The sequence below is a fragment of the Lynx canadensis genome, chromosome C1 (assembly GCF_007474595.2).
Source record: "Lynx canadensis isolate LIC74 chromosome C1, mLynCan4.pri.v2, whole genome shotgun sequence".
Taxonomy (NCBI): Eukaryota; Metazoa; Chordata; class Mammalia; order Carnivora; family Felidae; genus Lynx; species Lynx canadensis.
Genome location: NC_044310.1, coordinates 32514922 through 32725413, shown reverse-complemented (window position 1 = coordinate 32725413; position 210492 = coordinate 32514922). Strand labels below are relative to the sequence as shown.

Here is a 210492-nt window from a genome sequence, read left to right as displayed (position 1 = left end):
AAGGGGAAATGGCTATGTCAAGTGGCCTGCACTCCAAGAGTTAGGGTGGAAGATTTCTTTGGAAGGAGAGCTGGTTTAAACCCTATTAAATCTTGCCCAGCAGAATTGCTTGGAAGAGCCATGGGACTCCAACAGAAGACCCAGGATATTGTGGGCCACTAAAAAACAAAACAAAAACAAAAACAAACCAAAAAACAAACAAAAGACCACAAAAGCTGAGATGGGAGCAGCCAATAGAAGGAAAATGGTGTCACCCGCACTGTGACAGATACTATAGAAGGTATCTACTGGGGGCCTCTGCAGAATGCATAAACATAGCCAAGAAAGAAATAGTCGGCTTTGAATATTTGCCAATCCCAGAGAACTTGAAACCACTTAACAAAAGTGTTTCTTTCCCAAACCTGAGAGAAAAAATTTTTCTTGACTATCTTCCAAAACTGAGAGTCTGCCTGTCTGCCACCTGGAAGAAGATGTGATACCCCGGATAGGGAAAGAGAGCATAACCATGGCCCCATCTCCCTCATTCTTGCTGTAAGTGTTCGTGCAGAAGGTCTAAGTTACAAGAGAGGAGATTTCACTTTAATAAAGTTCCTTTTAATTATTACATAGAATTCGGCATTCCAATGCCTGAACTAAGATGGTCATTTATTGTGACCATGGGACCTTTTATTATCTAAGTCATGTGAATGCCTGAGATTCATCAGGACCAAAGGAGAAAGCTTCCCCAATGAATACATTTTATTTTTTATTTTTTTTATTTTTTTATTTTTTTTAAATTTTTTTTTTCAACGTTTATTTATTTTTGGTACAGAGAGAGACAGAGCATGAACGGGGGAGGGGCAGAGAGAGAGGGAGACACAGAATCGGAAACAGGCTCCAGGCTCTGAGCCATCAGCCCAGAGCCTGACGCGGGGCTCGAACTCACGTACCGCGAGATCGTGACCTGGCTGAAGTCGGACGCTTAACCGACTGCGCCACCCAGGCGCCCCCCCAATGAATACATTTTAAAGGCACATTGTGAGTGAGACCTGAAAAACATGTAATTTTTTAAAAATTGGTAAATTGGGTCCCATCAGAATTTAAAAATTTGGAGATGCATCCACACAATGGAATGCTAATCAGCCAGAAAAAGGCGTCAGCTACTGATATGTACAATAACATGGATGAATCTTACAAACATGATGCTCAGTACAAAAGGTCAGAGACAAAAGAATACATGCTATATGATTTTATTCATATGAAGTTCTAGAAAAGGGAATACTAACCTAGAGTGACAGGAACTAGATTAGTGATTGCCTGGGGCAATGATGCTCATTGCAGCTTTATTCATAATAAAAAAATGGAAACAACCCAAATGTTCATCGACTGATGCAGAGATAGATAAAATGAGGAATGAAATACTGATACATTCTACAACATGGATGACCCTTGAAACATCATGCTAAGTGAAAGCAGCCAGACAAAAAGTACCTCATGCTGTATGATCTCATTTATACGAACTGTCCAGAAGAGGCAAATCTAGAGACAGAAGGTAGATTAATGGTTGTCTAGGACTGGGGGAAATGTTGGGGTAAAAAGGGGATGAGGTTTCTTCTGAAATGATGAAAATGTTCCAAAATTTATTGTGGTGATGATTATACTACTCTGTGAATATACTAAAAACCACTGACTTGTACATTTTATTTTATTTTTAATTTTTTTAAAGATTTTATTTTTAGCTTTATCTCTACATCCAATGTGGGATTTGAACTCACAACGCTGAGATCAAGTTGCATGTTCTACTGACTGAGCCAGCCAGGCACCCCCACTGACTTGTGTATTATATTTTAGTTTAGTTTATTTGGCAATCTTTTTTTTTAAAGATTTTTTTTAAATTTATTTTTTTATTTTAGAGAAAGATCATATGCTAACAGGGGAGAGGGGCAGAGGAAAAGAGAGAGAGAGAGAGAGAGAGAGAGAGAGAGAGAATCTTAAGCAGGCTCCATGCTCAGTGCAGAACCTGATACAGGGGCTCGATCCCACGACTTTGGGATCATGACCTGAGCTGAAATCAAGAGTCTAGTGCTCAACTGACTGAGCCACCTACGTGCCCTGACTTGTACATTTTAAATGGGTGCATTGTACAGCATGAGATCAATGAAGCTGATGTCCAAAAACTGGGGTTGGAGACATCTACAGACTAAGCCAGCCAGGTGCCCCCAAAATATACATTTCTGACTAATTAAAGACCTAGATATAAAAAAAAATGGTATCAAATTATTAGACAAAAAACTATAGAAAAATGTTTATGGCCTTATGTGTAAGAAAAATCTTGCTGAAGAAGATTCAAATAGGGGGAAAAAAAGCTTATGGGGTGCCTGGGTGGCTCAGTTGGTTAAGCCTCCCAATTCTTCATTTCTGCTCAAGTCATGATCTCACAATTTGTGAGTTTGAGCCCTGCACTGGGCTCAGCGCTGGCAGCACAGAGCCTGCTTGAGATTCATTCTCTCTCTCTCTCTCTCTCTCTCTCTCTCTCTCTCTCCCCCCTGCTCGCGCTCTTTCTCTTTCTCTCAAAATAAATAAACGTTAAAAAAGAAAAAAAAAAGAAAAACTTAAAAGAAAAGTTGACACTTTGACTATATTGCTATTAAAACTTCTGTAGAACAGCAGGTACCATAAGGAAAGCTAAAGGCAGTTAGTTGACTGAGAAAATATATTTGTAGTATATGTATCAAAGAATTAAAACTCATAATATATAAACAACTCATATAGTTAATTTAAAAAAAGAAAATAGGATACCAAGAATTTACAAATGGGAAAACACAAGTGCTAACATACATATTAGTTAATATATGTACATGTACATGTATATGTATGTGTATTATATATGTATAATACATAATATGTATACATATATATATTAAAACATACATTTGGCCAATTCTCCCAGGAATCAGAGAAATTTAATTTAAAATAAAATATTTCATCCATCTTAGTACAAACAACCTCACACAAAACAGTGTTATCTGCAGGTTGTGTATGAAACATAAGAGTAAGGGGCGCCTGGGTGGCTCAGTCAGTTAAGGGTCCGACTCTTGATCTCAGCTCAGGTCTTCATCTTGGGGTCATGAGTTCAAGCCCCGTGTTGGGCTCCACGTTGGGCCCCACACTCCGTGTGGAGCCTACTTAAAAACAAAACAAAACAAAAAAACCCCAAAATACATAAGAGGGCTGAGATACTACTGACCTGAAAATAATAGCTAAGAATAGCTATTATTGAGTGCTTTCTATTAAAAAACAACTGCTCTAAGCCCTTTTGAAAGATTTACCTCATTAGTCCTTACACGCCTATAACATGGGTACTGCTATTACCTTCATGATGATCTGAAGCTGAGAGAAGTTAAATGACTTGTCCAAGTCCTGAGTAAGTTGCAGAATCAAGATTTGAATTTGTAAATAATCTCTCTTATATATGGAATCAAAAATAGTCAAACTCATAGAAGAAGAGAGTAGTACAGTGGTTACCAGGGGGTGGGTGGAGAGGGAAATGGGGAGGTGATGGTCAAAGAGGAACAAGATTCAGTTATGCAAGATAAGTTCTAGAAACCTATGGCATAGTGCTTGTAACTAACAATATTATATTTTATACTTAAAATTTGCTAAGAGGGTAGATATTACGTTAGGTGCCCTTACCACACAACAAAAAATAATAATGCCACATAACAAAAAGTAATAAAGGGGGAGGAAGAAAATTTCGGGGGAGTATGGAAACATCTATGGTCTTAATGGTGGTGATGATTTCACAGGCCTATACTTAATCCCAAACTCATTAAATGGTCTGTATTAAATATATATATATATCTCATTTTTCATGTTAATCATACATCAATAAAGTGTTTTTTATACTTTGATTTTATTTACTTTATTTTATTTTTATTCTAGAGAGAGTGTGAGTGGAGGAGAGGGGCAGAAGGAGAGAGAATCTTAAACAGACTCCACACTCATTGCAGAGCCCAATGCGGGGCTCCATCCCACACCCCTGAGATCATGACCTGAGCTGAAATCAAGAGTTGGACGTTCAGCTGACTGAGCCACCCAGGTATCCCAATAAAGTGTGTTTTTTTTTTAAAGAGAAAAAATCAAAACCAAAACCAAACAACCAAACAAAAGATTTGAACATGGACAATCTTGCTTCAGAGCTACGGGTCTTGACTGTGGCTTTCTGTGGGGAGGGGGAAGTAGGATTGGCATGGTGGCCAAAGGAACCATGGCCTAATTCGTAGGGTCTTTGTTTTTTTTGTTAAAGGTGTATTAATTTTTGTGTCAAAATTTATTTTAAAAATATGATAATTTACCAATTATTATAGAAGATGAAAGAGATAACTCTGATCCCACATTGTTATTCTTAGAAGTTACATTAGCATTTTTTTTAAAGCACTTTAGAAACTGCAGATGACCACTTTCTGACATGACAACTTAAAATATGATGAACAAAAGAGGTGCCTGGGTGGCTCAGTTGGTTAAGCTTCTGACTTTGGCTAAGGTCACGATCTCATGGCTCGGGGCTCTGTGTCAGTGCAGAGCCAGCCAGCTGCGGGTTCTCTGTCCCCCTCTCTCTCTGCCCCTCCCCAGCTCGAACTTTCTCTCTCTCTCAAAATAAAAATAAACATTAAGAAAAATATAATGAACAAAATGCATTCAATTTGGAAACTATAGTATGCTAAAACCGAGATTAAGACAAAACTCAAATACCTCTTTCTTCAGTCTTACCATAACCTATTTTCTCAACCTATCTCTTTCCTGCTCCTACACCTTCCAGTAGAAGAAATTCATGCTCTATTTCCTGTCCATGTTTTGCTGAATTTGCTCCCATTTTATCCTCTGCCCAGGATGCTTGCACCCCTACCTCTTTGGATCACTCAATCCTTCAAGGAGACATCTACATACACCTAGTTCAATGCATAGCATGGAGGCACATAACACATAATGTGTGTTTATGGGCCTTAGAATGATTACTGTAGAAGCCTTCTTAGCCAACAGATCAGGACCAGAAATGGAACAATTCTGTTAAAGTAGGAAATCACAATAATGGGATCTGTACTTACTTTAAATATTTTAACTTCAAGCATATTTATTTATTTTTAATGTTTATTGATTCATTTTGAAAGATAAAGAGGGAGAGCACGAGCAGGGGAGGGGAGAGATAGAGCTAGAGAAAGAGAGAGAGACAGAGGAATCCTAAACAGGCTCTGTACTATCAGCGTAGAGTCCAATGTAGGGTTCGATCCCATGAACTGTGAGATCATGACCTGAGCCAAAATCAAGAGTCCAATGCTTAACTGACTGAGCCACCCAGGTGCTTCTCAAGCATATTTATATACATCAATATTTGATGTAAGGCAAGGTTGAGAATGAGTCCACTGTTGGAACTCTGCATTATCTTTCTTGAGCAAACTACACCCACAATATGCATTGTGATGATTTCTACTTGGGTTTCTTCCTTCCTTCCCTCCCTCCCTCCCTTCCCTCCCTCCTTCCTTCTTCCCTTCCTTCCTCCCTCCCTCCCTCCCTCCCTCCCTCCCTCCCTCCCTTCCTTCCTTCCTTCCTTCCTTCCTTCCTTCCTTCCTTCCTTCCTTCCTTTTTAATTAGGCTCCACACCCAATTGGGGCTTGAACTCAGGATCCTCAGATCAAGAAAGAGTCTCATGCTCTACTGACTGAGCCAGCTGGGTGCCCCACTTTGGGTTCTTTACAATGGAACAAGAACTTCAACACACCTGAGAAGGAAGTCTGTGTGCGGGACTTGAAATTACAGTGGTTAGAATTATTTACCCAACTTCTTACAATTGTTTTGCCCACACTTATTTCAATGGTAGTTTTGTTTTTGTTTTTTGGTTTTTCAGTGACTCAGCTTTTACTGAATCTTTTCAAAGCATTCCACTTAAAAAAAAAAACTTAATGAAATGTTGCAACATACAAGGAGAAAAACAGAGGGAACACCTGTTTCTACACTCAGCTGTATGAATGCTAATGTTTTGCTATAGTTGCTTCAGATTTTACAAAAGAAATAAACATTACAGATAGAGTTGAAAACTCCTGCACACTCCTGATTTTATTTCTTTTTAAAAAAATGTTTATTTTTTGGGGCGCCTGGGTGGTGCAGTCGGTTGAGCGTCCGACTTCAGCCAGGTCACGATCTCGCGGTCCGTGAGTTCGAGCCCCGCGTCAGGCTCTGGGCTGATGGCTCGGAGCCTGGAGCCTGTTTCCGATTCTGTGTCTCCCTCTCTCTCTGCCCCTCCCCTGTTCATGCTCTGTCTCTCTCTGTCCCAAAAATAAATAAAAACGTTGAAAAAAATTTTTTTAAATGTTTATTTTTATTTATTTGAGAGAGAGAGAGAGAGAGAGAGAGATGGTGGGGGAAGGGGAAGAGAGAGAATCCCAAGAGGGCTCTGCGCTGATGCAGACGTGGGACTTGAACCCACAAACTGTGAAATCATGACCTGAGCTGAAATCAACCGATGAGCCTGATGCTCAACCGACTGAGCCACCCACGCGTCCCTGATTTCATTTCTATTCCACTTTCTCCATCCATAACAACTGTCCTGAATTTAGCATTTACCTTTTCCATATGAGTTTTTATACTTACTACATATGTGTGCCAATAAGTGTATGGCTTTGTTTTACATATTTTGCATCTATATGTAATAGTATCATACTACATGCATTATTCTGCAACTTGATTATTTTCTCTCATCATTATGCGTTTATGATTTATCCTTGTTGATAGAGCTCTAGTTAATTCATTTCCATTCAATTTGTAGTATTTTGCAAATATTCCAAAACTTGGTTTTTTTCTCTTATCGAACATTTGAGCTATTTCCATTTTTTCTATTACAAACAACACTACAGTGATCATTCCTTCATAAATCTCCTGGTAGATATATGTGGGAGTTCCTCTAGCCTAGAAAATATAACAAGAAATGGAATTTGGGAGTCAAAGGCATGCACATCCTCACAAGTATGTCGTCAAATTAATTGCTAACACGGTTGTAGCAATTTACATTCTCGCTAGCAGCGTGTGAGAGTTCATTGCTCCATACCTAATACACCTTATCATTCTTTCAAGATTTTCCCATTTAGGTGGGGGTGAAATGGTATCTTAAGTGATTTTACTTTGATTTGCCCAATCGGTAATGAGGTTCATTATCTTTTCATATGTTTATTGGCCATCCAGAAGTCTCTGCTAGAAATTGCTTGTTTCTGTCCTTTGCTCATTTTTCTGTTGTCTTTTATTCTTGACTTGTAGAAATTGTTGTTAAATTCCGGATACCTAGTCAATCAAATGAATTGCAAATATCTTTCTTTCTCAGATTCCAGCTTGTAATTTAACTTTGCATATATCATCTTTTTTTTTTTTAAAGATTTAAAGTAATCTCTGTGCCCAAATGCCAGGCACTCCTGTTCATGTCATCTTTTGTTGAATAAATGTTTCTAAATTGTAGGTAATCACATTTACCAATCTTTTCTGTCATGGTTTGTGCTTTTGGGTTTTAAAAAAAATACTTGCTTATTCTGAGAGAAAGGTTCTCCTAACATTCTCTTCAAAATGTTCTGAAGTTTTATTTCTAATATTTAGGTCTTTATTCCACTTAGATATGGTTTTCCGTGTGGTGTGGGAGTAGGGACCTAGCTTTCATCTTACCCCAGGTTATCTGAAAAATAGAACCCAAGGCACTCTTGCTGAAGTATTGAGAGGAGCAATCCCAGGGCAGCAAGAGTTAAGGAAAAGAGAAGTGAGGAGTAGAAGAAAACAAATAGCAAGTTGATATGTTAGGGTAGCAAGCTGGCTATAGCCTCCCAAGAAAATCCAGCCTTGGTCACCTAGGACATCTTCCCGACAAGTTCTGTGTAAGCACCACACCTCAGAACAGTCCATCAGGGAGAGGAAGAAGGGTGAACAATTTACCTGCTGGATAAATTTCTCCTCCCTGTTCTTGGTTGAAGTTTACTCCACAGGGATTTAATTCACTTCTGGGTGAGTTACACATTTTCTCTGTATAGCCAGGGGGCAAACCAGTCTCCAGTGCCTTTATTATTTATTTTTTAATTAAAAAAAATTTTTTTTATTTTTGAGAGAAAGAGAGAGACAGAGAGAGAGAGAGAGAGAGAGAGTAGGAGAGGGGCAGGGAGACAGAGGGAGACGCAGAATCTGAACTGTCAGCACAGAGCCCAATGCGGTGCTTGAACTCATGAGCCACAAGATCATGACCTGAGCCGAAGGGGGATGCTGAACCCACTGAGCCACCCAGGCACCCCTCCAGGGCTTTTATATAGAGCTTCATGCTTTACCCGAGCCTGACAGTGATGGAAGAGGCATTATATCCTCCATGAGTCTGGTGGGGGGGAACCTGGGCACCAGAGCCATTGTGTCTTCTGCTGTACTAGGAACAATGGAGACCACACGAAGGCAGGCTCTCACTCTATGGTGAGATTGAGACAACTAGAAGTACTAGACGAAGAAATGTCAATAGTGACTGGGTGCTTCCTGGGACGGGTGGGTCCAGGTGTATCGTTCGGATTCTTTACAACCAATTTTCTCATAATTGAATAGTTTATCCCCTCCACCCTCCCCCCATTATAATGCCACATTTGAATATATCAAAGTCTGCATATGTTCACAGACCTCTTTCCAGAGTCTCTCTTCTATCCCACTCACCAATTTATCTATCCCTAAGCCAATATAATGCCATGTTAACTGTAACTTTAAAATAAGTTGCTATCTGGTGGGAGAGTCTATTTTGTTCTCATCTTCAAAACTGTCTTATCCTTTTTTTCTTCTATATGAATTTTAAGACCAGTCTGTTTAGTTTCACAGTCATTTTTTGATTTTATTTAAAATTGTATTGAATTTATGAACTTATTCGAGAAGAATTTACATACATATTTATGACATAGAATCTTCCAATTCATGAACCTGGTAGATCTCTCCATTTACTCAGATCTCTGTGTATGTATATATGTACATGCGTTTTTCAATTTTGTACTTTTCTTCACAAGGATAATTTTGTCAGATTGATTCCTAGTAATCTTGTTTTTGTCCTTATTGTGAATGGGATCTTCATTCTTGCTACAAGTTCTGATTATTACTGATGTTGAAACACTACTGATTTCTCTGTATTGATCTCAAATACAACAAATTTGCTAAACTCCCTTATTAGTTTAAATAGATTCTATTCTGTGAATTATCTTGGGATTCTGTATGTAATCAATCATTTTATCTGTAAATAAGGACAATGGTCTTCTAATCTCAGTTTTAAAGATTTTTAGAAATCATGAATTAGTGCTAAATTTTGTTGATTTTTTTTTTGCATTTACTGGCATGGTCAATTTTTCTCCTTTAATCTGTTCACGTGGTATATAATATCAATAGATTTTAGGTTTTGTAATTCCTTCATTTTTTTGGATAACCAACTTAGTCTTCATAGAAACAATTCTCATTCTTTTGACATTCATATTACATTGCTATACATAACTTTAAATTACATTATATTATATTATTTAAGTACACCTGGCATCAGGCTATGAAATCAAATACAGCTGACCCCGGATGAGCAGGGTCACAAGTGCACAGCAGCCCATTACCTACAAGTATTATACTGATGCTTGTTGTTTTTTTTTAATGTTTATTTATTTGAGAGAGAGAGAGAGAGAGAGAGAGAGATTGATCCAAGCAGGCCCTCCCAATTGTGAGATCATGACCTAAGCTGAAATCGATCCACCCAGGTTCCCCATTGTTTTTTTTTTTTCTTAAGATTTTATGCTTACATAATCTCAATATGGGCTCGAACTTACAGCCCCAGATCAAGAATCACAGGCTCTACCAACAGAGCCAGCCAGGCGCCCCACACTGATAGATCTTTATTTTTTTTAATTAATTAATTAATTAATTAATTCAGGAATGTCAAGCAGTCTTCATGATTAGTGTGGAGCCCAACACAGGCTCAATACAGGGCTCGATCCCATGACCCTGGATCACAACCTGAGCCGAAATCATAGAATTGGTTGCTCAAGCAACCGAGCCACCCAGGCACCCCTGATGGTCCTTTTAATGTTTATTTATTTTTGAGACAGAGAGAGACAAGAGCATGAACGGGGGAGGGGCAGAGAGAGAGGGAGACACAGAATCGGAAGCAGGCTCCAGGCTCCAAGCCATCAGCCCAGAGCCTGACGCGGGGCTCGAACTCACGGGACCGCGATGATCGTGACCTGAGCTGAAGTCGACGCTCAACCGACTGAGCCACCCAGGCGCCCCATGATGGTCCTTTTAAAACAGAATTGAGAGTATTGGTTAAGTGGAAGTCAATTTAAAAACCGTTCGGTTTAAGGAAATCGGTGGCTGTGGCGACAAGCACACACTTCGTAAGTCAACATGAGTTGTCTCCATTCAACTAAATTCAAGAAATCGTTATTGAGAAACTACATTAAGTACCATGTTAGCATGAACAAATAGTTCCTGTTTACAAAATATTTTCCAACCTAGTAGAGAGGTTAAGACCAAGTGCATACATACATCATCATGATACAAAAAAGGTAAGACAGATGTCTAGGATGTACAAAAACTGTCATGAGGGGAGGTGTAACTGGGAAAAGGAGTCATCAGGAAGAAGTCTTAGAGGAGGTATATTCTGCAGTGAATCTAAGAAAGGTGTTAGACCATTGCTGTCCACACCAGCCATATGGAATTTAACTGTTTCCTATAAATCAGCAATTGCCCTGAAAGCATGGGAGCTATCTATCTGGTCTGCCCTGATTACATTTCTTTTCTTGTTGGCCTTGCACACAGATTGTCCCCCTCTGCCCAGACCTTTCAGATGAGAAGTCCACACCCTAATCCCTAGAACTTGTGAATATGTCATGTTACATGGCAAGGGAGAACTAAGATTGAAGATGGAAATAAATTTGCTAATCAACTGATTATTTTAATTATTTTTAATTATTATTTTTAATTTTAGTTACTTCTTTAATGTTGTTTAACATTAAAGGGGGGGAGAATGAGCGGGGGAGGGCAGAGAGAGAGGGAGACAAAGGATCTTAAGTGGATTCTGTGCGGACAGCAGAGAGCCTGATGTGGGGCTCAAACTCATGCACCATGAGATTATGACCTGAGCCGAAGGTCAGACACCTAACCGACTAAACCATCCAGCAACTCCCTCAGCTGATATTTAAATGGGGAGATTATCAGGGATTATCCTCATGGGCCCAGGGGGTAATCACAAGAGCCCTTGGAAGTCAAAGAGGGAAGCAGGAGAGTTAGTGCCAGAGGGATGCAGCCTGAGAAAGACTTGACCAGTTATTGTTGGCTTTGAAGATGGAAGGGGGTCATGAGCCAAAGAATAATGGCAGCCTCTATAGGCTGACAAAGGTAAGAAAATGGATTCTTTCCTGGAGGCTTCAGAGGAAAACGCAGCCTGGAGACACCTTGATTTTAGCCCAGTAGGTCCCATTTTAGACTTCAGGCCTACAGAACTGTAAGCTAGTAAATTTGTGTTATTTTAAGCCAGGTTTGTGGTAATTTGTTACAGCAACAATAAGAAAATAACACAAAGGTTAATAAAGCTAATCAGGAGAAAGAAAAGGTTTTGAAGGAAGGCTCATGGCTTTGCTCTTGCTGAGGTAAGGAGCAGGTGGCTATTTATGAAAGGGCCAGAAGTCCATTGGAAAATGTGGTTTGGATCTCAGGAAAAGAGGGTGCGATTTGGGATACTAGAATCATGTCATAGAGGAGGCAACTGACACCTGAAGCATGGGGGAGATGGCTTAAAAGAGAAATTTGAGCGATGTTGTGCAATAGAAATAGAACACAAAACAGGAATGTGAGCCACATTTGCAATTTAAATTTCTCAGGAACCGTGTTAAAAGCATAAAAAGGAAGATATAAAATTAAAATTTAATGGCATATTTAATCGTACTCAACATATCCAAATTATTATCATTTCAACATACAATCACTACAAAATTATTAATGAGATATTTTTATTCTTTTTTTTTCTGTATGAAGTCTTTAAAATCTTGTACACATTTTATATTCACAGCATATCTCAGTTTGGTATATCTATAATTTCAAGAGCTCTATGACCATCACGTGGTTGGTGGGTGCCGAACTGGACAGTCCTGTTTAGAGAAAGAGCAGACACAAAGGGTGGAGCCTTGAGAGACATATGCATTTAGGAGATAGGAGGAGGAAATGGACCCAGTGGATGAATAGACAGAAGTAGGAGGAGAATCCAGAATAATGCAATGTTTCAAAATCCAAAGGAATTTTACTTAGGGAAATGTGGGGGGTGCGGGTGGGAAGCATTCATATACTTTTTTTCCTCAGCACTCTGGCTTATTCAACTCTTAGATTTTAGGGGGTTCCCCATCTGTAGTGAAGCTCTATACCACAAAGTTGCTTTCCTTTGCTCTGGCTTTAATAGTCTCAAATATAATTTAGCCATAAATTTAGGGGCTCAGACATAGCTAGGGATAACAGGGTGACTAGGGAAAAAAGAAAGGATCACTGAGGTGGCATGAGGTTGTTGGAGGATGGTGACGATTTGGAACAGGTGCCTGGTGGGAGTAAGATGGAGATCATGTTACCAATGACAACTGATTATTTCATTGGTCCAATGACCAGTTGCCATGGTGACAAAATCTTTGTGTCAGTGTGACATGGATCCCAAGGGAGAAGATGCTTGTGCAAAGGACCCTTTGCTCATTGGTAAAGCTTTTATATTTGCAATAATTCTTGCATTGCTTGATGAAACCTCCCCAGAACTTCAATCAGCATTGATGGCTCCTCTCCTCCTTCCTGTTCATTTATAGCAATCACTGCTTGTAAAGTGCACATATTTCATTGTTCATGTTCTATATAGTGTTTTCTTGTCTGATAGTCTTTAATTATTTTAGCAATTTATCTCTTTCTCCTATATAGATATAATCCTGTTGAAGGCAGGGATCATTCGTATAATTCAGTTATGTTTTCCAAAGGATTGGGGGTTAGTGGAAAAAAAGAGACCAAAAGACCTTTGGGCTAGACAAATTTGCATTTGCATACCACGTGTGCTTCTGTCATTTGTCAATTGTGTGGCCTTAGCAAGTCATTTTATCTTCTTTTAATTTAGTTTTCTTCTATAAAATGGGGATGATAAAACTTGCATTGTGGGTTTGTTGTGGTGATTACAGATAACCTAAATAAAGCAGCTGGCCTATGGTAGGGACTCAATAAATAGTTCCAATTATTATAACATTGTGCCCAGCCCCAGTCCTGGATGCCATGATTAGCACTTAGGAATACCTGATGAACAATAAGACAATGATGACAGATGATAGGATAACAGTAGAAACTAGATCTAATCTTCAGGGTCCTTAAAGATCAGTTGTTCTGTGATCGCCCAACTATACCTCAGCTGCAATTCTTTTATATATATATACACATATGTATATATGTGTGTGTATATAATATATATATGTTTTTAATGTTTATTTATTTTTGAGAGAGAGAGAGACCGAGAGTGAGAGGCAAGGGTCAGGAAAGAGGGAGACACAGAATCTGAAGCAGGCGCCAGGCTCTGAGCTGTCAGCACTGAGCCCAGCGTGGGGCTTGAACTCAATGAACCGCGAGATCATGACCTGAGCCAAGCCGGACGCTCAATCAACTGAGCCCCCGAGGCACCCCCCCTCATCTGCAATTCTTAGCTTGCAATCCAAGTTATGATGATTGTAACTTCTTGGGAGAAAATTTTTTTTAACTGTTTAGTGAGGAAAAAGGAGAGGAGAGAGAACCACATATTTTGTTGCCTCCTTGACAGAAGAACTTCACTACCAGTGGAGTAGTTGTGCCCCCCCCCCAACCCCTCAAAATCACACATGAATCTGATTCAACCTCTAGACCCAACTACTGATTTACAACGCAGAGGGCAGAGCACGTTAAAAACCACCACAGGGAAGCAATCAGCAAGATCCAGATTGTGAGAAATACTACAGGAAAAATAGTGTAGTTTCTTCAACAAATACATTGCAAGAAAAAAAGAAGTAGAAGGAACTTCTAAATTAAAAAAGATTTGCGGCACCCGGGTGGCTTAGTCGGTGAAGCATCCAACTCTTGGTTTCGGCTCAGGTCATGATCACATGGGTCCCGTTGGGCCCTGTGCTGATAGTCCGGAGTCTGCTTGAGATTCTCTCTCTCTGCCCCGCCCCCACTCACGCATATACATGCATGCTCTTTCTCTCTCTCTCTCCCTAAAAAAAAAAAAAAAAATTAAGGGACATATCATCCAATTTCCATTTGTGGATGTTACTTGAGCCATGACTCAAACAAACAAAATTTTAAGAAATTCATAAGGGGATTGGAAATTTAAACACTGACAGGATGGATAAAAGATATATCAACATATGTTTTAATTTATTTTCTGACTTCAAAGATTCCATTAATTCTTAGATAAGAGAATGGTATGATTTGTTTTAAAAAAAACTGTTATTGAGGCACCAGGGTGGCTCAGTCGGTGAAGCTTCCTGCTTCGGTTCAGGTCATGATCTCGAGGTTGGTGTGTTCGAGTCCCGCATCGGGCTCTGTGCCGATAACTCAGAACCTGGAGCCTGCTTTGGATTCTGTGTCTTCCTCTCTCTCTGCCCCTCCCTGGCTCACGTGTTCTCTCTCTCTCTCTCTCCCTCTCAAAATAAATAAACATTAAAACAAAAACTGTTCTTAACTTTTTGCAGATATAGCTTTAAGATATGTATATATTGATGAAGTATGGTATCTGGAATTGCTTTAAAATAACACAGAAGGGGCAAGGTGAGGGTGGGGATCTAGATGAAACAAGATTGGCTACTACTTGACAACTGTTGGTGCCAGATGATGGGGAGGGTTCATTGTATTATTTGTCTATTTGCCTCTGTTTGAAGAGGATTAAAGAATCATATTTAAAACAGGAAGTGCATTTATCCAAGATTGTATGCACAATAAAGATGCTCAGATGTAAAGAAATACAGAATATTCCATGCTGCAGTGTTGGACGAATACACTGTGTTGGTTTAACAAATAAATTAATGTATATGTCTCCCCTTGTTGGTCCTCCACAGTGAGGTTTCTACAATGTACACACAAATGATATCTTTCCACTTCAAAGTACAATTATTATCATTCATAATGTTGTAGGTTAAATTCCTTGAGAAAAAAAAAAAACAGACTCTGATAGGGAGTTTGTGGGCAAGAGGGGGTGAAGTGTGCTTTTGTGATCATTTCTCGTGGGGGAGTGCAGTAAAGAGGAATGGGCAGATTAAAGAGTTGACCTGTGATCCAATTGCCAAACAGATGTCATCTGATCCAGCACCCCTACCCCCGACACCTAGGGAGCTCAGGAGACAGGAGGGCCCTTCAAATATACACAGCCTGGAGCACTGGGGCCAGGTGTTTACACTTGACATCACCCTCCTCCTTCCCTTGCCCCAACAAACTTGAACTAAGCCTTCAAGGCTGATCTCAAATGTTTCTGTGTCTGTGAACTTTTCTTAAAACATCCCCCCCAGGTTGCTGTCCAGTGTTCCCAGCACCATTTGTTAAAGACACATTCTTTCTCCCATTGGATATTCTTTCCTGCTTTGTTGAAGATTAATTGACCATGTAAGTGTAGGTTCATTTCTGGGTTTTCTATTCTGTTCCATTGATCTATGTGTCTATTTTTGTGCCAGTTCCATACTGTTTCGATCACTACAGCTTTGTAATATAACTTGAAGTCCAGAATTCTGATGCCTCCAGCTTTGTTTTTCTTTTTCAAGGTTGCTTTGGCTGTTTGGGGCCTTTTGTGATTCTGTACAAATTTTAGGATTGCTTGTTCTAGCTCTGTGAAAAGTGCTGTTGGTATTTTGATAGGGACTGCATCAAATGTGTAGATTGCTTTGGGTGGCACAGACATTTTAATTAGTTTCTTTTATACCATACAAACAATAAATTCAAAATTGATTAAAGACATAAATGTGAGACCTGAAACCATGAAAATGCTAGGAAAGAATACAGGCAGGAACCTCTTTGACATTGGTTATAGCAATTCTTTCTAGATAGGTCTCCTGAGGCATGGGAAACAAAATCAAAAATAAACTATTAGGGCTATATCAAAATAAAAAGCTTCTGCACAGTGAAGGAAACAATCAACAAATCTAAAAGGCAATCTATACAATGGGAGAAGGTACTTGCAAATGACATATCTGATAAGGGATTAGTATCCAAAGTATTTAAAGAACTTAAAAACTCAACACCCTAAAAATGAATAATCCAATTAAAAAATGGACAGAAGATGTGGATAGGCATTTTTTCAAAGAAGACATACAGATGACCAACAGACAACGTGCAAAGATACTCAACATCAGTTATGCAGGGAAATGCAAATCAAAACTACAATGAGGGGCGCCTGGGTGGCTTAGTCAGTTAAGCATCCAACTCTGGATTTCGGCTCAGGTCATGATCTTATGGTTGGTGAGATCAAGCCCCATGTGGGCTCTGCACTAAGAGTGTGGAGCCTGCTTGGAATTGTCTCTCTCTGTCTCTCTCTGCCCCTCCTCTGCTCCTACTCTCTCTCTCTCTCAAAAACAAACAAACCAACAAATCTACAATGAGATATGGCCCCGCACCCTTCAGAATGACTAAAATCAATAACATAAGAAACAACAAGGTGTTGGCCAGGATGTGGAGACATGGGAACCCTCTTGCAGTGTTGGTGGTGGATGCAAACTGGTGCAGCCACTGTGGACAACAGTATGGAGGATCCTCAAAAATTTTTAAATAGAATTACCCTGTGATCCAGCAATTGCACTGGTAGGTATTTACCCAGAGAATACAAAAATCCTAACTTAAAGGAATACATGCACCCCAATGTTTATAGCAGCATTATTTGCAATAGCAAAATTACAGAAACAACCCAAGTGTACATCAACTGATGAAGGGACAAAAAAGATGTGGTGTAGGGGCACCTGTGTGGCTCAGTTGACTGAGTGTCTGACTTTGGGTCAGGTCGTGATCTAGTGCTTCATGGGTTTGAGCCCAACACTGGGCCTGCTGCTGTCAGTGCACAGTGCACTAGAGATCCTCTGTCCCCACCTCACTCTGCCCCTCCACTACTTACTTGCTCTCTCTCAAAAATAAATGAGCATTAAAAAAAAAGATGCGGTATTATGTACAATGGAACATTACTCAGCCGTAAAAAAGAATGCATTTTCCATTTGCAACAACATGGAGGGAACTAGAGAGTATTATGCTAAGTGAAATAAGTCAGAAAAAAAAATACCACATGATTTCACTCATGTGTAGAATGTCAGAAGCAAAACAAATGAGCAAAAGGAAAAGTGAGAGAGAAGCAAATCAAGAAACAGACTCTTAAACTATAGAAAACAAACTGATGGTTACCAGAGGGGGGGGGGGATGGGCTAAATAGGTGATGGGGATTAAAGAGTACACTTATCGTGATGAGCACTGCGTGATGTACGGAACTGTTGAATCACTATACTGTATACCTGAAACTAATATAACACTGTAGGCTAACTAACTGGAATTAAAATAAAAACTCAAAAAACTCCATCCCCAGTCAGGTCAAATTTCTTCCTCCACTCTCCTTCCTCTATGAACACACAGGGGAATAGAAAGAGCTCCCATTTATAACACTTTTTAACATCTAAACACCACGTTAAGCTCTCTACGTGTGCAATTGTTTCAGTTAACTCACAACATAGCTATGCAGTAGGTACTACTATTCTACCCATTTACAGATGAAGAAATTGAGGCTCAGAGAGATTAGCAATTTGCCCAACTAAAGTCATTGAGCTACTAACTGGCAGGGCTGGGATTTCACCCTGGGTAAGGGAGCCCCTCTTCACCTAGCACTCACTAGTGCTTACTTATCACTACAACGTAGTCATTTAATTACTATTATGCTGTACTGTCCCCAAACTATTGCTTTTCTCTTTGTGCTCCAAACCCTGAGCACAGGACCCAGCCTAGAGTCAGCATTTAATAAATGTTTACTGAATGAATGGATAGCCATCACATCAGCCTTTCTAGTAAATTTCATTTTAGAAATGGATCAAATCCAGATGCAATTTATAGGCACAAGGATGACAAATGTCTTTCATGGTAGCAAGGAACAAAGCCCACTAGAAGGGTTAAGCTTGGCTATACCTACATGGCAGAAAAAGTGATTGGGTAGAGGAAGTGTGCATAGCAGGCCACATACAAATCGCTAAGTAGTTAAAAAGGAAAAACTGTACCTAAGTACGTATACATAAGCTTTGTGTTTACGTGTGGATATGCATGTGCATGCAGGCATTTTGGCATCTCTTGCTTTGAGAATTGTTGCAAAAAAGAAAAAACACCATTTCACATTCATTCTATGCTGAATAATGGAAGCAAACCACAGATGGATCATGAATTCAGATTAAATGAAATTAAAACAACTTCATGAGTCAGAAAGTATTCAAATAGTTGCTCACAAGTGGAGATGAGAGGGGCACCCGGCTGGCTCAGTTGATAGAGGATCTGACTCCTGATCTTGGGGTCGTGAGTTTGAATCCCATGTTGCATATAGACGTTACCTTAAAAAAAATGTAAAAAAACAACAACAACAACAACAACAACAACAACACAGTAGAGATGAGAACCTATAATAAAAGGTGGAGGAATTGCAAATAAGTTTCCATTATACAGAAAAACAACTCTTCGCCATTTCCATTAAAATATCAGAATCTGAAAAAATATATTTAGACAATCAATACGGGGTATAAGCAAAAGGGATTTTCAAGTCATGGTATTGAGGCTCAAGTTTTTATGTCATTCACTAGCAATATGACCTCAATTTTCCTTGCCTGTAAAGTGGGGATGATGATCTCCAACTTAGTATCATTATAGCAGTTTAGTAAGACAAAATATTACTTCCTTTTTCCACTTCCTATTCCTGAGGGAGCCATTGTTCCCTCCTCTTAACTTCTATAGACATTAACATTTTGCCAGTCTTGTTTCACATCTCCCCCACATTTTTTCCCCCTGGAGTATTTAAAAGCAAATCCCAGACATTATGTTAGTTCATTTTAAATATTTCAGTTGCAAAAATTTCTGTTATTTTTTTTTTACCAAAAAAATCCCCAATGTGGTCTCCTGGCAAAAAACATAAAGAATCTTTTTGTGGGGCGCCTGTGTGGCTTAGTCGAGCGTCCCACTTCGGCTCAGGTTATGATCTCGTGGTTTGTGAGTTTGAGCCCTGCGGCGGGCTCTGTGCTGACAGCTCGGAGCCTGGAGTCTGCTTTGGATTCTGTGTCTCCCTCTCTCTCTGCCCCTCCCCCACTCACACTGTCTCTCTCTCCTTCAAAAATAAATAAACATTTAAGAATCTTTTTGCACATGTTTTTCAGTTTGGTTAACCTGGTAAGATTAACCCAAAGAGGCTCCCTGGATAACTCTCCATTTCTTTGCTTTATATTAGCTCTTTGGATAGTCTAATTATGCCCAAACCCTGTTCTACTTCAGTATTAGATGCAAATCATACTTGCAGTATCTTAGCTTTTTAAATGAATAGTAGTAATACCAGGTTGAATCTCTTTCTGGTTTTGAAGGACTGATCCACAGATTTGGGCAGTCCTAATTTATTTTCATGACTTTCTTCAATGCTTGCTTCAAGGATGTTCCATGGAAAGTTTTTCAATTACTGCTCTGTACTCTTTGGAGATGCCTCAGGGCCCGGTACCTTTGTTTGTATGGGTTTAACCTTCTCCTGCATATTCTCTTAGTCTGGTCACATTAAAAAATTGATTCATAGTACACTTCAGGCTGGATTTCTTATTGCCAAGTCCCCTGGGCTCTTCAAGGCTTTCTACTGTTTGTAATTTACTGAGGGAGATTTGTGCACTTTATTGAGTGCCTACTATGCTCCAGCCCAGCGGATGCTAATGTTCTAGACATTTTTCATTTATGTGGCATTTCAAATAAATGAAGTGCATATAAATGATAAGGTATCATGTAAAAATTAGTAGTAATATTACCATAAGTATATAACACAACACGAATAACAAATTTAGCACAAATAACAAACCAGTGAGACGACATCAAACTAAAAAGCTTCTGCACAGCAAAGAAACATCAACAAAGTGAAAACAAAACCTCCAGAGTAGGAAAAAAATATTTGCAAACTGTATATATGATAAGGGGTTAATATCCAAAATACGTAAAGAACTCATACAACTCAATAGCAAAACCCACAAATAACCCAATTAAAAAATGGGCAGAGGACCTGAGTAGACATTTCCCCAAAGAAGACATATGAAAGGCCAACATGTATATGAAAAGATGCTCAACATCACCACCAGTCATTTGGGAAAGGCAGACTAAAACCACAGTGAGATATTTCTTCACACCTGTCAGAATGGCCATCATCAAAAAGGCAAGAGATAAATGCTGGCATGGACGTGGAGAGAAGGGAACCCTTGTGCACTGTTGGTGGGATTGTAAATGGGCACAGCCACTATGGAAAACAGTAGGGAGGATCCTCAAAAAACTAAAAACAGAACTATCATATGACCCAGTAATTCCACTTCTGGGAATATATCCAAGGAAAACAAAAACACTAATTCAAAAAGATATCTGCACCTCCATGTTCACAGCAGCATTACTCACAATAGCCAAGACATGGAAACAACCTAAGTGTCCCATTGATGGATGAATGGATAAAGAAGTTGTGGTATAGGGGATGCCTGGCTGGCTCAGTCAGTAGAGTGTGTGACTCACGATCTCAAGGTCAAGAGTTCAAGCCCCATGTTGTGCGTAAACCTTATTTAAAAAAAAAAAGTTGCGGTATATATGCCACATATGGAATGCTATTCAGCCATAGAAGAGAATGAGGAAATCTTACCATTTGGGAAAACATGGCTGGACCTTGAAGGCATCATGGTAAGTGAAATAAATCGGACAGAGAAAGACAAATACTATCTGGTCTCACTTATATGTGAAATCTAAAATGAAATAAAACTCATAGAAAAGAGCAGATTTGTGGCTAACAGAGGCAGAGGGTGGAGTGAGGGGACTTGGGGGAAGGTGGCCAAAAGGTAAAAACTTCTAGTTATAAGACAAATAAGTAACCGGGGATGTAGTGTACAACACGATGACTAGTTAACACGGCTGCATGTACATAGGAAAGATGTTAAAAGAATAAATCCTGGGGCGTCTGGATGGCTCAGTCGGTTGAGCATCTGACTTCGGCTCAGGTCATGATCTCACAGCTTGTGAGTCCAAGCCTGGTGTTGGGCTCTGTGCTGACATCTCAGAGCCTGGAGCCTGCTTCAAATTCTGTGTCCCCATCTCTCTCTGTCCCTCCCCCGCTCACGCTGTGTCTTTCTCTCTCTCAAAAATAACTAAATGTTAAAAAAAAGAAGTAAATCCTGAGAGTTCTCATCGCAAGACATTTTTTTTCCTTTTTTCCTTTCCTTTTATTGCATTTGTATGAGAAGATGAATAACTGAACCTATTGTGGTAATAATTTCACAATATGTGTAAATCAAACCATCATGCTGCACACCTTAAACTTATAGACTGATATATGTAAATTATTTCTCAGTAAAACGAAAAAGACATTACTATAGGCTTACCCTCTAAGATCTCTTAGCCCACATAGGCAATACACAACACAGGAAGAGCCTTGGTGGAGAGTTAAGAGACATGAGTTATAATTCCAGATCATTCCATTACATTAGTTCAAGAAAAATTTATAAAAATTTATTGAGAGTCTTGTGGGTGCCAGGCACCCAGTAGAGCACTAGGTTTAATCTGAAGGGTGCCTAGGTGGCTCAGTCGGTTATGTTTGACTCTTAATTTTGGTTCAGGTCATGATCCCACAGGGTTGTGGGATTGAGCCCCACAAGGGGTCTACACTGAGCATAGAGCCTTCTTAAGACTCTCTCTCTCCCTCTTTCTTTCTTCCTCTCCCTCTGCCCCTCCCCCCACTTGTGCGCGCTCTCTCTCTCTCTCTCTCTCTCTCTCAAATAAAAAAAAAAAAAGAATATGAGGATAGCCCTTGCCTCAAGAACGGAGACCGTATCTTTATCTTTGTAACTTTCTCTCAGACGTGATATGGTCTATGGAACCTATCTTATAAAGGCTTGTCTGAGCCCATAGATCAAGACTGAGTTCCAAATCTTTAATTTTATGGGGTACCTGGCTGGCTCAATCAGTGGAGCATGCAACTCTTGATCTCGGGTTTGTGAGTTCGAGCTCCACGTTGGGTGTAGAGATTCCTTAAAAAAATAAAAATCTTAAAAAAAATTTTTTTTTCTTTTTAAAGCCTTTCACTACATTACACCAGTCATTCCATTTCCTATATTTTCTCCTACTTCCCAAACAACCTTTTATACCTGGGGATGACACCAGAAATTTGGATCACCAAAAGGAAAAAATTCAACAGGAGTTTGCATTAGTCAGGATAGACGCTGTTACACTGTGGTAGTAACTCCCAAATTTTAACGACTCAGTCAGCAAAAGTTGTTCTTTTTGCTTATGCTTTGTGTCCTTCCTAAGTCAGCTGTAGCTTTGCTGTACGTTGTCTTCACTCTGGAATCAAGGCAGATGGGTTAGCCTTGAATGTTCCTGGTCATCAGCACGGCAGGAAAGGAAAACACAGTGAAGCACACTGACTCTTAAAGCTTCTATTTGAAAGTGGTTCATATAGCCCCTCACACATTTCATGTGGCTAATGCAAGTTACATAATCAAGCGTGTTGTCAAAGGAGTGAGGGAAGTACAATCCATCCTGGATCTACCCCTGAGAGGCACAGTAGATGTTTGGGAACAACAAAATGGTCTACAGTTGCTCTCTTTATCCTTTTGTTGTTGTTGTTGCAAAACAAACAGATTGTCAGCTACCTGCCCCTCATGCAGTAAAAACTATTTGGTCTGTGTGTCTATAGAAAAAAATGAAGAGAATTCTTTGGGACGTTGTGTATGGGTTCCAGTCCCTATTGTGTCACTAACAAGGTTTGAAAGGTTTCCTGAAGTAGTACTTGGATATAAATACACCTCTTGCAATGCCTGGTACTCAAAAGGCTACAATTCTCATATCTATGTGAATTGATGGTTTTGAGGGTCTTTGAAGATGAGCTTAAGAGCCAGGCAGTTCTGGGTTCAAATTCTGCTACCACCTTCACTACTGACCCTCTATGTCTTCTTCTTTAAAACGGGGATGACCGGGGCACCTCGCTGGCTCAGTAGGCAGAGCATGTGACTCTTGATCTTGGGGTTGTGAGTTTGAGCCTCACATTGGCTGTAGAGATTACTTAAAAAAAATCTTACCCACAGGGGAGCCTGGGTGGCTCAGTCAGTTGAGCGTCTGACTTTGGCTCAGGTCAAGATCTCTCAGTTCATGAGTTCAAGCTCTGCATCGGGCTCTGTGTAGATAGTTTAGAGCCTGGAGCCTGCTTTGGATTCTGTCTCTCCTTCTCTCTCTGCCCCTCCCCTGCTCACACTCTGTCTCTCTGTCTCTCAAAAATAAATAAGCATTGAAAAAATTTAAAAAATCTTACCCACAAATAAACATTAAAAAAAAAAATCTTACCGACAAATATATGGTCAATTAATCTTCGACAAAGCAGGGAAGAATATCCAATGGAAAAAAGATAGTCTCTTCAACAAATGGTATTGGGAAAACTGGAGAGCAACATGCAGAAGAATGAAATGAGGCCATTTCTTATACCATGGACAAAAATAAATTCAAAATGGATGAAAGACCTAAATGTGAGACAGGAAACCATTAAAATCCTAGAGGAGAACACAGGCAGCAGCCTCTTTGACCTCAGCCAGAAGCGAGGAAAACAAAAGCAAAAATAAACTATTAGGACTTCATCAAGATAAAAAACTTTTGCATAGTGAAGGAAGCAATCAACAAAATGAAAAGGCAGTCAATGGAATGGGAGAAGATATTTGCAAATGACATATCTGATAAAGGGTTAGTATACAAAATCTATAAAGAACTTACCAAACTCAACACCCAAAAAACAAATAATCCAGTAAAGAAATGGGCAGAAGACATGAATAGACATTTTTCCAACAGATGCATGAAGAGGTGCTCAATATCACTTACCATCAGAGAAATACAAATCAAAACTATGAAGAGATAACACTTCCTGTCAGAATGACTAAAATTAACAGGGACAACAGATGTGGATGAGGATGTAGAGAAAGCGGAACCCTCTTACACTGTTGGTGGGAATGCAAACGTGCAGCCGCTGTGGAAAACAGTATGGAGGTTCCTCAAAAAGTTAAAAATAAAACTACCCTACAATCCAACAATTGCACTACTAAGTATTTCTCCAAAGGATGCAAAAATACTGATTCAAAGAGACATATGCACATTGATGTTTATAGCAGCACTATCAACAATAGCCAAGTTATAGAAAGAGGCCAAATGTCCACTGACTGATGAATAAAGAAGAGGGGATGTATATATGAAATATTACTCTGCGATCAAAAAGAATGAAATCTTGCCATTTGCAGCGACATGGATGGCGCTACAGTGTATTATGCTAAGCAAAATAAGTCAGCCAGAGAAAGACAAATACATATGAATTTAAGAAACAAAACAGATGAACATGGGGAAGGGAAAAAAAAGAGGGAGGAAAACCATAAGAGAGACTCTTAACAATAGAGAGTAAACTGAGGGTTGCTGGAGGGGAGATGGGCAGGGGGTGGGTCAAATGGGTGATTGATATTAAGGAGGGCACTTGTGATGAGCACTGAGTGTTATATGTAAGCGATGAATCACTAAATTGTACTCCTGAAACCAGTATTACACTGTGTGTTAACTAACGAGAATTTAAATAAAAACTAAAAAAAAAAAAAAAAAAAAAGAAAAGAAAAGAAAATCTTTAGAAAAATAAATAAATAAAACGGGGACACCTCCCTCTTGGTTTTGCTCTAAGGATTAAATTAAAAAGTATGAAAGGCTATCACGTTCCCAGTCACACAAGGAACACAATAAATATTAGCCACTCTCCCACCATGCTGGAGGTTCTTGATTGTTCTATTTAGTGCATTAGGCATGGAGTAGGTCAATACTTCACAACTTGAAATCAAATAATTGTTTCTTTTTTTAAGTTTATTTATTTTTCAGAGACAGCACACGCAGGGGAGGGCAGTGAGAGGGGGACAGAGGACCCACGCTGATGGCAGAGAGCCGATGTGGGGCTTGAACCCGTGAACCCGTGAAATCATGACCTGAGCTGAAGTTGGATGTCCAACCAACCGAGCCACCCAGGCGCCCCTCAAATAATTTTAGTAGTTTCTTAACTACCATGTTTGTATCCAGAGTTCCGGCCTCCTTTGAGCTGCAAACCTTGGCTGTCTTTTCCTGCTAACTACGTTTTTCATTCAATCCAAAAGATACAGCTAACTATCTGGAAGAGAGGAGGTTTCCTCTAATCCCACTCTATTTGAACATCCCCTGACTCACTCTTCCTAGTGCTGCCTAAATTTCTTCTACACCGTTGCTTACACATAATAAGGTAAATACTTCACTTAATCTACGTATCTGTTAATGTTTGCTCAGCTGTCTCCATGCCCTTTTGTCTTTCATTATGCTTTTAATTAGCCTGGTTGATTATGAGTGGAGGCAAGCCAAAGTTTGAGCCAGGTGGTTACAAGGAAGATGGAAGGGGGTACCACCTCAGGATGGGGGCTGTGGAGTGGGGAAGGCGGATGGCATGAGTGCACTAGTGCAAATGGCATTGGTAGAACTTAGAAGAAGTTTAGGCTACTGTCTTCTACTGGGGAAAATATTCTAAGGTATTCCTTTCTTATGCTGTACTGATATAATCTGAAGTTAATATCAAGTTTCTAGAGGGCAGGAAATCAGTTTATGGATGGTTTATGTAGTCTGATATGGTGTAGCTTCATGAGTTAGTTATTCCCATTAGTCACTAGTGTTTAATTGCCACCTACATGACTGTAATTTCCATGGCTACTTTTCTCTTATTATCCAACCTCTGACTTTACACAAGCTGTCCTCCTCTACTCCAGATTTTCTTTCTCTACTCCAGCCTTGCTTCTGCCTTTACATGGCAAACTCCTATTCATTATTCAGACTTAGCCTTGACCTTACCATTAAGGGTACATCTTTTTTGGTGCCCCATCCCCATCCAATCTGACTCAGTTAAGCCTTGTTTCTTCTCAGTTTCCGTGGCACAAGTACAAATCTCTACCAAATAGCATTGTGGTTGTTTACATGTGTGCTTCTCCAGAAGCTTAGGAGCACATTGAAGATAGAGAATTTACGAATTCCCTTTTGATCCCTAGTATTTAGTCCAATGCAAGGTATAGGGTAGGAACTCAATAAATGATTACTGAATGCCAGTTAAGTGTGCAGAGTGACCAACATCCAACTCCCAAGAGTTGTTTTTAAATAGCATTAGTGGTGCCAAGAGCTTCCCAGTGGCCTTTGTATACAGGCTTTGTTGTTGTTCATCTAATACATGAAATATAAATATATAATATAATATAATATAATATAATATAATAATATTATAATATAATAATATAAAATAATATAAAATATCCTGGCAATCTGGAAGGATCCTCCAGGGCAGGGAATAATAGGATGGACTCTCGTGTTTTTCTCTCTCCCTCTTGTAGGTCTTGGCTCATTTAAAATTCATTTCTCTTTCTGCTTTCCTCTTACACTAAATAAAGAGGGAGAAAAGGATCAGGTAAAGCCTCATTTGTCTAAGTGGCTGTGGGTCACGTGAAGTGTTGAACACCTGCTGTTGATGTACTGCCAGTGCCGCTGAATCAAGGTTTTTGTAGGGCAATTGCAGCCCAGCTCAGGGCTGTGTTTCTTTCAGGGAATTTATAATCCACATGAGGCTAGGAAAAGATTGCAAATCACACAAAACAATAAAACCTCTATCTTATTGCTTTGAGCAATCTATTTCTCTTAAGGATCTGTCCCCTGAGTCGATCCCTTTGAGGGCTCTCCTGTTCCCCTCACTCTGTCCCAGCCTACTCCACTTCCCAAGACTGCGTGAACTACTCTTTTCTGTACTGACACTCAACCTTGTACATAACAATCTCTGGCGGCCTTTATTTGATAGCAGCCGGTGCGTGATCTCTTGCTACGTAGCCATGATTACTGTTTCCATTTAATAGGCAAGAAAATAGAGATTAAGTGAAACTAAATAGCTTGATATAGGCACACAGGAAGTAAGCTATGGAACACGATTGAACCCAGGTCTGCCTTCCCAGCCCGAGCTTTAAGCTTTTCCTCCCCACTCCTACCAGGTCCCAGAATCCCTCCCCAGCCATTACATCCTTCTGGGGGTAGGTGAGGGGGTGCTTCTCCATCTTTGACATTCTGGGACTTGTGCTTCTTTCCTTATCAAAGGCTGCTGATCCCCAAGGCCCCAACCCCATTCTGGCAGCTGTCCAGACACAAGTCTTTCTATTCCTTTACCCCATCATTTGGCTGACCCAACTCAAGTGGTTCAGAGAGACTTCTGGTTTGGGACTTTGATGACCTTGATCCTAGTCTAAAGTTGAAACCTGGTGACTCTTTGCCATAGTTTTTTTCCCCTCTGATAAATAGGGATAATCTCAGCTTTTCCCATATTCTTAATTGCATGACCCAGACTGTTCTTCAGAACTGTTCTGCCTAAAGCCCCTCAGATGATGGTGAGTTTTGAGACCTGGAGGACTGGGAAGAAGATGAATTTTAGCTGTGTTATCAAGGATTCACCCAGTGGTCCAAAAAAAGAACTAGAGTCTTCCATTTCCCTTAGCAACTTGGTAGAAGAGAGATCTTCTACTCCTCTCAAGCAAGCTGGCAAGGGTAGCCCCTTCTTAGGATACTATTTCCCTTATCATAGTTACTGTGATTAATCTATTTGCTTTCCACTATACTGTGAGTTCATAAAGTAGAGAGATTGTATCATATTTTTCCGACTCAGTCTATTTGACTGGTCCAAGTCATCACCTTGAACCAGGATAGTGGAGCCTCTGGCTTCCAACGTTGTCCTATCCCCATCTACTCTTAGCACAGTAGCTAGAGTGGTCTTTTGAAAGCATGAACTGTATAGCGTTCCTCTCTTCAAAGCCCTGTGGCGGTTTTATTTTAGTCAAGATGCTTACAATGGCCTACAAGACCCAACTCTGCCCTTATCTCCCATTCTTGTCTCAGTAGCTCACCCGCTCCAGTTGTCCTGGATTCTACCATTTCCAGGAATGCTGTCGCCTCAGGGCCTTTCACTAGCCATTCCTTCTGCCTGGGACACTCCCAGACAATAGCGTGGCTCATTCCCTTACCTCTTTCAAGCTTCTCGTTAAAGTCACCTTATGAATTGGGCTCTCTCTAATGGCTGTTTAAAACCATCCTGTAAAACCAGAATTGGGATATTTTGAATCTACCTTCATTTCCTTCTACTAAATCCTCTTGCTACCTGTATTACTTTGCTCCACGAGTCTAGATGTTTTGAGAAGTCTTCCCTCTCCTCCTCTAAATATGTTTTCCTTTTTTTCCCTCCCTTTTGCCCCAATATAGGCCTAAGGCCACTTGCCTAGATTAACACCTGCATTTCCATGATGAAAGAGGTAAGGTATAATGAAACAGAAAAATAGGAGATGAAGCTGAGGGGAAGCTAGAAAGGGAGTTAGACTCTGAAGACATTAGGTTTGAACCCTGGCTGTTTTTTCCCCAGCTGGTGATTCTCTTCTGAGCTGCAATTTCACCAGCAGCAAAAACGAGCACAGGAGTTCTTTCCGACAGACTTGCGAAAGCATTGCATGAGAGGACACGCGAAAGTACCTGGTATGTGGTCCCCACTAGCTGGGTAGTCCACTAGGTCGGAACTTTGTTGAGCGTGTTCTCCACTCAGCCCCGGCACCTAACACATGGTTTGGCTTAAGTATTTGTTGAACAAATAAACATCTTATTGATAAATAAACTGTTGCTTAAAAAAAAAAAAAATCCCAAGCCCCACCATCCTCCAGTTTCTTTGTACCTTACTCTGGTCTATTTTCCCCTATAGCACTGAATACCTTTTAATATACCAAATTTTTTGTTATGTTAATCGCCTTCCTCCCCAGAACAGAGGAAAGCTCCAAAAGGGAAAGATATGTGTCCTCCTATTTGGCTGATACACCCCAAGCACTAAAATCGTGTGTCTGACAACATTCGCAGTAATTAGCAAGTATTTGTTAGATAAATGCATGAATGAATCTTTTTATTTTCAGACTCTTGCTAGAGTCTTAAATAGAAAAGGAACATCGGAGTACTTTGAATCCCCATTGCCTAGAAATGCTCGGCAAATGGCCGGTGTTCCGTGTTTGCTGAGGGAATTGGGTACTCAGCTCTTTAACTACTTGAGGTCTTTATCTGATCCCTACCGGACCATGTCAGAAAGATTCCCAGGGCCAATTCACTCAAGCCTCTCCTGTTTCCTTCATCCAATTAAGCTAGTATTCATCTAACAAATGTCCGAGTATCCAAATACTGAGCACCTACCGTGAGTTCAAAAGCATGTTGGGTGCTTGCTTTTATATGTGACTAACCCAATGAAGCAACAGCAAATTAGAGGTCAGAATGTAATTAAGTGTGAAATTACAGGGCAGATTAGCAGTGCTAATAGTTTAGAGAAAGAATCAGTGAAGATTGACGTAGAGGTAAATTCCAAAGTTCACAAGTCGTCCAAACTGCCCTTCTGTAGGCTCCACCTGTTGATAGCAAGGACCATAAGCTGAACAACTAACTTTAGAATCAAGAAGGGCCTTTAGAATGCCAGCTGCTTTAAGAAGGAAACTAAGGCTAGGGCAGGGTATGGCCTCGGCAGAGATGGGCCTAGAACCCGGGACTTGGGAGGTTCTAAAAGGAAGGGTGAGCCGAAGGTCCAAGGTGCCCTTGTTTGGGGCCTGTAGAATTCGCGGTGTGCAAAGTTGGAAAAGGGGTCTGGTTTCCCCGTAGAGGCCGAGGGGCCTGTCGCTACGGTGAGGTGGCTGGGAAGGGGTGGGGGGCAAGGTCACGAGGCGTCAACCCTCCGGAGCACGGGGTCTGAGAAATCTGTGAGCAGGGTCCAAGGCCGCAGGTCCTGCTGTCCACAGCCCTCTCCCACACTTCCTAGTCTCCACTTTGATGCGCAGAGACCCCACATCCCTCGGAGCTGCCGGCCGCTCCAAAACACCCGCCGCGCCGAGGCAGAGGCCCCCTCTTCGAGGGGCACTACTTGTCCCAGCGGAGGGATCCCGCGCGTGGTGCGGCGCCGTGACCGCGGAGGGGAGGGGACGCCGCTGACGCCGTGCGGTGGCGCAGCGACGTCGCGAGAGGCGGAGGCGACGGCGGGGGCGGGAGGGGAGCGGGTCGGGAAGTAGTTCCGGGTGCGCGGCCCGGATGTTGGCTGCTCCCGCTGCCGCCGCCGCTCTCGGCGCTGCTCGGGGCCTCGGCCGCTCGCACCAGGCGCCGTTGGGATCTTTCCCGGGGGCGGAGACGCACGCAGCGGCCGGGGGCTCGGCCGGGCCGTCCCGGCCTGCGCAGCCTTGAGGTGAGTGCCAGCCGCCAGGGCGGCGGGGCCGGGGCGGCGGGCGAGGAGGCGGGGCTGGGGCATCTCCCGGGACGGAGGCAGGGGCTGCCCTCCGCGAGACGCCCTCTCCTTCTCTCGGCCGCGGCCGCGCTGCGGCGTGGGTGGCGGGCGGGGCAGGGGGCCCGGGCCCGGGCTGGGGCTTGGGGGTGGCGAGGGCTGGGTCCCTCCCTCCCCCCGCGGCGCTTCTCCTCAGCTGCTGCTGCCCTCAGCCGGGAAGCGGCAGCTCCGCGCCTCCGGCCCCTCCCCCAGGCGGGGCCCGGGGGAGCCAGACGGGGTTCCCGGGGGCGCCGAGTCCGAGGACAGCGGCCGTCTCTTCCTCTCCGCGACCTGCCCCCTGGCCTGGGCTGGCCCCTACCTCGGCATGGCAGCTTCTTCCCTTCAGGCTTGGGGTGCTTTTCGGCCGGCGGGTCGGGCAATATGTCGCGTCTCAGGGGTGCCCTTCTGGGTGAGGCCCGCGCGAGGGGCCTCCGTTCCCACCCATCCTGACGGCGTGTCCTCTGCCGGCGTTGGGGCCGGGGCCGCCGTTCCATGCGGACGTGTTGCTGCCCTGTGTGTTGCATCCTGCCCACGTGGTAGGGTGTCTCCCCCCTCCCCCCTCCATTTTTTGCAGCTGGTGAGGAGGGAGGTTTACGCGGTGGTTTTTCCTCTCTGATTTCCTCCCGTGGCGTGGAAGGTGTTAGGGTCAGTTTGCTTTGCCGAGGCCGGCTGTTGGTTAGCTGGGAGAAAGCAAGAGTTGTACTCTCGGAAATTGAGAGCAGTAGGGGACGTGACAGGGCTTAGTTTCCAGAGACGTCTTTTCTCCTCTCCATTTAGCTGTTCTTGTTCTTTTCTCTGTTGCTTCATCTGAAAGAGTGGGCTCTAGCTGCTGATGCATCGAGGTGTATAGTTTTCACTTCTCCGTACTTTGCGTGTGTGCGTGTGTGCGCGCGCGTGTTTGGCTGGCAAAGGTGTCCCTTTCACAACTGTGTTGTGCAGTTCAGTTGGATTCCTGAATGAGCTGCGTTGGGCTGGCCAGGGAGTTAGAGGTTGGTGGGCATCTTGGCTTTTCCTGACATTCACTTTATTTTTCCTTCTATTTTGCTTCCCACTGGAACGAGTGCATGTCATGAAAGTATTCCATCCATTGCTCTTTACTTGCAAGGGGGTACTAGATAGTTTTCACTGAGTCACATATTTCGTGGGAGCTCTTTTATTTCACTTTTCTTTTCGTTCTGTTGAGTACCTTTGCGCTGCTTTGTATTTTGAAACTGGTTTTGAAACATGTGTTTTGGGTAGTTTTTTTAATGTCTCTTCCAGGTTAAAGGTTTCCATCTTCCTGTGTTTTGCTCTTGTGTGACCACAGATTGCTCCCGGTAGCTAGAGTAGCAGTGAGAGAAGCCTTTTATTCCTCCCAGACCATAGCAAATATTTGTGGAAAAGCAGTAACTCCCTTCTATTTCTGTTTTGGTGGCATATATAGATGTGATGATTTTTAGTTTTTTGGTTTTTTGTTTTTTTTTTTTTTTTTTTTTAATGTACACCTGAGGATTTGTTTTTCTTTTTGTGTCTCTCGGAGTTGAGGTGAATCTTGTTCTTGATTTTTGTGATACCGGGGACTTTGTCATGCTTTCATTAGGTAGTTTTTGGATGGAGTCAGGACATGTTTATTTTGGCTCTCTTTGGTTCATTAGTTTGGGTGAAATAAAATCTTAATATTTTGAAGTCACTTTTCAGATTCCAAGATGGCTGACACTGTCACTTTTCTTGATTTGTTCTTTTGCATTGTGTGTTCTCTTTGAATATATTTTCCTTTATGTGGTACAACTGTTAGTGTATTCTCCTGTGCAAAATAAAAATAAATACAGATTCTATCTGCTTTCATCATGCTAAGTTTGGGTGGGGCAGTGGAAAATAGAGACTGTTTTTCTGATGCATTCTGAAACAGTTTTTTAGTAAGTCAGTCAGCATTTGTGTACTTCGGCAAAATACTGTGCCGTGTGCGAAGTAGTCTGTGTGAAGAGACTCAAGGAATAAAATATGTGGTCTCTACAAATGCTTCAACTTCTTTGGGGAAACAGCATGTAAGACGTCATTCATAATTATCAAGCATCATCAAACGCCTGGTTGGAATAGCAGTGCAACCAACGTTCAAGGTATAAGTGAGATTTGCAAAAGATAGGAATTTTCAAAGGGAAGAAGATGTATTCCAGGAGGGTGAAGGAGGGGTGTTTACAAAGGCGGAGAAGTGACAGTGTTTATAAAAGATACTAAGCCTGTTGGCCTGCACAGAGAATCTGTGTTGGTGAGTAGTGACAGATGAGTTCAGGATTGGTGAGTAGGTGTTTGTGGAGAATCTGTCAAGGATGGAAGGTTTAGTTTGATGAGGTGCCTTATTGGGTTCTAACGACTAGGACTGAGATCATGCATATGGTTCCCGATGAAGGTTTTTGTATTATCTGAATGTTCTGGAGCAAGGAGACTGACTAGAATGCTCTTTGAGAATTTTAGGAATAAGATTAGGTTCTGACATAATGATTATGGGAATAAACTAATAGCCAACGTTTATTGTTTCCTGTTTCCCAGGCACTGTTCTAAGCTTATTAATTGTATTTAACTCAAAATCTTCATAATAAGGTCTTACTATTCCTATGACGAGACCAAGCTACAGAGAGGTTAAGTAACTTGCTCCAAATCCCATAGAGTAAGCTGCAGAGCCAGGATTTGAACCCAGGCAGTCTCATTTTTGAGCTTTTATATTTGGTTATTACACTGTCCTAAGAAGCATAGGATATAAGAAGATGTATATGTGAGTAAAAATTAATTTCAACTTAGTAATGATTGTGGGCAAAGGGAGGAATGCGAATAAAACATTAAAAGACAAAAAGCCTAGAGTCCTGGGAGGATGACTGATAATAGGGAAATCAGGAAAGTATCACTGTGAAGGAAAATGAGCTAAGATTGGTTATGGGCAACGCTAGATTGTGTACAATAAATTTTTCAGTAGCAGGCTACTTTCCTGCCAGTCCTGATGGCCTTCTCTTTTCGCTCGTTTGACTCTGGAAATGGGGGCTAGTTTAAGCAGAACAGTTAGAAAAACAGAGACTGTTCAGAAGAAAAAAATGTACCCCATGTTGCAAAGCCACTTAGAAATAGCATAGGAATTATTTTGGTTGAGCCATACCACTGCTTTCCAACCTTAGTGAAGACAATGAAGAATTGAGTAGAGTAGTACATTGCTATAGGATTAACAGATGAAAATGTAGATTGTTCACTGACCAGGGCTACAGATGGAAGTAAAAAACAGGTGAGCAGATGAGTGATGGGAAGTTGGTAGTATGCTGGTGAAGTAACTTTGAAGTTTGGAATTTTGGGTGTCGTTTTATATAGGCTAACGGGTAAAACATTCTGAGAAGAATCAGGAAATACCTTAGTGCTACAGAAGCCAAGAAGAGGAGAGGTAGTATGGTTCATGGTATCAAAGGTAGTCTGGAAGTTTAGAAACAATGATCATGATGAAAACACTATTGAAGTAGGACCAGGAAGTAACTTTTAACCTTAGAATTTCAAAAGGAAGGATAAGAATAGATGTCAGATTTTTTTTCCACAGAAGGATTTATAGAGATCTTATGGTCTGGGGTGGTAATTTTAAGTGTTTTCTCCTAATGCTTCTGCCAGTCTCATTCTTGTCCACATGTCAGAGCTACTCAAATATCAGAAAACTCAAGTTTTTGTTTTTAACGTTTATTTATTATTGAGAGACAGAGCATGAGCATGGGAGGGGCAGAGAGAGGAGGAGACACAGAATTTGAAGCAGGCTCCAGGCTCCTACCTGTTAGCACAGAGCCTGACACAAGGCTCGAATTCACAAACCACCATATCATGACCTGAGCCAAAGTTGGATGCTTAACCGACTGAGCCACCCAGGTACCCCGGGTGTTTTTTTCTTTAAAAAAGAAACAAACATGTTCTAAAGCCAGTGACTTTATACTTTAATGGTTCTCGCAAACTTTTTTCTTCTTTTTTTAAAGTTTTATTGAGGTATAATTCACATACTATACAGTTCACTGGTTTAGACAGCTTAACAGTTTTTAGTATATTCATCAAGTTGTTTATCCATCACCACAATCATCTTTAGTCATTTCATCATCCCCAAAAAGGAAGTCTGTACCCTGTTCTGGACATTTCATATAAATGGAATCATACAGCATATGGTCTTTTGTGTCTGGTTTCTTTCACTTAGCATAATGTTTCGAGGGTTACCCATCTTGTAGTTTGTATCACTATTCCATTCTCTTTTATTGCTGAATAATATGCTACCTTTTATTCATTTATCTATTGAATTTTTGAGTTTCTTATACTTTTAAAAACCCTTCCATTTCTTCATCTTCATCCTCACCCTGCCAATTTTACCCCTTTTACTTCATTTTTTATTTTTTAAAAAATTTCTTAAAGCTCTTTTATTTTTTCTTTTCTTTCTTCTTTTCTTCTTTTTTTTTTTTTTTTTTTTTTTTTTAAGAGAGCACTCGCCCTAGCTGGGGGAGGAGCAGAGGGGGAGACAGATAAAGAGAGAGAGAGAGAGAGAGAATATCCCAAGCAGGCTCCATGCTCAGCACGGAGTCCACTGCAGGGCTTGATCTCATGACCTTGAGATCATGACCAGAGCCAGAGTGAAGTCTTATGTGTAACTGACTGAGCCACCCAGATGCCCTCCACCCCTCTTTTAGAGTGTAACCTCTGCTATGCATTCTGCTGGGCCTTAGGGATATAAAAATGAGTAAGACACGGTCCTTGAACATTCATGTAGTGTTAATGGTTTACGTATACCATACAGCATTCCCAGTCCTGTAATGTAGGCAAGACATTTTTGAGATGAGCGATTTGAAGTTCAGAATAGTTTATTTACCCAAGATTGTAAATTTAAATCAGTAATGGAGCTATTGGATCTTCTTAGTCCATTGGATCTTCTTGTTCATTGCTTTCTATTATTCTGTGCTGCTGTTCTAACTTAAAGGATTCTTATATGAATTTCTGGATAATTAGAGGGGCTGGGAAATCCCCTTAGTGAATGAGTAATTATTTATTTATTTATTTATTTATTTTTAATTAAAAAAATTTTTTTTAATGTTTATTTATTTTTGAGACAGAGAGAGACAGAGCATGAACAGGGGAGGGACAGAGAGAGAGGGAGACACAGAATCTGAAACAGGCTCCAGGCTCTGAGCTGTCAGCACAGAGCCCGACGCAGGGCTCGAACTCACGGACCGTGAGATCATGACTTGAGCCGAAGTCGGATATTTAACCAACCAAGCCACCCAGGCGCCCCATGAGTAATTTTTAAAAAAAAAATTTTTTTTAAATGTTTATTTATTTTTGAGACAGAGACAGAACATGAGCGCAGGAGGGGTAGAGAGGGAGAGGGAGACACAGTCCGAAGCAAGCTCCAGGCTCTGAGTCAGCACAGAGCCCAACACGGGGCTCGAACTCACGAGCTGTGAGATCATGACCTGAGCTGAAGTCGAACGCTTAACCGACTGAGCCACCCAGGCGCCCCAGTGAATCAGTGATTTTTAATGTTTAATCTTCAGGACTTAAAATGAACACTCGTGTGTGTGTGTGTGTGTGTGTGTGTGTGTGTGTGGTAGTTGTTGTTTTTTTTAACCAGATTCTGTCACTTGTTTGTGATTTAGATAAGTCATCTCATATTTCTGCCTTTTCTTTCAGAACGTCAGTGTGTGTGATGATGATGATAGTGGTAGTGATAATAGTAATAGCTAACATTTTCTGAAGTCTTACTGTGGGTCTGAAAGCGTTCTAAGTACTTTGCGTTTTATTTATATAATTCTCATAACAACTCTGAAAGATTTTATTTTTATTAATTTTGTAGGCACAGAGAGGAAACAGGCGCAGAGAGATTAAGTAGTTTGCCTAAGGTTGTGTAGGTAGGGATGGAAAGAGGCAGGATTTGAACGCCTGCAGTATTTTCAGAACTCCATGGCTGTTAATCACTACCTTGTACTGCTTACTGTGTTATAGGAGTTAACGGAGGGTAATATTTCAAGTAAGGGGGCATGACGAGAATATGAAGATTGGATTTTGAGTATGTTGGGGAAACAAACAGCAAAATTAAAGTTGACATTGTGTCCACATTAAAAAAAATGTGAACCTAATACTGTAGTGCACAGGGATACATGTTTATGCTTTCAGGTACATTTTTTGTTTGTCCTTGCTAATAGCCTCTCAGCTCAGAAATTGCATTATTTTCATGGTCTTCACTGTTGTCTGTTAGTCACTTAACCTTTCCACGTTGTTACTGTTCAGAAACCTTGGCTTAAGACAGCAGAAATTCACTTTTACCTTCCTTAGCTTTCCTATAACTGAATTTTTGTTTTCCATTTTCAGCAGTTAGTGTTTCAGTCCTAGATAGAGGTACACTACCCTCTTTCACTCCAAAACTCAGAAAACACCACAGTGGCATTTTATAACAACTGTCAAAAAATTTGACCATCTTAATTGGTGTAATTGGATTTTAGTGCACAAATCACAAGAACCAAAGCACAGTCTTTTGGTTAAAGAGATTGACTTATACTGAAATTGGAAAAGGCATCTGCTATACAGGATTTTGGATTTAATATAATTTGTTATAACCAGATCAGCAAAGCATTATTACTATGGGCCATCTGTTGGGATATGGAAATAGCTTTGTTATGTGGAGCCAGATGTTGTATTTTATTTATAACAATGGCATTCTACTTATTTTAAGTTAGGTACCTTTGGCTGCTATTCTGCTTGACATATCAACTGATTACCTAAGAATGTGATGTCTTTCAAAATGGTTATCACTTTTCTATAGAATTGAAACAAAGTAACTGAAACAGAAAGCAAATGAGATTCACATATGGTGTCAAACTTTAGTACTGTAACAAGATAAAATATAGGATAAATAAGAATATAATTAGAACCATATTCAATAAGAACTCTTACTTTGACACATTTAATAAACCTAGTTTTAATAATTAACTAAACCACTCTGGTTGCTTTAAGAATTTTTACCATAAATCTGAAGTGATTTCGTTTTAGCTTAATCAGACCTACATTGATGCTGCCCTGTCTGACTTACTTCCCATCATCAATGGGTGAAGTAGTTTGTAATGGACTCACGCTTATGGAATGCAATAAGAGGAACTATTGTCGGAACATAATCTTAGAGAACTCTCTTCTGAGTTGAAATGCTAACAGTTTGGGGGTGGGGAAAGTCCTTGTGTGGGTTTTTAGAGAGAGTCTCTACAAACTTTGCATGTTGGTTGTCTTAGTCTGTTTGGACGGCTATAACAAAATACCACAGACTACGTAGTTTATAAGTAACAGAAGTTAATTGCTTGTCATTCTGGAGGCTGGTAAGTCTAAGATGAAGGCACACCAGCATGGTTGCCTTCTGGTAAAGGCCTCCTTTGTAGCTGGCACCTTAACATGGTGAAAGGTGCAAGGGATCCCTCTGGAGCCTCTTTAATAAGACACTAATCCTATTCATGAAAGTTCTACTCTCATGACCTAAGCACCTCCCAAAGACCCACTTCCTACTACCATCATTTTTGGGGGTTAGGATTTCAACATGTGATGAATTTTAGGGAGGACACATTCAAACTGTAGCATAGCATTGGCTATTTTTTCATAATCTTCCTATGTAGAGATGGTCCTGAAGAGTTAGGTCACATATGGGAGAGACACTGTAGAGTTGATTATTCCAGGACGACTCTGTGTATCTGTATACAACATTTTCAGTACATTTCAGTACATTTCATTTTCAGTACAGCTAAAAGCTGTAACTGAATTCACCTACCTGGATAGTAGTACAGTGATATCAAGGAAATAAGATTGATCTGATTGTTGTAGTGCTGATGTTACCTTATTTGAAGATCTCAGAAGTTGGAATTGTAATTTTTCTTACAGTTCAGACCTGTCCTTATTGTATGTTGACACAGATTTGTGAGAGGAATGGATGAGGGGGGCAGACCACTAGAACTTGATAATAATTTTAAATTGTTTGTTTATAGAGATGGGGTTGAGAGGTAAAAATAAGTTATTGTTAAGATCTTAGATTTTAGTTGGTGGGTACGTGGGTGCTTATTAAATTGTCAAAAATGACTAAAGTTTCTGTGGTTTGGGTGTAGAACTTCGGGAAATATACGATAGTCAGATATGCTACAGTCAGGAGCAGGTTGACTGACTCATGGTACAGAGATAAATAATATATGGATTCAGTTTCTGCTAGTGTGGTTGGGTCTGTGAATCTAAGACATGCTTTACCTGTCTACCCTTTGTAAGGAGCTGTTGAAGGTATTATATCCTCATGTAAATAGACAGGAATCACCATCAGAAAAGGCATCTTTGCCTTCCCCTTGAAATGGGGAAGTCATGTTTTATATAGTTTATTATAGGGGATGTGTATTTTGGAAAAATATTCATCTTACATTTGAATAATACTTTTTGAAAAGTATTTTCTCTAATTTGTTGGATTCTGGAACCTCCCACCAGCCAAGTAATAGAGGTAGGGCAAGTAATATGCTTATTGACAAATAGAGAAAATGAGATACAGGCTAAGACTTAGTGTCACTCCAGTTGTTTAGTAGAGCAGAGACTGGGACCCAGATCCTGCATTCTGTTTCTGGTCTTGTACTGTTTAGTGGAAACTGAGAAAGTTTTAAGAACATACTTTGGGTTTTTGAGATAGAACTTAAAGGTTATGGACCCCAAAGGACCTGAGCTACTTGGAGCAGAACTTGTCTTGTGACAATAACAGAGTAAGGGACATAAAACTATTGAAAATACCTTCTTCCCTTGTTAAATTTGGGTCCATTTCCAGTCATTGGATGTATTTTTACTTGAGTCTCCTTTGTAGAATTCTGGAGGCAAGGAGGAGACAGAATCAAAAGGGACACTTTTAAGAATTACGAAATAGTGGAGCGCCTGGGTGGCTTATCCGATTCTTGATGTCTGCTCAGGTCATGATCTCATGGTTCGTGAGATCGATCTAGCAAGTGGAGCCTGCTTGGGATATTCTCGCTCTTGTTCTGTCGCTGCCTCTCTCCCACTTGTGCACGCACATGCCATCTGAAAATAAAAAGAATTACAGAATAGCAGATTTGGCCTTATTTTATGGAAGTACGCATCTGTAAAATTTAGACATAAGAAATTGTACCTGGAACATGAATCTACTGTGGCTATTTGGGTTACTATCATAGTTAGGATATCGTTTCTTGCCCAGTGGGTAGGAAGAGTGATAGTATATAAAGAAGCTATAACTGGATAGAAAAAAAGACTGAAAGAAACCGTTACAATGGGTAGTCCTTATTTTCTCCTTTGAACCTGTTTATATTTTCTAAGTTCTCTACAGTGAGCTCATACCATTGTTATAATCAGAAAAAATAAACAAGGATGATTTTTATGGTTTATATGAGAACTTAGAAAAACGTGAATCATAACACTTTTGAAGAGCAGTTTAAACACTTGGTGTTATCAAAGTTTGCTTTTTTTATTAAAATTTTTTTTGTAACGTTTTATTTTTGAGAGACGAGACAGAGCTCTAGTGGGGCAGGGGCAAAGAGAAAGAGTGTGAGGGAGGGGGGGAGGGGGGGGCAGAGAGAGAAGGAGACACAGAATCCAAAGCAGGCTCCAGGCTGAGGTGTCAGCACAGAGCCTGACGCAGGGCTTGAACCACGAACCATGAGATCATGACCTGAGCCAAAGTCAGACACCTAACTGACTGAGCCACCCTGGTGCCCCAAAGTACTTTTCTTTTTGGGCAGTTATGTTAATAAATCAGTTTTATAAAAATTATTTTATTATAATCTATGGGTCCAGTTGAGGGTGTGTTAAGTGTTTGGGTTTTTCTCTGCCTTACAATTTGGTCGTTTAACTCTGCTGATTAAGGAATTAATTTTAGTTCCCTAGAAGCAACCAAGACCTTAGGTTTACTTACAGTAATTACTTATCAATAAGTGACCTAAAAATAGCACTTTGATTTATAATGAAAACTAGACTTAAGATCTACTTGTCTGGTACGGTATTGTTGGCAGGTTTCTAATAAGAAAAACCACTTGTTAGTGCTTCTTTAAGATACTGTTTTCATCCAGGGACATTGGGCTCATTAATTTCTCTCACATGTTTGCTCATTTATTACCATCTGTGTGTTGGTCAATGTACTAAATGCTGGGGACACAAGTTAAAGGGTCCTTACACAAGTAAAAGACTACAGGTTTTAGTTTGGGAGTGACATTGCAGAGATAAGCCTTGTCATATGGAGGTATCCTGGAATTTCTTCTGTTTTCTAGTTTTTGACTAAAAAGGCAGAATGGCTAGCTTTGTTTTTTGAAGAACTTAATGTATTTAGTGGTTTCAGTAGATGTCTTTAAGAAGAGCTAATGGCTTCATGGTTATTTCTCTGCCTGCAAAATATTGAAAATCATTTATCTAAAGAATTTCCTCATCTAAGGAGCATTTCTTACTGAGGTAAATGACCTAGGCATTCATATTTGCTTTGGGAGCAACCTTATATTGACTCTTCTAGGATGGAGACAGTGTCTTTTGTTATTTATCCTCTATACTTAGCACTGTAAATAACACATAACAGGCATCATTATATATTCACTATAGCAGTAAATGAAAGGGTATTTAAGCTTAGTTTTAATATTGATACAAATATATCAAAAGTTTCCTTTTATCTATGATAGTGAGAAATACAGTAGTTCCTAGGATCTTGAGAATTAATCATTCTGACCAGTGAGATTTCCCACTAAAGCACTTGATACATAGTCCTTTGGCTACTCTTAGAACACCTGTAGTCACTGATACCTGTAAGGTAGATTGTCATTAGCTCTAACTGAGGCAAAATTTCCTTTAACTTCATTTCTTTTCTGGTCCTGTGTGGAACAGTAGAGACCTAGTTTGTGTTCTTTAACAAGATAATCCTTCAACTAGTTCAATGATTATTCATTGAGCAAATATTTCTTGAACACCTGTGCATGCAGGACACTGTCCTGGGCATTATGAGAGATCTGAAGGTGATTAAAAGGCATAGTCTGTTCACAAAGAACGAATACAGAGAAGGAGCCATTGGCTTGTTGAAAAGAGAGTTTTTGCTTATGGTCAGAAAAGCTTTGTGTTGGAGATAATGTTTGAATCAAGATTAGTGATGGACCTTGTAGGCTGACAGAATAAAAAAAAAAAACCTAGAGATATGGAAGCACAATGGAAGTTAGAGGAATATCAAGAGGTTCAGGTTGGCTATTTTACAAGGTATGCTCCAGAATCTTAAAAATGTTCATTGTATCCCCAGCATTTGGAGGAGTGTTTGGCAAATAATTGCGGCTTGGTGAATTTTTGTTGTATGAATGAACAGATGGTCACATTTGGGAAATACTGACCATCCTTAAAGAATCACAAAGCACTAGAGGATATTGAACATTTTGATAAATCTGTTAGAGAAAACAATATTTTTTAAACTTATCTGGCAGTGGAATGCTTATTACCAACTCTTGAAATCCTCTGGAAAATACTATACTGGGGGTCTCTGTGGTTGAGGTGACATGGAAGACTGAGAAGTGTTTTCTTCTTTATGCTAAACACACCTAGTTTTTTCAGTCATTCTACACTTGACATTGGGCTTCTAAACTCCTCACTGGTCTGATATCTCTCCCTGCAAGCATTCTAGCTTGCAAGTGTTTTTAAAATTTGGTGCTCAAAACAGAGCACAATACTCCAGTTGTGAACTAAGCAGTGAAGAGTGCATGGGACTGCTACCCTCCTTGATCTGGGTACTATTCTTTTAATGAAGTTTAAGATTGTATTTGGTTTCTTTTTAGCAGCTGAGTCACTCTCTTGGCTCATATTCAGTTCTCATATTAATTTACAAGAAGTTCTTTGAGTAGATTCAGAGAGATTCCTATTAGTAGAGCTAACAAATGAATGCCTGTTTTCTTCTCATTGAGTCTAGGCTGTTTTCTTCAGAAGTACTAGTCATTCTTAAGCTTCCTGAAATCTAAGAAAAGAAAAAGAATTAATTGTACAGTGCCAGTGTTGATCAAGTAACAGGAAGGTCCACAACTGCATTGCTCAGTATATGCAAAAGTAGAAATATAACGAATCCCTATTTATCCATCACAGATTTGACCATATGTGTCACATATACCTCAACTGTCTTTTTTTTTTGCCTATTTTAAAGAAAATCTTTTCACCTCTGTAAACTTTAGTATACATCTCTTAAAGATATCTTGGCACATAATCACATGCCATCGTGTATAACAAAGTTGACAATATTTCCTGGTGTTAGCTAACAACCAGTTTATAATAAAATGTTTTCAATTGTTTGTCTTTTTACAGTTGGTTTTAATTGAATCAGTACCCAGACAATGTCTACATATTACATTTGGTTATTATGTTATTTTCTCTTTTAACCTAACACATTCCCCCCTCCCCTTACTTTTTGGCATAATTTCACCCTGTCCGCTCCTTTGACCCTTCATGTCTCGGTACCAAGTTCTTTTACTAATATCTGTAAGAGTTGTCCTTCTTTACACCAATTCATACATTTTTAGAGTATTATGTACAAAACATGAGCTAAGCATTGTGGGACATAGAAAAGTTAATTTGGTATATACCTGGCCCCCTATGAGCCAGCAATCGAATGTTAGATGTATACAAAACAATATAAAGCAGATCATTTGCCTTCCAGTGGGTCATGCCTTGATTATATATAGCCTCTCCCCACCTCCCATTTTTTTTTGTTTTTTCCCCCTGGAAAATGCAGCCAGTGAAATCTTAACATGTTAATTTAGTCATGTACTGATGAGGAACCTACAGTTGATTTCCTCTTGAATCAAAAAATTATAGTTGGTTTTGCATGTACTCCATGTTCTACTGGCTTCACCTTACCTAAAGTGGAACCACCTCAAGGCACAACCACCCTTTTTTTTTCTGCACCAAATTTATATAATTGTGTAGAATTTTTCATTTGTCACAGAGATTATTGACAATTTGAGAGCAGAAACTTTATCTTTTTTTGTCCCTGTATAATACTGGAAGCTTAATAATTACTTTGGAGATACTGAACATATGCCAGTGGGCCTATTCTGCTGCTTCTACCCTCCCAGAATCGCCAAGCTTCTGCCAGTTAAAAGTAAATAATCCAGATCTAAGTTTCTTCCTACCCCAAAAGTGTCCATAAAAAAGCCCGTCTCAGTAGTCTCAATCACAGATGGACAGCTAGATGGTTTGCATGTGGCCACTTCCCCATCATTTATGTCTGTGGCAAACTACTAATTTCAGGTGTTTTTAGGCATGACCTCGGTGTAAGCACTGCAGGTAGCTATTACCTGTTGAGCACAATTGAGCATAATTGGTAAATGATATGGAACCTTTCTGCTATCCTTGTCCTAAACCAATAGTTCCTGAATTAAGTTGTACATCAGAATCTCCTGACATACTTTTATTTAATAGATTCTCTAGGTTTCACTGTGAACTCTTGAGTCAGGATTTTCAAGAATGGAATAGAATTAATTGGTCCTTATAAAGTGGTTTGTAGACTGACTTTGGGGACCAGACAGGTAATTTTTATTTTGTTAAACAGCTATAGCAGTGGGAGACTACAGCTTTCCATCTTTTCATTGGCAGTACAGTAGGACATTCCTCTGGTAATCAGTACATTCTGATATGTTTACTTTTCAGGGATATGGTAGGATCTCTTGCTTTGAATTACACCAGGCAAAGCACATGAATCAAATGCCCAAGATAAAGATACAGGATCCAGAGAGGTGGCATCTTGACTTTCTAAATATAACTGAGTTTAAATTTAAAGCCTCAAAATACTTCAGCCCTCTCTGAAAGCTTATTCTCTCTCTGTTTAGTGAATACCTTTAAGAGTTTAAAATAGAAAGGCTCAACATTTTTAGACTGAACAATCTTTCGAATTTTTCATATTTCATGTACATTCAATAAAAATGGTTTAAACATACAACATTTAATATCATATGCTTTTGTCATTATCATAAAACCAAATCTATAAATTGGGAAAAAGTTTTTTATTAGATCGCATAATTTGGTTTTGAGACTGGAAATTGTGATTAAGTTATTGAGCAAAGTAGAGCGATTGAAGCTTCAGGATTATCCAGTAAGTTAATGACAGACCCAGAAATAGAATCCTGTGTTACTTGCTTGGGTTATGATTTAGTTTGAAGAGGGTGGCCTGTGATCTGTTTGTATAAATTGCAGGAAGTAAGGTTTGGTGTTTGGAAGAAGCTATAGCTCTGTGATGTTTGGCCAAGAAGCTCCTCTCCCCAACATTTACCACCTGTTTGATTGACACCAGACCTAAACTTTGGGGGGAGAGAGACAGGTCAGACTTCTTAGTCTTAAAATAGTCTTAAAAAGCCAATGCTGATTGTTGGTTGGCATGAATTTTTAATCTTCTGTTATTAGAGAATAACAGGACCTGGCCTTGGTTTTGTTTTAGGAGAAAGGAGGTATGACCTAAGTAGTTGATTTGTAGATACTAGTAGAATGGTTGTCTGTAGAATTTAGTATAACACTTTTTTTTATGAACCATACGTGTATTTTCATTAAACATGTTTAATTAATAGATGGTATAGTTTGGAAATAGTAGAGCCCACCAGAAAACAAACTTTCCTGAACCACTAATGGTTCAGGGGGTTATAGATTTGAAAAGAATTGCTATTGTAGTGTTGCCTTCTGGTGAAGTCATTACTTTTACTCTCCCCTTCCTGTTCTAGTTTGGGAGGTTGAGGTGGCTCCTGATGTACTAGCCAGGGAAGCAGGAACTGAACAGAAAAAGAACATTTGCCTGTGATTGAGTTCTAAAATTTTTTTTAAGCCTTATAGAGCTAGAATTCATATATTGTACAGTTCACCTATTTAAAGTGTGAAACTCATTGTTTTTTTCATGTATTCACAGAGTTGTGAAACTATTAACTTCAGTCTAATTTTAGAACATTTTCCTCTTCCTCTGAAAGAAACCCCCATACCCAGTGGCTTTTACTCCCCTACCCATCAACCCTAAGAAACTACTAATCTAATTTAAAGTTTTTTTAATGTTTATTTTTTGAGAGAGAGCAAGAGAGAGGGAGAGAGTGCACTAGCAGGGGAGGGGCAGAGAGAGAGAGGGAGACACAGAATTTGAAACCGACTCCAGGCTCTGAGCTGTCAGCACAGAGCCCAACAGGGGCTGGAACCCACAAACTGCGAGATCATGACCTGAGCCAAAGTTGGACGCTTAAAGGACTGAGCCACCCAGGCGCCCTGAGAAACTACTAATCTATAGTCTAATAACGACTAATCCATAGTCTATCAATTATTAATAGTAATTTATTAATAATTATTAATAGTAATTAATAGCAATTATTGATATAACTACTAATCCATAGTCTAACATGAGTTTGCCTGTTGATGTAAATGAAATCATGTAGTCTTGTGACTGGCTTCTTAGCGTGTTTTTGAGGCTCATAACATGTTATAGCATGTACATCGTTCCTTTTTATTGCCAACTATTCCACTGTATGGATATAGCACATCTTATTTACCCATTCATTAGCTGATGGGCATATGGATTGTTTTCGCTTTTTTGCTATTATGATTTAATGCTACTAAGAACATTTGTATACAGATTTTTCTGTGAATGTATGTTTTCATTTTTTAACTGTATATCTCAGGAGTGGAATGGCCGTGTCATATGGTAATTTTGTGTTTAACTTTTCAGTAAACTGCTAAACTGTTTTCTGAAGTGGCTGCACTATTTTACTAGTAATATTTAAGTTTCAATTTCTCCATGTCTTTGAACACTTGCTATTGTCTATTTTTTTAATTATAGTTATCCTAGTGGGTGTGAAGTGGTATCTCATTGTGGTTTTGATTTGCATTTCCTTGCTGACTAATCTTTTCATGTGCTTATTGGCCATTTGTAGATCTTTGTAACTTTTATCTTGCCCATTTTTTAAAATACTGTTTGTTTATTTAGTTATTTATTTTAGAGAGCGTGGGGGAGGGGCGGGGAGGGCAGGGAGAGAATCTTAAGCATGTTTCATGCTGAGCGTGGAGCCCAACACGAAGCTTGATCCCACAACACTGGAATCATGACCTGAGCCGAAATCAAGAGTTGGATGCTCAACCAACTGAGGCACCCAGGTGCACTGATCTTAGCCATGTTTTGCAGTCAAATACTCTGCCGATGAGCTGTGTATCCAGATCTTTGCCAATTTTTAGATTTTTTTTTAATGTTTGTTTATTGTTGACAGAGACACAGAGCATCAATGGGGAGGGGCAGAGAGAGGGAGACACAGAATCTGAAGCAGGCTCCAGGCTCCGAGCTGTTAAGCACAGAGCCCGATGTGGGGCCCGAACTCACGGACCGTGAGATCATTACCTGATCCGAAGTCGGAGGCTTAACTGACTGAGCCACCCAGGGAGTTATCTTTTTATTATTGAGTTTTGAAGATTCTTCGTATATTCTGGATACTTGCTCTTCTTACTGAGGATTGGTCCTAAATTACTTGCCTTGAGGTAGGGAGAAGTATTTGATGGATACAAAGACCATAGTTAAAAGGTCTGGTGAATTTTCATTCAGATTTTTTTTATTAGAGAGAGAGAGAGCGAGCGAGCGCGCGAGAACGCACGTGCACACACATGGATGGGGGAGAGGGGCAGGGGGAGAGAGAATCCCAAGCAGGCTCCAAAACAGGATAATAGGGGATATAGTGTGATGAACATTCTGACATATTCTTCACCCTTCCTGATTTCTTAGTCTGTTCTTCTCTGCTCTTACTGCTTGACCTTATTGCACTTTCCATTTACTTTCATTTTATACAATTTGTGGCTAAACTTGTATTCTCTCTCCTATTCTTAACCGTTTTGCAGTCCTACTTTTTGTGTTCCCTAGGCTACAAAACCTACCCTCCTTAGTGTTCATGATATTGTATAAAAGCCAATGTTTTCTGTGTATGTCCATCTTAATTGACATGTAATGATAACATTGTTGCCTTCTGTGCTTTAAAATCACTTGCAGCCATCTCCAGTACAATTTTCCCAAGGTTTTTTTTTTTTTTTTTAATTAGTGCCTCTTCTCTTAATTATCTATTAAAGTTCTCCAAAGTTAAGGTTGGCCTCTCGTCTTTCTTTAATATTCCTGTGTGAATCCATCATTCTCACATGATTTTAATTGCTTTCTAAGAGTATAGGACTCAGATCTCACTTTTTTAGCTCAAGCTGTGCCACTGCCTTCAGGTTTAGCTAGGGAGCTGAGATGAGCAGCTGATTGCTACTCAGCAGACTTCTTTTCCCTTTACTCCCTTCCTCTGGCAGATTTCTCTTCAGGCTGATTAAGAGAGGTTATTTCCTTGACTGCTTTAATAATTACCTGTGACTAATGGTATAACAAGTCACAATGCTTAGTTAAGTAACATGAGTCAAAGGGGTTGTTCCTTCATGGGTGCTAGTGAATTTTATACTTTGAAATCTTTTGAAAGATAGGTCTGAGTTAGGAAATAAGAAAAAGAGAAGGAATAGTCTCTTACCTCTAGTGCTGTAGCATTTATTTTGAACAAAACTTTTAATTCTTCTAATATTATGCCTATGCTTCCATTCAAGCTGTGCTCACAGGCACTGATGCATGAATCTTCTCTTTGTGGAGATGAAATTAAGCTTAGAGAAGTTAACAATATACCAAAGGTCACAATTGGGATTCCAATCTAGGTCTTGACTTAATTTGTAAACTATAAGGCATTATATCCCTGTGTCGGTGGGGAGAAAGGAAAATAAGAATTAAGATAATTATTTCGGAGCTTTTTCAAATACTTAGTCCCATTTCACCTACTGCTCCCAAATAATGCATCATATACTACTTTTAGTTTGTTAAACATTGCTTCCTAAGTGTAAATAGTTTATAACTATTTATAGTTAATAAAAACTATATGTAGTTTTTATGTAACTATATATAGTTATATATATAAATAATATTTATATATATAAATAAAATAATTTTATTTTATAAAAAAAATTTTTTTAAGTAATCTCTGTGCCCACTGTGTGGCTTGAATTCATGACCTCGAATCAAGTCACATGCTCTACTGACTGAGCCAGGCAAGTGCCTCTGTAACTCAATTTAATATAATATACACTTGAAGACTGCTTGTGTTAAAAGGAATTCCATATTCTTGTGTTGCTATGGTATGTAGTACAGTAACTTCTTACTGGAGTATACTTATCAAATGAAAATGACTGGTTTTACTACCATTCTGGTAGTGTCATTCTGCACAGACTTTCTTGCATTTGGGATTTAAAGCATTTGGAGAAAATTCTAGGTACTTTTGACACCACCTTAAACTGTATAAATTATGGATGTAATTGAATTAGTTAATACAATTATTCAACTATAGTTGGCTTCAGAAATATGAGCTTATAATTCAGAGGACACTGAGACTTTCCTGACTGAACTGTGAACCTTAACCTTCTTTTGTGAGATTTCCATGTTGCTGATCATTTGCTAGGTAGGGAGAAGATTGGCAGAACCCCAGCCTGGAGTTCACCATTTAGGAGCAGTTATCTGGATTAAAAAGGCAAAAAACTGAAACTGAGGCATTGAAGCTAGAGCAGATTAGAAAGATATCTAGGAGCTAGAGTTGGTGGTAATTGGTAACCCATTGGGGATCCTAAAGGTGTTGATGTTTGGGGGACTCAAAATATAAGATCCTGTTCCCTTGCCTGATTTCTGAACTGAGGAGTTTAAACAAGAACAGACAGTTGAAAAAATAAAATATTACTGCTTTTAAAATTGGGTTTCTTTTTTTTTTTTTTTTTTTTACAAACTTTGTGCTAGTTTTGTACAACTATCATTGCTGTCTAGTGCCAGAACACTTTTCATCATCCCAAAAAAACCTGGTAGCAGTCCGTCTGCATCCCCCCCATCTTACGGTCACTACTAATCTGCTTTCCAAATATGTGGCCTTTTGTGTCTTGACTTCTTTCACTTAGCATCCATGTTGTAGCATGTTACAGATTATCATTCCTTTTTATGGCTGAATAATATTGTATATTGTATGGATATTGTGTAGATATGCCACATTTTGTTTATCCATCAGTTGAGCATTTGTTTTATTTCTGTTTTTTTTGCTATTATAAATAATATTGCTATGAACATTTGTATGCAAGTTTTTGTGAACATATGTTTTAAATTCTTTTGGGATGTGCACATACCAATCGTGTGTGTGTGTGTGTGTGTGTGTGTCCATCTGTCCCAAAGAGGATTTTTTATATAGACATACACACATACATACATGTCTAGGATTGAATTGCTGGTTCATATGGTAACTTTTCGAGGAGTTACCTTTGTTTTTGCTAAAGCTGATATTGTAGACTACTATAGAATGTGGTTTAGATTTAAAAACCAAATGGTCTAGCTCACTCTCCACATTCTTTTATCCCCACTGACCTAATTTAGACCATGGGACAGCCCACCTGGTATCTAGATTGTTAGGGTCAGCAGAGCAGGTACACCCAGATCACTGCCAGTAGAGTCCTGGATGTAGAGTCCTGGAGTATCTCTACCTAGTAACCAAGTTACTTACCTCTTTGGTGAGGAGTGGGCTAAGAGCCCAGGAGTGTTTAGAGAAGTGAGTCATTCCTCATAGAAATCAAGAGTTGGAAAGAAGTGTTCTGCTCTAACAAAGGCAAAGAAAGGAGTTAGGCTGGAAGGCTATTCTTAGATAATAGGATTGTGTCACTTTATGATAGGAAATACATTAAAGAAAGATGATGAATTTTGTTTTGGAAATGACAGATTTCGGTTTTCCAGGATAGAATGTTATTAGATATTTATGTGAAGATTAGGAGATTGATCCCTGCTAGAGATACAGATTTGAGATTCATACTGTAATTGAAATACAGGATAGTTAAATCACCCATAAAGTGAAACAGTTAAGTGTCTATTAGTTACCATATCTGGAAGTCTTGGAGGTTTTGATTCTGCCTACTGATGTTTCAACTGTATCTTATTCTGAGTGATTTGTTTTCTTCTATGTTTTGTGACTTTTTTCCCCTCCCTCCTTCTGGGTTTTGTGATTTTCTATTGTGAATTTATTTATTTGGGAACCTTGCCTGTGGAAATTCTTCTAGGCCTAGATCAAAGGCAGATTCCCCAGAAAGGATTTGGATTTGCTTTTCTCAAGGATGGGTGGGGAACATTACCATCCTAGGACTACCCTAAAGAAAATTTTAAGTATGAAGCTTTTTAAACCATAATCTAGTGAGAGTCAGTTTATGGTTATGAATATCAGAGGAGATACTGTTTTATTGCTATCATAGCCGCCCTCCATGTCCTCCTTGGCACTCAGTGCCAAGAAACCATTTTCCTTGCTACTATTCTATTGGGTAACACCTGGACTTTGCTGCTTGTACCTTGGGTCCCGTTAGGCCTTGTAATTGCAAGCTGAAATTCATAGGGTTTGGCAGAATGCCTTGAAGGTGAATGAAAGCTGGTTTCAGTACTCTGTATACTTTAGCTTCTCTCTTGTACTTAGTGTTTGGCAGGGTTATTGATTAATTTATAAAAGATTTTAAAAAGATTTTATCCATTGTTTTTAATTTTCAGTGGCATGTTGATTAAGCTATCTAGTCTGTCATTCTGCCAGAAAGAGAAGTGCCTTGTCTCTGTCCAGTGTGTGCAGGAACAATTAGATGCAGGGAGTTCAGTCAGCTTCTGGATTAAAGGTTATAAACTTGGGACAAAATCTGATGTTTTCTTTGGTCCACATAGTGTTAAGAAAATAAAAATCAGGAGATTATAAATAAAATTTTGGATATCTTGCTTCTCTACAAAAATTAGTTCTTAGAGAGGCACCTAGCTGGCTCATTTGGAAGAGCATGCAACAACTCTTGATCTTGAGGTTGTGAGTTCAAGCCCCACGTTGTGTGTAGAGATTTAAAAAATATAAAATCTTAAAAAAATAAAAATTATTTCTTAGAATACTGGGCTTGCAGTCCTGCTTAACAGCAATTGGCTGGAACTGGGAATAGTCGCTGATCCATCCCCTGCAGCATGAACGTTTTCTTTAGTTGCACACAGTCTCTACCATTTGTGCAGTGTATTCATGTGTATATGCTTATATCCATTCCAGCTTCTCTCATTCATGTTACCTGTAAACACTTGTGGATCATCCTTTTGCCAATTAGTAGTGCTAATAGAGACTTTTACATCTGCTCATTAATTTATTTAATCTAACAAACTTGCAGTTTATCCCTGATGAGTAAATAAAATTACATAGATGGTATTTATCCCCATGTTACAGGTGAAGAATCTGAGGTTCAGTGAGGTTACATAAATTCTTCAAAGTTTCACAGTATCACAGTAGAATTTGAACCTGGAACTTCTTATTCCAAACTCCTTTGTTCAAATGTATTATTAACTCTTTTTTTTAAATAATGGAACCATTCTTCAGATGAAGTCTTAGTGAGGTCTGGTGTATAAAACCAGGAAAGATAGCACTGCTTTGATGGAAGAGTAGATAGAGTGGGCGACAGTTATGTGGGGTTGGGAACCTGCATACTCAGCTCTTTGGTCTCCTCTAGACACCTCTCTGCAATCCATGGGATTCTACTAAATAGTTTGGACGCAGTCTCTGTATATCATAAGCATAACAATTTGCTAAATTTTGAGTTTTCAGCTCCTTTGGATGTTACAGTGTATCTATTTCTCTTATTCTCTGGTATGTTTGTCTTCAGTATAATTCCTCTTATCGTTTAATAGCATTTTTGATTCATATGGGTATTTGTTCAGATAGTGGTGAATGTTTTAGCCTTCTATTTGTTTTCAGAGTGTTTTAATTAGAAATGAGTCTTATTTACAGTTTAATTTACTTTGGAGCTTCTAATAACTAACTCTTCTTTACTTTTCAGATTCTCTTTGTGGCCAGATGGGTTTGTATGGACAAGCTTGTCCATCTGTAACTTCATTAAGGTGAGTACTCTTTTTTTCCTTATTGGAACATGTAACATTTTAAAAGTTATGCTGGTCAGATCATATTAGGATGAATTCAAGGTGAGGTTTGTAATAAAATACTGATAGTTTTGTCAGACTATGCTATCTGATGGTTTGGGAGATATTTTTGCTCACAGAGACATTTGTGATAATGGGATTTGGGTCTTAATTTCCATTTAGTGAATTTACGTATGTTCTTGTATATGGAGTAACAAAATTTTTATACTTTGTCATTCCTTTTAAAAAAAAGGATTCTGCTTTCTACTTGTTTTAATTAGAAAATACCCAGTAAATTTTGATTGCCTTTGTGTAGCAGATTAAATAAGACTCAGTGCTAGTTTTTATCTCTTTGTAAATGATGATGTAAACACGACACCTTGATGATCCTCATTTGCAATAAATAAAGTGTAAAAAGTAGGAGCTAAGTTACATACAACCTAGTAGTCTTAGATTTTTTTTGAAGTTGCTAAGTCCTTTCTACAAATTAAATCTTATGTGAAATCCAGTGAAAAACAGATATACAGGACTTTTTTCTGTTTGCTTAGGCTTTCATGTTCTACCCCCACAGTTGCCCCTGAGGGGTTGTTGCAGGTCCCGGAGAACAGTCTGAAAAAATAACCTAAGTCTAATCTGTTAATTAAAATCTTTCAGACTAGCGTATGAAGTGTTGATGGAAGCATCATTTAACTACTTGCAACTGCTTCAACTAGTGCATCATTTATTCAGCATATAAGCACCTAATGTGTTGTCAAGCACTATTCTCAATGCTAGGGCTGTAACAGTGAACGTAACAGATCAAAATCCTATAATAAGGAGCTACCTTCTGGTGAAGGGACAATTAATAAACAAGAAGTATCTGTTGTTATATATGGTGCTGGACGTGAACACAAAAAGTATGTTAGTGATAAGGACTAAGGTAAAAATAAATATAGAGAAAGGGAATGGAAAATACAGGGGTGTGTGTTATTTTTAGATAGGGTAGCCAAGGAAAACCTTTACTGAAATGGTGACAATTGAAGACCTGAAGAGAGATGGACTCTTCCACTTTGGGTATGTGGAATATGAGCATTCAGGCAGAGGGAATCCAGGAACTGGTAGAGCAGGAGACTTGCCTGTGTGTTGGAGGAACAGTGAGGAAGTCAGTGTGGCTAAAATAGAGTAAGTGATGAGAGTTGGGATTGCTCAGTTTGGAGGGCAGAAGGAGAGAAAGGAGGGATAAAAAATTATTAGAGTGATGATGTGAATCAAGGAATCCTTGGCTTGAAAGCAGGTTTGATGTCTAGAATGCCACAGAAGAAAAATGAAGTTGCATTTTTATGTTCTTGAATTTTCAGCTGGTCAGGGATGGCTATCCTTTGTCCTCAGTTAGGAAAGCTTTAATCTTTGCCATTATGCACCTCTTTCCCTGAGAATGCATCTCCAGCTTGAGGAAATAGGTGGAGAGGTTTGCTTTTCTACTTTGTGTGTCCTCTGCCCCCCTACCTCCAAACAAGGGACACCTATGTAGCCTCTGAATAGAACCTTTTAAAAAAGACTATTATCGTTTCTTAATTCCCAAGCTCCTGTGGAACTAATTGACCTAATAGTGATTACTGCCCAGTATGATGGGAGGAATCATTTTACCCTTTTTTTGAATGTTTAAAACTTTGGATATGATCATATTGGGATATTTTTCAGACTTGATCTTCTGTTGATTAGACTTCCTGAAAGTAATTTTAGTTGTGGAATATGCTGAAATAATCCTATACTAAAGTCATGGACTGAGATTATAAACCCCTTTATTTGAGTTTTTATGTTAAGGTTTAAGCTTGCACTGTGACATTGGGTTAGGAATAATGTATATCTAACTTTGTGCTTGGTAGAATTATAGAATTGGAAGGGATGATGGCAAGAAAAGAGCTAACCTTGAGTTATTGGATAATTTGGCTAATTTGTAACACTGACAATTCTTGTTGCATAATATTCTAGAATCTTTTTTGAACATATAGCTATAAATTTAGCATTAGGACTCTGGTGTCTGAGTTGGGTGGTTTGTAGTTTTTATATACAGCTTCATTTCTGTTAATATTCTGCATGGTCCATCTACGAAGCAGAGAGTTCCTAGTCTTAAATGTATGGGTAGAAAACGTCGTTTGTCATGATTTTTTTGTAACTGGAGGCAAGCCTTGAGTTTGATACAAGGAAGAGAAAGAATGACTATTCTTTGTGGTGGTGGTGGGATAGAAACTGGATTACTTAAACCATAAAAATTTTAGTCTGCTTTCCCATAGTCTTCCCCAAACCAGAAATGACCTCCCCAGTGACACGATCCAAATAGGAATAGTCAGAACTTCTTAACTCAAATGTAACTGATAAACATACTTTACTTGTATGATACTACCTTATATGTATCTTGGGTTGTACTATCTGTATATCTAGAAAATGGCTAGCTTCAAAATAAGTATATGAGTTGGTGGTGAAGAGCTGGATATGTGGCTGAGAATGAGAAAATGGGTAGGTAGGTAGGGATTTGTAGGCATAGGTGAGAGGGGAGTGGACCTTTTAGTGTAAATGAAGGTAGGGGCTGAAATGAAAGTATGTGATAATTAAAAATCTGTTGGGTAGGAAAGGATAGTAAATGGATTATGCCTCACTACCTTAAATATTTAGGCTAAACAAGTTAAGTATTGTTTTGGTAGATATTCAGTATTTAATCTGAATATGTTAGGATTAATTTTTAAATTGAACTTGTATTTTATGTATTAAAATAACACATTGTAGAAAATTTGGGAAGACAGAGAGAGATGGCCATTTTTTTTTTTAATTTTTTTTTCAACGTTTATTTTTGGGACAGAGAGAGACAGAGCATGAACGGGGGAGGGGCAAAGAGAGAGGGAGACACAGAATCGGAAGCAGGCTCCAGGCTCTGGGCCATCATCAGCCCAGAGCCCGACGCGGGGCTCGAACTCACGGACCGCGAGATCGTGACCTGGCTGAAGTCGGACGCTTAACCGACTGCGCCACCCAGGCGCCCCGAGATGGCCATTTTTAATGTTTTCGTATCATACAGTTCTATACCAGTAGGTGTTAATGTGTGAATTAGAAAAAGACACCCCATATTTTCTGTAAAAGAATGATTGCAAAAAATGTTGTAGTGATAGGTGTCGCAGACTGTGAGTCTGGAGTTCTCTCTTGTCCAGCAATAGAGCAGACGCAGAATTGAATATGAGAGAGGCAAATGTCTGGGAGGAGACAGGAGCCCCAAATAGGGGTTTCTGCTCCAAATTTATTGAGCTCACAAGATATTACCCACGTGGTGAACATGAAGAAAACAAGATCTTATATATGTGAATGTGGAGAAAACAATCAGGTAGTAATCATTAACTTGTACATGTAAAAAGCAAAGGGTCTGGGGGCAAATGGAGTTTCTGATCAAAGTACAATAGTACATTGGTGTCAAATGGAAAGTAGTTTTACTTATGATCCTGTTACAATATTTCACTAACTAACCTTGGGCGTTTTCACCCCCATGGTGGCAGCTTTCAGCCCTAAGCTTTTTTTCCTAACCCATTATGTAAATAGAACCTATTTCCCTACGATAGCAAGGTATACTCTTTAATCTTTGACCAAGTTGGTTTTAATTAACACTTCTGTTTTTCTTTGCTTGTTAGTATAGGTAGCATTGAATATTTGCAAGTTACTGTAACAACACTGTATTCTGTATAATGAGCCTTTTTTTTTTTTCCTTAAATCAGGGTGCTGTCAGGGGCAGAAACCACACCACTTATTTGTACAGAGATACCTTAACAGAATGTTAACTAGGTAACAGAAAGGATAAAAATAAAACTCTAAGGATCATGGAGAGAGACACTTCCAGAAACATCTACCAGACCCCAAGGGCCTCTGAGACCAAAGGGAAAACCTAGAGATTAAAGGAAGGCGTCCTGTAGAACCAAACTTGGACCTCTGAGGACGAAGGCACTGTATGACTTGCTGCCTGGTGTCTGAGTTCAAAAGAGCGGGTCCTAGGGCTTGAGACCCAGACCTCGGAGGAATGGGTATTGCATCAGTGCGGGTGTCTTTCAATGGTGTATGATGAAAATAGTTCCACAGGTGTTGGGAAAAACTATAAACCGGATTCACTTATGTACTATGGGGGAGGATCTGCTGTTGTAGGAGTGAAGAAATCTTTGGTGGGGTAATGCCTTTTATGAAGCCTAAAGAATAAACTAGAAGGCAACAGTATCTTTTTCCTTCCTCGAGTTGTGGTCCATCTTTAAATGCTCCCTCTTGGCAGAACCTTATAGGAAACACCCTGGCAAAGCACATGTGCGTTTAGAGTCCCAGTTCTAGCATCATTAAGGCAGATTGGGAAGAAGGGCTTGGGGTTTGGTTGCTGGAGCTGACGAGGCAGTAACTTAATAAACTTGTTCTGGCAAACTGCTAAGAATAAAATGTATAAAAAAATGTTTTTTCAGATCTATTTTGCAGCTAGTGTTTATGTGATTTTAACAGAATGCTTACATTTGCTAAAGAAAAAATCTGATTTTGTAAATTATGTGAAATTGTATTAAAAGTAATATAAGATTCACAAATATTGCTTGCAGTTTAAATCTATTGCATTCATAGTCTCAGTTTGGATAAATCTAGATAGTGAATACTGAGTCATGTACATCTGTTCAGTTCCTCAGTTTTGAATAGTAAGAGTGAGAATTCAGATGATGATGGATATGGTTTCTATCAAACAATAGAATCTTAAAAATTTAGCAGAATCTGTTTGGTTCCTGAGTTTGCATAAGATGGATTTGAATCCTGAGATGTACCTGTATTTTATTTCCAAGTACAGATTCAGTAAGAGCAAATGCTTACTGAAAGTAGAAACTGACCTTGAACATTTGCTTTATGTAGACAAGTCAACACATATGTGTACATAATTTTTTCACATGTTGTAGCAATAGACTTATTATTTGGTTTGATTAAAGCAAAATAAAATTTGATGTTTCTTTAGACTTGTTCAAATGAGGTCCTTTCTGCATTTCTGAATTGCCTGGTAATTTTATAGGATTGAATTTTTATGATTCATATGTATATAAATTTTGGGACACTGGGTTATTCGTAGCACTATAAGTAGTTTCTGGTGACACTTCTACCTGAGATCTTGTCCTTTTGTTGTGTTTTTGTTGTTTGTTTGTTTGTTTTCTGCTTTTACCCTTTTTTTGCACTTGCTTTTTCCTTTTTGTTATACCTCTCCCTTAAAGAGGATTATTGATCCAGGCTGTCTGTTTAGGATATACTAGGAAACACATAGGGATATTTTAGCACCAGTGAAGCTCATGTGTTAGCATCCCAGATGTTTCCTATCCATCTGTTTCCTCATTTCTCTTCTCTTGATACTGTTGATCCTGCTGTTTTGCTATTTAGAATGGCCAGAGCAGGGTGGATTTATTTTAAGACCGCTTGCTGCCTTGTTTCTAGTAATAGGCTTGGTATTGATAAGGCAGCTCTGATATGTAGTCTTAGCATCAAGTAGCTACAGGTTTAAATCTCTGCCATATATTACTCATATGATCTCAGGAAGTTGTTTCACTTTTCCCAATTTTGCTATAATAGGGTTATTAATGCTTACCTTACTGGTCTGTTAAGATTCATGGGATTAAATGTATACATAAGTCACCTGGCATTTTTTCCTCTTTTCTCTATTTCAATAGTAGGAAGCAAAGAGGTCATCATTTTTAGAATGAAAGAGGACAAATTGGTATCCTTTGCTGTCAGCTCAAGAACATGGCGGCGGGGGTGGGTGGGATTTCTTTTCTCCCTTCTATCTCCTCTTCCTCTGAATTCGTGGATTCTAGAGTATCTACCAGTAGTGTTCAGGTTTGCAACTGGCCTTCAGGCTAAGGATGTTTGCTGACATTGAATGTCATATGTTTGTTATATCTATAATTTTATGCTGTCAGGTCTTTCCCACACAGTGGCAAAAATAGCTTTTGCATGATCATGCCATAGTTTATCATTGTTACTATCTTTGAAAAATCAAAAAAAAAAATTTTTTTTAATTACGCGAGCAGGGAGAGGGGCATAGGGAGAGAATCTTTTTTTAAGTTTTTTTTTAAGTTTATGTATTTATTTTGCGAGAGACAGAGACCGGCGTGAGTAGGGGAGTGGCAGAGAGAGAGAGAGAGAGGAAGAGAGAAGAATCCCAAACAGGCTCTACACCAGCAGCGCACAGCCTGATGCAGGGCTCGAACTCACGAAACCATGATGTCATGACCCCAGCTGAAACTGGAATCAGACGCTTAACTTACTGAAGCCACCCAGGCACCCTGAGAGGGAAAGAATCTTAAGCAGACCTCCATGCTCAGCACAGAGCCTGACTTGGGGCTCAGTATCATGACCCTGGGATCATGTCCTGAGCTGAAATCAAGAGTTAGGCACCAATCAACTGAGGTACATGGTCGTCCCTCATTGTTACCATCTTTATCAAGCTTTTTGGGGAAATTGATAGAATCTGTTAATTTGCACGTTAGCTGTGGCATATTCCAATTAAATGAGGAGTAATGAGAAATCCTCTTAATTTTGACAACTATGTAATTTTGACAAATTTTTCTAAACTATATTTTGAACTTTTCTGGCTTAAAAACAAAAATTTTTTTAAAATGTTGTTTATTTTTGAGAGAGAGACCAAGCCTGAGCAGGGGCGGGTCAGAGGGAGAGAGGGAGACACAGAATCTGAAACAGGCTCCAGGCTCTGAGCTATCAGCAGAGCCGACATAGGAATGGTGAGATCATGACCTAGGCTGAAGTTGGACTTTTAACCAACTGAGCCACCCAGGCGCCCCTTTGACTTATTTTTTAGAGCTGTACTGTCTGATAGAGTAGCCACTAGCCTCATGTGGCTATTTAAATTAATTAAAAATAAAAAGAGAAAAATCAGTTCCTTAGGCACACTAGCCACATTTTAAGTGCTCAGTAGCTACACATGGACTAGTGACTATCCTACTGGATAGCACATGTACTTTTCCATTGTTGCAGGAAATTCTGTTGGACTGTGCTGGCCTGGAGTATATGAAATGTAATTTAATCTTTGATCTAAAATGACCGCATATCCTAGAGCTTCCATTTCTGAGCATTAGGTATTGAAGGGTACCATTGATCAGTCATTGACTTAAGGACATATTATTAAAAGTTACTTTTGTGACTGAATATTGACTTTGGAAGCTAACATTTATGGTGTTCTTACTACTAGACCAAGCATTATTTAAACATTTTAAAATATATGAATTAAATCCCCTCCCAACAGCTCTATGAAGTTGGTACCATTATTATCTTCATTTCACAAATGAGGAAATGGAAATACAAAAGTTGGGCTTAACTGAAGCACATGCAGTGAATTAGTGGACAGAGCTGGGATTCCTATTGTAGGTCTTGCTCCAGTACCCATGCTCTTAATCACGAAGTTCTGCCTCTTGGTTGTCATTATTTATAATCATTTGAGGCTTTTTCTTAAAATGAGGGCTGTAAAAAAAATCCACTTAATTGAGGATATTATAAAAAATAGTTGTAAAAGGGAAAATATGAATGCAGGAAACTGGAAAAAGTGACAGAAAACTGGTGATTTAATTTGGAAATCCATTGTCTAAAATTGAAAAAAAATGTTTTTATGAAAAGCATCAGCCTTTTTTATGGGGAGATGTAGAGGAATTTGAGTTGTCATGAATTCATATACATGGGGGAAATAATATAAGAGATAATAGGGAATAAAAAGCATCAGTGGGTATACTGGCAAAGTAAAAGAGTTAAATGTAAAGTCTGTGCCTGTCAACAGTGTATATGGTATAAAAATACTGAAAAATAAAAAAGAAATATGATTTGATTTATGATTTAGTAAGCTTATTTTAGTCAAGCTTTGCTTGGCTGCAAGTAAAAGAAACCAGCACTGGATACATCAAAAAAGAAAGGAATTTATTTATGGAGAATACAGGGGTGTTTCACAGAACCCAGGGATAGCTGGATCTCTTGAGGAAATAGAACTTAGGTTCTTAGGAAACTAGGCAGTATACTCTCTTCTCTGTTGCTTTTCTCTGTAATTTATTTCTTCATTTATGCAAATAAGCTTTCTTTGTCTTTCGGGCACATGGTCATCCCATACCTCTCAAGTTCATAGCTTCTTCATTCAAGAGACCAGCCCAAACCACTTCAGTCCTAATTCTGAATTCCTAAGGAAGAGAATTCAGGTGAAACAATTTAGGTCAAATATCAACCCTGGTTCTCATCCTTTAATTTGTGTAGTACTCATACAGATATGGTGTAGAGAAGACTTTCAGGGCTCTGGGGATGGAGACAACTCTGAGAAAGGGCATGGTGAGCTAGGCAAAATACTACAGGGAGTGTCTGATACAAAAGCAGCATGTATCTTGTTGGTGGGTGAGAAGAGTTAGGATTTCAAGAGAGGATGTTTTTAGGATTCAGACCCTTCCTAATAGTCATGTGGGTAATAAATTGAAGACTGGATTTCTACCTTCCTTTTGGAACGAGTATCCTTAGAATTGTGGATTTGGAATTGGACTGTTACCCCAGTTCTGTTTATTTGAACAGATACATATTGAATCCATACTCATTATGGTGCTTATTAGCATTCAAGATTGTCATAGAAGACAACACAAAGAACAGGATAGCAGAAAGATGATTTTTGCCCATACATGCTTTACTTGAGAGCCTAAGGGATAGGTGCTGATTGACAGGTCCCTGTTGAAGGTTATGGTACTGAATGGAAATTTTAAGCATAGGAAACCATTCCTCACAGTTAACACTCTTTCCACTCCCCTTCCCTCCCCCCACCCCCGCCCAACTTGGAGAGTGATATATTAGCTATGTAAGAAGGTATAAAAAGGATAATTCGTGGAGGTTATGGAAAGATGACACTATTTGAGTAGAGCCTGAGAAAAATACAGTGCTTACTTTATTACAGGTAGGCCTATAGATAATTCAAAAAATAAAAATCTGAGAAGCCCATGTAGTGTAATCAGATTAATGGATTAGAAGCCATATAAAGTGGGGATAATCACTCATGCTTTACCGTATAGCACAGATACAGTTATTTTTGTTATTGATAATCAGACAAAACTTACAGGGTTTAAATTCATAAAGGAACATATTACTGCTTTTCAAATTGATTTTAGATATTTAATGGGTATAGAGTGGTATCTCACTTGTGATTTTAATTTTTTTCCTATTGATTAATGATGTGGTGTACATCTTTTCATGTGCTCATTGACTACTTGTATGTCTTTATTCATACCTTATGCACATTTTAAAACCGTGTAGTTTGTTGTCTTATTGCATTGTAAGAGTTCTTAAAATATTCTGGGCACAATTTTTTTGGTTAGAGCAAAAAAGTTTTAAATTTTGTGCTTCCAGTTTACTTTTTCTTTGTGATTTACTCAAAATCACCACACACACACACACACACACACACACACACACACACACATACAGTAAAACCTTGGATTGTGAGTAACTTGTTCTCTGAGTATCTGTAAGACCAGCAAACATTTCTAGTAAATTTTAACTTGATAAAGGAGCAATGTCTTGCAGTATGAGTAGTATGTGACGTTGAATGTCACATGATCACAACTGAGCCAGTGGTTCTTCTCTCTCTCTCTTGCTGTGGGACTGTGGGTGATTGCTCTCCCTTGCTTGGATGCTGGTCTCAGGCCAAGGTATTTGGCAGAAATCTGATTTTTCAGAACGTTGGAAGGTGTCCACATCTGGCATTAGTGTATTTTTGGTCACTTTAATGCACCTATGGACAGTCCTTTGCTTTTCCACACAAGAGTAAGCTTAGGATTGCTTTTGCTTCATTCTAGGTCAGGTTGCCCTGCAGATGTAGACTCTTTGCTCTGGCTGCCTTATTGCCAGTTACATTAAATACAGTATATAACAAGAGTTTATAATACTGTACTATAGTCAACATCTGTGAGAGTGTATACAATGGCCCCCATGCAGAAGAAGGCTGGAAAAAAAAGGTGGTTAAGAAGAAGAAAATGATTATGGTGGAAGTAAGGAAATCGTGAAGTATGAATGAGAGTGGCTGAAATTGCAAGATTTTAGAAGTCTACATCGACCATTTGCACAATATAAAGAAGAAATAAGGGGGCTAGATGCAGCAAAATATCAAAGCGATGGCCACATGTTCTGGAAGATGTAGAGAAGTTACTTCTGGTTTGGATAAATGAGAAGCAGTAGCAGGTGATACCATGAGAGAGAATTTCATCTGCAGTAAGGCAAAGGCCTTGTACACCAGCCCTTGTAAGTAAACCACCATGTACGTCAACAGAAAAGGAAGAAGGCTTCAAGGCAAGCAGGGGATGGTTTGATAACTGTAAGAGGAGAATGGCATCCAAAGTGTTGTGAGGCACAGAGAGCCTGTGAATTTGGACACTAAGGCAGCTGAGGTGTTCACTACTGAGTTCCAGAAGCTCATGGTTCTGAGTGATACTGGCTGGAGTAAGTTTTAACTGCAAGGTGACAGAGTTTTTTTTTGGAAAAAGATGCCAAAGAGGACCTACTTTACAGAAGGAGAGAATACAATACCCCATCACAGCCCGTGAAAGACTGTCTTACTCTCTTGTGCTAATGCAAGCGGTAATTTAAAAGTCAAGCCCTTGCTCATACTATCATTCTGAGAATCCACAAGCCTTCAAGAAATGCAAGGTGCAGAAGAGCCAGCTAAATGTTATATTGAGGTCCAACAGTAAGACTTGGGTCACTCGTATCTTGTTCATTGAGTGGATCAAACAAGGTCTTTGGGCCTGCAGGGAAGAAACACCTTTTAGAAAAGGTGCCACTTGAAGCCTTGCTGGTTATGGATGATGCTCCTGCTCATCCTCCAGGCTTTGAGGATGACTTACTGGAGGAATTTGAGTTCATTAAAGTCAGTTCTTTCTTCCCAGCACCACTCTAGTCCTCCAGTCCTTCAAACTTTAAAACGCTTTACACCAAAGCACTATTTCACTGATGCTTCAAGATGACTAAGGAACAAACCTTACCCTTCGAGAATTTGGAAAAGTAATTTCCACATTGTGAACTGCCTCAAGGTCCTCAGTAAAGCCTAGGATGGGATCAACAAGAGAACCCTCAATTCTTCTGGAGAAAACTGTGGCCTGATTGCATTCTTGGACATGACTTAGATGGATAGGAGCTGCCAGTTGTCAATGAAATTATATTCTTAGGGAAGAGCATGGGACTGGAAGTGAATGAAGACGATATTCAAGAGCTGGTGGAGGGGGGTGCCTGGGTGGCTCATCGGTTAAGTGTCCGACTCAATTTTAGCTAAGGTCATGATCTCATGGTTCATGAGTTAAGCCCTCTGCCAGGCCCTGTGTTGGCAGTGTGCAACCTGCTTGGGATCCTCTCTTCTCCCGCTCTTCTCTCTGCTCTCTCCCCCGCTTGTGTTCTTTCTCTGTCTCAAAAATAAATTAAAAAGAAAAAAAGAGTTGGAGAGGAACATGGCCAGAGCTGACAAACTGATGGATCTGTATCATGAGCAACACAAGAGGTTATCGACGAGATCTCATCTGCAGAGGAGGAGGAGAAAAAGGCAGAGGAATCCCTCACTTCAAATGAGATTAGGGAGATGTGTAAAATGTGGGAAGCAGTTCAAAATCTTGTAGAAAAGCACCACCCGAATAAGGCTTTAGCAATGTGAGAAATGAGTCTGTTTAAAGACAATGCAATGTCACATTTCCGTGAAATCCTCAAAAGGAAATAAAAGTGTCATTGGATAGTTCCTTTAAAAGTTGCATGGAAAGAAAAAGATTCCATTGAACCAATAGGTTGCAGTGATTTTGTTAGTGCTAGTGAAAGTCGTCCTGCACAATAATCCTCCTCTCTCTTGTTCCCTCACACCATCCACAAAGGTTTTCAAAGGTAAGTGCAGGTTAATTTGTTATCTTTCTTTATATTTGTATTTTCTTTATTTTTTTGTATTATATTACAGTAGTGTAATCGTTTTTAGATGAGGGGGATATTTGGGTTGTAGAACAAATCATCCTAGTTTCCATTATTTCTTAAGGAGAAATTTGCTTTGATGTACAAGTGCTTTGGATTGCAAGCATGTTTCTGGAACAAATTGTGCTCACAAACCAAGGTTTTACAGTGTATATATTTAAAACAGCTTTATTGAGATACAGTATGATTGATAAGCTTGCCCCCCCCCCCATAAATTGTTACCACAACATAACCATCACTCCCAAGTTCCCTGAATGGTTCTGGTCACTTTTGCAAAGATATCAACTGATCTGCATTTCTGTCCCTATATGTATATTTGCATTTTCTCAAGTTGTATAGAAATGGAACTGTATAGTATATATTTTTTTATTTGTCATCTTCTTTAATTTAGCATAATTACCTTGAGATTCACCTGTGTCTCGGCATGCATCAGTAGTCCATACCTTTTTGTTCCATTGGATATGTGTAACAACATTTACCTGTTGATGTATATTTGGATGTTTTCCAGCTTTAGCTATTACAAATAAAAATGCTGTGAACATTTATATGTGTGTCTTTGGACATATGATCTATTTTGGGTAAATACCTGGGAATTAAATGACTGGATCACATGGTAGGTTTATGTTTAAGAAACTGTCAAACTGTTTTTGAAAGTATTGTACCATTTTACATTCTCCACCAGCAGTGTGTGAGAATTCCAGTTGCTCCATATCTTTGGCAACACTTGGTATGGTCAGTCTTTTAATTTTAGCCATTCTCATAGGTATGTAGTGATAATCAGTGTAGTTTTAATTTGCGATTCCTTAATGATTAATGATGTGGAGCATCTTTTCATGTGCTTCTTCTTTACCATCTTATATCTTTGTTGAAGTATCTGTTCAGATCTTCTGCCCTCCCACCTCCCTCCCTTTATCTTTTTCTTCTCTTCTCTTCTCTTCTCTTCTCTTCTCTTCTCTTCTCTCTTTTCACTTTTTTCTTTTTCCTTTCTTTTCTCTTTTTCATCTTTTCTTTCAGTAGACTTTATGAAGTCATTGCCTCTGTACTGAGGCAGAAGATTGTGTCTACATAAGCACAAGTCATAACATTCACAACTTCTAAAACGAATGTCAAACCATTACAGCAATCATGCATATGCCGATAATCACATTTTAGAAGTGTTTCAACCATTTCTAAGAAATGTTTATAACATTGTTATATATAGAACTACTTTAAATGAACTGCAAAACACTGCTCGACTTTTCCCGTATGAGCTAAACTGTCAACACAAAAGTGAGAAGGACATAATATTTAAATCTTTTGCCATTAAAAAAAAATTGGGTGTTCTTTATTATTACTAAGTTTTGAGAATACAAAGGACTTGAGATAGAAGTCCTTCTTAAGATACATGCTTTGTATTTTGTTCCAGGCCGTGGCTTTCTTTTCATTCTCCTAACAGTGTCTTTTGAAGAACAGAAATTTTTAATTTTGATAATAGTTCAACTTACCAGTTTTCTTCTATGAATTGTGATTTTTTTCATGTCTATCTGGGAAATATTTGCTTAATCAAATGTTACAAAGATTTTCTCTCATGATTTGTTCTAGAAGTTTTATAGTTTTAGCTTTTACATTTCTGTAAGTCAGTTATAGGTTTTGTTTATGATATAAGGGCCATTGCATGTCTTTCATACAGATAGAGAACCAGTTGTTACAGCATCATTTTTTGAAGTTTTTCCTTCCTAACTTGTCTTGGTACTTTAATCAAAAAATCAGTTGGCCAGGAAACAAGTAAGTGAAAGGGATTAAGAGGTAGAGAATACCAGTTATAAAATAAATAAATCATGGAGATGAAAAGTACAGTATAGGAAATATAGTCCATAATACTGTAAATATGTTAATATTGGTGATTATACTTGGTGAACATTGAGTAACATACAGAATTGTTGAATCACTATGTTGTCCACCTGAAACTATTATAACATTGTATGTCAGCTATACTTCAGTAATGATAATAATAAATCAATGACCATATAGGTGTGGGTCTATTTTTGGACCCTGTTCTGTTGATGTATATATCTATCCTTTCACTGAGACCATTTGTCTTGATTATTGTAGTTGTGTGTATGTTTTAATTATTGCAGTTTTACAGTAAGTCTTGAAATCTGGTAGTTGTAAGTACTCTGTTGAGAAAAGAACCTGATAACCCAGTATCTGCTTAGTGGTGGGTTAAAAGGGGTAAAGAAAAACTTTCATATTTATAATTGCCAAATAAATTTTAGAAGGTGGTAAAGAACTATGGTTTTTTTGAGCACCTGGAAGTAGTTTATGGAAGTAGTTTATTCCATTAAGAAAAGATTGTGATGATTTATGGAAGAAATTACCATGCTTGATGAAAAGAAAAAGGGATAAAGTCTGTGTTAAAGACCGCAAAGCTGAGAAACTTTGAAGTGATGATGATAGGAAACAAAAAACAAGACAGAAATGTAAGGTCTTTAGGAGCTAATAGTAGAATAAGCAAGGTAGTCTCTAGGCAGAGAGATTCCCCTAGAGTCTAATAAAGTTTGAGCTGCAGTATCTTTTTATAGATTACTAGTAAACATTTACCCTAAACAGCACTGGGATGTCTGTGGAAGTTAATCCTCTTCAGACCCTCTCACGCCATGGAATGATAATCAGTATTGATGTATTATGTGCACTGATAATGATGATTGATGTGATCTTACAATAGAAGGTCTGTATTTAGATTTTAATAGTTTGATCAGTTGACGCATGGTGAAATTCCCTTAAATTCTAGCTTAACTCATTCTCACTTATTTTTCTGAATTACCTCAACGAATATGCCTTTGACTGGTATAGTTCTGTAATTTTCTTCTTCATTGATTATTGTTTAAAAACTTTTTTTAATGTTTATTTATTTTGAGACAGAGACAGAGCATGAGTGGGGGAGGGGCAGAGAGAGAGGGAGACACAGAATCCGAAGCAGGCTCCAGGCTCTGAGCTGTCAGCACAGAGCCCGATGCGGGCTTGAACTCATCAACCGCGAGATTATGACCTGAGCCGAAGTCAGACACTCAACTGACTGAGCCACCCAGGTGCCTCATTGATTATTGTTTTAAAGTTTAGAATTGGGTGTCCTCTTCACGCAGATCCCTCCCTCTCTACTCTTTAAAATTTTTGGTCCATTTCTTATGAAACTGAAGTCTGTTGTGTAAGACTCGTCTGATTTTTCTTTTAACCTAGCCATACTTGAAGTTATAACCAGGAGTCTAAAGTAGACATTAGAAGAATACATTTATGATACTCTGAGAACATCTCTAACTCAAGTAGTCTATACTTATTATAGACATTTCCTACTGTTAAACAGCTGTATGTCAGATTGCTTATTTAAGACTTACAGGAAATTTAGAGGTTGATTTTTGGCCTTTTCAAGTTTGTGCATCTCATGAAAGGCCTGATGTTACCTACCTGTTGTGGCCAGGGAAACTTAAGTGATACTGGACGTTTTTTAAAAATCCACAACGTGGATGAAAGGCCTGATGTTACCTACCTGTTGTGGCCAGGGAAACTTAAATGATACTGAACATTTTAAAAATACACAACGTGGAACTGAATTCAACTAAATTTGTTGTATGTTGTGCACTACAGAGACTTCATTGACAAGGGGAAAACAAGCAAGGTGTCTTTTTCTTTTTTAAAGGTTTCTAATGGTTGTCATTTGTTGAATGTCTACTGTGTGCCAGGCATTAAGTGTGTGTTTAGGGTTGTTCCACATATTTTTGTCATTTACAACTCAAAGCAAATCTGTGAGGCTTACAGGTTTGTTTGACTTGTTCGAGGTTGCAGTTAATAAGTGGAAGAGTGAAAAATTCAAACTTTTGAGTGACTTGAAAGCTCTTTTTTTCATTACATTGTAATATATTAGAACTGATCTTTAGTCTTTAAGTTAATAAGTTATTATAACATGGTTCTTAAATTTTTTGGTCTCTCAAAAATTATTTAGTATCCAAAAAGCTTTTGTTTGTGTGTTTTATCTATCAAATTTTATTACGTTAGGAATTAAAACTAAGAAAAAATTAAACATTTGTTAATTTACAAAGATATAACAGTAAGCCCATGATAACGTGCTTTAAGAAACATTAAGTGTATTTTGCAAAACAAAAAAAGTAAGAAGTTTGGCATTGGTTTTACATTTTTGCAAATTTTAAAAACTGGTTTAATAGAGATGGATTCTCATCTCCGCTTCTGCATTCAGTCTGATGTGATATCACCCATCACATAGCATCTGAAAAGCTCATCAACGGACGAGAATGAAAAAAGCAGGTAACATCTTACAATGAAATTGTTTTGACCTTCAGATTCCCTGAAAGGGTGTCTGTATCACACTTTGAGGACCAGCTGAATCATAGACCTCACGTGTAAAAGTTCAGGCTGTTTCTTCAGCATTTTCTGTGCATCATACTTAACACTAAATGATAAGATGGGATTAGCTTCCCAGTGTTAGCCCTCTGCCAGCACTAATGCCAAACTACTTGTGTAATGTTGTATGGTAGGTTGAAGCAGTATGGTTGTAGAGAGGTCAGGATAAATGTACACTTAAGACAGGATGAGCCAGTGAATACATGTTATTCAGAGGACTTTTACTGTATGTACATTTTATATATGTGTTTTAAACTAAGTGTAAGGACTATAATAGCACGTTCTGTCTGGATTTTTAAAAAACAGCTGCAAAGATGGCTTTGGGGGTTCTTGTGTTAAAGGGATTAGTGCTCATCAGTCTGTCGGACTACTCAGATTCCAGTAAGTAAGTGAGATTTAAATGCAAAATATAGTATTTACTTAATGACAGAATGTAGTTGAGTGGTTAATGTCCAAAGATACTTATTTTTCCTTCCTACATTGTAGAGCAGAAGATACCTAAGATGAGAGTTACACATATAGCATAAAAATATTTTTAATGTTTAGTTATTTTTGAGAGAGACTGAGCACGAATGGGAGAGGCGGGGGGGTGGGGGGCGGGGATATACACGGAATCTGAAGCAGGCTCCAGGCTCTGAGCTGTGAGCACAGAGCCTGATGCGGGGCTTGAACTCAAGAACTGTGATATCATGACCTGAGCTGAAGTTGGATACTTAACCTACTGAGCCACCCAGGTGCCCCTAAAATATCTTTTGATTGCATGATCCCTAAGTTTGTACACTGAGTGGAGTTAGAACTATGAGTATAGCTTGTATAAATTTAAAATACAGCTTCATGAATTTAAGATTCTAGTTAGAGTAATTTGGAGATAATTTAGAGAAGGGCAGTAAATATATTAGGCTTCAAATTCCGGTCCTGTTGGAGAAGTTCTGGACTTGAAACTTACAGGAAAAGGAACACAAGATGTGTTAATACTGTAAAAATATGTGAAGCATCATCATAAATAGAATTCTGACCAGTTCTAATTTTCCAAGAGAGAATTTAAAGAAATTTTCTTCTGTGTAGCAAGGGAGATACAGATTAACCTGTTAAAACTTTAATTTTTTTTTCATTTTCTTTTTATATATATTTTTTAATTTGAAAGAACATGAGCAAGGGAGGCAGTGTGGGAGAGAGAGAATCCCAAGCAGGCTCCATGCTCAGTACAGAGCCTGATGCAGGGCTTGATCCCATGAGCCTAGGATCATGACCTGAGTCAAAATCAGGAGTTGGATGCTCAGCTGAGTGAGCCACCCAGGCACCCCAAAACTTTTAATTTTTTAAATATTTATTTTTATTTAGTGTTAATTTAAATGTTTTATTTATTTGTGTGTGTGAGAGAGAGAGCACACACACAAAGGGGAAGGGGTGGAGGGGGGTGGGGGGACAGAGGATCCGAAGTGGGCTCTGAGCCTGAGCAGGCTCAAACTCATGAACGGTGAGATCATGACCTAGCTGAAGTTGGACAAGTCAACTGACTGAGCTACCCAGGCGCCCCTGTTATTTATTTTTAAGTAATTTCTGTGCCAACATGGGGCTTGAACTCATGACCCCAAGGTTGAAGAGTTGCATGCTCTACCACCTGAGCCATAGGTGCCCTTAGCCAGTTTAAACTTAAAAACAAAACAAAAACAAACCCCAAACGAACCACCTCCCCTCCACCCCCCCCCCCCCAAACACCATGAGTTAATACCTTAAGACAGGTATATAATTGAGTAAATTGTGAACTTTTCTTCCCTGGGAGATCTTAATATTGTTGGTCTCCAAGATGGGTAATACCAGGACTTAAAAAAAAAATGACCCAATGAAGTTCTTTTTCATCTCTGATTTTATGATAAATACTCTGAAATCACATTAGTTTTTACAAATGGTGGGTTGTCTCACTACTAAATCCCCAGAATTTTGCGTTAGTGAATATTCTTGGAATTTTAGGGGAAAGAGAAGTTGAGAAAGTCAAGATTTGGATAGTTCACTGTGTATTGGATTCCCTCCTCAATTATGATTCCTTCACCTGTATTTACACTTGAAACCACTGAGGATTTTTTCAGTTTATCTTTTAAAAGGCCATAAACTTAGAAAGTTAAGCTTCAGTTATTCATACCTTAGTGGAGATTAGTTTGATGCTGTCCATTTTTCTCCTAAAGGAGCAGAGATCACTGTTTTTGAAAAGATGGGAGTTTTTACTAGAAAGAAGAACAAGTAATTAATTTTGGAGTTATTAACACCAACCTTGGGGGCCAGTATTAGAGACTTAGGGACATATGAGATGGGAGATCCAAGGTATAGAAGGTAGTTAGAAGTATGCCATATATAAACCATATTGAAATTTTGTCAGGAACAAGCTGGTCCTGCACCAGGAAAATGGTAAATCTTTTTTTTTCCCTGGGTAACTCCTTTTCTCTCTGCTGCAAGATGTCCGTCCAACTGGGGCTTTGTATACTCTAAGAACTGTCGACCTAGAATTCCTTTATGGAATAAGTAGGATTTGTGGGCTGCTGCACGAGTCATCTTATCACCTATTTTATGGGGAAAGTATGTTCTCAATTCTCATTATACAGTCTACAAACAAAAATTTTAAATGTAATCCTTTCTGGGTCACTTTAGTGTATTGAATGAGGGGCTCATTTCCATTGAGGGTGCTAATGATTGTTGTTGTCATTTAGGGGCATGTAGTCTAAAACCACTGAGTAAGAGTGATAACCATTTAAAATTTAGAAAATACTGGAGCACCTGGCTACCTTAGTTAGTGTGACTCTTGATCTTGGGGTCTTTGATTTTGAGTCCCATGGGTGTGTAGAGATAAATAAAATAAAATCTAAAAAAAAAAAATAAAAAAAAAAAATAAAATCTAAAAAAAAAAATAAAATTTAGAAAATCCTGAAGAGTATGAATTTGATCATAAAAAGCGAGTGTGGACATTTAGCAGTGCTTATTGCTTAAGTTAGAAACTATTAGTTTTTTTTTTAAATTTTTTTTTTCAATGTTTATTTTATTTTGGGAACAGAGAAGAGACAGAGCTATGACGGGGAGGGGCAGAGAGAGAGGAGGGACACAGAATCGGAAACAGGCTCCAGGCTCTGAGCCATCAGCACAGAGCCCGACGCGGGGCTTCGAACTCACGACCGCGAGATCGTGACCTGGCTGAAGTCGACGCTCACACGACTGCGCCACCCAGGCGCCCCAGAAACTATATTTTTAAGTTTATAGTAGTTTGATAGAAAATGAGAGCAGGAGAGGGGCAGAGAGAGAGAGAGGGAGAGAGAGAATCCCAGGCAGGCTCCGCAACAGTTAGCACAGAGCCCACCGTGAGGCTCTGAGCCACCCACGTGCCCCTCTTTGAACTATTCTTCGTGCTTTGTGTGTGTTAACTCATTTAAATCCTCACAGCATCCTTTGGGTTTGGTACTATTTTTATCCTCATCTTACAGATGAAGAAACTGAGGCATAAAGAGGTTAATTTACTTGTGTAAGGTCACATAGCTGAAAGTGGGAGAGTTTTGGAATCTAATCCAAGCAGACTTGCTCAAGAACCTGTGTTCTTAATCACTAAGTCTTATCTTTTCCACTTTGCTGAAATTGAACTAAGAGTAGAAACTTTGATTTTGCTGGTATATGAAAACTAAGTAACACCAGCTACTTTTGCTTGGAAATGAATTATTATTTCATTGTAAGTTAAAATTTAATTTTATGTCAGGGAGTCTGGGTGGCTCAGTCGGTTAAGCATCTGACTCTAATTTCGGCTCAGGTCATGATCTCATGGTTTGCTGTGCTGGCATATGGAGCCTGCTGAGATTCTCTCTCCCCCAGTGCCCCCTCTGCCCCCCGACTCTCTTGTGCTTGCTCTCCTCTCAAAATAAATAAATAAACTTAAAAAAATTAATTTCATGTCATATGGTTTATAGAATGTAAAGTCAATTTATATTAGATTATTTATTTCTTTTTAGGTTTCCACTACAAATCTGCCCCTGTGAGTACATAAATATTATATGTACTCTTCCCTCCTGTATCTTGAACTTACTTGCTCTTTTCTCAAGGGAGACAACCCAGGTTTCATCCAGTTACTATAATTAGCTCAAGATCCAAGCTCTATAGCTGCAGTCTCTTTCATTAGATCCTGTGTGGCTTCTTGTGGTTCAAAGATCTATAAACCAAGATGAGTTGTCTGTATTCTACCTAATACCCTAGTTGGGAGAAGGAGTAAGGATAACAGCAATAAAACTTATTCAGAAAAGAGGATAACAGGTAACACTCAACAGTCATTAATGCATTATAAAATCTTACTGGGTAAGAATGACAGTGACTCCCTGACAGTGTAATAAATTTGTTGATTTTGCTCTTTGATAGGCCTCCATTGTCCCCTGTGCCCTATGAAGATCCTACCTTGTCCATTATCTTCCATGGCCACATCTGAGATGGAATTATTGAAGATGCCCTTTCTGGTAAATGTGCAGCTTTTATAGCTCACTTCTTATTGATGGGCTTGGGTATTATTTTGGAAACATAGAGCTTTTGTGTTCTAGTCTCTTTCTCTCCCCCTACCCTCCATACAGTTATTTTAAAATACTTTGTAGACTTTTTGCCGTTTTGATCTAAAGTATCTGCCAAGACAGTTTTTCAGTGTGAAGACTGTGCCCTTTGTGCTCCATTTACCCCAGGAATTTCCAATCTTGTTTTGGGTGCTATGGAACCCCTTTAACAGTCTGGTGAAACCTGTGGATCTGTTTCAGAATAATGTCTCAAAATTCACAAAGTAAAATACTTAGGATTATACAGGAAACTGATTTCTGTGAAATATGGTTGGCAAAATATTAACTTGAAAACGTCATAATATCTGTGCTTTTAACACTTGAAATAAAAGATCTAGTGGCAAGTCATACAGTAGCGTAATTTTAAAGTAGTTGACTTAATAGTTGAGATTCTGCAATATTTGCATGTGATAGGAATATATTTGTTATTTTTTATTGGTGGCAGAAGTCACAAGTACTGTTAATGCTACTATGATTTGTTGTCTGACTTCGTAATTAAGGGGATGCTAAATTTCAGTCACAAGTTAGTGGAAATGAGAGTATTTTTTCCCCCGTTCAGGTTCATTGACCTCTTCTGGGTTCTGAAGAAATGATGGTTCTGATGAGGCCATTTGAAACAGTGGTGGAGATCGTGGGTGGAAAGACAACACCCTTACATCATTGCTTTTGTGTGGCAAGGCACCAGTCTTCTCTTTTGCCAAGGCTGCAGTTTTGCAGCTACCATTCCAATTACTTCACTTGCTTCTTCAGAAACAGTTGGTGTTTTTTCAGCTATGCAAAGCTTAAATTATGGGAGTTGTTAGTTTAAATTGCAGGCCATAGGGAGTTACCTCCCCTTAGCAAATCTGCATTTCTCCATCTCTGCTTGCCAACTCTAATCGAAGTTTATTTTATTTCTCTTACAACTTTGTTCTAAGTGACCGGAGGGAGCCAACACATGCCAGCATTCTAAAATTTTCCTGTATTTCTCTCCTTGCTCTAGCTTCATTTGGTATATGGTTTGCTTTCTAACCTCTGTAGATGACCAAATTTGACCAATCCTTTTCATTCTTATAAGGCCACTAGCTTTCCGCCTGCAATATCAGAGTTATTGTTTGCCTCATCAACTCCTGCTTAAGAGTATCTTATTTTAGGTTCTAGTTATTTGTATCACCCCACTTCATGTCCCAAATTTCATGTTTGTTAATAATTGAATTCATCTGCTGATAGATATCTTTTTGTAGTAGATTTCACCACCGAAGTCTGGAAGGTAGGCAGTTCAGGGCTCAGATGGCAGCTTCACAATTGCTTCACAAAAATCAAGGACCCAGATTTCTTCTCTCTGCTCTCATATCTCAGGTGGTGGCTTCCATTTTCAAGATCACCTTGTATCCAAGCTGACTTCTGGAGCAATAGCTACTGTGTCCACAATTTCAGAGAGGAGGAACGGTAAGAGGTACAATGCCATCCAGAATGAAAGGTTATATTCCTAAGGAAGAAGGTAAAAACAGATGTTGGGTGGCGGTTAGTAGTTTTCTGCCATAGACCTTGCTTCCAGTTCTTAGGTGCTAAGATGCTGTAACAAGAGTTATATATTTAAAAAATATATACATATACATAAACATATACATATACATATACATACCTTGAAATGCATGTGACTAGAAGTACTCCTGTGTTTATTACAAGGATTTCTTTTGAGTTTTCACTTGCTCAGTTTTTCTTATGAGTAAATCTTTGTTACAATTTTTCTTAAGTCTTTTAAGATGAAATGCCAAATGCTAGGAAGAGTGCAAGGATTCAGGAATATCTAGATCACGACATCATTATCCTCATTGTTCTTATTTTTTTTTCCTTGGTGTTTTCTTCTTACCTTTATTTAGGAAGCCAGCAATATCTCTACCCACTTCCCCCCTTTTTGATACTGTTGAAAACTTGAAAACTTACCTGAGTAATCCTTGGTTACTTCTTGGGAGTTAGGGAAGTTGCAGAGGGAGGCCAAGCAATGTGCTAAAGTAGCTAGCAAGCTTATTTGGTATCGTATCAGTGGCAGTGTTTCATAAAGTGGGATTAGAACCCTCTCCCCTGCCCCCATTTCATGACAATGTTGAGTTGTCATATCTTTAAAAAACTATTTTTTAAATCTTTATTATTTTTGAGAGAGAAAGACAGTGCAAGCGGGGGGGGCAGAGAGAGAGAGGGAGACACAATGTGGAGCAGGCTCCAGGATCTGAGCTGTCAGCACAGAGTCCTATGCGGGACTCCAACTCCAGAACTGCAAGATCATGAGCTGAAGTCCAATGCTTAACCGACTGAGCCACCCAGGCAACCCTGAGTTGTTGTATTTTGATGCTGTTTTACATTTTCATTTTATGCAGAAAAGATTTCTTATGGAACTTTTTTTAAGTAATATCATAGATTGAAAAATTTCAGACATGAGTTTTCATGCCCTGCTTTCTCCTATAAGTAACACTATCTTTTTGTCTTTGCTTCCATCTCCCATTTTTCCCTGCTCTTCTAAAACTGTCTCTGTTCCTGTGTAGTGCTACTTGTCAGTCTGAGTCCTACTTTTTTTTTTTCCAGTTCATAAAGGACTTCAATCTTGTGATATCCTTACCTTGTGCTATTGTGTCTTCCCCTCCCCCCCCCCCCAATCTCTTCCTTTTAGCTTGTAAAAGTGTATGGTCTCACTTGTTTGGGAAGAACCACACCCACACCTTCATTGGATAGTCACTATTTCAGTCATTTAACCATCTTTTATTGACCCTTTATCCGTTATGTTCCCAGGCTTTGGACAGAGAAAAGAAAAGTTTCTTCTTCCAAGGACCTCATGGTCTCTGGAGAGGTGGATAAAGATCATTATAATCTTGTATAAATCCTGGGATAGAGATATTTGTATTCTATGGGAGCAGGATCTAGTTTAATTTAGGAAATGGAAGATAAGAAGAATGGATTGAACTAGGCTTTCTGGAGAGGGCGGTGTTTGGGCTGAGTCTTGAAGGAAAAAGTAGAAGCCAGCTAGGCAGTATTAGAAGGAAAAGACATTCCAGAAACGAGTGTTCTTTATCCAAGTACTGTGTTTTTCAGATAACATTACCTGGCATGGTGTTAAGTAGCATCTGAAGTATTAGTTGTGTGGTTACTGTCCTCAATGTGGAGGTGGAAGGAAGAGAGAGTGAGGTAGAAAGCTTAAGCATATGATGCAGTTAAACATATGAAACAGCATGGTAAATACAACTTGAGGTTATAGGTTGCTCCAGGAATTTAGAAAAGAATTAATAAAACTAAAGTACCTGTAGTTTAATAGAAAGGAAACCACTGAGTCTTGGGCATGATGACAGGAAAACAGTGCTCAGAGATTTCTCTTAGAGGGTATGCTTGGACTCTGGAGGTGATTAGCAGAAGGGAAGGGTGGTAAAGAAATTAGAGTCTAGGAGGCCAGCTAGGAAGCTCTTGGAATGAGGTGAGGTAATGAGGGGCCTGACATTTCTCAACCAGACTTCCATAACCAGATTCCTCAGAGCCTCCCGTGCTCTTGTTCTGTCACCATCTGTTCTTTTACAGTGGACTTCTGTCATCACCATTCCATTAAAAGGTTTCTTTCTAAAGTACTGATGATCTGGCCAAATTTAATTGTCATTTGTTTTTGTGTGCTTTAGCGTTTAATGGAGGACCCATGGCCACAGCCAGATGATGCATCAGCAATGGAAGCGTTTTTACCTTACTGCTAAGAATAATCTAAAATTAATAAATTGCAAACAGAGCCGCACTTTTCAGAGTTTTAAATTTGAGGGCACCTGGGTAACTCGGTTGAGCATCCCAACTTCGCTCTGGTCATGATCTTGCAGTTTGTGAGTTGAGCCCCACATCGGGCTTGCTGCTCTCAGATCTTCTGTCCCTTTCTCTCTCTGTCCCTCCCCCATCATGCTTTCTCTCTCAAGAATAAACGACATTGTAATTTTTTTTTTAGTTTAACATATTTTATAGTGTACTTCACGTTTGATTTAGCAGAACCATATGAAGATAAGTACAACAATGGAAAGATTCTTGCTCATGGTGTTTTTGATGACTAGGAACCATTTTCTTTCTAGTTTGTTTAGGTCTTAACTTTCTTCAAATCTTAGCCCAAGTTCTTTCTTCTCTACCTCTGAAGGCTGTGGCCCATGTTGTCCTCTCCCAGTTCTTTCTTCTCTACCTCTGAAGGCTGTGGCCCATGTTGTCCTCTCCCTTTTTTGTACTATTAACTGCACCCAGAGCTCAGCCTTGCTTTCTTTTTCAATTCTTCCTTATGTTTGACCTTCCTAATTGGACTACAGTTTTCCAGAAATTTTATCATACTTCGTGTGTGTGTGTGTGTGTGTGTGTACACAAAATTTTGCTCTAACGGTCTTGTACATGTGTAATTATAAATTCTTGTTAACTGTTATAACATGTATTAAGTACCTACATGATTACATGTTTATATTACTGAGACTCAAACTTTCAGTGACACTGGGGGAAGGAAGCAGAAATTAAAGATGGTTCTGAATGGGGTATCTGCAATATCAGTTATATTCCCATTTGGAATGTACATATTATAGTAACTTTGAATATATATTGGGACTGGCTCCTTGGGAATATTGAACAAATAAAGCATACTCAGTGGAGCCGTAATTGAGGCAAATAGGATGACAGCATGGCATATAATTGCCGGTGTTATCAATGAAATGTGAATAATAATAACAGCAGCAACTACTATTAGCATCATCACCACCACCACCAGAGCTACATTTAGTGAATACTTACGGTTTGCCAGTCACTGTTCTCAGTACTTTACATCAGGTGAGGTAGGTACTGTTTACGCTCACTTTACAGATGAGGTGGGTAGAAAGCTACCTGGATTGAAATGAGGAGACCTGGGCTCTGTTTCAGTTCTACTGTTAACTACCTTTGTGAATGGGGGCAAGTCTTTAACTTGAGATCTAGGGTACTTTGCCCACTCATTGACAATCTGTGATGTCTGAGTTATCTTGTTGTCTTATTCCGTAAGTTCCCATAACCTATTTCATGCTGGGAAAAAAGCATTTCATATAATGCTGAGAGTATAGAGCAGGATGGTAAGGTTTTTGTTTTTGTTTTACATCTCTGAAGGTGCTGTGTAGAGGAATTTAAGGTTTAGATATCAGAGGAATGCGTAGAGTAGAGATGGGGGGAATTTGAGGAAACGAAAAAGGTAAAACGATGGTTCAAAATCTCTGAAGAGCAAGGTAATAGGACTCTACTACAATGCAGATAGAATCCTCATGGCTGTTTTTTGATTTATAATTGTTGTTGCCTAATCTGGTTTACTTTATAGTGCATTGCCTTGCCAGATAATCCTAGAGTAATATTATTAACTAACACATGATGGATGTTTCTTCTGTGTAAATGCTACCACATTTAATTCTCAAAGTATATTTAACTTGTAGGAACTATTATTTCATTTTACCAAAGAGAAAGCTGGAGTTTAGAGATATTAACATTTTCCAGTTTCCCACAGCTAAGAACTAGTGGAATCAGTACTTGAACTCGATCTGACTTGAGAGGCTAGTACTTTAATCAATTCTGTATTCCTTCCCAGAAGTTCATACTCCTAAGCACATATTCCATTTGGGATAAGGGCCTTTATTGGATTTTATTTACCACAAATTGTTTCTTTTGGACTGACCCGGCTACTTCAAGTTTCTTGTCTCCTCCCCCCCCCCCCCCATTATTTTGATATTTACTTAGAAGTCTTTCATTAATTCTCTATTGTCAGGGTCATTATTCCTGTTTCTTTGATGGTATGGTAGAGAGGTTTGTATTCTCCGTTGAAAGTTAGCATTCCAGTGTGAAGTGTCAGGCTTTGTTTCTATATTTTTATCTTCAATTCTTGGAGCAGCTTTCTCCCTTCTCCAGAATATGTGTTGACCTGGTAGATTTTTTCTGTTTCTTTCTTTTGGATGATAATGGCGTGCATTTTTAGCCTTGGAGAGAAACGCATTATAGAATCCAGATCATTGGATGTTTGCATTAGCCTGTCCTGAGCTTTTAATGCTTCTTGCTATCCATTTATATGATTTAATCTTTCCTATCCTATACTTCCAGATCTTTTGGTATTCTTAATCTTGTTTCCTTGACTTTGTTTTTGTTTTGTTTTGCTTTTTTAACTGCCTGGGTACTGCATATTCTCTTTTCTCTTGTTCATCAGTGTCCTTGAATTTGCATTCCTCTTTTCTATCAGCTCCCCCAGCTAGCTTGTCTACTTACTATTCTTGTGTATCCTGCTTGCTTTTCCTACCTCCCACCTGCTCAATTCTACCTTCTTTCCTCCTTGGAAATTCCTGTGCCTATTTCTCGGTTACTTCTCTGACCTCTACTTTGGGTATTCTTTTGTTTGTGTGACTTCCCTAAAATTTGTGTAAAAGAAATGCCAGATGTCAATGTTAAGTTTTTAAAGGGCCTGTGGTGTGGTGAGTACAAGAGCTGGACTGCAGAGGTACTTTTCATACTGTGTCCTGTTGCCCTATTTAAAGTGACAGTCTTTTAGAAAACATTGGCATTGGGATCACTTTGTGTGTATTATTGGTCTGTATTTTAAACATTTTAAAACCAATTGGTTGTGTTTGGAGAGGAAAAAATTAAGAGAAAAGATTGAAATGTTGATCCCTTAAATATTTGGTTTGGGTCATTAACATACTCAATCTTTTTCCTCCAGATTTAACTCAGGCTTTCCCTCACTTTGGAACTCCTAGATTTGTGAATATTGGATATTTGAGAAGCAGGGGTTCTTTCCTTGATATGACTAAGGAAGTCTATTTACCTTCAGGATGACATCTGAACTGGAGAGCAGCCTAACATCTATGGACTGTTACCACAGCTCACCATGAGAGCAGCCATCCAAAAATCTGATGCTACACAAAATGCACATGGAACAGGAATTTCCAAGAAGAATGCCCTCCTTGACCCAAATACAACACTGGACCAGGAAGAAGTCCAACAGCACAAAGATGGGAAACCTCCATACAGTATGCCAGCCTCATTACATTTGCAATTAATAGTGCACCCAAAAAGAAAATGACTCTAAGTGAGATTTACCAGTGGATTTGTGATAACTTCCCATATTATAGAGAGGCTGGCAGTGGGTTGGAAGGTAAGGATTTTATTTAAATTATTATTTTTATGCTGTGAACAGTACAATATTGGCTTCTAGTAAAGATAAGCTTTGGTAGAGGCTTATATAATTAAAAAAATTCTGATTAGTAGTCTTTTTAGGATGTCAGAAAGGGAAATTAAATGTTTTTTTATTAAGTGAATAACTTTATTTTTGGTAGAGTATTCAATTTGTTAGAGTTTTATTATGTTACAAGACTGACAGCATAAAGTAGACCAGAGATAATGTAGCATTCACTGGAAAACAATACCTATGGTTCAGGTAAGTTGATAGTGAGCTTATGGTTTAAAAAAAAAAGTATTACAACTAGTGTGTTTTCATCATCTAGGGTTTGTTTTTTTTTTTTTTTTTCTCTTTAACTTTTTATCTTTATGAATCAGTTCTAGCAGTTTTTTGGTAGAATCTTTTGGGGTTTTTCATATAGAAGTAAGCATGTCATCTGCAAAGGAGTGAAAGTTGACCTCAACGTTTTATCTTGAAAGAATTTAAATTTATGGGAAGAAGTTACATAAATTAGTGGAAAGGGTTCCCATGTGTTCTTCATTCACTGTGCGCTATGTTAATACCTATATAAACATAGTACAGGTGAATAAAAGCTTGAGAAATTAAGATGTTAGTACAATACATTATTAGCACTAATAAGTAACCTTGATTAACTTCCACGGCTATCACTTCAGACATCAGTTTCCTATCCACTAATCAGCATTGTAGATTACAGAGGATTCACATTCAGGATGCTAATCCAGGATCCTGCATTAAATGTTTAGGTTGTCATGTCTTCTTATGCTCTCTCAATCTGTAACAGTTCTTAGACTTGTCTTTTATGACCTTGATACTTTTGAAGCGTCCTTGTCAGGGTATTTTGTGTAAATGTTTGGTAGAATGGTATTGATGGTATGTTTATAGTAGGGATATGTCTGATGTTTCGCATGATTAGATTGAGGTAATGCATTTTGGGGAGGATAATGCAGCGATGATGGGCCCTTGTCTGTATGTCATATCACGAGGTACTTGCTGTTAGTATGTCTGTCGTATAACAGGTAATGTTATCTTGGTTCTTTGGTAAAGGTGATGTGCTTTCAGGTTTCTGCATTAAATACTATGTTCACTTTGTAAGTTATAAATGTGTTGGGGAGCTACTTAGAAGGGCATACAAGTAAGTACCCCTGTTTCTTAGGCTTTTGCTAATTTAACATTCATTGGTAGATCATAACTATAGTATATTTAGTTATTTTCTACTAGTGATTTTTTCTTTTCGTTCATTAAATATCCTTCTCTATATTAATTGGGATTCTTCTTTTTTTAATTTTTAAAAAAATTTTTTAACATGTATTCATTTTTGAAAAACAGAGATAGTGTGAATGGGGAAGGGACAGAGAGAGGGGGACACAGAATTTGAAGCAGGCTCTAGGCTCCAAGCTGTCAGCACAGAGCCCGATGCAGGGCTCGAATTTACGGACCACAAGATCATGACCTGAGCCAAAGTCGGCTGCTTAACTGACTGAGCCACCCAGGCTCTCCTTTTTAAAATTTTTTTAATGCTTATTATTTTTTGAGAGAGAGACACAGAGTGTGAGTGGGGGGAGGGGCAGAGAGAGAGAGGGAGAGAGAGGGAGACACCGAATCCGAAGCAGGCTACAGGCTCCGAGCTGTCAGCACAGAGCCTGATGCAGTGCTTGAGCTAACAAGCTGTGAGATCATGACCCGAGCCGAAGTCAGATGCCCAACCGACTGAGCCACCCAGGCGCCCCTAATTGGGACTCTTCTGTATGGAAGACTTGTTCTTTATTCCCCTTTTATTTACTTAATCATTTATTTGCATAGTGTGCACTCATGGGCATTTATTCTTTGTGCTGTCATTATTTGTTATTCAAATTGTTGCAGCTTTGGCCATCAGGGGTCTTGCAAGTTGGCTCCTGTGCCCTTTTGACATGGCCCTATTATTTGTTTAGCACTTCTTAACTTCCTGGCACCACAAGAATGTTCCAGGCTCATCTTGTATCATTCCTGTTTAGCCCTAAAATTAACCAGTTCTTTAAGAAGCCCTGGTTCCTCATCTGAGCTTTTTGATGGACCGTCACGTTGGTTTCCTACCTAATTTATGTTCTGCAACAAATAATTCAACTTATTTTTGTGCCTGCACACGTTATGTTTATTTTCCTATTGGGAATTACCCAGTCGTGTGTTGTGTATTGTGTGTATGTGCATGTGGAAAAAAGGGAGTTTATAGAGCTTTAGATGGTAGTTACTCTTTTTTTTTCTTAAGCCTTCCTGTCTCAACACTTTTGTCTTTTTGTTTGACTTAGATTTATTAAAGGCATTTACTGATTTATGCATTGTACTGTGTACCATGCTAGACAATCAAGTGTCTCAAGTTCCTTCGTATGTATCTTTTTTTTTTTTTTTTTTTTTTTTTTGCCTATTCCAACCTACTAGCTGTCCCTGGAAATAAAACTGATTTTTTTTTTCTTGCTTTTGTTGTCTCTTACGTGTCCTTAGACTTTCTCCCTTCTGCCTTGTTTTTTTCTAGTTGGCGTTATCCTATTGTTCTTTTGTGCTCATATGTTACCTCTCTCCTCCCTATAGAGACCATCTTTGTGTTTCCGTATGCTTGATTAATGACAGTATCATAGATTTAGAGAATTTTGTTTAAATATCTTGTTTCATTAGTTTTTTATTTCTGTACTCAAGTACTAAATGAATAGCTTCTTTTATTATTTTCTGTTGTGTCAGGCACTACATGCCAAGGTGCCTTCTTACATCTTTGTCTTTTTAAGTCACACCCACAGTATTAGGAAATAAGTACCGTTACTGTCCAAATTGAAAAGTAAGGCAACTAAGGCTTAGAGAAGAAGTAACTTTATAGAGTTTCTCAGCTATAGAAGAGAGAGCCCAATATTTGGGTACCAGACTTGGTAGATTTGGATGATACCAAATCTCAGCCTTAACCATTGTGCAGGGGCCTATAATTTGCAAACAATGTATAAATGTTATTGAATTTAATTTGCCAGGATGAACTGTCGTGTACTGGCTGACTCGGTATGAGAAGGGATTGTAATCGTATAATTTGAATAAGAGTCTATCTTAAGAATATTTCAGTGGAGGAAATCCATAATAAAATTTGATCCATGAATCAAAAAGAAAAAAGTCATTCTAACCAGTAGTAGTGATCTATCTAGCTGGTTTTTTCTGGCTTTACTACTAGGCACTACTATACAGTAGAGTCCTTTTATCAAGATTGAGGATGAGGGAAGGCTAGCAGATTTGATAAACTTGTTTAGCATTGGAAAAACACAGTAGGTAGGGAGTAGAAATGCCCCAAATTTGGAATAAGTAAGTGCCTTAGAAAGCCCACCAGAGATTCATGGGTCTATATCACTGGTTGTAATCTTATATACTTGCAGGGACCAAGAGGTGACATAAATGAGCAAAGCAAAAAAGATGCCTGAGGAGTGCATGTCTAATGTGGAGCAGGCACTTGTGGTTTTTAGGGCATATGTCAGATCTTAACAATTTTTTCCCCAGAAATCTGGATTTTGTGTGCAGTTTCCCAATTTCTAAATGTTGTTAATTCTCGTTTCTTAAATACTGTGCAGGCCAACATGAGTCTGTTGAGTGAGTTCAGTTATGGACTACAAATTTCCAATCACTATTCTAGATCATATCCTCTTTGTTTTCAGCTAATTTAGTCTTTCATTCATTAAATTTGAAAAGGATTTATTTACATACTCTTATGAGCAGTATGTTTGGGCTTTGGCCAGTACTAAGAAACATAGCACAGGCCCTTAAGGAAGCTTATAATCTTTAATGGATAAGGGGGATATATATAAACAAGGAATTAGGATGGTATGTAAATAGCTCTGTAATAGAGAGAGTGCTGTGCTATGATGAATTGACTAATTGGGCACACCTACTGTGTGTAAGCCATAATAATAACTACTGTATATGTGACTTAGCAAAAGAGTGTTAAATGAGGGGTGAAACTAATAAGTGCTGTGAAAATTTAGAAGAGCTTCTAGGAAGTGTGATGAGGTTCTAAAGTGAGTGGCAAAAAGACTAAGTGTTATGAGAATACAGGAAGGGTGAATCAGTAGAAAAGTATTGAGGAAGTGTAATTGAGCTCTGTTTTGAAGAAGAGTAAGATTTAGGTTTCTTTGTTTTTTTAAATAAAAAACATCTTAGGAAACAGTTGGTTACAGGGGTTCTTGGAGGGACCAATAAGAATTGGGATGGAGCCAGAATGCAGAGATTCCATGAATATATGAATGCCAAGCTGAAGAGCTTGGTCCAAATTTGGTAGTGAATAGTACATGGAGATCAGTTACATACTGCGTTTACTTGTCTGACCTCAGCTTCAACTAAAGTGTAAGTCCACCTGAGAGTGCCAGATCCAGTCTGCTGAATTCCATGCTGCTGGCCAGCCCAAGTCATATTCTGAAACTGGTTTGGAGGTAACTGTTACAGTTTCAACTGGAAGATATAATTTAGGTATAACGAGGAAAGAAGGGGGAACGGGAGAAATGGGAAGGTGGAGGATGATGTTGCTCTTAGAACTAAAAGAGATTATCTGTTCTAGTCTCTTGCTTTAGGCAGACCTTTAATACTTCCAGAGATTGCCAGCTCATGATTATTCTTTACTTTTTTATTTTTTTAAAGTTATTTATTTATTTATTTTGAGAGAGAAGACATGAGCAGGGAGGGACAGAGAGAGAGAGAGACAGAGAGAGAAAGAGAGAGAGAGAGAGAGAAAGAGAAAGAATCTCAAGCAGGCTCTGCACTGCCAGCGTAGAGCCTGACACGGGGCTCAAACTCATGAACTGTGAGGTCATAACCTGAGCCCAAGTCAGATGCTTAACAGACTGAGCCATCCAGGCATCCCTCATGATTATTCTTTAAAAAAAGTCTTTTCCACCTAGCTTTAGGTGCTTAGAACTTGTCATGATTGCTTCTAATTTTATTTTTATAAACACAGAAATAGTGTAAGTAAACATTGCAAATGGAGACAAATGGAAACTGGTTTATCTTCTCCTTTTCTCAGGTCCTATTTCTGTTTTCATATTTTACAGTTTGCGTCCTTAGATTTGTTTTGCACACTCCTACGTGTGCTGCTCACTATTTCTTCTATCACCCAGAGGACAAATGTTGCCATGGTCATTTAAAAGAATTCAAATAAAATTTTAATATTTAGGTAAATTCCTTTTCACTTATGCCAGAGTATTGAAGGAGATTACAATATTAAAAATAACCTCTTTGGGACACCTGGGTGGCTCAGTGGAGTTAAGTGTCCAACTTTGGCTTAGGTCATGATCTCAAGGTTTGTGAGTTTGAGCCCCGCGTCGGGCTCCTGTGCTGACAGCTCAGAGCTGGAACCTGTTCAGATTCTGTGTCTCCCCTCTCTCTGCCCCGCCCCCCCCCCCCATGCTCTGTCTCTTTCTCCCTCTCAAAATAAATAACATTAAAAAAAAAATAACTCTTTGAATATTCCAGAAGAATTTAAAAACACTCTTTAGGTTTCTATAATGAATAATTATGTAATCTGAACTAGAGGAAAAGGAAATTAAAATTTTTGTGCTATTCACTTTACTAAAGAAAATTAGCCTATTAACTTACAGGAGTTTAGGGTACAGAAAGAAAAATACAAAAGAATGTTATATATATGTGGGGGTATATTGTGCTACTTTTTATGTGTGTGTGGGGGAGAAAAATACATATTTGCTTATTGTTACAAAAAGAAACTTAGGAATAATAAACTAGAAATGTAGTGAACATAGTTAACCATGGAGGATGGATGGAACTCAGGTAGAAGGGTTATAGACAAGAATAAGACTTCAAGTATATCTTTTTATTTAGTTCTAAGCCATGTAAGTGTTTTACACATCTAAAAAATATTACATATAATCAAACAGGATGGAAAAAGGAAACCTTGGAACTGAATATGAGCAGAAACAAATAAGCTGTACATCATATCAAATGGATAAAATAATCACACACAAAAAATTCAAAAAACTTAAAGAGCATTCTGTTATTTCATGGGATACATACTAAGGTTGAAAAGAATTGCAAAGAAATTATGACCTTTACTTAATGGATTTGTCTAGTGGTTTTTCACTAGAGGCTGTCTCTACCTCCAGTAACCCCGAGAAAAGAAGTTGGGAAGTTGGGAACAATTCTGAAACTATTTTATGTGCATGGTAGGGTAGAAAAAATGAGTACATATATTGATGTTGTGGGGGAACCAAGATTCTCACAGTGGGGGAAAAAAAGATACAGGTAGGAATGTGGTCGTTAATTTGAATTGGAGGTTCCCATTTAAACTCAAGTTTAAAGTAAAAATCACTTAGAATGTTTAAAAAAATTTTTTTTAATGTTTACTTTTGAGAGAGAGAGAGATAGAGTGCAAGCAGGGGAGGGGCAGAGAGAGAGGGAGACACAGAATCTGAAGCAGTCTCTCCAGCCTCCCAACTCTCAGCAGAGCCCCATGAGGGGCTCGAACTCGCAAACATGAGATGTGACCTTAGGCAAAGTCGGACGCCTAACGAACTGAGCCACCCGGGCGCCCTGAATGTTTTTAAAATTTAGGGGCACCTGGGTGGCTCAGTTGGTTAAGTGTCCCACTCTTGATTTGGGCTCAGTTCATGATCTCATGGTTTGTCAGTTGGAGCCCCACGTAGGGCTCTGTGCTGACAGCAGCCTGCTTAGGATTCCTCTCCCTCCCCCTTCCCCCTTCAAAATAAATAAACTTAAATTTTTTTTTTTAATGTTTTTAAATTTTTAGATTCCTGGGTCACAACTCCAGAGATTTTGAATTAGTCATCTTGGATGGAGCCTAGGAATCTGCATTAAAATTCATCTTAATTCTAGTGCAGGTAGACAGTACTTTTGAGAAACCACGCTTGGGGCTTGGATTTTCAAACCCAAGCAATATGCCTTGGTTAGTTGTTTAACCTGGGCCATTTTTCTCCACATTAACTTAGACCATTTAAATTATACCTACCTCTCTACTCTCCCAACTTCTTTTCTTGTGATTATTAGAGGTAAGATCTGCCCAGGTTTTATGAATAATCTTTTTTTTTAATTTTAAAAAATGTTTTATTATTTTTGAGAGAGGGAGAGGGAGAGAGAGAGAATGAGTGGGGGAGGGGCAGAGAGAGAGGGAGACATCAAATCCAAAGCAGGCTTCAGGCTCCAGCACAGAGCCCGATGTGGGGCTTGAACTCATGAACTACGATATCAAACTGACTGAGCCACCAGGTCCCCCAGTAATCTCTTTTCTTAATTGTGTGTGTCTATATTCTTGTCTTGGCTTTGGTATCTCTCTGGGTATTTTTACTTTCTCAATATGCTTTTGGTATTGTTTTCAACAGATTTGGGATTACCATATGAAAAGCATTATATTCTAGGTTGTGAGTTGATAGACAAGGTTCCCACCCTTATGGAGCCTACTTACATTTTGGTATAGGATGCAGTATATAGGAAGAAGACATTAAACAAATAATTACAAGTGTGATGAGAAATCCAGGGTGATAAGTTTATTATAATGAGAGCTAACCTGTCAAGAAAAGTCAGAAAGGACTTCCCTAAAGAACTAATGTTGGGACTCCTGGGTGACTCAGTTGATTAAGTGTCCAACTCTTGATCTCAGGGCCGTGAGTTCAAGCCCTGCGTTGGGCCCCACACTGGGTGTGAAGCCTACTTAAAAAAAAAAAAAAGAACTGATGTTTAAGTCAAGAATGAATTGAAAGTTGAGTAGAGTCATTTAAGTGAAGGGGATGGGGTAATACCAGGGACAGTCATCTTTGCAGGGGGAGCAACAAATGGAAAGCCTAGTAGTGAGAAAGAACATTGGAGAGGATGAGTATGGACAGCAAGTAGGGAGGTGGGGTCAGATCATGAAGGGCCTTTGGAAGCTTTGTTAAGGATTTTGGATTTTATCCTAAGTGCAGTGGGAAGTCATTGAAAAGTTTTAAGTAATACTGAATTTACCTTATGAAGAGATAACTGCCTCAGGAAGGAGCATGGTGGAGATGGAATAAAGTAGGTAGATCAAAGGTAGACTTAATATCTGGTAACAGATTTGTTTTAGATGGTGAGGAAGAAGGAAGAGTTAAGGATGTTTTACAGCTTTCTGATTGGAGCTGTTATGTGAATAACTGCTTTTAACCTGAGAAGAGAAAACTGGAAGATCACACTGGGGATAAAGATCGAGTTTAATTTTAGACATTCCGAGTTTTAGGTGTTTCTGGAGATGTCCAGTAGATTGTTAAAAATATATGGTAGGAACTCAGGAAACAGGTGTAGTTTTAAGGTCTAGATAGATTGTCACAGATGGTCATCGAAGCCGTGACTGTAGATGATATTTTCGTAGGCAGCAAATGTAGAAATGAAAAAAGGACTTAGAGCAGAGCCTTGATGATTTCCAACATTTAAACTTTCTGTAGAGGAGGAAGCCTCAAGTAGAGATGTGTTCTTTCTCTTTGGCCATTTAGAAAAAACATGACCATCTTGATTTTTTTTCCCCCCATGTTGAACTTCTTATACCTTTTCCTAAATTTTGTTTTAGTGGCTGCTCTAGCTATTACCACATACATCTTTATCTTATCACAGCCTACCTTCAAGTATACCATTTATGTATAGTGTAAGAACTTTATAAACCTTATATTTCTAATTCTTTTGACCCATCTTTTGTGCTATCATTGTACATTTTACTTTCACATGTTATAAACCATGTAATTGTTACATTTTCTTTAGACAGTTACATTTTAAAGGTATTATAAATATGAAAAAGTGTTTTTATTTATTTTTTTAAGTTTATTTATTTTGAGAGAGAGGGAACATGAGCAGGGGAGGGGCAGAGAGAGAGAATCCCAAGCAGGTTCCCCACTGTCAGCACAGAGCCTGATGCGGGGCTCACGGTCACAAACCATGAGATCATGACCTGATGCAAAACCAAGAAGGGGACATCTAACTTACTGAGCCACCCAGGCACCCAATAAGAAAAAGGGTTTTTAAAATTTACCTTCATTTTTACAGTTTCTGGAACTCTTTCTTTTTGAGATCCAAGTTTCTATTTGTTATCATACTTCTGCCTGAAGACTTCCTGATAATATTACCAGCCCCCTGGCACTATTCAAAATAGATTCTTACAGCTTTTTCTTGTCTGGAAGTCTTTATTTTGCCCTCATTTTTGAGGGATATTTTCACTGCATATGAATAGTTTTTCTTTTAGTATTTAAAGATGTTATTCTGTTGTCTTCTAACTTGCATAGTTTTGGGGTTTTTTTTGTAATTTTTTTTTAATGTTTCTTTATTTTTGAGAGAGCGAGCATGAGCAGGGGAAGGACAGAGAGAGAGGGACACACAGAATCTGAAGCAGGCTCCAGGCTCTGAGCTGTCAACACAGAGCCCAACACAGGGCTCAAACTCACGAACACTGAGATCATGACCTGTGTGATTCAGCCAGTTTTTGAGAGTTTTTGCATAAACTGTGCTCCCCTCCCCTCCCCTCTCCTCTCATTTCTTCTCTTCTCTTCTCTTCTCTTCTCTTCTCTTCTCTTCTCTTCTCTTCTCTTCTCTTCTCTTTTCTTTTCTTTTCTTTTCTTTTCTTTTCTTTTCTTTTCTTTTCTTTTCTTTTCTTTTCTTTTCAGTAATACCTGTGCCCAATGTGGGGCTTAATCTGCTGGCCTTAAGATCAAGTCACATTCTCTACCCACTGAGCCAGCCAGGCGCCCTTCTGTTTTCTTGATTCAGCCTCAGTCTTACTCAAGCCCTTGGACTTAGGTGGGGCTTCTTCACTGTTTCTTTCCTTCATTCTAGCCTGTATCTGTAGTTGCTTTTGATGTAGGGTCCTGGACCCAAGGTAGTTCTGACAGTTGTCCCAGAGATAAAAGTGTTTTTGCTTCTATCTTTCCTCTACCAGCCAGCGGTAGATCTTTGCTTGTGTCTTGAGAAGGGTTTTTGTTTCTGTTCTCTCAAAAGCTATCTTTGCCAGAGTCCTGTGAGAAGTTTTGCTGTTCTTACCTCACAGTTAAGGCTTTGGCTTTGTGAAATCTGTCAAACGTGGTAGGACTTTGTTTTCCACTTAGAGCTATTACTTCCTGCCTATGCCACTCCTTTCCTTTTGTTCTCCTTTCCTATCCCCATTCTTTTTTTTTGTGAGCATATAGTAAAGGCCCATGGAGAAGAGCTTGAAGAGTGAGTGGGAACTTCCCTTATATTTGGGGCCCTTGGTACTCTAAACTGACACACTAGCCCTTGGCCTTTCAAATTTTAGCTAGCTTCTTACATGCTTGGATGGTGGCTGCCTCTTTCTCCTATAGTCTGCCAAAAGGTGAGACAACTTTTCTTTTTTCTCTTTGGGCTTGTCCTTCTCAGGAATTTAATTTGTTGGTCTGCCTTGTAGCTTTAGCTCCCCAGTGTGGCTCAAAAATAGGGTTTTATTTTCACTTACCCAAGCAGAGGTGGAACTCCCATTCATAAGTTTTCAATTGATGTTTTGATAAGATAGTCTTGAATTTATGTTCTATGGTCATCTTTTAAAAACTTTTTTAATGCCAGTATTACCCTGTGAGAGGGGAATTTTCATATAGGCATTATTGTTAGAGTTATGAATTTTATGTTAAAAAATAAAATAGACATTATGCCAAAATATGCCTCCTAAAATTCTAAGTAGTGGCTAAATGCAGTTGGAGTCCCTCTCTACCAAATACCTGGCCATTGTGGAACAAAATTTATGGAATGGACTTGGAGCATTTCATTAAAAAGAAATGGCCTTTGGTTATTTTCTATAAAAATTATGGCACAGTCCTACTTATTCATGAAAAGATTTCCTATTTCACAGATTCTTCAGGTCTTCAAGTGCATTTTCCTGTCATCCAAGATGGTTATTCTTTCTTGCCGCACTGAGGAATGTAGGTGTTCTTGCTAGCCCTCTGTAGCCAGTGTCTTCTCATGTAGTAATCTTCTCATTGTAGTAAGAACCTAATTGGCATTTATACACTCATTTTGTAATGGCACAGTGGAATTTTTTTCAGCGTTGATAATTTGAAACTTGGAAAGGTTAACGATTTTTTTCTTTTAATGTTTATTTTTGAGAGAGAGTGTGTGTGCACATGTGCATGAGCAGGGGAGGGGCAGAAAGAGAGGGAGACCCAGAATCTGAAGCAGGCTCCAAGCTCTGAGCTGTCAGCACAGAGCCCGATGCAGGGCTTGAACTCACAAACCATGAGATCATGATCTGAGCTGAAGATGGACACTTAACCAACTGAGCCACCCAGGCACCCCCCAGAAAGATTTAAATCTGAAGCTCATTTAAAAAGCTTATTCTACTTGAAATTGTATTCTATGCATAGAGATATTTAGACTCCTGATTCTGTTGTTGTTGTTTTACTTTTTTTTTTTAAGTTTATTCTGAGAGAGACCGCGCAAGTGGGAGAGGGGCAAAGGGGGAGACAGAGAATCCTAAGCAGCCTCTGTGCTGCTAGCGCAGAGCCTAATGCAGGGCTCAAACTCATGAAAGCATGAGATCATGACCTGAGCTGAAACCAAGAGTTGGACGCTTAACCAACTGAGCCAACCAGGCATCCCCTGATTCTGTTTTTAAAGATGGGATTTGGTTTTTTGGATTTCCAATGACCCTGTGTTTTCTCTTCTTTAATTTCAGAACTCCATACGACATAATCTGTCACTGAACAAGTGTTTCCTTAAAGTGCCTCGATCAAAGGATGACCCCGGAAAGGTAGGATTCGTTATCTTAAGATAAAATAATTGGATTCTTCATTATATGTTATCACGTTTGTATCTGAGTAATGTCTGTTATATATAGAGAAACAGAATTGGAATGAGAGCCCTCAAGAACATGCCTAATTCATTGATTAGGAACCTTCCTGATCCTTTTTCACTTCACCCTACCTCATCCCCATTTTAATTGGTAATCTTCAAGGACCAACTAGGCAGAGACAGCATTCTTTTTAAGCAGTCGAAGTTAGCTAGTGTAGAGCTGGTCTTCTGTTAAAGTTTAGTACTTCTAATCTTGTTTCTCTTTGGTTATTAAGTACTGTATATTAATTTAAATTTGGTTTTTGAACTGCTTGTCAGGAACCACAGTTTGTTATTTATTGCATGTAGGAGGTAGATTTGGTAGATCTTGACACCACATAGAAGTAATTCTTACCCTGAAATAAAATTGTGTGTTCCTTGTTTTCTTAGTTGCTGTTTTTTCCTTTGCATTCCGTTTATATCCTGCCACCAGTACACTTTTAGTATTTTATCTACAGAGACTTCTCCTCTTTTTGGTTTTAGTAGTCATATTAACTGCAGTGTTCCCTGAACTTGGTACTAGTTACTTGGCTTCTAAACCTCAGAGTACTCTGTTAGACCATAATTTCATTGTCATGATAAATTATTAGATTAGGACTTTGAGAGAGTGTATCTGTTGGCAAACATGCATTGTTGTTTGGCTGGAACCAGCCGGTGTTTTAAGCTAACCATCCCTGGAAGAATGTTTCTAAAATTTTAGTAAGCCTGGTTATGTTACCACCCTGCTTAAAAGTACTCCCCATGTCTTGGAGATGTTTCCTTGTGTTGTCAAGTACCCTTTATGCTTTTCCTTGATCTGCCTTTCTGGCTATGATTCTCGTTCAAGACCCACTGTGAGGAACTACTTAAAGTTTCTCATGCCTTTCATATGATCTTCTCTTGCTGCACAAACTCTCTTTCTCTGCTTACCTGGCCTACTCCTTGGGTCTTTTAAGATTGAGCTACAGCATTACTTCTCTGAAGCTTTTCGTTTCCATGTACTTCAGCTGAGTTTGTTGTTCCCTCTTGATTTCCTATTACTTTGTCATCATTGCAGTAGCTTCTGACTGTTCGATTCTTGGGTTTACTACCTACAATGTATAGTAACTTTCACAAAGTAGCCAGTGCTGTCTTTCAAAAATGTTACGCTAATCACATGTTTTCTGTGTTTAAAATCTTCATTGTTTATCTGCTGTCCTTAGGTTAAAGTCTAAACTTATGAGGGTAGGGAATCATGTATATTGTTCACTTTTTAGCTCCAGTTGCTTGGACAGTAGCTGGTGGCACTGAGGGAGGACACACTCTTGTTGAATGAATGAATGTATTGTATCCTCTTCTAGATGGTTAATTTCTTGAGGTTAGAGATGGAGAGTTACTCATTTTCACTATAAAGCAGGCACTCTTAAAAAATGGATGTTTTCTATAGCACCTTCTGTGACCTGCCCCATTAAGTTGGTTCTCAGTAAGATTGAATAAATTATTACTATAGTCTAGTTATTTGGTCCAATTTATTATTTGTGTTCATAATTCTCCAAGGTTTTGTTTCTTTTCTTTAAAGCAGGCTTATTTGTAAAAAAACAATAATAATAATGAATTGTAACTTTTTATATTTGCTTCGTTACAATTTTGGGGGGCAGTGAGTATATATGAATCTCAATGAAAATGTTCTTAAGAGTTTAGAGATTATTTTATTAGAGTTCTTTGAGGGCACTAATTGGATTTTATAAATATTTGGTTCAGATTTAATTTTTACATGAGGTTTAAATCATTAAAAAAATAAACCAACACACCTGAGTGCTTTACTATATTATGTACTAAGTCTTAACCAGTTGGAGATCTATTTTAAAAAGCTTGTGCTGTCAGGTTTCCTTTTGTGCAGAACCTAAAACTTTTCTCCACCTTTAATTAAATAGTGTCATGGATAAGGCAGATGTAGAAAACATATGTTACTCTTCAACTATTCTTTTTGAATCAGAATTGTCTTAACATGCAACCAAAACAAAATGCAGAAATAAATAGAATCCTGAGAAGTTAATAACAGATTTCAACTTTTACCATTAGTCTCCAGTTTTAAAGTTTGTTTTAATCAAAATGCATCATTGTTATCATTGATTTGGGTCACAATAGTAAATACCATACATTTAATCTTATAAAGTACAGTATATTAATAATAGATACATTTTTTTTTCCAGTCTCAAGGTGAGATTTAAATACCCATTGTTCTTATTTATTTTGGTCAGAAGTAAATGTTGTAAATCTCATCTTATAAAATTTATATGAATCAAATCATTTTAATTTTTGGTATCAAAATATGATTTTTGTTTAAAAATCCCATTGCCTAAAAAACATTTTGAAAAACTTCAGATCTAGCCCATTTGATAGAAGAGGAAACTCAGGCCAGTAAACGAAGGATGACTTGTCCAGGTTTAGTGTGGAATTAGAGCCCAATTGGCCAGACTTACTTGCAGTCACAGTAACCCAACTACAGACCAACTGAAGGGACTAAACATCTACAGGACGAGCTGGAGCCTGGTTCTACCATGAATGTCTCTACATCCCTTAGTTCTGCTACCTTCTCGGATGGCTTCTTTTTTCATCCCAGTTAATGGCAGAGATGACCATCAGCAGCTTCTGGCTTCTATTCTCCTAGTTTATTCTGGCTTCTGTTCTACTAGTTTACTAACCCTTAGCAGAAGGGGGGTGTTTGGTGTCCTCCCCCACCGAGTCACCTGGAATATAGCAAACATCTTAGAATGCCTGCTGAGCAAGCAGAACATACCTGGTTTCTTGGTTCCTTGTTTCTTAGACTAATGCTTTTTCTGCTGTACCAATCTTCCTTGAGAGGGAGACCAAAATGTTAGTTAAGTTTTGGTACTTATGAATTGTTTTTTCTTTTTGTATTACAGTGTTTCCTGGCATTTGAGGAGCTTTTCCAAAACCACCCTCACCACAGTGGGAGAAAACCATTGAGCCAAGGTGGGGTGGGAGTAGTTTTCGGTCTTGGGTATGGGGTGGACTTTAACCCCTTAGGATTTTACTAGCTGCTGCCATGACTCACATTGGGTCCAAGAGGTAGAGGTAGAAGTAGTGTGTCCAGCGTCTTTTTCCCTCTATTTTCATTTGTATGGCTTCCTGTTCAGTGGATTACCGGAGAGATATGAAGGCCGACCTAAACTTGGAAGAGTGTTGATGAATTACAGATATTTTTATATGACTATTTATTCCTGATTCAATTCTTCATTTTCTAGAAATCTTTGTCATAAAAGCCCTTAAAATTTGAATCTCTCCCATGTACATTAGTGGGCTGACATTGATTTTCCTATGTTCCCTTAAACTAATTTCAAATAGCCACATTATACTTTCTTTGAAAAGAAACACAAAATGAAATTACATTTTGCAGCCATAACTCTGTCTTTTGTGGGACAGATTTCTATTTTCTCTCCCCCAACCCCCTTTAAAGTTTATTGATTTATTTTGAGAGAGACAGAGCAAGTGGGGGAGGGGCAGAGAGAGAATTTCAAGTAGGCTCCATGCTGTCAGTGCAGAGTCTGATGTGGGGCTCGAACTCTCATGTATGGTAAGATCATGACCTGAGCCGAAACCAGGGGTGGGACACTTAACCGACTGAGCCACCCAGGTGCCCCTCTTTTCCCTTGATTACAACCATGTTTCTGTATGTTTTAGTCCATCTCCATTTTTTTAAAAATTATTTCTGCCTTTTATCTCTTCTCTTTTCATTAGCTTTATTTTCTGTATTTTTGTCTGTTTTTTTACTCTAATTGTTGTTGTTGTTAAAGTCTTCTTATCTTGCCTTTTATTCACACATGCCTCTTAATTAACTTAAAGGAAGGTAAATATTTTCACATTATGGGAAAACAGAGCCTATCAGTTAAATTTACTTAAAAAAAAATGTCTTTCTTTGCTTTCTACCTTCATGATTTCTCAATCCTTTTCCCTCTTCTCCAACTCAGAAAAATGGTACTTTGATTTTAAAGGAAATGAAAGATAATAGGAAGTGGTTTCAATAATTGCATAATTAATTAGCAATAGTGGGTTCTAATAGAACTGAGGTGATAGCTAAGAATACCCCGTGAAGGCCACCTGTCTGTTCTGTTCTGGGAAAGATAACTTCAGTGAATTCATAGTAAGAAGAGCTTTTTGGGGCTGGTGGAGGTGATGCTTTTTCTTGCCCGGGGATGGGAAGGTTGTAAAGGCTTCGTGGCTGTGAATATCGGAGTCTCCTGGTTTGTGAGGAAACAACAAACTCAGCTGCTGGAAATTGAACTTTTGGAAGTTCTGAGACTGTAATTTTTTTCTATTCTTTTCCTCTGTCATGATATGGAGACCATAGCTTAGTTGACTGATCTCTTGTTTTCAAAGGGTATTCTTTTTTTGGCCTTATTAGTATTGTGTTGTATTTATTTATAAATTGTCTCTTATTTGTTGGTATCCTGTTTTGGTCACTTTATTTGTTAAAAGATGTAGAAAAAAATGGAGAGGTTTGAAAGTACATAAGATACAACATTAAGTGATTTAACAGTGTTGTAGCAATCACAGGTGTGTACCGTAAAGAAGGAAGATACGAGTGTAATGTTAATACTAATCTTAAAGTAGGTGTATGATTTTTGTGAAGAAGTAGTTAACTTCTTATCTTTGTCTTTGTGTAAAACCAAACAGGAAATAGGCTTTAAAGACAAAAGCAAGAGTTTGGTTAGACAAAAATAAGGGCATCTTATTTATTTGATTGAAAAAAAACACTGGTAGGATTCCAAGGGATGTTTTAGAGTTTGCCACTTCTGAAGCATTTTAAGGATAGATGAAATTCTTAATCTTTGTGATTTTAACTCATGGTAGGTAAGAGCCCCACTTGAAGGCTGAGAACAGGACATGATCAAGTTGAGCTGAGGGACTAGTGAGAACAAAGTTGGGATAGAATCAGGAGTTAAGGGTTTTAATGTAAGAACAGTAGTCACCCCTTATCTGCAGGGGATATATTCCAAGACCCCCAGTGGATGCCTGAAACCATGGATAGTACAGAGGCTATATACTATGTCTTTTTCCTATACATACATACCTATGATAACATTTAATTTACAAATTAGGCACAGTAAGAGATTAACAATAATAACTAATGGTAAAATATTAACAATTTTTATAATATACTATGATAAAAATTATGTGAATGTCATGCCCCCCACAAATATCTTATTATCATCTATTCCCCCTTGTTCTTGTGATGATTGTGAGATGATAAAATGCCTGCCTGCCTGATGGGATGAAGAGAGGTGAATGATGTAGGTATTGTGGTATGTCGCACTGGGCTACTCTTGTCCTTCTGACGATGTTAGAAGGAGGGTCATCTGCTTCTGGACCATAGTTGTGACAAACTGCAGAATGTGAAACTGGGGATAGGGGAGGGACTAGTGTACTCTTATGAGGTCCAAGAATGACAAAAAGGATTGGTACCATGAGTGCATTTTAAGGCAAAGGTGGATTATGAATGTAAGACCGTTCATTAGACAAACCACGATTAGAAAGCCCAGAGTGAGCACAGGCATTTGAAGAGGTTTGAAAGTTTGAGTGAAGTAAGAGATATGAGGGTCATATTCAGAGAGAGAGAGAGAGAGAGCGCATTGCAGAAATCGACAGAAGTGCTGCCATAGAGCCTTGACAGTATACTTAGGGCAGTTTAGAGTGGCCTTTTATTTGCACCATACCATATTCTCTCTTCTTTTTTTAAGGGTGGGAGGTAACATTTTGTTGTTGCTGGCCTCCTGTTTTCTTTTCCGTATCTAAACTACTTTAAAAAATAGTATTTTGCCAACAAATTAATTTAAAAAATTATATATGGTAAAATTTACTTTTTGGTGTATAATTCTAGATGTTTTGACAAATGGATACAATTTAACCAACACTATCATCAAGCTGTGGAATATTATTGTCCGTTGGTAGTCAGCCCTTTCCTCCACTCCCAGGTCACTATTGATCTGTTTTCTGTCCCTGTAATTTTGCCTTTTCCAGAAGTTCATATAAGTGAGACTCATAAAGTAGGTAGCCTTTTGAGTCTGGCTTCTTTCACTTAGCATTATGCATTTGAGTTCCATCTATGTTGTTGTATTAGCAGTTCATTCTGTTTTATTGTATATATTCCATTGTTTAGATTTACCACATTTAATCACCATTTGAAGAACATGTGGGTTGTTGCCAGCCATAATTTCATTTGACCATCAAATTCTTTTCTTTTAGGCTTAGACTCAGTAATTAATTTGGCAAATACTAAGATACAGGACAATGTTGAATTAATCTAAACTAATAACCTGTAATAGTCATACTAAACTGCTTTGTGGGTTATATTAAATATAGGTGAGCATTCTGTCTCTTGCAAATCAGTTGTGATACAGTAAACTTTATTTATTTCCAGCTTAAAAAATTAATTTCCAAAAGGACTAAGGGCACTGATGATTTAAAAACAAGATATGGCCAACTATTAATCACTTACTAGAGCATATTATTTTTAAGTATCCTTAACATTTAAGGATATACTATAATTGATATGCTAATTATATATTTTTAATTCAGTGATTGGGGTAAATTCCTTAACAGTCTTTCCTGAGCAACACTTAGCTTAATTTGATAATCAATATATTTAAAAGTAATAAAAACCTTCACTTGTTCAGCAAGAGTATTCCAGGGAACTGAGCTGGCATCAGGATAATTTTTGTCCATACATTCATTTAGCCAACTAGCCAGCCACGCTGCCTGCCTTTGAGTGCCTCTTGTGTATTCTACTGCTTATAGTCTGTTTTTGTGGTCTGAGTAGAATGACTGTTTAACTTCTGGTCCAAACTAGAGATTGCTAAGAATGAAAGGGGGCACTATTTGTAATTATGCTTAGGAAACAGGTATAAACCAAGACAAACTGGGAAGTATGTTCACTCTGTATGGTACATGCAACTGCTGTACCGTGGAACTATGGGCAGTTACCAGGCAGTTACTAGCATCCTAAGATGTTGGAAGGTAAACAAAACAAAACAAAATTTTTAAACTGATTTGCAAATCTAAACTGGGAGAGAAATAAAACATTGAGACAAAATATACAGTATAAAGCCAAAGAAGTCAGGGACAAAAAGCATCCAATATTGTGTCTGAGGCTCTTGATGATGTGCATTGAGAGATGAGGATGAGCAGAAAATAGTCTGTGATGATTCACTTTACCAGCAAACCATGTATACTTGGCAGTAGGGTTCGTTAAAACATAAAATTCACAGATTTAGCCATTTGGAATGGTTAGCAATTTATGATAGGGACTGTTTTCCCTAGGAGTATTGAAATAAATAGTAACTTCTTATGTTTATATTTAATCAGATAATGGCATTAAAAAATATTTTATTAAAAAAATTTTTTTAATGTTTACATATTTCTGAGAGAGAGAGAGAGACAGAGAGAGAGAGAGAGACAGAGCATGAGTGGGGGAGGGGCAGAGAGAGAGGGAGACACAGAATCCGAAGCAGGTTCCGGGCTCTGAGCTGTCAACACGGAACTCGACACAGGGTTCAAGCGCCCAACCTACTGAGCCACCCAGGCACCCCAAAAAGATTTTTTTTAAGTGATCTCTACACCTAACTTGGGACTCGAACTCACAACCCTGAGATCAAGAGTTGCACGCTTTTCCAAGTGAGCCAGCCAGGTACCCCATGTGGGATATCTTGAAGTTGGCAGTTGATTGTTTTTGGAAGATGTGTTCAAAGCTGTACAGTTCTAGTTTGTGATCTTTGGGATTTTGCACACTAAGATATTGCAGTTTTCTCCCTCAGGAGGACATTAACCTGCTGTACCAGAATTGTTGACATGAATTAATAACAATTCTACATCTGTATACTACTTTACAGATTAGGGAGTTACTTATAAGTATTATCTCAATCTTTACAATAAACCCCAGTTTTAGATGGTGATCTTTAAGCCCATGGTAGAGTTTTCCATAGAAGATTAGTTTTTGTAAGTGTCACATAATGGAACTTCACGTAGATGAAATCATTCAGTATACAGTTGATCCTTGAAAACACAGATCCACTTATACATGGAATTTTTCAAGAAATAAAGTACTTTAAGTGTATTTTGTTTTTCTTACATTTGTTTTAAACATTGTTTTCCTCTAGCTTACTCTATTGTAAGAATACAGCGTATAATACATATAACACAAAATGTGTTAATTAACTGTTTATGTTATCAGTAAGCCTTCTTCTGGTCAACAGTAGGCTATTAGTTAAGGTATGGGAGAGTCAAAAGTTAAATTTTGATGAACATGCCCCAAAGCATGTTCTCAGGGCAACTGTATTTTCTGTTTATGTCTGACTTCTTTCAGTAATGTCTGTGATGCTATTGTATATGTCAGTTTTTGTTTATTATTGCTAAGTAGTATTCCATTTATTCATGGATCTGTTGATGGACATTTGGGTAGTTTTCATTTTGGGACTATTAAGAACAGGCTACTAAGAAATTCTCGTACAAGTTTTCTGTGGACATGTGCCTTCATTTCTGTAGAATAATACAGTATTTCTGTGTCAAAGGGCAGGTGGAAGAGTAACTTTATAAGAAACTGCCAAATCCTTTTCTGTAGTAGTTGTGTATTTTAAATTCCCAATAGCAGTGCATGAGAATTTCAGATGCTCCACATCCTGGTCAACAGGTGGTGTCAGCTATCTCCTTAGTTTAGCCATGTTGGGGGGTATGAGGTGGTATCTCGTTATGGTTTAATTTTGAGTTTTTTTCATGTTGAGCATCTTTCCATGTGCCTACAGGTCATTTGTATATTCTCTCTTCTCAAGGTTCCTTTAAAGTCTTTTGCCCTTTTTTTTTCTTTTTAAAATTTGGTTGTCATTATTACTGAGCTGTAGGAGGGTTTTGTTGTTTTTTAATGTATTCTGGATACGTTTTTTCTTAGATTTAAATTTTGTAAATATTTTTTCAGACTGGTTTGCCTTTGTTTTTATAATAGTGTCTTAAAACGAGTAGACATTTTGGCTTTTGATGAAGTCTAATTTACCAATTTTTAATTTAATGATTAGTGACTTTTGCGTTGAGGAAATCAGCCAAGGCCATAATGATATTATCCTCTATTTTCTTCCGTAGATCTTACAATTTTTTATTTTTAATTTTAATTTTTTAAATTTTATAAAGTAATCTCTATGCCCAGCGTGGGACTTGAACTCAGGACTCTGAGATCAAGATTTGCCTGCTCTACCGACTGAGCCAGCCAGGCACCCCAGATTTTATGGTTATAGAGTTAACTTTTAGGTCTGTAACTCATTTGAAATTAATATTTGTGTATGATATGTTTAATCTTCCTGTTGATTTGTCTTTTATCTTTATGAAATGTTCTTAAAATACTCTTTGTTTTGAAGCTTACTTTTTCTTATCCTAATATAACCACTACAGTTTTCTTATGTAGCTTTACGGTATATATTTTCTAGTATTTTGCTGTTGGCCTATACATGCTTTTGTATTTAAGGTATGTCTCTTATAAACAGCATGTAGTTATTGGCTCTTGCCTTTTAAATCCAGTCTAACAATCTCTGCCTTCTAGTTGGGGTGCTTAGTCCATATTTAATATGATTATTCATATGGTTGCAATTTGTTTTTCTTTTGTTTCTTTGTTGCTTCATTTCTGCAACCTTTGGGATTAATCAAATAGTTTAAAGTACTCTCTTTTATCTCCTTTATTGACTTAACTGTGCTCTTTTTATTTTTTGTTAGTCATGCTAGAGCTAAATGTGTAATACTAACTTACCAAAGTCTAGAGGTAATATACCACCTTTCACTTCATATTTCATACTTCATAACGTTTACTACTTACCTTTTCCCACCCACTTGACAAATCCAGTAACCTTAGAACAGTACAGTTCTATTTATTTATCTTTTTCTTTCTTTGTGCTGTCATAGCTTATACTTTTACTTACGACACAAGTCTCACCGTAGGATTGTTTTATTTGCTTTAGATAGCAGTGTTTTAAGGAAATCATGCTGAAGAAAATATTTTCCTAATTATTTACCTTCTCTGATGTTCTTTTCTGTAAATCCAAGTTTCAAGCTGATCTCTTTCCCCTTTAGCCTAATACCATCCTTGGGCATTTTTTATAGTGCACATCTGCATAAAACACATTTTGTTGGCTCTTATTTATCTGAAAAGGTCTTTATTTCATCCTCTGAATACTTTTTCTGGATGTGGAATCTTCAGTTTGCAGGGTTTCCCCCACCTTTCAGAACTTTGAAGATGTTCTGTTGTACTTAGCCTTCCTTATTTCTGGTGAAAAGTCAGGTGTCATTTGTATTTTTATTCCCCTGTACCTGTAGTAGACCCATCTTATCCATGGATTTGCTTTCAGCAGTTTCAGTTACCCGTGGTCAGCTGTGTTCCTGAAGCAGATGATCCTCCTTCTGACGTATCGTCAGAAGGTCAGTGGTAGCCTCATGCTGTGTCACAATGCTTACGTCATTCACCTCACTTCATCTCATCATATAGGCATTTTATCATCTCACATCATCGCAGGAAGAAGGGTGAGTATGGCACAATAAGATATTTTGAGAGAGAGACCACATTCATATAACTTTTATTATAGTATGTTATAATTGTTCTACTTTATTATTATTGTTGTTAATCTTTTATGGTACCTGATTATTATTTTTATTTTTTATTGTGCCTAATTTTTAAATTAAGCTTTATCATCGGTATGTGTGTATAGGAAAAAAACATAGTATGAATAGGGTTTGATGCTATCCAGTTTCAGACATCCGCTGTGGAGGTCTTAGAATGTATTTCCTGTAGATAAGGGGGGCTGTGGTAATGTGCCCCCTTGCTCTCCCCTCTCTGTCTTTTGTGGTTTCCAAGATTTTTCTCTGTTTTTAGATTGAAGGAGTTTGTGCCCCAGTGTAATTTTCTTTGTATTTATTCTGCATGGGATTTGCTTATCTTCTAGGATCTGCAAAAAGAGGTTTTCATCTAAATTTGGGATATTTGGGTCATTAGTTTTTTCAAAAAATTAGGGCCCTCTTTTCTTCTAGTCCAGTTAAAATACAGACTTAAAATAAAGTAAAATAAAATATAGACTGTTTGGGGCACCTGGGTGGCTCAGTCATTTAAGCATCTGACTCTTAATTTCGGCTCAGGTCATGATCTCATGTTTCATTAAGTTTGAGCCCCACATGGGGCTCTGCACAGATAGTGCAGAGTCTGTTTGGGATTCTCTCAACTCCTTTCTTTTCTCTGCCCCTCCCCAGAAATGACTGACATCATTTCATAGGTCACTGAGGCTTTATTTTCACTTGTTCTTTTTTCTTTTTATTCCTCATATTAGATCATTTTTACTGATCTATCTTCAGGATTTCTCTTTCACTTTGTCCTATCTATTAAACATGTCTGGTGAACTTCTTATTCCGGTTACTGGATTTTTAAAATCTAGAATTTCCATTGGTCTTTTTTGGGTATGTTCACAGATAATTGGTGAAATTAGTTTAATCAAATGCTTTGATGCTGGACATTAGGGCTTTTTTGTTTGTCCCAGCCAGTTCCTGGACCTGAGACATGCCCAGGAGCTTCTGCTTCATTGTGTTTTTTGTTTTTTTGTTTTTTTTTCATTTTTATAGTAAGAAGATATGTAGTACTGCCCTGATCTGTACAGGGTTTAGGCAGCTCATGAACCTACTAGTCTATTCTTTCATCTGATTTCTTACATCTTTGATGTTTTCAGATCCTGGGTTTTTAAAGAGTTGTTTTGTTTTTGAGAGAGAGAGAGACAGAGAGATCGAGTGAGCATGCACACAAGTTGCGGAGAGGGACAGAGAGTTCCAGGTAGGCTCCACACTCAGAATGGAGCCCAACATGGGTCTTGATCCCACAACCCTGGGGTCATGACCCAAGCCAAAATCAAGAGCTAGACGCTTAACCAACTGAGTCACCCAGGTGCCCCTGGATCCTGGGTTTTTATGTTTAAAACAAAGTTATTACAAGAAATGAGAATTTTAAGAAATAAAGTTATTTTAATGATAAGTTATATTACTGTGTTACTTCCAACTGGTCTCCTTCCTCTAATCTGTTTCCCTCTGCTCTATCTTCTGCAATGCTACCTTTAGCTATGATATGCAAGTAAAACCACAAACATGTCTCTATTGCCATATTTTCAACTCCAGTCCCCCGCTTCATGCCCCTAAAGTTATATTCAGGCTATACTGCATTATTTTTCTTCCATTTATGATGCAGTTTTATATCTTTTTATTTCTGAAGGTATTTTCATATCTTCATTGTGTTTAAAATAGTCTTTCTTTCCATCTTCTTCATCCTTTGGTGGCCAACTGAAATGTCCACATTACTCTAAACAGTGGGTAACAGTCTTTTTTCTCCCTGTAACAACTTTTCTTCCTTTCTGTTTATTTTCACCTCTCTTCTTGTTATTACCATAGCTCTTTGAGCATACCACTATTATAGTTCTTGAACGATGGTAGCTATTTGTATTTTTATCTGTTATACTCTGTTGTGAGTTTTTTGTTGACAAGGTTTGGGGATTGGGTCTTTGTACTTGGCATCTTCATACCCCCATAGCACCTAGCATTTTATCTGTACATAGTGGCTGTTTAATAAACATTTATCACAAGAATGATATTTATCTTTTCCTAGTTAACCAAGAAGTGGCTGTTGTATGTTTCTTAAGGAAACTTTTCTAATTATGCATTAATTCTCTTGGTATTTTAAATTAAGGATGGTTTTTAGATGTTTAGAAGTTGTCACTTTATTTCTTCTTTTACTCTTGATCAGTAAGGCAGCGTCAAGACAATTTATTTCATTTCTCAACATTAGTTTACTAATACGAGTTTGAGAGAATCTTTGGAGTTCTTATTCTTCAAGTAGATGAACTGCTTGACTTTCTCTGACATTAGTGACTAGTTAGAACTTGTATCAAAGACTGACATGGTCCAAAGAAATCAAGAGATTTGAGTTCTCTCTGGGCAATACTACTGACTTGGTTTTGTGAAAAGTGACTTTTGACTGTTAAGCATATCACTTTATTAGATTAGAGCTCTTGATTCTTATTTTTTCTTAAATATTTTTTATTGAGATCTAATTCACATGCCGTAAGATTTATCGTTTAAAAGCATATGAGTCCATGGTTTTTAGTATATTTGCAAAGTTGTGGGACCATCACCACTATCTAATTTCAGGACATTTTTATTTTATCACCCCAAAAAGAAACCCTTCAGTAGTCATTAGTAGTCATCCTTCATTCTGCCTTTACTCTCCATCTCTATGGATTTGCCAGTTTGGACATTTTATGTGAATAGACTCATTGTATGTGGCCTTTTGTGTCTGGCTTCTTTCATTTAGCGTAAGATTTTCAGGGTCATCTATATTGAAGCATGTAGCAGTATTTCATCCCTTTTTTGTGCGTAAATCATACTCTGTGATATGTATGAACATATCACAGTTATTTATCTGTTCATCAATTGGTGGACATTTGGGTTGTTTCTACTTTGGTTATTATGAAAAATGCTGCTATGATCATTTTTGTACAAGCTTTTGTATGAACATAATGTTTTCATTTTTCTACAAATGGGATTGCTGGGTCATATGTTTAATCTTTTGAGGAACTGCCATACTTTTCTGTAGGAACTATATGCCATTTTACATTTTCACAGTTATGAGGCTTCCAGTTTTTTCATACCCTTGCCAACCCTTTTGATTATGCCTTTTTGATTACAGCCATCCCAGTGGGTATGAAGTGGTATCTCATTCTCTTATGGGTTTGATTGCATTGCTCTAACGGTAAATGAGGAGTTTCATTTTTTCATGTGTGTATTGGCCATTCATATATCTCTTTTGAAGAAGTGTCTGTTCAGATCCTTTGGCCATTTTTTAATCAGGTTGTCTTTTGATTAGTGAGTTTTAAGTGTCCTTTATCTATTTTAGGTACAAGTCCGGTATCATATGTTTGTTGCAGGTTTCCTTCCATTGTGCAGGTGTGTTTTCACTGTCTTGATAGTGTCTATTGATAAAACACAGACTTTAAATTTTGATAAATTTATCAATTTTTCTTTGGTTGTTGTGCTTTTCGTGTCATATCTAAAAAGTCATTGACTAATCCCAGGTAATGAAGATTTATATTTCTTTTTTAAGAGTTATATACTGGGGCGCCTGGGTGGCGCAGTCGGTTAAGCGTCCGACTTCAGCCAGGTCACGATCTCGCGGTCCGGGAGTTCGAGCCCCGCGTCGGGCTCTGGGCTGATGGCTCAGAGCCTGGAGCCTGTTTCAGATTCTGTGTCTCCCTCTCTCTCTGCCCCTCCCCCGTTCATGCTCTGTCTCTCTCTGTCCCAAAAATAAATAAACGTTGAAAAAAAAAAAAAAAAAGAGTTATATACTTTCAGTTCTTACATTTAGGTCCCTGATCCATTTTGGGTTAATTTTTATGTATGCTGTGAAGAGGCCCAATTTCATACTTTTGCATGTGGATATCCAGTTTTCCCAGAGCCATTTGTTGAAAAGACTGTTCTTTCCCCATTGTTTTATCTCAGTATTCTGTGGAAAAATCCTTTGGCTGTAAATATACAGGTTTATTTCTAGACTCTTAATTCAGATTACTATAATTTCATACTATTAAAATTAGGAGATGTGAATCTTCCAACTTTTTTCTTCGTTTTCAAGATTGTTTTGAGGGGCGCCTGGGTGGCGCAGTCGGTTACGCGTCTGACTTCAGCCGGGTCACGATCTCGCGGTCCGTGAGTTCGAGCCCCGCGTCGGGCTCTGGGCTGATGGCTCAGAGCCTGGAGCCTGTTTCCGATTCTGTGTCTCCCTCTCTCTCTGCCCCTCCCCCGTTCATGCTCTGTCTCTCTCTGTCCCAAAAATAAATAAAAAACGTTGAAAAAAAAATTAAAAAAATAAAAAATAAAAAAAAAAGATTGTTTTGACTATTCTAGGTCAAATACATATTTATTTTAGGGTCAGCTTGTTAATTTCTACAAATAAACTGTGATTTTGATAGGAATTACATTGAATTAGAGATCAATTTGGGGTGTATTGCCATCTTAACAATATTAAATCTTCCAGTCCATGAGCACAATATATTTTTACATCCTTTATTCCTTTTAACTTGAATAAAATACTGGGTATGTATAAAAACAAGTAGAGCAGCAGTATCTATAGTTCCATGAACCTCTGGAAGTTCTAAATATTTTAACTATTTTAATAATTTTAGTGTATCTTCAAATAAGACATTTATTGGAGTTAAGCTTGGCAATCATTTATTAAATTATAACTTATGCTAGTTGTTAAGCTTGGCTCTGGAGATATAAGGATGACTAAGAGATCACTGCCATTAAGACTTCTGGTCTAGGGAGGAAATCACTTATAAAGATAATTTCATACAGTATATTAGGTTCAGAGATAAAGATTTCTTGAGAGTTGTTGGCCAGTCTTCACTGTGTAAAGCTTTTTGCTACATAAAAAAGTGATTATGAATTGTGTATTAGCACAACTTTTCCTAGCTGTGATAGCTTATAGAGAAGTTAAAAATAAGTACCGTAAAGGTTCTTAAGACTTTGAATTTTGGATTGTTAGTATCAATAATACATTTTTAATGAATTTTCAGGATTTATGAATTAATAATTACAAAAAAACTTAGAATCAGCATGCCACCTAAAATATTGAAGGAAATAAACAGCATTCATGTAAAGCAAAAGAAAAACTAAAAAAAGAAAAAAATTCTCTTTAGCTATCTGGACTCCTTTCTTGCCTTTTTTTTTTTTTTTTTTTTAAACCTAGTCCTGTTTAATTTATTATTGTCTCATACATCTGTGTGACTTTAGCACCAGAATTTGGCAATTCTGTTGAAGCCTGGGAACCCCTCTCAGAATAATACTTAAATTTAAATTTAATTTAATTTAACTTCATTTTTATTTTTTATTTTGCATGAGTTGGGGATACAGGCAGAGGGGAGAGAGACAGAATCCCAAACAGGCTCCATGCTCAGTGTGGAGTCCGACACAAGGCTCGGTCCCACAACCTTGGGATTATGACCTGAGTCGAAATCAAGAGTCAGACTCTCAACCAACTGAGCCACCCACGCTCCCCAGAATAATATTTTACTTAAGCCAGAATAATCAGGATGCAAAAGATAAACAGTTATATTAAAATTGTTATAAAAATATTATAACAAATTCATGATTCAGTAATCTACATGCTGCTTTAGTAACATTAAATAACAAAATTGAATGTGGCAGCATAGTAGTAGTAGTATTTTTGAGTGTGGTAGCCTATTAAATAACAAAAGTGGAAATGAATAATGAGCAGTAATGACTGACCTTTTGAGACAAAAACTATTAATGTGACAGGAATCAAATTGATTTGTCATTTGTTCCTTACATTTGTAATGGAAGGACATGCTGAATTTTCAGCATTTTCTCCTTACCCGATTTCATAATGTCCCTGAATCCTGTGCAGAGACCCTTGCGGAGTTCATGAATGCCAGGTTAAAAATGCTATTTCCACTCTTTCCTCTGCCTAAAATTGTTTTTTATTCCCTTTTCCTCCTGCCGCATCTGATGATGATCAGCCTGAGATTTAGCTCACTTGTCTCACTTAGCACTTGCTGATTATTTACTTGCCTTTTATTTGCTAGTCACTATTCTGATGTATTTGGAATACATCAGGAAACTGAACAAAATTCTTTGCCCCTGAGAAACTTACAGCCTTATGGGAGAATGACAGTAAACAAATACATAAATTATATAGAATTATATAGAATGTTAGATAATTATAAATGCTGTAGAAAAATATGCAGTAGGATAAAGTGGATTCAGTATGCATTGCCATTTTCAAAAGAGTAATAAGCAAGGTAAGCTGATTGAGAAAATGACTTTTAACAAGAACATGGAAGTGGTGAGAGTTAACAATACAGATATCTTTTCCGTCTCCTTCACCACAGCTGAAGACTGACTTTTTTATTTGTATTCCTAGTGCTAATGTTGTGACTAGCACATACACAATCAGCCCTTCATGAACTGTCATTAAGAGAAAGGTTGTTCACCTTTCTTGTGTCTGTCCATAGTTTGAGAAGTTTAACCAGTTTGGGTGATTGAACATGTGTCATTTTCCCAGTGGTGGGTTAGATAATATTCAGGTTATATCTAGGCATAGCTTGCTGTTCTTGCATTTACTTTCTGATAAGCCTTACTAAATGTAGTTTGGCTGTTATCATTAATCTTTTGTCTTTTTTTGTGCAAAGTACAAATAAAATAAATGTTAAATGAAAAGATAAAAGTTTAGGATCAGCCAAATTATTTAACTCTCTCAGGCACAGCTCTCTTCAGCAATCAAATGAAAGTTGTAATAGATTATTTCAAAGGTCCTTTTCAGCCCTTAAAATTTAAGATTTGCCAAATATTTTTTTGCTTGCTGTTTGATAGAAATTGTAGGAGATGAGAAAGAATATTGGAAGAGTAATTTGAAGCAATATGTGGTCAAATACTGGAGGAGGAAATATTTTATATATATATATATATATATATTTTTTTTTTACGTTTTTATTTATTTTTGGGACAGAGAGAGACAGAGCATGAACGGGGGAGGGGCAGAGAGAGAGGGAGACACAGAATCTGAAACAGGCTCCAGGCTCTGAGCCATCAGCCCAGAGCCCAACGCGGGGCTCGAACTCACGGACCGCGAGATCGTGACCTGGCTGAAGTCGGACGCCCAACCGACTGCGCCACCCAGGCGCCCCTTATATATATTTTATTTAATCCTCAGTACTTCATCAGAGTCCATTGGACCCGGTTCAGTTTTTGAGTATCTCTTTTGAGCAGTTTTGATTCATAAAGATGGTTATTTTATGACATATTCTTTCTTAGAAATTTTCTAAAGAACAAATAGAAAATTTATGTATTTAAAAAAATGAATAAAACTTATTCTCTCTTGCAATTACCATGTGATTCCTTTATACATCTAACATGTATTATGGGATTTTATTGATCTTATTTTTCCTAAATCTTGAAATGATTACATCTCCTTATTTCATCATTGCCCATCAGTCCACAATGCCCAGACACTAAAGTAACACAAAAACAAGTTTCAGTACATAACTAAAGGGTGAAAATTTACATATATATTTTTTGACTGGTAGAATTAAATTAGAAGTCAGTAAAAAAATATATTTTAAAAACCCCAAATTAGAAACTAAATGATACATTTCTTTCTTTTTTTTTTTTTAATGTTTATTTATTTTTTGAGAGAGACAGAGACAGAATGCGAGTGGATTAGGGGCAGAGAGAGAGGGAGACACAGAATCCGAAGCAGGCTCCAGGCTCTGAGCTGTCAGCACAGCCCGACGCGGGGCTTGAACTCACGAGCTGTGAGATATCATGACCTGAGCCGAAGTCGGACGCTCAACCGACTGAGCCACCCAGCTGCCCCTAAATGATACATTTCTAAAGTACCTCTGGGTCAACAACAAAAATCATAAGGGATATTAGAAAGTATTTTGAACTGTATGATAATGAGAGCAGAATATATAAAAATTTGTGACATACAGCCAATGCATGTTGAGAAAGAAGCTTAAAACTTTAAGTTAGAAAAATCAGAAGGGTCTGAAATCAGTTATGTAAGCATTTACCTTAAGAAGTTAGGAAAATAAAGAGCAAATTCAACCCAAAGTAAGTGGAAGGAAACAATAAAGGTAAAATTAGAAATAAATAAAATAGAAAATGGACAAACAAAAGCAACGAAACCAGAAGCTGAAATACTTGAGGAAATAGTGATGCCAGTCTTCCAGAAACTTTAAAAAAAAAATAGTGGATGAAGTAGCAGTTTACAGCTCATTTCATGAGTTCAGCATCACCATGATACCAAAGTCAGGCAAAGAAACAATAAGAAAACTACAGACCAATATCCTTTGTGAAAATAGACTACTCAAAAATCTTTAATAAAATAGCACCGAACTAAATTTATTGATACTTAAAAAGAATACATCATGATCAAGTGGGATTTGTCCCAGGAATGCGATGCAGGTTAAAATTGGAAAACTAATTGATGTAACTCACCATGTAGTAGAAGAAAACAGAAAAATCATATCATCTTAAGTGTAGAAAAGTTTTGGCACTCATTCAGCAAACTAGGAATAAAAGGGAATTTCCTTAATTTGATTAAAGAAATCTATCAAAAACTTAACAATTTGCATCATATTTAATGATGAGAAACCGAATGCTTTCTCTCTGAGATTAAGAACAAAGATGTTTGGGGCGCCTGGGTGGCTCAGTCGGTTAAGCGTCCGACTTCAGCCAGGTCACGATCTAGCGGTCCGTGAGTTCGAGCCCTGCGTCGGGCTCTGGGCTGATGGCTCAGAGCCTGGAGCCTGCTTCTGATTCTGTGTCTCCCTCTCTCTCTGCCCCTCCCCCGTTCATGCTCTGTCTCTCTCTGTCTCAAAAATAAATAAAAAACATTAAAAAAAATTTTTTTTTAAAAATAAAAAAAAAGAACAAAGATGTTTGTATTCACTGTTGTGCAACATTCTATTAGAGGTCCAAGCCAATGGAATAAGGCAGGAAAAAGAAAAGACATCCATATTGAAAAATAGTAAGTGAAACTGTCTTTATTTGGAAGCAACATTATTGCATGTATAGAAAATCCTAATCTATGGGAAAGCCCCTAGAACTAATAAGTGAGTTTAGCAAAGTCAGAAGATACAAGGTCAGTATAATTTCTTTATATTACTGAGGAATGACTGCAAGTTAACAGAAGCAATTCCATTTACAGTAGCAAAATAATGAAATACTTGAGGGATATATTTTAACAAAATAAATATAGACTTGTGTACTCAAAACTGTAAAACATTACCAAGAGAAATAAAACACCTAAATAAATGGAGAGATACAGCATGTTTGTGGAATAGAGGACTCACTGTTAGATGTCAGTCTTCCCCAAATTGATTTATAACATTAATGCAATCCCAATAAAAATCCTAGCATACTTTTCTTTCCCTCCCCTCCCCTCCCCTCCCCTCCCCTCCCCTCCCCTCCCCTCCCCTCCCCTCCCCTCCCCTCCCCACCAACAAGCTTTGCAAGGAAATGCCAAGGACCTAGAATAAGCAAACAGTTTTGAAAAACAAAACAAAACGTGAAGTTGTGGGACTTGCAGTGCCTGATTTCAAGACTTTCTACATAGCTACAATGATTAAGACACAGTGGTATTGGTATAAGGATAGACATGTAGATCAATGGAATAGAATAGAGTTCAGAAATAGATCCATGTATGTATTCAGCTGATTTTTGATAGAGGTGCCAGTGTAATTTAGTGGGAAAAGGATATAGTCTTTCCAAGAAGTGGTGCTGTATATCTGGGTGGAAGAAAAATTTATATTGATCCTTATCTCAGACTTATGCAGTTAACCTTAAGTGGATGAGATACCTTAGCATAAAAATTAAGACTATTTTATAAAACATCTAGAAGAAAATGGAGGAAAATATTTGCCATGTTGGAGTAGGCTAATATATTTTTTTAAGCTAGACAAACAGCACAGACCACAAAATGAAAATTGATAACTGGGACTTGTTGAATTTAAGATTTTTGCTCCTTAGGTGATGCTGTAATGAAGAGATAACCACAGACTGAGAGAAAATATTTATTATATATTATCTATCTATATCTATCTATCTATATCTCTTTTGTTACTCAAAAAATATTTAAAAATTCTTGGAATACAAATAACCCAAAGTTTTATAATCCAAATAAAACATGGGCAAAAGTTTTCAACACTTTGCAAAATGATACATGGATGGCAAGCACATGCAAAGATGCTGCCTACTATCATTATTCATTTAGGAAGCACACATAAAAATCACTGAGTTACAATGACAACTTCCACTATATTGTTTGTCCTTGAAGACTTAAAATACTAAGTGTTGGTTAGGACATAGAGCAGCTGAACTCATGCATTGCTAGTCGGTGTGGAAAATAGTTTGACAGGTTGATTCCATTTATGTGAAATTTTAGAAAAGGGTGAATAATTTATAATGGAAGCTGATCAATGGTTGTATGGGATGGAGGTGGGGGCAAAGGAAAGGGAATTGCTTGCTGAGTCACAAAAAGGATCCTTTTGGGGTGATGGAAATGTTCTGTATCTTGATTTTGGTATTGCATGAGTGTATACATTTGTCAGAACTCCTTGAACTGTATATTTCAAATGGGTGTACTTCATTTAAAAATATATATACTCCAATGAAGTTGGTTTTAAAAATAAAATCACACAACAATAAACTGTTGTTTCCTACTTGTTGCACATGAGCCTAGAGTAGTAGGCCTTACTCTGGGAAGAAGTTAGATGAAATGTGTGTTTGTAGATAGGTTATATTTGGGCAGTTCAGTTTCTGTGAGAAATATTATTAAGGAAGAGCAAAGGTAACTGCTTTTTAAAGGTAGCTGAAAGGGACCTTTTGTGGTATGATATAGAACATAAAATTTATCATTGTAACCATGTAAGTGTATAGTTCAGTGGCATTAAGCATATTTACATTGTTGTACAACCATCGCCACCATCTATTTCCAGAACTCCTTCACTTCCCAGATTGAAACTACACCCACTAAATAGTAATTCTTCCTCTTCCCATCCCCCAGCCCACGGCAGCCACCGTTCTACTTTCTGTGTCTGTGATTTTGACTATTCTTGGTACTTTATGTAAGTGGAATTACACCATGTCTTTTTGTGATTTACTTCACCTAGCATGATGTCATAATGGTTCACTCATGTTATCGCATATATGACAGAATTGCCTTCCTTTTAAACACTGGATAACATTCTATTGTGTGCGTGTGCGTGTGTGTGTATACACCACATATTATCTATCTATTGATGGACATTTGGGTTGCTTTTACCTTTTAACTATTGTGAATGATACTGCTGTGAACATGAGGATATGAATATCTGTTCAAGTCCTTGTTTTTGATTCTTGTGGGTATGTACCTTGAAGTGAAATTGATGGATCACATAGTAATTCTGTGTTTAATTTTTTGATAAACTGCCACTCATTTTCCAGTGACTGCACCATTTTACATTCTGTTAGTGATGCACAAAAGCTGCAGGTTGTCCACCTCCTTGCCAGCACATTTTATTTTATTTTATTTTATTTTATTTTATTTTATTTTATTTTATTTTATTTTATTTTATTTTTTATTATTTATTTATTGATTGATAATAGACATCCTAATAGGTGTGAAGTGGTATCTTGTGGTTTTCATTTGTGAAGGGAAATTTTAAGGTCATTTAATCCAAACCTGTGATTTTGCAGATGAAATTCAGTCAGTAGGTTAGCAAGAGCTACCTAAGGTGGATGATTTTACAATTTCTTTTGTGAATTTCAACGGTTTGTGTTTGCATTTAGGCCTTCAGGGTTTTGTGACTATATCCTAAATAGTTAGGCGTATGAACAGTTTTTTTCTTTGTGATTAGCTACAGCCATCATATTTTGTGTGGAAGAATAGATACTTTTAAAAATAGTTTTATTAAAATGTTTAATAAGTCTGAAGTTTGGACAGTGAACGTTTTCCCCAGATTAACACACAAGTGTACACCATGAAAACAGCATGAAACACTGGAATTTGTCATTTCCATGAACATTAAACTATTGTTCAACAAGTGTTGGTATTTGTCTTCCTGCTTTAATTTTCAACTTCTATAACAATGGAATATGAAACTTTTTTCCTTCTTTATTTTGCAACTTGCTAGCTGAACCTACTCAAAAATTATTGTTTTCATTTTTAGTGCTTAATTTCTGTAGTGTCTACATTTTACATGGTTCTTAGCAAGTTTATATCAGGTCTGCTAGATTCATTAGCTGAAACCACAGTGACTACTTTGAAAAGATAGAGATGAATCCTCCAGTAATGGCTGGGTGATGAAATGAGTGCTAAGTTGAGGTACCTTCATAGACTAGGACCTGGGAAGACCTGGTATCATACCCTGTACTCTTAAAATTGTTGGCACTGTTCAAATGCTCTTCTTCGTTTTCAAAAAATGTTTATTGAGTACTTACTATGTATTTGACATTGCACCTGGCGCAGTGGATGTAGAAATGAGTTTCTACCGTTAAGGAACTCAGTCAGCCCGGAAAGGATACAGACCTATAAATAAGCTTATAATGTAAAGTGCAGTCAGTGGTCTAAATGTATAAAATGTGTGGAGATCTTACAGAGGGAGAGAGTGATGAATTTAGTAGGAGGATCAGAGGAAGGATTCCTTTAGATGGGATCTGAGCTGGGTTTTGAAGGTAGAATGTGAGTTTGTCAGTGGTACTGAGATCAGCATGTAGGGTAGGCAAAGCTGTGTGAAAGAACATGGTACGTATGCTTAAAAGACTATAAGCAGATAGTTCATGTTGGACACAAAGAATGAGGATTGTTAGATGAGAGCTATCTTTCCCCTCATTGTCAAATACTGCCTGAAAAAACAGCCTGAGAATGTTAATGAAGTAATAGAGGCAAAGATTAAACTTTAACACTGGATTAATTGTAAAATTATAAAACTGGGATGTGCATTGTATTTCTGTTTCTGAAATGCATATCTCCCTCCCTTCCTTTTACTTTCTCCCTCATTCCTTGCCCTCCTCCCGTGTGTGTGCGTGCGCGTGTGTGTGTGTGTGTGTGTGTGTGTGTGTGTGTGTGTGTATAAACAAGTTAACTGAGGGAGAAAGGAAGCAAGCCTTGGTTCTGGTCCCGGTTCTCATACCCTTGGTTGAACAAACCACTTCTCTTTTTGAGCTTTGGTTTCTTCATAATCTATACTTTTCAAATGTTTTTTGAGGGAGTCCCAATTCTTGAGTGCCTGGAACACAGTAGGTGCTAAATATGTATGTTCAAATGAGTGGTCTTGAGAACTTGTATCTAAGAGAGGATAAATAATTAAAAAGCTTTAACAGAATAAGCAATAAAAGATTTATGTACAGACCATTGCTCTCCAGGATGCATTTATTATATAAAATGTGTTCAAGCAGTTTGTCTTTATATAAATGGTTTCATTTACCATTTAGATTTGTGAGGTCCTAGAGTATGGAAACTGTAGTATCTTTATATATATATATATATATATATATATATATATATATATATATATATAAAACTCTCCCCAGACTTGAATGTCATATGCTGTTGTAATTATCATATGTGTCCAAAGAATTAGTATATATTTAAAAAGTGTGTTCATTTGTTCTTTGGCTGTGGCAGAAGTTCTTGGACTTAACTACTTCAGATTGTGATTTTTTTTTTCCTCTTTAATAATCTAGTTGTAAATGGACCTTTTTTCTCATGTAAACCTTATTTTTCTCAGTGCAAAGCTAGTATTTCTTCTCATGCTACTTTTCCACTGTTGTATCTGCAAAATATTTGCTTCTGGAGCAGAAGATTGTAAAAATCCATTTTTAACCTTATAGAGTTGCTGTGATAACTGTTAATATTTCTTTCTTTACCTTTAGGGGTCCTACTGGGCAATAGACACCAATCCGAAGGAAGATGCACTGCCTACTCGGCCAAAGAAGAGAGCACGATCTGTAGAACGGGTAAAACGCTCTTTATCACAAATTGAATATGGCAGGGTTTATGTCAGCAGTACAGCTTTTTAAAGTTCATTTCCTATATAGCAGCTACAACCTTAATGAAGGTAGTATTTTATTTGTATAGCATTTCTGTTTTTACAGAGCACTTTCAGACTCATTTTATTTGATCTTCATAAGTCTTCGAGTGAGGTAGGCAGTTTAGGAATTAAGTAAAAGGTTTGTTTCGTAATTATGGCATAACTGTTCCCATAGACTTGAGTCTAGGTCTCTTGAATTGTAATTTGGTATTCTTTCCTCTGTATCTCCAACACTGAGAACTGGTTTTATGTAACAGAGCTGTTCCTTTTCACTGCAGAGAATCAGTCTGATTACATTGAATTTTCCTGATGGCTTTCAAAATGGTTTTTCCTGCTTCCAACCATGGAATAATTATTTTGTGTACAAAATCTGTGCCTCTGTGTTGTTTGTAAGATCATTCTTGGGAATTTATGGTTAGAATGAATTTGCAAGAACGAAAGAGAAAAGGAGCTCTAGTTGATATCCTAGGATACTTATTGTAACATACTTTTAGTCAGCACTTTGGCTGTCATCAGACATTAACTTTACCTTTCAGCTTTCCTCATTCTGTATTTCCATCTCAGCTAAAACACATACAGACCCCATTCTACCCTACTATTCTTTGACTCATTTCAAATGTTAACTGCCTTGTGAAACCTTTCCTAAATTCGTTGTGTTCTTGTAGAACTTTTACAAAGTTGTTTTATAGAATTTCTCATACTTGGTAGAAATTATTTGTCTCTATATTTGTCTCCTTCCCTGGACTGTGATCCCTTAAGAGCAGAGAAAATATATTTGTATCTCCAGTGTTAGTATTTTTCACAGCTTATAATAAGTATCAGTAAGTGTTTTCAGAATAAATCAGGGCAAAGGGAATAAGATAAGATAAAGCAAACTGGGTAATTGTTTGGTCAGATAAATTTGTTTTATGCCCCTTCCTGGTAGATAAAACTTTTCAGTCTTAAAGATAAGGACCTTAATTAAGCTGAGGGTTTAAGTTGGGATCAGGCGAGCTCATGAAGTATAGGTGCAGTGGGATTTAGTGAGGCAGATTTATGGAGCCAGCAGAAGGAATTCGATACTCCAGTTACCAAGCTATATGGAATTAGAGGTGAACTCTTAGGCCCACTTTTTGGTTTTGTACATACCAAAGTTTAAGAAATTAAAGTTTCATATTGGTGGGATGGTCTTCTGTTAACAGTTTTAAGATTGAGATGCTGATGAACTATGCATGTAATGATTTGAGAGGGAACCAACCTCAGTTCCTGCCCTCCCACTTCCTCCATTTAGAAGAGACTTAGCACATGGACTTTAATTGTGTGAGAACGTGGAGCACAAAATTTTTAGCATCTCTTGCCAGAATGTGAAGGAAGGAGAGAGGTATCCACATTGTTAACCCAGAGCATCAGCAGGGATGCATATCTTGGAGGGTTGAGGAATTGTGGTCTTCTCAGCCATTTGTTCTTTTTCTGCAGTGCCTGGAACTTGAATTATTTTTGGAAATTTGAATTGATAGTTGGGTTGACAACTGTGCATTTCTTTTGGGTATCAGCTTTAAATTTTATTCTTGTTTCATAGTTCTTAGAGCAATCACTCTATTTCTGAGAGTCCTTTTTTTTTTTCTCTGAAGACCATATTGTCCAGTTTACAGTGGAAGTTTATAGAAATAAAGGATTCAGATTACAGAAGTATGTTTTACATACAAAGCATGTGTTCTTGAATTTTGGACATATTTTCTGTTGTTTATCTTTTTATTTTCATTTTAAGCTAAAATGTGTGTAAAAACTTCAACAACTTATCTTTGTAGTATAGTCCCATAAAATATCCAGTACCAGAGCCTTTTGGCTAGTTACTGTTGATAATTATTTTGGCCTGAGCTGTGTATTGGTTGCTACCATAAGAGAGAAACTATATAGAAAATTCTAGCTGTAAGCAGAGTACATATAATCAGAGAGACAGATGTTGTTTAACAAATTCTCTAAACGATAATCTTTAAAAACAAAATTTATTGCTTTGACAAGCTGGTTATGTCTATATTTTTCAATTAGAGGTTTTCTTGGGAGTAGAGGGGTAGTAATATTTTTATTAGAATAGAGTTTGTATTTTAAATGACCGTTGGGTCTTATCTAAGGAAATGTGTAAGACAGTCAAATAGTGATGGTTCTGAATGTGATTTTCATGTATTTAAAGTTTTCTCAAAAACTAAACATGACCCATAAGTTGAAACTTTTAAAAGATTTTATTTATTTTTATTTTTTTAAGTAATCTCTGCACCTAGTATGGGGCTCAAAGTCAGCATTCCAAGGTCAAGAGTCACATGCTCTACCAACTGAGCCAGTTGGACGCCTCTAAACTTTTAAAAGATTTAAAAATGTAGATGGCAAATATGTTGACATCTCTCAAAGATTCTTATTAAATTTCTGAAATTTGTTATTTTTTTCCATGTGTAAACATCAGAATTCTATGTGAAAAATCAAAATGTTTCACACATTTTTGAAGAGAGATGAGCTTGTAGTGGAACAGAATTGGCTTTCTAAACTGCTGAAGAGAAAGGATTTTTAAAAATGCAAGTAACAGTGTCTTTATGTCCTAAATGGAAAATGAAGCATGATCATTATTTCCAGCCTAATATTCTTAACTCAGTTCTCTGGACCACCTCCCTGTCCCTTCTATTTACTTGAACAGAAGCCCATGTTCTGGCCTGATCATTACAGTGTCCCTTTCTTCTTTTCTTAATTCTTGAGTATAAATGTCTCTCATTTTCCTTTTTCTTATTTCTTTCATTTTCTTACCACTTTTATCATAAAATGGACCTGTAGACCTTAAAAATATATTGAATAAAATTTAGCATGGTGGAATGAATGGGCTCCTTTGCTAGGAGTCCTTTGTTTTACAATTTACTTGTTCTTGTGACTTTTGGCAAATTGTTAGACATTTTTTGAGCTTCAGTATCATCAGTTATAAAGTAAGAAGATAGAAGTCTTGACAGCTGCTATGAACTGAATGTTTGTGTTCCTCCAAAATTCATATGTTTGGGGCGCCTGGGTGGCTCAGTCGTTTAAGTGTCTGACTTCAGCTCAGGTCATGATCTCGCAGTTCGTGAGTTCGAGCCCTGCATCAGGCTCTGTGCTGACAGCTCGGAGCCTGGAGCCTGCTGCAGATTCTGTGTCTCCCTCTCTCTCTCTGCCCCTTCCCCGCTCTGTCTCTCTCTGTCTCTCTCTGTCTCTCAAAAATGAATAAACGTTAAAAAAAAATTAAAAACAACAAACCCCCCCAAAATTCATATGTTTGAAACCCTGCCCAATTCCAGTGTGATGGTATTTGGAGGTGGGCTCTTTGGGAGGTAATTAGGTCAAAAGGATGAGGCCGTCATGAATGGGATTAGTGCCTTTACATGAATAGGCCAAAGAGCTAGCCAGCTGTCTGTACCATGTGGGAATACCCATGAGAATACCTGGAAGAGGGCTCTCACCAGAACCTGACCATGCTGGCACCATGATCTTGGGCTCCCTGCCTCTAAAACTGTGAGAAATAACATTTCATTTGTTGATAAGCCATCCAGCTTATGATTTGTTGTAGAAATCTGTGTGCTAAGACAACATTGTAATAATAATAGATAATTGTATTGAGTTTATGTGCCAGATGCTTTAAAGAATTTTATGTATATTAACTCCTGTAATTTTTATAGTAACTCCAAATTATGAAACGGATAGGTATAGATGTTGAGTAAGTTGTCAAAGGGTACTAAGACCACTGGGTACCAAGACCAGGATTATGAACCCAGGTAGTCTGCCTTTAGAGTCTGTGCTGTTTACAGCTGTCCTGTCCTGCCACTAGTATGTACTATGCCGTAGACCACATTACTGAATCAAATTTCTTCTTATGTGTGCATATCTTGCGAGCTAATGGTCCTTGATTTTAAAAGAGAACCCTAACATTTAACATACATGTATAATATATATACATACATAGACACATAATTAGGGACATGAATATGATTATAAATGACAGAACAAGTAGTAGTTAATCTGTTACACCAAGCAAGGATAACTAAAGTAGCACAATATGGATAATACTGCCCTGGGAAGGCCTTTGGGAAGAGGAGTGAAGCTTGGCATGGGATTTTTTTGCCTAGAAATAGTTGTTCTGCTTGGAGAAAACTGTGCATGATTGACTGGCATGTAGGAAGTGCAGGTGGCATAATTGAGAACCCTTTTAACAATAGTGAAGAATTTAGGGCATGGACATTTAGATAAGGAGTAGAAAGCCTGAAGCCTTGGGATCAAGGAAGTTATTTTGATTTGATAGCCTGTAGTGTTGAGAAAGGAATCAAACAGTTAAGAAAGATACTTGCTCTTTATAAAATTACTCCTTGCAAAAGGAATATGCTATAGCAGAGAAAATTAATTTTCCCTCTACCCTTCTAGGTTCTTGGCTGAGACCCCCCCTGTAATAAAAAGGCAGATGAGTACAAGAAAAACAAATTTAATTACACATGTGTATATGGAAGTCCCACAAAGATATCAGGCTCAAAGGCATTTGAGGCTTATATACCACCCTGAGCTAAGGAAAGGAGTGTGGTCTGGGGTTTCAGAGAGGAAGAAGGCAATTCACAGAAAGGGGAGAGAAGAGCAGATGTTTGGTAAATAAATGTTTTCCCAGCTGTGCAGAAAAGTCAGATATAAAAAGTTATCTCTGGTAAAAACTTCCTGGTACAGATCCCTTTCTCATTTCTTTTGGGCAGTGAAGGAGAAAGTAATTTTTCCTGAATCTACTGGGTCCTGTTTGCCTTCAGCTCAAAAATCACATGCCGGAGTGGGGCATGTTCTGGGATGGCTTGTTCTGAATCCCCTCAATGGATGGAGTTGCCATTGTGAAATGGCAATGGCCTGGGCTAGGGATACATATATGAATAAGAAAGTTCTCTAGAAAATTAGCATAGTATCAGGTTTCTTAATACGTACTCATAATTTTGTGAAATGCTGTCAGTTTATCAGGTTAATTTGACAGATCTTTGTTCTCTAGATACCGTGTGTCAGGCATTATGCTAAAATGTACGGTATACCAAGAATAATGAGACCTGATAAGACCTAGAATTCTAGCACAAAGACAAAGTAGTGTACAGAAAGTATTTTAAGAAGGATATGACACATTATTGTATACAAAGGAAGGAGAAATTATGTTTTACCATAATATCTGGGGCACCTTCATATGGGTTCTATGGTTTGGCTTTCACGTATAGGTAAGCAGGGCAACATAGAACAGCATTCACTGAGCACACAATTACTGAATGTTGAGTGCCTGCTCTGAGCAGGCACTGTTTTAGGTGCTGGGGAAGCCTCAATTAACAAAACAGACATTCTCTGCTCTCCTGAAGTTTATATTCTGTTGAGGTGGGGTGTGGATAGAGAGGCATGAGATACAAGGGCATGGTCAAAGGTAGGATAATAGGGGTGGAATAGTGTCAGGATTTGGGAGAGAACATAGTAGGTCATTTTATCTGGATGAGTTTTTCCTCTTTTACCTTAATTTGCATTATACATGCCATTCGTTGAGAGAGTGAGTGTACACCTTTTATAAGCGTAGAGCTAAATGTTGGGGGAATAGTGGTAGTGCGCAAGACAGATTATCCTTACGAAGCTCTTAAGCAGGAAAGCTAAGCTGTTAATTCATAATATGGCTTGTTGTCTTAGCATAATTAATAGTTCCCTGATCATTCTCAGAATAGCATTTGGATGATAAATTAAGTACTCTAAAGAGAAGGGTTTTGAGAACTTGGCGGCCATATAGCAGAGTGCTGATGTTTCAGTGAGGCCTGTTAAATGAGCAGAAATAAGGCAGATGAGGGTGGTTGGCAATGTGAGAGTGAAGGGAAATCACATGTGTAAGCCTAGTCATTAAAACAAGTGCCCAAAGTTTTGAGGAACTGACTAGTTAGTATGGCTGGAACATAAGAGTCCAAGAAGGACAGTAATTTCTAACTTTCATTTTTTTCTGTCCTATTAGTTTCTGTTCTTACGTTGATTAATAAATACATTTCTCTTTGACCTTTTGCATTTATTTTCCTTTTTAATTTGGCTTTGCTTGTTCAGTTCAGCCAAAGGATATATTACTGAAAAGTGACCTGTCCTGGAAGCTGCTTAGGGTAGAAAAAAAGCAAGATTAGCTGGATATTATCTACAGAGTTTTGTTTGAAGACTGCAAAGCAGTGAACTATTCCAAGGGAACCAAATATTAAGGAATAGAAAAGGGAACTCCAGTTTTAGGCAGTTTTTTGTTAAAAAAAAAAAAAAAATGCTGGGGCGCCTGGGTGGCGCAGTCGGTTAAGCGTCCGACTTCAGCCAGGTCACGATCTCGCTGTCCGTGAGTTCGAGCCCCGCGTCAGGCTCTGGGCTGATGGCTCGGAGCCTGGAGCCTGTTTCAGATTCTGTGTCTCCCTCTCTCTCTGCCCCTCCCCCGTTCATGCTCTGTCTCTCTCTGTCCCAAAAATAAATAAAAAACGTTGAAAAAAAAATAAGTTTAAAAAAAAATGCTTTGAGAGAATGAGTACTCCAGATTAGTATGGTAAATTATTTCCTTTATCATATTGATAATCACAGAAACATATTCTCTGTTCATGCTTTTTTTTTTTTTTTTTTAATTTTTTTTTTCAACGTTTATTTATTTTTGGGACAGAGAGAGACAGAGCATGAACGGGGGAGGGGCAGAGAGAGAGGGAGACACAGAATTGGAAACAGGCTCCAGGCTCCGAGCCATCAGCCCAGAGCCCGACGCGGGGCTCGAACTCACAGACCGCGAGATCGTGACCTGGCTGAAGTCGGACGCTTAACCGACTGCGCCACCCAGGCGCCCCTCTCTGTTCATGCTTTGATTGCCCTCCCCTTCCCCAAACTAAATCATGTGTGTTAGTTATTTTGTAGTTATTCTTTACTTATACGGAATCTGTTATGCTAAAGCAGTGGTTCTCTGTGTGTAAGGCCCATTCAGGGGGCCCACAAGGTGAAAACTGTTCATAATACTGAGATGTTCTTTGCCTTTTTTACTCATAATTTTTCAGAGGTTACATGACCTGTGATTTTACCATGGATTGAAGGCAGAGGCAGATATGAGAATCCAGTGGTCTTCTATTAAGTAGAGCATTAAAGCAGTTTGTTTAAAAATTTAAAATCCATTCTTCTCACTACGTTTTTTGTTTAGAGACAGTATTTTTCATACAGAACTATGTTAGCATGCAATGTAAATGAATTAATAAGTTTTGTCTCAGTTTAAATTTCTAGTAGGTAAATATCAATAGATATAACTCACATGAATAAGAGCTCTTTGGGAGCCTCAGTAACTTTAAATAGTTGCAAAGGGGTCCTGAGATAAAATTTGAGGAATATTGTATTAAAGGAAGATTTCCTGTCTCTTCCAGGAGACATTCCTTTTGAGAAAAGATCTTTGTCATGATTTAAGTTCTACTGCAAGTAGACAAGGAATTGAGTGCAGGTAGCTTGAGGGGTGATACTAGGAAAGTAGGGCAATTATCAAGTCAGTTACCACTGTGAGCACTTAAGAGCACAGTCCAACTGGGAAACGTTGGGAGGTGGTTTAGAATTGTGGACAACAAGTTAAGATATCTGTCCATCAGCTCTTCCCCCATTGAGTGATGATGCCACTGGGGACATGACCTTTTCTGCACTTCTGGCCTGCCCTGCACAAAGCCAAAGCATGCTCCCCAGTTAGGAAAAAAAATGCTTAGGTGGAGAGGTAGAGGTGTTTGTAGTAAGCAGGGTAGAGAGGAACACGGGGGAATGTGGTTGGGTTCTGACAGTGTTTACTATGTGTCTTTACTTCTTTTCTACTAGTGGAGTGTATGTGTGTGTTTTCAGATCTGTGTGCACCTTTGTTTGTTTGTTTGTTTCACAGGCTCTTGCATGTTCATAGCCTTTGACTTAAAAAATTGATTGAATCCAATCCAGGAAATCCTTTAAAAAATCTTTTGTCTCCAAGGTGTGTATGGGCACAACTGTTAAATTGGTAGATTGAAGGTACATCTTTTAGAGTAGATTTCTTGTAATTGAAAGAGACTCTTCCTGGTCACTGGTTAGTATTTGCCTAAGTGCCTCATTCAGGGTTTTAAAATAAGTGGACAAAATTTAGTACTGTTAGAGAAGTTGTTGAAATGGTTGTATGTAACTGCTGCTTATGGATAGTGAAGTGTTTTTGTTTTATGCTTGGCACAAGTAAGGTGCTTTGAAAGAATTGTAAGTAGGAAATAATGCCCCTGTTAGGAATGTAAAATTTCTGAACATTCAAAGCTGGGAAGGAGGATGGGGTACTGCTGGTGGTAGGAAATAGAAATTCTAAATACAAAAACAAGAAAAAAACAACGTTTAGACTGTGTTATGTTTTAGCTTCATGTAATTATTCAAAGTTCTTTTGTTTAAGAATATAGTAAAATTATGAGCACAATCAAGTCATGTTACAAAGTCATGAGGTGTCACTTTTATTAAGTACAAGATTTGGGGGGAAATAGAATTTAACCAGGAAGTTAGGAGATCTAGTTTTAAAATTAATTGTACTATAACTTAAATATTTAATTTTCTGGTCATGGTTTCTTTAAATATAAGTGGATTGTCAGCTGTGTAGGCCCAGGAAATCCCTCAAGTGCAAAGGCTCCGAGGGAGAAACATACCTGGCACCTTGAGAAACAGCAAGGAGGTCACTGTGGCCATGTGTGAGGAGGGAAGAGTAGTGGGACCTGACATCAGAGAAGTAAATGGTGGGAGCAGGAAAAAGATGGTGTAGCGCCTTGTGTACCTTTATAAAGACTTCGGGTTTACTTTGAGGGAGGTGTGGAAAGCCATTGAATGGAAGGCTATAAGCAAAGTAGTGAAATAATGTGACTTACATTTTCATAGGAACACTGTAGCTGCTGTGTGGAGTGTAAGTTGTAAGAGAACAGCACTAGAAGCAGGCAAATCAGGAGGAAATTGCTGTGGATAATTTTGCTTAAATCTTCTAAGCACTGTTGTGGAAATTATTTGAAGGAGTAAAGGCCAGATAGAAGTATATAAACTCACTGCCTTAAGCGTGTTGGACTCTGCAAAGAAATACCTACTCTGCGATTAGCCAGCTTTTTATTGGAACAAAGATGGGGGCATAACACATTACTTTTTCTTGAAGTTGTGTGTTAACAGTTCAAAGGTGATTACAGGTTTAATCGGGGAGATAACTGAAAGATAGATGGATAAATAGAAAAGAGGACATTCTTCTAGGCAGGATATTCTGCATTTGCTGCATATCTCAAATTGTTGTCATTCTGTTGTTATTTTGTGACGCAGTTTCAGTCATATGGAGTGGTCTTGTTGATTCAGAGAGCCCACTTGTGTGCCTGCGTGAGTCTGAATAAGGGGGATTCATTTAAAGGTATAAGTGAACAGAGGAAGGAATGTAATCTACATGCCCACTCTTCGAACTCCTAGAACTGAAAAAAACATTTATTTCAAGTGGACAAACATGTACAGAGTGTACATTATGTGGGAGGAGCTACATGCTGCCTGCAAGAGATAGGTGTGACTAGAATTTCCTGGGAGTTTTAAAGTCAGAGAAATCCTATCCAGTTAGAGATTTTTGACCAGGAAGTGTTTCATGAGGGGTCATTTGGACGAATGGGTAGGATTTGACAATTCGTCAAATACAGTTTACAATTTGAGGAGTTTTCACATGTGAGGTTATCACCAGTATCAAATGAACATTGCTGTCACCCCCAAAAGTTTTCTCATGCCCCTTTGGAATTTATGCCTTCCTCCGTTTTCATTCCCAGGCTGCCCTGATCTGGGGGGATTTGACATATTAATGATATTGATCATCGCAAGTCACAAAAATGTTGTATCTTTCCATTAATTAGATCTCTAATTTCTATCAGGAATGTTTTTTAGTGTTCAGTGTAGGGGACTGTGATAATTCCAGTTAGATTTAATACTGAATATTTTGTTTTTGGAAGCTATATATTTTAAAATCAGTTTTCCAGTTGCTTTCTGCTAGTATATAAAAATGTAATTAATTTTTATATATTAACCTTGCATCCTGTAATCGTGTTATTGGTAATAGTTTTATAGTGCCTTGGGATTTTCTATATAAACAGTTATGTGATCTGCAAATAGTTTTCCTGTCCCTCTCCCTCTTGCTCTTCTGTCCCTTCCCACCTTATTATAGTGACTAGAATCTCCACTACAGTGTTGAATAGAAGTGATGAAAGTGGGCATCCTTCCCTTAATTCCATTTTTAGGGGAAAAGTATAAAGTGTTCAGTATTTCACCACTAAGTGGAACATAAGCTGTAGGGCTTTTGTAGATACCCTTTATCAGAATGAGGAGGTTCTCTGTTAAGTCTAGTTTGCTGAGAGTTTTTATCATGAATGGATGTAGAAAGAATTTCATCAAATGCCTTTCATACCTATTGAAATGGTCATACGGCTTTTCTTTATTCTGGTAGCATGTTGAATTACATTGGTTGTATTTTGAATGTTAAACCTTGCGTTCTTTGGATAAACCCTACTAAGTCGTGATATGTTACCCCTTTCATGTATTATTGAATTCAGTTTGCTGTATTTATTGTTAAGGATTTTTGCATGTATGTTCATGAAGGATATGGATTTATAATTTTATTCTTTTGTAATGTCTGTCAGATATTGGTGTTAGAGTTGTATTGGCCTTATGTTGGTAGTATTCTTTCCTCTATTTTCTGAAAAAGTTTCTGTAGATTGGTATATCTTCCTTGAATGTTTGAGAAAGTTCATTAGTGAAACCATCTGGTTCTGCAGGGTTTTTTGGGGGGAGGTTTTTGGTATTTATTTATTTTTTATTTTTTATTTATTTTTGAGAGAGACAGAGATAGGATGCAAGTGGGTTAGGGTCAGAGAGAGAGGGAGACACAGAATCCGAAGCAGGCTCCAGGCTCCGAGCTGTCAGCACAGAGCCCGGACGAGGGGCTCGAACTCACGAGCTGTGAGATCGTGACCTGAGCCGAAGTTGGACGCTCAACCGACTGAGTCACCCAGGCGCCCCTGTTTTTGATATTTAATTTATTTGATATAGGACTATTAAAATTTTCTTTCTTTTTTTCAACACAAAGTGGAACATTTATTGTCTGTATAATTATAGGTTTAACTTAGCCTAAATTGCTTACTCTTCTGCAGTTTTACAGATTATACTATTTCCATTAGGAATCTCAAATATCAAGAAAGAAGAAAGATAATTCACAACATTATTATCCTCTGATAAATTCCAAAAAGTAATCCAGGTAGTATCCTGAAAAGCTTTTACACTTGTTTTAATGGTCTCATTGTATGAAGAGGAATATAATGATACTTATATTGGAAAGTAGAGAATATTTAGGAAAAAAACCAACCTGTATGTAAAGGCTGTGCTGTAAAAATGCACTCCATTCTTTTTTTTTTTTCCCCCTCATGAATACCTGGGGTTTATTATACTTCTCTTCCTCCCTCCCTCCTTCCATCCCTCTCCTTCCACCCCTCCCTCTCCTTCCACCCCTCCCTCTCACTCTCTCTTTTTAATTCTCAAGTTAGTTAACATACAGTGTAGTCTTGGCTTCAGGAGTAGAACCAGGTGATTCATCACTTACATATAACACCCAGTGCTCATCCCAACAAGTGCCCTCAATGCCCATCACCCATTGATGCACCTCCTCTTGTAATATAGGAGTGTAAAGCCATAGGTTTACCTCTAAGCACTGCTTTAACTGCATCTCACAAATTTTGGTATGTTGCATCTTTTTTATAATTTAGTTCAAAATATTAAAAAAATTCTCTGGTGAGTCTTATCTGACCCATGAATTACTTACAGATGTGTTCATTTCCAGATATTCCAAATGTTGGGTTTTCCTGGACATCTTATTATTTTAGAATAATTTTTTTTTTCATTTCAGTCTTTACATATTTATTCAGACTTATTTTGTGGCTCAACATTTCCTATATCTTTGTGAATGTCTGTGTGCACTTGAAAAGAATATGTATTACACAGTTTGGTGTAATGTTCTCAGATCAAGGCATTTGCTAATGTATCCCAGTGTTCTTTTTCTTACTGATTTTTAATTGTCAGTTTTTCACTTCATATGTTTTGAAGCTTTGTTATTAGTCACATTTACATTTATAATTGTTTTATCTTCAATTATTCTTTTATCAAATGTTTTTAAAATGTCCGATATACTCTGTCTTAAAGTCTATTTTATCTGATATTAATATAGCTATTTCACCCTTATTTTTACTGTTTGCATTGTATATATTTTTCCATGTATTACTTTCATCTGTGTCTATATGAAGTTGTGACTCTTGTAGGCTGCAGTTAGCTAAGTCTTTTTTAGTATCTCTGATGATCTTTTTTTATTGGAGGGTTTAGATTATTAACATTTTGTAATTATTGATATTGTTAGATTTAGGTCTACATTTTGTTTTGTTTGACCTCTACATTTTTAGTTCCTTTCTTCCCCCCTTGCCTGCCTTCTTTTAGATTACTTATATATTACTTACATTACTTAGCTATATTTAGTATTCTATTTTAACTTATCTATACCTTTTTGAGTATTTCAGTACATTTTTGGGCATTTTGGTATACATTCCTAACCTTTTCAGTCTACTCAGAGTTCATATTTTACCATTAAAAAAATAATATTTTGAACATTTATTTGTTTTTGAGAGTCAGAGAAGGAAGTGGGAGAGGGGCAGAGAGAGAGGGAGACAAAGAATACAAAGCAGGCTCCAGGCTCTGAGCTGTCAGCACAGAGCCCGATGTGGGGCTCGAACCCACAAACTGCGAGATCATAACCTGAGCCGAAGTCAGACACTTAACTGACTGAGCCACCCAGGCACCCCAGTATTTTACCATTTCATACAAGATGCAGAAATTTCCAACCATATGGGTCCCTTTTGCCCCTTTCCTCATCATTTCTCCTAGTTGTAATATGTATGACATATTACATGGAAGCCTTGCAAGGCAGTGTTTTAAGTTTGGCCTTAAATAATCACATGTGATTTTTGAAACGTAAGAGGAAAACAGTCTTTTATATTTTACTCAGGTGTTTACCATTTCTTTTATTTAGTTCATTCCTCAAGATCCACGTTTTCCTGTGCTATAATTTTTCTTCATCTTAGTGAACTTTCTTATATTGCAAGTCTCCTGGCAATAAATTCTCCTGGTTTTACATTCTCTGAGAAGGTCTTTCTTTTGCCTTCATTCCTAAAGAATATTTTCATTAGATATACAAGTTTAGATTGAAAATTTTTTTCTTTCAGTACTTTAAAGATGTTTACAGTCTAATGACCTCTGTCATCTTTATGAGAAATCCAGTCATTTCCAATCAGTGTTCTTCTGTATGTGGATGCCATCTTTCTTTGGCTGCTTTCTGTCTTTATTTTTCAACAGCTCAATTATGATGTATCCAAGTGGGATTTTTTTTTTAAATTGACATTGATGGAGGTTCACTATGAAATTCTCAAGTCTGTACATTTGTCTTTGAATAAATTTCTGAAGTTTTCAGTCATCAATTCTTCATATTCTTTCTGCTCCCCCCCCCCCCTTCTGGAACTCTAGTGACACATATTAAACCATTTGAGATTATCCCATAGCTTTCTGATGTGCTGATCTATCTTCCTCCTCCTCCTCCTCCTCCTCCTCCTCCTCCTCCTCCTCCTCCTCCTCCTCTTCTTCTTCTTCTTCTTCTTCTTCTTCTTCTTCTTCTTATGTCTTTATTCTTTTTGTTCTTTAGATTGGGTAATTTTTGTTGATCTGCCTTTGAGTTCATTGACTCTTCACTGTTTTATCTCCATTCTAATATTCAGCCTATCCATTGACCTTAAAAATACAGATAATGTACTTTTCATTTGTAAATGAAAAATTTGTTGATTTTGTTCCTTTTTATATTTTTAATTTCTCCACTGAGATTTCCTTTATTATGTTTTCATTCATGTGTGCTTTGTTTTTGTTTTTACTTTACCTCATTGAGCTTAATTGTAATAGCTTCTTAAAAATCTTTGCCACATAATTCCAGTAGCTCAGTCTTCTTCTTGTAGGCTTTTATAGATCGTCTTTTCTCTTGAGAATGGGTTTCATTTTCCTGTTGCTTTTATGTCTAGTAATTTTAGATTGTATCCTGGACACCATGTTATGTTATATAGACTCTGAGGTCTGTTATAATCTTGTATAGAATATTGATATTTTTGTTTTAGCTGGCAGGTAGCCACGTTAGACTCAAACTGTTAATTCTCTCTAACCTTCTGTGGACAGTGGTTCTAATTTCAATTTAATTCTTTAAGTCTGTGCTTTAGTCTGCATTTGCATGGTTCAGAAGTCAGCCTTTTGTGAAAACTTTTGTGGTGTTTCATACATAGTACTAGGGCATCTCTTTTGACTTTCTCCCCAGGGGATTCAGTCCTCTCTCTGACAGTTGGCAGTGTTTACCTGGGCTCTCTTCCCTAGTTCCCTCTGACAGAAAGATAACTTCAGCCACATCTACTTAGTTCCACATCTACTGCCCAGTCTTGGGGCAAAGCTGCAAGAAAACAGGAGACTGAGGCTGGTGTCTCCCAAGTTTTGACTTGTCTCCACATCTGCCTCATAGAATTACTTTTCAGAATCCTCAGCTAGTTTTCATCCTGTGTCCCATGCCTCCCTCCTCCACCCCCCCAACTTGTAGTTGTTATCAGCAGAAGCTTGGTCTTTGGGGAGATCACACCACCATTCTGGAAGTAGAATTTGAATGAATAGGATTTTGACAGGGAGAAAGAGGAAACTCCAGAAAGGACCTTTCACAAGCTGACTACTCTCTTCTAGATTAGACTCATTGATACTTGCTTTGTCCAGAATTTGAGTTTCGGCTGCCATTATAATAGTTATCAGGATACATTTTGGGACACCTAGATGACTGGCTTTACTAATCAGACTGTTTATTGTCTGTTAATAATGTAGAATCCTTGAGCCTATAACTAAAAATGTATACCATACTATTGAGCATATCAAAGCATGTAAAGAGAGTGTTGTTTATTCTCTTGATGGAACCAGACTGAAGTATCCATGAAGAATATATAATTAAAAGAGTTTTAAATTTTGCCATCTAATTTATTATAGCTGAAGTTATGAATCTGCCTTTGTAGGAAAACAGTGTCTCATATCAAAGCTCTTTCTTTTCTCCTTAATCACTATTAAATATCCCTCTGTATCATAGATGTTCAGCATCAGTAACAGCTAAGTTTTCGTGGTTATCATAACAGCTAGCCCTTACCATGCATTTCAGGTACTGTGCTAAGAGCTTTGCACAAGTTATTTCATTAATGCTCTTAACAGACCTCTAAAGGAAGTGACATAATCCTCTTTTTTATACATGGATAAAAGAGCATAAAGGTTGAGTAATTTGTCTGCAGTCACACCACACAGGCTTGCCTCTTCCTACCAGTGAGGAGGAGTGAGAATTATAGTCGAAATGGAGATGACTAAGTTGGGTTAGAGGAACATGAGATTTGCAGTGTTCCAAAGTAAATGTTAATTCAGGTATAGCTAAATTGGTTGGCACCAAAATTGAGGCATAGACACAGTTGTCTGTGTAGTTCTTCCACTTGTATTGCTTGCTTTTCTTTTTTTTTTCTTTCTGTTTTAGAGAGAGTGTGCACAAGTTGGGGAAAGGGGCAGAGGGAGAGAGAATCTTAAGCAGGCTTCACGCTCAGTGTGGAGCCTGACACTGGACTGTATCCCACGACCCTGGGATAATGACCTGAGCTGAAATCAAGAGTTGGATGCTCAGCCGACTGAGCCACCCAGGCGCCCCTTTCTACTTGTATTTCTGAAGCCCTTTGCCACTTTCACCTCATTCTCATTGTGTACCCAGCACCTAAGTGCCAGATACTATTATCTGGGGGGTGATTCTTACCTTTTATTTTGTTCATTTCAATAAGCTGCCTATTCCCTACTTTCACAGGATATCTGGTGAAAAATTCACGGTGAGGAATTAATTGATAAATAGATTAATCTTAGAAATATGTCTCAGTGAAATTGCTTTCTTTTTTCATTTAGTGTGATCTTTTAAAAATGCATATTCAGGGGCGCCTGGGTGGCGCAGTCGGTTAAGCGTCCGACTTCAGCCAGGTCACGATCTCGCAGTCCGTGAGTTCGAGCCCCGCGTCAGGCTCTGGGCTGATGGCTCGGAGCCTGGAGCCTGTTTCCGATTCTGCGTCTCCCTCTCTCTCTGCCCCTCCCCCGTTCATGCTCTGTCTCTCTCTGTCTCAAAAATAAATAAAAACGTTGAAAAAAAAAATTAAAAAAAAAATGCATATTCAGTTGAGATCATGTGTGGCACATTTTTTTTTTCCCAGAAGAGGAATGTACATAGAACTAGCATCATAGCCACAAATTGTTTATATCTTCCCTTTCTTTAACTTCCAGCATTGAAGTCGAACTCCCTTGAGTGCTCATCAAAGCCATAAGTACCATTTTGATGGAAGAAAGAGGAGTTATCACAATTTATACCCCAAATTCTAAATACAGAATTTTGACCCCCCATGTTAGCTCTATAAGCAATGTGTATGAAGTTGTGTTCTTCAGTGCTGTTTAGCTGCACTAACAAGGGAAGAAAAATGAAACAACTGAGAACCTTAAATCAGAGAGATTTATTTCTCTTTCAAGTAGAAGTTTTGAGATAGATTGGACCAGACAGATAACCAGCTGTGTTCCACGAATTCATTTAGGTGTCCGTGTTCCTTCTAATCTTGTATTTTTGGTGTTCCCCAGGGTATTACCCTCAGCTTTATGAAGAAGCAAGATTACCACTGCTCTGTCTGTGTCCCAGCCTGCAGTAGTAGGGAAAGACAAGAGTGGAGGACAAGCAGGTTTTTTTTCACAGGCATGATCCAGTTGCACACATCACTCTTGCTCACATCTTCTTTACACATGTTAGTTACATGGCCACATACACCTTAGTCGCATGGACACAGATGGTTGCAAATGAGGCTGGAAAAGGTAGTATTTAGCTGGGCAGGCCATAAGTTAGTAACTGTAGGGTTTTATTACTAAAAGGAAGAAGGGGGGAATATGGATATTTATAGGACCATTAGCAGTCTCTGCTATAGAATTTTTGCTAAACTATCCTACAGTCAATTAAAAGAGCTGGTAAGAAGTAGCCATACCAATGGACTTTGTGATATCAAGTCAGTAGCATATTAAAATATAGTACAAGAGATTTAAGCAGGGGTTTAAGTTCATGTTTTTAGAAACAAAGCACAAAACCAGATGTTAGAATTTGATGAAATATCTTCAAATTGTGTTAAAGTTGCTGGATATATGAGCTAATAATTATTTATTTTGTTCTTGTATTTTAGGCCTCAACTCCATATAGCATAGATTCAGATTCTTTGGGAATGGAGTGTATTATTTCGGGAAGTGCCTCTCCAACTCTGGCAATCAACACTGTGACTAACAAAGTAATTCTGTTTTTTTAAACACTTTTGAAATGTGATTGAATAATACATTTAATTTGCCTTTATAATAACAATAGAGTTCTGTATGAGTGAGGTTACAGATGATATAAATTTGGCTAACCTATTCATGGCAGCTTGAAAGCTTGAATCCACAATGTTTTGAGGTGTGCACAAATTAGAAGAAAATATTTCTCTAAAGATTAAGTTGGAGGATGCTTATTGGGAAGCTCTATTTTTTTTTTTTTTTCCACGTTTATTTATTTTTGGGACAGAGAGAGACAGAGCATGAACGGGGGAGGGGCAGAGAGAGAGGGAGACACAGAATCGGAAACAGGCTCCGGGCTCTGAGCCATCAGCCCAGAGCCTGATGCGGGGCTCGAACTCACGGACCGCGAGATCGTGACCTGGCTGAAGTCGGACGCTTAACCGACTGCGCCACCCAGGCGCCCCTGGGAAGCTCTATATTAATTTAAATCCTTGACACTGCCAGTTCCCAATGATAAAATTTTGAGTCTGCATTTTATCAAATCAGTTTGTTTAAAAAAACCCATTGATTACCCCTCTAAGTATGTGATTGAAAAAGAAAAGATTGTCAGATTCCCAAGCAGTCAGCACAATCCAGGAAAATGAATAATTTGGACAAACTCATACAGTTCATTGGAATGGTGGTCACCCTATTTCATGGTATTCAACTGTAGGTCCATATCCAGAAATATAGTATGTTATAATCTGCTGTCTTTCTCCTCTCCTCTCCCCCCCCTCTCCCCCCTCTCTCCCCTCTCCCCCCCTCTCCTCTCTCCCCTCTCCTCACACACACACACACACACACACACACACACACACACACCCATAACTATACTGACACAGTGTACACAGGATCTTTTTATTTGTACAAAGATCATAAACCAATAGAAGACAGTTTATAATTTTAGTGACTGATCACATTTACAATTTAGAAAGTAAACTGGCACCTGAGGTGTAGAGTATTGATTTTTCTCAAATAATCAGTCCATCGAATGATTCCATCAGAATCACTTAGGAGAGGTCTGTGTGGGTGCATATGTGTGAGTGTTTGGTGGTGGTGGTGGTAATTACAAGGTTTTAAAGCAGGCCTACCAGATCATTTATTTTACACTTACGGATAGGGTTCAGAAATCTGTACTTCAAGAAATCATCCCTTACTGTGCCCAGCTAGACTTGAGAATTTCTGGTGAAGCAGAATGGGCTAGGATCAGAAATATCCAATACTGTTCTTTGTAGTAGTCCAAGTAGGAGGCTTAAACATAGGTAGTTATGGCTGTTAGGAAACAATTAGGAACTAGTAATGCTAGGACTTCATGATGAAATAATATGGAGGTCAAAGGAGGTAGAGTTTTTGGACTTCCAGATACAATGGAGTAGCTAGTTTTAGATTAATCGTTCTTCCTATCTATATAAAATACCACCATCCCCCACTGCCAATAAAAAACAGGGAAGAGGCACTGGAGAACAGAAAAGCCAGGCCTTCAGGGTTGAAGATCCCATAAAAAAGGGAAATACATTGAGATAAGCCCTACAAATTTTGCCTTGGGACATTTCTCAGTTCTTAATGCATGGCATACAGACTGAAAAGAAAACAGAAGCCAAAAGCAGCCATTGGGTTAGAGAGACAAAAACTGGAGTTTGGGGCTACGAAACAGCCTGGGCTTGAGGACTAGATCCTCATGGATCTCAGAAGTAAGTTTACCTTCTTGCAAGTAATATCCACTTAAGGCATTTGCTAACTCCTGATTCATTTATGTACTTGGGCTCAGGCCTAGACAAAACAAGTGGATTTTTCACTACTCAGAATTAAGCAGTCTCACAGAGAAGGAAGGGACAACAATTGTCGTTCATGATCTTCAGGGAGGAGGAAGCCATGGTAAAAGGCTTTCAAGTTACCTCAGAAGGGTTATGTTCCAGAGGAAGAGCAAACCAAAATAGACCAACTGCAAATTACTATCGGGTGGTTGCTAATATTCTTCTATTTGCCAAAAGAAAACTAAATCCTTTCTGGAAGAAGATAATATCATACTGAGCTTTTGCAGTTTTTCATAAGATCTCAACTTTCAGTCAAAAATTTCAGACATTCCAGGAAACAGGACCAAATAATTAAGTGACAAGGGGGTGGGTACAGAAAGACAACATAAACATATCTACAAGTGATCTAGATATGGATTTTAAGATAACTATGACTAATATGTTCAAAATAGTCGAATTATAGAAAATTTATCCAAGAATTGGAATCTGTATGGAAGAATCAAGAGGAAACTTTAAAATTGAAAAATATAATAACTGAAATTAAGAATTTGATAGATGGGTTCAGCAGTAAATTAGATACACCAGAGGAGAGAATAGTGAACTGGAAGAAAGGTTCGTAGAAAATAGAATGAAACACAAAGAAAAACAATGAAAATTCAGAAAAACTTAAGGGATAAATGGGATATGCGGGAAAAAGTCTAACAAACTTTTTAGTCTTCCAGAGGAAAAAGGAATAAGGAAGGAACAATATTTTAAAGTTTTTAAACTGATGATAGATAACACAGTACAGATTCAGGAATTTCTGAGAACCCCAAGAAAGATTAATGAAAAGAAACCTTATTGGGCAAAGAAAATCAAGCTCCTAAAAAAACAAAGATTAAAAAAATCTTAAAATCAGAGGCAAAACAGGCAACTTCAAAGGAACAACAGTAAGCCAGGCACTGACTTCTGAATAGAAATGCTAAAAGCTAGACATGAGAATGAAATTTGTATCGTGCTTAAAGGAAATACCTACTAATCCAGAATTCTGCAATTAAAATTTCTGTGGAAAATGAAGGTTAAATAAATAGATTTTTACAAAAACAAAATTAGAGAGAATATGTTACTAATACATCAGTAGTAAACAATTAAAGGGAACTAATTTTTTAGATAGAAGGAAATTATCCTGTGCTGGAAAGAATGGAGAACACTAAAAGAGTATGTTGATCAATGTGAATGTGTATTGAGTATTTAAAACAATAGCATTTCTGTTACATAACACAATGCCTTTGAGTTTAAAATACTACAGAAGTTAAAATACGTGACAATATTAGGGTAAGGCAGGAAGAAATATAATTGACCCTTGTACAATGTGAAATTTAGGGATGCCACCTCCCATGCCCCCCAAACAATTGAAAATCCGTGTATAACTTTTGACTTAACTAATAGCCTACTGTTGACTGGAAGCCTTACTGATACCATAAATAGTTGATTAATACATATTTTGTATGTTATATGCATAATATTCTGTATTCTTACAAGAAATCTAGAGAAAAGAAAATGTTACTAAGAAAACCTTAAGGGAGAGAAAAAATATTTTTACAGTACTGTATTGTATGTATGTATTTATTTGTATTTTTAATTTTTTTAATCTTTATTTATGTTTGGGGGCAGGCGAACAGAGTGGGAGCTGGGGAGGAACAGAGAGGGAAAAACGGATCTGAGGTAGGCTCCAGTCTCTGAGCCATCAGCACAGAGCCCGACATGGGGCTTGAACTCACTGACCGCGAATTCATGACCTGAGCTGAAGTTGGACGCTTAACCAACTAGGCCCCCCAGGCGCCCTTGTATTTTTTTATTTTTATTTTTTAAAGTTTATTTGTTTTTAGAGAGAGAGAGAAAGAGCAAATGTGTGCCCACACAAGTGGGGAAGGAGCAGAGAGAAGGGAGGAGAGAGAGAATACCAAGCAGGCTCCTCACTGGCACAGTGCACTGTCAGCACACTGTCAGCACAGAGCCTGACACAGGGCTCAAACTCCCAAACCATGAGATTATGACCTGAGCCAAAGTCAGACACTTAACTGACTGAGCCACTCAGGTGCTCCTATTTATTTTTAATTTTATTTTCAACGTTTATTTATTTATTTATTTTTTTATTTTTGGGACAGAGAGAGATAGAGCATGAACGGGGGAGGGGCAGAGAGAGAGGAAGACACAGAATCGGAAACAGGCTCCAGGCTCTGAGCCATCAGCCCAGAGCCCGACGCGGGGCTCGAACTCACAGACCGCGAGAACGTGACCTGGCTGAAGTCGGACGCTTAACCGACTGCGCCACCCAGGCGCCCCCTTTTTTTTTCAACGTTTATTTATTTATTTTTTTTTTGTATTTTTAATTTTAAATCAAACTCTTCACCCAACATGGGGTTTGAACTCATGACCCCAATATCAAAAGTTACATGCTCTACCTACTAAGGCAGTCAGACTCCCTAGTACTGTACTGGGTTTATTGAAAAAATTCTCTGTATAAGTAGACCCACGCAGTTCAAATCCATGTTGTTAAGGACCAGCTGTGTATACAGTTGAAACCTTTGCATTACATGGGAATTGGTAAAAGTACTAAGTCAAGGGCATGTTGTGATATTTAGGGCAGTGGTTATTTTAACACACCAGCATGTATCAGAATAACTAGGAGGACTTGTTAAAACCGAGGTTGCTGAGCCTCAGAATTTCTGATTTAGTACATTGGATTGGGGTCTGAAAATTTGAATTTTTTTTTTCTTTTTTTAAGATTTAAGCAGTCTCCACACCCAGCATGGGCCTGGAACTCACAACCTTGAGATCAGAAGCCACATGTTCTACCAACTGAGCCAGCTAAGCATCCCTGAAAATTTGAATTTCTAATAGTACTCAGATACTTGTCCTATTTTTTCTTACTACAAGAAGAGTAAAAGAATATAAAATAAGCAGGGAAAAATAATAAATCCAGAAGTAGACACAAAAGGAGAAATAAATGAGCAAAGAAGAGATAGAGAAATAGGAAAATAAATATGTATTCAGATTGAATTATGTTGGGAAATGTAAATGAACAAAATATTCCATTTAAAAGTCAAAGATTGTCAGACTGGATAAAAAAGTAAAATTCAACTTATGTGCTACTTACAAGAAGTATTTCTTAAAGGACAAGACACATTACTGAAAATAAAGATACTTTATTATGAAAAAGGATCATTTTAGTAATGCTAAATTTGTCGGCCTTTTAAAGCCAACAAAACTAAAAGGAGAAATAGATAAGTCCTTGATCAGAGGAAGATTTTAACATATGTCTCTCTATAACTCCTGGAAGAAGCAGATCAAAATTAAAACATAACAAATCAAACAAATCCCATTAAAGATAGAGAAGATTTGAATCATGAAATTAGGAATTTGACCCATTTGATATATATAGAATATTTCATTTAACAATTGCAGAATATACATTTTTAAGTGCACATGGAATATTTACCAAAATTGATCATGTAATACTGATGAATGCTAGACCATAAAGAAGTCTCAACAAATTTCAGAAGACCATCGTACAGTGTATCTTTTCCAGCACAGGGGAATTTAAGTGGAAATAATAACAAATAGGTATTTAGAAAATTACCTAAAGTTTGCAGATTAAGCAGTATAGTTATAAATAACCCAGGATCAAGAAAGAATCATAATAGAAATTAGAAAATACTTAAAGAAACATAAAATATGAAAGCCTGTAGAATGCAGTTGAAGTATTAGCCTAAATGCATGTACTAGAACAGAAGAAAGATTGAATATTAATGATTTAAGCATCTAGATAAAGATCAAAATAAATCTGAAGAAGATGAAGGTTATAAATAAGTCAGCAAGCAAGAAGTTGATTCTTTGTAAGGATTAATAAAATTTCTAGCCAAGGTGGGATAACAAGGTCTAAATTTACTTTGCTACCTGAAACAATTGAAAAAATAGAATATGTGCAACAATGGTTTTTAAGAGATTGGGCCATAGGACAGTGATCCCTGAGAAATTGTGAACAAATAAGGTCAGCCCTATGATTGTCCTAGCTTACTGTCTGGAGAAAGTTTCCAAGGTACAGAGGTCTCCCTGAGTAGAGCATGTGGATCTAGGAGATCATGGAATCTCCAGGGTGGCTAGAGTTCACAGGGCAGCATATCAGAGAAGAGAAAGCTGCGCCAAGGGAGAATTCCAGTGATCTACAAAAGGTCTCCTTGAGTCTTCAGCTGAGTACTTATCAGTGCATGAGTAAGGAAGACAAGGGAAAGAACCACCTGAAAGGATTAGTGTGGATAATTACTGATATTCCTATAGGGCCAGGCATAGTAACTTTCACACAAGAGTGAAGTGCTTCATAATTCACAGGTCATTAGGTAAGGTACTCATGAGTTTGCTTTAATAGTGGAATAAAATTAGCCCTAGACTAAAACGCTGCTCTGGTCCTGTCTACACACCTTCAAAGCAAAACCCAAGAAGATCGGTCTATTTTCAGATAAATCAGTTTTTTAAATTTGATTTTGATTTTTTTCATATGTAATTCAGAGGCCATTATAAAATTTCGCCTTTTAAAGTTTATAATTCAGGAGTTCTTGGTATATTCACAAGGTTGTGCACCTGTTAACCACCATCTAATTCCAGAACATTTTCATCACCCCAAAAGAAAACCCTGTACCTATTAGCATTCATTCCCTATTCCATCCATTTCCTGTAACTGTTAATTTACTTTCTAACTCTATGAATTTGCCTATTTTGGACATTTCGTATAAATGGAATCCTATAATAAATATGTGACCTGTTACATCTGATTTCTTTCACTAACCACATTTTCAAGGTTCAGCCATGTTGCAGCATATATCAGGACTTCGTCCCTGTTGTCAAATAATTTAACTGTGTTCCAGAATAAAGCTCAAGAAAATTTACAAGAATACAAAACTGTCTAGCACTTAACAGTGTAAAGTTCACAGTGGTCTGGCATCCAATAAAAAATTACCAGGCTGGCAAGAAGTAGTAAAAAAAAACAACCCATAATGAGGTGAAAATTAATCAGAACTGACCCAGAAATAACACAGGTGATAGAATTAGTATAAAAGGACATAGACAATTACTGTAAGCCAAGATACAGAAATAACCGAAGTGTCTATCAGTGGATGAATGGGTAATGAAGCTGTGTGTGTGTGTGTGTGTGTGTGTGTGTGTGTGTGTGTGTGTGTAGACACGAAATAGAATATTATTTAGCCATGAAACGCAAGTTCTGCCATTTACGACAACATAGATAGACCTTAGGGCATTATACCAAGTGAAAGATACATACTGTATTTGTATGTGGAATCTTAAAAGGCCAAACTCCTAGAAACAAAGTAAAACGGTGGTTACCAGGGGGCTATCAGGTGGCAGAAATGGAAAAATGTTGGTCAAAAGGTACAAACTTTCAGTTATAAGATGATTGAGTGTGGAGGATCTATTGTATAGCGTGGTGATTATTGTTAACAGTATTGTATTCATGTGTACATGAAAGCTGGCTAGGTGAGTAAATCTTAAATATACTCATCATAAAACGGAAATGGTAATTATGTTAGTTGATGCAAGAGTGGTATTTATTTTGGAGTACATAAGTGTATCAAATGAACACCTTGTATACCTTAAACTTTTATGTTCTATCTCAAAGTTGGAAAAAGCCCAGTTATTATAACTGTATTCATGGAGGAGCTAAAGGATAGGTTGAACATTTGTATAGACACATGGAAGATATTTTTTTTAAATACAAATCAAACTTCTTAGAGATAAAAATTATGTCTGACTTGAAAAATACACTTGATGGAATTAACAGCAGATAAGACAGAAAGATGATTGACCTTGAAAATATAGCAGTAAAAGTTAGACAAAATGAAATACGTGAAAAGACTTTAAAAAAGTACATACATAGAGTATTAGCACTGGTCACAACTTAAAGCAACCTAATATATGTGTAATTGAAGTTCCTAATGGAACTCTGGATCTACGGAAAGGAATTAGGACTAGAAATGGTAATGACATGAGTAAATATAAAGCTTTTTCTTTTTTCTTTTTTTTTTTCTCAACGTTTTTATTTATTTTTGGGACAGAGAGAGACAGAGCATGAACGGGGGAGGGGCAGAGAGAGAGGGAGACACAGAATCGGAAACAGGCTCCAGGCTCCGAGCCATCAGCCCAGAGCCATCAGCCCAGAGCCTGACGCGGGGCTCGAACTCACGGACCGCGAGATCGTGACCTGGCTGAAGTCGGACGCTTAACCGACTGCGCCACCCAGGCGCCCCAAGCTTTTTCTTTTTAATCTAAATCTCTTTAAAAAATAATAAACTTTTTCTTATTATTTAAAAAAAAATGTTTTATGTTTATTTATTTTTGAGAGAGAGACAGTGTGAGCAGGGGAGGGGCAGAGAGTGAGGGAGACACAGAATCCGAAGCAGGCTGCAGGCACTGAGCTGTCAACACCAACACGGGGCTTGAACCCAGGAACTGGGAGACCGTGACCTGAGCTGAAGTCAGAGGCTTAACTGACTGAGCCACCCAGGCACCCCGATAATAAACTGTTTAAAGTAAAGATAACAAAAGTATGTTGTGGGTTTATAACATGTAGAAATAAAATATAGGACAACAGTAGTACTCAGGCAGGTAGAGGAGAAATGGAAGTGTTAGGAAAGAAGTATTAAATAAACTTTGAGTAAGCAGAAACAAAGCTATTATAGGTGACATGATTGTTTATATGGAAAATTCAGAAAAATCTACAGATAAACTCAGAACTAATAAATTAACAAGGTCTTGATATCAGTATTAGATTTTAGAAATCAATTACATTTCTCTATATGAGTCAGACAGAAAATAAAAAGATGACACTTAAGTTAGCTTTCAAAAACATCAAATACCTAGGATTAAATGGGAGATGAACTCTACACAGAAAACTATAAAAAAAAGACTCAGAAAAATAAATTATAGAAAGAACAAAATAATAATTAAAAAAAAAATTTAAGAAAAAAAACCCCAGAGAAAACAAAGGAAGTATAAATAAACGTATGTATAATTTTCATTGAGAAGATTATTATAAAGTCAGTTTTTCCTAAATTGATCTGTAGATTAAAATCTCAATCAAAAGTCCCCTATGCTTTTTGGGGGGGAAGGGAAGGGAATAGAAAATGACTAACTGATCTTAAAATGTAAATGGGAATCCAAATGGCAAATGATAGTTGAAGAAAATGTTGAAGAAAAAGATAAATGGTAGAGGATTTATATTTATACTTCCAAATATCAAGAGTAAGCCTACAATAATTGAAAGAGTGATATTGGCATAAGAGTCCACAAATAGACTTAAGGAACAGAACTCAGTGATGTCTTTGAACGTACGGTGCTGGATCAATAGGGAAATCAGATTTTCCATTCACAAAAATCAGTTCGAGATGGATCTGAGATACAAATATAAATGATAAAACCATAAAACTCTCAGTTGGAAGAAAAAAAAGGAATTTTAAGAAATGTAATGAGGTAATAAAGATTTAAGAGTAGATATTAGTGTAACAGAAAATAAAGCTTTGTGTAATCCTTTAATTTTACTATAAAAGGACAGAAAAGCATACATTGTATGATTCCATTTATACTTAGTTCAAAAACAGGAAAACCAGCCAATAGTGGTAGAAGTTGGTATAGTGGGTGCCTGTGACAGAGAAAGGGATGGATAATGACTAGCTGGTGAATGGGAGAGCACCTGAGTGGGCCTTCTGGAATGCTGGTAATGTTCTATATCAGGTTCTGTGGTCTTTGGACACCTAGGTAACTAAGACCCTTTTAGGGATTCCATGAGGTCAAAACTATTTTTATAATAATACTATAATACTATTTGTCTTTTCCTTTATTTTTGTATTTTCATTGATGGAGCAAAAGCAGTAGTATCTAAATGTTAGCACAGATCAAGGCAGTGACACCTAAGTATTAATAGTCATTGTATTTTTGCTGCCCACACCCTTCAGATTAAAATAAAGAACAGTTTTACTTAAAGATTTCTTTGGTGAAGCAGGAAAAATAGTTTTATTAAGTTGTGACCTTTGAGTACATGTCTTTTTAACATTCTTTGTAATGAAATGGGAAGTATGCATAAAACACTTAGACTACATGCTGAAATACCTGCCTGTGGTTGTTTTGTGTGGTTGTTTGAGGTGGATGTGAAGCCAACTGCTTTGTTCGTGGATCATAGGGTTCCTTAGGGTTGAGGGAGAGGGGCAGAAGGAGAGAGAGAGGGAGAAAATCCTGAACAGGCTCCACACTCAGTGCAGAGCCACACACTGGGCTCAATTCCATGACCCTGGAATCATGACCCGAGCCAAAATCAAGAGTTGGACGGAGCCACCCCTGTGCTCCAGGATCATTGTTTTTACTTGAAAGAACAGTTGACACTGATTATTCAGATTTGGGTATTTGGCAGGTGTTTTCTTGGTAATGAACATAGTGAATCTGTCACCTCCAGGAAAACTGTTGGCAGTATCCTTTGCCAATGGTAAAATTTGAGCTTTGAAGCAAAAAGTAGAAGTTTGGAACACTTGTATCCACCACAAAAGACTTCTAATGAGATCATTGGTGATGTTAGCAAGTATGATGTTTTGATGTTGTGTAATGAAATGTGTCCGTATTTAGAAGATCTGTATAACAATGAACGAGTATTTTCCATATGGCAGTGAATAATGTTACAAAACCATGCATAGATGAACGATCCATTCACAATACAGGGTCGAACAGTGGACTTTAATGTATCAGAGTATGAAAAATTTAGTGGTATGTTTTCAGGTCCACATTGCAACTAATCTTTAAAAAATTGTCATTTGTCCTGTTTTGGTATGGTATCAAAAAAGTCCATCCACAATGATCTGAAAGTCTGTTAAAATATTCTTCCCTTTTCCAAATATATGTGTGTGTGTGTGTGTGTGTGTGAGAGAGAGAGAGAGAGAGAGAGAGAGAGAGAGAGAGAGAGAGAGAGATTGGGCTTGCTTTCTATAGTTGCACCTAAACAACTTACTGCAGCAGGAAAGAGAATCTAGTGGTTTTCTGTTAAGCCAGGCATCGAGATTTACAATAATGTAAACTAAAGGAACTCATCTAATTTTATTTGTTTATTGGGAGAAAATATTTCTTATGTTAACATTTAGTTGGGTTTATAATTGTTTTAAGTTAATGAAAAATGTGTTTTAATATACAACATGCTAATTATTAGTAGATACATCAGCACAAACAGAAAGTTCCTTGACTCTCCAATTTTTAAGACTGCAAAAGTGTTCCAAGATCAGTTTGAGAACTGTTCTATACTTTGTTCTGGCTGGTGATTACATAAGTAGCCCACTTTGTAATAAATTAGTAATTTGTGCACTTTACTCTGTGTACGTGTTACATTTTAATAAAAAATGTTTATCCTTCTTCCAGATAAGATTTTGTCCAAGATTTCTGACTTGAGTGATAGGTAACTGAGCATGGACAGGACAGAGTGATCGGCTAAGAAAATTACCATAGGATGCTTGTAATTTGTTGGGCTAGGAGCCTATAAGGTTGATTTTTTTTTTTTAATGAAATTTATATTGGAAGTATTTACCAGAAAAATCTTTGCCAGAGTTTCCTTTATTCCCTCTTAGTTTTTCTTATATTCTTTTCCCTATTTAGTTCCTAGGCATGTATTGTTCCTAGCTGATGTTGAATGAGGAACAGTTTGGTTTTGCCTTAAGTATAGAGGCATACATACCCAGTTTTTTACATATTTGGCCTCTTGGCAAATATTTGTAGCATTTAGCATGACTCCATTTTTAGCATAAACAGAAGGATGGTGATAGGTCAATTGGTTATTAAGTTAGCAAATATTTATTAACTGTATACTGGTAGAAAGCACTATGTTGGTTATGATTACTTATTGGGGACTTAAGGAGCTAACAGTCTAATAGTGGATAAAAATTTGATAAAAATTAGTTATACCATACAGCTAAATGTATTGTGCCCATGGAAATAGCATAGAAAGGAAAGTTGGTAGTAGCATCTGAAGAGAACCTTGAATTATACTTAGGCTAGTTAACTGTTTTAAAAAATCTCATTTTTATTGGTTTCTAATTAAAAATTATATTACTTATTTTAAACAAACTTGAGCATTGTAAAAATATCAGTGATAAGTCTTCAGGAATACCCAGCCACCTGCCAATTAACCATTGTTAACAGCTTGATTTATAGACCTTAACATCTAATGTTTATATTAGCATCTTGTTATTTTTAATTAGGGTTTTTTTTGTTTGTTTTAGTGTTTATTTTTGAGACAGCGACAGAGCATGAGTGGGGGAGGGGCAGAGAGAGAGGGAGACACAGAATCCGAAGCAGGCCCTGGGCTCTGAGCTGTCAGCACAGAGCCTGACATGGGGCTTGAACTCCTGTACCGTGAGATCATGACCTGAGCCAAAGTCGGAAGCTTAACCGACTGAGCCACCCAGGCACCCCTTCATCTTGTTATTTTTAAAAATTAGATCATATACCTATGAGTTTGCAAATGTGTTACTGTTGAGTTTCCACTTTTCAATAATACAACCACTATGATGCCTGTGATTTTTAAAAATTCCTTTTTTGTGTTTTTTTGATGCCTAAGATTTTTTTTTTTTTTTTTTTCAGAGAGCTTGTGCCCATGCACGCACATGAGTGGAAAAGGGTCAGAGAGAGGGGAAGAGAGAGAATTCCAAGCAGGCTCTGTGCTAACAGCCCCAACATGGGGCTCAGTCACACAAAATGTGGCATCATGACCTGAGCTGAGATCAGGAGTCGGACGCTTAAATGACTGAGCCACCCAGGCACCCTGATGCCTAAGATTTTGACAGAAGAGAATAACAGTTTTGTTTAAGGCTTGAGTAAAAATAAATGTATGCATTGTAGAAATATTTAACAGTAAAAATCTACAATCCCCTTATTGAATGTTGATGAACTAATTATACCTGAAAATATATCGAATTTATGTACTTCTAGATATGATATGTTTTTCAGTTTGAGAGTAAGTTATTTATTTAATGGTGAACATGGAGTTAGCAATGAAGGGCATGGAGTTGGGGTAGGTAAGCAGCAAAAGAAAGACTGCTAACATTTTATCCTCCTGCCATATACCAGCCTAATTGTATTTTTGTAGAGTTGCTTAAAAAGTACTCTTTTCAGTGGGAACTACTTATGCAAATGTTTTTTTCTTTTCTAGGTAACATTGTACAACACTGATCAGGATGGTAGTGATAGCCCACGCAGTAGCCTTAACAACAGTCTCTCAGATCAGAGTTTGGCATCTGTTAATTTGAACAGTGTTGGAAGTGTGCATAATTATACACCGGTAAGTCTTGATGAAGTTAACATCTTTGTTAAGTACTCCTTTAGTGCTTAAAACTAAACCAGATATCATTGAAGTGCATATAAAAAGTGAAAATGTGTATTTTTCACAATCAATTCATTAGCTTAGATAAGTAGAGCAGATTCCTACCTTGACAGTGTATTAATTGGTACTTATATTTTACCAGGTTAGATACAAATATATGGTTGTATGATGTTTTATTATTTTGGTCTACTTTATCTGTTCTGTGTCCAAATGAAAAGTAATTGGAATAGGAAAAAAAAATTGTACTTCAGTCTAGCAAAGCTATACTTGATGATACTTTACAGTCCTTGGTAAAAGAGTTTAGAAGATGTACATATCACCTCGTTTTCCAGCTGTAGGTCTGAGAGGGGGGTTCTACAAACCACAAAGGTTAGGATGACTTGGTACCCAGTTGTTAAGCAGCCTTATATTTTTAATTTTAGTCTGGAAAACAAAGCTATGCTATTAAGGGACCTGTGTGTGCTGATTTTGTTACCTATAATAAGAACATGACCCTTGTGTTATTTGATACCTCTTTTCAAATCGTCTGGCAACTGTCCTCCCTAGAAGATAGAACAGAGCTCAAGAGCCATATACTATGCTGTTCTTTGGTTTAAATTTGGTCTCACTAGTTCAGTCCCTATCCCAGATTGAGTAAATAGGCAAAACCTTATACAGGATAAAGATACACAGGGGTGGGAGGAACCTTACATAAGAAAATAACTCCAGGGAAACCAAACTGAAAGAGCAGAATTAAAATTCACATTGAATGTAAAAAAACAAAAGGTGGCTCTGCAAAACTGTTTTCAGTGCTCTGGGGAAAAAAATATTCTTTCAGAATGCAGAAGTAACATAATGGAATAACAGTTATGTAAAAGAAGGTACTAGATCTGGAGAATTGAGAATTATAGGTGTCCCCGAAGAAGCAGCTAGAATAGTTAGTATAGAAGCAGTTTTCAGAAGAAATAGAGATTATAAAAGGGTTACTGAGCTGTAGGAAAAGTTAATGGGGAAAAACCTATACCTAGACACATCATGACACATTTTAAAATTTCAAAAGTAATCATCCATATAAATACTCTGGTAGAAGAAATAAGATATATTCAAAGAAACACAAATCATACTTCTGGAATGCTAAGTATCAGAGGATAATGGAATACTTCATGTAGAGTTTTGAGGGAATAGGTTTGGATTATGTCCAGCTAAATTTGCATTCATGTATGAACTCAAGAGAGAGACCTTCTTTGATACATGGAGCTTAAAAAGCATCCTACCTTTGTTTTCATGTACCCTTCCTAAAAAACCTTACTTTGCTGATCAAGAGATGAACTAAATTAAAGCATTCAGTAATGATGAAGTCACGATATAAAAGGATTGGTTGGTGCATTGAAGCAAACTAAGCAAAGATTTAATGATTTTAAGTTGCTTTTAAAATAATGTGAATGTAGGAAATCTTGACAGCAAACAGAATCAAAGAACACAGAGTATGGTATCAGAAAATAAAAGGAAAGGAAAAAATTAAATTTGTAGAACTAGGTGACAGAAGAACAAACCTATCTGTGTACACGTAGGAGGGTTAAACTTCGCTATGAAAAGCCAGACATTGTAGACCACTCTTACTTATTTTTTTAATGTTTATTTATTTTGCGAGAGAGAAATAGCAATCAGGGGAGGGACAGAGAGGGAGGGAGACAGAGAAACCTAAGCAGGCTCCGTAGTGCCCTTGCAGAGCCGGACGCAGAGCTCCAACTCACGACCCATGAGATCATGACCTAAGGTGAAATTAGGAGTCGGATGCTTAACTCACTGGGCCACCTGGGTGCCCCTAGACTGCTCTTTTTCACTTAACAAGACACCAAGTGGTCATCAAACACTTCCTAAACAATAGTATAGCACCAGCTGCTGGTTGGGCTTGTCACAGGTGTATAGATTGAGCCTGTAATGACACAGTGAGCCCAGATGCACTGGGACAGTGTTACTACTTATGTATAAGCCAGATCAGTATGGTGTCAGCTCTCCACATCCCACAGGATGATTCCAAACTAGGGGAGCCAGGTGACAGACTTCACAAGTGGTGGGTCACTGTAGTGCAGGAACACATTCCATACTGCAACTAAGCAGTTGTATAACTTGCAGCTGTACCCTAAGAGGGTAAAGTAGAAAGTCCCCTGCCTCGCTGGAAATAGGGAGGCAGATGAGAAACTGTCTCGTGGCAACTTCCTGCAAGGTAGAGAGGGGGATGAGAAACTGCCCCATGGCTGCCTCCCACAAAATAGGAAGGCAGATGAGAAATGGATGAGAACTTGCTCCTCATAAGACCACTCACATTCCGTGTTCCAGGATAATCGCCACAGCTTAGGTCATCCTGCCATTGAGCCTTGCCTCCATGGCCTGTGTAGAGATGTGTAATGTTGCCAATGTGTCAGTGCCAGTACCACCCCTTGATAAAATCTTTAAGAGATACAGATGATCATTTTTTATTTTATTTCTAGTTGTGCTGCCTTCAACGATAACTCTTATTTTTTAGGTAGTTATGCTGTTTTTTTTTCTTTGCGTAGCTCAAAGCCAGGCTGTATTTGTTTTTCTCAGAATCTTCTTTACCTGTTACCTTTCGTTTCTTATTTCCCCTTGGTTTCATTTGAAACAATTTTCTCTAGAAATGGAGAGTTAGGTGTATTGAAGCTCCTTGCTGCTTTGGGCAGTGCCATACAACCTGACTCACAGTATTTGAGTTTAAATACTTAAAGATTTAAGTTAAGTTTAAGTTTAAGTTAAGTTTAAGTTTAAGTTTAAAGATTAATTGAATAAATGAGAAATGTTAGTAATACCCTAATAGAGTGGAGTTGGAGACGAAATTGCTTCAGAAGAATCAAGATGAAGATTTTACAGAAACTGGAAGGGTTCCAGGCCTGGCTCATCATTTATTAGTGTGATCTTGGGAAGGTCATTGAACTTCTTTGAACTCTTTCCCCTCTTTTATGAGATGTGGTGGTTGGGTTAGATTTCTGTGGTTCTTTAAAATCCAAGTTAACAATTTTGTGGTCTTGTCCTTTATGTGTACCCAACTTAACAGAGAATGGGAAAGCCAAAGACAGGGACAATATTCAAATAGTTTCATTCCTGTATTGTATGTAACAAACCAATTCTGATGTATAGAGCTACTAAATTAGTGGTATTTTCTTTTAACGTTAGGTGACAAACCATCCAGAACCGGTCTCTCAGTCATTAACTCCTCAACAGCAGCCACAGTACAACCTTCCCGAACGAGACAAACAACTACTTTTCTCAGAGTATAATTTTGAAGATCTCAGTGCCTCATTTCGGAGCCTTTATAAGTCAGTTTTTGAGCAGTCACTTAGTCAACAAGGTGAGTTTGTTTTCTTGGGGGTGAGGGTTGTTTTATTGAAGTGTAATTGACATACATATCCTATTAGTTTCAGGTGGACTTTTTTAAATACCTTTTTTGTAAAGTAAAGTTTTTTAAAAATTTAATTTATTTTTTAAATTTACATCCAAGTTAGTTAGCATATAGTGCAACAGTGATTTCAGGAGTAGATTCCTTTTTTTTTTTTTTTTTTTTTAATGTTTATTTATTTTTGAGAGAGAGACAGAGCATGAGTGGGGGAGGGGCAGAGAGAGAGGGAGACACAGAATCCGAAGCAGGCTCCAGGCTCCGAGCTGTCAGCACAGAGCTCAGTGTGGGGCTCAAAGTCACAAACCGTGAGATCATGACCTGAGCTGAAGTCGGACGATTAACCGACTGAGCCACGCAGGCGCCCCCAGGAGTAGATTCCTTAATGCCCCTACCCATTTAGTCCATCCCCCCCACACAACCCCTCTGTTTGTTCTCCATATTTAAGAGTCTCTTATGTTTTGTCCCCCTCCCTGTTTTTTAATTATTTTTGCTTCCCTTCCTTTATGTTCATCTGTTTTGAAAAAAAAAATTTTTTTTTTAACGTTTATTTATTTTTGAGACCGAGAGAGACAGAGCATGAACGGGGGAGGGTCAGAGAGAGGGAGACACAGAATCTGAAACAGGCTCCAGGCTCTGAGCTGTCAGCACAGAGCCCGACATGGGGCTCAAACTCACGGACTGAGAGATCATGACCTGAGCCGAAGTCCGCCGCTTAACCGACTGAGCCACCCAGGCGCCCCTGTTCATCTGTTTTGTATCTTAAAGTCCTCATATGAGTGAAGTCATATGATATTGTTGTAAAGGAAATTTTTATTGAAAAATCTTTTTAAGGCTTATTTTCACATAGCAGCTGTTACATTTCTTTAATGGTTGAACAGTATCATCATGATCAAACTGAATATTCTTTGTGCCTTTACTGTGCCCTGTGTATATTTATATAATAGCACAAGAATGCAGATCAGTTTCATCTTGCATACTTACTTCACTTCCTAGTGGTGTCCTGGAGGAGTGCTGTGTGAAGAGTTCTGACACTGCATCTGTGCCCTGTGGGGGAGGCTGCCATGGTTAATTAGCGTCTGGCATGTGAAGTGTTTGAGTGGTAAATGTTGCACTACAGGAATAGATGTGCCTTGCCTTTCTGTACCACTATTAGCAAAGAGATAGCTGTTGGAATACGGTAGCACCAAGTCTGTAATTTAATGTGTGGCACTTATAAGTGAACACTATAGGATCACCATTTTATACAACACACTTAAATCATATTTTAGCAATAAAAGTGATTTTGGTTGAGATGCTCTGTTGGCATCTCAGTCAAATGCTAGATTGTTCTGTTATGTGTTACTGTCCTTTAGCTGCTAGTTTAATTCTAATCAGAGTCATGTGATAGGATCAAGATGTTGCATTGTCCTTCCTCCATAAAATACTAGAAATTGTTGGGAACTCTACTATTAAAGTACTTCCTAATTGCTTCGTTTGACAAATTATTTCTGCCCCAACTCAGAGAGCGTACCTGTGCACAGCAGTGAATAAAATAGACAAAAATCCCTGTGTTTATAGTTTACATTTTAATGATTATCATTGTCAGATACTATGAAAGTTAGTTATATGCATCAATGAGTATCAGTAACTTGTACAGGAAGTTGGTTTTTCTGGTTAAGGTAAGATTCATGTATTTTTCTCAAGTTTTCTTTTAAATTTTCTTTCCAGAAAAGTGCAAAAGGGACTAATACAAGATTTTGCTAGCAGATCCAGCTGTGGTGATCATATTAGAAAAATACTGGCTTTGCCCTGCGTCGGGCTCTGTGCTGACAGCTCGGAGCCTGGAGCCTGCTTCAGATGATGTGTCTCTCTCTCTGTTCCTCCCCCGCTCACACTCTATCTGTCTCTCTCAAAAATAAATAAACATTAAAAAAAGAGAGAGAAATACTGGCTTTGAAATAGCAATGGCAAGAATTTCTGAAACCGCTAATGATATTTCATCACACTAAATTTTTTTTTTTTAAAACAATTTGGGATTGAAAATGGAATAGATCATATCTGGGTTCCCTTTTAAAATGGTAAGATGTTATTGGAAATAGATAATGAAGTAACTGCTTTCTTTTATGTGACTGTAATAACCTTGTAGATTCCCTGTAAATAACAGTTCTTTCCAGGGCCAAGGCAAGAACTTAACTCTTCCGTGTATAAAATCTTAATTTGTTAGGTTTTGAGGTTATCTTACAATGTACTCTAATGCAATTTTGCTATTCAAAAAAAATTTAGTTTATTTTTTGAGAGAGAGAAAGAGCAGGGGAGGGGCAGAGAGAGAAGGAGAGAGAGAGAGAATCCCAAGCAGGCTCCCCACTGTCAGCACAGAACACAGTGCAGGGCTCGAACCCATGAACCGTGAGGTCATGACCTGAGCTGAATTGAGAGTCGGATGCTTAACCGACTGAGCCACCCAGGTGCCTCTAATGTAATTTTACTATTAATGGGGAGTATGAGAATAATATCACTTTTGTTTAAAAGGTTTGATTCTTTTACTGACTGGCACTACGCTTCAAGATTTTATTTTTCATTTAATAAAATTTTTCTTGTGTTTGGTTCAGTAAAATGTGTTATGTGCCATCCTTTGGGATCTGAAAGTAGCGTAGTCATGTAGAACAAAATATTGGAGTAAGATTTCTTAAAATGAATGTCTACCTGCAAACCAAAAGTACATTATTTTTAACATTAGGTGCTTCTGGTCTAATCATCATTATCATCATAGCAGCTAACATTTACTGAGCTCATCCGCACCCTGCACTTGCACCATGGCATTTAATCCTCACGATTCTGTGAAATAGATATATCATACCCATCTATAAGTGAGGTAATGGTGGCTTGCAGAGGTTAATAACTTTTCAAAGTTACCAAGCGTGCAGATGGCAGTACAGAGACTTGAATCCTTACTTTCCGGTGCTGTAAATCATGCAGTCTTAGTCCCTAAAGTGTACATGTCTCAAGAATACTCCATAAGCCAAATGAAGAAGCAGTGGAGGTGGCTGTTTTGTTTCTCTTAGTTTTAAGAATTCTGGCTACCTTTGACTTAAGAGTTTCTGGAGTAGTCAAAGAGTTCAGAAATAACAGGGCCTTATTTTCCTCTCCACCTCTGTCAAAGCCTTTGGTCTTCAGGCCTGTAGAGAACCATCCTGGATGTAACCCAACACCTTTCCCACTTTTCCCCTAACATTTACTCAGTCTTTCAAGACTTTGTCTCAGATACTGCCTTTTTAAGGGAAAAAAAATTTTTTTTTTGCATTTATTTAGTTTTGAGAGACAGAGACAGAGCACACATGGGGGAGGGGCAGAGAGAGAAGGAGACACAGAATCCAAAGCAGGCTCCAGGCTCTGACCTGTCAGCACAGAGCCCGATGCGGGGCTTGAACCCATGAACCGTGGGATCATGACCTGAGCTGAAGTCGGATGCTTAACCAATGGAGCCACCCAGGCGCCCCTCAGATACTGCCTTTTTAAGGACAGCTTTTCCATATCCCAGCCCTTTCCTAACTGAATCGGCAAGAGGCAGAATTCCTGTGTGCCTTCTGTATACTTCTGCCTTAGTACTTATGTTATTGGACATAACCTCCTTGAGTGTCTGTCCTTCTTCTAGGCCATGGGCTACTTGAGGGCAGAGCCTGGTGTTTCTTAACTCTTCTCAGTGATTCCAGAGTCTGGTGTTCAGTGGATGTTCCATCAACACTTTTTAAACCGAACTGGCATTGTTTCCTGAGGATGTGTACCTCTGCTCTGTAAACGTCTGTTTATTTTGTAAACGTCTGCCACAAAATAACAACTGAAATCTGACCCTGAATGCTCTTGCTTCTCTGACTATGTCTAGGTTTGATGACCATCCCTTCCGAATCTTCCCAGCAGTCCCACACCTCGTGTCCATATCAGCACTCTCCTAGCAACACAGTGAGCTCTCATCCACACAGCAACCAGAGCAACCTGTCCAACAATCATGGCAGTGGCCTCAGCACCACGGGCAGTAATTCAGTCGCACAGGTCTCACTGCCTCACTCCCAGATGCATACACAGCCGTCTCCACACCCATCCCATCGACCACATGGTTTGCCACAGCATCCACAGCGTCCCCAGCACCCGGCATCGCACCCGCAGCAACACAGCCAGCTCCAGCCCCCTCACCCCCAGCACCCCTCTCCACATCAACACGTACAGCACCATCCGAACCATCAACATCAGCCGTTAACACATCAGGCGCCGCCACCCCCACAACAGGTATCCTGTAATTCTGGTAAGTTGGTGTCTCCTGACTTGTGTTTGGCTAACTGTGAATTAGGATATGTTCTTTGTTATCTGGGGCTTATATATATTTACTACCAAAACTCTTCTCTCTTCTCCTTTTGTGTTTCCTTGCTGTAATCCTGTAGTTGTAACTCACTGAATCCATACATTGTATCAGATTTTTGTGGTTAAAATTTATCATGACATCATAGGCAGACTCAGTAACCTTGTAGGTTTTGGTTTTAACTCTTGTTTGTTCTTCTGGAAAATAAGTGTTTTTGTGATCATTTGAAAGAAGAATGGGATGCACAGTCTGTCTACAATCTATTGTGATTCAGTGTGGTATAGAAGAAAGAGTATAGATTTGTGTCAGAAAAACGTGTATTTGAGTCCTCATTATGGCTCTTATGATCTTTCGTGTATTTCTCTTAGTCTTATTATTTTCTCATCTATACATATGGAACTAAAGTACCCTGATATACAGTGTTGTTATGAGGATTGCATTGAGAATACAAATAGGAAATGCCTCGTCAGGTACCTAGCCTTTAAGTATTCAGAGAATGTTCCCACTCTTCCTTTCTTCTCTTATTCCTGCCAAGTATCTCATTTTAGAAAGATAGATTGCAAAGGAAGAAGACATTCTTCACGTTCTCATTTTTAAAAAATCTATTGCTCTTAAGATAGGTCTTGATAGTTTCTGGTGACATGCTTAATTGACATTGCTTATAGACCAGGCATCTCTCTGTACTGCAGCACTCCCAAGGGGTGCCACAGACATAGACTACAAGGTGATTGGGGCCCTTTGGAGCTGTGCCAGAATACAGATCCTTCCCTCAGCTTGCCTGGCTGCCCACTTACCATCTAAATCACTGATGAGATTTTTATCCTGGAGCGACAATTTCTAAGTGCTGGCCAGTGCTAGTTCTTACCAATTAGAAATTGATCATTATTTCAGGCAATTAAAAATCTGTTGAGGGGGAAGTAACCTTTAGATAGTGTATACTGTCTCTTATATTCTGACTTTGCTATAAAGCTTAAGTTTTTCTGAAATGGTTTCCTTTTTTACAAAGTAGAAAAAATATAATTTTGGGGGGGGGCGGGAGAATTAAGGTACAGAAATGCAGATCAGAGTACTTGAAACTTAGTTTCTTTTCATAATTTATTTTGTTTTCCCAGTTAATAACTAAGTAGGTTCTAGAATAAAGTTGAAAATTGGGTATAGTTCTTTCCTTGATGGAAGATCTCCTAAAACACCTTAAAATTATTTTTAAGTTTACGCCTAGAAAAAAAAGTATAAATATAGGCCTCTTTTGTAACTGTTAGTGTTAGTCACTATTGCCCACCTTTAAAAAAAATTTTTTTTATTGAACTGGTAATTCATGCGCCATGTTACATTAGTTTTAGATGTACAACACAGTGATTCAACAACTCTACATGTTATGCTCTGTCCACAAGTATAGCTACCATCTGTCACTATACGATGCTGTTAAAATACCTACCACTGACTGTATTTCTTATGCTGTACCTTTCATACCTGTGACTTGTGTCATAATTAGAAGCCTGTACCTCCCACTCCTCTTCACCCATTTGGCACCCCAACCTGTTTGTTCTGTGTTTTCAGATTCCACATATAAGTGAGATCTTAATGATATTTGACTTCCTCTGACTTTCTTCACTTACACTTGCCTACCTTTTAATGTCAGTGCACTCTTCAGAAAGTTAAGCTTGTTCTTAGTATGATTTTTTAAAGACACTTTAAAAAAATTATTGTATTTTATTTTAGAGAGTGCTAGTGGGGGAAAAGGGCAGAGAGTGGGGGATGGGGAGAGAATGAAAATCTTAACCAGCCTCTACACCCAGCATGGAGCCTGATGGGAGGCTTGATTCCATGACCCTGGGATCATACCCTGAGGTGAAATCAAGAGTCAGATGTTCAACTGAGCCACCCAGGCACCTCGTTTTTAATATGATTTTAAGGATTGACTAATGATTGTAGAGATTTGATATCAGTAGAAGTCTGATGCTCTGGTCTTTCTTTCTATTAAATCTAATGATTGCTAGGGCAGAAAAAAGTACTATTACAGCTGAAAACACTCCATCATGTGGTCTTAGTCGCCTGTTATTATATCAGCAGTTGCTTGCAGGAGAAGGAAAGTAGCTGTTCACCTGGAGCTGTTAGGAATAATCATTTTGGCTGTGATAATAATCTCTATGAATTGAAAATTTGTCATTTATAAGATGAGGCTAAGCAGGTTGTCTTAAATAGGGAAGGAATGGAAGAAACTAATAGTTGTTTGAGTTCCCACTATGTGGTAGGCAATTTAGATACATCATCTCATATTATCTTCCCAATTCAAGTATGAATTACCACATTTAGTAGATAGGAAAGTGTAACTCAAAAAAATTAAGTAGTTTGCTTGAGATCAGAGCTAATAAGTGGTAGAATTGGAATTTATATTGTGGCTTGTCAGGACTTCAAAGATTGTAACACCAGTAATTCCAAAAGGACTAAAATCAGTAACCATTTACTGATTTGTAGAGTTTGTTTGCCTAGCCACTCTCTTGCAGAGATTGCTTTGTGTTGCCAAGTCAGCATTTATTATAGGTTATGGACTTGAAAGTCTGATGGACTTGAATGCTTGTGCCTCAGTTAGGGCATTATTTTTCCCCAACAAATTTCTCGCTAAATTAAGAGTTGCCTAAGGGCAGAGTCACATTGTCTCTGGTTCATTGTTTATTTGAAACAAAAGTCCATAATTGGCAGATTTTTGTAAACCAAGTAACCAGTAGTTGATAGAGAGTTATCCGTGTTACGGCAAAAAAATCCTTTTTACTAGTTCTTACCTTTATCCATCCAGGGATGATTCTGATAACAGAATAATTTGTGCAGCAGTCACTGAAGGGAGGATTTTCTTCCTCTACTCAGTACTGTCTCATTGAGGGTAGTTCTTGCCCCATGCCCCTGAGTAGTGATCACTTTGCTGACATACAGACTGTGGAGTCTTAACCCTCCTGATGATGTCACATCAGAGCGCACTGTTCCTGACTAGAAATGCCCTGGTTTGGATTCATCAGCATTTCTTAGAGAGGTCTCAACCCTTTCTTTTGCTACTTTGCCAGGAGGACTGTATTAAGACATTTCTCTCTCCTAAGGTTGCCTTGTAAGAAATTTGTCTACTTGCTATACAATCTCATTTACCTCCCTTAAGTCACTTAAGTCAGTGCTTTAAGTTATACTGTGTTGCTTCTAAATGGGAACCTACCTCTGAGTTACAAAGAACATATCTCTTAATGTCATAACAAGACAGGAAAATGAACTTCATATAGTGGTGAGGGCAGATGTATTATTGATTTATATGACTTGTAGTGCCTGGCCATTCATTTGTACTGTACAAATGTAAAGAGCACTAATCAAGTTTGACATTTTAAGGTGATAGGGCTATTTGTGAGCTGTCAGACTAGAGCTTAGAAGCACCAGGTTCAAGTTTTGGATTCATCGTGGTGACCTTGCTAAGTTATGCCATCTCTCTGGGTTCATTTTCTTTTTATTTACGGAACGAAGAGGAATAAGACCCCTCTTCCTGTTTCACAGAGATGACTGCCCCCAGCAATACATGATATTAATGTGTGCAAATCCATTTGTAAAACTGGATAGGAATCTGCCAGTGTCAGGAATAAGCCCAGCTCATTATCTTCCCCTACCCTATACTTCACACTCACTATTCAAGACTTATAGTGCTGTCAATATTATTTTTATAGGTGTTTCGAATGATTGGTATGCAACACTTGATATGCTAAAAGAAAGTTGTCGAATTGCCAGCAGTGTTAATTGGTCAGATGTAGACCTTTCACAGTTCCAAGGTGAGTATTGGGTCTTTTTGACATATAACCAAATACACATGATCCTGTTTTCTCTCATAGATACAAGTTTCGTTGTGGTAGAAACAGATGTCTTCTTTTTTTTTTTTTAATTTTTTTTTTAACGTTTATTTATTTTTGAGACCGAGAGAGACAGAGCATGAACGGGGGAGGGTCAGAGAGAGAGAGGGAGACACAGAATCTGAAGCAGGCTCCAGGCTCTGAGTTGTCAGCACAGAGCCCGACACGGGGCTCGAACTCATGGACCGCGAGATCATGAGCTGAGCCGAAGTCGGCCGCTTAACTGACTGAGCCACCCAGGCGCCCCAGATATCTTCTTATCTAGTGTTTCTTTTGCAGTTGGAGTATGCTTAAAAATTCTGCAAAATTCATTATTAAGTCTTTTAGTCAGTTGATATAGCAGAGGGTCAGACAAGAGTTCTGAAAGAAGTTTGGCCACATTTAGAATAATTAGGCTTTGAATAATTTTTAAATGTCATTTTGCATTGCATGGGAAAATCACTACCAGTGGAAATCTTGAGGGCTAAAAAAAAATTGTGTCTTGTTATTTTCCTTGGGATATTTGTAGAACAAACTATGCTAACTGTATTTCTAATGCTTTTCTCATAGGTTTAATGGAGAGTATGAGACAGGCAGATCTCAAGAACTGGTCTTTGGATCAGGTTCAGTTTGCTGATCTCTGTTCTTCTCTTAACCAATTCTTTACACAAACTGGCCTTATCCACTCACAGAGTAATGTTCAGCAAAATGTCTGTCATGGTGCCATGCATCCAGCGAAACCTTCCCAACACATTGGAACAGGTATGGATTTAATTATCTTCTCGATTTCCTCTCTTTATTTGTGTGAAATTCAGTAAGTGAGGTAACTTGGTATGTTACTTGGTATATTAATAGGTGACAGTGATCTGTTTGTATCTTTTTATTTTTAAGAAATGAAATGAACTCAAATAATATATGTATTTAAGGTATATTTTAGAAAAATTGAGATAAAGAGACTATATTTTTCTGTCATGATTTCTATGATTCTTTTGTTTACAATTGACTTTTCTTTGTGATCTTTTAAGTTCTCAAACAAGAATTAAATGTTTTAGATACATTTTTATAAGAATATAGTTATGAAGTTATATCAGTTTAAATGTGTATAGACTTGCAAAGAAAATCAGCATGTCTAATTTTATATATCTTCTAAGAATGTTAAGATTTAAATTTCAAAGTTTACTTGAAGAGCACATAATGGTAAATAGTCTCAGTATTTTACTCTTGACTCAAAATTTGTGCTCTGTAGTTTTCGTCTCACTTTCTTACTTTTCTCGTTACCTTTGTAGCCATCTCTGATTACAATGCCTTCTCTTTTCTCAAGTTTCTGTTCTGTAGGTGTTTACTATCCAAGTTCTCTCTTCATTTTAATTTCTTTCCACCTTTTATCTCTTAAGTTGACTTTCTGTTTGTTATTTTGGTTTTATATTTGATGCATTTTTTAAAAGTTCTCTCTTTTTATTTTATTTACTTATTTTGAGAGAGACAGAGACAGCATGAGTGGGGGAGGGGCAGAGAGAGAGGGAGAGAGAGAGAATCCGAAGCAGACTCTGTGCTGTCTGCACAAAGCCCAGTGCAGGACTTGAACTTACCAAACCGTGAGACTATGACCTGAGCTGAAACCAGGAGTTGGATGCTTAACCGACTGAGGCATCCAGGTGCCGCCAAAAGTCCTTTCTTTTCTGTCCTGAGTGGCTTTCTTCAACCATTATCCTAGCAAATTTCACATATTTGGTCTTCACATATTCTCAAGATTCCCAGGTCTTTCTTTTCCTGAAATCTTTATTTATGTGTCTTTTGATAGAAATCTTCCATCATCTGTGCTTCTTCCACTTGAATAGCTTACCTAACGTGAAACCCTCAGTGGCTATTTGATTTTGATGACTTACTCATTTCATAAATTATATCCAAGAACCTCATTCAGTGCTTGCCATATACCTGAATTTGTTGAGTGCCCTCTATGTGCCTGACAACTAAGCTTCATTTTTTGATAACTCTTTAGCTCCTTCCTGTCTGTGTCTTTCTCTGTCACTTCCTTTTTGGTATCTTCCTGATATATACTCTATGAAAAACATTTTTTATTGTAAAATATAATGTAAAATTCACCATCCCAGTCATCCTTAAATGTATAGTTCAGTGGCGTTAAATATATTCATAACGTGCAACTGTCCCCACCATCCATCTCCATAACTCTTTTCATCTTGTAAAGTGGATGATATTCTGTACTCATTAAACAATACATCCCCCCCCCGCCCCACATTCTAATCATCCCTCAACCCCCTGCCAAGGCCCTGGAAGCCACTATTCTACTTTCTGTTTCTGATTTTTGACTAAGTACTTCATGTAAGTGAAATACAGTATTTGTCTTTTTCTGACTGGCTTATTTCACTTTGCATCTCTTCATCCATGTTGTGGCACATGTTAGAATTTCCTTCCTTTTTATGGCTGTGTACTAGTGCACTGTATGTGTATACCACATTTGCTTATCCACCCATCTGTTGATGAACACTTAGGATGCTTTCATGTTTTAGCTGTTGTGAATAATGTTGCTGTGAACATGAGTGTACTGATATTTTTTCAAGGCCCGGCTTTCAGTTCTTTTGGGTGTATATCCATATCTGGAATTGCTGGATCTTGTGGTAATTCTGTTTCTTTTCTTTTTTTTTTTTTAAATATGAAGTTTATTGTCGAATTGGTTTCCATACAACACCCAGTGCTCATTCCAACAGGTGCCCTCCTCAATGCCCATCACCTACCTTCCCCTCCCTCCCACTCCCCCCATCAACCCTCAGTTTATTCTCAGTTTTTAAATTTTTTTTTTTAACGTTTATTTTTGAGACAGAGAGAGACAGAGCATGAACGGGGGAGGGGCAGAGAGAGAGGGAGACACAGAATCTGAAGCAGGCTCCAGGCTCTGAGCCATCAGCCCAGAGCCCGACGCGGGGCTCGAACTCACAGACCGCGAGATCGTGACCTGAGCTGAAGTCGGACGCCCAACCGACTGAGCCACCCAGGCGCCCCTATTCTCAGTTTTTAAGAGTCTCTTATGGTTTGGCTCTCTCCCTCTCTAACTTTTTTTTCCCTTCCCCTCCGCCATGGTCTTCTGTTAAGTTTCTCAGGATCCATGTAAGAGTGAAAACATATGTATCTTTCTATGTATGACTTATTTCACTTAGCATGACACTCTCCAGTTCCATCCGTGTTGCTACAAAAGGTCATATTTCATTCTTTCTCATTGCCAAGTAGTATTCCATTGTGTATGTAAACCACAATTTTTCTTTATCCATTCATCAGGTGATAGACATTTAGGCTCTTTCCATCATTTGGCTATTGATGAAAGTGCTGCTATAAACATTGGGGTACAAGTGCCCCTATGCATCAGCACTCCTGTATCCCTTGGGTAATTCCTAGCAGTGCTATTGCTGGGTCATAGGGTAGATCTGTTTTCAATTTTTTGAGGAACCTCCACACTGTTTTCCGGAGTGGCTGCACCAGTTTGCATTCCCACCAACAATGCAAGAGGGTTCCCGTTTCTCCACATCCTCACCAGCATCTATAGTCTCCTGATTTGTTCATTTTAGCCACTCTGACCAGTGTGAGGTGGTATCTCAGTGTGGTTTTGATTTGTATTTCCCTCATGAGGAGTGACGTTGAGCATCTTTTCATGTGCCTGTTGGCCATCTGGATGTCTTTAGAGAAGTGTCTATTCATGTTTTCTGCCCATTTCTTCACTGGATTATTTGTGTTTCGGGTGTGGAGTTTGGTGAGTTCTTTACAGACTTTGGATACTAGCCCTTTGTCTGATACGTCATTTGCAAATATTTTCTCCCATTCCGTTGGTTGCCTTTTAGTTTTGTTGATTGTTTCCTTTGCAGTGCAGAAGCTTTTTATCTTGATGAGGTCCCAATAGTTCATTTTTGCTTTTAATTCCCTTGCCTTTGGAGATGTGTCAAGTAAGAAATTGCTGCGGCTGAGGTCAGAGAGGTCTTTTCCTGCTTTCTCCTCTAGGGTTTTGATGGTTTCCTGTCTCACATTCAGGTCCTTTATCTATTTTGAGTTTATTTTTGTGAATGGTGTAAGAAAGTGGTCTAGTTTCATTCTTCTGCATGTTGCTGTCCAGTTCTCCCAGCACCATTTGTTAAAGAGACTGTCTTTTTTCCATTGGATATTCTTTCCTGTTTTGTCAAAGATTAGTTGGCCATACGTTTGTGGGTCTAGTTCTGGGGTTTCTATTCTATTCCATTGGTCTATGTGTCTGTTTTTGTGCCAATACCATCTTGATGATTACAGCTTTGTAGTAGAGGCTAAGGTCTGGGATTGTGATGCCTCCTGCTTTGGTCTTCTTCTTCAATATCACTTGGGCTATTCGAGGTCTTTTGTGGTTCCATACAAATTTTAGGATTGCTTGTTCTAGCTTCGAGAAGAATGCTGGTGAAATTTTGATGGGGATTGCATTGAATGGTAGATAGCTTTGGGTAGTATTGACATTTTAACTATTCTTCCAATCCATGAATGGAATGTTTTTCCATTTCTTTGTATCTTCTTCAGTTTCCTTCATAAGCTTTCTGTAGTTTTCAGCATACAGATCTTTTACATCTTTGGTTAGATTTATTCCTAGGTATTTTATGATTCTTGGTGCAATTGTGAATGGGATCAGTTTCTTTATTTGTCTTTCTGTTGCTTCATTATTACTGTATAAGAATGCAACTGATTTCTGTACATTAACTTTGTATCCTGCAACTTTGCTGAATTCATGTATCAGTTCTAGCAGACTTTTGGTGGAGTCTGTCGGGTTTTCCGTGTATACATGTCATCTGCAAAAAGTGAGAGCTTGACTTCATCTTTGCCAATTTTGATGCCTTTGATTTCCTTTTGTTGTCTGATCATTGATGCTAGAACTTCCAACACTATGTTAAACAACAGCGGTGTGAGTGGACATCCCTGTCGTGTTCCTGATCTCAGGGGGAAAGCTCTCAGTTTTTCCCCCATTGAGGATGATATTAGCTGTGGGCTTTTGATAAATGGCTTTTATGATGTTTAAGTATGTTCCTTCTATCCCAACTTTCTCGAGGGTTTTTATTAAGAATGCTGAATTTTGTCAAATGCTTTTTCTGCATCGATTGACAGAATCATATGGTTCTTTGCTTTTCTTTTATTAATGTGATGTATCACATTGATTGATTTGCGAATGTTGAACCAGCCCTGCAGCCCAGGAATGAATCCCACTTGATCATGGTGAATAATTCTTTTTATATGCTGTTGAATTAGATTCATTAGTATCTTATTGAGAATTTTTGCATCCATATTCATCAGGGATATTGGCCTGTAGTTCTCTTTTTTTTGCTGGGTTTCTTTCTGGTTTAGGAATCAAAGTAGTGCTGGCTTCATAGAATGAGTCTGGAAGTTTTTCTTCCTTCTATTTTTTGGAACAGCTTGAGAAGGATAGGTATTATCTCTGCTTTAAATGTCTGGTAGAATTCCCCTGGGAAGCCATCTGGTCCTGGACTCTTATTTGTTGGGAGATTTTTGATAACTGATTGAATTTCTTTGCTGGTTATGTGTCTGTTCAAGTTTTCTATTTCTTCGTGTTCGAGTTTTGGAAGTGAGTGGGTGTTTAGGAATTTGTCCGTTTCTTCCAGGTTGTCCAGTTTGTTGGCATATAATTTTTCATAGTATTCTCTGATAATTGCTTGTATTTCTGAGGGGTTGGTTGTAATAATTCCATTTTCATTCATGATTTTATCTATTTGGGTCATCTCCCTTTTCTTTTTCAGAAGTCTGGCTAGAGGTTTATCAATTTTGTTTATTTTTTCACAAAACCAACTCTTGGTTTCATTGATCTGCTCTACAGTTTTTTTAGATTCTATATTGTTTATTTCTGCTCTGATCTTTATTATTTCTCTTCTGCTGGGCTTGGGGTGTCTTTGCTGTTCTGCTTCTATTTCCTTTAGGTGTGCTGTTAGATTTTGTATTTGGGATTTTTCTTGTTTCTTGAGATAGGCCTGGATTGCAAAAACATCTCATCCTCAGGTTGAAGAAGCAAAGAGGAGTGAGGAAAGATATTGCTCAAAGTCTTTTCAGTAGAGATTGTGACCTGAATGGACTTCTGGAACAAAAACCACTTCTGAAATACATACGATTTCCACTCATTCACAGGCAGATCTATCCTACTTTAGGTCTTCAGAGATCCCCACTGTGCCAAGCTCAGGGTCTAGCACTGGCGGGAGCTCCACCCTGGGTTGCAGAAGTAATCCAAGTTACTGCTTGACTATGATTAGCAGCAGGGTTATCAGCGAATAGCTCTCTTCCAGTCGGTTGGTCTGCCAAAAGCCGAGCCAGGCTTTTCACCGAGAACCCTCTTAGCAAGCTTCCCTGTTTCATTTTTTTGAGGAACCACCACACTTTTTCACAGTGGCTATACCATTTTACAATCCCACTAACAGTGTACAAGGGTTCCAGTTTTTCTGCGTCGCCAACATTTGTTATTTTCTGGGTTTTTTTTTTTTTTTTCTCTTTCTTTTTAAAAAAAATAGTTATTGGGTGTGAGGTGGTATCTCATTGTAGTTTTAATTTGCATTCCTTGATAATTAGTGATACTGAGCAGCTTTTCATCTGCTTATTGGCCATTTTTGGATCTTCTTTGGAGAACTGTCTATTCAAGTCCTTTGTCCATTTTTTAATTGGGTTGTATTTTTGTTTTGTTGCTGAGTTTTTAGTAGTTTTTGTTAGTAGTAGTTCTTGATATTTCTGGTTATTAACCCTTTGTCAGGTACATGATTTGCAGATATTTTCCTTTATTATTTTGTTTTCTTTTTTTACTGTGTTGATAGTATCTTTTGATGCACAGTTTTTAAATTTTTCATGGAGTCCAGCTCATCTGTTTTTTGTTGCCTGTGACTTTGGTATCCTATCCAAGAAATCATTGCCAAATCCAATGTTATGTAGCTCTTTCCCTATGTTTTCATCTAAGAATTTTATGGTTTAGGTCTTGCATTTAATAAGTCTTTGACCCATTTTGAGTTAATTTTTGTATATGCTGTCAGATAAGAGTCCAGTTTCCTGCTTTTGCGTATGTATATCCAGTCTTTTCCTAGCTGAAAAGACTGTCCTTTCCCCATAGAAAGGTTTTGACACCTTTGTCAAAAATCATTTGACCAGGGGCTCCTGGGTGGCTCAGTCAGTTGGGCGTCTGACTCTTGGTTTCAGCTCAGGTCGTGATCTCATGGTTCATGGGTTCAAGCCCCACATTGGGCCCCACACTGACAGCACAGGGCCTGCTTAGGATTTTCTCTCCCTCTCCCTCTGCCCCTTCCCCACCCCCTCTCAAAATAAATACACAAACTTGAAAAAAAATCATTTGACTATATACACAAGAGTTCGTTCCTGGGTTCTGTGTTCTATTCCAGTGTTCTTACTATATTTGTCTTTATGCCAGCACCACATTATTTCAGCTACTATGTTTTTGTAGTAAGTTTTGAAATCAGGAAGTGTGAGTCTGCCAGCTTTGTTGTTCAAGATAGTTTTGGCTCTTCAGGGTCTCTTGAGATTCCCTATGCATTTTAGGATGGGATTTTCTGTTTTTGCCAAAAAGAAAAAATGGATTTTTGATACAGATTACATTGACTCTGTAGAACACTTTGGATAGTATTGACATCTTAACAGTATTGTCTTCCAGTCTGTGAACATGAGATACGTTTTCATTTAATTTATGTCGTCTTGAATTTCTTTCAGCAATGTTTTTGTAGTTTTCATTGTACAAGTCTTAAACTTCTGTAATTAATTCCTAAGTATTTTTTATGCCATTGTAAATGGACTTATTTCTATAATTTCCTTTTTCAGATTGCTCATTGTGTAAAAATGGAACTGATTTTTGCCAAATACTGGCTTTGTATCCTCTACTTTGCTGGATTTACTTATTCTGACAGTTTGCTTACTTTGGGGGTGGAAACTTTGGAGGTTTTTACATATAAGATCGTATCTGTGAGCTGAGATAAATATACTTTTTCCTTTCTGATTTTGATGCCTTTTATTTCTCTTTCTTGCCTAATTGCTCTGGCTAGAACTCCCAGTAGTATGGTGAATGAAAGTGGTAAAAGTCGACATCCTTGCTGTGTTCTTGGTCTTAGAAAAGTTTTCAAGTCTTTCACCATTGAACATAATGTTTGCTGTGGGATTTCCGAATATGGTTTTTAACATGTTAAAGTAGCTTCCTTTTATTCCTAGTTTGTGTTTTTATTATGAAACTTTCATCATTAACTTCTCCTGCATCAATTGAGATGAGCATGTAGGTTTATCCCCCCCCCCCCCCTTTATTCTGTTAGTGTGGTGTATTGCATTGATCAATTTTCATATGTTGGACTACCCTTTTATATTCCAGAAATAATCTCACTTGGTCATGGTGTTTAATCCTTCTAATATGGTATTAAATTAATTTTGCTTGTATTTTGTTTAGAGTTTTTGGATCAGTGTTCATAAAGGACATTGGTCTATAGTTTCCTTGTTAGGTGTCTTTGTCTCACTTTGGTATCAGGCTAATTTTGGCCTCATAGGATGAGTTAGGAAGTGCTTCCTGTCTTTCAGTGTTTTGGAAAAGTTTGAGAAGGATTGGTGTTAGTTATTTAAATGTTTGGTATAATTCACCAGTGAAGCTGTCAGGTCCAAGGCTTTTCTTTGCTGATAGATTTTTGATTAACTGATTCAATCTTATAGTTTTAAGTGTATTCAGATTTTCTATTTCTTTGTGATTTAGTCTTGGTGGCTCTTGTGTTTCTAGGAATTTGTTCATTTCATCTAGGTTATCCAATATATTAGTGTACAGTTGCTCATAGTACTCTCATATGATCCTGTTTTTTTACTTTTTGATCAGTTTTAGTAATTTTTTTAATGTTTATTTTATTTTTGTAAGAGAGCGAGCAAGCAAGCACAAGTGGGGAAGGGCAGAGAGGGAGACACAGAATCCAAAGCAGGCTCCAAGCTCTGAGCTGTCAACACAGAGCCCAACATGGGGCTTGAACTCAAACTGTGAGATCATGACCTGAACCACAGTTAGATGTTTAACTGACTGAGCCACCCACGTGCCCCATTTTTTATCCATTGACTATCACCACTTTCATTTCTGATTTTATCCATTCTCTATTTTATTTATCTCTGCTCTAATCTTTATGATTTCCTTCTTTCTGATAGCTTTGGGTTTATTCTGTTCTTTTTTTGTAGGTCTTTTTTTTTTTTTTTTAATTTTTATTTATTTTGAGAGAGGTATTGAGTGTGCACCAGCATGGGAGGGGCAGAGGGAGAGAGAGAATCCCAAGCAGGCTAACAGTCAGCACAGAGCCTGATGCAGGTCTTGAACTCATGAACCATGAGATTGTGACTTGAGCTGCAATTGAGTCAGACACTTAACTGAGCCACCCAGGTGCCCCTGTAGGTCTTAAAATTGTAAAGTTAGGTTTTTGATGGAGATCTTCCTTGTTTTTCTGTGTTTATGACTATAAATTTCCCCCTCAACACTACTCTGGCTGTTCCATAAGTCTCCATATGTTGTTTTGTTTACATTTGCCTCTAAGTATTTTCTAATTTTCCTTATGATCTCTTCTTTGATCTGTTAGTTGTTTGAGGGTTGTTTTAACTTCCACAAATTTGAGAATTTTCCAGTTTACTTCTGTTACTGATTTCTACCTTCATCCTGTTGTGGTCAGAGAAGATACTTTGTATATCTTATCATTTAAAATCTATTGAGACTTAATGTGGAGCCTAAATATGGTTTGTCCTATGAAATGTCCAGGTGCACTTGAGAAGAATGTGTATACTATACTGTTTTGGGTAGAATGTTCTGTATTTGTCTGTTAGATCTAGTTGGTTTATTGTGTTCTCTGTTTCCTTACTTACCTTCTGCCTGGTTGTTCTTTCCATTATTGAGTGTGGGGTATTTACATCACCAATTATTATTGCAGAGTTGTTTATTTCTCCTTTCCATTCTGTCAATTTTTGCTTCATATTTTTTGTGGTCTATTATTAGGTGCATAAGGTGTTTATAATTGTTATGTCTTTTTGCTGTATTGAACCTTTTGTTGATATATAATGTCCTTCTTTGTCTTTGTAACCTTTTTTGATTGAAAGTCTGTCTGATACTAATGTAGTAATCCCTGTTCTCTTTGGTTGCTTTTTGGCATGGGATATCTTTTTCAATCCTTCCACTTTCATTTTATGTGTGTCTTTGGATGTAAAGTGAGTCTTTTATAGATATGTGTTCTTACATATTCTGCCAGTCTCTGTCTTTTGATTGGAGAATTTGATCCCTTCACATTTAAAGTAATTACTGGTGAGTGATTTCTGTCATCTATAAGGTTTTATAGGTTTTTGACACTTATTTTTGCATTACTGTCTTCTTTTGTATTTAGTTGATTTTTTGTAGTGAAATATTTGAATTCTTTCACATTCCTTTTGTGTATATTGCATAGCTCTTTGTGGTTGCCATGGGGATTACATTTACCATCCTAAAGTTATAACACTCTAATTTGAATTTCTATCAGTTTAACTTCTATAATACACAAAACCTCAGTTCCTTTACAGCTCCATCTCTATCCCTTTTGGTTGCTGACATCACATAATCACTTCTTTATACATAGTGTGCCCAAAAATATATATTAATAATTCCTTTAAATGCATTCATCTCTTAAATTACGTAGAAAACAACATGTGGAGTTACAAATGAAAGTTACAATAATATAAGCTTCTAGACTAATCGTTTTTAGAAAATATATTAGTCTCTTTAGTCATGTAGAGAAGAAAAAGTAGTTCTAGATTGTTGCTGCAGTAATACTAGCTCTTATGATAGCTCATGTATTTACCTTTTTTGAGATCTGTATTTCTTCATACAGCTTTGAGTTACTGTCTAGTGTCCTTTTATTTCACCCTGCACAACTCCCTTGAGCATTTCTTGGAGGGCAGTTCTAATGGTAACAAACTTCTTTAGCTTTTGTTTTTCTGGAAATGTCTTATTTTCTCCCTCCCTCTTGAAAAGGACAGTTTTGTTGGGTGTAGCAATTCTTGGTTGACACTTTTTCTTTTAACACTTTGAATAGATTAGCCCACTGACTTCTGACTCCCAGCATTTCTCATGAAAAATCTTCTCTCTTATTGAGGTTCCTTTGTATGTGACAAGTCACTTCCCTCTCCTTTTAAGATTGTCTCTTTATTTTTGGCTTTTGAAAATTTGATTATAATATGTCCCTTGACACGTGGGTCTCTTGACTTGATCTTACTTAGAGTTTGTTGAGCTTCTTGGATGTTTTCATTCCTCTCTTACCAAATTTGGGTTGTTTTCAGCCATTATATTTTCAAACATTTTCTCTACTCCCCCAACCCCCACTTCTTCTGGAACTCCCACAATGCAGACTTGGTCTGTTTGATAGTGTCCCACAGGTCCTTAGGCTCTGTTTGTTTTGTTTTTTTAATTTTTTTCAAATTTTTTTCTTTGGTTACTTAAGCCTAGATAATTTTCATTGTCTTATCTTCAAGTTTGCTGATTCTTTCTTCTGACTGCTCAAATTTATCTTTGAATTCTGTAGTGAATTTTTCATTTCAGTTCTAGAATTTTATTTCTTTTGAGATTTTCTGTCTCTTTATTGGTATTTTCAGTTTGTTCATACATTCTTTTTTTTAAAGTTTTTTTAAGTTTATATATTGGGGGCGGGCAGAGAGAGAGAGAGAGGGAGGATGAATCTCAAGCAGGCTCCACGCTGACAGTGAGCCCAAAGCAGGGCTCAAACCCACCCACAAACTGTGAGATCATGACTTGAACCGAAATCAAGAGTCAGATCCTTAACTGAATGAGCCACCCATGCACCCGTGACTTTTTTCCATCTTCCTTTAGTCTTTGAGCATCTTTAAGACAGTTGTTTTAAAGTCTTTGTGTAGTAGGTCTGTCATCAGATCTTTTTCAAGGGCAAGTTTTATTGATTTATTCTTACTTTGGGGCATACTATTTTGTTTATTTGTACGCCTTGTGATTTTTTTTGTTGAAAACTAGACACTTGAATCTAATAGTGTGGTACTTATGGAAACCAGATTATTTCCTTTCCCCGGGGTTTGCTGTTTTTAAATATTGTTTTTGCCTATTGTTTTTGTTTTCTTGGTTGTTGCAAGGTGTCCTTGTGCTAAGGTTTTCCCTAAAGTCTTCTCAGGTCTTCTCTGAGCCTGTGCTTTTTCTCTTGGTGTCGGTGGTCACTTTCTAATTTTCCCAGTATACGTAGTTGTTTTTCACTGTCCTAGTTTTTAATGCCTGTCTCTCAAAAAGGTAAAAAGAGGAAAATGAAAGAGGGAGGGGAAGGGGCAGTAGCCCCCTTTAAAGCCCCAGGAAATCAGTTTGTGTTAGGTGAGGAGCTTGCAGCATTGGTAGAAGGTACGACATGACCACCCTCCTTTTTGTCTGTATCTCTGTGATCAGAGCACAGATCCCTAGTATTTGGAGAACAGTGTCCTTTTTTCCCACCCTGGCTCCTGCCAGCTGTATAAGTTCGAGGAACACAGGAACAGCTGCCTGCAATGGGGTAGGAGGAGGGATAAGTTCAGAAACTTGGGCTTTTTGTTTAATGTGGGTGTCCATTTATTCCTGTGATCCTTGTTTATTCCCATCATTCTTCTCTAATTGTCACCTCGCTCTCCCTTTAAGAATTACTAAGCCAAGAAAGAGAAATGAAAAAAATATAAAAACAGAATTAATCTCCATAAAAATCAGTTGTCTTTTGATTGTGACTTGAATTTTTAAGGATGAGTAGAAAGAGAGCTAAGATTTTACAAGACAGAGGCTGAGAAGTCACTGATAAATGAGTGACCATATTACTCAAAGTGGCATAGTCCCTCCACCCTGGTGCAGTGTTTAGAAATTGCACCAGCCACTCATGTAAAGCCTCATCAGCACTTGGGGGCAGGATTTTTCCTCTAAGAATATACTAGAGCTGCAGCTTAGTGTAACTTTTCTCCTTTCTTTTCTTCCTAAATCTTCAGTATGGGAAATTGGCCAAAGAGCTTAGTTCTGACTGTAAACTTTGCTATAAAAAGTCATGTTATCTTGGGAAGCAGTGGCTGGAAGTCAGAGGTCTGGGTTCTGTTCCTGGTTCTGTCTTATTTTTCCTCTGGTCTTAGGTCCTCATTTGCATGAACAGAGGTAGGCCTGAATTAGACTGTTTCAGAGGCTGTTTTAAGCATGAACAGTCTGACATTCCAGTGACAGGTAAAAACTTGTGAGCAGCCAAATACAGTGTTCCTGCCATGAGTATCGTTTTAGTTTCCTCTGGGAAAATGGTTGCTGTTTTCTAGTTTGATTACAGCAGTGGTAGAATGCAATTGTAATTTGTGTGACACAATAGAATACCTAAGGGAGAAATAGCCTTTCCAGAATTCCAGATGGTCCATACAATGTGAGCCAGTGTTATGGTTCTTTTTCCCCAGGAGTAATTGGTGGTGGGCTTATGATGTTTGCTTCCCTCTCTTTCTACTTTGCATTAGGATGCAATGTAATTGACATTTTAGAGCTGTTACACTTAATGGCTCCTGTCAACAAAAATATATTAAGAACCTTCTGAAATGCCATTCAAATGAGATTTCTGTTTCCCTTCTCCACACTTCTGAATAATACATTTTTGATCACCTTTACTTGGTATAACTCTGTTAAACTTGCGCATATCTTTCCTGTCATTTTGTGCCCCCATTCACTTTGTTAATCAGCTAGGGCACTTACAGATAGGTCTGCTTTGAAAGTGAGAAAATCAGGGACATAGGGACAGTGGTTACTAGAAAGAGCCTGTGATTTAGGAGAACTGGATTGTACCCCTACCCCTGTCAAACTGATATTCTTTGGGCAAGTCTGCTTAGTCTCTCTGAGCCTCGGTTGCCTCAGCCATAAAATGGGGATAATCCCTGTCTTGCCCTCATTTTGGACTTAATGGGAGGCTCAGATGGTAATAGATATGAAAATGCTTTTGAACTGTTATGAAGTATATAACAACAACAATAGAGACATATAACTTGCCTTCAGGCCTCCAGACAGTAAGAGACAGAGCTGGAATTAGCATCGTGTACTCACATCCAGCCTGGCACTATGTTCGAGAAGCCAGCACCACCTTTTGGTAGTTTTAGCATCTGAAAAGAGTAATTTTTCTTTCTCTTTTCTTCCTTGCCTTACCTGCTTAATTTAGTTTTAGGTAACAATTGTATTAAGATTTTAATGTTTAACTTGTTTATTAATGGCAATATGTTTTCCTTCTTTCTGTTTTTCAATCTGATTAGGAAATTTGTACATAGACTCCAGGCAAAATCTCCCTCCTTCAGTGATGCCGCCCCCTGGTTACCCTCACATCCCACAGGCACTCAGCACTCCAGGAACGACTATTGCAGGTAATTTGGGCTGTGTTGTGTTGCATTTGGTACTCAGAGGGTAATATGGAAAAGCTTTAGCTGTCTCAGCAGCGAACAAGGCCATTGAGGAGGGAGTAAACTCCTTGGTGAGGGAGGATGGGGTGTGGGGGGCACAGTTACTTGGCTTCAGTGCTGAGGAAGGGGATTCAAGTGCCATTTGCTCTTAGGCCATTTGACCTGAAGTCTCTTCGATGCTATGATTCTAATTGTTGTCCTGCCTCTCTAATGAGGTCCAGGGTATAGAGCTTGTCCTGGGGTCTTAGGAATCTTTGAGGCTTTTTGACTTTGATGGGACTTGAGCAGGCTTCAAGAACTTGCATTGATTAGCTCCTACGTATTCTGTTCCATTCATTCTGCTGAAGTCCCCCCCCCCCCCCCCCTCTAGTTTCTAAGGAAGCCTCTTACAGAAGAGGTAAGTTGCAGGAGTCACTGGTTCATAAGCTTTCCCCCCTAGGTTCCTGAATACAGGATAAGTTACATTTACCAGGGCAGCAAAGGCAGGCACGTGGTTAGAGGTGGAAGGGAGCTTAAGGACTATCTAGACGAGGAAATGGAGGCTCAGAAGTTGAGATAACTTGCTCAGAGCCCCCACTTTGGCTAAGTTGCCAAACCAAGACTCAAGCCTTGATATCTCGATTTAGAGTTCATTGTTTTTCTCGTGTACCACACTGCCCCCTCCACTTAGGCTGCTCAAGGAGCAGAATGGTGATGTGCAGATAGGAACTCAAAACCCCCAAAGAACTGTGTGCCAGGTAATAGTGAAGGAGGAGTTGGGGGCCAAGTGACCTGTTCTTTGGTGAACAGGAAAGAATAAGTGTTATCTGTCCTCAGCACTCACCAGGAACTTGAAAGTGGCAAGATAGGGTAGTTAAGACTCTGGCACTGGATTCGCAGGGTTTGCATTCTGGTGCTTTGCCACTTGATAGCTGCCTAACCTTACTATTTCCACTTCCTTCTCTGTTAAAGAGAGCTCACAACACTACCTAACTCCTAGGGTTGTTAAGAGAATTGAATGAAGATTACAGGCAAATCACTTAAATTAGTGCTTGGCACATAGTTAAGATATTTATAAGTTAAAAAATAAATATAGGCATTTCTGCTGTACTGTGATGTATTGAAAACCTTAGCATTTTGTAAAACGGTACATTAAAAATGGCAGGGCTTTGCTTATAAGAAAAATGAGATCAGCAGCAGATTACTTGAAACTTTGTAATCAGGTCAAGCAAGCCAAACAAAAACTGTAATCATCCAGTAAAAAAATCTGCATGAAAAGGATATGTTTAATTCCTGATAAAAGAATGAATTCTGCAAGTAAACAGAGATTATTACTTTAAAAAAAAAGTCTGGTTTGGAAAGGGGTTTCTCAAAGCCATGGTGACAAGGGTAGAACACACCAAAACTGCAGAGCACAAGCTCTTGCACACGGCCACACAGATCTAAGAAGAGGAACGTGGAGAGCGGGCACCCTGTCCTGCATTCAGGGCCTCCGGCACTCGGCCATGCTGATATCCTCTGTGTTTACCCGCTGTTACTTGGTGGCACAAAAGTTAACTTGCTGGTGGGAATTCATGATGACCCAATGTGACCTCACTGGTACACTGACATCATTCTCCTTTTCCCATTCTCATGGGAGCCAATTCATGTTGCTGAAACACAGATTGATGCAGGACAGACTAAGAGAAAGGGTTGTGCCCACACTTGGGCACTCTAGCATTCTTTTTATGCCCTCCTTGCTACCTCCTGGTTTAATCCAACAGGTGTGGGTTTTGGAGCCAAGTGAATGGAGTTCAAATCACTTCCCTTTACTAGTTGGATGACCTTGGGTAACTTGCTCATTCTGTTAAACCCAGGCCTTGTTATTTATAAAATGAGGATCATAAGAGCCACCTCGGTGAAGGCTCTTACGTAGATGAGAGCGATAATGTGCACTGAGTGCCTGGCACATAGTAAGTACTCAATCAGTGTTCATTTATTTCTTTCTTCTCTACCCAAGTCACTGCTGACATTGCCTCCTTCCTTCTAGGCCATCACGGAGCCATGAACCAGCAGCACATGATGCCTTCCCAAGCCTTCCAGATGCGGCGCTCTCTGCCTCCAGATGACATCCAGGATGACTTTGATTGGGATTCAATTGTGTAGAGCTTGTTTCTGCAAAGGCACCAGACCCCAGCGTCACCTTTCTGTGCAGTGAAGGGAAAGGTTTCAGAGAATCCAGTCGAGAAAACAAAGTTGCTAATCACTTTACCGATGTTATCAAAATTTCTTTTGAAGACAATCAAAAAGATTTTAGCTGGATAAATTACTGCTTTTATCTGACCCAAACAAGTACTACATGTTTGTCTCCCTGCCAGCTGCCCTATGTAGCTCCTAACTGTTGTGTGATTTGAACGGCTTTTGCATATTTGTGTCAGTTCGATGTTGACCACAAGTGCCAGACTGATTTTTCAGACAGAGCCTATTTTGCTGCAAGCAGTTTATAGATACATATGTGTAAATATATGTACAAAAATTACTGAAAGGCTTCAATTTTTCTAATTGGATTATTACGTCTTGGAAAGAAAGTTAACTGTGAGTTTTTATTCCTCGTTAGGCTATTTTCTGCAGGATGCTTTTAACTGATGTAGGCAACTGAAAGGAAATGGATTTTTTCAAAGCCCAGTTCCCCTCATTTAATCTGTTTTTCAGAAACATGGGCATTGAGTTCTACTCAGTAAGGACCCAGAGTTTGATGCTTTCCAAACAGTCCAGAGGGGCATATTGTTCCTGAGCAGCATAAAGAACTGACCAAATTTGTTCTGATGCTTGGGGGGATTATAGAGTTTATGTTGTACCTTTTCCATGTCTGTTTCCCTAAATCTGCATTATAACAGTTCTAAAATTTCTTTGATCGATTAGCAGCTGGGCATATTGCTCAGCTCTTTAACAAAATCATTGCCTCCATATTCACTCTTGTATTTATTATTCAGAAGTGTTATTTTAATATTTATTGCTACCTTCTGTGAATGCTCAGCTCCTATTGGGTTCATTAAGGAGAAGTGCGGTGTCTGAAAGCACAGAATTGTTTTTCTTAAGAGTTTACAGACAAGACAATCAGAAAGATTGTGTCATTCTCTTTGTCGGCACTCCTTTTACCGTGAGAGTGCATGTCTCTGTCTTAGCATTCCTGCTGATTGAGACTTACTAGCTAAATAGAATTTTTCTGGAATTTGAATCAGAGTTCATTTGGGCAGTAGAACAGCAGGGCACTGTTTATAAAGCAGGTTTCCTCACTCATTCTCTTTCCACTTAGGAAGCACTGAAAGGAGGGTAGAGCCACACATAGATTTTATTTGCCTCAGTCTTCAGTGCAGATGTCCTTAAGTGGTTTGCTGTTTCTGTTGTCCTTTGTGTCTGTGTATGCATGACATTTGGTTACTTTCCTTGAAATGCAGCCTGCCTCTTTGAGGTTTTTATTAGTTGTTTTTTTTGTTTTGTTTTGTTTCATATCATATCATAGTTACTTTGCATGGATTGATTGTCTTAGTTTTATAATAAAAGTAACAGAAATTAGATTTTTTTTTTAATGAATAGATTTTTAATTGGTTCTTTAGACCATAAAAAGGTGGAATTTCTTTCAGTTATGATGGGGGAATGATCTGTTCCATCAAATCAAGGGGTAATCACTGCTCACTGGTTGCTTTTCAGCATCTCTAGTCTCTACAGCCATGCTTACTAAATCACTCCAGTTAGCCTTAGTGATTTTGTGGTTGAGTGTCCTCTGCTGGAACTAGACAGACATCTTTGTTTCTGTATGTGTGTATGTGAGAGTGTTTGTCACTGTGTGTGGCTGTTTTGTTTTAATGGAGTGTTGCCTTTAATGAATCACTGGGAGGCCAGCCACGGTAAAAGGCTGATGAGGTTGGGGAGAAAGGAAGGGCTTTTATGTTCCTGTTGTTTGGACCTTGCTTGGCATGAAAAATGAAGCTCGGTTCCAGCCCCTTGGCTCGGTGAAAATCGGAGGATTCTGGCAAGGCAGCCAACAGGCCCCTCTTACGTGGATCGGAGGCAAGATGAGATAGCAGCCTGCAGAGCAAACACTTGGAAAAATGGGGGTGATTTTCAATAGTCTGCTCAAGTCACTGTTTTCTAGATACCACAAAAGCTGTTTTGAAACTTTAAATTGCTTGGGTAGCAATGTGCACTTTAAACAATTTGGGTATTGGAATGCAGTCTTACATTGAATGATTTGAGTAGAAACCACTGATGAAGATTTTACAAATTGTGTGAAGCTGATTTCCCATTTGGCAATCATTTACTGATTTGCAGTGATCAATATTTTTATGAGAATTTAAACCTAACCACACATGTCCCTGGAGGCAGAGCCTCCACTCGGACCCATCCCACCCTTGTGACTCAGGTGGCCCGGGAGCCCAGGACAGGCCTTCATGGGGGGCGCCAGACAGCCGGAGTTACCTGGTGAGGTGCAGCGCATCCCCTCTGGCGGCTGTTTCTGTTGCTAGTTGTCAGTGCAGAACAAGCTCTGTCTTGGGTTTAAATTGACCGAAGACTCTTGGGGAAAAGAATAATAAATGCATATAATCAGATGGGGGCACTCTGTCCAGGAGAATAATCCGACTGGCATTTGTGGCAGTTTTTGAAATGTAAACGTATTCATGTGTGTTCTTGTAAATACATGTCTCTCAGATGTCCTTTGAAGTGGGAGGGAATCAATCCGGGGATTATTTCAAATGGAATAGAGTATTTTGATATTGTTCATTCAGAGGGTGATGTGTACATATCTATATTGTATATATGTGATGAAAATGCATTGGCTTTTTGTGCAAACACAATCTGCTCTCTGTACTGCTGTTGGACAGTCAGTGTTTTAATGTTTCTACAGTTTTGCTATTGCACGATTTCATATTTTGCCTCTATGATGAACGGCACCCATTCTTTGTAACTGTTTAGTGCTGTAAAGAAATATCCCAAGTGTCATTAGGATTGTTGCTGCCAGACTGATATGCATGAATGGCACTTAAAATAAATATATTATGTTAACTCTATTTACAACACCAGTTGGCCTGTGTCATTTGCTACAGTTGAGGGAACAAGATTGGAGCCAGTCCTGATGCAGAAACTTGCAGTCAGTCCTTGTGGTCTTGGAGATTGTATGTCCCATTTGTTGCTGCCTTTAGGAATATCTCACTAGCTCTAAGAAGAACTTCCTTAGTTTCTCTGAGCCTCGTTTTCCTCATTTGCAGTGCTTCTAAAATGAGAATAATAATACCTGTCTCCTAGAGTTGTAGTGGGATTAAATAAATCAATGCATTTATACATTTAGAACAGTATCGGAACACAAAAAAGTACTCAGCGTGTGCCAGGTGCGATGCTAAGTAGATACTGTTACTCTCATGGTATGGGTACAATGGCTCCCCCAGATCCTTTGTTGGAAGTGACAGAGCTGAGTTTGAATCTGGGTCATTTGAATCCAATGTCGTGTTCTTTTACACCATCCTCCATTACTTCCAGGAAATTCCCCTACCTTCCCCCTATCTTTGGCCCCTGTTCTTGCCCCCGTGCGGCCTTCCCAGAGAGCTACTTCTAAAGGTGAAAGTGGAGCTTCTTAAAGTTTGCCGAACAGACACCAGCTCAAGCCTTTCCATGAGAAAGCCACAACCCCTGCCTTTAGCGAGTGCAGACTTCTCCGGGACAGGTGCGGACAGCAGCTGGGGGGAGCAGCCTTGGCACAGCAAAGTTCTGCTGGTGAGGAGGTGGGTCATGCTGAGGGCTGAGGCAATGGTTTAGGAAGGCCTCAGGCTGGCATGGGCTGTTTCATTTGAGTCTTAGAAGGACCCTGGACAGGAGAAGGTTTTTCCATTTATACTACTGGGCCAGGCACGAAAGCTAGACCAGCAGAGGGCTGGAGTTTGAAGCGGGAGTAGTTGTGGCTTGTCGGGGAAGAACCAAGCACAGTGATCGATCCTAGGAGGTAAGTGATGGTGGCCCAGCTTGACTGACATGACAGGTGCAGAGGCTAAGCACTGGGCAGGGAGCAACATGGATGGAAGTGGACTTGAAGTTGCAGTCTGCCTCCCTCAGGAAAGGTAGGGCTTCCTGCCCAGGGCCTCTTGCTACTTCTAACTTAACTGTACATCACTGCTAGGAAAAGCTACTTATTGCAACTTTACAGTTGGGGAAACTGAGGCTCAGAAAGGTTAACTTACCTGAGTTCTCCCACCCAATGGATCTGGGATAATTCAGTCTGGGACTGACTCCAAAGCTCATTTCTTTTTGCCCCACTGCCTTCCGCAAGGGAATTTTCCCAAAGCCAGAGATAACGCCTGCCCACCAGTGTATAGGTGTCCCTTGGAGAGGTAGAGGTAACATTAGAGGTACCTCTACCCTGTTAGAGGTAAATGTTGGTCATCAGCAGGGCCTCTGAAGGACTGTAGTTGGGGCATGGTTAAGTCTGGCCACTTTGTGCTGATTCAGGTGCAGCTGAATTTGGGCTAATCAAATGAAAAAAGTAAACAAGATCATTAAGATGCAGGTTTAACTCTTGAGCTTTTGACATGTTCCAGTGTGCAAAGGGCTGCTGTTACAGATGCGCCCTTACCAGCTGGATAAAGCAGTCCTGCAAAAGCCACAGTAGCATCAGTTAGCATTCATATGAGGGTCCAGTGTAAACGCCCTAGGATCACAGAACTGTCTTAAAGGCTTCAAGCTAGAAGGGGCCTTTGAAGTCTAGTGATGACCTAGTGAGCAAGGGAAGTGACTTGCTCAAAGTCACAGATCTAGAGGATTTGGGGAAGGGCAGGAGTGGAGAATGTCATTTACTTGGCAGGCATTTAAAACTCCTACATAGATCTTATTTGATCTACGCAAGAACCTGATGCTGTAGTATGTTACTCCCCGTTTTACAGCAGAGAAGCAGGCACAGTGCAGCTACATCCTGAATGCCTTCCATCAAAGCTCTCCTAATTCAGCTCAGCCAAAAAGGGAGAATGGAAATACCGAAGATCCACCTGCGATGAACATGTGCCCCTCTGTGAGTGCGAGGTGGAAAATCTGAACCTGAGACCGTAAGTGGTAGCTGCGTCCATGTACCTGTCTGTGTGAGCATCTGTCTCGTCGCCGAGCGTGATTCCGGCGGGTTAAGATACACCTGTTCTGTGCAATATTGCTTTTGGATGCAAGCCAGCTACTTCAAAGACCTACTGTAACCAAGAGTAGAAAAACTGGCGTTATTGGCCTTACTGAGACATGGTCTCTTTATCCCCAACATGGTGCCTTCCTAAAGGATTTTCAAGAGTGGCTTTGAACTTCACCTCCCTGTGTCTCTCCCTCCATTTATGATGTGTGACTAGTCAACATGTGCCAAGCACAGACCTGGGAGGTGGCTGCAGCAGAGCCAGAACTCAGCCCCGAGTCAGGGCTGTCTCCAACCTCCAAATCTCAAGCAGTGCCCCTAAGTAACGCTGATCCCAGAAGTACAGAATAGGACGGCTACTGTTTATTGTTACTTAATATTACTTATCCCAAGTGCTTGATGTAGAGTGTATTTACTGTTCGAAACAGCTACTATTATTATCAACCTCATTTTTGCAAACGCAGAATCTGAGCTATAAAGAGATCAAGTCACTGGCCCGGTGTCATCCAGCTCGTAAGTTAGTAGATGTAATAATAGCAGCGACAGCTGGAGAGCTGCCATTTCAGACCTAGGCCGCCCAGCCCTGCTGTTCTGCCCTCTTCATCACAACGTGCCCTTGATTCCTGTTCCCAGGGCTAGCCCGCCAGAGCGTCAGGGCCTCCACGCAGCGAGGCTGCAGTGAGCACCAGAGGCCACCAGAGGGCAGAGGGCTGCGGCTGTGTGCCTTTCCCACTGGGGCTGTGCTCCCTTTCTCCACAGCCCCCAGGGCTGGCTGCTCCCTGGGTAGGGAGCCCAGCCACCGGCCCTCGGATCTTCTCCCGATTCAGAGCTTGCCGGACGGAGCCAGGAGCCCGCCTAGTTCTCATCAGTAAACATACTGCTGGGGCCTACTCCAGAGCTGCCTCTGAGCCTGCTGCCCTGTCCCAGCCCTTCTGCTGTCTGCTGTCCCCCTCCTCTGACTGAAGGCAGGGTGGGAAAGCTCACCCCACCTTCACCCCCAAACTCTGTCCTGAGTTTCTGCCTTTCTCGGACCGGCTGATGCTGGGGGCTGGCGTTGTTCAGGCAGATGTGGAGAGAGGGCTGTGGCCCTCCCAGCCCTGCTTCAGCCTAAGCAGGTTCTAGTGTCCCCACACACTCACACTCTCCCGCGGCCGTCACAAACATTGTGATTACTGCCACCATTTGCCAGGCCCTCTGCCCAGTGCTTGACAGCCACTATCTGAGTTAACACTCCCAACTGCTTTGGAGGTCGGGGTCATCATCTCCCTTTTCCTGCTGGTCCCTGCTGTTGAGAGAGGTGAAGTCATTTGCCCAAGGTCACAGCCGGTGAGAGAGGCAGGCAAGAGATCAGGAAGCCAGCTCTGCCTCCCTCCAGTCAGCTCTTCCCACTGAGGCACGCTGCCTCTTCCACAGCACTGTCCAGGTGCCCTTGACTTCCCTCCCCGCAAAAGTCACCACACCCCACCCCACCCCACCCACCTCGGTGCAGGGTCTGAGCTGACGTCATCGCGGGTGAATGATGCCCCTCTCTCAACGCAGGCCCCAAAAGGTCAAAGAGGCAACATCCTCCATGTCCCAGAGGACGCTTCCCTGGAAGAGAGCTGGGTTCCCAGGCACTGTCAGGGTTGAGGACTTTCTTCCCCTTTTGTCATCTTGGCCCTGGCCTTGGCCCCGTTGCCACTCCTCCCTCCTGATCGGAGCTGGATCCCAGATCTAGTTGTACCTGCTCCTGTCCCCAGGCAGCCCCCACCCTGCCCCGCCCAAAGCTTCCCAGAAGCTGGTCCATCCTGAGCTGCTGGCCTGTGGCTAAGCATGTTCCCTGCAGGCCCCAAAGGCCAGAAAAATACAAGAGGCTACGGTAAGAACACAGACTCTGCAGTCAGAAGAAGCTGGAGTTCCATTTGGGCAAGACACTGACCTCTCTGAGCCTCGGTTTCCTTATCTATTAAATGGAGATGAAACGCCTTATCTCAAAGCGTTGATGAGACGGTCCAGGAGAAGCCCGAGGGAAGGCAGACAGGAGGCAGCCGGCCCGGCCCCGGCCCTGGCCCATCTCAGTCCTGAGCACTGCCCTGCCCTGTCTGCCGCCGCCTTCTTTGTCTTCCACGTGCAGCCTGTCGCTGCGCCGTCCAGACCAGTCGAGTCTCCTGCACGCCATCCTCGCCCTCCCGGAGCAGGGACGGGTGGCATGCATCCCTTGGCTGCTGGACTGGTGCAACCCCAGGTGCCAGCGTAGTCTTTTGAAATCGCTGCTCTTATCGTGATCTTCCCCCGCTCTGAACCCTCCCTGACTTGCCACCGTCTCAAGGTGAAGGGCAAAATGCCTCAGCCCGGTATTTAGAGCTTCCCTCCCTGGCTGTTGCCCACAGCACCTCTTGACACATTCTCGGCTTCAGCCCTGTCCACTGCCCCCTTCCTCTTTGTGCTTCCTGCCCTTTGCCCCACGGCCCCCATCTCTGGGGCCTCAAATCTGCCCAGTGACCAAGGCCCAGTTCAAACGCCACCTGGTCGGGCAAGCATTCTCAGACCTGGCCCCAGGGGATCTTCTCTGGTGGCTTTCCATATCTGCTTCCTGCAGAGCCCTGGGGAGGCTGTGCTCCTGTGCTCGTGTCCTGCCCTCCCTCAAGCCTGTGGCCTCCTGGGCATGTGGCGGGAGCTCCAGCTGTGTCCCTTTCCTTCCCGACAGTCTTCGGGGAGGTAGGGCGTCTCGGTGGCCAATGCCGAGAGCAGACTGGGGGCTGGGGGGTGAGGAGGCAGCTGCCAGTTAATGGGGCTCCAACACTGCCGCCTCCTGGCCAGGCCACAGGGATGTGAGATGACAACCAGACACACCCTCTGTCCACTCCCCCCCTGCCCCCTGGAGCATCAGTGAAAGAGCCTGCCTACCCCAGGGCCTGGGGGAGAGGAGGGACCCCTCCAGCCCAGCCTGGACTTGAATCAAGCCAATAGGCTTCAGATGCCAACTCAGCAGGCATTTCCTGTGTAACACTGGGCACTCTCTTCCGACAGCCTCTGTTTCCTCTTCTGTAAAATGGGCATCATTGACCTACTTCCTGGAGTCTGACTCAGCAGCTGCTCCTTTCTTCTTCCCCTTCTTTAAAGATGGGAGCCTGGGGCCAGGAAGATAGTGCCGGAGGTATGGACTGAGTAGATGTTGAATCCTTTCTTTGGAATTGGTGAGAACTGACTTCTTTTCTGGAACTTTTCAGCTTTATGACTGTAGCTGCGGCCAAGCCCATATGGCAACGAATCCGAAAAGTTGCGCCTTCCTCTAGCCCTGGTAGCCACGTGCTCGTGTCTGCACTTTATCCTCTTTGCTGGCTGGGTGCCCTGAGCAGTGCACTACCAGTACAACTGTACATGGCACCTGTGTATGCACCCTTGGGAAAGCCATGGTTTCTTAACCTCTCAGCTTTTTTTTTTTTCTTCAAAGAGAGAAATGCCTTTTTCTTTTTCTTTTTTAACGTTTTATTTAGTTTTGAGAGACAGAGCGTGAGCGGGGGAGAGGCAGAGACACAAAATCTGAAGCAGGCTCCAGGCTCTGAGCTGACAGCACAGAGCCCGACGCGGGGCTCGAATTCACGAACCGCGAGATCATGACCTGGGCCGGAGTCGGATGCTTAACCAACTGAGCCACCTAGCCTCTCTAGGTTTCTGGGCTTTAGTGTACTCATCTATAAAGTGGGGTCCTACAGTTATTTCTTCCAGGGTTCCTGGGTGGCTTGGTTGGTTTAGTGTCTGGCTCTTGATTTCGGCTCAGGTCATGGTTCCGGGGGCATGGGATCCAGCCCTGCCTCAGGCTCCACGCTGAAGCAGGGAGCCTGCCTGAGGTTCTTTCTCTCTCTCCTTCTGCCCCTCTCCCCACTCTCTCTCTCAAATAAAAAAAAATTTTAAAATATTATTTCTTACATATTCCCAGAAGTGTTAAGAAGTTCACATACACTGCAAGTCTTTCTCTTAGAGGAACCAGAACCTGTTATACCCTCCAGCACATGTTTACAACCAGACGGGGAGCCTGTGAAATGTGAGCCACGCCTTCTTCAAGGTCACACATATCAGAGACTCCTGCCTGGGCTCTGGTCCAGGCCTTTCCTGCTGGAGTCAGCGGGGGGGGGGGGGGGGGGGGGGGGGGGGGGGCTCTGGCCCTGGCGGACCGGGCCTCAGCGGACCCAACTTTGACGTGCACTCTGGAACCAGGCTGAGTTAACCGCTGGGCAGAAAGGAGTAGCACCAGGCATCCTCTCAGGCAGCTGCTGGTGGGGGTGAGGGGTGGCTGGCTTCCACACCTGTAGAGCACTTAGTCCATAATGGGTGTCTGACAAATATCCATCCACGGCTATTGCAAAAACCACTACCTTCCCGATCCCCTAAGGGCTCAGCAGCCCCACTAGATGCCAGGCCTTGTGTGAGCACTGGGGTCACAACAAAGCACGACACAGGCTCTGCTTCCAGGAGCTCACCGGAGAGTGGGCAGGACAGACAGGTTGGCAGGTTTTACAGTGGGAAAGGGTAGGTAGGAGGTTGGTGGAGCCCAGAGGAGGTAGAGATGGTCTTAAGCCAGCCTTACTGGAGCTGGGCGTCAGGGAGGAAAGTTTCCCGGACAATCCGAAATTCGCAATGGGGTTCTTGTCTCCACTTTCGGATGTAGAAACCGAGTCTGGGAAAGGCCACACAGCTGTTCACTGATGGGGCTGGGACTCTAGGCCAGGGCTGCCTAGCTTCAAAGCGGGAGCTTTGTCACCGACAGCAGGTCTGGGCCCTGCCTCCCGGTTCATTCTTTGGGGCACTTTTGGGATTCCGGTTGAAGGGTGAGCAGGGGCTGATCATGAGGGGCCTTGAATGCCAGGCCAGGGAGTCTGGGCTTTCTTCTGAAGGTCTGGGGCAGCCACGGATGGGTTTTCGGGTAGGGCAGCAGGTAGAGGCAGAATGGCCTGGAAGACTACAGAGGAGCAGGAGTTTGCCAAAAGAGGTGGCCTCGGATGTGGAAAGCACAACAACCCCAGCCTCCCCTGCTGCCCATAAGGAACGAAGAGGGGTGGGTGTTGGGTGTCCTGGGGACCAATGCCTCAGGACTCAGGTGTGGGCCCGGGGTTCCAGAAGGGCCCCAAGATCCAGCCCCCGGCAGGGAGGGGGCCCGAACTCACACCTGGGCCGGGGCTGGGCTGGGAGGGTACGGGAAGGGGAGCTGGTTCCCATTTCCCAGGGCAGACATCAGAGGTGGAGTTAGGTAGGGCAGGCCCAAAGTCCTGAGGGCAGGGAGCTATTTCCTCTTTCCCACAGTGTGAACTGTGTTAACTACGTCACTCCTGCAGCCCCCACCCACTCCAGTCCCACCTGGCACCAGATAGGCCCTGGCTAGGGGGCTGTGGGACAAAGAGGCTCTAAGAACCAAAGCCCCTCAGTCCCTCTGTTCCTCAGGAGGGGAAAGACAAAAAAAACCAAAGCAAGCCAGAAACGGGGCTCTCCCAGCACACAGCAGCCCCACCCAAGCCTCATCCTTAAACTATATTTCAGTTTCCTTGAGTCCCCCACTGACCCAACCCTGATCCCAAACCCAGTCCTAACCAGCATCCACATCATTGGCAATCCCGACATCAACCCAATCTCAGACGCACCCCAATTCGAAACCTCACCCTGAAGTCCCGCCCCACCCTCCGCTCCCTCTAACCTTGGCTCCCGACTTGAACTCCTACACTAACTGCTCGTCTGCCTTGCCGCAGCTTAGCCCCGACCCCAGCCCAGAACCTCAGGCTGACCCTAAGCAGCTTTCCCCTTACCCCAGCTGTACCCCGGATCTGTACCTGGTGTTCACCTCCATCCCAATCACAGCAGACTCTACCCTTATGCAAACGTCTAGCCTCACCTTCAACCTGGACTCCATCCATAACCCTACCAGACCTTATCCCATCTCTGACCCTCCCCGGGGGTGCGCTCCCACCCAGCGCTCAGCTAGCAGAGGCCGCCACGTGGCTGGACTTGTGCAGACCTTGGGGTGCACACACATACACACGCCCCTCAGCATGCACAGACATGCACGCACTCCAACGTGCCCCTCCCTCGGCTGGACTCCTCCAGCTCCTTCTTCAATACCTACTCTCTCCACCGAACGGTTCCTGCCCCTCTCCCAGCTTTCCTGGCTTCTAGCCTGGTTTGTTTGTACCTTAGAACCACGGAGCTCCCAGGGCTTTCCTTCTTCTGTGTCCTGGAGGCCTGGCTCACAACAGAGTCCGATGAACACCCACTGGACCAGGGCAAGTCCTCGTGGTGATCAGAGTCTAGAGGGGCAGAGACATACACCCGAGTAATCCTGCCCAACATTCCCGGTAGAGGAACGTGCCTGCTTCTATGGGAGCTACAAGAGGCAGCTAGGGATGGAGTGGGGGTTCTTTGGTCTGGGTCTTAAAGTTTGAGGAGGAGTTCACCTAGTGACAAGGGTGGCAGATAAAATAGCACGTTTAAAGGCAGGGAAGCATGTTCAGGAAGGGTTGGGGAGGTGAGCCTGGTAAGAAAGGCCAGGGCAGGGCGGTTAGGCTGGTCTAGTTGGGGAAGAAAGGCGGTAGAAGGAAAGGCACACATGGTGGGGGTAGTCGGAAGGCAGAAACAGCGGGATGGAGAGGGCTGGGGGAGCAGCAGCCAGGGTACCTGGAGGGAGAGTGGAGGAGTTCATTCTAAGACCGTCTGAGACTGAAGGACAGACGGGAGAGCCAGGTCAGCACAGGCAGGCAGGTGGTCACCAGAGGGGTCAAGCGGGGCCAGAAGCTGCTGTTGATATTGATCAAAATAATAATAATAATAGCTGAATGAGCTTTCACTGAGTGCTTCCTGTGTGCCAGGCACCGAGCTGAGCATTTGTATGACATCATTTAATCCCCACAGTGAGCCCACCAGGTGGGTGGCATTAGAATTATTGATCCACAAGGGATACTGAGGCTCAGAGAGGAGAAACAATTTGCCCAAGTTCATGCACATTAAAATCAGGCAGCAGGTAGGACTTGAACCCAGGCCTGTGGGACAGGAAGAGCTGAGGCCTCCCTCAAAGTCATAGTGGCCAAACCTAGGACATGCCTTGGCCTGCGACTCATCTCTCATCATTTGAAGCCCCCTTGGAAGCCCCTCCTCCCTGCAGGCTGAACTCCTCACATTTCCCTGAATATTCCAGACCGTGTTCACCTCCTGGATGTTCTGCATATAGCGTCCTGTGCAAGAAGTGGCCTTCTAACCCTTGCCCCTTCTCTAAGAAAATTCTACCCCTTCTCCAGAACTCAGCCCCCGAACAACCTCCTTTGGGAAATCTTTCTGAACTGCCTGCCCCAGGCTGGGTGAGGGGGCACCACCCTGGCCTCTCCACCTCCCAACCCCCACTCCCTGACCACCCTGCATTACCACTGTCTAGGCCTCCCTCCTTAAGGGCTGGGCTCGGTCTGCAGCCCCACCCCAGCCAGGGCCGGCCTATAGCAGGTGTCAGTGAGTGTGTGTGGTTGGTGAATGAACACAGGACCCACCTGGCTAGGGGTTAAAGTAGGAAGGAGCTCAGGGTGGGGCGGGGCTTCTGCCGGGCTTCTGGGACTGATCTCTTATTTGCCAGGGCTGTCTCCAGCCTTATCTGGTTAGGCCTGAGTTGAAAGCAAGCTGGTGACATGCTGACATGGTTCCCGGGTTACTCAGTAACCTTGCCCTCTTTAAAAATCCCACTGTTTCCCCCTGGCATCCAGAACCGACCGCTTCTCCCTCCTGGGCACTGCTGCCATGAATACCTTCCTGCTCTCTGCACTGTGCCTCCTCGGGACCTGGGCAGTCCTGGCAGGGGGAGTCACCGTACAGGTAAATCCTCTGTCCCTACCCCGGCCCGGCTTGCTCTCTGCTCCCAGTTCCCAGGGCCCGTCCCCTGAGAAAGCACCCCCTCTTTTTGGAGTTAGAGCAAGGTCTCAGGTGTGGCCCTTTCTCAGGAACCTGTTTCTCAGTCCTGTCTCGTATGCCCTCCCCTTCAAACTTGGACAGAAGAGAAATCACCATTTGGGAAAGCGGGTTGATTAGCCAATTTACTGAGGGCTTGCCAGGGGCCAAGCTCCTCAAGGGAGGCCCCATGATCATCCTGGGAGAATGGGATTATTAGTCCCATTTTTCAGAGGAGGAAAATTGAGCCTCAGAGAGGTTCTGTAACTAGCCCTAGGCACACGGCTGGGAAATGAAGGAGCTAGATTCAGTTCTAGACCTTCCTCTCAGCCAGAGCATCGACCTGGGTCTTGGGAACCATGCGGGCATCCCAGAGCAGGCTGTAGCCTGGCCTGACACTCTGAACTTGTCTCTCTCAGGATGGAGAGTTCTCTTTTTCTCTGGAGTCAGTGAAGAAGCTCAAAGACCTTCGGGAGCTCCAGGAGCCCAGCATTCGGAACCGTAGTAAGAGTGGTGGGCCCGTGGTTCCCAAAGCCTGCAGCCACCAGAAGTTTCCCGAAGAACTCAAGCCTCTCTGCAAGGAGCCCAATGCCCAGGAGATCCTCCGGAGGTTGGGTGAGTAGCCACCTCCCTGGTGGGTGGGGCCTGGGAACTCCCTGATTGGTGGCACGGGAGGGGGATGTGCTCTGATTGGTGGGTCTGATGAGGAGGTCGTAAGTAGTTCTAAGTTGTAATTGGTGGAGCTTGCTCTAGGAAGATCCCCGCTCTGACTGATGATTCGTTGGTAGTTCTGCATCCCGCCCCTCCGGCCTTAGCAATTGCTCTTTCTTGGCGGCATCTCCACTCTGACTGGCTGGCTTGGGCGCTACCTGTTTGGGGGGAAAGACCAGCCGGGCGGAGAGGACAGGCCTGGGTTTCTCCTGGGGACTCTGGGGCAGATGTCCAAGCTCTGGCTCAAGGGAGGGCGGGGCCTTGGCTCTCTGGGCGCCCCATCTCTCCTGCGCAGAGGCCATCGCCGAGGACCCGGACTCGTGCGAGATCTGTGCCTTCGCTGCCTGTGCTGGATGCTAGGACGGTCGGCTCGCTGCCTCCTGCCCCGGCCGATGCTCCCACTGCCCGCAGCTCAGCCTACCCTGCCCCCAGGGGAGGCGTGAAGAGGGCGTGGCCTGGGGCGACCTGCGCAAGCCCGGCCCCTGCCCCCCAAGATCCCCTCCGACCCTCAGCTAATAAACCAGATCCCAGAGTACTCCTGGTGTCGATCCTTCATCTGCCAGCCGACTCATCACCCAGCTTTATGGGTGCCTACCCTGCCCTCAAGCTCAGAGTTTACTGTGTGAAGTGCAAGGACCCTCCCTCCCTACTGAACTGGGGCTGCCATCGCACACAGGCACTGAGGGGACCTCAATCTGCAGGCCACCAGCTGGGGGGAGGGGTGGTGGAGCGGAACCTCTGCTTTCTTTCACCTCCTCCGGGCGGGTGGGGGGAAGGCACCAAAGTCTCTAAGCCCTGAGTGAGCACAGGAGTCCCTGGTCTGCATGTCCAGCCCAGTTTGGGTGGCTGTGAGACTGGCCCCAAGCTCTGCGGTGTTCAGGGGACCCCTAGCCCTGGCCCCCTGACCACCTCAGCGTTGCCTCCTGCCCTACCCCCTGGGACTCACCCCTTCCTCTGCTCCCCTCACCTGTGCTCTGCTCCTCTTCCCACACTCCTGGCCAGATAAACTCCTGCTCAGGTGCCAAGGTTGTGCTCCCATGGCCCCTCCTCGGAAGCCTTTCTTTACCCTCCCAGGGGGGTCTTCATGCTCCTGCTTTGTCCTCTGTGCTCTGTGGGCACTTTGATCACCCATGCCCCTTGCGAGGCTCTGGCCACCCTGTGCCATAATGGCTTCTGTGCTGGGGGAGTCTCCCTGACCCCCAGAGTGGGTGAAACCCACCACGCCAATGATTGCATGAGGATATGACCTAGGGCAGGCAAAAGCCAGAGATACCCAGTTCCAGCCCCATACCACGTACTGTGCGATGCTAGGAGAAGTCACTTTCCCTCTCTGTGCCTCAATCTCCTTCCCTGTAAAACTGGGACTGTACTAGTATCTGCCACCCAGGCTGGGAGAAGTAAACCAAAAAATGGGGAACCAGAGCCAAGCTGAGAATGGTTCAGACAGGGGTGAGGAGGCGAGGCACGGAGGGCTGCTTGTTAGCAAAGTTAGAGGGAATGGGCAAAGAGGAGGTGACCAGGGTATTTCTTGGGGAGTCAGGTAGAGAAGTGTCACGGGGTGATTGAGGCAGAAGTCCTTGGGCCGCAGGATTCAGAGGGCGAGGTGTCTTCAGGGCCAGGTCAGGGGAGGCTCTGCAAAGGGGAGGGGTGGCAGGCATCTGCACGAGTGTTTGGGATAGGCACTGGGGTGGATGGACATTCAAAACCAATCTGGAGGGAGGGAGGCCGAGGGCGTTCCAGAAGGGGGAGTAGGTGCGGACCTAGAAGTGGGAAGGTCCAAGGCACTAGAATGGTTCAGTCTGGACAGGGTGGGTCCTGGGAGACACCCAGGGCTGGGTTTGAACCTGACCATGTCACTTACAAGCTGTGTACAAATAACGCACGCAAATGTGTGTGTAATGCTACTTACCCTACGAACCAAGTCTCCCTGAGACTTGGTTTCCTCATCTGAAAATGGGGATGATGACAGCACCTCCCAGGGCTGCAGGGGATTTGATGTGACGCATGGTGTGGCAGAATCATGAAACGCTCCCACTCTGAAGCTGAGCTCTGGGTGTGGATCCTGGCTCTGCCTGTTACCGGCTGTGTGACTTTGGCCAGTTACTTAGCCTCTTTTCTCCTCAGTCTCCTTATCTGTGAAATGGGGATCACAAGAATCCCTACTTGGTAGGGTTGAGTGAAGGTTAAATGCAGTCACATAGGAAAAATTCTGAGAGCCCTGCAGGGCCCGTAGTGGACACTTCTGCTGCTGCTATTATTACAGTTTCTGTGTAGATGGCTCAGCTTGAGCCTGGCACATAGTAGGTGGTTGGTCAGTGGCATTTCCCTTCACTGCCTCCTCCCCAGGCAGGTGGAGACCCAGCGTAGCTGAAGGGAGCAGTGGGAGCGAGGCCAAATGGTACCTTTGGGCTCAGTTTAGAACGGAGAGGGCGTGCTGGGGAGCCCCAGAAGGATAAGGGGCCCTGTCAGAGCAGGGCTGCGGGGTTCCCCTGGCATGTTTGTCACAGAGAGTCTCCAGGATGCAGGGCCAGGGAGGAAGGTCTGCCTGGCCTGGGGAAATGTGATAAGGGCTCATCTCGAGTGGTGGTAAGAGAAGAGAGGGCCCCGAGAGTCACAGGAGGCATTGCAAAGGCCCCAGCCAGACTTGCCCGTGGCGTGAGGGAGAGGAAGGAACTAGAACTCTGGGGTTTGTGGCCTGGTCGAATGGGGGGCTGTGAGGCTCATGAGCAGAGCTGGGCGGTTGGGATGGGGAGCTGGTCTGGGGAAATTCGCCATGGCCTTGGCCCTGGGTGATCTGAGTTCAGAGATCACCACCCCTTTATGCCTGGCTCTCCTCTCTGGCTGCCTGGGACAGGGGCTGTGGAGGAGCCCATCGTGTGGAAGGGCCCTTCTTCAGGGAAGGCCCAGCACGGCTCCTGCCTTGAGTGAAGGAGTTGGCTGCAGCTGCGAGAGTGTTGCATCAGGTGTCATCAGCGTGGCCGAGTCACAGGGAGGCAGCAACAAGATGGTTCAGAGCATGGGCTCTGTCCCCGACTGCCTGGGAAGAAGTCTGCTTTGCCACGTTGCTGAGCCTGTGGTCTTGGACGAGCTGGTTCTCTGTCTGTACCTGGGTCTCTTTATTCGTAAAGTGGAGTATTTATAATAGCACCTGCTTCATCAGACAGTTTTGAGGACCCAGTGAGTTAATAAGTGCAAAGCATTTAGAATAGGGCCTAGGGTATAGTGAATGCTCAGTAAATGTTGGCTATTATTGTTATTATTATTCCTCAGGGCCGCCAGGATGGAGTGAGGGAGGAAATGTCTTCCTTCCATCTAGAGCTGGCCAGAGGGTCCTGGGGAGCCCAGGAAGGTAAGGATAAGGGCCAAGGCCCATCTTCTCAGGAGCCCCGGGGCGGAGGCAGAGCAGAAAACGGGCCTGGGGAGGGGGCACCACGTGGTTCTTCCCTGCACCCACTACTCCTGCAGCCCCACCTCCTGGGGGACGCTCCCTGCCCTCCCTGCCCCCTGGTTGTCACTCTGGCTCTGCCGCTGGGCCAGCCCTTGGGCTCGGCTTGTGGGCTCAGGTGGGAACAGGTGCTCCATGGTTTCTTAGGTCTGTGATTGTGCGAGACTCATTTCACTCCCCCGGCCCGCATCCTGGAGCCTCCCTCCTCCTATATGAAATAGGGCTTGATGAACCAACTCCCCAGGCGCTGGAAACTGGGAAACTCCTGACCATATCATTAGATCAACCTTTTTCCTCAACCGCTCAGCTACCCGAGCGCCTCTGCCCATGGCCCCCAGGGATGAACAAATGGACTCCAGACTCCGTGTGTAGGTGGGGAATCTTTATTCAGCAGCAGGGCTGCCTCGGGCCGAACTCTCCTCCAACCAAGTGTCCAACTGCTTTGTGCCCCATCTAGCCGCTCGAGCCTCTGGCTGGTGGTGATGACCTCAGGGTCCCCCCCGGAACTCGGGTGGGGGTGCAGGCTGTGAAGGCAGCGGGCTGGGGACAAAGTGTCCGGGGTGGGCTCAGGGCGCCCAGCCATCTCAGAGGCAGCCGGTACAGGCGACATTCACACACAGCTCACAGTCGTCATTAGCCATGGTCCCTGGGCAGGGGAGAAAACCGGTCAGCTGACCCTGCCCGTGAACCACCTGTGGTCCAGGGAGCTGCTGGCCGGGCAGCCAGAGAAGGCTGCTTCGGAGGGGGCCTGAGGCCGAGGACCAGCATCTTTCTCACAGATCAGGAACATGATGCTGGAGAAGCAGAGAGTGACTCGGGTTCAAGTCCCGGCCCTCTCCTTCCTAGCGGGGCCTGGGCATGCCTCTTACACTCTCCGGGCTGGAGTTTCCCTGCTGACTCTGTGGACAGCATCAACTGACAGGGTGGCCGTGAAGAGAGAAGACCAGCAAAGGGACTGACACAGGCCTGGCACTTAGTAGGTGCTCAATAAATGCTAGTAAGTCGCTATTGTCACTGGCCAGTTCTGCTTCTTCCCTCACATTTCAGCTTAGATGTCCCCTCCTCTTGGAAGTCTTTCAGACTCCTTATGCCACCCCAGACATGAACCATCTCTCCTCTGTGTCCCCCGTGCTTTCCCATCAGCCACCGTATTGCAGGCATGGCCTACGGGTCTGTTGTCCGGTACCCTCTTCCCTCCCATCCGTGACGTCTGGTAGGACAATCGACGGTCCAGGTTGCCAGGGCCTGAGGGGGCAGGCCTTGACTCTCCCTGGCCTGGCCACTGGGCGCTTAATGGAAAGAACGGGCAGTGGAGGAGCTGGGGTGTGGGCAGGAGAGCGAGCCAGAGGCAGGAAGCTTCGCAGGGGTGGGGGCACTCACTCAAAGCCTGGAAGACGCTGGCCGCTTCCCTGGATGCACAGATGGGCTGGAGGTCCTGTGGCAGGGCCGGGTGGTGACACACGGAGGGCACGAGGCTCTGGGCCTGGAGGCGGGGGTTGGGCAGCCACTGCTGCTCCAGGTTACTCAGCTTCTTCACTGATTCCAGCTGGACCTGGAAGCCTTGGTACTAGGGGGGCAGGGGAGAGGAGATGAGAGGGATCCGCAGAACTTTCCCTGTTCTCATGGGGGGTCCAGGCCACACTCAAAGGACAGCCTGGGAGGTGGGAGCAGGCACCTGCCGCTTCACACCCCATCGTGCCTCAGGCCCCCAGGAACTGTAGATGAGGATCCGATGGGGCTGGGGAGCAGGTGGTTCAGGGCACGGGCTTTGGAGACCAGTGTAAACCCCCTCCCCCACCCGGTTCAAATCCCAGCTCTTCCCAATAGGCCGCCTGTGTCTTCTGCACTCTGAGCGTCATCTGGCAAATGGCCCCTCCCCAGCGCCTGCCACCAGTACAGTCCACGCTGGGTAACTGGGCGATCACCCCTGAACCGACGTGGCAAAATGATGGCATCCCCAAGTTGGCCGGGTTCCAAGGCCAGGGACGCAGGGGTGGGGGGAAGGTGACTCTTCCCGTCCCTCCCAATGAGGCTCCACCCAGAGTTGGGAATGTGACAGGGCCACAGACCTCCCCACTCTTGCTGGCCAGCGGCATCCCGCCGCCTGGCAGGCGGACCCTGCTTCCACGACTCCCTCCAGCCTCACAGTTGTCCAGGAAGGAGCCCCTGCCCCCCTGCTGTCTTCTCTCTGAGCCTTTGCATACGCTGTGCCCTCTGCCCTGAACTGTCCTTGTCCTCTGTGCCTAGCTACCTCCCGCTCATCTTGCAATATCAGCTCAGTTACCTGCCAGGGAAGCTCTTCGGGTGACTCTCCCCCCCCTCCACCCATTCATGGGAGAATATAGGGAGCTGTGGGAGACCCCCCTCCTTCTGGGCTCCTGAAGGGCAGGGACTATGTCTTGTTCCACCTTCTGACCTCTGGCCAGGACCGGCCTTCTGATAGAGCAATGCTGAATAGCAGCGGTTTATTATTGCCATCACTGCTATCATCGCTCCCTTCAGCATTCTCGCTGCCACCACCCACCAGCTGTCTTGGTCCCTGGGTCGTGCTTAGGTGTTGGGCTGAGCCCTGGGCCCACCAGCCCTTGCTCCCCTATATCCCATGACGTTTCTAACGTCCCCTCTCCATCCCAGCCCCTCACGGGGGGACCTTCAGGCAAAGGGCACACTGGCCGGAGGGACTCACCTGAATGTAGACTGACTGTGTGCCCTGCAGGAGCACCAGGAGGAACACAGCCATCCCGGACAGGAGTCCTGACGCCATCCTGCCGCGCATCTCACGCCGTCTGTATCCCGCTGCTGCTCCCACAGGCTCCCGCCTGCTTCCCCAGCGAGCAGCTCTTTATAGGCCAGGCTCCAGTACCCTTGCCACTCATTAACTGGCCAGCTGGGGCGGGGTTGACAGCTGGTTGGCTGGCTGGGGGTGATGAGGGCAGAGAGGCCCAGAAAACTCAGGAACAAGATACTATGTGTCAGGCACCTGTGTGGGCGGCTCTGTGGGAGGGCCTTGGATACACCCCTCTCCTTAGCTGCACGAGACACCTATTTACGTGGAATGATGGGGAGACCATTGTACAGACTGGGAAAGTGAGGCCCAGGAGGTGAATTAACTTGCCTCAGGTCACCAAGCTAGTCAGTGACACAGCAGGGACTCAAGCGTCTTTGACTCAGGTCAGCCTATGGTCCTTTCTCCGGGCAAAGGAGGCAGATAGGCTGGTCCAGGGTGAGATGGGCAGACACAGGACTGATGTCAGCACTCTCCGTGGCTCTGGACCTGATTGTCTCCTGACCCTCCACCGGGTTCAGTTTAAGGCCCCTCCTCCTGATCAGTCCCCACCCGGGCCCTCAACCTGCCTCTCTCTGCCACCTGCAAATGGTGCTCGGGACCCTCAGGCCATGTTTGACCCATCTCGCCTGTCCGTGCCTCGCAGAAGCCAATCGCCTAACCCAGCATGCTATTGGGTTAGAGGAGGAGGAAAGAACGCCGACCTTGGGGACAGATTGACCTCGGCTCGAATTCTGGTCCTGCTGCCGCTCTATCAGTTTGGACAAGTCACCTCAACGCTGACTGAGCCTGTTTCCCCTTCCATCAAATGGGCATAATGACAAAATCCACTGCATGAGGTTGCTGTGGGGGTGATGGGGCCGGGTCCACTGAGTAATACTTGCCCCCTAATCTCCTTCTAGGCAATGTGTAACCCACTATATCCGTGGCTGAAGGTGGGGTCAGAGAGAAGAGGGCAAAGTCCGCGAGGGTGTTATCACCACTGCCACCAGGTAGCTGTAAACAGTGCCTGAGAGTCAGGACTCACCTCTGCCGGACAGGGAGCCTGGCATGTGATAGGCACCCCACACGTGACATTGAATTGAAGCCCAGGTGGCCCAGCTAGGTATCTGAGGCTCACTCTCCAACCTGTGAGTTGAACCTGTGGTTCAAATTTGCTGTCATCACATGTCCTAAGACAAACCCTACCTGCACATGCCTTTGCTGATGTATTCTACCTGCCTAGGATGCCCATCTCCCTTTCTCTTAACTTGGCAGGAAATGGAGAAGGGCTGGAGTGAACTCTGGCATTTCCTATGTCTAGCTCTGGATCCAGACTTCAGCCTTTATTGTTTAGAGTATGAAGGGATTAATGCGCCCTTACATGCTTTCTCATCGGCAAACTGAAAAGAATCGTCGGGAACCATAGCTCTCGTTTCTTGAACAGGCCCCGCGTGCTAGGCCTGGTTTATGTGCACGAGTCCTTCTAATCCTCTAGGAGAGGTGTAATGGTTGTCTCCATTTTCCAGATGAGTAACCTGAGGCCCAACAAGGTCAAGCACCATGTGAGTGAGAGGGGAGAGCAGGCTTTATCGCTGAGATTCTTGCATCTGCTCAGCTGATGGTGTTCTAGAAAATGGAACTTGGGCCTTGGAGGCAAGAAGATCTCAGTGCTTCTCAACTGTGTGACCTTGGGTACCTCACTTAGCTTCCCCGAGCCTCTGTGTCTTCATCAGTAAGTGTGGGAAATGATGGACAACCTCATCGTGGCTTCATGGGACCAGTCCCATCCCAGAGGAACTGGTGACTCCCCCTGTCCCCAAGCGGACTGTCTCCCCAGCCAGCGTCTGGTCCATGGTGGCCACGCAGTCAGTGCTGGGTCGTCCACCTCTCCTTCTCCAGGGAGCTCTCCCTGACAAGCCCCATCTCTGAACCTACGGCTGGAACAGTTCTGATCTTTGACTCCCGAACCCTTGCTTTCCCCATCAGAGCAAGCTCAGCCCCCCTGCCCCCACACCAAAGGGTGAGGAACAAACCTGGAGGGGCTGGAGACCCCCCTTTCTCTTCTCTGCCTTCCAGCTCCGCCAGCCAGGGCCCCTCATGTGTTCTTCTTTCCCTGGGAACAAGTTGTGTGACTTCCCTATCTGCCTAACATGACTCAAATTCATAGTTCAGCCCAGCTCCTCCTAATCACTTCACGAATGACCCATTATCTGTCAAAACTGAACCAGTCACAGACACAAACCCTGCCCGCCGCCCCGTTTGGCCAGCGTACTCTGACGTTTCTCGGGGCGCTTCTTTCTTGAGGGACCTGGGAAACGACTGTCGCGCTAGCCTGTACTCTGGTCCCTGTGCGGAAGCCTCAAACACCCCAGCGGAGTGAGTGACAGCTCACTGTGTGTGTGTTTGGGAACGTCTATCTCCACACAGGGTTCCCCACTCAGGGTCCCCCCCGCCGTGGTGCCCCAGAGCCTGTGACCCTCCCTGCCCCTAAACGGACCCCTTCCCCAGCAGAGCAGCATTTGTCACGGCAGACCACCCTGTCTTTCTTGGAATAAAGCATTTTTTCCACTTGCTGACTGGGCCACCCGCTCCCCAGATTTTCTGCCAATCTCATTGGCTCATCTTCTCTGTTTCCTCAGAATGACCCAGGGACCCCAGGGCTCGGTCCTCGGACCACTTTCCTGTGTCCATAGTGACCAGTGATCTGATCCAGTCTCAAGGACTTTAATGCCACCAGTGCCCTATTCTCTCCCTAACCTGGCCTCTCCCCTCTGTTCCAGACTCCTTTATTTACGAGCTCAGCATCTACCATAACAGTCGATGGCACTAACATCACCTCATTGCTCAGGCCGAAAATCTGAGTCATCCCTGATGCCTCTTTTTCTTTTATCTGCCAAATTCAATTCATTAGCAAATCCAGTTGGCTCTCCCTTTAAAATATTTCTAGACTCTAACCGTATCTCACCATGTCCACTGCTACCCGAGGTCCAAGCTATCATCCCTGGTCATTGGTCTCACAGATTATTCCAACAGCCTTGTATTAGTCAGAATTCTGCAGAGAAACAGAAACAGAATATGAATACACACACACACACACACACACATATATATCCTATATATATATATATATATATATATATAAAATTTATATCTTATCCTTCCTTTCTTTGTACAATCTATCTATCCCCCTATCAGCTACCTATCAATCAATCATCTAATCTATGTCTGTCTATCTATCTAGATGTATTTCAAGGAACTGGCTTATTTCGTTGTGGGGCTGGCTAGTTTGAAATCTGGAGGGCAGACTGGCAGGCTGGAAATTCAGTAAGAGTTGACGCTGCAGTCTTGGGTCTGGGTCTTGGGTCTGAAACCTGTAGGGCAGGTCAGTAGGTGGCAAACGCAGGCAGGGTCTTTATGTGGCTGTCTTGGGGCAGATTTCCCTCTTCTTTGGGAAACCTCGGTCTTTGCTCTTCAGGCCTCCCACTAATTGGGTGAAGCCCATCCGTGTTATTCACTTCAAGTCCGCTGATTGTAAATGTTAATCACATCTGAACAAATATCTTCATAGCGACATCCAGACCGTTGTTTGACCAAACAACTGGGCACCATAGCCTGGCCAAGGGAGACCTTCGGCTAGATCTCTCTGTACCTGCTCTTGGCTTTCTTCAGGCCCTTCTCCACCCAGCAGCCAGAGTGATCCTATCACGGTCTAGGTGAGACCATGTCTCTTGTCTGCTCAAATCTACCAGCTTTCCAGTTTACTCAGGGTAAACCCAAAGGCTTCTACTGTTCTGTAAGCTTCCTTTGGCACCCCTCCAAAGATTTTGAGCTTATCTCCAAAGATTCTGCCCTTCACTCTCTGGATTCTGGCCACACTAGCTTCCTTGCTGTCACCCAAACACACTAAAGGTTGCTTACTTCGGGTCTTTGCTCTTCATCCACTATATATGTGGCTCACCTGTCACTTCATCCGGGTCTCTGCTTAAATGCCACTTCCCCGAAGAGATCTTGCCTGGCCATCCTACCTCAGAGAGCTTCCCCCATCCATCCTTGTTTTCTTAACTTGCTTTCCTGTAGCACTGGTCCTATATATACATTTTACTTCTTACATTTCTCCCCCTACTGGATTGTAAGCTCTATTAGAGTAAGGAATTTGTCTATTTTGTTCTCCCAAAACAGTATCTGGCACATGGCTGGTGCTCAGCTAACACCTGATGAGTTGAATAAATGAATATATTTGAAATATCTACTCCAGGAACCACTAGATGTCGGGCCTTGGACAGTATCCTACTTCTCCGAGCCTTATCCATCTCATCTAGCACCTTCCTGACACAGGCAAGGAGCCTGGCACATGGTGCATCTTCAAAAAATGCTGGTGATTACTATTTTCAGAGTTGAGAAATCATTTGTTTATCAAGAAACAGAATCCTCTTTGTGTCTTATGTGCTTGGCAAACTCTAAGGCATCCAATAACTTAGTCACCAAATATTTACTGATGGCCTACCATGCGACAAGCACCAGGGCAGGACCTGGTGGGAGTGCAGGTGTGGCTCTAGGGTGAGAGCTCTTAGCTATCCCTTTAAATTCAAGGCTAAAATGGGAAGATGACAGATTTAAAGAAGGGTCAGCATACTGGGTCCAATGCATGAGCAGGATTGATCTGGAAGGCCCTGTGTGGGGAGCTGTATAAGCCACGGTGTGGTGGATTTCCCAGCAGCCTCCCAAATGAAATTTTGGCCTCCCTGGAGAAGTGGGTGACCTAGGGAATGGTTTTATTTTTTCTATGGCCAAAAGGAAACTCGGAATCAAATATATACCCCAATAGTAGTAACCACACTGAATCTCATCCAGTCTATGTCTTCCCCTTTGTCTCTTTTCCCAGTCTATCCATATTGCACCGATCTTGCTCTCCACACACCCCCAACCCCACCCCACACACTTAACACCCACTCACCCCCTCCACCCACTCACCTTCCCCCACTCAGCCCCATCCACACACCTCCACCCACACCCCCCCACACCCACACATCCCCACCCACTCACCCTCACTCTCACCCCCCACCCACACTCACCCTCACCCACTCATCCTCACCCCCACCCCACCCACACATCCCCATCCATACCCCACACACACCCACGCACCCACACCCACACACCCACACACACTCCCCCTCCCCCTCCCTCCTCCACCCCACCCACAACCACACACACTCACGCACTCACCCTCACCAAGTCATCCTCACTCCCACCCACACCACACACCCCTCCACACCCCCACACACACTCACACACACCCACTCACCCAAACCCACCCACCCCCCACACACTCCTTTCTGGCTTGTGTGTATTCTCACCAGCTTCACTGTTTTTATGGACTGGGGGTTGGGTAAGAAGTGTTTAAACACAAATACGTGAATCAGGGTTGCCCCCTGGTGATGGGCAGGTGACACTGCAGGCAGAGAAAGATGAATTGCCTTTAATCCTCGAAGAATCCACGTCTTTCTGAGGCGCTGCTTGAGAGTTAATGGGTGAGCAGACATTTATACTCTCTGATGTGAGGGGCAATGGGAAGGCTTGGTCCCCATGTGTATGCCTAGGTGGGGGGCGGGGGGGGGCTCCTACCAGCACGATCATGATGGTCACCATCAGTGATGTTCCTTGGAGGTGCCAGGAAGGAAAACGTGTGAGGTTGTTTCGGAAAAGTTCCTGTTTGCTGGCGGATACCCAAGTCCTGTGGTCTCCAGATAGCAGATGCTGAGGTGAACAAAAAGGCTGAAATGGGGAGGACAGGGAGGAGAATGTTCAGGCCATGGGGAGGGGGGACCTGGCACTGAAATCGGGTCTTGGGGGGCAGCCGAGGGCCTGCTGGGGCAGCAAGAGAAACAGAAGAGACACTGGGCTTCCGGAGACCGGTGCTGCCTGAGCCGGGCTGTTCTGGTACAAGGGGTGGGTGTGTGCCTTTGACCCTGACTTCTGCCGGCATTTCTGCCTTCCCTCCCCTGTGTCAAAGGCAAGCGTGGCAAGTTGTGTGTGTGTGTGAACATGCACGTGTGAACAAGCGTGTGTGTGTGTGCGTGCGTACACGTGAGTGTGTTTGTGTGTATCTGTGCCTGTAGGGGTGAGAAGGATGTGTTGTGACTGTGCGCCCGTGTGAGTGTGTTTATGTGTCCACGTACGTGCATGTGTGAGAATAGAGTGCATTTGTATGTGGGTACGGTTTCTGTGTCCGTGCACCTGTAGGTGTGAAAGCGTGGGTGTGTGTGTATCTGAGTGCGTGTGTGTAGGCACATGCAAGAGCACGAGCGTGAGCAGATGTGTGTGCGAGTGGTGCATAGGAGCGTGTGTGTGTGTGTGTGTGTGTGTGTGTGTGTGTGTATTTTTGAGTCGGCATGAGTGTGTACAGGTGAGGGTGTGTGAGTGCGTGTCGGGTGTTGGAAGGGAGGCCACGCGCGTTTGCCCGCGGAGAGTGGCTGAGAGGGTTCCGTCCCATGTGGGAGACCCTGTGGCGTGGTGCCAGGGTGAGGGGAGGGCTCGCGGTGTGGACAGATGGAGGCTGGAGCCAGGCGGAGGTGGGCCTTCGGGCAGCTGGCTTGAAGTGACGCAGGAGCCGGGAGGGTGTCCAGCCTGTGGCAGCCATATCAGAACGTTCTCCCTTCTTCCACTCCTCCCTCCTGCCAGCGGCCACCTGAATGGTATGGCTCTGGAGTCAGGCCGAGTGAGGTCCCACTACTGCTGGGTCTGGGGCCGGTCACCCACTTGTCTCAGTGTGAGCTCTCAGTGGTGAGGTGGGAACGACACCTGGCTGCAAAGTGGGGGTGATGAGGGTGAAAGGGGGCAGTCGTGCCCGCTAGCGCTCGCTGGGAGCCAACAGCGCGCCGGGCCCCGATCTGAGGCCTTTGCAAGTGCAAACACGTGGCTTCCTCCTACAAGCCTGGGCAGTAGGCAACTCCCTTTTTAGAGAGAACACCGGGGCACGGAGAGCTTTGCTGACCTGCCTGAGAACCCACACTTTTAAAGTGGCAGAGCCCCCGCGCTGATGCCCTAAGCACTGTACGATCGGCCTCCGTGAGCCATAAGTGACTATGAGGCACCCCTCCCAGTGCTGGGCACATCGTAGACCCTCCACAGGTGTCCCCTCATCCCCTCCACTCTCTGTCCCTCCTAGGGCTTAAGGGATCAACTGAGGGAGAGAATGAGTCTTCTTCCCGTCCCCTGTGAACACCACTACACCACAGGAAGTTCCTGGATTCCTGGAATCCTGGTCGCTCGGAGAATAGACTCAGATGTTGGCTCGTGTAACCACACCACTGGCAACATCACAGCAACAACATATGGAGAGTGTAGAACATGGTTAGGCGTGATGCTTCGTTTGACCCACAAACATTTACTAGGCACCTGGAAATGGAGAAGACAGTGTCGGTCTGCAAAGGGCCCATGGTCGATAAGGACAGATGAGGACGATGTCATGTGTTAGATGCAGGGAATGCGGAAGCTCGGGAGGTGCAGGAGCCCCGAGAAGGCACCGCCTTCCTCCAGTGAGGAAGCAGGGAGCTGTCAGGCTCCTTCGGCCCTTTGCTCACATCTCATGCCTGGAATGCCCTCTCCCACCCTACTGGAGCACCAGCCCAGACCATGGCCCCCCATTCTCTCCTCTTCTGAGGAGTTCCTGCAGTCTTTGGGACCCCCACAGTGGAACCGAGTGTCTGCTATCTTTATAATTCTGTTTTTGGTGCAAGGGACCCATCTGCACAGTTAGACTGTGTCCCCTCCAGGGTACAACCTCAATGTCACGTTCCTCAGGGACGCCCGTGCCTAGGTGGTCCCACGCAAGACGGGGACACACTCATCTTTACTGATGCTTGAGTCTGGGGGTTCTTTGTTTGCAGCCCCCGGGGCTGAACTGCTGAGGAAATCCTAAGTGCTGAGTCAGGGCCCAGCTTTGCCAAGCAGGATTGCGTTTCATTAAGTGGGGCTGAAACACAAATTCTCCGCAGCATTCATGGATCGATGTCCAAGGCGCAGCTGCCATTTATGTTTTAAAATTTGCAGTTGGGGATCATTGTGAAACTTGATTGCTCTGTCTTGGGGACGTCTTAAAGTCCAACTCCACAATAAAGCCAATCAGACTCAACCATCAAATGTCAAATAGGAGCTAATGAACCATTCACAGGCTTGGGAGAGAAATCAGGCAATCTCTTATTTCAGGATTATCCCTTCCAAATATTGAATCTGAACCGTAAGCAGAATTTGCTATAATTGCGTCCCCCTCCTCTCGGGCGTAGGGGATCATTGGCATTCACGTCATGTCTCGGCTTTCTGGAGAGAGGCTTGCCAAGCCGACCCACTGCTTTCCAGAGACACGTGCTCCTGGGGCATCATTCTGAGAGGGAGCAGGCAGGGGGTGCCGGGATTCCTCCTCGCCTTGTAGTGGAGCCTGTTGAGCTTGATGTTGGCTGGGTGTCCCGAGTATTTGCATGGCATCCTCTTCGTGGGAGAGGACATCTGCGTGGAGGGAGGGGGATCCCCTCACATAAGCCCCACTGGGAGCTTGGCTGAACTTCAGGAGGGTAGGTGGAGCCCAGGGACAATGTAACCTGTCTGGCTCCTCTGTATCTCTCTGTCAGTTGCATTAGGGTCTGCCAAGACTGGCATCATGGCCCACCGATGATGCCCCAGTACATACGCTGCTCCCTGTGACTCTCTGAACCATCTGGCTGGGTGATGTGGCTTTGCCATCACCTCTACCTGGGGCAGTGCCATGATGCAAGAGGTTATTACTCTCCTTCTCATCCTCTCAGGAATTTAGGGTAGCACAATGATGAGTCACTCCCGATATCAGAGATGGCTGGTCGTCCATTGAAGTTCCCTTTCCCCTCCCGAACTATACAGTCATGGCTGGAAAGCAGCTGTCTAGCTGGGAACATGCCGCTAGGCTTGGTCATGAAGCTAGCTTTCATCACTGGAGTATGTCAGGAAGTGATGCAGGCCACTTGAAGTTCAAGGCTCTTGAGAGAGAACATGCCTCCTCCATCCTTATTTCCCTCTTTTGCTGGTTAGTTTCAGATGATGACAATCATCTGGATTGTCATCTGGATGATGACAAAGTGGAAGGAGCCAGGGTCCTTAAATCGATACCTTCAGGATAGGGTCCATGGCAGATAGAGTACATCGAATGGTTCCACGTCTTGTCCCTGTGTGCATCTATGTCTTACTGTTATGTGAACTCATAGTTCCCCTCAAAAAGGTGAAGTATACTGGTCAAATCAGAGGAATGGGAAATCAGTAAAATGAGGCAAAAGTTCCAAGCTTAAGTCTCATGAAACCCCACATGCTTCTGTGTGTGGGCTTTCATTTCTGCCATCTGCACATGAACATTGCTGACTTGTCTGCTAGAGGAGACGAGATGAGCCTAGGAAGCTTGTTGGAGATGTCGCAGTCGGTAAGAAGTAGATCCAGGCCTTGGACCCAGGCAACAGAGCCCACCCGCCCCATCGAATGGCCACTTGAGAGTTTGGCCCGCATGGAGTAAGCCTAGTCCCCCAGTTGTGCAGCCAAGGCCAACCTAGACCAGCCTTCAACCAGCAATCCCTGACACCTGAATGAGCCCGGTGAGATGAGCAGAGCTATCTCGCTGAGCCCCATCTGACTCCAGATGTCTGCGCAATAGACACTGTTGTGTGCCGCTGAAGTTTCGTGGTTGCTCGTTATGTGGCATTACGACGATAGGTAGCTGACAGAGCAGTCTACCAACCAGGACTGAATCTGTGCTGGAAAGTTCTGTCGTACATTTTGGGGTTGACTTGCAATAGCAGTTTGGCTTACCCTAATTAGAGTGCTCCACTGCTTCTGTGGCTCCCTCATTGCTTCAGGATGAAGGGTCCGGAAGAGCCTGGCCCCTGAATGCCTTCCCGGCTCCACCAAGCATGTCCCTCCCCTCTTCTCCTACACACAAGTTGTATGGGCTTTCTCCCAGGTGCTCGGATGCTCCGGACAGTCTCCAACATTATGACCTTATCATACGTTTTCCCCTTGGCTTAGAACTTCCCTCCTCCTCACTTAGCATAAGTGACTCAGCTAAAATGTGCCTCCTTCTGGCAAGCTTGTCCTTATTCTCAGAGGAGGCCGGTCCCCATTAAGATGGTCCCAAATCTCTTTGTACCTCCTCATGGCACTCAGTGCCTTTGCAACTCCTGCCCGGATGTGTCTTCTCCATCACGAGGCAGGAACCCTGGGTGGTGCGCTCATGGTGTGTGCCTCCCAGGGCCATGTACTGGAGAGTATGTCTTGAATAAACGGGTGACTCAAATGGCGTAGGTGACACTCTCAGACTAGGGTTACCAAGCTTTTGTAGCAGACACCTCTAGCTTGCGAAACATATCAGGGACCCTCTTCTCCTCCACATATTGTCCAGTTGTGTGTTTATTTCTCTCTCGCCCTTACTCCCCAGCTGAAGCTCTCCAGCGGCCGTTCAGTGGGGTGGATGGACCCTACTGTCAGCCTTCCTGGTCCCAAGGTCTGGCTCTACTCCTTACCAACTGTGACATCTCCAACAAGCTTTTTAATGCTTCCTTGCCTCAGTTTCCTCATCTATAAAACGGGGATGATGAGAGTACTCTTCTCATAGGATTGCTCTCGGGAATACATGAGCACACTTCGAAGCCTCACATTTGGTGCAAGTTATAAAAGCATTAGCTATGATTATTCAAAGCCAGGGACTGTATTTTATTCATTTTTGTATCTCTCATGCGCTGGCAGAATGCCTAACCCAGTGCTGGCAGAAATGTCTCCATAAATGCCTTTTAAAAAACATCCTGGAGGTCTTAAAAAAAACTATGCTTTTTTTTTTTTTTTAAGAGCAGTTTTAGGTTCAAAACCCAGCTGAGAGGAAGGTGTAGAGATTCCCCACCTGCCCTCTGTGCCCACACGTGCACAGCCTCCCCTGTTATCAACACCGCTCACCACAATGGCGCAGTTTTTTAACCAAGGATGAACTCCTACTGACACATCGTAACCACCCAAAGTTCATAGTTAATCTTAGGGTTCACCCTTGGTGTTGAATATTCTATGGGTTTGGAGAAACGTATAATGACATACATGCCTCATTATAACGTCACACGAAGTGCCTTCACTGCCCTCCTCCTCCTCCTTCACCGTCTTCTTCTTCCTCTCCCTCTCCTTTTTTCACACCTGTTAGGCCATGAATTCAGGCTCCTTTTCATTGCTTCTCACAAGCGTGTGTCTCTGGATGGAGAGGCTGGTGGCAGTTGAACCGTCTTTTCCTGATCATTTTTCCTAGGCCTTTCGGGAATCTCACTCCATTCTTAGAGCGCTTAATACACTCAAGATGTACTTTCGTTCTCTTGGCAAGAGTCTTGCCTTGAACTTGTCTGTTCTTAACAACGCCAGCAGCACACGCTGGGCAACGCAGACCCTTCCGGTTTTGCTGCCGTGGCCTTTACGGGCCATTCTTTTCCTTTCTGAAGAGTGTCCATTCCCTTGCTGTCTGGACATCACCTTCTTTACAGATTTGCATGGAACAAGTCCTTGTGTAGATCAAGTCCGTGTTTATCTTTTCTCTTCTTTTTTTAAAAAAATTTTTTTTAACTTTTTTAAAATGTATTTTTGAGACACAGAGTGTGAGTGGGGGAGGGGCAGAGAGAGGGAGACACGGAATGGGAAGCAGGCTCCAGGCTCTGAGCTGTCAGCACAGAGCCTGATGTGGGGCTCGACCTCACGGGGACTGTGAGATCATGACCTGAGCCGAAGTCGGAGGCTTAGCCGACTGAGCCACCCAGGTGCCCCAAGTCTGTGTTTTTCTAAAAGCCTACAGAACACAGAGTTGCCGTCTTTCCTCTTTTCCTTTGTGTTTGTCACTGTGGCAAATTACAAGAAGGTGGTTATTCCGACTGAGAGGTGGTAAATGCTTTTTGAGGGAGTGAATCAAAAAAAGTCATGGAAAGAGTATTGAGAGAGAAAAAGACAAGAATGTGGACATTGAAAGAGCTATTCAACTCCGAGCCGGTCACCTGTTGCATATGTCCCACCATCCTGCCATTGCTCAAATCTGGGTTGGAAATGACAATCAGAGAAAACTAATTTCATGGTGTTTCCTTTGCACCTTATCTGGACGCCAAATGGCACCTCAGCTTGGTCCCCAACTTCCTTCCCTTGTCACTTGCCACTCCTGGGGCTCCTGAAGAAATAGCACAGGAATTGGCAGTGACTAAAAGTTTTCAAGCGTCGTTGAATAGCCAAGGCGGTACATTTGAAGGGGCACCATTCATTGGCATACGTTCCCACCTGCTCATTTAAAAATCCATCATGTTGGGGGGAGGCTGGGTGGCTCAGTCAGTTAAACCTCCGACTTCAGCTCAGGTCATGATCTCACGATTCGTGAGTTCGAGCCCCGCGTCAGGCTCTGTGCTGACAGCTCGGAGCCTGGAGCCCGCTTTGGATTCTGTGTCTCCCTCTCTCTCTCTCCCCCTCCACTGCTCTCTCTGTCTCTCTCTCCCTCTCTCTCAAAAATAAACATTTAAAAAAATCCATCATGTTGGGGCACCTAGGTGGCTCAGTCAGTTAAGCATCCGACTCTTGATCTCAGCTCAGCTCTTCATCTCAGCGTTTTGAGTTCAAGCCCCACATTGGGCTCCACACTGGGCTCAGAGACTACTTTAAAAAGAATCCATAGTGTTATCAGTACCTGTATCCCCCACTTGTCCCTCTTTTTCTTTATGTCACGATTCAGGAAACGACTTGGCAGCAAGTTGGGAGGTTGTGACCTTCCTGGAAACTGTCACCATCATATCAACTCTCAGCAGCCGCTGAGGGCTTAGTCTGTGCAAGAAGTTGTCAGTATTTTACAGTATTCAGTCATTTACTCCTCACAACATCTCTGGGACATGGTCAGCACCACTGCAGCGATGAAGAAGCTGAGGCTCTGAGAGCCTGTGTCCCAGCTGGTATAGCTCGGAACTGGTAGAGCCAGGATCCCCGACTTGAGAACACACTATGGGACAGGTGTGGCATCTCCCGGTGGGCCACAGGTGTCATATTGAAAAGGCCTGGCGAACGCCACCCTGGAAGACCTGTGTCATGACAGCCCATTATTTCAAAGCGTTTGTGGGGTGGCTTGTTGTGTCGGGAAGCTGCAAGGGAGGCAGGGAGGATGTCTGATGGTTGGGGCTGGAGAAGTGGAAAGGCTGCCTGGCGAGACAGGGCTCTCTCTGCTCCCTCCCTCCCTGAGCACAGCCAAAGATGATGATGGGGAGTTTTGTGTGAGCAAAATGCTGAACTGGGTGGCCCTGAAATTTCATTTCCATTCTTTTTTTTTTTTTTTAATTTTTTAAGGTTTATTCATTTTTCAGAGTCAGACAGAGCGTGAGTGGGGGAGGGGCACACACACACACATACACACACACACAGAATCTGAAACAGGCTCCAGGCTCCGAGCTGTCAGCACAGAGCCCAATACGGGGCTTGAACTCATGGACTGTGAGAGCATGACCTGAGCCAAAGTTGGATGCTCAACCCTCTGAGCCGCCCAGGTGTCCCTCACTTCCATTCTTAAGAGCCTGCGGGTCTATGTCTGACTTGTACCCGAGTGGCCCTTGAAGCTGTGTCATTTCTGGCCCTAGGGGAGAGCCAGATCTAGAGAGGAGCCTCCTCACACGGCAGGTTCTCCCCCACTTGAAACAAGGTCCTGGGACAGGTCTACAGTCTCCCACCAGGACGGGTGAACAAGCAAGGCCTGGGGCAGGAGAGCACGTGGTGTTAGAAATGGCCCACTCTACTCATTGGCAAGGCATCCTTTTTGGGAGGAAAGTCACTGTGGACTGGTACCAGATCACAGTGCCAGACGCTGTTGTAAGAGCTTGACAGGTATTAATAAGTTAGTTCCTACATCAACCTTATGACCCCAGTATTATTATCGTCTTTATTTTACAGATGAGAAAATGGAGGCACAGAGAAGTGTCTCCGGGCAATCTCTTAGGGAGCCCCGCACGGCTGTAGGCTGCTCATCAAGGGTGTGCTTTGGTTTCAGACGAGAGAACGAGAGAACGTATTTCACGCGTTTCGCGAAACCATCCTGATGGGTCCCCTAACATCTGTGAAACCACTTCACCATAAGGTGAGTCTTTCTTTTTAATTAAAAACAAAGAGCTCTCGTCCTTCGCAAGACACCATGAAGTGAGTGAAAAGGCAAGCGACAGCCAGGGAGAAAATACTCGCAAATCCGGTATCAATAAAAGCTTTGAGTCCAGATGCCATGAGCAAGTGTCAAAGGACAACAGCAAATAAACAAATAGCCTCATTTTTAAAAAATGGGCAAAAGAGATTTCAACCCACACTTGAACCGAGAAGTCCAATGGATGTCACGTGAGCACATGACAGAATGCTCCACGTCAAATGTCATGGTTTTAATGCAAATATTACTTGACGCCCACCAGAATAGCTAAAATTGTAAAGACTGACCGCACCAAGGGTTAGCAAGGATGTGGAGGAATCGGAACTCTCATATGCTGCTGGCTGGGACAGAAAGCAGTAAAACCATTTTTGGAAAACAGTGTGGCAGTTTCTTAAAAAGTTGAACGGACACCTGTCTTATGATCCCAGCCGTTGCCAAGTAAACACTCTTGGGTATTTATCCAAGAGGAACGGGTGCACATATCCATGGGTACACTTGCACACGGACGTTCACAGAAGCCAGTGGTAACAGCCCGCCAAGGGAACGGATAAGCAACTTTTTGTAGATAAGCTATAGGAAATTACAGGAAATGCAGAGAAACCC

At 40.5% G+C, this 210492-nt stretch overlaps 3 protein-coding genes across 5 annotated transcripts; 2 read left to right on the top strand and 1 right to left on the bottom strand.

Moving 5' to 3' along the window:
* The first annotated feature begins 32196 nt into the window (after positions 1-32196).
* On the top strand, positions 32197-178801 carry FOXJ3 (forkhead box J3). Its single transcript, XM_030324147.1, is given in 16 exon segments — positions 32197-32730; positions 52526-52586; positions 80358-80395; positions 80398-80553; positions 80556-80673; positions 86852-86858; positions 92362-92436; positions 116988-117071; positions 134491-134592; positions 147599-147727; positions 150941-151115; positions 155023-155439; positions 159189-159290; positions 159918-160109; positions 173631-173738; positions 175783-178801. Coding segments are annotated over 15 exon segments (1863 nt in total). The 5' UTR covers positions 32197-32730; positions 52526-52542; the 3' UTR covers positions 175899-178801.
* A 9686-nt stretch (positions 178802-188487) lies between these two features.
* Positions 188488-193951, top strand: GUCA2A (guanylate cyclase activator 2A). 3 transcript variants are annotated; one of them, XM_030327486.1, is made up of 4 exons: positions 188488-188709; positions 189201-189396; positions 192763-192841; positions 193784-193951. In XM_030327486.1, the coding sequence occupies exons 1-4, from the start codon at positions 188635-188637 to the stop codon at positions 193854-193856; spliced, it is 423 nt and encodes a 140-aa protein (XP_030183346.1). In that variant the 5' UTR covers positions 188488-188634; the 3' UTR covers positions 193857-193951. The 3 variants fall into 3 exon arrangements, with proteins under 3 accessions (XP_030183346.1, XP_030183347.1, XP_030183350.1); XM_030327487.1 differs by having other exon boundaries at positions 188489-188709; positions 193717-193951; XM_030327490.1 differs by lacking the exons at positions 192763-192841; positions 193784-193951 and adding an exon at positions 189788-190027 and having other exon boundaries at positions 188491-188709.
* Positions 193269-195863, bottom strand: GUCA2B (guanylate cyclase activator 2B). The gene is made up of 3 exons (XM_030327492.2): positions 195624-195863; positions 194318-194504; positions 193269-193583 (listed from the first exon to the last, which is right to left on the bottom strand). Exons 1-3 carry the CDS (start codon positions 195711-195713, stop codon positions 193522-193524), a joined length of 339 nt encoding a protein of 112 aa, XP_030183352.1. The 5' UTR covers positions 195714-195863; the 3' UTR covers positions 193269-193521.
* Positions 195864-210492: the final 14629 nt, after the last annotated feature.

Coding starts and splice junctions, on each gene's coding strand:
- GUCA2B (XM_030327492.2), bottom strand. CDS start 195,713: ATGCGCGGCAGGATGGCGTCAGGACTCCTGTCCGGGATGGCTGTGTTC. Junction 194,505..195,623: donor CACAGTCAGTCTACATTCAG/GTGAGTCCCTCC, acceptor CTGCCCCCCTAG/TACCAAGGCTTCCAGGTCCA. Junction 193,584..194,317: donor CAGCGTCTTCCAGGCTTTGA/GTGAGTGCCCCC, acceptor TCCCCTGCCCAG/GGACCATGGCTAATGACGAC.
- GUCA2A (XM_030327486.1), top strand. CDS start 188,635: ATGAATACCTTCCTGCTCTCTGCACTGTGCCTCCTCGGGACCTGGGCA. Junction 189,397..192,762: donor GGAGATCCTCCGGAGGTTGG/GTGAGTAGCCAC, acceptor ATTATTCCTCAG/GGCCGCCAGGATGGAGTGAG. Junction 192,842..193,783: donor GTCCTGGGGAGCCCAGGAAG/GTAAGGATAAGG, acceptor TCTCCTTCCTAG/CGGGGCCTGGGCATGCCTCT.